Raw genomic sequence first — 239,609 nt, 5'->3', positions numbered from 1 at the left:
GTTTATTGTATATTCCTGTGCATATGGTCACTAAGGTTACTCATAATATGCTTACATGTTCACAATTGTATGTCTGTACTGTACATGCCTACATACACACGATACGAGGTATGAATACGAATGTGCGCACAGATATATTACATATTATATATACATGTATACACACACACACACACACACACACACACACACACACACACACACATATACACTCACACACATTAAACTATATACAATTAGTTATTATTTGTGAAACCCCTTTAAATTGAACCCCTCGACCTGCAAAAAAGCCTTCTGCGCGGATTCGAACGAAACTGCCGAACGCTCAATATTTTCCACTTGAATTTGAACGATACTTTCTGGTTTGACAATCAATTCTGTAGGCACCGATTCAAAAAGATACTCTGTCCTAACACCCAATGTGTTCTGCGTGAAATCGTACAATAATCTTTTGTCCTAATGCAGTACTTTCTGAACTGTTTCAAACAATGATGTCTTCCTTATCAGTGCAACACTGTATTTTCTGCATGAATAACACTAAGAGCTTTGTTTGCTCTAACACACAATACTTTCCGCGTGATTTCGAATCATAATTTCCGCACAACTTTAATCAACACTGCCCAACACCAATTGATACCTTCCTAGCGAATTCGAATTCAATGGTTTTTTGCTCTGCTCACTGGATTCTCACATGCTTGTGCGACATATTTTCTCTAACATATAAATACTCACCTAACTGGCTTATTTTAGCAACAATACCGACCTAATTGTAGTAATGAATTTGGTCTTGAAAGAGACACTGTGCACATGTGTATGTATACGTTTGAGTGCGTGAATGTGGTGAATGTGTTTGTTACGTGTGCTTGTACATCTTCAATGTGTATAACTTAATATTTATCAGTACCGTTTTTCATATAACAGTTTGGTTAATCACTGTAGTGCTCAGAAATCAAAATGAATTCAAACCCTAAGATTTTCTTCAATAAAACTCAAAAGTGAGACGCTTCTATTTGTCTAAAACATACTGTAAATTTAGGATAGTCAATATGTTTAAATTTTGTTCCAAAAAATGAATAAAATCACAAGAACTGCACGCTTTCCCTTGAGAATCAACCACGTCGTAACCTCAACTTCCAAGTCACTTTCTCGTCCCATTCATTGCAGAAAAAGGTTAATCTTTACGGCAAGTGTCCGGTAAATGACTGCTCGAAATAAATCACAGCGTGGCTGGGGACAGTGACCGGGCAGTTAGGGCACAGGTAGGGGCACTTCCGCTCACTGCTCCAAGTATCGGAAATACTTCGGAACTTTAGTCAGCGAACACCTCATCCATTTTGGTTGCTACATCTCCATCAAATGCTGAAAACTTTAACTTTGCTCTTTCAGTTAAGGCTTGGGCTAATTCTTGATATCAATGACCTCATTTTAAGATACTTCTTAAGAATAGTGGTGTATTCCCTACCGCGATTAAAATAAACCCAGTCGGCGTTCCGAGAACATGACCCTCGCGCGCATTAGCTCCCGATACCATTGCCGGATGCTACGCGGCACCTGATTGGTGTGAGCCTCTCGTAGAGTCGTCTAGGTTGCCGCGCAGACCAATCAGCACGTTTGTTATATGTATTCACCCGGGGGACTCACCGCCCTGTTGCTAAGGGAACCACACTCTGCCAACAACGACACTGTACTGCACTATGAGCAGTCATGAGCACGCTTAAATAAGCTCTCCATATATTACATTATAACAGTCTCTTGGAAAGCTTAAATCAATAACCTATGCAAACACAGAGCTAAGAGTCAATAGTTGATCTGGATGAATTTCTAGGGAGAAAAACTTTCACGAATTGCGATTGCAGGACTCTTCTTGCTGTCATGGCTATCTCATATTATAGATATATATATTATAAAATATAAAATACTAAAATAGCAGTGAAAAGGCAAGTGAGAGTGAGATGAGTGTTGCAGGATCGAGGAGCCGATGTCTGCTGGGGAGAGAGAGAGAGAACGGGAGGCTGGACCACTCATATATTTACGTAAACTCACTTACCATCAACACTTTTCTTTATGTTCTGTACCAATTAATAGCATTACATACCACACAAATGACTAAATTAGGAAATTTTACTTTGCTATAATAATAATAAAGAATATTATTAATTGAATAAATATAAATAAATTGATAAAAATATGCCATTGACAGAAAGAAGACACAAAAATGGTGGCGTTAGTTTTGGGAAGTGAGCGAAGCGTTGCATAAAGTTTGGGTAGATGGTGGTCGAGGTGCACTCAACAAGCCAGTGAAGACCGCTGCCATATTTGAAGAGTGCGCTGTTACTCTCCTCAGATCGATTTTGTGTATTATTGTGATAATTGTATACTTGGATGGGTATACATGTGTGAGATGTAAGCAGGGAGACCTCGACGCCAGGATATACACACAGGATTTACCTAAGAAGCCCGGAGAATACCATAGGAAGCGGTTAACGTGAGGATTCAAATAAGAGATGGTGGACTGACTACCGATAGTTCATGTTTTGACGAGAAAAGGCTCTTATGAGGTGTTTATACCCTCATATCAGTGTGAGGTGGAATGATACAGTACATAGAGTTTGTCTGGGAATAAGTGAAGTGAACAAGTAAGTGGATAGAGGAATTAGCGGTGTGATATTTGTGTTTTGGGCGAGTGTTTTGACCCTTACGGGCGCGTCCATTCTAGCGCGCGGGGGAGGAACCCAGCCAGAGTCGTGCAAAACGTAAACAAACTGCGTCTTACCATCCAAATTTTACCCATAGTACTGGAAATGAATACTATCTTCAATGACTCCCAACAAGAAATCGTCATTTAAAGGACCACTCGACACCATATCGTCCAAACCAGATTGATTACCTTAGAAAAACAAGTGTTGAAAGACGGTGTGGAAGTTGCTTTGTTGACACGGCCTCTGGTGTTGGTAGCCACTTTCCACGAGCCCCGTTAAACATGGCGTTCACTGGGATGTGAAGCCAGGCCCGGGATCTGACACAACTGGATGGAATGGTTTTATTGACCTACTGCCCGCACATTACTGAACCAATATGCCGGAGAATGAGACAGCAGACATTGCACTACCATTGATTTTAGTTGCAAGGGGGCCAAGGAAGAAGAGGAGTGTAGTTTTATTATATACATGGATTGTATGATTAGAAGTGAAGCTTATCACTTTTTAGCCCACTGAAGATACATATCATTGGAGTTTACTGAAGCTCTAGACATAATCATAAGGAGACTAGTATCTTAAGGCATTGTTGTGTTGGATTTTGGAATTTTAAAAAGATAATAGGCTAATTATATAAAACTGAGTGTAACTAAGTTCTGTGATGAAGTGTTGCTGTGATTTCTTATGGGTGAAGTGAAGTGTGGAAAGTTTTCCAAAGAAGCATAGACGAGTGCGGGATAACAGTGCACAGTACTTGACGAGATCCAGGTAATCCCTGGACCACTGTGCACAATTTAGCAGTGGTAGCCTGGCAGGCGCCGGGATAGCCAGCCTTGGGGAGCGCGAGTGCAGTGGTGGGGCCGGGCCGGGCCATGCAGGCGGGGGTGCCATGGTGCTGGTGAGTGGGGGAGGGGGGGACGGCTCGGGTGCCGCAGCAGCCGGTGGGCGAGTGGGTGGGGCGGCCGCTGCAGCCCAAGCCATGGACAAGGCTTGGGGGGTGACCGTGGCCCCCCCGAATCAGCACAAGCGCCATGACCCCTGGCACAAACATGAGCTGGCGGACAAGGAAAGAGCCAAGCAGATGCGTAAGTATTTATGGTTTATTTCATTTTATGAACAGCCTTCTCATTTTTCTTTGGCTGATGGCTAAAGTTGTGATCTAAAGGTCGATAAATGTGCCTGTACACTCACATTTATTGATCTTTAGATCAATTTGTCAAACTCCCGCAGCCACGCGCGTTTAATGTGTGTGTCCGCCACACCGAGATGAGGTGGGGTGAACGGGTTCCTCGTGAAACACCAGTAACTCTGGCGCCCTGCTCACTCTGCTCACTTTTATACCTGTGTGTGTAGTGCAGATGGTTCACGCCCCACCCGGGGTACAGGCTAAAGTTCTGTTTGCTTTTCCAGTTCAGCTTTTTCTTTTCAGTTCTTAAAGAAAGTTCAAAGTTCTTTACTCCTGAAAGTATTTTGTACTGCAAATTTTCAACAGGTATATAATATTACATTATTACTCCAGTACAGTACAGGATATACCTGTAGAGGACCCCAGACTCCTGTGCCTGTTGTTGACCCTTTCTCTCCTCATACAGTACCTCAGAACTAATGAGAAGGCTGATAAGTGTACCTGTCAATAATTTAAGGAAGCATTATTGTCTTGTAATTGTATTTTTCATATGAATGATACATAATGTAGTGATTGATTTTTTTACTATTTATTAATTTATCTGACAGTACAACATTACCCAAATGGTAAATATTATTGTGGTATTTTATTTAGAAAACTGGTAAATGTCTAGAATGACTGCAGAATTAATAATACATGCACAGTATTGTGTTTTGGGGGTTTCATTAAAATGTTTAGTCCCAATCCCTGATCTGTTCCTGGTAAAGATGGCATAATTCTGTATTATTTGTTTTTTTACCACAGTATGCCTAATGCACATGGAGGCCAATGCCTACTTGCCATTTTTACAAGTAAATTAAATTCCTTTTTATTTATTTCTCTTCTCCATCAGATTTGCATTTCTACATAGGTACAGTTATGTTTTTACTAATTATCTTAAATAAAGCAGACCATTATTTATTCCACGGTCATTTAGTGATTTACCACAACTACCTAGTATGTACAATTGCCAACAAATGTCCCATCTCCTCTTCTGCTGATCCACGAACCCCAAAATTCAGACTTGTTAACCTGAAGCAGTAGACACTGATGCATTATTCTGTCCACGGCTGCTTCGGATTCACGAGTCTGAATCTCAGGGTTCGTGGATCAGCAGAAGAAGCAACAGGAAAGTACAGTATATATCAGCCATGTGATTGCATTTTTAAAGCAGCTATTTAAATTGCCTTTTTGTATCTATGTATACTGTAAAATGCTATCAACATGAATGCCTGATACTAAAAAAAGGAAAAAATGTTTGACTGCATGGCAAGTGTAAAATCTTGTCTTATACTGCACGTTCTTTACTCCTGAGAAACACTTACGGTAAGATTCGTTCAGTGAAGTCTTGCAACAATTTTGTATAGCTCCTAAAAGTATGGCCAATATCCTATGCTATTTCCAGTGTTTTAAGATTACAGTTTCAAAAATTTTCAAAGTATGATTTTACTGTTGGTAAAAGCAACTACCAGACATAATTTATAGTTTAAGGAGAAATTTTTCTCAGAACATTGACATCAGAATCTTACAATGTATAGATTTTTTTTACCTGTTTTTATTAGATTAATACTTCTGGCCAGCAATATTGAAGCAAAACAAAATATGAATATATACCTGTATTGTATGTTCCGTTTGTATTGTTGAAGTGGTCCCATTTTCTTGGTTGCATCAGTGGTAAACCATTTATAACATGGAATGAGAGGTTAACCAATAACACTAACCAGTCAATGCTAACTTAACCAAATTAAAAATAACCGAGATAATATTGAATTGATTCTTGTCATGTGCTGTTAGTATTGGTTCACTGTGCAGGAGCTTGGAGAAAATGGAGCCATCGTGTGAGTAAATAGTATTTGATCAATACAGAATCTTAATTACCGTAGTTAGCTATATACTTAATATAGTAATTTCTTATTGCAGAAACAGGATTGTAGACAAAATTAGCATGACTTTATGCAGGGTAGTCACATTAGACATGCATATAAATATCAGTGTTGGGTGAGTTGTCAATAGTTAATGGTTTTGGAGTCTACTGTCATATCTTAAAACATTAATGGTAGATGAGAGTAACTAACCTAATTCTCTTTTTGGAAAAATTTTTGATAATGTGATCTTAGTTACAATATCTTTCACAGTTTAATGTTATAGTCACACAGCTGCCATTTGTAAGCATGTCCTTAGTTATACTTTTCATATAGTACTGTATGGTAGCTACTGTATATAGAAACTGGAGTCAGATCCTATGTTTAATATATATATAAAAGTATTAAGTAGTTTTGTGAGAAAAATTAATCCTGTGTTGAGGTGGCATGAGAATGGAAGTTGATTTATTTACCCATGTATAAAACATATTACTAGTGTACACAATTGGAGCACAGCAACAAAATAATTGGGCATTGTACAACTGTCTTGGTATATTGCAATAATTGTCCTAATTTCTTTGGCATTACAGTATTGTGAACATTTCCTCTGCAGACAACATGAATACACCCAACCAAGTCCAAGCTAACTGTCTCTACCTAAATACAGTTGCAATTAAACCTAAATTTTGCTCAAATGATAAGCCAATATTACAGGTACTGTATGACCATTCCATCAAAGAAAACAGGATTCTTTTGTGATGATAACCTTACAGTTGAATTTTTATCTTTGTATTGCAGAAGCTATAGAACTAGTATCAGCTACATAGTCTGAGGCTGACATACCCGGTATCTGGTTCCTGTTAGAACTGTTTGAAGAAATCTTATTTTTTACCTCAAGAATAAAGCAAAGGAGAAAGAATAGCACTTTTCCTATTTAGATTTTTGTTTGTAATTTTTCTTATCGTAAAGAAAGACACCGCTACTGGTGCCCTGAACGAGGCCGCCATCTTTGTTTACGTGAGCATCAGGAGTCATCATCGTCATCAAAACATCACAAGATGCTCCGTTTTATACGCATTAATAAGAATCAACAGCAGTACGGTAACTTACAAAAAATTGTATAGATGATAAATTATTCTTTCTTTTGTTAATAACAATAATGATAATACAGTATTCTAAAAAGGGATGATATGTTAATAATAATAGGTAGAATTTGCAATTTAACTAATATGTAATATTATACATACCATACTAATAGTTTGGCAATACACGAACCAACAAAACAACCCAGCTACCGAACCTAAGATGAAAGTTGAGTGTTATTAAGTTCGTGTGGGCAAATGATAGACAATTTGTACGGGGAAAAGTTTAGCAGGTCGGTGCACCTTCCGTTTGTCATTTGTCTTGTACAAAGTGGTGTCCTTGGTCGTGAAGTGGGCAGGTGACATCAGGGTTTTTATGAGAAACACTAAGAACAAAACCTGAATTTGTAAAGATCTTTTCCTCCACCTGAGTTGCTTTAGTCTTGAGGTAAGAATTAAGTTTTCTTGTAAAAAGATTTTTCATTGGGTGGCTGGGTATCCCAAACTACGTCCTGTTACATTATATTACTAGTGTGACTGTTTGCGACAAATACGGTACAGTACTTAATAAACTTAGCAAGTACAGTACAATAGAATCTTTCTCCTAAAAAATTACAAGTACAGTACTGTACTACTGTACTGTATTGAATAACCAGATTATTGTTAATGGACTTGGATTATGAGTTGGCATGATGTACTGTATGTAAGTAATTTCCTTGCTAAAATAATGTTCTACAGCCACACATCAGTACCGGTAGGTGCAGTATGTCTTAAATAGTCCTGGATTCATGGCACCACAGCTTAACAAAGATAACATTTTGGAAAGCAGTAAGTTTCACTTCCAAGTTTTCAAGAGAAGCAAAAAAAGGAAAAAAATTCCAATACAGGTATGTGGCAATACGTTGGCCCTAATTTGCAAGATCATTACTTTGATAACACTGAGATATCTCTTCACTACTGTATTGCACAATTTGAAATACCTATAGGAGTCTGTTTTATTTTTAAGCATCATGGGTCCAACCTCTGGACTCCTGAGACATGAGACCAACTGACAGCGCTCTGACAACCTGAAGAGAGGTTATATGAGGATCAACCTGGTAGCAAAGTTATATGAGGATCAACCTGGTAGCAAAGTTATATGAGGATCAACCTGGTAACATTTGCTAGCACTTACAGCTTTGTCAGATTAGTCACCAAAAACTCTGCTTGTCACTTGTAAAGGTGTATGTTCAATGTAGTTATATTTGCCAAATCATTTTGTTTCTTTCAAAGATTTTGGTTTTACCATTCATAATTAATACGCATACTTGATGCAGTCACGAGCCGCATCAATTTGTAAATCAAGGTTTCTCTTAGCTTTTGTTTGTTTATTATATATATTTCTAATGTTACTATTTCTGTTATAATTAGCATTATTAGTTCGAGTTTGTGTACATATGTTCACTTTTTAGTAAAATTCTTTGAAATGAATTTTTAACAAGCAGAGCTCGTGATTACCAGTTTGATGGATCTACGAGTATACTGTATACAGGTATACTCGTGTGTCGGGAAATATTAAGTTCACCATTTTTATGATTGGCTTCTGTGATGCTCGCCTTCAAAACTGGGCATGGTCAGTTGCTCTCATATCCTGAGCTGTTAAGATGATTAAAAGAATACAGACACCTTGAGTACAGTACAGTAGTAGTACAGTATACAATATTGGAGTATAGACGCCGTCTATACTCCAATATTGTATACGATCAAAGTACAGTAAACCATTGCTCTCTGTTGGGAGAATTGTTTACTTTTCACATGGAATTGGAAGTGAGACTTAGAGTTGTAGTTGCTGACTAGAGGATTAAACATAATATGGTGCATGTATGATGTTCTTGAGCAGTTTATAGTGGCAGGAAAGTTATATTGCAGCAACCCAAAATATATGACCCGATAACAAAAGTTTGATCATTAATACATACCGTAGCTACTATTTTTCATGGAAAAGAAAATGTTGCTTACAGGGTAAGTTTATTAAGACTTGCTGTAAATTGAGTGTTACTTTATGCAAGTTTCATAACCAACAAGGTTTTGCAGCCATTGCCAGCTACACAAACCTTCAGTCGACATAGCTGGTACCAATTCTATAGCCACTGTGAGTATACTCATATGTTTATCATCATCCTAAATTTCACAGTTGATATGGGATTGGAATAGTACTGTATTCCCCTAAAAGCAGAAACTGTTGTTGAATTACAGGACTGACATGCTTGATATTGTGATATGCTTTTGTGTGGTCATGAATTACAGAACTCAGCATAGTATTGAAATTGTACACTGGTATTACTGTATGTGTTTTAGTTTACAGTCCAGTGCTTCCTTTGTACAGAAATTACTTAAATATCATTCTGATTTCAATATACAGTAACTAACACACTGACAACTTGCCAATGGTCATTTCCATTAGGAACAAAACTACCATGTCACAAGCTTTGGCCTTAATTATTTAAATACATTGTATTTTCTTTATTATCTTATCAGTTAAAACAGATTCTGAGAACTAGGTCATCTTTAACTATGCTTTATGTTTACGGTGCTTATTCTTTATATGACTGCTGTTGTTATATACGGCTTAGTGTATTCTAAGTATGTTATAGGAAAGGTGATTTGTAATGTAAAAGCTTCATATCAAACAATGAGTATACTATAGATACTTATTTTGCTACTGTATCATTTGTACCGTCCTATTTGGTGTCTGTCAGTGTGTGAACTGATAAGGGTCGGTAGTGTTATTTTATCACTGAAGCCAGTCCATCAGTGAGGTCAGTGTGTCATGTGGGCCAGCCTCTTCACTTCCCATGTTGTGTTAAGCATCCATGATTAGATGTACTGTACCCATGGGTCCTGAATGTTGTTAGTACTGTACCCATGGGTCCTGAATGTTGTTAGTACTGTACCCATGGGTCCTGAATGTTGTTAGTACTGTACCCATGGGTCCTGAATGTTGTTAGTACTGTACCCATGGGTCCTGAATGTTGTTAGTACTGTACCCATGGGTCCTGAATGTTGTTAGTACTGTACCCATGGGTCCTGAATGTTGTTAGTACTGTACCCATGGGTCCTGAATTTTGTTAGTACTGTACCCATGGGTCCTGAATGTTGTTAGTACTGTGTAATATAACTTGCTGTATAGAAGTGTTTGTTATGGTGCCAGCAGACTGGCCTGGTTTTTGATTGAGCTGAGAGACAGACACTTTTAACACTGATAGTGCTTCAGCATATGTAATGTGACTTACTCTGGGTAAGTTTTCTCCCCACCAATTTCATTAGTCCATATTCTAGGGAGGCAAAACAATATTGTTTTGATATTGTGAGGAAGACTGTACTGTACTGTATTATGAAGATAAGTTTGGCAGAAAAGTCTACTAGTATTTTACAAAAGTGAGGTTCTGTTATAATTCCTTAGTTCTTAGTACAAGGCTCATAGTTGAACTTAGTTTATGCCAGGAGTCAGAGGCACAAATAAGCTAATTAAATGTTTAGGTAAAGTGAGTTTGTGAGTCACTTTTGATAACCGTTGTTATACTGTATACGGTGTAATATACTGTATTTAAGTCTTAAGAGGTTGAAAGGTTCTAAGAATCCTTTGGGTGGATGAATTCTTTCCAGATATTTCTTCAGGATGCCTTTTATTTCCTTCTTAATGACCTTTGGTCTAGAGGGTAGTTCACCCTGAAGCAAGTTTCTTAGCCATGAGAAGCCTAGCTCCTACCTGAGATTTTCATTGGATAAATTTCATATATTTCCCCTGAACTGGAATGAGAAGCCTTTTCATTTAACAAGTTAAGGTATTTCACAGAGATCTACAATCTCTTATCAAAGAGGGAAATATCCTGTTCAGCAATGTTCCTATAATTGAAGTGAAATGTAAAGGCAGATATTCTCTTGGGTGATAAACAGTAGTGACTTCTCCCAAATGGGTGCTTTTTACTTGGATTGTAAAGCATAGCAGCAAATTTCTGTTCCTTGTTCTTGCTCAAATGATGTTCACAACTGTATTTAATTAAGAAACAGACTGTGTTGAGGTATTACTGTGTTGAGTGTTCTGTTTTTAAGCCTTGGTTTCAGTTCATTATTTTATTCAGCTTTACCCGAAGTCTGAAACTTCATCTTTTAGTCAGCATGGTAAGGGAGCTATTTTTATATCTGCCATCTTTTATTTTCTCCTTTTGTGTACATTTTCCCCCTCCCCCAAGATAGATTGGTAAATGTCATAGGAGTTTGGTCTTAGGGGAATCTTAATGAAGAACGTTTGTTAGAGATGTGATAACTACCGGTACCTCAGGAATTGGAGTTTCAGGACCCCGAGTGAGGATTGTCAGTTAGTGTTAAACATTATATTAATTGCCTGATCTATAATATGTAATCTCAGGATTGGTCCATCATTTTTTGGGGGGATATGGTTATTCATTATGTTTTTAGTCTGCCACAATGTGATTGGGTGGAACGACCCCTTAACAAAGTGTGCTTGTATGCACTTTTGAATTATCACTCAAAGAAGCCACTACGATAACATTTTCATCTTGTTTCATTCATAGAAGATTGGCAGAATATGCTACCATTGTGTACATAGTTAAATTGACTTTAGCTTGTGAATATTGATAATTTTTTTATAATGAAATAACTAGTTACAAATTATTCTAGAATCTATATGCTGATAATTATTTCAATGTCATTTTAATAAAACGTAATAATTAGGTTTATATTTGTGTTAGGTTAAAACTTTCAGGTTACCAGTACAGTAGTCATTGGAAATTTTATTCGGCCCATATACAGGTTTTGTCCGCCTTCATATACAGTACCTTAGGAGCGCCCCCCTCTCACCTTTTTTTTTTTTTTTTTTTAGGTGTAATATCAGGATCACATACCATACAATACTGCCAAAACATAATACAGTACTGAACACATTTTAATGAGTGTTAATGATTCGTGTATTGTAGTGATGTGTATTACTTGAAGTTGTTGCAGATTACAAATTGTTCTCATGTTATGATATAGGAATATGTTTACAACATGTCAAGGTTGTTACTTTATTGACATAATAGCTATATTTTAGAATGTAATGTATATTTAGAACACTTTGAAATTATAGCATTTATCACTAAGCTACTTGCTTAATATATTTTGTGGGGAAATATTGTTCAGTGATATAATCTACTTACGGGTAGATGTTAAATATATACTGGTAGATTTAAAAACTTAACTACAGTACGTTACTGCATATAGATACAGTACAGTAGAAGAATAAATGTGATAAAATATTTTCCCCTTTCAAGAGAGGATAAATGAGATGAGGTACTGTAGCTATTGTATAAGATAATATTGCTCAACACTACAGTACTTTTATCATAATACAGCTCTACTGGGTTGGGATTACAGTATATACGTGATAGCATGAGGTGTAAGCAAGATGATTACCACACAGGTGTGTGGCTGTGGAAGGATTGTACCCAGGTGGAAGTATAATAACTCGTGTCTTCCTTAATATAAGTGTAAACTGTGTTACATTATAGCTACAGTACAGGTGTATTGATTAAATTGTCAGACAGTGAAAATAATATAAGACTAAATTGATCCCACTGTGTATATTTGTTAAACAGATTTAATGTTCAATAATATTAGTCTGTTAAGTATTTTGTATCTTGAGGATTGTTTTTGATCTTCAGTTTTCTCTCATGTATAATGTTTTTGAATACCAGTACAGTATACATACCTGTACTTTTTTAATTTTAGGTCAATACAACATTTAAACCAAACAATGTTAAGTAAGGAATGGTCACTAATTTTCCAATGGAACTAAAATACTATAAATCCACCTCTAATATAGGAGATATTACAAGAAAAAATGCCTTTTGTGATTAGATAAGGTTATATCATAGGTGAGAAGAGTGATGATAGCATAGGGTTGTTGTGTCCTGGGGTGTGGGGAACGGGGGGTGTGTTTTCCCCCAACCCTGAGCAGTGACCAGGTCGCCATCATCTCGTCAACCAGGCTGCTTGAAAGAAGAGAATGCAGTCTTACATAAATACACCAAATTTTTACTTCACACTTGTAATTTATTGGTGGATACCGTACACTGTATTGTACGTGTAAGTGTTTGGGCTAGCTAAAAAGTTGGGTTTCTTTGATTTGGTATGTTTCCCAGCCATTAAAATTACAGATATGATGAGACTCTATGAAGCATTGCCTATGGTTTGTTGACTTTTCTGTAGCTAGCTTCCATGGTGTGTAAAGAAAGTGTATGCAGGGTATATGCTGTAAGTATAAGCCCAGCTTCATTGTCATCATTGCTATTGTAGGATAATTTTCAAAATGGATTGTTTTGGGTGCACTGCGGGCGAACAGTGTTTTCTTCAAACTCTTGTAAAAAAAAATATTGCATATATGTTCTCAGTTTTCTTGGTTTGGTTTGGTTTGTCATTCGAGTCTTTTATCAGTTAATTGAAGCTGATACTGTACTGCAGCTTCTTTGAAATTCAATAATATCCTCTTTTATCCTACATATGATACTGTACACTACAGTATATGAATCATTCAAGTGTTGCTCATCGCAGGGAAAATTCTTGAAGATGATTCTTGACAGTTAGTTTTAGATTTATAGGATTGTGGCATAGTTGGCCGGCAACTATGCCAGTCTATTAACTGCTTGTGAGTACAGTGTGTTCATTCATAACCACTCCAGGCACTTGCTGTTAGCCACTTCATAAAGTCAGGATGAATGCACAGTAAATCTCTGTGCCTCAGATTTCCCAAGTACATGTGTAGTATATTGTATACCGACCTTAAGCAGTGGGCCTACATTACAGTACCTCAGGATATGTGAACACTTTAAATCTGCACCATTTTCTAATAAAGTGTATTGGATCATATTTTCCATCCTTTTTAGTGTATTGGAATTTATAAGTCCTCATTTACTGCACTGTACATTCATTTGTTATTGAACACTAAGTTTGGCTTGTCAAGATGGTCTTAAAACATCAAGCACAATTTTTACTCCAGTCTTATTACTCCCTTTGCCAGTAGAGCAGGGGGACAGGAAAGGACTGAAGCCATGTGTTCATATGCTCTTTGTAATATATACCTGTACAGTATACTTGGTACTGTATAACTAACTCCTTGGTAACCATTAGATTGGTTTAAGGCTGGTCACCAATATGTAGGTGTGTATTTGTGGCATTGTTGAGGGGTTCAGCATCCTCACCTCGCAAGCGAACAGACCCGAGTTTGATCCTCGGGCAGGGTGAAACTATGGGCAAGTTTCTTTATACCATTTGCCTCTGTCTACCCAGCAGTAATTGGGAACCTGGATGTTAATCGATTTGCGGATCGTATTCCGGGGTAATGGTTAGCCAGTGCAGTTGGCGAGCTGTCCAGTCTTCCGGACTATTCCATGACACTGTGTCATGCAGCTCATTAACTTAGGGTGTGGTTGTTGTGTTGGCGACAGCTTCTGTTCCTTAACAAATTCACGCCTAGGAGGCCCTTGGGCCTGCCATCCTCTATTTCGAGGGGCTTCCATTATTATTACTGTATTATTGAGGGGTTCATTATTCCTGGTTTGTGCAATACTGTACTTACGTCTCACGATTCTTATGCTTTCCATACAAGTGTACAGTTATGATGTGTGTAATGAGCTTCTCTCTTAGTACGGTTTTTGCATAGTATAGTACGTTATATGGCATTTATTCAGATGTGTTAAATTTCAAAGAGGTCCCAGCATAACTTATCACAAATGTACAGTAAATCACAATTATAAAGTGTGGAAAGGTCTGTTCCCATACACAGGTGAAGAAAATAATTATTGATGCACTGTAGAATGTACAAGACAGACATTGTACAGTATAGGTGGAAGTGCTACAGTCTGGATATGTAGTGTAAACATTGAAGGTATGTAACTGGTACTGTATACTAGGATGAGATGAAATAAGTGTTACAAGTAATTCCTCTGAGAGTGTTAAGAGGAAACAAAACTCTTCATCTAATTTTATATGATCAGTCTGGCTGTGGTTTAGAGACAACCCCACAATCAACTCCCTTAAGTACCTTGATAGGAGTAAATTATAGTGGCTAGCTACACAGATGCAGGGGCCATGAAGACTCAACTGCCTGGTGAGTGAGTGAGTGAGTGAGTGAGGCTTAGCTTGAGCTGCAGGAGTAGACAATGTGTTGGGGTATAGACTGATTAGAAGTATTAGCAAGACGTTGCCGTTTCGTTTTTTATCCGTTTTTCCTAACTGTTAATTGTTTTTATAAGATTCAGTTGATGTGTGACTGTGAGTTTGTTGTTTTCGTTGCTCTATGTCGAATGATGTTTAGTTAAATTGACCTAGTTCAAGTTAGGGATTGAATATTTATGCACATGTCACGTCTCCGCCACGTATCAAACACGTCCTTGGAGGCAATCAGTCCGAATTAGCACACATTTGACTCCACTTAGCGTTGTGATGCCGCCAATGTTTCAATAACCAAGACAGCTTGACGTCACCGGTCGATACTCTGGGTTATCTCTGGCGATAGTGGTGTAGAGATAGAGATGAGTCGACCTGGTGCTGGGGGATGACCGCAGCGAGAACGGCACGAGGAGGGTGGGACGTGGTGGTACAGGGCTCACACACTGCCTGGAAGTCTTGCAGGAAACCTAGAAAACTCCATTCTGGCAATTTCCTTTATCTGAATACTGTAATGAGAAGAAAGTAATGTGTGTTTATTCCCTCGGCTCGTTGTAGTGGAATAACACGTATGTTGAAGTGCTTAGGAGGTAGACGGTGATCACTATATGTTGTAGACAGGGAGGCGCGTGCAGGGTGGGAGGACCAGGGGGTTAGGACCCTGGGAGGGGGGAGGGGGTAGGGATCCGATAGAGGTTCCTGGTAAAGTCCCATGACTTACTGTCACTGTGTGGGAGTGATTTCACCACGCCTTATTGCTCTCCTCGACGGGAAGTGACCACGTTAGTCTCTTAGGCCTACTCATCGCAGTTATTTTGCTTTTATATATATATATATATATATATATATATATATATATATATATATATATATATATATATATATATATTTTTTTTTAACTATTATTAGATGAATACTTTCTTGTGTCTGTTTCTGTCGTTTATTACTCTGCGTGATTGTTTTAATTAATTACGTTTTGTTTTGGTCTTATTAACGTCATGTTGCGGGTTTCGAAATTTTAGGCATTTTTATTAACTGTTGAAAATACTTTGTTTATTTAACTATTTTGAGAACAATGGATAAAAGAAAAACATTAAACAAGTGTACCCAGAATAGGTGGTGGGTCTGGGATCAACAGTACGGTGTCCCCCAGCTGTTAGTAACTACGCCGTAGGGACGAGCTCTCTGGTCCCCGAGTTTTTGGATACCTACACATTAATACGGCTTCATTTTACAATACTGTATAGGTTTTCACGAATACCCGTATATATATATGCCCACGAGTTGATGACATTTGCACAACTTGACTTTCTGTTAGTTTAATAAGCTAAAATCCCTGACTTTGTATTAGCTACAGCCTTTAACTACAAACCTACCTTTGTCTTGTAAGCTCTGTGTGGTGTATCGGTTGTGTCTGCTCCTCCCTGGGTAACTATGACACCTGCTGCCATATTTCGTGCTGGAGGGAGGAAAAACCTTGGTAGTTTTATGTTGGAGGCCAGACCTAGTTTTTACCCCCCGCCCCCCCAGCATGTCGTGTTGTGCTGCCTTTGATGTTTGTCTTCACATATGGGAAGATGGATTCTCCTTGTCAGAATGGTTGTCACTAAGTAATGATGTAATAAGCCAAACGCGTTAGGTTAGGTTAGTACTGTGTTTCAGCTTTAGATCCGAAGAAGTAAACTACCAACTTAATTTTTGTTTTCCATTGAGGTAAAAGAAGGGAGTCACCACCTCATTGGCGACTCTTCCAATACATTAAGATGTGTGTATGTAGTGTTGATAATCTTCTGGACGTCACCTGTCAAAGATGCTGTAGCCAGGATTGTTATAGTTTTAAGGATGGGGGGGTAGGAACCGCATAGTGTGATAAACCAGGCAAAAATGGTGTAAATCAACACCACGAGATGAAACAACGTGAGCCGGAGGTGGAAGTGGATGACTCGGTGGTTGGGGAACTAGTGACGTAGGTGACGGGGTGAGGCTGGGTCACGCGATCTTTATAAATATGATTTGGGGGAAGTGGCGTCCATGTGAGGAATCATTTGGTGTAGCCGAGAGGGGAGGGGTCGTGTTGCTAAGTGGTCTCAGTGGGAACAGCTGTGTTTGTGTAGGTGGGCGGCAGTGGAGGTAGTCAGTGGTAAGTGGGGGAGGTTGTTGTTGTGGGTCGGCGTGTGTAGGTGTGTCATTCGTGTTGGTCCTTCTTCACCAGTTTGCTACTTAACCATCATCAGCCTTTATCTCACATGGCCATCTACGTGACTTCCTCCCCGGGCCATGATGTGAGGTAGGTGTTGATGTTGTCACTTGCTATCTTTAGGTTTACATGTTATCGGGTATGCCCACCTTCACGCGCATTAACACACACACACACATATTGAAGCACGCAAGCGATATGATTTGGACACTGAGGAATCATTTATACTTGTCAAATTCTTCTCCATTAGTTAGTGAAGAACCAAGGGAAAGAGTAGGCCTACCATAGCGACAAGCAAACTCCATGTAGGCTGAACACGTCCAAAGAAACATCACATAAAGTTGACTGTACTGTCACAAGCTTAACTGTTGGTGTAGTATGAGTCTTGTTAATGATATGTGGAGTCAGGGTAGGAGGCAGTAGTGTATACATTACTTGGCGTAGGGACTAGTTACTGCCTGTTATGTTCATACACTGGCTGGCCCTCACTCACATGGTAACTGTTGGGACGTGTACTGTATTGTGATGGTTTAAGTCAGAAGTTGGTACGATGCTGAGGGTGATAGTGAGACTTGTTTGAGGTTTAGTGATAATAGGTGGTGTTGAGGGTGACCGGAGATGGTGTAGGAGGGGGAAGTGGCCACCTTGTATGGCTGGGTGATGGCGGGCAGACAACACGTGGCGCTTGTTTACATACCTCATCCTCCCCACGACACGCCCCGCCCCTCTTCTCGCCTGTTAACCCCGGTGAGGGCAACCTGTGGTGTAGGGGTGGGCTGGTTGTTTTTCTTAACCTCTCGTTCTGGTAACACTGGTTCTCGCTAATGACGTGTTGGGGCTCATTGTAAAGTGTGATTTGTGGTGGGATGTTGTTGCTCGGACACCTCACATGCCCCCCCCCCACCACAGTCAGACTCCCCGCAGTTACCATCTTAAGCTTACACACACACACACATATACATACATACATACATATTTACACGCGCGCATTGCTATACTGATATAATATGTGTCCTCAAGTTGACAAACATTTGATTGGTCAGGATTTATTTCTGCTTCGTAGGTGTATTGGGCCCCATAGACTGACACTAGGCAGGGTACTGTAGTCCATGATTAGGCTGTGTTGTGGTGCAGACTGCCAGCAGAGTGTCTTATGGCGGTAATGAGAGTGGTGTAGGGGAGGGAGGCTGGGGTCATAAGTATTCTGCTAGTCACTTGTGTCAGTATCCATTCTGATGGGAACTGCCTGCCTGTGTGTGTGGCGGTCACAGGGTGTGTCTTACACTTACTGCCAACACTCACGCAACCCTGTGTACACCACCACATCTCGCGCTGCTGCTGTACAACGCGGTGCACATGTATACACCAGCCATGCACGTGTGCTACATTGTGCAGTAATACAGATTACGCTATTACGTGAAGGTGCGTGGGCCTACCAACCGTGTGTGTGTGCGCGCGCCCTAAGCCTCCATGTGCGTGCATTCGGTAGGAGGAGGATACTTGCGTGGATAAAAATAGTTTAGCGTTTGTGTGTATGTGGACCGACGTTTAAACGCAAACATTGAGGTGTACGCCAATTTAGGACGCGTATTTAACATACCCACTCACGCATTACCGTAGGTTTGGAGGCCGTCTTCAGACCCTGCGTCACCTACGCCCACATTTACGTCTGCGCACTTTGAGGGAGAGAAGACATAAGAGGAGAGAGAGGGGCTGGGCAGCTGGTGTACTGGTGTAATGAGCGGGAGTTAGGAGAAGGTCCTTGGCGCGCCTGACAAGGTCGCTCTCGTTGTGGACTCATCAGCGCTGGCCGACATGACCCGCCCACCCGGCTCTCCTCTCCCGTCTCACTCTCACCAGCTGCCGCCTCCTCTCCTGCTGCTGCTGCCCTTGCCCAGCTATCATCTCGGGCTGCTGCTCTTGCTTGCCCTTCCCTTAGCTATCGTTATTGTTGTTCTCATGCACCTGTTTCTGCCATGTTCTCTCTCTCACTCTGCTTTCCCTGCTCCTGCTTTGGCCGTCTACCTCTTGTTATTTCTGCTGTCCTGTCCGTGTTTGTGTCGCTGCACGGGTTACCTCTCCTCTCCATAGTCTATTACTGTTTTTGTTACACTTTTAATTTCTGCAAATGCTGCTGCTGTTATAATTCCCCTTATCGGTTACTCTCTACGCCCGATTATAGGGGGGACATTACAGTGCTATTACGCAGCTCATCCACAGCCTGGCTACTGGAGACGCATCTCTCTTGTCACATTCTTGATTAATCTAAACCATGGACAACCCCACCCTCACACACACCTGTTTCATCTGGGTCTCTGAGGTCATGTAAGAAAACGGGTGTCATTCGCCCAACAATTGAGACCCGAACACACGGGTACGCTTCAGGACACACACACACACACACACACTCTCTCTCTCTCTCTCTCGGCGTATTGACGTGTTGTATATAGTGTCAGTTTATTTAGGAAGCGGCGTGGATAGATATGATACACTTGAGCCTTCTATCGACATTGTTGTTACATAAACTGGTAATTCTCTTGAGTACGACCCGAACCCCGATTATTTACGATAACCTCTAGATTACAGTGACTTACTCGAGTGCAAGTGATTAGTTCATTAAGATAACCCCCTTGAGTACAGTGGCTGAACTCGTAGGGTACGTTGACTCGAGTATCAATGACTTGACCTCTTCAGTACCGTTGATGTATTCAGAGGATCGAATCGTGTAACAGGCTAGTGGATCCCTTGGCTTACGGAAAGGACTTCGTGATAGGGTATGGGGGGGGGAGGAGTAGGGTAAAGGGCGAACCCCCAGAGTGTATAGGGTGAAGCTTTAAGACTTTATGATTGAGTGGAGAAAAGTAGATGTGCATAATTAAACAATGTAAAAATAAATTCGAGGTAAAGAGTTTTCAGCATCCAGGCCAAGGCGTTTTAAAATAATGACCCTTAACGTTGACAAGTTGAGGTCAAGTTTCTCTTCGTGAACAAGTTAATAATAGATGGGTAAGCTTCGAGAAGACCTCACCACGCACACAACACAACATCCATGAGGCGTATTAAACACTTTTTGTTTGTATGTGGGAGAGTTGGTGTTGTGTCCGGCGGCGGCAGGAGTGGGAAGTAGTCCTGTAAGTAATGAGGTATTGGTGAGGGAGGGTCAATTGTGGTCTCCGTCCTACCTTTTGTTAACACCATCAACCAGGAAATAGAAATGAGAAGAAAAAAAATGTATTGTAGAACCACTCCCTTGTCTATCGTGCTCACATAGTCATTATATATAATATAGTGTATAAATATAAAGCAAGAGATGAAGAGAAAGAGTGTGGGAGGAGCGGCGGCGGCAACAGGCATTAACCATGACGGAGTTTCCCTTAGGCGACCAGATGGTGACGTCAGCGGTGTGTATGCTGTCGTCAACTACCCCCTCCTCACAGTTACTTGCACTGTTGTCTAGCGCTAATGTGACCAGGATTGATGGTGTCGTTTGTAGTCTGAAATGTATTTTCTTCTCCCTGTTTGTGTGTGACGGGGTGCTGGGTCGCATGTCAACATCACACGCACGGTATGGTAAATGTGTTAGCACCCTCCGCTTTTACAAACTTTGGGGAGAATTAATTATATACAATCTAGATTATACTTTTACAATTTAAATAGTTACTTAATTATATAGATAACTACATAAAATATTCTACAGTTTGAATATTCTAACTAAACGTTCAGGACATTTTACAGTGTGGGTAAAATACTGTATATCTCACTTCCGCGGAGACACACTGACACACTTCTAAAGGATATCTGGAACACAGGTACCTCCCCCCCCCCCTCACACACACCACCAAAAAAATAGTAGAAAAAAGTTTATTATTTATTCATTGTTTAATTTACTCGAGGATAAAAAATATATAAAACTTCTTGAACTTCGTCATCTGTTGCTGGTTTCCTGTCCACTGGCTTCACATGCCCTCATTAGCCCTCACACCATCCGTCATTCATTTGCGTGTCTGTTTGTCTGTCTTTCAACCTACCCACCCACTTGTCTGTCTGCCCACCCACCTCCCTGTCTGTGTATCTATATGTCTGTCCTACGCAGTAACCTAACAGCGAGAAGTTGACTTACTCAGTAGATGTATGAACCTGACACGACTTTACTTTGACGTGTGTGTGTTGTTGATTTATTTCACCCCACCCACCTCGTGCCTCCTCTTACCCCCTCACCACGTCCTTCCCCTCCTCCATGACCCTGCCTCCCCCACTATTACCCTGCCCCCTCTTCCCCCTCCCCCACTATTACCCTGCCCCCTATTCCCTCCCCCACTATTACCCCCCCCTCTTCCCCTGCCCCCTTTCTCCCCACTATTACCCTGCCCCTCTTTCTCCCCTCTTACCCTGCCCCCCCTCCCCCACTATTACCCTGCACCCTCTTCCCCCTCCACCATTGAACGACAAGCACCACCGCCACCATAATAAGGTGAGGGGCATTCTCTGTTGACTAGTCCAGCTGGTGGTGATAATTGGTGGTAGCTGGTAGGGATGGTGGTAGTAGTGGTTATACTGGTGGTAGTGGTGTTAATACTGGTGATAGTGGTGGTAATACTAGGGTTTGATTATTATTATTAATACATTATGTGGGTTTTGTAAGGGCCTTCAGTAACAAGGGTTTCATCACCCGAACTGGTAGTAGATGGTGGTGATAATGCTGTTAGTTGATGGTGGTGATAGTGGTTGATGATGGGGGTAATGTTGATAGTTGATGGTGGGGATAATGTTGGTAGTTGATGGTGGTGATAGTAGTGGTTGATGGTGATAATGTTAGTAGTTGTAGATGGGAATAATGGTGGTGGTTGGTAAACAGCATCTTGTTATTGCCGCTGGTATTGGTGGTGATTGTTGTTGATGTTGGCATTGTTCTCTCCTGGTAATGTTAGTAGTAGTTGTTGCTGTTATTGTTGTTTTTTATAAAATAGTAGTTATGGTTATTTTACTCTTGGTAGCTAATGGTTGTTGATGAGAGATGGGATGGTGTTGATGTTTGTAGTGATGGTGGTTGTAGTGGTGGTTGTGATTGTGGTTATTAATGATGTTGAGGATTTTTATTATAATTGTGATAGTGTTGTTTATGAAATAGTTGTTGTGGTCAGTGATGGGTGTCAGTAGCTTGTCTTTTAACTCCTAGCCTCCTTCCCTCCCTTTATTTCTCTTCCCATTTTCCTTCACCTGTGCCCCTTTTCTATCCCTCCACTCCTCCCTCCCCCCTCTCCTGTGTTGGTGTTGCGTGCGTGTGAAGCAATAGGAGTGAGGGAGCATGGTGGTGACTCTGTTGACGTCAGCACATCGGCCACACCAGTCACTTGTGGTGGGTCGTCTCTCCTCTCACTCCCCCATCCATTCTCTTCCCCATCTCCCTCCCTTCCTCCCTCTCCGACACCTGACTGACATCTCCCTCTCACGTAGCTCCACCCTCTCACCAGCTACACTCCCACGCCGTCGCCCTCCTACTCTCTCGCCACACCCCTCCCCTCCTCCACATCATCCCCTTCTTCTTCCCCCTCAGCAGATGAATTCTTAACTGTTGTAGCATCAAGACCAGAGTTTACTGGCTGGAGTTGGCCTTGAGAGCCTACACCTGTTAGGATTTGGGCACTGTCAACACAAGTATATTTATCCATGATTAAGTAATGATTGTTAATGTAAACAGAGGTGGCTCCTCGTGCTAATGTTTTAAGACTGGATCGCCTGAAGAATCCCTACCCCAGCTTATTTCACCTAAAGATTAACCACCCTAACACTATTGGGGGGGTTAGGGTGGTGGTTAATCTTTAGGTGAATTAAGCTGGGATGGGGATTCTTCAAGGTGATCCTTAAAACCCTTTAGAAAATAGATAACGTAAACACAGTTACAGGTATTTATAATCACTGACATGGTCGCTATGGCAGGTGGGTAATGAGAAGTGGTCCGTAGTAAGTGTGGATAACATGCCTTTTAAACACTCTTGACAGTTTTAAACCATCATCCTTAAAGGGTTAGATCCTCCTCCTTAAAAGGTGAAACATACGTCTTCAGAGGGTTAAACTCTGATCTTCAAGGGTGCAATAGATTTGTACTAAATATTGGGTTGTGATCATTAGTGGCCATCTTACTGTTGGTTAATGATCTGTGCGTTAATGTTATGTAAGACTATAGTGTTTCATCATTAACTACTGTAGTGGCTGTTGGGTCTTCATCACCTGTGGTTGTTTTAGAATGTTCCACCAATCAGCAAACTTGTGTACCTACCTGTACCTTTTATGGCCAAATTGGTTATTCTTGAGATCATTGCACATCTTATGTAAAGGATATGGGGTGAGTCTCAACTGACAGGAAAATACGAATTTGCAAAGATGCAAATAATTAAAGGAAGGGCTGTGGGAATTATAGCTGAAGTCATTTCAAAAGTAACATCCAAACCCCAAATACCCTTCTGTATATTAACTTGTGGGTCTGGGTGAGGAATAGTAGACGGAGAAAGATTGTGCACTTGTTATTTTACATATTTACTAAAGTAAATGCAGTAGTGTTAAACTTTGATTGTCAAACTCCTTGTGCTTCCGGAGGGTTCTGCCCTCCCAGACCCTCCACCATAGGATACCTTGGCTCTGGAACCAGTAGGGGTGGTCTAAGCTGACCCTCTTTACACATTTTCACGCTGTTTCTGTACTACTGGTTGAACTACCGGTAATGTACAAATTAGTGTGCAGTATTTACAAGATTTTACAGGATACTGTACAGCTTTTCATATCTTACATAGCTAGATCTATATTTTACAAAATTGAGGTATGATGTTTCAAAGTTCAACCATTAAAACTACTGGTAGGTAATTGCATTAATGATTAATGCAATTGGTAACTAAGTGATCTCTGTATGTTTTTATCTTGGGTTTTAATGCCACCGTCTTAGGCATGGGGACGTAAGAGTACATTTGTCCGTCCATCCAATCTAAAAATAAGATGGCCACATTGTGAAACGAACGGCCACAGTTTTCAAGAAAGATTCTGATAGTAAATGTGAATATTGTAAGAGGTTTAGTGGGAGCAAGTGTGTTGTGCTAACATCTAATTTTAATGGTCCTGTAAGGAGCACTCGGTACACTTCAAAAGTTAAGTTCAAATTAAATGAGTACTTTGAGACGTCCTGTTATTAGTTATGTGTCATGGTTCAGATGTTTGTAAGATGCTTCATGTATTTCTTCATTTCATTTATACAGTTATTGCTTCTGGTGACTGAGCATGAGGTCATCAAACGTAATTATTCTTGGGACTTTAAGTTCATGTTTTGATTTGATAATCTAACTCCGGCTTATACTGTATGAAGTTCCTCTCAGTTTGTAATTTTCCCCTCAAGAAAGTACTGTAGTTGAAACTCCTGTTTATATAGCGGTAGAATCCAGGGGTTAGTACCTTACATTATACCCTATCTGGCAGGTTCTACACCAGTTTGTCTTCATTGTCACACTGTTGATTTATGTGGTGGTTGGCATTTGTTATACATAGGAACTGACACACATTGAAGAAGTATAATAAACATTCATTTTTGCTGAGGAAAACTTTCAATGCTTTTTCTCTGGCATCGCAGTTATATTGTTATTGTTTGTCCACTCGATAGCAAATCTGTTATCTGTCAGCATTCTTTTTTAATTTCTGTAGTTGATGGGATTCTCATAAATTACTAGAGCATCTGTAAGATATACAATTAATCTGTAAATTACTGTATTTTATCAGAATGGGAATTTACAGTTAAGAAATATAATGAAAAGAAAAACTTCTGAAATTGGGGTTTTTGGTGTTAAATACTGGACTAGAGTTTATCACATTGATCAATGTATTACCTGTACAGTAATTAGCAAATGAGTCTCTGTCTCTTTACACACTGAGTAATGGGTCAAGAACAGCAGAGTTCATAAAAGATTTTGCTTATCCATGTTAGTTGAAAATACAAACTAAAAGGTTGATTTTACATTCTAGGATAACCAAAAGGCTACCCGGTTGCATAACACTAGTTACAGATGCCATGTTTTTGTGTTTTGTACTCATTGCACTACAGTATACAGTAATTGATACACTTGTACACTAAGTGCTGAGACTGACATTCCAGAAATGGTCTGTTCGCTTACTCGGTGTATATCCTGCCAACAGTTGTAGGAAATATTACAATCATTCTCTGCTGAGAAGGACATTTGATACTGGTAAATAGACCTTGGGTATTGAAAACCCATTACTTTTATACTGTATTATTGATTGTATTTATTGATGTTTATGATACTTTTAATGTTACCTACAGCATACTTTTGCTTGGTGTAGGTTACAAGGACTTGATTTTATATTCACAGTTCATTCTACAGTGAATCTTCCTATCCGATATTACTGTACATAACAACATGGCGTATCTCAGTCACCATACAACACCTTATCTTCATCACTGTTAAATTATAAATTGCTTAGACTTCATTTTACACCACTAACCACAGTCCAGTCCCATCAGTGTTCACCTGCCAGTTTCCAAGCAGTCCCTCTTTACTTTCCCAGTTACAAAGTAGTTAATGGTGGCTATTAGCATCCTTGCCTATTCACCATCACTTAACCAGTCACTAAAGCAACTTAATACATCGGCTCTACTTTCTTATGCCTGTCTCGCCTACTGCCAGTCACCTAACAAGTTGTGCCAGCCAGGAAAATCGTCTTGTATTCTTTCTTTACTAAATGACAACAAAAGCTCCTTAATCTGTGATGCTTGTCTTCTAGGGAGGCAGGCTTGGGAGTCACTCACTACACTACAGTAGTATATAAAGGCAGAGGTAGAAAGACTGCCCATTTATTTATTTTATTTTTTATTCTTATACAGGTACTTTATAAATTTATTTTACCCTTCTGTATCAAGGTATGGCTCAAATAGGTAATGTAATTAGAGTAATGAAGCCCGGTGTTTTCTGTGTGTTTCACAAGCTCCCAGTCTTCAGCGCGGCCTGGGAACAGGGGGGGAGTATTATGTCGGGATAAGGGGGTTAGGAGGGGGGAGGATGTCTTCTACACGATACAGACTTTGTGGTGGTGAGCTTGGGCACGAGGGCTGGTGTAAGGGAGAGGGCCAAGAATGCATCTTGTTCACCATGTGTAGGGGAGGGATGGGAGGTGGGGGTAGGCCAGAGAGAGTTGTGGCCACAGCTGATGACGAGGCTATTGATTTTTTACAAGGGGTAGGAGCCAACCCCAGCTTTTCCCGTTAGGTGCTCTCTCTCTCTCTCTCTCTCTCTCTCTCTCTCTCTCTCTCTCTCTCTCTCTCTCTCTCTCTCTCTCTCTCTCTCTCTCTCTCTCTCTCTCTCTCTCTCTCTCTCTCTCTCTCTCTCTCTCTCTCTCTCTCTCTCTCTCTCTCTCTCTCTCTCTCTCTCTCTCTCTCTCTCTCTCTCTCTCTCTCTCTCTCTCTCTCTCTCTCTCTTCTCTCTCTCTCTCTCTCCTCTCTCTCTCTCTCTCTCTCTCTCTCTCTCTCTCTCTCTCTCTCTCTCTCTCTCTCTCTCTCTCTCTCTCTCTCTCTCTCTCTCTCTCTCTCTCTCTCTCTCTCTCTCTCTCTCTCTCTCTCTCTCTCTCTCTCTCTCTCTCTCTCTCTCCTCTCTCTCTCTCTCTCTCTCTCTCTCTCTCTCTCTCTCTCTCTCTCTCTCTCTCTCTCTCTCTCTCTCTCTCTCTCTCTCTCTCTCTCTCTCTCTCTCTCTCTCTCTCTCTCTCTCTCTCTCTCTCTCTCTCTCTCTCTCTCTCTCTCTCTCTCTCTCTCTCTCTCTCTCTCTCTCTCTCTCTCTCTCTCTCTCTCTCTCTCTCTCTCTCTCCTCTCTCTCTCTCTCTCTCTCTCTCTCTCTCTCTCTCTCTCTCTCTCTCTCTCTCTCTCTCTCTCTCTCTCTCTCTCTCTCTCTCTCTCTCTCTCTCTCTCTCTATCTCTCTCTCTCATTGGTTTAGTTGTGTGGGAGGTTATTATCATACAAGTGTGAATGTAAACTCGAATAATGTGCCATTTTCATTTAAAAAATAATGTAAAACAAGACCGGAATAAACTTAGAGAAGCCATGAAAATTAGAGAAAAGTTTGGAATTTGTCGTGGAGTTTAATAGGCTGCTGACTACAGTACAGTATATAAATTCTTTGAGTGTGTGTGTGTGTGTGTGTCATCCTAACTACCTGGGTGGTTTATGTTGCTGTATGAATAAAGTGTTTTGAAACTCATGTGTCTGGCTTGTCTTGTGTGGTGATGTTAATATCCCAAAGATAAGATTTATTTTTATTACATTTGGAAACAAGAGGTATTGTATTGTACATGAGTGTTGTACTTCTTTTGAATCAGGGTAAAAAAAAGGTGTTATGACAATTATTTATATGTATTTTTGTGCCCATTCCTGAAGCTTTGGTTTGTGGTGATGGCAGTTGGAGTTTAAAAAGATAGACCGATCATTAGATATAATATTTAACCATTAAAGCACTAAAATAAAATAATGTCGTCTGAACTGTAATCATGACCACCAGCTTTACTCAGTTCAGTTAGCTTTTCATACCTAATGGAGTTTCAAATTTTATATTTTTCATTTGTGATATTATGCAACACCCAATTGTTTATTACATTTATGTCACAGTGGTTTACATGTATGAATTCAATTTGGAAGTACCATAGCTACCTACTTTCTTGTGGTGGCTTGAAACTTGAATTTAGGGTATTTTCTTTGTATAACGTATATACTGTAATGTGTTAAACCGTCCATTAATGTTGGGTGAGTACTGTACTTCTATGTCTTGAATTTAACAAAGTTGTCTTTATGTAAGGCGAGTGTATGTGTCTCTATGATTAGTTTTGTAATGGACCTCCTCTGTAACTATGATTACAGTAATGGAAGTACAGTAGGAAATTTTTTATTTACTGTATAGAAAATACATTTGCCTGTAACCAGCTTCCTCTAAAAAAACTGAGTGTAAATATGTTCTGAGTGATGGAGAAAAGGGGCAGGATTGACTGGCTGACATTCTAACTACTATTATTGTTGTTCCTGATGCTTTAGATGTTTAAGAGTTAATTGATCTTTGGACCTACTGTACTAAATATAAGTTCTACTATCTCACCCATTTTTGACTACAGGATGGTATACAGTAAGGAGAGTACTGTACTGTATTGCAATCAAGAGGGTATGAGTACTCTGTATATTTTAATCATATATCTCGGCTGATGATGTACTGTATTAGCGAGCTGTAATAGTTGTCCATGTTATTATTTCCTTCATAGTACTGTATTTCTTAATTTCAGTCACTAACGATATTTTGCGTTGTTGCAGGTGACATGGGAGGAGGGTACGGGGGTCGGCCAAACCTCCTGTATGGCAAGCTGTGTTCGGAGGATCAGCTGCAGCAGTTGGGGGTGTCGTTGGAGTACGTCCCGCCAGAGGGTCAGCTGTCCTCTTCTCATCGAACTCCGCAGCAGCCTCCTCCTCATGGTAAGCATTTATTATTATTATTTCAGCGTAAATACAGCCGTGTATGTTACCTGTTGTTTGACTCACTGTGTTGTGCAGCTGACTTAAAGAGAAGGTTTGCCCAAGGAGGTTTACCCAAATTTTTATATATAATACTGTAGTTTTTTTAGAGCTGATCTTTACCTTATTACTGCACCTTTTGCTCTTACATTCTACTGTATACCAATAGATATTGTTCATGGCAGCTAATGACTCACGAGAATGCCAAAGATAGTGATAATATATAAACTAAATGATAACCAGAGGCATATCAAAACTTTAACGAGAGATACCGGTAGACAGTTGTACAGTACTGTATTGTTCTTGATTCCCTCTGTCCAGCATTATGGTGGGAAAGGCTTGAAAGAGTGGAAGTGTGTTTATGTTTTTAGTAAAGCTAAACTGATGATTGAATTAAGCTCCACTAGAATCAACTCTTGTCTGGAAGCTCAATAACTAACCAGATTTACCTCTTTAAATGCTTTAAAAATTGATGTTGATAAAAACTTTTCAATTTTACCAGCTTACTTTTCTCTCTCTCAAATAAATGTGAATACTGCACCAGAAAATTCTTCATTCTTAATTTTGACTACTGTATCTAGAATGTTTTTATAACATCTTCAAGAAATCTTCCTCAAAATGTCATTTGGATTACTCATAAGTTTCCGATTTTTTGAGAATAGAAAATTTTTAAAAGGTTAATAGGGTATAGATTTATCAGTCTTCTTACGGTACTTGAAAGGATGATTACTGGCATCCATCATTATGTCATCAAATTCCCTTCCCTCTCTTAGACTACATTTTCAGTCTTATGTTATTTTAAAATAAGATAGTGGCTGGCACATTTCACCTGCTGTTTCAAAAAATAACCCAACTTATTTATTTTTTACCCGATTAACCAAAATTATTGGCTGGGTGTAGAGAATACCACACATATAAGAAAAAAAAAAGGAAATATTGACCTCTTTCCATGGTAGAGATGGTGTGTGGTATCCTCCCTGTTCTAGGTTTTAGATTTTCAGATTTGCCCCATGAGGGGACTAGTTTATTGGGCACCTTTTTTGTATCCTGTGCAAGGCGAAGCATAAAAGCGTTTACAGCGCCCAACAGGAAAGCATGCGGAGATGGTGCTTGCCTTTGTGACTCATGCAATAAGGATGCAAGTGCCTGATTCTAGGCTTGTCACATCTGAAAGGTTATCCTCCTTATCACATTTCAGCATATTTAGATAAGTACGCAATGGACTGTACCTGCTGTTAGGGAACTTAATGAAACCCACGAACATGCATATACCCTGTATTGACAAAACTGATAAATGAACACGGGTGAGGACAGTTATAAGAAATATGGGTTGGACAAACAACTTAAACATCTGCTGAGGAAACCTTGAAACATGTCAAACAGTACAATGCAGAGCTTATTATAAATGACCTTTTACAAAGTGTCAGTGTAGTGTTTGCTGTCTTTGAGGAAGCCCATATTAAAGAAAACAAGAGCAGCAAACTGTAGTTGTCAGACTGACTTTAATACCTATGAATTTAATTTAGTAAGTAAGCCATACAGTGGAATTAAATTGTAGACAAAATGCTCACAAATTTACACGGTCATCTAATGTTATTGTGGAGGTGTTTGTAATCTGAATAGAACAATTAGGTTTCAGCAGTTTTTCATACCATATGTATAAACCACCAGATGCAGAAGCCATTTATGTAAAAAAAAAAAGAGAAAAAAAAGGAGAGCTAAATGAAGAAAATAAAAACAAAATTGTCTGGGAAGCCTTACAAAATTCTGTTTTAAAAATATCCTTTGAGGGGGTATTAACTTTGAAGGTCAGGGTAAGCTATGTGTTGCTAAGAAATGTATATAAATAAGCAGGGGCATGAATAGTTGTTTCATGTACAGTACCTGTACTGTATAGTTATTTAGGATACAAAATAGTATTTGTGTAGGTTTGCTTTATGGCATACTTTAACATGGGACTGTTTGTTTATTTATTTTTTTATTTTAATTATCCTACTGTCACTAACGACGAATTTTCCCTTCACAGGCTCGGTTGGTGGGAGTCAAGTAGCAGTTGGTGGTGGAGGAGCCTATAAGTCAGTCCCGTTACAGGCCCTCCACCGTTCTCCAGCTGAAAGGAGGTACCGTGATCCAGCACAGGGCCCTCTACGGAAACTCTCAGTCGATCTCATCAAAACTTATAAGCACATAAATGAGGTAGGCATTATGTTTTTATAGGGGATTTTTGTGTTTCATTTTTAAATTAATATACCATACTTATTCTGCCACGGTTCATGAGGGAGGTGTTGACAGGTGGGCTTCAGGATGTACTGTATTAGATCCTGGAATGTAACAGAAAAGGAAACATATGGTGAGATCTTAAATCAAAGTGCTGGACCAGTGAGACACTAAATATATCCCCTGAGATAAGAAAAGACAAATAAAAAGGCCTGCTATCTGATGGAAAGAAAATTCATGAGCTGTTCCTACCCATATTTTGTCCTTTCACTCTTTGCCCCCTTACACATGTGCTCACATTGTCTGAATCACTTATGTATAGATATAGAAGTGATTCCCTTGTTACCTTCTCACATCTTTGAAATTGGAAATCAGATGGAACTGAAGGATTTAAGCACTGTATAGACTGACCAACTGTTTTGACTAGTAAGGTGTGCATGTGTCAGTATGACATTATGACTCTTTCCTCCTTACCTTAAATGGTAACACTCATCCATACAGGAAAACAAACAAACATCATTGACTCTTAAAGCAGTGCTTCATATTGCACACTATAGTTTGTCATATTGATGGTTTGCTTATGTCCTCTTGAGAAAACAATTTTGGATCGGCAATGTAAATATTTTAACCTTAGTGATTTACCACATTTATAAAATAAATTTTAACTCTACTTGAACACCATAAACTTGTTTGTACTGTAGTATGATTTTTTTTTTTCCTGTCTTTTATATACACCTTGTCCTTTAATTATTGTCGGTGTTTCTATGCAATAATTTCAAAAGACTAATGAGCTAATGTATGTGTCCTTGTTTTACTAGGTTTACTATGCCAAGAAAAAGAAACGTGCCCAGCAAACGCAGGGTCAGAGTCCAAGTATGCACAAAAAGGAACGGAAGGTGTACAATGATGGCTACGATGACGACAACCATGATTATATGATAAAGTCTGGGGAGAAGTTTGAAGATAGATATGAAATTGACTCATTGATAGGCAAAGGCTCTTTTGGTCAGGTTAGTCTCCATGTGACTTTCATTACATTACAGAACTACTTTTGTTTGGTTGTAAAATTTTGTTTTCTTTAGTGGTTATATAAAGTGATAGAGTATTCTATTTTATGCAGACATCGTCAAGTACTGTGTATTTTCCTTTGATTTTGAAGCTGTTTAAAAATCTACTGAAAATTTAATTATTACTGTTCACATTGTATGCAAAGCTCAATCAGATTCTTAGCTTTTTCACTAAGGGGTTGCCACTTTTAATATTTTATTTGCCTAATGCCAGACTATTTTGTTCAGCTCAAGGCTACCCCATACACAAAAGGTTGAATACTCATGCGCTAAACTGTCAGTGTACATAATGTAAAATTGGAATAGGTTTTGGTGTAGCTACATAAAGTTGTAGGTTATTAAATGAAAAAAAAATCATGCAGTCATTAACATTAACTCCTCACTTAGGTTGTCAAGGCCTTCGACCATGAGGAACAGACGTGGACAGCCATCAAGATTATAAAGAACAAGAAGCCATTCCTCAACCAGGCGCAGATCGAAGTGAAGCTGCTGGAGATGATGAATCGAGCAGATTCTGACAACAAGTATTATATAGGTAAAGACAAGATAGGTGGGTAGATGAAGCCGCGCAATGCACCCGTAACACATTAACCTCTAATACTCCTCAGCTGACTCTAGTTTTGCTTCTACATTATCTCAGTCTGTTTTAGCCAACTTTATTTTTATTTTTTCTCTTTATCTTTCTCTCCACTGACTTCAATTTCAGCCATGCACTTTTTTCGTTTTTTATTTATGTTTATTCTTGGAAGGCTTCAAGGTTTATCCAGTCTGACTTTGTGTTTGTATGATATTGAAATGTGTGTTCATAAGTATGCATATCAGTCAAACACAGACACGTGGTGTATGCTCGAACACTCATCTCCAAACACACACAGACACACACACACACACACACACACACACACACACACACACACACACACACACACACACACACTTACTTCCATCCATCTCAATCAATAATTTGGTAAAAGTTTCAGTTCCTTTTGGTCCATTTTAAATAGTTTGTTAAAATCTTATTTTTGAGAACTACATTATTTAGGAGATTTGTAAAAAGTATATATGCAGTATAAATAGAACTCATTGGTGCTACAGGAGCTCTTAGACTGGAAAAGAAACAAGCCAAATGCTGTAGTTGTCAGGCTGGGGGGTTGTAGGAAGAAGGTAATGGTTGTAGCAGTGTTACCCTTTGATCCAACGGTGACAAAAACAGTGTAACGGCGGAAACTGTTGTTGGTACGTGAGTGGGTATTGGATGTGTAACTTTAGGGTTCCGGTGAAATTTTGAATCGGTATTTAACTCTCTCTGTTGTGTTGGGTGACGTGTCTTTCTAGGTTGTCGTACACTTGAATCTCCTTATTTTCCATGTTTTCTAATGCCTTTAATGAGTTCAGGTTGGCTTGGGTGAGATTTTGAAGTAATGACATTCTTAAACTTAATAATTACCATAGATGCCCTCTAGCTCTTAGTAATGTGAATTTAAGCTATTCAAAGAAAAACACATAACATACCTCTTCAAGCAGTACAGTGTTCCTGAAGATGTGTTTCCTGTTTAAGAAATCCCAACTTGTTGTATGGCTGGGTTTACCACATATAATCACCTATGGTTATGGTTTTATACAACCTTGTTCTGTATTGATTGTTACAAGGAACTTGTAAAAAATATTGGCCCACTCATTATTTTTTGCCCTTTTTAATGATGAAGTGAACCTGGTCCTTCAGTTTATTCATTTATTTATTTATTTTTTATACAGTATATGTACAGTAGTTCTGAAGCAGTTAATCATTTCTTTAAAATAATCTAGAACATCCCAAATTTGTAGTGAGCTTCATTATTTATGTCCCACTTTTCAGTACCCATCCCCCCCCCCCCTTTTTTTTATCTAGCACATTTGCTTGTTTAGTAACTGCCCTACCTTTCCTTTTCCCTCGACCTCAATATTATCCAATTTGACAAGCAGCTTTGACATTGTTATCCAGTAGCTCAGTATTCACTTGTCCGCATTATTGAACACCGAGAAGGTTAGTGGTTTGGCCTTGTAAGAAATCTGCTGAGTGTAGTTTTGAGTGCTGTGGTGATTAGTTTAGATTAACACATAACTCCCTATCCTGTGTGTGCATGTTGAAATTTGGTTAATACAAAGAGAAGAGTCAAATTATTATTGCTGTTCCTTTTGCCTTTCATACTAGTTAATATAAACCTAAGTAAACTTAGGCAAATAGTGTGGAAGTGACAATACTGATGCAGTGTGATATTAGCATGCTCAGTAGTCTGTAAATGATTAAATATTTTCATAATGAAATTAACATTACTACATACCTAGAGAAACACTGACATTAGATGCAGCAGTAAACTGCTTTGGGTTGGTTTTGAGTTTCCTTGCTGTAAATGGAAAATAAAACTTGTGGAAGGAGTGTTTTCCATTTGTTGCTAATATGTGTGAGTTCAAAGTTTAAACCTCCAACAATGAAAAACATACCCAGTACAGTATATCATACATGAGTTTTTCTCATTCATTATTGGCTACGTAACCAAATAATTCACATTTTTGGTGACTGGTGTATTAGGAATCATTTTGTGTTTCCACTCAACAACATGTCAGTCAACATTATATAACTGAATTGTATTTTATCTAACTTATGTTTATTTGAGTTAGTAAGAGCCATTACATGGTAGGTTAGTGCAACAGCCATAGAATACGGCAGGGAAATCAGTACAGAGAACTCAGTGGGGATTCATGTTCAGTGTGAGATAGGATCAGTGGTTTGGCCATATACCCAGTAACCAGCTTCTGTTATATAATGAGCAAAGTCTGGGTTCTCAAAGGAACCATATGTTAATTTTTTCTCCAAACTGGTGCTAAGTGAAATACTTGGGCAAAATAAAGTTGTGCGTGTAGCGAGAAGGAAAGTTCACTGCAGAAATAGAGTTTGATGGTCGTATGTTGATTGATTGATGTCATGTGGGAATGGATATGTATGTGAGTATTTCATCCTGGGGATATTTATCATCACTGCCAATTTATGGCCATATTCTCAGTTGTGTGGGTTAGCCATGATGGTATGGTGTCCCAGTTGCCATCAGGTAAATTTGAAGCAAGAATTACGACAGGATGCCCTTCACATCGCCAACCCACTTTTACAGAGTGGAAACTTGGCATTATATGTAGGTTATTTAGGATACCTGTGGGATATGCCATTGTTCAAGTTAGCCAGTTAGTTGCATTTTTACATATGCATTTACACAGAAATTTCACTGTATGAACACCTTGAGAATCCAAGAATCCAGGTCTTATTTTTTTTAAATCTCAAAATTTAGAGGAATAGTTTCTTATATATATATATATATCACCCAGCTAGTGATCACGTGTGGTTCCATATCGACATGTCTGATGTAAAACTTGATGTACAAATGTCCTCCAGTTGGCCCAAGAGCTAAGCCTTAAAGCCCTGGGAGGCTCATTGTTGGAGGTGTTAAGCAACTAATCCATCTTGGTCATCTCTGACAGCCTTGAAACACCATAATTCAGTGTGATGATAAATGAAGTAAAAAACAAAATTAGTTGATTAAAAGTAAACTATTATTTTCTAGAAAAGGTATAAAGGGAAACAGTTCTTTCCTAAATGAATAAAAAAAAAAAAAACATTTCATGATATACTGGTATTACCCAATGAGGTTAAAAGAGTCGATGGTTTTGGCATACATGGAGAACGACAGTCCTGGATTCAAACATGGTGAGGTGGTCAGCTCAATCTTATAGCTAATAAACTTTGTTGTCTGGAGGAGAGGCAGTACAGTATATAGGTATTTAGAACAATATGAAGACTTGTTTTTTAAAAGAGTTGATAAGAGTTTGTTTTGGGTTTTTTACTTACTCAGATTGTCAGCAACAGTATAGTGGATGTTAAACAGAAAGGAAACCTAAACTAATGCTATGTCAATGAATAACCAGGTAAGAAAATGTAGATCATAATAGTAGATATATTGTAGTTGTTTTTATAATGATTGTTATCCAGTAATTAGGAATATAACCGCAACCACTTTCTCGTCATCAAGGGTTCATATAAATGCTACATGTGAGCCTTAACACTTGTTACAGTGAACATCAATCCTGAGTGTTTTGTTTTTCTTCTTCTGTTTTATATATATATTTTTAATTTTGTGGGATCTTGTCACCAGCTTACAGTAGTCCACAATCCTTATTTTCAAGATTATGTTGGAAAAATTGTTTTACCCTACAGAAGATTGCTACTGAATTTGACTTGTTCAAGTCCTCTCCGGAAAAGTAATGTTTAAACGCATAATTAAATAATGCTTCTTAGATACAAGCTATTGCAGTTTCTTATGTATAGTTGGAAAAGGTAAAGTTGAAATATTGAGGTAGAAGAGTACTGTATGTTGTTCAGTCAGATTTGAGGGTATGATAGATTCAGTTCCTGAATATTAGAGTGAAAGTTACAGGTACAGTCTTTGATTTTGCTTGGAGAGGGGCACGGGAAAGAAAAATTGGAGATGGATTATGATTAAAGGTGGAAGAGAGAATGGACATAAAGTGTCATTATTTTTTGGCCCTATGCTCTTACTATGCGACCCCTGTAATACACTCACTAAATCTGTGTGTCACCATCTGGTGACCTTCAGTGATAGTTTCTGAAACTAAGTGGTAAATTTGGGTATACCTTCCTAGGACAGTACAACCAAATCTGGGTCAGCCATATTGGATTCAAGCATTAACTTGACAGGCTCAGCCTCACTTTCACCTTATTAGGTTGATCTTCACAGCAGCATAGCCTCATATACCCTAGTAGGGAAGGAATTCTAAGTGCTTGGGCCAGTTTTTAGAACTAGTGAAGGATTAGGGCTGATTCAAACAGTTTCAGTGTGTTTCCTTACTTGTACTTTGTGTTACAGGGGATAGTTTCAGTCTGATGTGTTGATGTTGTGGCCTAATACTCTACCCTAGCAGTGTCTGGGAAAATACCATACTTCATGTATTTTTGCTTCAGAAAATGAGATTTGGCCTAAGTGTAGGGACATCTGGCAAGTTATCTGAAATAATTAGCCAGAAGTTTAATTTTGTCATGAGCTGGGGTCAACCCTTAGGGGTATACAGTACAATAATGTCTTCTAGTAGAGATTGGTATGTGCTTTCTTGTACTTCAGATTAAATTATGGGTAAACCCCTCAAGGGGTATATTATGTAGGCTGGTTGTGTTGGATTGGTACGTCTACATGAGAACATTCAGGTCCTAACAGTTCTCATTGGTTCGGCTTACTAGTCTCTGGCTCTGTGTAGCTTCATTAAGGGTCTGGATGAGTATTATTTTTTTTTTTCTCGGTGCGTTATAACTCATTTCCAGCTAATTTAAAATGTTACTTCAGACAGGATATACTACAGTACCATCAAAAGAGTTGTAACACTTGGGCCTTACTTCACTGACCCATATCCCAGAATCCACACTGTAGGAGGATTACAAAGATTACAGTGTATATAATACAGTAATGACTTTATTAAAAAAAAATTCTCATTTAAGTTGCAATATATTATTTTGTTATTCTTACAACCTATCTGTTACTTAGTTCGGTGCTAATTATATGTTAATGCTGACATACAGTATAGGTTGTTTTTCTGGTCATATAATTGAACCATCTTAATGTAACAGTTGGGGAAGATTTTAAGCGGGGAGGAGGATACATGTATCTAAATTATTATTCTAGATGATCCAGTGATCAGATAATTGGTAGAATTTTTCCTTTGCTATATTGTGTAGAGCAGTGTTTTTCAAACTTTTTTTACTGCGACCCACAGCCAGAACAACAATTTGAATTGCGACCCATTAAACCTAAGTGTAATGATATGAAATGAGTAAATCAAAGACAAACACTGACATGAGAGGTAAAGAAAGAATCAGGAAATGCTCTCCTTGCAGTCGCTTCCTAGACTGTGGAGTGTACATTACAATAACCAAGCCTAAATTATGGTGCATTTATTTTTATTTTCTTATTTTTTTTCTTATTTTTTTTCGCGACCCATTTTTATCTTGCGACCCAATTTATTTATTTCGCGACCCACTGAAGGGTCGGGACCCATAGTTTGAAAACCCCTGGTGTAGAGGAACCTATTTTAATGGGGTGCATTGCTGCATTAGCCACATCCTCCCTTGTGGCTGGCTTCAGTTACACAGGTTACATAACACGGGGCATGACAGGAGGATTGATTTTGAAATCCCCTTTTTCACAGCTGAGCCCAGAACTAAGCAATCCAGCTATGTACTGCCTTTCAGCCCAGTTGGTAGTGTGAAAGTTGGCTTTAATTGAAGGGTTGACACATGGATCCAACATGGCCAACCCAGTTGGAAAATGCATTCCTTTTATACTAGTGTGACTTTTTAGTCTATAGCTTTCTATTTTACATGATAGTTGTCTCAGCTAAGGTCACTTTTAGGGACCTAGTTATCACAGAAAGGTGAAACTAGTAAAAGATTTAATCTTAGCCACTATGTTAAGGGTTACCTGGGTTTTGACATATACTGAGAGAAAATTGCGAGAGTTGCAGTGATCCAGGCTTGGCTTGAGAAATGAATTTCAGGATCAATTTATCCTTCCTTTTTTAAAAAAAATTAAAACATGTTTATGGTGGAGTAATATGGGAGTACCCCCCCTCCACACACACACACACACACACACACACACACACACACACACACACACACACACACACACACCCCCCCCCTTGATGTATGTTGGGGAAGGCTGAAGAAATATACTGTACTGTGCATACTCCATCTGCATTAGTGTAAGATGTTGCATGTTATATACTGTATAAAATGGAATATTAGAGAACATATTGGAACACTAGCGTAGCTGTGCGCTTGTATTAGGATGATGTCCATAATGCAGTAATTCAGAGGATATAACACTCCCACAGTAAGGATTTAGATGAGGCACTTAGTGACACACTTGAAGGAACACTTTGTATTTGAGATGATCTATAAGTAAGTGAACATACCCTTTAGGTAAAAAAAATATTTGCTAGATTAATATTTTTTTGTGAGGTTAGTTGATACCAGCATATTGGAAGACCTTAGGTGAGGTTCACGGGCATTGTTAGGTTTAGAGAAGAAGGATAAAGGAGCTCTACAGTTTTGTAAGGTTAGTAGCTGTGTACAAATTGGAAAACCATAGCTTAGGTTGAATAAGCGAATATTGACACATATAGAACCATTTTGAGTTGAACCACTGACTTAAAAAATTTATATAGGAACAGTAAATATATATATACTGTATATATATATATATATATATATATATATATATATATATATATATATATATATATATATATATATATATATATATATATATATATATATATATATATATATATATATAATTTTTTTTTATTATTGATTTTTAACAAGAATCTTTAAAGCAGTTACTATTGCATAAGTCTATCTGTACTATAAGGTAAAGGATTTTATAACTAATGGCAGGTGTAAGATTTAGAAGAAGTCAGGGAGCTTATAAGTCTTGGGGTCAAGGACCTACCAAATTAGAAAAGAATAAACTTGACTCTTTCATGGGAACTGTGCAGAGAATACCCCTTTTTTTCTGATCTATCCTTTTATTTTCTTCATATATATACATGTATATATATATATATATATATATATATATATATATATATATATATATATATATATATATATATATATATATATATATATATATATATATATATATATATATATATATATATATATATATATATATATATATATATATATATATATATATATATAATATTTCATGTAAATCCACAATGAAAACGTGGATAAGATAAATCTTGATAAAATCACACGGGAAAATGGGAACAACGGAGCACCTTAGCTTTCGTCTTTATTCAAGACATCTTCAGATGTCTTGAATAAAGACGAAAGCTAAGGTGCTCCGTTGTTCCCATTTTCCCGTGTGATTTTATCAAGATATATATATATATATATATATATATATATAACCCTTTTCCATTATTTCATTATAAAATCTCTACCAGACTGCTTAGTTTTACCCTGTGCATTTGCTCTGCGCAACTTTTCTGTCAATTATTTTCAAATCATTGCATTTTTTTATGTTTTTGCTTTATAGATACTGTATTAACTTTGCTTTTTGTTATTTGAGTGCTTCAGTGTTTATACTTAAGTACTTGAATCTTTTTGAGAAAAAAAAATAGTGAACACGACTGAAATTATATTGATATTACAAATTTGATAACCCACAGCATTTAACATTTTATTTTATTTTGTTTTTTACAACAGTACGATTGAAGCGACATTTTATGTGGCGCAATCACCTGTGCTTGGTCTTCGAGCTGTTATCTTACAACCTATATGACCTCCTGCGCAACACCAACTTCCGTGGTGTGTCGCTGAATCTGACTCGCAAGTTTGCGCAACAGCTGTGCACAGCTCTCCTCTTCCTGTCCACACCGGAGCTTCAGATAATCCACTGTGATCTAAAACCAGAAAATATTCTACTTTGCAATCCAAAGCGGAGTGCAATTAAGATTGTGGATTTTGGAAGTTCTTGTCAAATGGGCCAGAGGGTAAGTTTAGTTGAGGATGTTGAATATTGTGTACTCATGCATTTATAGTAGGAGAGGTGAAAAAAAAATGGCCTAAAAATCAATCATACATAATGTTTATAACCATATACAGTATAGTATTTTATGAAGAAGGTAGATGTGTGGGTTTGGTGGATGTAGCATTTACAGGAAGGTTTGTACTTTTGAAGGAGGCTGGAACTGTGAAGGTAATTTGATAGGTTAAAGAGAGAGAGAGAGAGAATGGAAGACTGACCCTGCTTGAGTGTGACAGATGAAATATTGGATGTTAGTAGATGACTTAGCTAAGGATAGTAGACCATGTTTCAAGGAAGCCAACATGGTATTACAGTTTTGGATTATTTTTTCCCCCAAAACTTCTTGAAGGGAGACCTACTCTGCCTCAACTATCCTTTAACAGTAAAATATTTTCCTATCTAATCCAGATTTTTTTTTTTATATCTTTGATACTAAACAACCTTTGTAGCCATTATAAATGAGTGTATCTAAACCTTCAAAAAATTTTCTGTGTAAAAATTTCAGGAGTTGTATTAACCATATAATGCCTTACAGCAGACCCTCTTAATATATTTTTTGCTAATGGCAACGCTACATAATATAAAAATAGTATCCATATTATATGCAGTTATAATTTATTTTTATTTTTGCAGATATATCAGTATATTCAGTCACGATTTTACCGGTCACCTGAGGTGTTGCTGGGTATCCCTTACAATATGGCCATTGACATGTGGAGTCTCGGATGTATCCTGGTGGAGATGCACACAGGGGAACCTCTGTTTTCAGGGGCCAATGAGGTGAACCATTTGTCTTGCAGGAGTTGCAATAAATATATAACCTAAACATCTGAAGAAAAAAATAATGAGCTTCTATTTGCTGGTTCAGGTTATATCCATAGACTTTGCTATTGTAATTTACTGATCAGAAAATATGAATTATTTGTTCTTTTGAATTTCCCTACTCGCATAATTACACTAATTTGTATAATTTTAATATATATACAGGACTTCTTTCTGTTTTTACTAAGTGTATATGATCAGTCCATGACTATATATTTATTATATTTGATATTTATTTGTATACTTATTTTCTTAATGCAGGTGGACCAGATGAACAAGATTGTGGAAGTGTTAGGAATGCCACCAAAGCATATCTTGGACATGGCCACGAAAGCACGGCGATATTTTGATAAATTGCCTGATGGGACTTATATCCTTAAGAAAGCTAAGGATGGCAAGAAATATAAGCCACCAATGAGTCGTAAATTGCGGGACATTATTGGGGTTGAAAGTGGTGGCCCGGGTGGTCGACGTTTGAATGAACAGGGTCACTCAGTTTCTGATTATCTCAAGTTTGAGGATCTGATAAAGAAAATGCTGGACTATGACCCAAAGACAAGGATCACCCCATATTATGGCCTGCAGCACAACTTCTTTAAACGAACCAGTGACGAATCCACAAACACAAGCAATTCAACCAGTCCAGCGATTGAACACACTGTGGCCTCTCCCATCAATCATTCAACCTCTCAACCTGGTAAGTGTTATACTTATTATCAAGGAATATAAGAGTATTTTTTAACTTTGAGTATGCTAATCAAAGCTTGGTAATAAGTTCCTGTGTGAGTATTTATACTAAGTGCACCTTGGCTTAAAAGTGCTCTTTGCTCACAAGCAATGAGATTCATTATTATTAAAGCTAAGGTGAAGGGCATTATTTTACTGTGGTATGCACTGAATTGATCGAGAGACGCACCAGTGCCCTCTCAGGGTTTGCTACAAATTGTGTGAATTGTCACAAAGTAGTTTCATGCTGTTGGGTATCATTAGTATTCGCATTTTTTGTTTTGTCATATTATCTCCTTAGAGTGGTTTGAAATTGCTTTTAAATTGATTTGTATTGATATTAATGACAATGTGACCTTATACATTTCAGTGGCAGTGTCAGGTCGTGCAAGGTCAGATCCATCTCACCACCACACTCACACTGGGCACTCTCATGGGGCTATGGACTGTGAGGTGTTTAGTCATCATGCAGCTCACCCTCCACATGCAGCCCACCATCCCCGCCACGTGCACCCTCACCATGCCCACCGCTGTCGACCGCCGGATCCCCGCCCTCCAGATACTGCCGGACGGCCCCAACCCCAAGCCACGTCGTCCAGTAACACGGCAGCTGCTGGAGGATCCTTGCCACCTACAGCAGTATATTCTACTCATCCATACTTACCTATGGCCCTGGACTGTACCCAGACTGGCTCTGTCAACCTCCCCTTGGCACCCAGTAGTGGTAGTAGTGCATCAGGCCCACCTTCAGCTCCATACCACTATCCTGGACTGCCCACTTTTCCACCAGCTACCTCCAGTAGCAGTGGGAGTAGTGGAGGGCAGGCAGGTGTTGTTGGCTATGGTTACCCAGGAGGTTCGCTGGTGCCAGTTGTTTCTGGGGGCCCTGGTGTCATGTATGAAGGGGCGCGGCCACCTGGGGGACATCTTGAGCAGCCACAACCTCTGCCTATGTCACAACCAGGAGCAGCAGCAGCGGCAGCAGCGGCAGCAGGAGCAGTGCGAGTGGGACACAGACAGAGCAGCAGTGGTGGTACAGGAGGAGGTGGTGGGGGCCCTGGAGGGGCAGGTGCAGGGGGTGAGGACAGCCCTATGGTGGTGCAGCACAGCCCCTTAGCCAGTCATTAACGGCTGGGCTCACCTAGCAACCTGCTCAACAGTGTACTGTGAACAGTGGGCAGCCAGGCCCTGGACAGTGAGACTGATAAGAGCCTGGCCAGAGACAGCGCTAGGCCAGTGGCCACACTGTGGTGCAGGACCGTGTGTGCCTGTGTGATGTGAGCCTGTGACACCCAGAGTGGAGGCTGGCGGGACCCCACCCACTTTCCAACGCAGCTGCCTGGCCCCCCCTCTCTCTGCTGGCACTGCTTTTATCTTGTTATTTATTACCCGCTGGTGAGGAGGGACCGGCCGTAGGCTGCCCTGCTGCATGCTGGCTGCTGGGCTGCCTGAGGGCCGGGCTGGCTGCGTTGGCTAATCCAGTCTCAGGAACTCCCTCCCCCACCGCCACCACCACATCTATACTACCACTTACCCCTTCCCCTCCCCCAACCGACACTCCTCACATACCACAACTACCACATCCACCACAACATCCATCACCACAATGCCTACCGTTGATGCATCACTTGTGCAGCAGACACCTTCCCTACATCCATTCAAAGCAACACCCATTAAGCATAAATCTCACCCAGTACTCTGTGGATGAATCAGTTGCTAGATTTCTACCCCTAACCTTGCTGATACATCTTTTTTGCAACAGTTGTCCACCTAACACCAGGTTGATGTGTCATTAAATCAACACTATCACCCTCCTATACCTTCCCCAGTACCATACACCCCTCCAAAGCATCAGACAACCAGCATAGTTCCCTCACCCTTGACACTTGTCTGGTGCTTGACTTAAGCACCAGAAACATGCCTACACCCAGCTGGTGCATCACCCACACAACAGAGAACTCCCCCACACCCAGCTTGTGGCCAGCTGGATAATGCTCAGTCAGATAGCAGCTTTTAGCAAATGTAGAGTATATTCCATTCTGTACTTCAAAACCATAACTATCAAAATATTGTCATAAAGCAGTTTGCATCTTTTTGACTCCTGCTGAATCTATTGAATTTTCTGTCTGACCTAATTCCCTATCAACATCATGCCAAAGACCTCACAATACCTTCATTCCTATAGTGTTTCCTCACCAGTTGTCTAACAGTTTTATGTGATTTGGGGGACCCACCATTGGCATATCATTTGTGGTGAATCTTTTATGACCTCTTCTTTGTTTCTTTATTTTATGAGAGAGTATTTGCTCACTTTTTTAACTTTGCTTTTTATAGACTTTTTAAGGATGATGGGGGTATTTCTTTTATATAGAATCGATTCCATGGGTATTGGTTTTGGTTAATGAACCAAGTAAACTGTTTGTTAAGCATTTTGAAAAATTTAAGTTTTATAATATTCAAAGTTCCTGACTTTGTTAACTTATATTTTGGCTTCACAGTGGTAGTGAATATTTTATAGAGCTTCCCTATTTATATTTCCAATACATAAGTATGTATATTGAACCTTGACACCAGAAACAAGAAAGACACCAGTATTCTGTCGACATTTTCAGTAAAACTTTTTCTCTGAGTATAACCTTGAATTAATTTGGCAGTTGACGTTGACAAAGTATTAAATGTGTGAGCACATTACAGTCTTGTAATCTGAAATAGGTAATATATATACAGTATATATATTGTAAATGGTCTAGTGGGAAAGAATTTTTATGACATCATATTTTGAGGTATTCATTAAGGTAAAATCAATTCCCTAATTTTCATTCATATAATTACTGATTAAACTTGTATGAAGCGATCACAGAGAGTGTAGCTACTCCGTAGTATGAGTTCAGGTGTCAGTAATGTAAAGCTAGACACTTGTCTTCTGATGGCTTGCATCATGTTTATAAATCTGTTTTTAACAGTTGAGCATACTGTATTATATATTTGTGTAAGTAAAGATTCACATTTTTTTTATCAGTTCATTCAAATGAGGTTCTGCTTATATTGTATTTATTTATTTTTTTATTTTTTTTAGTCATCTTACTAAAGGAAGTCAAGCCAAAATCCAATGCATAATTGGGAATATTTATTAGCGTAGGAGCAAGACCATACCAATGGAAGAATCAGGGTGTACCCCATGTTTACTTTTGAGTTCTATGTACTGTGTTCAGATTGTTCTTTGTTTTGTTGTTTCATCTTCCTCTTAAGTGCTGACCTGTTTTCATCAATAGTGTTTGTCATAGAGGGCATTTATTCTCTGGTTTACCATGAATTAGATGTATATGGCATATTGTGAATTTATAGAGGATGCCCCAATTAGGTGTGTTTACTCAGGAGTTGAGAAATAGCCTTATGGATGTGCTATGTAAGGCTTGAATGTGTGAAATCTGAAGCATTGTTAACAGAAGAATATGACAGTTGAATAAGGCCCTTGTTCTTTTTATTATTTTTATTGTGTACATTTGCTCACAGTGGCATACCCTTTTTGTGAACGCAGAGCTCACTCACAGTCAGTGTGCGCGGTCCATGATGTGTACATAGTCTAGCGGCTGTTGGGAGACAGGGTGGTAGGTCAATGTCAGGCAGAAGGCAAGGTTAAAAGTTTTTTGGATTATCAAATCAAATTGTTTCCCATGTTTGTGATGGGGTCGTTTATCCCTTTTGAAAATCCACAAAACTGGTGAACTGCCTCAGACCAGTTTTGTAAAGCAAGCAAAGATGTAATTAGTTTGGAGTTGTTGTATCCAACCCACAACAGAACAAAAATGGAGAGACTGTCCTCCTACCGTACGACCTCAGTGGCTTGGGGCTGCCTTTGAGGAGGGGGTGTCACAGTGACCCGGTCCCGCCCTCCTATGTGCTGTGTTGTGCCACTATGGTGATTTCTTGTAGCCAGTACCATGTAGAGGACTCACAAAACCAGACTATGGCATAGATTTTGCTCATCTTGCAAGGAATATAGCAAACTCGAATAATTTCTCAAATGAATCTTTTTATTATTATTATTATTATTATTATTATTGCTTCTTAATTGGCCTGCAGTAGTAGCATTGTTAAATTTTTTATTTAATTTTTTTCAGCTTTTAGGTGGTTGTATAAAATTAATCAGTGTAATGTTGAAGTTTGTAAAATTACTTTTTCAGAAGTAGATTTATTTGTTACATGCTTCAGAAAAATCAAGAACTGTGATCATCATAGAGGAGGTCAGAAACTTGGATGACTTCTCTTTACTCTCTGTAGGGAGGTTAGAAATTACTCCAGGTTGAGGTTTTCACTCTTTAACATTGAAAATAAGCTATAACTGAGTGAAGAAGTTGCTCTTCAATTTTAATTTGTCTCTAATCTCTGTGTAAATAATTCTCACTCCATGGAGTAAAGAGAACTGCTGTGTTTTTCTGGCCTGGTGATGTGTCTGTTGTTGACACACTCAGGTTTATTTAAACATTTGCTCCTTCCTCATCATGATCTGGCCATTTATAATTCCCACAGGTTTCATAGTTATTTTTGTGTTTATAATTATTATTATTTATTTATTATTTTTTTTATAAAATAATGTAGTGTGGCAGAAATTGTATAACTGGTTTTGGATCTTCACTTTTTAAAATATCCCTTGCATTTTTAAATTTGTACAAGAATGCAGTGACAGGTTAAACAGTTGTGACATAAAATGTCAATAAAAGGTTTAGCCTCCTGGAGTTCCAGTGGTGTGTTGTTTGCTACTGGTGTCCCATAGGCCATTGGTTGATGTATACCATAGATTTCTACATGCCTCAGGCTCACGTTAGACCTCTGGCTAATCTTATGCCATTGATGATGGTGCGTTGTTCCATCCTGAACACAGCACTGGCAGCCCCTTCCCTGAGAACCCCCACTCAATGGCCACTATATAACCAAAAGGAAGTCAACAAGGATGATTATCTTTACTTGTCTCTTGGAAGCAGTTTTATGCAGGTCATTAACTTCTTTAGGTACTATTTAATCAAAATTTTACAGTCATAGTTATCTAATATTTGTAAGGGAGAAAGCAACTAATCATTATTTCTACAATAGTTTTAACAGTACAGTATTGCATTGGAATCAATGTCTGCCTTTATTTTGTCATTGTATTACAGTGAAAGCAAATTATTATAAGGTACCTTACAGTGAGTACCAAGATTCCTCAGTATCTAGTCAGGGAGGGAGGATGGGAATGGAGATGTGTGGCCATTGGGTGACATAGGGTTGGTAAGGGAAAGCTCTCATTGGCTCGTAGACCTGTGGTGCTCCATAGAGTGCGAGGTGCCGCCGCCCTCAGGAACCTTCTCCTCATCTTGTGTCATGATCAGCCATTATGGATTTTTGCATTTGAAATGGGACTATTATCCCTGTTGTGAATTAGAAAGTGGGTCTTTAACAAATGGAATCCATAATGATCGATACTGACACTTGTGCAACAGGCAAGGTATATTAGTCCAGTGCCAAAAACCAAGGAAAACATTTAGTTTTATAAAGGTTCTTGACTTGATATAGGAATGGCACGAGACAGGGTTTTCCTTGTACTGGAGGCTGGTAGTACCTTAGTGGGTGGCATGAGCCATGAACTGGGCACTTACACATTGTTGGCAAAAAATTGTTGTCGGGGTCTTGAGATTTAGACTATGTTGATTGAATGCTTCAGTGTCCAAAAAAATACCCATTACCTCTTGAATTTTTTCTATTTGTTTGAAGTATCTTGAAACATTGACATTGGTTTAATCATATGATATTCTCTACTAAATGAAGTATATACTGTACAGTACTCACTTTTCAGTTCATATTCCACTGTGAAAATCACATCACTTATCATATATTACCTTACAAAATAGCCTCATTTTGTTTACATATACAGTGATAAGTCATGTCAACATGCCAAGATCTCTCTACCCCTATTGTATTGTGATGCATTTTTCTCTGCGTGTGATCCTGTTAAAGTGGTCTATGTGATGACGGATAGTGATGACGAGTGAATCTTTCAAAAACAGGTCAAAATGATTTCATAGATCTTAACCGACTTGTGTAAATGAAGCTCCTTGCTGTGCATTTGCTCATAGCTGGGGGGGAAATGTTAGTTTATAATCATAAGTTGTAGTCTTCATAATTTATACATACAGAGATAAATCATTGGAGTAGAACATTAGTTGTAGGGTCATAAACAAATTTGCCGAGATAATGAAGAAGCCAGAGCCTTGTATATCAGCCTCTGTCGTAAACAGACAGTTTTCTGTCTAAAGCATCAAATGTGCAGATGGAATGATGTGTGACCATACAGATCAATGTTACTCATTGGACTATTGAATATGCAAGAATGAAGCAGGAAAATCTGTGATTACCCATTTCTTCTTTAAATTTCAGTGTTAATATTTTTTTTTCATTCCTTCTTTCACACAATACCAGACTAATCAGTGCCTCTTCTTAGCCCCCTCTTTTTTTATGTAGTTATATCCCCTAATAATTCCTGCTTTCCTTGTGTTTCAAAGATATAACAGTGTTGTGCTTGAATGTGTAAGAATGAGATTCATGGCTGACATACAAGGCTAGGCTCTCATAGTAAGAGTTCCCTGGCTGCCTGACCAAACCTCTTATCACTTCCTCACAGAATTAGGAGAAAGAATGGTGCTCAAAAGAAAAATATAAAACAACAAAAAAATCTGGGATTCAGGGAGAAGAGTGTTTTGGCTGTCTGATGAGGATAAGTGTGCATGAGGGTTGGGAGGGCAGTTGCTGCTTCCCCATTGGCTTGACCGGGCCCCCAGAAGGGTCCATGCTGCTGATTCTTGGACCAACGAGGTCAACTTGCTATTGCAACCGACCAAACCTGTGGTCTGACGCCGCTGTACCCGTTGCTACCCGTCTCCTAGACACAACTAGAACAAAACAAATGTCTGCAACTTTGTTATTAAAAAAATAAAATGATACTAATGATGTGTTGCATTCTGTCTCCCATGAAACTCTCAATTTGTTAAATATCAAGTATGACACCATTTTGTTGATGATGACACAAGAGTATTTAAGAGATAAATGGGCTGAAAGTGTCTACAATGGCTATACGTAGTGTAAATGATGAACTATTTTCAAAATGAACAAAGCTATTAATCTATGCTTTGGTCCTACTCCAGTTTACAGTGAAGCTGGTAAGTGTGTGCTGTGTTTGTTCATGTGCATATGCTTTCAAAATTTTAAAACTACAATACCTATACAAAATATGTGAGATTCTGCAAGATCTATCATTAAAATTTTATTGTATTTTTGTTCCCTTTACATGTGCAGGGTGGCAAGTTGATTTAAATCTACTCTCCATCCACACTAATGTTGCACCAAGTTTGTTAACAGAATTATCCAATAGTAGCTACAGCACCTAGCACAGAGCAGTGATATTTATAAGTTTGTTTATATGGTTACCTTGATTGCCACAACGGAAGCGCCCCCATGCCACATACCGGTATATCATTAATTTTACTCATTCTATTGCTATATCCCTTTCCCCTTTCCCTCTTTAATGTATTTTACTTTTCCTTCTCACAAAAAAGTCTTCTTCCTTTCAATTCACTTGTTTCATTGCCCTTATACTCCGCTACTCTTCTATCCTTCATACCATCTCAGTAAACCTCTCCTCACTCACTCAACTGCTCCACAATTTACACCCTTACCCTTCCCTTCCATTCAGATACTCCACACACTTAACTAATTCTTACTTATATCACTTTTGGTAACCTCAGAATCTCTTATTTCATTCCAAGTACATGTTTCTCTACCATAAGTTAAGGTTGGAAGTTCAGTATTATTTACCTTGGCTCTTACATTTCTTTACTTAATGATACTTCCCACCTCTCCAAACTTCCTTCATGTACTGTTGTCTCCCTGCGTTCAATCTCCACCATACAATTCATACCTAATATCACTCCCAGGTACATAAAATCTGCAATCTCTAGTATTTCATTCTTCATAAAAATTTTACACAATTTGTTTCATTTTCTATTCTGTAAGATTTACAAACAGCCGCTGTTAAACTCTTCCTTTCAAAACCACTTGTCTTGGCCCCACACACTAACAAAGTTATTCACTGCCTGTTGACTTTCCACAACAACCTCTGCATCATCTTTATATATGTAGACATAAAAAAGTAGAAATGGCCTAAAAGATGTGGGATTACCTTAGGATTCGTCTAACAGTTTATTTTACCTAATGATTAACCACCTGAAAGCTAACTTAACCTAACCCCCTAGATAACATTTGGGTCATTAACCTCGAAATAAACTGGGAACGAATCTAAACATGATTCAAGATACAGAATTTATAAATGTAAATTTAACTTACATTGAAACAGTTATACAGGTAATGTGTTTTAAATAGCAATTCAGTTATATTCCTTTACCATAGGGTACATTGTGACCAGACTTGGCATTATCATGCCAGTTTTAGTGGGGTGAGCACCCTCTGGCCCCTACCATCCTTACGACATCGGCGAGGCTGCTGTGTACATACATCAAGGATTATACTTAAGACGTTAAGGAGAAATACCGTTGCTTAACCAGAACTTTGACTCCTGATGAACATTATCAATTCCCAGAAGTAACATAAGTTGGCTGGATGCATAAGTTCAACCTATCATGATCATGGCTTGAGAAGCGAAAATGGAGTATGATTTTTGTAAGATATGTTTCCTTTTTGAGTGAGGGCTTGGGAACAAGCTTTCCTGCAAAGGCTGGAAAGTTCGGAACTCGCCCTTTACAAAAATTCAAAGATGGCACAGATAATATGAATACACAAGAGTGCCTGAATTACCCCAAAATAATCAAGCAGTGGCTGAGCATTTTAATCATCACTGATGGAGAGACAATCAGTAACAAAACAGTTGATATCTGGTTCGAAGGGGGAGATTTGGGCAAACAAAGCCGTGTTCTGTCGATTGTCAAAGTTATAATCCGGCACGCAGTGACTTCGAGGACATCATAACTCTGTGCCCCTTGTCTGTGGAATGGCCAGTCCAAGACGAAAGTTATGGAAATTTTTGAGCTGGAGATGAAGTGCTAAGTATCATAATGACGTGTGTTCCAGAAATGCAACTTATTTTAACTGTCAATTTTCTGAATTTGTGGGTTCTGTACCCTGAGGAGTAGGCTTTTGCTAGATCCAGGAATGAACAGTCAACTAAGTTTAATAAGTTTTATGTAAGAGTAATGTTGATTTATCCCCTTCTTAGATTGGCTTCTTGGATTCTTTGGGGTCATGTGTGTAGTGTATTTCTTATATGGGGTTGTATGGCTCATTATGTCTGCCGGTACTGGATTGGTGGAATTATCTTTTTTGATTAAGTGAAGCAGAGTTATGTAGAATGTTGTATGAGTAAGTTTAATAGCCATTCCTTGTCCACTAGGACGTCCATATCATTAAAGCTGGCGTAGTGTAAACAGTCTCAGAGAGTTTGTACATAAAAGTTACTGTATAAGTGATAGCTTACTGTACTGTAAACTGTATCGGTACATGTTTTTAAATATCTTTAGAATGGGTCCCTCAGAAATTCACCCCAGTGCTTGGCTTTGAGAGTAAATTCCATAAATCAATCAATCAATAAATCAACTCGGAAAGCCACAATATAATTAGCATTAGACCCCAAGAATAGTTCGTCTGTCACTGATGAACAGATCGGGAGGAGAAGACACACTATATTAACTTGCGGCTTTTATATAACTCCCAAAAATAATAGGATTAAAACATTCGCTATCTAACCAAATCAGTGGTAACAACCTGTACCTACTGTGACTAAGAGAAAATGAAAGGAAAAGTGATCAGAGACGTGACCGACCGCCCAAGCGGCTAACGAGCCGATCAGTGGTGAAGAGGATAAAAGTAAAGTAATTACAAGTTACCACAGGCTGACAACACATGAGATAGTAGTAATTCTCCATTAAAAATTTCCTAAAGCATAAAATTTCATCATATTAGTATTTATTTTACCAAATAATAATCGAGAAGTGATTGGCAGTCCGATTTATTCATGTAGGACCATTATTTGACTTCATTGCGGCTACACTTGGGTAATTAGTCGGACCTCAAGATTTTGTTTACCAACATGTGGTGAGTGGTGACGTGAGTAGGCTAACATTTTTTTTTAAGGAATTAATGTTTTAGATGATCTCCTCTCCCTCAGGAAAAATCATTGGATAAAACACAATTAACGACAATACTTACACTACTTTAAGTAATTCCTTCAGCAAACTTTCTTGGGGAAAATGAGATGTTTGGTGGCACAGCCAGATGGACAATTTATGAAAATCTATTAAATTTTATTCTTCTGTTACTTTATATGAAATACTACAACCTTCTAAAAAAAAAAGGTAACTTAACCTAATACAGTACTTTGAAAAATATATTGTTAAAAATGTGTTTTTACAAATTCCCGATCCAGTGTTTACGGGCGGGAACATTGAAAGGTTAGGTTGTGGTAATTGTAAGTAATGTCATCATTCTATCGTGAAATGGAGTACCAGGATTTATTGAAGGTGAATTTCAGATGGTGGAGCAAGTATTGTGGACTAAAAATACGAATATCAGGAAGATCACAAAGGTTTTCATCAGTTATCCTTCGACGGTAATCCTGTAGGACCCCTGGTGCCTCCTAAACTAGCCAGGACGTCCATAACAACATTTTGTTACCTCGAGAATAATATGAATCGAAGATAATATCTGAGAACGCCGCTACTACCAGAAGGAATTGTTCAATTTCGTTCATTTTTTCCTTAAATGTTCTTATCATTAACGTAGTGGATATTTTGCCGTGACCAGCTAAGTTTCTACTAACGCTATTTTACCGTAAGTGTGTTCTGATTGGGTAAGTACTTTCTGTTTAATATGACGCCCCAGGCTAGGGTATTTGTTAACTTTAGTCCTATAATTCTTTACGATAAATCTGGCAACATGTGAAATCTACAGAAAATTTAAGACCATTTTCTTCTATGATATTTCCGTCGCAAATGTATAATTTGAGTTGGTAGAAGATTATAGGACTAAAAGTAACATTGGTAAAGGTTTACCGGTTAGGCAGTGTGACTGGGGCCAACTAGGTTAGGTTAGGATGCATATTTTAGTGATGAAAAATATGTTTTTCCTATGTGTTTTGCTGTGTTTTGAATCAATTTTGACCTTCAAAAATGGCGCAAATCACTCGTGTTTTTTTAGTTTCCCAACAACCAGAACCCTCGGTTCCCACGGCGTCCCCCCATTATTGTTTGGGGGTGGTCATATTCAATTTTTTTTATTTGCTACAGTTTTGAAGGTTGCTAAAAGATTATAGGACTAAAAGTAACATTTACCCCAGCTAGGAAGTTAGGTAGGTTTTTTTGGTTGGTTAGGTCAGGTTCTATTAGGTTTTAGTAAATGTCACCTCTTTTAAAATGATAAGTCTCCATGCACAACAGAAATATGGTTAGGTATGTTTACTGCTACACAACGATCGACTCACGGCGAAATAAATGCCAAATGCTGTCAGAGTCAAGGTTAAATATAATTCTCGTGTTGATCGCCAGTAATGGATGACTAGTCAAATCAGAGCGCACTCACGGTAAAATAGCACTCGTAGAAACTTAGCCAGTCATGATAAAATATCCACTGCCTATCATTAAAGTATTTTAAAAGAGGCGACATTTACTAGAACATAAAAGAACCTGACCTAACCAACCAAGGAAACCTACCTAACCTTACCTAACTTCCCAGCCAGTTTGATGATAAACATACAGTACAATACTTATTCATAGAGAAGACAATTACACGGATGGTTGTGTGAGGGAAACATTTTGATCCTGTTCTGGGTGACATGGCAGCAACACCAGGAACTACAACTCACGTCTGTATTTTGTTAGTTACTAGAATTAATGAGAATATTGTAAAATTGTTCAGGTTATAAGAGGATTCTTGAGTAAAGGTTGCCAGGTTACTGAGGTTCCACTTACCGGTACTGTACATGTAAAGTATACTGCACTGTCTTGTCATAATATTGTTTTTTATAGTTTTATAATGCCAGTTGTAACTGGATCATTTAAATTAATGGTGAATACATTTACATATCGGTAAACTGTTTTTCTTTTTTCCAGAATTTAACATGAATAAAGACGGAAGAGTTCTGAAGAGGAAAAAGTATCGTCGTATAAAACGTGTCATCAATCACCCAAATTCTCTTTTTGACAAATGGCTTCAAGAATGGCAAGCAGATGCAGAACTTAAAAACTCTAACATGAAGTACAACTATCAGAGGGTAGGATAGGCCTATATATACCACTTGGAATGTTTAGTCCCATAGGAACACCTAGGCTGGGACAAAGATGAATGTCTTCACAATTAATGTGTCCATTTATATTTAAATTTTGGTTATTTCAGTAACCATTGTAGAGTAAACTTGAGAGAAAGCAATATACGTACAGTAGTCAATTATGTTATTTATTTTTTTATGTTTAAAGGCTAGGAAATCACTTCGGCTGTTTCCATTGCCACTCTACTCGGGCAAAGACTGCAAGGTCATTGCAAATTTTGGGGAGAAGATCTGCGAGAAGCTCGACCGACACTTGCAACAACACACAGAGGAAAATGGACCAATTGACTGGGATGAGATTCATAAGGTAAACTCACTAATAAATATTTTTCTACATTACCACTAAGCTCTTTACTGCTTAAAGTACTGTTTTTGGCTACTTGACTTCATATATGACTCATGAAATTATCATTCACAGTGATATAAGGTACATGTATTTCTATTTGTCAATGGTAATGTTGGCCATCTAAGTTAACTGTAGTAATGCAAGTTTAACAAACAATAATTCAAAACAGCTGCATTATAGAAGCACTGAATTATTGGGTCCTTGGAGGAAAAAAATATGTTCCATGAACCTAACCTACACATCGATACTCCTCAGCCGCAGTTAATGAGTTATAAGTCTATTTGACCACTGATATATCCTGAACCATACACTCTGAATCTCCCATCACAGTACCATAATTTGCTTTGGTATATATACAGTACTGTACTGTATAAAGAGATTTCAAGATCAGTCTCATGTCAGTACACTCATCATGATGGTTATTCCTTAAGAGATACAGGATATGTCTTCATGTTAAATTTTTTGGTTGTCCTGCTCCTTTGAAAGTAGAAGAATCAGCAATTTAGAAGATTAACACTGTTTTAATTTCCAGCCTCGGTAGACAGTATGAAGTACTGTAACATGAAGATACAGTACGTATACAGTATATCAACCACATTTTTTACTATTTTATTTTTCCCTGTCCCTTAGCTGTCACCTTCACCACTGCTCAGCTTCAAATATGATCTTTGATTTGTAATTTTCATCTGTGACAGTAACAACAAGTATTACCAAGTGGGTTAAATGTGTTACAGTAACAATATATTATGTGTTCATATCAGAGCCTGCACATTGATTTCATTAAGGTTGGCTTACTGTTACTAAATATTGAAGAGCCACAAATAAGATCTTACTTACCATTTTTCAATAATTTTACACTAACTACCCCCTTTACAGATTCCATAAATTTACTTTGATTACGGTAGCAATCACCCAGAGCTTTTTGCTCTCATTTACTCAGCCAATTTACCTCATAATATTTTGCCAACTATAATTGCTGTATTACATTACACATGCAGCATACTGTACGTGTAGTGATTGTTTTTGGATAATTTATATATGTTTAAGGTTACTGGTACAGTACTGTACACAAAATCTGAATTGTTTTTACCTGGTACTTTACTTCAGGTTAGCCATGACCCACCAAAGAAGAAAGTAAGAAAGAAGACAGTTAGAGTCAGCATTGTTCCAGAAGTGAGAGATGAAGTACTTGAATCTCCTTCAAAGATATCCAAGGTTAGTTATTCAGGTACAGGTACAGTTAGTTAGTTATTTTTCTCTTAACCACCTTTAATTTCTCCTCTGCCATAATTAAAACTACAGGTATGCTCAAAACGACTTGTATTGTGGATTTTGCATGCACTGCATGATACTTATTTTTCTCTGTGCATTAAACTTTCTTGTTGTACAGTATACAGTAGGATGGTTAACAGATAAATGTCTCAGGAGGGTAATACAGCATGTACTTCTTATTAATTTAAATCTTCCTTGAATCTTCTCACTGCATCTCTACATATATACCTGTAGTTGTTCTGAAATATTGAAGTGTCAGGTGTTTTTTGATGTCCTCTCCATGTCACCTTAACTGAAGTTTTAATACTGGTAGGATACTTATTATTGGCACTCTCTGTACAGTATACGTGGGCCATCTATACATTTTCATCATAATAAATGGGATATAAGGATAAATCTCTTGTATCTTTCAGGAAATTATCAAGAAAAAGAGAAAAGTACGGGAATATGTGCCAGCGGCCAGATCTGGTGCTTATGCCTTGCTTGTTGCTCTCTTTGAAGCATCAAAACCAAATAATTTTCCTGGTAATATTTTCATGTTTTTGTCTTGTGATATGCATTCAGCATCATCAGATGTCTCTTGGTCTTTCAATAAATGTAAATATTGTTAGGTGAATAAAATTTTTGATAAAGCTGAGTAGAACTGACTTAGGAGGTTGTTAGGCAATGGACTTGACCAGGAAAAGGAGTTTCATGATTGAACTTCCATTTTAGTGCAGTTACTGGTTTTTCATCTCAGGATTGCATGACCATAAGGTTCATTTTTTATTTCTTATTATTTTTCTGACCTTTGATCAATTTAGCTAGATTCATTCCTTTGTAGACATACATTAGCATAGTGTGGCTATGGTTCCCAGCCTCAGACTTGAGGATGGCACCTATATTGATATATTTGATAAGAAAATCTCATGCCTGTATAAGCATAAGTATTCAACTTTATTATTTTGTGAATGCAATTAGTTTTTCTCCACGACTTTAAGGATATATGAAGAAGACAGAATTAATGGAAGTTGCTCAACCACTGTGTGATGCTTCATTCACTCATGCTTCTGAGGGCTCTCGCTATACTGCCTGGTCCTGCATGAGTACTCTTATCAAGAAGGAACTTGTCACAAGAGAAAGCAGTCCAGCTAGGTGAGATGGCAACTGTGCCAGTAATTATGTTATTATGAATTGTTTATTAAAGGTGTAATTATGGTCTGACTGTATATGCATAAGTCTGTAACAATCAGATATCCAAAATAATTTAATATTAATTTTTCACAATTTCATGGTAACCATGATAGTGATTATATTTTCTTTAATAATGGTGAAACATCTTTTTTCTCTATACCTGTACTATATATTTATTTATGTATTTATTTTTTATTCAGATATAGCTTAACTCCAGAAGGGGAAGCATTAGCAGCCAAGTTAATGGCTGCTGGAAGCAGTGATACACTTAGCCAGGCTTCTTTATCACACTCACCTATGTACGACTCTGATGAAATTACAATAGTGGAGTCAAGAACCTGCAGTGCTTCTAGCTTGGCTAGTAGCATAGTGGATTACTCTAAGGATATGAGAAATGTTCATGGTACTAACAAAAATAATAAGAGTCTATCATCTCTTGCATGTAATTCAAGAATTCCAAAGGAAACCATGAATTCTGATAATTTTGAGAGGAGCACACCATTACCATCTACATTATGTACCACTGTCACAAAGAATCTTCAGCAAGACAGGGGTGATACTGAATTTTATTTTAACAAAAATACATCAGGTATGTTAATGTTCTCATCATAAGGAAAGCAACATTAGATGAGTAAATGATATTGTATCATTCTGGGCTTCATGTATGCAGTCAAGTAGAAATAGAATGTCTTAACATTAAAATTTTAATTCTAGATCCAAATAGAATTATTGAGAAATATGACTTTCTTTTTAGATAATTTATCACCTGATGAAGAAATTACTGACTCTATTTCAAATTTTGGAAAAAGAAAAGCACCATTGTGCAGCACCTATAAGAATGTTCAAGTTTCACCATCAAAGAGAAGGCAACAGTTGACTCCTCCCACTCACCAGTTTATGTTCCTTCCCAGAGAATATGAAATAGTGTTATGTATTGATAATGCAGAGACAAGTGGAGGGTAAGTATCTAAAATTTTATGTTTACCCCATGTACTCATGTTGACAGTTGTTGAGATTACTAACCCTGCATATCTGTACTTTCACTGGATGGTTACTACCCCATTTAGTGAAAATCAAGTACATACGTCATTCTCTGTCTGTGATCACAAGATTCCAAAGTTGGTTTGTGATTTACAGAGTTGGCTGATCCATAAGACAGAGCCACAATTTGTCATTTTTGGATATACATTTATTCCCATACTTTGCATATTAAAAATAACAGTTTCATGCAGATGCACTGGAGGAAAACGAAGTACTAAGGACATTATTATCAAAGAATTAGACAGACATGGAATTAAGTATGATGTACGTAAGCTACATATTGGTGACTTCTTATGGGTGTGTCAAGAACGCCTCTCACTAAATTTTGGTCCCAGAGGAGTTAAGGAGGTAAGATTCATATACTGTACTGTATTTTCAATTACAGTAATCCCGTGTTTTTCGCGGTAATTACGTTCCTGAAACCCCCGCGAAAAGCCAAAACCGCGAATACTCATTTAGGAATCACTGTACCTGTGGCCACCAAACAGCTCAGGTAGGTCATGCACTTAACCACGCCATGCTCTCCACTCACGGCCCAGTAGTCACACTGATCACTGATGCACTGTACCGGCATTTACTAACATCATTATTTGAAACTAATCATATTGTACAATAATGGAAAAGCGTAAACACAGTTATATACAAAAACATTTTATTTACAAGTAAATAAAAAAGTTTATATTTCACTGAGGTCGGCAACACCCACATTGCCAGCCTCTCCCTGCTGTCCCGGCGTCTGCCCGCCCTCATGCAGTCACGCCAGCCAGCCAGGCCTCTTCCATCCACATTCCTCCACTTGAAGACTTGTATTCTGACAAAAGACACAAATGAACTGTCAGTCTTCACCACATCTCGAGCCATAGCTTATACAGTACCACCTCTGAACTTGTCCAATAAAACTGTTTTTTCCTTTAAGGTCATCATTATTCTTGATCTCTTGGTTACTTTAGAGTCTTTGCTAGTAATATTTGCCTTTGATGAGGCTGGCTTACGTCCCGGAGCCATGTGGAATGCACGTGGGAGGACAAACAGAAGAGGCATTCACAGTACGGTAGGCACTTGTGGACTAAGGCTACTCGGAGCAGCGGGTGTCTGTTTGCCGCACCGCACGGGACTATCGAAAATGGCGCGAAATTTAATTTTTTTTTTTAAGGAAATTTTATATATATATATAATTTTTTAGTAAAAAAACTGCGATAAAAAACACGCGAAAAACACGGGGTTGCTTTACTTGTATTTTTTAAGCTCAGTACAGTATTACATTTAAGAGGGAGGGAATTTATGTTCATTATATCTTATACTGTACATGCATTGTATATATGTGAATACAATTATTTTTCACGTTTAATATCACTACACCTAAAATGGGGAACCTCCCTTTTTCTGCATCAACCTTTCATATTCTCTACAAAATCTTGGTCTAATGACCAAGATTTTTTAGAGAATGGAACACTGCAGAAGAGCACACCTGGAGAGCAAAGAATGATGTGGAGGGAAGTTCTCCCTATCAACTAAGAGGATGAGGAAGTCATTCTCAAGAAGTGTGTTAATTTTGTAATATGTTTTATGATTCCAACAGAAGCCTCGAGAACTAGTGTTGCCGTATATCATTGAACGTAAGAGAATGGATGACCTCGCCTCAAGCATCAAAGATGGAAGGTTCCGTGAACAAAAGTTCCGTCTCAAGAAGTGTGGCCTTACCAAGCCCATGTATCTTGTGGAGGAATATGGAAGTCAGAATCTCAGGTGAAGTGTTACTGTATAAAGTTTCTACCAGGACAGCGATGAAGAAAGTGATTACAGATGTAACTTCGATAATCTGGGTCAATAGATTTGTGAAAAGAGGCTGAGAATATGGGCTTAGCGTTAATGCTGTAAAATAGAAGTACTGTACTGTACAAGTTGTTTCCAAATAAAAAATAAATTACAAGTTAAGAACTACGGTAAGCAACCCGGACCTTAAACAGATGGAAAATTGTAAATACATAACTTTGTAAATAACATACAGTAAGCTGTACTGTATGATCAGTACTGTTGTATGATTAAGAAGCATAGATACTCTTATCAAACACTAGAAGGAATGTAGAGGTCTTCAAAATGTGACATATCAGATAAACCTTAATGAATTACCTGGTTGAATTTCTTTGCAGCCTGCCTGAGGCGACATGTCTTCAGGCGGTGGTTAACACACAGGTTGTCGATGGTTTTGACATTAAGGTGACAAAAGATCAGCGTGAATCGGCGGCTTTTCTTACTATCATGACGCGTTGTATCCAGAGCAAATACCAGGTCAGTCTAGAAAAATATTGTCTAAATGTGTTAATCTGAATATATCAATTAAGCATAAAATTTAAGCTTTTATTCAAATTACTTATTTATTTGTATGGTGATACTGCATTTATGAATGGGTGCTTGAGTGTTTTACATGAAATATCCCCAAATATTCTAAACCCACTCTTAAGAATTAATATTCTTTGTGAGAAGTTTGCATTTTCTGGCCAGTTAGCATACAGGGATGATTTACTCACCTAATTTAGATAAACTGATCCCCTTGTCATCCCTTCCATACCCCTCCATGATTGTATATGCTGTGCATAATATGGCTTTAGGACATCAGATTTAATAGGAACCTAGTTCCTCCATTGGCATCAGCCAGAAAAAGATTTCCCCACTATAGCTTGGTGCTTAATTGCTTGTGCTGCTGTATTTCTCACCTGAGGAATAGCAGAGTGAGAAAGGAACATTATGTGAGAAAAGATTATCCTCAGAGATATAATTGCTTCAGGACAAGCAAATATTACAGCAAATCTACTCCTGGACCGTAGCATGATATTGTTACCTCTTCTCCACATAAAGCTTGGACTAATGAAAACTTTTGTCAAAGGACTCAACAAAGAGGCATCTGGATTCCAATTCTTACATCATAATTCCCTCATTTTAGTTGAGCCAAATTGAAGGAAGGAGTGTTTATTGGCTCTAAAATAATATTTTTTTTTAGATGGTCCAACATTTGTGAATGTATTGGAAGGTCATGAAGATGCTTAGTTGCTTCCAAAAATGTTGTGAACAACTTTCTTGGCAACAAGAAGTCAGATATCTACAAAGAAATTGTTCAAGACATGATCAGAAAATATCACTTGTGGGGATGTAACATGAGTTAAAATACACTTCCTAGACTTCCATCTTAATTTCTTCTCTGAGAATTAAGTGCTGTAAGTGAAGAGTTCCACCAAGACATTTCAGAAATGGAAAGAAGCTACCAGGAAAGATGGTGATGATAGTAGACTTGCTGGAATCTGAAGAAGGATGGGCCCAAGTCAGTTTACAAAAGAAAATAATTGAAAAGGAAGATTTTGCAGTCGTAGTAACCAATGAATGGGGCTGAAATTTGTAAAATACTGTATATACGTTTGAATGCTGGTTTTGCATTGCACCTAATTCTATGCATAAATGTAGTAAAATGCATTAAGTTTAAAATATAAAATGTCTGTTCAATTATCAGATTAATAATCCTTTGTATTTGTTATGCCTGTGATTGTGGAACATCTGGGTGTGATAGAACAAAAATAAATATGCAGCAGAAATGAGCATGTGTTTATTGCCTATATACACATATGTTCATTAAAACAACTTGCAAATGCTTAAATTTTCAGGGCAGTGTTATTATACACTATGTTGTATTACCCACATAATAAATGACTTCCACCATAGGAAATGAGTTGCCATACAGCAATTTCATATACTGTACTGTATTATGAGATGAAACAGTGTTTCTGTAACTCCTCAGTATTATAAGTTATATTTGATTTAAAGTAACATTATACAAGTAAATGAAATATAAGATCTTATCCATGAAGAAGAATGATAAAAATTACTACATTTTGTAAGCCTTCAGGGGATGATTTGCTGTAAAGAATTAAAAGTGCTAAGAAATGAGCTTACAAAACCTCTTTTTAATACCATGTGGTAAGAAATCCTGCTTAATGCTTTATTCTTATCATGTGAAACATATTGTGCACACTGATGCAATTAAACACCTTATAGAAAACAGAAGATAAAGAGTAAATGGTAACTCGACATTTGGAATGCAGGGCTACCACCATACGGTGTAACTCAAAATGATTTGTCAGAAGTTTTGGTCCAGTTTTCCATATTGTATAACACTGAAAAGGAGCAGATACATTTTTTGCTGCCTTTACCTGAGCTGTCTGGCCACAGGCTTTCCTAGAAAATGAGATATGAGGAATAGTTCAAAATTTTTCATCTTCTTTTTGTCTGGTCCTTTGTCATTTTAGTAAACTACAGGGGAGCTGAGAAGGATCACTGAAAATTTTTTCCTCTATGTTGTAAGAGGCTGCTTCACTCAATGGTGCTCATAAATACACCTCTCCCACCTCACATTACAACACATCTGCATGACAGTTGATTGTTGTGTTGTGCTGATGACTTACATCTGTTAGTGTATCCAGAGTGAGGAAAAAATATATTAACAGTTTATTTTTTTCTTCAGTCCATGTCCAACTGCACTTCAGCATGCAGGTGGTAGTATGGTATTACAGTTTCCTATGTTTTTTTCTGTTTTTAGGGTAAAACAGTAAGTGCTGTGCTACGTACGGACCTGGATAATTTGCCAGAAGAGATGCACGATCATGATAGGACTGAGACATCACTAATGACATTCACAGAATTTAATGCAGCATCTGTTAAAAATCGCCAACTAACAGTAAGAGAGATGTTTGCTAAACACCTCTTACAGTTCCATGGTTTGAGTGTTGATAAGGCCCGGGCTATTGTGGATAAGGTAATGTGATTAATGTTATTACAGTACTATTAACTTGTAAACACTTAAGGGGGGGGGTGTAGTATATTATTATAACAGTGAACTTTACTTTTTCTGCTCCTGTACAAGTCATTCTAAAATGACAGAATACTGTCACTAGTGTCCTCACTGTATCCCTGAGAGAGGTCACATTATTTAATGGCAGGTTATGCTGTGCAGGTATATAAGGCTGGATAATGAGTTGCCCCAAAGCCCAGTGGGAATTCATGATCACCATGTTGAAAGGATCAAATCTGTTTCATTAGCTCCCTACTTTAAAACTTTCCTCGGTCATAAAAGTTAAGTCCTTTTTCTACCTTAACAGTTACCTTTCAGTGCAAGTAAATTGTAATGACAGTTTGAATTACTTCCTTGGTTAAAAGTTGTTCTGAGAACTTGATTGTAAGATTTTAGGAATAGCATTAGACTTTGGGCAAACTTCCCATTTTATAGCTTTCATAGCTGCATTTCTTGCTACAGTACTAGCACTGTTAATCAAACACAAGTAAGAACTGAACACCAAATCCATAATTTTTTTGTATTTGCAAATATTTTGTATAAAAATTACTTAGTTCAAGAAGTATGAAAAATTGGCATATCCAGAATTTATGTCTTCATCACACCATATTACTGTTTCCTCACATAGTCTCTAAACTTTTTACTGCAAATCATATCATGGATTTTTTTTGTAGCACTAACATTTCTTTTTGATGTTCTGCATCTCTAAAATTATGTAATAATTTGAATGTATTTGTGCATTTCAGTATGGAACTCCAGGATTACTGATGTCAGAGTATGATTGTCTAAGGAGTCCTGGTGCTGCAGGACAGATGTTAGCATCCATCAAGTGTGGAAAAGCTGGGAGAAACCTTGGTCCTACTTTGAGTGCCAACATTGCAAAACTGTACACAAGGCTAAGTTTACAATAAGATATTTTTACCTAACTTTTTCTGTAAACCATAATACAATAGGTACCTTGCTGCCTGATATTGTTTTTGGTGGTCTAATTTGCTTTCCTCCCTTTTATTTCTGGGTGAAAGAAGAGCAGTAGTGACAATAGCTAGTGCCTTGTGGCTTCATACCACAGCGGGGTTTGACTTGTACCTGCTTCTGCACCTGGGTTTAAGTTGATGGTGGTGATGTTTGGCTTGGAATAGCAGGTCAACATAATTCTGGGGAATTAAGGTCTTTCACACTGTTAGAGTTATGGCCACTCAGACTTTGATGTAGTACAGTGGTGATTTATCCAGCCTTGTTTTACCACTCATCTGCCATATGTTAGAAACTTGTGAAGTACAGTACGGTACATGTATGAATAAGTAAAAGATCATAAATTGATACATAATAAGTTAAGAAATAGGACAGAGAAACTCAAGATGTTTGATATATTAATTATTATTTAAACATTGTACTTGGCAATTAATAGCCATTAAAGCTGTGAAAAATTATTCCTAATTTTTCTTTTTTTTTCGTGGCACAGACTCACTGAACATACGCATACATACTAATTACAAACATAAAATTAAAAATCACTCCATATTTGCTCTCTTAGTAATACATTACAAAAAAAAAATGCAATCTACTAAACAGAAATAGAGTCATAATATTAACTCAGAGCAAGAGCATGCGATTCAATGGATGGCTGTGTTCAGAGTGTGGAGGGAGAACTTGTCCCTCCAACACCACACAATTTTGGTGTTGCTGTGGCATTAATAACGCTCGGAAGTTAACATAAATATCCTGGCTATTACCTGTACTTAAAAGAACAGATAGAGGTGATGAAAGGATGGTATGGTTATGATACAAAATACAGTTAACTGTGTTACAACTTACACTAAGATTATATCCTAACTCCTACTGTGTCATCAGTTAAATCACAAACGTGTACTCCGTGCAGTCATAAGCTATCAAGGCACTTTGGAACAAGGAGTTTTGGGCATAGGCTTCCTACCTCTGTGATCTCTATACAGTATTTAAGTCACTTTGGTTTTCTCATCTGTAGCTCACAGGTTTTAAATAATCCTGGTCCACTGATGTGACAACTTGATTAATTTGATTTAACCATAGCTAAGATTTGGTGGGGAGGGGTCCAAACTGTACAGTCATCCCAATGTTATGTGTACAGTATATGGATTGTGCAACTTTGCCCATGTGGAATTTGTATATTATGATTACTAATCAGGGATATGGCTGGGAAATTGCACCATAAAGAAATTGGCATGCATTTTATATTGTTTATGGCAACAAGTTTCCTACCAGTTTAATGTGAACACATAGTTAACTCTTCTTGTTTTGAGTAAAGTATAGTCTCAGTTTTCACATTGATACTGCATTTTAAACCTTATTCAAGATGTCTAAAGGAACTTGTCAAGGCATTACCTTGTGTGTAAAATTGGAAAAGTTATAATGATATGATACGGATGAAAAACATGGCCAAATTGCAAAAACATTAGGGTTTACTACATCTATGATGAGTACATCAAGTGCTCAAGCAGTGATACCTGTACCTTCAAATGCCTGTATTGTATAATGTACTTTCATAGATGTGATGTGAAATTAAATATGGAATGACTAATTTTGTGGATCAAATATTAGCATAATGTGCTGATAAACTCTACAATACTGTACAATAATTCAGGTAAAGGCAAGAAGCTTGTACTCTATAAAATTTTGCAGAATGAGCAGGGCAAGATTTCTGAAACCAAGCCATTTCTTGCAAGTAAAGGCATTCCACTCCCTCTCCAAGTAACTCCCATTCACCAATTAACATGCATTACCACCTCATACACCAATACAACATTGTTTTTGGTGTCAAATTCAAAACTTTTATGTACAGTACTAATACAGGTTAACAACCCTTTATCCGAAATTCCGAAAAACAAAAAGCTCTGAAAACCGAAAGTTTTTATTGGGGGCATCAGGGATTAGCCCACCTGGGCATAGATCACTGACCCACATCAGGCCCTGGGGGGCGAAAATATAATAGTAATAATAACTATAATACAGTATTACCCCGCCTAACGCGGTTTCACTTAGCGCGTTTTATCATATACGCGGTGCCTTGCCAGAGCTGAACTTTCACTTAACGCGGAATTTTTCATCATATACGCGGTGAGTGTCCGGCTCGAGACGCTATTTTTAGATTTTCCCCACGCGCCACCCGCCTGCCCGCCTGCCTGCCTCTCCCTCCTCCTCCCTCCGCTTGGGCAAGCGGCGCGGTAAGGTTGCGCAGTGTGTGTCTTTGTTGCGTTATCACTGACGTCATATGACGTATCGGACTGTGATTGGCCATGCATCCCTACCCCCCTCTGCTGCTAGCTGTAATTGGCTTAAAGTATTATGACGTGACCACCCCGGGGAGGGAGGGAGGGAGGAGAGACGATGCTTGACCTAGCTGCGGCAGTTTCATCCCTCAAGGCCACACCGTGTAAACGCGCATCCATTGTTCCGTAAAATGGCTTCCGCCGGACCACCACCGCCCCCAGAGAGAGACCTTTCCTTACCTGGACCCAGCGGCACTAAGCCAAAGAAGACACGACGTTCCTTAAGCTACGAGGTGAAGTACCAAATTGTTCAAGATTTGGAGAAAGGAACACGGCAAGTTGATCTCGCGCGCCAGCATGGCGTCAACGAATCTACGATTCGCACGATCAAGAAGGATGCAGCCAAGATCAAAGAGCACATGAAAATCACAAAGTCTGCAGGTGCTTCATCTATCAGGTATTGCCAGAACAGGGTGCTGGCAAAAGTGGAAAATTTGCTGGTGAGTTATTTGGTTCGTCAGGCGCGACGCAACATGGCGGTGGACACGCGCTCAGTGCAGGAGTACGCACGTGAGCTATACGCAGCAGTGTCACGTAAGCTGGGAATTGCAGAGCCCAAACCCTTCAATGCTTCCTCTGGTTGGCTGCATAGGTTTAAGAAGAGGAACAAGATCACCAACATCAACATTGGTGGTGAGGAAGCGAGTGCTGACCGTGTGGCGGCTAGAGATTTTCCTCCGTTCTTACGTGAGATTATGGAGGAAGGACAGTACACCGACGACCAGGTGTTTAACATGGACGAATCTGGTCTTTTCTGGAAAAAGTTACCTTCCAAGACCTTCGTTGTCCAGTCTGCCAGCAAGGTAAGGGGTCGGAAGTTGCAGAAGGAACGCATCACCGTCCTGTTTACCACCAATGCCTCAGGTACCTGAAAACCAAAGTTATCGGTGATTCACAAAGCCCGCAAGCCGCACGCCTACAAGAATATGGACATGAACAAGCTTAATGTCCACTGGCTAACCGCACGTAAGGCGTGGATGTCCTCTTCTCTGTCCCTCTTCTGGTTTGACAACTGTTTTGTTCCCGATGTGAAGAAATTCTGCGAGCAACAGAATGTTTCATTCAATATTTTGTTGCTCCTTGACAACGCACCTGGACACTCGCCCCTACTTATGGATCGTCACCCCAACGTAAAAGTGGTCTTCCTTCCTCCCAACACTACGTCATTAATCCAGCCCATGGACCAGGAGTTGATCTGCAATGTTAAAGCTGCGTACTCTGCAAAGAAGTTCAAGCTGCTGAACGACTCTACCAACACCAAGGATGAGTTGCGTAAGCTGGGTGACACCGACAGCGAGAGCAAAAGCGACGAGGACAAGGAACAAGAGGCGGTGACTCAAGAACTTCTCGTCAAACAATTTTGGAAGAAGTTTAACGTTAAACAAGCTGTAGACTTCTTGGTGGAGGCATGGGATCTGCTGACTATTGCTACGATTCGTCACGCATGGAGACATGTGTTGCATGGCATACCAGGTGAGAGGAGGAGTGAACCTGTGACTGGTCAGGTTCAGACTGTTGCAGTAGCAGTGGACCTTGCCAGAGAAGCTGCGCTCAATATTACAGCTGAAGGCTTCTCCGAGACCACCAACGAAGACATCCTGGAGGTGATCAGAGATCCTGAAGTGACTGCCGACGAGATGTTGGAAGAAGAACACGCCAGTGAAGAGGAGGAAGAAGGTGCGTCATTCTCCGAAGAACCTAGTTTAAGTCATAGTGATATTAAGTGTGCCATAGAGTTTGCAGAGAAAATTAAGTCCGTCCTTTCCCGCGACAATGACGATGAACGCTATGAAGTCTTCCATACCCGGCTGGTGCAGGCTATGGAGCCGTACATCACGGTGTATCATGACAACATCAACGCCAGCCGTCAGCAAAGCATAACCGAGTTCTTCGCCCGCAACCCACCACAGCCAGCCCAAGCCAGTGATAGTGAAAGTGAAGTTGACTTTGAGGGATTTGTCAGGGAAGCCCTGACAACTGTAAGTGACAGTGATGGTGATTCACCTAGTAATGGTGATTCACCTGAGGGCCAGTAATCTGCCCTCTGCCTCGGAACCAGCCTCCATCCCCGTATGCCGACCCATCTCTTCTACAACCGTAAGTGTTACATCTAACTTTTAGTTTCTCTAACTTAACCTTCATTTTTCCTATGTTAACCTTTATCTTTCCTAACCTAACCTCTTCTATATTACTTGTTTTTTCATACCATCATAAAGTTCAGATAGAATTTTTACTACAACATAGTTATGTGTCGTCAAAAAGTGGAGTTTGGGGGTCGGGCTGGTTTCTATTGGAATTAATCCCATATGTTCTGTTGTTCACTTAACGCGGATTTCACTTAACGCGGGACCCTCTGGGTTCAATTGACCGCGTTAAGTGGGGTACAACTGTAGTAATAATTATTCATAGTAAATAAAAATTTTTAATAAAAATACACCAAAATAAAATAATAATGATAACAATAATAATAATAGTAATACTAATAATAATAGTAATAATAATAAAATATAATAATAATGTAATAATGTAATGTAATAATGTAATAATAAAATAATAATAATAATAAAAAAATACAAGAATGAAAAAAAGATCAAAAGTGAGAAACACGACCTAGACCTATGAATTATTATTATTGTTATTATAATTTTTATTATATTTTCACCCCCAGGCCCTGATGTGGGTCAGTGATCTATGTCTGGGTGGGCTAATACACATAAAAAAAAAAAATAAATAAATAAATAAATAAAAAAACTAACCATTCTGAAAACCGAAAAATTCCGAAATCCGAAATGCCTCTGGCCCAAGGATTTCGGATAAGGGATTGTCAACCTGTAGTAATGTGATATATCTCCAATGGAAAAATTGTGTTAGTGGTACAGATACCATGTTATGGGGCAACTTTTCTAGAATGTGTTCACTCTGTGATGTGGGGATGACTACAACAAACAGAGTTCAGTGAAATCTGACCCTTGCTAGTAAACATTTAGAGTGGTCATAAAGACCCTGATTTAAAATAAATAAAATAAACACAGGAGTTCACACCACAGTGGCACATGTACAGTGGTCCCTCGGTTAACGAGCACAATTCGTTCCAGAAAGTTGCTTGTTAACCGAAACCATTGTTTCAATGAGTTTTTGGGTAATTGGTTCCAGCTCGGCGAAAATTGCCTAAAATCAACAAAAAAGGTAGTAAAGTACACTTACTTTGAGGTGTGTATGTAGAAGGCTCCTGGATGATGATGATGATGATGGGAATTAGAATGGGGGTGGAGGAGAAGGGAGAAGAAAAGGCATTGGGGTGGAAGAGAAGTCACCCCATGGTGCCATTTCACCCATAAAATTTTAGTTCTCTTGGTGTAATTCAAGATTGTTTTCTTTAAATCAACACTGCACTGCATTATATATTGTCGATATGTAAAATAAATTTCAAAATGACCAATAATTTGCTTGGAAACACAGAAAAAAGCGTTTAGTTGAAGAGAGTCTCAAGCAAGATGTTACCTCCACTGAAAAGACACAGAGACCGACGCCTGTTTGGTGTGTTGACAGGCTGTTTGGCGCGCATAAAACTAATTTCCTGTACTTCAATTATGTTCAATAATTGTTAAAATAACTAAAAAATTTAATATTAAACTTTTAAAATTATTGAATAGTATAAACTTCTTGATATTTACTAAAATAGTAAGGAATTTAAGCCTTAGAACTGATTACTGTATTGGCGGACTAATACTACAGCTGGTGGACCACCAAATGCAAGCGAAAACATGTTGAGGTCCGCTCGTAAGAAACTCGTTAATCGAGGGATTGCTCGTTAACCGAAGTTAAGAATCTTATGGAAGGTAAATCGTTAACCGAAATCTCGTTAACCGATGCGCTCGTTAACCGAGGGACCACTGTACTGCTGACTATGAACTGCTGGGATGAGTCTTTGAACTGCCTATGCACCCATAGATGGCCATGTGGATTTGGTACAGTTTCAAACAGGTGTGTAAAGGCACTTTTGTTCATGAATGCAGGCATATTACTGATGTAATATGTTCAGTCATCATGAGCACAAGTACACACCTACGATTTTATGAAGTGTTCATTAATACTTTTTTCTCTTTTTTTGTGGGATCCAGGCATCTAGGGACCCCTCCTTCCTTGTATCCGTACATTTGATTAGGCTAGAAAAGTTCACTTTATAACCATGGTGGATACTGATACTGTGGATGATGTTCAATAATGTAACATTCAGCAGTCTATGTAGTAGACACCCTCCACACAGGTACTGGCTGGCCACTCTTAGTTGCTCCTGATTATGTCTACTTCCCAACCTGACAAACTCTTCATAATAATGAGAAATCTGTATAATTATGAAAATCATATTTCAAAAGTCAGTAAATTCTATTCTTCCATTTAAGAACAATATGCCGCAATAGTCTTGCCAACAACTTTTTAAATGCGTTTATATCAAACAAATAAAGGGACAGTAACTTAACAGGAAGACATGGTGCAGTCTTAACACTCAATGGTCCACTAGCCTCTTTAAATCACATCCTACTTGGTTAACCATGTAAAGTGGATGCAGAGGACTTTTCTTTAAAAACAGCTCTTTGTGCACCCTCCTCTACCAAGCACTCATTCACAAACATGTAATCTTTCTATATTCATATAAGTAAATCTTACATATACAGTACTGTACAGGTACTGTATATTTTTCTGCCAGGCGACAGCCCTGTACACCGAGTTCTAATTTACAGGTGTGATAACTCGTTCCCTCCACCACACCCAATCGGAAATCGGTTCCAACATTAATTCCATGTCAATGTACTACCTCTATAATATTATTGTATACTGTATTGTTAATACTGCAACCAGTGTTTCATTTTTGATAAATAATCTTGAATTTGTTGACTCTCGCACTGTCTATTTACTTATTCACTGCCTGTGATCCCTTGTGTACAGGGTTCATTCTTTGCTGAATAAAATTATCTGGCATTAGTCAAATAAAATATAAAAGTGGTGTCCCCATAGTGAAGGGGTTAAATGTCATCTTCCCTAAAGTCTGAAGTACCTCATACCTCCTGGCAGTTGGAACTCTCCACTGAATGTGTTTTCTCTGTATACCAATAACAATCCTCCTTTAAAGGAAATTTTGCCGCATCTACTTTCATCAAGATCAAAAGATCACATAATTTCCTTTTACTTTAAGGCAAATTACTGTACCGTAGTTTAAAGATACAAATGTGCATTTCTTGTCAGTTCAATAAAGTAGTCCCGTACTTGTATAATGATTTGCTCCTGCCAGCAGTGTCTACACAGCTGTTATTTTAGTCCAAATGGTCAAATTCAATTAAAAAATTAAAAATAACGGTATCGGGTCATCAAGTATGTCATGAAAACTTGGTGTAAGTAAACTGATACTGTAGTTGAATACTTACATAATGTAATAATTTTGACTTTTGGAGTATGTTTGTGTAATTATAATACAGAATTTTATTTACTTTGGTGGCTGACTACATTTTTAACATTATTATTTTGTATTCAAGTATCTTATTAAAGAGCTATTTTCTGTACCAAATTTCTTTTGTTTTTAAAGATTTAATTATTTTGTTTATTCAGATATTATTATAATTATTATTCACTAAATAGCTACATCTGATGGGTTTAACAGTTGACCTTCCTGTTTCACCTGTTGGTCCTGTGGTGATATAGGAGCATCCTGCTGGCTCTCTCTGAGTACCTCCAGCTGTTCTGCACCTCCCTTTGCTGTTGTCTCATCTGACTTCCACTTCCTGATAAAGACATCATTTAAGGGTTGATTATATTTTACTTTATTTTACCTGTACTGTACTACAAGTATGGGTGGTGATCACTTTATGGGGATTGTGTTCCTAATAAAGTTTGCATAAAGCAATTTGAGAGCCATTTATTATATTTATTTATTAGGGATGCATTCCAAAATCTCTACTGGCACCTTATTTTTTTTTTATATCTACTGTATATGCTGTACAGTACATATAAGAAATAAATCAGGTACAGTATTAACTTCAATAAAGTAATCAGCATCAACAGGAACAAGTTACCACTTGAGTGCTACCCATTTCTTTTGAGTCTGGTTCTCACTACAGATTCGAAGCAGCCTTCCCATTTTTTCAGCTGAGACTTACTTATTCTTGGCATTATCTTTGCCAAAAGAGATGTGCACAGCACTAAGTTACTCATTTTGTTGTAATTCTTCTAAATGGCATATTTTGAGCTTTTCTCAAGGCCAAACACATAACCAAATGTTACCTGCTTCATCTCACCTCAATATTCTAACTTTGTTTCTAATGTTGATGGATAAATAGAGAAGTTTGGATATGCATTACAAGGTTACTTAAATAATATTGCACTAGTCAACAGTATGATAATGGCAAATTCACACACTACAACTTGAGATGAGAAAAGCATAGGCATGTAAATAACAATGAACAGTGTGACAGAGTGGGCTGCCTTGTGTGGGTACTCAGTCACCATTCTCAATCACTCACAAGTCCTTATTGAAGATTCTGGCTAACCGGGATATTGCCGTATAAAAGACATAACTCATTACAGTAAAATCCCATTGTTACAAAGTGGCTTGGGGCTGAATTCATTCCATATACCAGTAAAAGGGTTTTTCCTTAAACCAGTACTGTATCGTACTGAGTAGTGTACCCTTAGAATAACTGTACAGTACTGTATAATGAAATACTGTACACAAAAACACTCAAGTTTTTGTGTGTACATGTACTCTGTGTCATCATCCAATATTTTGTGTACAGTATATTCTGGGTTTACGCGGTCAATTAAACCCATGGAGGTCCGCTTATAACGCGAAACACGTAAATAAAATAACAGAACATATGGGATTAATTGAAATAGAGACTGGGCCGACCGCCAGACTACCCTTTTTCCGACAATACGTACGTTGTAATAAAAATAACATCTTAATTTTATGATGGTATGCACACACAATTAATATTTAAGAGAAATATCAATAATATTAGGTTTTTTAACACTTACGTTAGTAGAAGAGATGGCTGGGCACACGGGGATGGGGGGTTGGTTCAAAGGCAGAGGGCAGATTATGGGCCCTCACCTGTGTCACTTGTATTACCTGTATCACTATCCACCACAGAGGCTAGCAGGGCCTCCTTGTCAAACCCCTCAAAGTCCATATCCTCACTATCGCTGGCTGTGGTGGGTGGCGGGTGAAGAACTCGGTAATGTTTTGTTGACTGGGCAAGCAAGGTTAAATAGACCAATCACAGCGCTCGGCAGAGGGGGTGCGTGGGTGGTAAGGATACGTGGCCCAATCACAGTCCGCGGCGTCATTGGCACGAGTCTGACGTCAGCAACCAGCCGCTTGCCCGCCGCGTAAATTAGGAATGTACCGCGTAACTAATAATTGGCACATCTGGACAGGTGCCGCGTAAATGGCCAAACGCGTATAAAATATCCGCGTAAACCCAGACTATACTACCCATGTAATTGAACCAAATTTGTCCATAAATCCCCTGACAGTCAAGTATCTCACACTGGCTGAGAGTCATTATCACACACAGGAGGAGATAGTTACTGTATATCACACTCGGGTTGACATACTCAAGATGTCAATCACATGGGCCTGGCATCATATAATACAAACAGATTTGAATAGGTTTGGTATGAACTAGATATCTATGAAACGTTAAATATTCACTACCTTATATACATAACAATACCCTATTGACTCCCAACAGAATTTGCACCCAGGACTAATGGACTGCCAGCATAGCACAAGAACCTCTCCACCACCATATATCCATTTAATTATTAGAACAGTTGATTTATGGCATCTACAAATTATAAAAAATATTAACTATCTTGAAGAATCCAAACCCAGTTTCTCAGATAGTAATGGGAAAGTTGTGAACCATCTCCTCTACACCTCCAGTCGTGGACAACACAGGTGTACAGTCATGCCCAGACAATGTACTGTCATTCTAAATTCTTAAACTAAATCTTTAAAATGCTCAAATCTTTCGTAAATTAGATTTTTGGTTGACATATTTTTGTTATGTACCTTCAGTACATACAGTAGTAAGTTCATTTGAGCAAATACATTTCTGTTAGAAATGTCAGTAATACTGTATTAGCTACTCTTCCCTCTTTTGCAAATCTATTGGTCACTTATTTTAGTAATATTCATGGTGACAGCATTTATCACATATGCTACATAACTGCAGTAACTCCCTTCCACCACTACCTAGAAGTTCACTCCTAAAGTTGAACTCCCAAGCTAAACAACCATGTCAAGTTTACTTTTAAAGCAGCTTAAATAGGTTGGCAAATTTCGACACAACAATGAAAAGTGTGTTAGAGGGAGGAACACCTGAGTTAGTGAGTGTTGGGGAGGGAGGAACACCTGGGTGAATGTGGGTGAGGGAGGAACATACTTGTCAAAGTTTTCGCCATCCTTGATTGTCTCAGGCAGTTGTTGTCCCAGAGTCTCAGGCAGGAGGAGTGTCAGCACCCCTGCTGAGAGTGACATGGACCCAAAAATCAGTAGAGGGAGAGGTTGCCACTGGTCACCCTGGAATATTATAAGTTGTATTGCAAAAAACGAAATCCCACTGATAAGTTAAAAATTTATTTTACAAAGTTATTCAGGTTGGTCTGTTTTTTGTTACATTGTTTAGAACTTTATTGTCTAGTGTTAATACAGGGGGAAACCAGAAATGTGTGGTAGGGTCACACATGTATCTCGGGCCAGGCCACGAACCCAAGAGACCCGCAGATTACCACTCGGGCATTCTTAACCCTTTAGAGGGCAAAGTATCTCTTGGGTATTTTATTATGGCTAATACCAGACAATTTTACTCAGCTGAGGAGAGCTCCTGCCTGCTAAAGAGTTAAGCGGGAAAATACAGAAAAATGCAGAAAATGCTAAAAATGCAAAATTGAAAGTTCCCTGGATTTTAGAAGTTTGTGAAGTATAAAGTGAACACCAATACTGACAGCCAGGGCTGTCGGGATTTCCGACTCTTGTTTATCGAACACGCTGATTGGTTCAAATCCGATAATTCGTCTGCTAATCGGTAAATTGATGATGTAGTCGGTAAGCCGTGATGTCACTGTTCCGACTCAAGGTAAATTACCGACTTTAGGAAATACCGTATGCTTTTTCATGGCTAAAATACCATATAGAATACACACAGGGCCGGATTAAGCTTAATAGGGGCCTGAGGCACAGATCAACTTGGGGCCCCCTACCCTCAAGGTATATATATACTGGTATAGCAAGAACAAAATATACCAAAATTTATCAATGATTTCATCAATATTAAGCTTCTGCAAAATAACACATTCAATGTTCATAAGAGACAGAAAATTGAGACGTTGCTAGGACATCGCTGAACGAAGTTCATGTTTTATATGCTTCAACTTCGAGAATGTTTGAATTTGGGGGCCCCTTAGAGTCGGGGGCCTGAGGCCAGTGCCTCAAGTGCCTCATGGTTAATCCGGCACTGAATACACAGAAATAAATTGTAGATGTATTTACTTACCTTACCTATATTTTACTAGCGATATTTTAGCAGAACTAAAGTAATACATATTACAATTGATAAAATACAAATCTAATGAGATCTCATATGACACTCTGAATGGTGTACAGTATAGTCTGCATTTACGCGGTCAATTGAACCCTTGGAGGTCCGCGTAAAACGAGAAACGCGTAAACAAAATAACAACATATGGGATTAATTGAAATAGAGACTGGGCCGACCCCCAAACTCCACTTTTTCTGACACAATACGTACCTTGTAGTAAAAATAACATCTTAATATTATGATGGTATGCACACACAATTAATATTTAAGAGAAATATCAATAACATTAGGTTTTCTAACACTTCCGTTAGTAGAAAAGATGGGTCGGCACACGTGGATGGCGGCTGGTTCCGAGGCAGAGGGCAGATTAGTTGCCCTCCGGTGAATCACTCGCAGAGGTTTGCAAGGCCTCCCATACAAACCCCTCAAAGTCTTTATCCTCACTGTCACTATCACTGACTTGGGCTGGCTGTGGTTGTGGTGGGTTGCGGGTGAAGAAGTCCTTAACACTACGTTAACGACTAGCATTGATGTTGTCGAGATAGATCTGGATATACGGCACCATAACTTTCGTCAGATGGTTATTAGACTCTTCATACCGATGCTTGTCTGGGTTGTTGTCAAGGATGAGCTTAATTTTCTCCCCCAACTCGATGATTTCCTTCACACAATCATGGCTTGGCCCAGGTAATTCAAGGTTTTTCTCAGGTGGTGGGGGTCCAGCGGAAGCCATTGTGAGGGGAATAGCGGGCACAAGAGAGAACTGTATATGCGGACTGAGAACAATGAGACTGGCCCGACTAGGTCAGCGACTTCTTCCCTCTGGTGGCAGGGCACGTCATGTTACATTAGACCAATCATAGCTAGCGGCGGAGGGAATGCGTGGGTGGTAAGGATGCGTGGCCCAATCACAGTCCGATACGTCATATGACATCAGCGATAACGTAAGAGCGGCATAATGCGCACCCCTCACCGCGCCACTTCCTGTGTATGGTCAAGAATGGACCGCGTGAGTAAAAAATGGTGCGGTGCGTCTGGCCCTTGCCCCGTAAATGACCAAATCTACCGCGTAATTAAAACATTTCATTAATAATAATAATAATAATTAACGGTTTATTGAAAGAGCTTGGCAGCCAGAAGGCTGAAAATATACAGTTACATATTTGGGGAATGGGTTTCGAATTACAAATAATATACAAGTAACATAAGTGACACAAATAAGACATAATAACTAGATGGGGAAAAGCTCCAACTACAGTTCATTTCAACATAGTGACAGTGCAAGGAGTAGTGTTTACTGGGAGTGAATACACTGGTTTATTACAAGTTATTGATAATTTTTACAATGGTTGGGACTGGGCTGTTCTTATAGCGATCAGTTCGTGAACGTATGGGCTGGATGCGGTTGTGGTGTCGAACAGCAATTCTCGGACTAGGGATCTCAGGTGGTAGTAGGAGCCGGTGTCGAGGATGGTGTAGAAGCATTCTGGCAAGGCACCCGCGTATGACCAAACGCCTAAACAAAAACCGCGTAAATCCGACTATACTGTATAATGCAGTGTTTATTATTCAGAAATTTATAAAACTAATGACAGGAACAATGAAATTCACTGAGTATGAGGACTACTCTAACACAATTACTGTATCTAGGATCTTCGTTACCCCTCACCACACATTTTCCCTTCTATTATAGAAAATCGTAATATTACGTCATGTTCTCGCAATCAATCACAACGCGAGCAGTTGAACCAATCAGCGTGTTCGGTAAACAAGAGTCGGAAATCCCAACAGGCCTACTGACAGCACATTATAGTGACTCAGGCAGAAGGGAATGTGTGTGGGTGAGACACACCAAGAAAAAGTCCATTATCATCATAACACCTTAAGATATAATTGGATTGTTTCACCCTAAATCATAAATATCAAAAGTTGATAAATCCCAGGTTCTGAAGCAATACAAATACTACATCAATTACACATTCACATCACTAAGATGATCTTGATGCTCTTATGTAATCACTGTCCAATTTACGCCACTCAACAACGAAAGACTGAGTGCTGACATTATTTAAAGAGGTGCACAATTTTAGATACAAATTGTAAGTGGTAATCTTTAACATGTCACTCAAAATGATAAACTAACAGGGGACTAGAAAGCTGCCATTATAACTCCAGTAATAAGAGAAGGATGAAAAGAGGCATGTAACTATGGACCTCTGAATCTCACAGGTTTCAACTGCATGCTTTATTTGTGTTCATATTGTGCATCATATGACAGTTAATCACATATTTTGTGACAAATAATGTGACTTTATAAATGGCAGATTCACTTAATGCCAAGGGCTGAAATAACTAGGAAAAAAAAAGATTTCCAGCAACTAAACCTACAGAAAATTCAAGGATTCAACTGATTATTTCTGTACAAGAAGAGACTCTTTAAAACTAATAAGAATTATATAAAGTTGTCATGTCTGACCAGAACATTGATGAAGGGTGCCAGTGCCCCACCCACACGAGCCACCATGGAAGAGGAGCCAACGCCCACGTTCCTCACTACTGTGGGGAAGATCTCGGCTGTCAGCACGTAGACTATGGCATAAGAGGCCGTGATGCACAGCTTTCCTGTCATAGCCAGTGTGATCACCAACCATGGCAGACCTGACAGTATGAGGGCCATAGATTAACAATCTGTCACCGATAACATGAATTATCACACTACTGTATATAATACCCAACAACAGATATTGCCTCCTAAACAACTGGTTTTAGTTCACCCTTGCCGTACTTTACATTTTGGAACACAGGGTGTGGTGCTTGATATACAGTACTGTACAGTATACTCTGGGAATGATGATGTGTTACTTTACTTACTTTCCTTACTTGATACTTCCTTATATTAGAGATACTGTACTAGTGATATGAATTGCCTTTGGATGGCAGTTGCAGTGAAGATGGGATTTTCCTTGACAGTAGCTGAGAGTATGATCATGGTAATGAGTGGGAAGCAGATTGTACCTGAGGGTATGAACATGGTAGACAACAGTGCTAGGCCCCCCAGACACAGGAAGACACACAGCGGTATACGGCGTCCCACACGATCCAGCAGGAAGATGGTCATGGCATGGGCAGGCAGCTCCACTGCCCCACTGATGACAAAGTTGATGTAGTCATTGCCTCCCAGGTTACCTGTGTTGAGTGACAACCCATAGTACACGCCACTGTTGACAAACCTGTAACACATTACAACACCAATAGTAAATATTTTAGTACCATGGAATGGTACTAATAGCACCGATTGCCCTTTAGTGGTAGTGTGTACTAGTGGTGTGATTGGTTAGTATGCTCGCCTTGCAAGAGAGTGGTCTCAGATCTGATCCCTGGGCAGGGTGAAACTATGGGCAAGTTTCTTTGCCTCTGCCACATTCGTAGAGTGACACAGTACGGGATACTGTATATAATTTGTAATAAAAGTTTAAAGTCCTGCTATAATAGTCGAGATAAGTTTATTTCTCTAGAAACAGGACCGCCATTTACAATGACGTCACCACCTACCCTGCAGACGACGCACGGATGGAGATATGAGTCAATTGAGAAGTATTGTAATGACATTGTCTGGACTTTGTTTTGAGAATGCCTGATGCTAGGTAAGCATGACAACATAGTTCTGTTATTGTTTTGATGATTCACTAATGAACCACTGGGATACCAGTATATCATCATTTATATCAATTAATGGGTAAAACTTTACTTTAACTACCATAAGTATTTGAATGCTTAGATTCGAGATAGGCTATACAGTGACCCCTCGTTTAACGAACACCTCGGTTAACGTAATTTCGATTAACGAACTGCCTTCCATAAGGATCTTCAATTCGGTTAACGAAAAAAAATTCGGTTAACGAAGTTCTTACGAACCGACCTCAACATGTTTTCGCTTGCACTGACCGGGCAACCAGCTTTAGTATGAGTCCACCAATACATTAATCGGTTCTAGGGCTTAAATTCCTTACTATTTTAGTAAATATCAAGAAGTTTATACTATTCAATAATTTTAAAAGTTTAATATTCAATTTTTTAGTCATTTTAACAATTATTGAACATAATTGAAGGTAAAGTGACTAGTTTAATATGCGGCATCCAGCCTCTTAACACAGCAAACAGGAGTTAGTCTCTCTCTGTTTTCACTGGAGGTAACATCTTGCTTGAGACTCTCTTCAACTAAATGCTTTTTTCTGTGTTTCCAAGCAAATTATTGGTCATTTTGAAATATATTTTACATATTGACAATATATAATGCAGTGCCGTGTTGATATAAAGAAAATAATCTTGAAATACACCAAGAGAACTAAAATTTTATGGATGAAATGGTGCCATGGGGTGACTTCTCTTCCACCCCAATGCCTTTTCTTCCTTCTCCTCCACCCCCATTCTAATTCCAATCATCATCATCATCATCATCATCATCATCATCATCATCCAGGAGCCTTCTACATACACACCTCAAAGTAAGTGAACTTTTCTACCATTTTTGTTGAATTTAGGAAATTTTCGGTGAGCTGGAACCAATTACCCAAAAACCCATTGAAACAATGGTTTCGGTTAACGAACTTTTCGGTTAACAAACGACCTTCTGGAACGGATTGAGTTCGTTAATGGAGGGGTCACTGTATTGGGTAAATTTTAAGTTTTGGTCATCCCTGTACTTTGACATGCAGACTATGTTTTGATTTTTCTGGTGGTTTGCAATGTGTTTTGAACGATTTAGACCTTCATTTCTATCGGAAATACTAGCTTTGAGTTACCATCCCCCCTTGCCGATGTATGTTAAGCTAACCTAACCTAACATATGACCTGATATTTTCTTATGTGATCGAAAAATGTTTTGCGACAGAAATCCCGCAGCGATAATTTGTCTTATTGCTTAAAGTACTTAATCCCATAGTTAGAATCTTATGGTTCCTCAGATGACCAAAACCAAAATAATTCCAATATTGTTTGGAATGTGTTGTATGGGCAGCTAATATCCATTGAATTAGTTAATGTGCTTAGTAGTATTTATATATTCAATATAGCATTACTGTGTTGCACAGTAAAGCACAATTAATTATCTAATAATGTTAATTTACATAGCCGATTAGCCGAGAAGGTTGGACAACTACTTCCAGGGTTCATTAAGGCAGATGAAAGAAATTTACCAAAAGTAGATGTCATTATGATAGTAGAGTACAGTATTATCGAGAACTCGGCCATCCAGCTATGAAGCACGTTAAATTACATCTGTCATCTGATCATCTCAAGCCCATTCCCTGGCCATGATCGTCCCTAGTCCTTCCACAACATTAAATATAGACATCAGTGACAAAATTTACATTTTCCAGACATGAATTAGAGAACATTGATGAAAACTTCATTGTTGGAGTTATCGGTCTTTTGCATCATTTTGGCACCCAGCAAGTAAATACAAACGATAATACTTGAGCAGTAATTTATTTTAACCTAAAAATAAGGTATGCTTGTGCATATCAACATTGTACAGTGGGGTATGCTATAACGAATCTAATTGGTTCTAGAACCTGGTTCGTTATAGCATTCGTTCGTTATAGGATTAATCCGTTCCAGGCCCCCAAATACAACCACTTAACACTGAAAAATATGATATAAAATTGTAAAAATTGTAAAAAAGTGCATAAATATGCATCTAAACCCCTGAAATAAAGAGTATCATTAATGCTTGTAATAAAAAAACAATAAATTAGTAAAAAAAAAAAAAAAATTTTTTCTTAATAATGTTCGTTGTAGGAGTTTCGTTCGTTATAGCATTCTCAATTTTATAGGTAAAACCGTTCGTTATAGGAATATTCGTAGTAGGATCCGTTCGTTATAGCACACCCCACTGTATATGGCCACAAGTCCTGTATTTCTGCTGGTAACAACACATACACCACAGCTGGCTGCCTCCAGGCTCCCACTCTGCGGCTCGCACTAGTCAGTGACATGACAAACAATCAGAGCTTTTCACAGTCACGTGACTTTTTAGCAGCTTTAACCCTTATTTTTTACACTTTTTGGCCTAATTTATTTTAAAATATCATTACCATAGTGAATTTAAGCGTTTTCTTTACCCATCTTACAAAAAAATTCCGAACGTCAACTCGTCCATTGGGAACCTGGATGTTATTCATTTTACAGATTATGTTGGCTATTTGTCCAGTTTTCTGGGATTATTCCTTGATCTTGGGTCATACAGCTTGTTAACTTAGGCTGTGGTGTTGACGACAACCAGCCTTCAACATGAGGAGCAACCATTACATCTATTAATGAACTATGTAAATTAAATCTTACATTAATTTTCATTTGAGAGCAATCATAATATTAAATTGTTTGTAACTCTTAACACAACATCTCTCATACCAATTGAAGAAGAGGTTGATGGTCTTCTTGCGTAGGTTTGGGTAACGAAAGAGGTCAAAGAAGTTGCCCTTCCCGCCATCCTTACCCACACCCGACACTTCCAACGCTTGCAACATTGCATCCTCTGTCACCTGTGGGTTCACCCCTCATTTTTAACACATGTAAAAAACATCAATTGTACATTACACACCTCTTATGTAAAAGTTTATTAAAGTTCAATATTATCAAACATGGTTAATATACTGTATAATGAAACTGACATGGAATTAAATGTTTTAGTAGAATATGTAGCTATGAACTATTTTGTAGACCTTTCCAGGGATTTCAAAATTTAATGGTAGTGAAAGAAAATGTTTGATATGCAGATGATATTGTTTTTATTGCAAACACTGATCAACAAATCGATGGGTAAAGAAGGATATGGGCTGATAACCACTGTATCACGAGCCACCCACCTCTTTCTTGTTGACTTTGGCAGCCTTCTCCAGAATGATGCGAGCCTCAGATATCCTGCCCTTGGTGATGAGCCAGCGAGAGGACTCTGGGATGATCCTGAGGGAGAACTCTTTTTATCTGTATCTTACTACAGATTATACACACATGCAGGCACCTACTTGTGCATACATGCAGACACCCATCCCCCCTAGTGTGCAAATATAAAATCTTAATTTTTCCGGGATATAATTCAGCATTCAAATTCATTAAATAACTAGCTTCCATTTACACTGTCCATAAAAATAATATATGTAGGACACCTCCAAATGCTGCCTACCGGTATATTTGTAGTTATTATGTTATTCCTCTCCCACATTTGTCTGGGGTGTAATAATAGCTGGTCTTTAATTTATCAGAAGTGCTGGTTCTTTTCAAGAATTCACTAATGCTCGAAACACTACAACTTCAAAGAAGAAGAGTTTACAATAAGAGAAAATGGCAAGTAGAAGTACCCACATAATGTACACTTGTATGTGTCCTTGGCTGCAGTAGTAACAGTGACTTACCAGTATAAAGAGTGACTACCAATATTTTTGGAGTAAGAGTTGTAATCTCTTGGAATAAATTGTCAGAAAGTGAGTGTGAGAGCTCATTTAATACCAGACTTGACCAACACTACTACAGTACTGTATCTATATTCTCGATCTAATGCCCAGAACCTGACAATTTTGTGTAAGAGAGACATAACTGACTGCCCAACCAATACTAAGAGTGTGACGTCACATACCAGTAGTAGGGTATAAAAAGCAGTGCCGGGAGAGTCATGCTGATCTGGAGCCAGCGCCAGGAGGTTATACTCCAGGCTAAGGCGGCGGCAGTAAAGAAGCCCAGCGTGTAGAAGGCTTGAGCCAGCACCCCCACCAACACCCGCCGCTTCTTGCCAACCAGCTCCATGGCTGTAAGTGATTAGGAGTGTGTTAACCTGAGGCTAGTGGAGCAGCTGTGTGAACTTTTTTGGGAATAATTTAACTCTTGGAATAACTTGCCAGAGTGTGAAAACATTGGTGCAAGTCCAGGTACATTCTGGGTCAAGTCATACTTTTTCTTTTATCCTCTTTGCCCAATACTTGCCAACAGTGCATAAAAGACATACTGTAACCATCACCCAAGTGTCTAACAGGCCCATCAGTGGCAAAACAGATAAGATAAAGTAAAGATAACCTATCCCAAATTAACCTTACTTATTCACCATAACTAAGCTTACTAATCCTAACTTATCGAAACTTACTTAACCCAACCTTAGTAAACCTGTCACCTACCCATAACACCTTCCCTTCCGTCACTCACCCATGACATAGGCGACGAGGAAGACTCCTTGGAGAGAGGCACCAAGGATGAACCTTAGGATGGTGAGGACATAGTAGTCTGGGATGACAGCTTGACCCAGCCCAACCACCACCATCAATACCAGGGCGGAGAGGAAGACTGGCTTACGTCCAAACCTGTCAAGACACGTAGTCATCACCACCATAGTGCATCAACATTCTTGTGTACAGTACATTACGCAAAAACACAGGTTCTTGTCCTAACCTTCCAGACCACATTTTTTGCATCTGGCCCCAGTTAGGCAACGTTTTTTATTCATGTCTATAGTAACTAAACATGCTTTTATAAGTGTTGATGAAATTTGGACAACATTTTAATAGGACATTGGGATCACATACATATTATAGCACCTGGAAGGTTATTAGGTTTGATTAGCATTTGGTTGGTAAACCTTAAGGTTCAGGTACATTCAGGAGCCGGTGCATGTCCAGTACTTGCCAACAGTGCATAACAGAGACGTGACCAATCGCCCAAGTGGCTAATGAGCCGATCAGTAGTGAAAAGGATAAAAGTAAGGTGAAATAAACTGGGAAAAGGGTGGCACAGAAATTGTTTTGGGTTGACAACTCAAACTTAACATGTACAGTACAAGTGTTAAAAGGAAAGTGCACAGGACTATTACTTTTTTGTGGTACAGTATATGCACCAGGGATAAGTACCTGTAGAAACATGTAAGTTTGTGTTCTTGCATATATTAAATAGACTATGAGGATGTCACCATTGGCATCAGACATGCATACAGGCACTCACCCTTGTCTTAAAATATGCCTTAACTACTTGATCGCACATTTTGTTCCTACCTGTATACATTCATCTGTCGTCGAAATGTGCATTAGTAAATAAAAATGAAGTTTACGGTGCATATCTGCATTGCAAAGGGGCATTAAATCAAGGAGCGTAAAATATGGCAGTGGCTGGCAGTTCAGCACTGGGCATGATGTCATGCATGCATGACTTCATATACATGATGACACAGGCCAACTAGGGTGCTGATGTAGAGGTTTCTAGGAGACTTCGTAAAAATGTGTCTCATCCTCTCTTTGAGCCATGCATTCCTCCAGGATGGCTATTTTTGCTTGATGATTTCATATGTGATTGCTCTTTCTCAATCCATCTTCAACCCCTGAGGTATTGAGTACATCCTCCTAGGTGTTACAGCTGCAAGCTTCTCCGAGACCACCAACGAAGACATTATGGAGGTGATCAGGGATCCTGAGGTGACTGCCGACGAGATGTTGGAAGACGATGACGTCAGTGAAGATGCAGGTGGTGCGTCAGCCCGAGAAGAACACAAGTTAACACATGGTAATGTTAAGGATGCCATCGAGTTTTCAGAGAAACTGAAGCTCATCCTTTCCAACGACCCTGACAATCAACGGTATGAAGTCTTCAATAACCATCTACAGCAAGGTATGGAGCAGTACATCACGAGGTATCACAAACACGTCAACACTAGCCATCAGCGTAACATCACAGACTTCTTCGCCCGCAACCCACCACAGCCAGCCCAAGTCAGTGATAGTGACAGTGATGTTGACTTTGAGGGATTTGTCAGGGAGGCCCTGACAACTGTGGTGGATAGTGAAAGTGATTCACCTGAGGGCCACTAATCTGCCCTCTGCCTCGGAACCAGCCACCATCCACATATGCCGACCCATCTCTTCTACTAACGTGAGTGTTTAACACCTTTATTTGTACAGTTGTGTAGTTTTTTATTTAGATATTATGTGTGTGTGCATACCATCATAAAGTTAAGATACTATTTTTACTACGATGTACGTATTATGTCGGCAAAAAGTGGAGTTTGAGGGTCGGCCCAGTCTCTATTTCAATTAATCCCATATGTTCTGTTATTTCATTTACGCGATTCTCGTTTTACGCGGGCCTCAACGGGTTCAATTGACCGCGTAAATCCAGATTATACTGTGTGTGTATATATATATATATATATATATATATATATATATATATATATATATATATATATATATATATATATATATATATATATATATATATATATATATATATATATATATATATATATATATATATATATATATATATATATATATATATATATATCCAATCCAAACAGTATTGAGACTCCAGGCATCTGAAAGAATACAGTACAAAACATCAGGTGAAGGCCAACCTAACCCATCCCAACTGATAAATGAACGCATTTGAGGTTATTGCTCGTTTCCTATACCACTGGACCTTGATACTTTTTGGATTGGCTGTACAAGGAGGTTCGGATATGGTGGTGGACGGGAATCAGTTTACCTTCTGGTCACCACAACAGTGTGACACACTATTACAGAAGTCATAAAAAGGGCTGGACTCCACCTCCCTCCACCATCAATACCACCTAAGGTTCGGGTCAGTGTCGAAGAAAGGAGGTGTGGAAGATGACCTACCTATCGGAGAGGTCACCAAACAGGTAGGAGCCGACGAGCATCCCCACCATGAAGACAGACTGAACTGTAGCTCTCAGCCAGGCCCGCTCACACACCAGTTGGTACTGTAACACTACACTTATTTTACCAAACTTTTATTACTGTTACATCCACACTGCCACTTTTGCAGGACAATAAACAGACAGCAGATATTATACTCTAAATGAACACTTGAAATCAATGTTCACACAAAATACATTGGATAACATGCCAGCACCTAGGAGGATGTACGCAATACCTCAGGGGTTGAAGATGGATTGAGAAAGAGCAATCACAGATGAAATCATCAAGCAAAAATAGCCAGCCTGGAGGACTGCTTGGCTCAAAGAGAGGATGAGGCACATTTTTACGAAGTCTCCTAGAAACCTTTACATCAGCACCCTAATTGGCCCGTGTCATCATGTATATATGAAGTCCTGCATACGTGACATCACGCCCAGTGCTGAACTGCCAGCCACCGCCATATTTTACGCTCCTTGATTTAATGCCCCTTTGCAATGCAGATATGCACCGTAAACTTCATTTTTATTTACTAATGCACATTTCGACGACAGATGAATGTATACAGTTAGGAACAAAATGTGCGATCAAGTAGTTAAGGCATATTAAAGACATAAGGGTGCCTGTATGCATGTCTGATGCCAATGGTGACATCCTCATAGTCTATTTAATATATGCAAGAACACAAACTTACATGTTTCTACAGGTACTTATCCCTGGTGCATATACTGTACCACAAAAAATTAATAGTCCTGTGCACTTTCCTTTTAACACTTGTACTGTACATGTTAAGTTTGAGTTGTCAACCCAAAACAATTTCTGCGCCACCCTTTTCCCATATATTACCGGTAAGGATTCCATAAATATTTTGGTTGGTATTATGAATTATATAAAACACAAATATATGGTTCATATTTGCATTGTAAAGAGGCACATTAGATGAAGGAGCGCAAGCTATGGCAGTGGCTGACAATCCAATGGCGGCATGACGTCAGTACTTATGCCCCTATGTAAATTTGTCAGAGACTTGGTAAAAATATGGTAATTAAACGAGGTAGTGAATGAGACTTGCACTCCAGTGAGAATGCTACTCAGAATACGTCTAGCTCAAGGAAAAGTGCCTGAGTCTGGAAATCACCCAACGCCGCCCCAATACTCGAGGGGCTGAAAACTATAGAACAATCACCTTAACATTATATATCTGCAAACTGAGAAACTCTGTGAGGGTTGCTATCATCCATCACATGACAGAATATGGTGGCCGTTAGGTAAATTAGATATAATCACATGCGAGTGCTCCCACCCTAGAACTCACGTCAATGACAGCACTGGTCTGGTACTTGGACGTGTCATAGACAATGGCATCACAATTCAATTTCTGGCTATCATTGGGACGTGCTGGTGGCTCCAAAGTTACGTCACTGTAAGATAACAAATAATTAGATAGTCACATTCTGCTGAGGTAGCTCGTGGGTCAATGAACTAAATACTGCATGTTCATCTAATGAACTTCTACTACTACTAAAACTAATTATATACTGTTAGCTGCTAAGTTTAAGAAAGCAAATTACTGTAATTCAATGTCACATGGCTTCTCCCCATATTTATATACAGTATATTGTGTATAGATGACATACACACCTCCACATGTGGCACTGGTCATAGCCCATCTTCTGGTCGTCCCAGGGCAGCGACACATTCTTCATAAGATCATCCAGAGGAAAGGTGGCGTTGTCGCTCTCCCATGGCAGTCGACACCTGGCCAGGTAAACAAACATCACAGGCTTTGTTGACGTTACAATAATTGTTCTATACGGCCACTATCACAACTGATGATGAATAGGAGAGAGAGGGCGGATAAGGAAAAAGAGAAGAGGGAAGAGAGAGTGGGGAGTAGATATAGTGAGAGGGTAGAGAGAGAGATAGAAACGGGGAAGAGAGTGGGAGAGAGAGAGAAAATGAAATATGAAAATTATAGATGGCAAAATTACAATACAATAAAACCAAGGGCGAGGAACTGTGGCCCTCAACCATTCTTAAGTTCAGTGTTTGTTTGTTTGTTTTTAAGGGGAGACTGAGAGGGCCCGGGGGCAGTGCCGGATTAACCATGAGGCACTGGCCTCAGGCCCCCCCGACTCTAAGGGGCCCCCAAATCCAAACATTCTCGAAGTTGAAGCGTATAAAACATGAACTGCGTTCAACGATGTCCTAGCAACGTCTCAATTCTCTGTCTCTTATGAACATTGAATGTGTTATTTTGCAGAAGCTTAATATTGATGAAATCATTGATAGATTTTGTTATATTTTGTTCTTGCTATATATATATATATATATATATATATATATATATATATATATATATATATATATATATATATATATATATATATATATATATATATATATATATATATATATATATATATATTATATATATATACCTTGAGGGTAGCTTAATCCGGCCCTGCCCGGGGGTATAAAATTTTTCGATAGATTTGGATGTAATACACTGTTATAAGGCTAATTTATAATAGCGGAACTGCACAGGGATAATGTTCCAGGGTAAAAATCATACCCATTAAATCTGCATTAACACTGAAAATAAGAGGTGACCCCCACAAAAAATATTCAATCTGACCCTCCGACCTCAAAAGTTTCTCCATCCCAGTGTACGAGGTTTGTTTTCCAGTCCAATGATTGTTGGAACTGTGTTGTTCAGTGTTGAGTTTGTTCTCTGTATGTGAAGCAGGTGTTGCTCATGGGTAGTTCGAATCGAGTCAGTGAGGGATGTAACCGTATGGCTGGTCACTTGGGCCTAGGCTTCATTCCTCTGACCCAGTTGGTCTCCTGCTACCTGTGAGTATTCCATATTATTTATTATTGTTTGTGGTTTATGGTTCCTATGGTGTTATTTGTGTTTTAATGGTGCCTTGTGTAAACTGTTGGTGTGAACTGCTGCACTCCTAGTCTTGTATGTCAGCACGTCAGCTAGGACACTGTCAGCCCTAGCCTCTGTGCTGTTCCTCCCAGGTCCATTAATTATCAGTACTTGTGCCGGTTAGAAGGATAGTTGCTCTCCTGTGCCTTTGTTGAGGAGAGGACACCTATTTACCAACTGCGCCGTGTTGATATTATATACTGTACAAGACCCCACGCTTCACATCTAGTGACTACACTCCCGACATTTGCTCTGACTGGCAGTCCGGAATTTTCATACCTACATATGTTTATGTTGCTCTGTACTGTCTTCATGCCGCTTATCAGTGTAAATACTTGTAAATAGACAGTTTTTTTTACAAATATCCATTATCTTGTTCAATATCCTTGGTAAAAGTGAAACTGTTCCACCTGGCAGTAATCTTTAAAAGAACCAGAGGGCGTAAACATCTAAACCCTCGACACCTACCATTTAAGTACAGTATAACACGTATATGGAAGAAGAATATGCGCTCTATATAGTTTTAACAGAGATAAGGGTAAAATGAACGCTGGAGAGAGAGCTGGATTGACATGAAACTTTAAGAGTGAACTTGATCAATGTGGTCTACACCTGACGTGACATTAATGATCAAAAAACAAAACAGGATATTGCAAGCCATAACTTTCAGGCTGTGTTGATAAAATATTAGACGTACGTGTTGTTTTTTGTTTAAGGTTGCTCAAACAGTCCCTAGTGTCTACCTGCACTGACGGTCTATAGGGAGCAGGTGCGGTCTCCTATCACAGGTTTTAGCCAAAAATTCTTGTCAATGTTTAAAAATACGGTTTGACGCCTGACAAATTATGCGCGTGCACGTATGTGTATGTGTGCGCGTGTGTGTGTTTGTCTGTAAGACTTACCTGTGGTCGACACGGGCACCTAGGAACACCCAGGCCAGCTTCTGCATGGCAACGATGATGGTGGGAAGTGACAGAAGCACGAACATCCCCTGCTGGTATCTCCCAAACTCTCCTATGTGTTCTAGGAACTTCTCCATCCTGCCTCTCACTGCTTCTCCTCACTCGTAAACTCTCTTATCAACTTTTCTGTGTTATACCTCAGTCACAGTCCACTGTCTCCCCAGTTCTTTGGTTTAGTCGCGGTAACTTAAAACACAGTGTCCATAAAACCTTTCATTTTACTGCACATTCATGGTGGTGACATTCATTTTCTATTCCTGAAAGGCAATTTTTTTTTAGTTGTAATGTTTACACAATTCTCGTTAAAAAGGATGATGCGCGTGTTAGAAGCATAAGATGACTGTTCAAATAGTGGTTATCTCAAGTGAGTTGCTTCTTTACACTCATTAAGTTATGTAAACAAAGTGTAATAAATGCCGTGTGTGTGTGTTTTCTTGTACGTCTGTTCGAGATCTAAGACTATAGTTTTGAAGATAGATATGAAATTTGGCAGGGAGGCATCACAAAAATTTTGACCTAGTCCCAGGTTATTGATCTGAATTTCTGCTTCATTTACACACAATTGCAGGATCTCAGTTGCTTCTCTTACTTTGACAACACAACATACACGTTATATTGTTTCTCACTATTGATCTTTTTTATTTTTTTCTATTTATTTATTTATTAATACATTATTATTATTATTATTATTATTATTATTATTATTATTATTATTATTATTATATTACTCTTATTTTATTATATTTTTTATTTTATTATTATGACTATTATTATTATTATTATTATTATTATTATTATTATTATTATTATTATTATTATTATTATTATTATCATTATTATTATTATTATTATTATTATATCTTCGCCTCCAAGGCCCATGTGGGTCATTGACCTGTGCCCTGGTGGGCTAATCTCGTAAAAAAAAATCTTCAGTTTACACGAGAGTATGCGAACAACCTAAAAAAATAATACATAAATAAAATTAATAAATATTGAAGTGATAACCGTCGTAACATTATGAGATGTTCTTAGTACCACCATGCTATTGTACTATTCCAGATGATACTAAATGTTATATAGCCTAATACTTCCTTGAGATAAATGTATAGTATATATCAGGTGCCTAAAAGAGAGCTCAGGTTCTCAACTGGCTCAGCCATGTTAATATTATTATTATTATCCACTCTGTATCTGTATTTTTTTTTCTGGCTAAATTAACTGTTTCAATTCAATTCAATGCTTTTGAGGAAAAAACGGTAACGCGCATAACTCTCACCAATATGTCAAGGGTTCGAGCCTCGGCCCGGACACACGTGAGAAGGGTGTTATCCAGTGTGACCCTCACTACCAAACACCACAGGTAGGTCCCGGTTTCCTCCTGTACTTGCACTGGATAAACCGCCCAAACGGCATAAAACCGTTTTGGCAGTCCTTTACAAGGTTGTTTCGTAGTAGGTGTTCCATCATGGCATCTCTAACACCGGATAGACCGCCCAAACGGATAGTAAGCTGATAAATGGCGAATATGATAAAAACAACAACATAACAATGTGTATCTCAGTGCGGTAAGAGTTGAGCAATGAACTACCATTATCACTCAAAATCCGATGCTACTGGTCACTGTACCACACGGTCACACTACGGCACCTCACCGTCACACACCACCTGGTGACCCCATGACTACGTGAGGTCTGTCATATTAACACCCGAGGACGAGTTACTACACCACGTGAACACCACACCACTGGGTGTGTCCACGAACCAGTCCAGGCCGGGGCCATCAACTGTAAACTATAATAATTTTATGTTCAATTCATGTTCCTACTTCTTTCAGTAATGAAAGCTTTTGTTGAACGACCCGGTTTCATGACAAAACCCCAACGGACAAAACCCCAACGGGGTTGTCATTTATCAACACTAATCTAACCTAACCTAACCTAAAAGTGTTTTATTTTATATTTTATATATGAGACTGGGGTTTTGTCCGGTCACCAAACGACCCACCCACCCCATGTCTTTGTATGCAATAAGTCATTTTTGTCCAATGTATATTTTCAGCCTTCGGGCTGCCGACTTTTTCAATAAACCGTTAATTATTATTATTATTATTACTGTGTGAGACACTAACACCGTTACCACCACACTGTGTGAGACACTAACACCGTTACCACCACACTGTGTGAGACACTAACACCGTTACCACCACACTGTGAGAGACACTAACACCGTTACCACCACACTGTGAGAGACACTAACACCTTTACCACCACACTGTGTGAGACACTAACACCTTTACCACCACACTGTGTGAGACACTAACACCGTTACCACCACACTGTGTGAGACACTAACACCGTTACCACCACACTGTGAGAGACACTAACACCGTTACCACCACACTGTGAGAGACACTAACACCTTTACCACCACACTGTGTGAGACACTAACACCTTTACCACCACACTGTGTGAGACACTAACACCGTTACCACCACACTGTGTGAGACACTAACACCGTTACCACCACACTGTGTGAGACACTAACACCTTTACCACCACACTGTGTGAGACACTAACACCTTTACCACCACACTGTGTGAGACACCACCACACTGTGTGAGACACTAACACCTTTACCACCACACACACTTACCACCACACTGTGAGACACTAACACCGTTACCACCACACTGTGTGAGACACTAACACCGTTACCACCACACTGTGTGAGACACTGACACTGTGAGACACTACCACCACACAGTGTGAGACACTAACACCTTTACCACCACACTGTGTGTGAGACACTAACACCGTTAACACCTTTACCACCACACTGTGTGAGACACTCGTTACCACCACACTGTGTGAGACACTAACACCGTTACCACCACACTGTGAGAGACACTAACACGTTACCACACCGTTAACACCACCACACTGTGTGAGACACTAACACCACAGAGACACTAACACCTTTACCACACTGTGTGAGACACTAACACCTTTACCACCACACTGTGGAGACACTAACACCGTTACCACCACACTGGAGACACTAACACCATTACCACCACACTGTGTGAGACACTAACACCGTTACCACCACACTGTGTGAGACACTAACACCGTTACCACCACACTGTGTGAGACACTAACACCGTTACCACCACACTGTGAGAGACACTAACACCGTTACCACCACACTGTGTGAGACACTAACACCGTTACCACCACACTGTGTGAGACACTAACACCGTTACCACCACACTGTGTGAGACACTAACACCGTTACCACCACACTGTGCGAGACACTAACACCGTTACCACCACACTGTGTGAGACACTAACACCTTTACCACCACAACATGTGACACTACAGCACTAAGTAGTGCTCACCACCACTCTCTTTACCACTACTAACTCAACTTGAAGCATGCAAGGTGCTTCACTCGCCTTGCTCTGACCCTCGCCCCACCCTACCCAGGCACCCACCCACCCACATCCAACCTGGCATCCCTCCATCGGCTCCCTGGCACTGTTCCCGCCTACTTTGCCAACCAACGTTTACGCATTTGGTCTGTCCATGTGCCAGACCAAATATCGGTATCACCCGGGGTCACACAGGATCACTGGTTCCAAATTATGTGTTCCACTTTCATAAATTTAATAATATAATTGAAATAATAATGTGATAACCTTTACAGAAGAGTAGCTTCATCATTTTGCTGCACATAAACTACTTTTTGTTTTTATCGCTATTGCTCGTATATCGGGTAGAACCATATCTTGTGGTGTGGCCATTACGAAGCCGGAAAACCACTACACCCATACAATGATATGAATTTTTTCAATTACTTTAGCAGTGGTTATGTTTACTTCTGCAGTTATTATTTTAGGTGTGGAGTCTATATTATTACTTCAGTCTACTGCTTAATCCCAAGTTAGTAACCTCTTTTGTTGCAAGAATTTGTTATTCACGGTGAAAGTTTTATTTTCAATTAATATATCATAATAATCACATAATAAATTTCCAGGTATGACTGAAATCCTGACCCTCAAAATAACGACCAGGGTGGACTGCATATGCATTAGCCACTGCTTTGATGAGGAAACAACCAAGTTGTCACCACGGAAAACTTTGCTCCGGACAGCTGAAGTCAGAAAACATGGTTGTTTCCTAATTGGATAATTCCAAAATGAAAATTAAGGTAGACAACTCACTGAGGCATAAGAACGCAGACACTACGCTGAATATCATAGCTAGTAAAGTGACTCATTTGATCGATAAATATATATCCAAGACCAAACCCAGTGCCTCTAGGAATACAAGGAGACCTCTACACATAAACCATGCGGCGGTCGAATGTTCAATTCTCCTTCCTTCAAATATATCTTTATACAGACACTTTCTATTCCTTGTACTCTACTCGGGTTTCCAACTAGTTCTGCTGGTATGGAATTCTTAATGTGTATATTGATACCCCTCTTATACCTTCACCCGAATAGAGATGAAATCCCTTATATCCAGACAGTTTAATCAGGTCGCCTTTCCTGTCCCCAGTCTCCTGAAGGGTAATTATGTCAATATTATTTTTAACTGTAAAGTAATTTACAATGAAATACAAAACTCGTGTCGCGAAATCTGGTGAAAACATATGCCGAAGGGCTAAACTTTTGGTAAGCTCGGCCTTGTGGTAGGGGGCTCTCATAATGTTTCACGAGTTATATTTAATCTTCGGACAAAACCGCGACACGACTTTTGTCTTTGATTGTACATCTGTCACTCTATTTCGTAGACCATTAACATTCCAGGGCATTATCTTAAGGCTAGCTAGATCCATTATTAATATTTACACTATTTATATCCTTTCCAATCAAATTCTTCAAGAAGGCCACATCCTGCATATGGCCTCAAATTGGTCAGATTTAAAAAAAAATCCCGCAGGGGGCTTACAGTACCCAGCTGTAAAGGCTCCCCCCCCCCCCATCCCCTTCAGGTGGAGGGCCGCTGTAGTGGATTCCTCCCCTACAAACGCTGTTTGTCGCTGAGTAGCCGACCCTCTTTGAATTCCCCAGCCTGCGCCTTCGTGGTCAAGGTCGGCAACCAGCGCCACCTAACATAACTAAGGTCAACTATCAAGTCACGCCTACCTCCGCTATATAAGACCTCACCCCGCCGTGACCTACCTCTTTTTGAGTAGCCGACCCTCTTCGAATTCCCCAGCCTGCGCCTCGTGGTCAAGGTCGGCAACCAGCGCCGCCTAACATAACTGAGGTCAACTATCAAGCCACGCCTACCTCCGCTATATAAGACCTCACCTCGTGGTGACCTGTCTCTCATTCTACCTACAGCCACCAGCAAGCAACACCTCCTCTTCCTCCGCTCCTGCCTGGGGGCTCCCCCTCTCGCCGGCGACTATGGCGCTCTACAAGCTGCCTGTCGTCCTCTGAGCACCCTCACCATCCAGCTCTCTCTACATCACGCTCAGACTCACGCTGCCACCCCCCATCACCAAGCTGCATTGTACATCCAATACAATATGTATACAGAGAGCACATTGTGAGTTTCCTTTCTCCATCCCATCCTGAGTGTAAACCATTATCACATTACCCCACAAATGGTGACCCCCGCACTCACACAGGATGGAGAAGAAATATCTCATAACCCCACAAATGGTGACCCCCGGAGATTCACACTCACACAGGATGGAGGGGAAACGGATCTGCTCCTTTTCCTGCCCCAAGCACCACGTCCTACCGACTCCAACACACCCGTCCTGCCTCAGACGCCGCCCCCGGCCCAGCAGTACCCCCTCCTACTGTCCTGGACCCTCCTCCTGACGCAGACCAACACACCCCTCTTTTCTCCCTCAGGTACTCCCTGCTACTGTCCTGCACCCTGCTGCTGTCATGGACCCTGCTGCTGTCTTGCACCCTGCTGCTGTCATGCACCCTGCTGCTGTCATGGACCCTCTTCCTGACGCGGACCCACACACCCCAGCAGGCGCTACTGAGGACTCTGTACCTGCCGCGAGAGAAGCACCACATTCCTCGCCTCTACAACCCTCCCTCTCCCTCTCTTCTCCCACAGATCTCGTGTATCTAGACAAAGTGTCTCCCATAGCGGCCGGCTCATCCACGCCCTCGCCGTTATGTCTCACATGTGGGATACAAACCTGCCGACAAAAAGTCTCCTGCACCGCCCTTAATGCCTCACATGTGGGATGCAACCCTGCAGACAACAAATCTCCTACACCACCTGGAGGGAAGGGGGAGTATTGTAGTGGATTCCTCCCCTACAAACGCCGTTTGTCGCTGAGTAGCCGACCTTCTTCGAATTCCCCAGCCTGCGCCTCGTGGTCTAGGGTCGGCAACCAGCGCTGCCTAACAAGGCGGAGGTCAACTATCAACCCACGCCTACCTCTGCTATATAAGACCTCACCTCGTGGTGACCTCTCTCCTTTCTACCTACAGCTACCAGCAAGCAACACCTCCTCCTCCGCTCCTGCCTGGTGGCCCTCGCACCAACCAGCTCTCTCTACTCAACGCTTGTAACCATGCTGCCTTCCCAGCACCTAGCTGCATTGTACATCCAATACAATATGTATACAGAGAGCACATTGTGAGTTTCCTTTCTCCATCCCATCCTGAGTGTGAACCAATATCGTATAACCCCACACCGCCACTGTCGAGGTTGATGACCCTCCACAGATACACTCCTATTTCGAACACTGGGTGAGGGCAATTGTGGGAGAATGATCAGAGTAATGAGAAGTGTTGTGTACTAAGCGAGGAGACGATGGTGAGTCAGCCCGTATCATAATGAGGAAAAAAGCGTGGATATGCTGAATTGGCTTGACGTTCACCTAGGCCCCTGACGAAACATAGGCAGTACCTCTCAACTGATCGCCCTAAACACACCAGAGGCATTTTGGTCCAAGCCAGACCTGCAACGCGTAAGTGTGAAAACATTGTTTCGCTGTGGACGTGAAGAATATTAATTGAGTAACTTCTGATGATATGCAGCTTATGTTGTGTTTCTTTTAAGATACTGTACTCATTTGTGTGCTAATTTTAGGTAAATGTATTCATATCTGATAAGTCACTGAACCTTCAGTTTCCCTCTTGTAAATTGATTATTTGTATTTGACAGGTTTGACCGAAATAAACTGTATCGAGTTGACGTGGCAAGTTCATTGATCTCCTTAAGCCCGGGGCGATTATAGTGGTGATACTGGTGGTAGTAGTGTTACTGGTGGTGGTAGTGGAGATAGTGGTATGGTGATGCTGATGATAGTGATACTGGTGGTGGAGATAATGATAATGATGGTGGTGGTACTGGTGAATGGGATTATTGGTTGCGGCACTGGTATACTTTTTACTTTCATCCTCTTCACCACTGACCGGCTCGTTAGCCGCTTGGGCGATCGGTCACGTCTCTGTTACGCACTGTTGGCAAGTACTGGGCAATCACCGGCTCCTGAATATACCTGAACCTGCTCCAGTGTTGGTCAAGTCTGGTCTTGAAAGAGCTCACACTCACTTTCTGGCGGTGGTAGTAGCATAGGTGAAGGTTTATTTGGCGTATGATATATTATTATATAAGATGGAGTGATGGTACTGGAGGGAGGAACGGGTATTAATCGCCGGAGTGTTGGTTATGAGAACTTACGTCAATCCCAGTGTGGCAGTATGCGGCTCTCCCACCTGCGTCAGTAACCGGGAACACTAGCGTGGTGGGAATGGGATTATGTGAAAGCATTAACACTAACTTGACAGCAAAGGCTTCCTGTGGTAATGACGGTCCACTACACGAGGCAGTGCCATTGATGATGTGAGCGGAGATCCTGTCGTTAATCTACCTCCGTCAACTTTGTTTTTAACACTGTTTTCCTTCCCGGGTCCCGGCTCACAGTCGCGCTGACGCCTGGTGACGTGTCGCGCTTCAACACGCGCACACTCGCTTTCTTTCTAGTTCCAGTTGATAGTCAATTTAAATATTTTTATCAGTTACAATAATTCTCTAAAATAGCAAAATATATGTTTAATTATTGTATATTATTACAGTGGGTACAAGGATAAATAGGAGAAGGTATGTACAGTAAAATGTAGGTGTATTAAGAAATCGATGTCTCTGCCGAGGGGAGCAGCAGGGTGCCAGGTTGCCATTTTAATTGCCACAAATACGCAAAATGGGACATTTTCAGGTTAGGGTTTTGGGGGTATTTTCATATGTTAAAGTACAGTTGCCAAAACGGCTAGTAAGCTGATAAGTGGCGAATATGATAAAAAAAAGAACATAAGAATGAAGGAAACTGCAGCGGGCCTATTGGCCCATACTGGGCAGTCCAGTTTACACCCAACCCCTATCGATCACATATCCATCCAACCTATGTTTGAAGCTATCCAGCGTATTCTAGTTAATGTCAATGATGATGTTTGGTAAATTATTCCACTCATCCACTACTCTATTTCCAAACCAATGTTTACCTATCACGTGCCTAAATCTAATTTTGTTTTATTTAAAACCATTGCTACGCAAGGTCGGATCCGGGGGGCGGGTGTCCGGACCCCACTTTTCACCAGAAAATTCCAATACTTTTTCTTTAATGCAGTATTGTACTCAGGCATTTTTGTACTATATAGTAAAAAGTATTTACCATTGACTTCAGAATATCTCCTAATATCAAGGGCGCATGACTTCAAAATGGCCTCAAAATGCTCATTATATTGGCCAGATTTCCCAAAAAATTCTGAGGGATTAGTCTTGTCATTCTCCTCTGAATTCTTTTTAGGGATTATCCATTCAGTAGTACGGAACTGAACTGCGTAATCCAAGTAAGGTCTCACAAGCACAAGATATAGTTTAAGTTTAACCTCGCTAGTCTCGTAATTAACACTCCTTTGTATGAACCCAAGTACTTTGTTAGCCTTGTTTTAAGCAAATTCACATTGTTGACTTGGTTTAAGATTCCTACTTATCATTACTCCTGAATCTTTTTCACAGTCGCATTTTTCTATATTATAGAGGGGTTTTCAAACTATGGGTCCCGACCCTTCAGTGGGTCGCGAAATAAATAAATTGGGTCGCAAAATAAAAATGGGTCGCGAAAAAAAATAAGAAAAAAAAATAAAATGGGTCGCGAAAATAAATAAGAAAATAAAAATAAATGCACCATAATTTAGGCTTGGTTATTGTAATGTACAGTACACAGTCTAGGAAGCGACTGCAAGGAGAGCATTTCCTGATTCTTTCTTTACCTCTCATGTCAGTGTTTGTCTTTGATTTACTCATTTCATATCATTACACTTAGGTTTAATGGGTCGCAATTCAATTTGTTGTTCTGGCTGTGGGTCGCAGTAAAAAAAGTTTGAAAAACACTGCTCTATAACAACGTTGTTCGTCTGATATCTGGTTTCTCTGTTTACGTCAAGACTAATTACTTTACATTTGTCCATATTAAATTTCATGTCATTTTTTAGACCATTCGAATTTTTTTTTAGATCTTCCCGTAGTTTCGCGGAGTCCTCGTCAGATTTAATTACAAGCCCTATTTTAGCGTCATCGGCAAATTTACCTATGTTGCTGTCTACGCCTATATCTATATCGCTTATGTATACAGTATAATAAATAGTAATGGTCCATGTACTGAGCCTTGGGGGTACTTCACTAGTGACGTTACCCCAATCGGATTAGTTCCGTTAATGCTTACGGGCTGTTTCATGTTCTGTAACCACGCCCTAATCCATTTTAGAATATTTCCTGCAATTCCACGAACCTCCACTTTTCGTAGGCAGTAGGTAGCAGGCAGCTATCAAACAGGGAGGTACTACCGTCTTGGAAGATAATGGAAACATAATATATTATCTAATGGTAGACCCTGCTACCATATGGCATCACAAAAAATGTGACGAAGTCCAGGTTGCTGATCTGACTTTCTGCCTCATTTACACACAATTGCAGGCTTTCAATAATTTCTCTTTGTGACAACACAACATAGGCCTACATATATCGTTTCTCACCATTGATTTTTTTTATGGTCCTTTGTTATTATTATTATTATTATTATTATTATGATTATTATTATTTAATATTTTTTTTAATGGTAAAGGCATAGATAATGGCTACCACCAGAAGTTGTTTGTTGATTTTCTTTATTTTTGCTATATTTATTGCTTTGGTGATTTTAAGTATATTAAAAGAAATGACAACTTTCTATTATGATTTTAAATATTTTTTTCTTTACTATATTTCGCGTTACAATTCTCCTTCCGGCGCCATTTTTGTTGTTTACCTCGCTGAATCCTATAAATGATGGTGAACGCTTCCACAAATTCTTCCTTGCCATTGCTGATGTATATCAACCTCAATATTAAGGTAAGTTGTTTAACACATAAATTAACACGATAATGCATAGAATTTGATAGAACCTGACCTAACAAGCCCAACCTATGGCTATGGGTATGTTAGGTCAGGTTCTATTAGGTTCTATGCATTGTCGTTTCCATTTTTGTGTTTAATATCATGTTAGTGTGAAGAAAAATTTCAACCAATTCGGACAATTCCTTCTGGTGGTAGCCGTTATCTACACTTTTGCCGTTTTATTAATTATTATTATTATTATTATTGTGATTATTATTATTATTATTATTATTATTATTATTATTATTATTATTATTATTATTATTATTATTATTATTATTATTATTATTATATTTTCGCCCCCAGGCCCTGATGTGGGTTGACCTGTGCCCTAGTGGGCTAATTCCGTAAAAAAATAAAAATCCAGTAGACATAATATACGACAAACCCAAGTCAGTTAGTTGAGCGTGTATTCTCTCTCTCTCTCTCTCTCTCTTTTATAATTTTCGCCACTAATTAGCTCGGAGCGGTTGGTCTATCTAGTTTAACACTGGACGGATCTATATCTAAACGACCTTCTTATAAGACCTAATAATCTAGTTGTTTTGTTCACCTCACAATGGCCCGAGAACTTCAGTTCATAGTCAACATACTGTACACACCCAGGTTCTTTTCTCAACTAACAAAAAGAGGATATATAACTTACATAAGAGATAAAGAACGATAGGCAAGAATAAGACTATAAAAAATAAAACGATTTAAGAACCTTAGCATAAATATCAAAAGAAAGATTTATATAGCCCTTGTCATATCAATTATGGTCTACCCACCCATCCCATCCCATTGAACACCCTTAGTAAAAAAACAGCAAAAAAATATAGCCCTTAGATTTATTTACAACATAAAATATACAGACCACATCAATAATGAACAGCTACACAAGAAAGCAAACTTCCTAGCCATCAATGGAGAAATACACAACAAAGCCGCAAATATTTGGAACAAAGTGACTGAACTCAACACAGAAACTTACCAAAACTGGATAAATAATATAGATAATGAAGAAATCCAAGAACATCGCTGGTTTAAATCTGCCAGAAAGAAAGTAATTGAACCATCTCCTACCCCAAATATACACATAAAACATTTATAGAGAGAATAAAAGATGAGAGTGACCTACCAGCTCCACTAAAAACCTGCAGGCCTCTCCATACAGTGTACCTTTAGACTTACACAACTAACATTTACCAAACTCATTAGTAATTAAAAAAAAATGTGACTACCCTCCCAGCCACACAAGGACCTGGGAGGGCTCACTAACTCCACCAAAGTAAAAAATCCCACGAAGTAAGAAGTATAATAAGCAGCGCCGTATAAATAAACCAATACTAATACAAAGGTCTGACGACCCGAGGGAGCTAAACAAGGATAAAAACCCAATAGATAAGATTGTTAACGCTCATAGGAGCGTTATTGGTTTGTTGCTGGAGAAATAAACCCTCAACGTTGACGCGTACTATATAATTCGGTCAAAACCTGTTAACGAACATTTCTCATATAACAAATGCTGTTATCTCAGGACATATATTATGAATAATACAATCAATATACAGTACATAGCCTGTTAACATCTTAAATATAACTCGCATGTTATAACTATTGATACAGGAGACAATTGGTATAATATGAACAAATTGCAGTACACAAATATACTTATTAAAGTTATTTAGAGTTTCTTAGCAGACTCTAATACTTCACGATCACTCACGTTTTAGGGTCTAGTGGTCTGAACCAACGTGTAGTCTGTCCTGTAGAAATCAGTAGACTACCCTCGAGGGCAATCTCAGCCCGGAGGCGAGGGCCATATGTTTTCGTATTGAAACACCTCAGCAGATTGGTCAGCAAATTCGTTGTCAACACTATATCTCTTATCTCACCCCCCCCCCCCTCTCTCTCTCTCGCCTAGTTTATCTTATTATGGTTATCCCTCTCTTTCTCTCTCTTCTAGCTTATCTTACTGTGGCGGGAACAAAGATAAAGTGATCTGGTTGAGTCCAGAGTCTTTCTACTCTACTGTATTTCAGTTTCACCACTTTTCTTAAATCCCTAATAATCTTTTTTCACCTCTTATCTCATGACGCCAATGCCAATCCAGTCTCAATTTATGCAGTTTCTTCGTCCCGTTGGGACATATGATACGCGGGTGTCAATTTCAGGGGTCGAAGTGCAACTTTAGGAATTTTTCTGACGGCGGGTCATTAAATGATGCATTTTTATATGTAGATTTCGGGAATAACCATGATTTTGAGATTGGAGATGTCCTACCTACATCAATTTTCATTTTAAATTTGGGGTTTTAGGCCCAAAATACTAAATTTTCCTGTTGGTATCTATCACCGTTGTACTGAAATGAGACGCTGGAAAATCGTATTTACAGTTTTATTTTGTACTGTTTGACAATAGGTATCGAGGTTTTGTATTTTCCTCCTTGTAGTAATGATCGCGAGCAAGAACACAAGGCACACACGGAACCTCTGCATTACAACGACTGACACTACTGTTGCCAACGCGATATACAAAAACGGCTACACAATGCAAACACTATGTACAGACACTTACACACACACACACATACATATGCTCACATACTATACTCTTCACCTCTTGAACTTGGTCAGAGGCCAGGTCCTGCTTGCTCCTGCTCCTAGACATCAGAAGTCTGCTCATCAATTGGGACTTGATCACCCCATCCCTTTTCTCGTGACTGTAGACATGGGCAGCTGCCACTGTGACCACTTTGACACACCTCTTCACACTATGAGTATGAGAAGGCCAGTCTGGCACCTCTATAGGCCTGTGCACAAACTGCTTGACTTGAGCTGTGGTGAGAGAACAGGTGAGGGGGTTGGTTCAGTGACCCTAGTGGTCCAGTCTATCAGCTCTAACAGCTTGGTGGCATCTGGGTTTATGTCAGGTGTTCTCCTGGGCCTGACAGAGTTGTCACCAATCTATGTCTCCTCATCTCCCTCCTCCCTCAACTCCAGTATCCTGTCCACTGCCTCTCTCCTCATCCTCCACCTCATTGCACAGCATGGCCTGCAACACTGCCTCTGGGTGTGCATACCAGGCTGACCTCCTCACAGTGGGCATCACTGTGTCCAGCACCTTCTTCTTCTGACTTCTCAGCAGCTCCAGCTGAATGGGGAGGTACAAACTTGGTTAAGTGCAATAGTAATAAAACTCAATATTTACCAATTACACTTTGTAAATTAGACGATCTCCCACCAATTACATTTCAGGACGCTATCATCCTGCCAAATTCTGAAATAAATATGTTAGGCCTCACCATTTCCTCCAATATGTCCTGGAAATCACACATCCTTAGTATAGCTAAAGCTGCCTCCCAAAAGTTGGGAATGCTGTACAAATGCCGTAGCTACTTCACTCCTGAGCAGTTGCTCCAAGTATATAAGGGATTCATTCGTCCTAACTTGGAGTACTGCTCTCATATCTGGGGTGGCTCTTCTTCTGTCCAACTATTAGATAGGGTGGAACCAAAGGCATTTCGTCTTATTAACTCTCCTCCTTTAGTCAACAATCTATCTTCCCTTTCTCTTCGCCGCAATGTTGCTTCACTCTCTCTCTTTTACAGGTACTTTAACTGGCAATGTTCGGTGGATTTGGCATCCTGTGTACCGCCGGCAAGGCCGTGGGCTCGTAACACACGTCTTGCCCGCGGTGGATGTCGGTCACACGAGAATAACCCGTTATAGTACCTCCTTCTTTCCTCACACAGCCAAACCGTGGAATGCTCTGCCTTCTTCTGTGTTTCCATACTTATACAATCTGTCTCACTTTAAAAAGCTGGTTTTCCGGCATCTTCGTGGTGTAGATTAACACAATATAACCCTTTTCTTCTCTATTTTTAATTTCTTTCTGTTCTTTTTTTTCGCCCCCAGGCCCCGTTGTGGGTCGTTTGACCTGTGCCCGGGTAGGCTAATTACCGTAAAAAAGAAAAGTACACCTCCACTATGAACTCCACTATTAGCTTGAGATTCTTCTTGTGCTTCCCCTTCAGTCCATGCTGAGACACCCACAGTCTGCAAATCCCTAGTGCACTTGCCAGCCACCTGCTATGACAGACTGGTCCAATTTCCAGCAGGGTCAAGTTGTGGGGCAGCTCTCCAGTCCTTTCACTTTTCACTTTTATCCTCTTCACTACTGATCGGCTCGTTAGCCGCTTGGGCGATCGGTCACGTCTCTGTTGCGCACTGTTGGCAAGTACTGGGCATGCACCGGCTCCTGAATGTACCTGAACCTGCTCCAGTGTTGGTCAAGTCTTGTCTTGAAAGAGCTCACACTCGGTGCCGTCACAACACTGTCTGGTAGATTGTTCCAAGAGTTCACAACTCTCACTCCGAAAAAGTTTGCCCTCACAGTTTTCTGGACTTGCGGCTTCTTCAATCTTGAGCTGTGACCCCTTGTGGGGCGAGCGTCCGCCAGCTCCAAGCAAGGACACTCGACTGAGTAGTGCGCCTTGAAATGCTAATTCACCTCAATTAGGTCACCCCTTGCCCGTCTGTAGTATAAGCTAGGCAAGTTCAGGCGCTCCAATCTCTCAGGGTAGCTGAGGTGCCGAAGTGCAGGCACCAGTCTGATGGCCCTCCTTTGAACATTTTCAACCAACTGACAGTCCCTAGCATATCTCGGGGACCAAACCGGGTGACAGTACTCCAGATGGGGAAGCACTTCACTCTTGAAGATCGTTACGAGGGACGGACCGTCTAGATATCTGAACAACCTTCTTATAAGACCCAATAATTTAATTGCCTGATTTACCTTCTTCTCGCAATGGCCTGATGGCCTGGGCAATCCTGTAGCCACAGGACTGGTCTGTAGAGAGGTCCCTCACAACTTCTTCACTCAGCTGGATCAGAGGAGGCCCCACACAGATCCTGGCAAACTTGGAATCTATCTCCAGCCCTGTAGCAGTGTCCAGCATCTCGCCAATCTTGCCACTCCACCTGTTGTTGCTGAGTGTGGGGCCATCCAAGCTGATGATGAGGTGTCTCAGGCTCAACTCCCCAGTATGGAGGTCATATACTAGCCAGACTAGCCTCCTGTCCAGCTTGACCTCCACATAGTGCATTAATTACTTTAACATGAATACTGTATCGATAAAGCAATCATACTACGTGCAAACGAGTGACTGTGTATTGTGCAAACTTGCACAATGTTTAGACATACAATTATGCAAGATAAGAGCGATCTCTGTTGCTTGGCAGACGTACAAATGCTGCAGAAATTATCTATACATAAACATAAAACAGTGAATCAATGCGAAAACTTCTTAACCAAATAGATGTAGCTAAATGATATCCAGTCTTGAAATTAAAGGCATTTCTGAGTTTCTTACATATAAATCTACAGAATTATCACCTGCCAGGTGCATCCTCTTACACCTCGTGACATTGAATCTCAGCAGCCATTTCTTCGACCATTCTTGAACCTCACAGAGATCTTTCTGCAGCTCTTCACAGTCTGTTTGGTTCTTAATTTCCCTAAATAATTTGGTATCGTCCGAAATCATTTGTATGGAGGTGTGTACTGTTTCTGGCATGTCATTTATAAAACAAACAAAAACGGCCCCATACACTACCCTGTGGTACCCCGTTTGTCAAGGGTACATGCACGTGACGATTCGTACCATTAATCACTACACACTACTTGCGGGATAATTGAGGTGCCGTAGTGCAGGCACCAGCTTTGCTCTTTATAAAAAAGGAATGAGGTGATTGATGCTTCTCGTCAAGTACTATCATTGTTGTTTTGATAAGTTCATAAAATAGTGTTCCGTGTTCAATCCTCTACCTGGGTTTTTTTCTGCTTTACTAACACTGTAAAATGAGGATTGTACAAAAGATAGACCAATCGTCCGAATTGCAGACTTAAAGATTTCAGGCAGTAAAAGAAGAAAAAATGGTTAACCATGCAAACTCAGCTTTTCTTTTAAGGGACACAATTGGGCAACTAAATTTGCTTTACACATATTTTCCTAATTTACACAACTTACAGATAAGGTAATCGAAAGGTAATCTTATGAATATATCTGCAATCTTCATATGAAAAAACTTTCAATGTGAAAACATACATTATTCCTGTGAATAATTCTTAAATGAAGTATCAACTCTGCGACTTCCCGTCTTCTGTGTCTGCGCCCGGCAAGTCAAACATGAAATGTTATGGAACATTATTACGTACTTGTTTCTTCAATTAAAAAAAAGTTATACGGGAAACAGCAAATACATTTTTCTAAGGATACCTTACTCATGTTTTCATCGATTTAATGAAAAACTGCAAGCGGTTAGAAAGGAGAGTAAAATCAGATTGGTTTATTTTAGAAGAACTTACACATCTTAATCTCATGCTTTTGCACCATGACGTCACAGTTACATTGCGTTCTGGCGCTTGTGATTGGTCGAGAGGTTTGTTTGGGACTGACATCACAATATGGCGTCGACTAAAACATGTGTGCTCGTTTTAATGTTATAGTTTTTCTTCGATAACTTGACCATTTTTCAATATCATTTTCTGAAACTTCTTGGGACGATTGCTGGATAACCAGTCCATAAATGTCTAAGTTAATGGGGCGAGGTAAGGATTGGTTTTCCCTAAATTTACTGTTATTCTCCAGGACAAGGAGAGTCTCTTCGAAAACGGGAATTCTATCTCATAACATGGCGTGTGTTTAGAATGGAATACCGCCAAAGTCGTATTAGTATAACTTTTGGTGGTCTTGTTTATGTTCTTGATGTATTTTCAAAACAACACAAATAAATAGAAAGAAGACCATAATGATCATAAAGTAAACGTGGAGGAAGTGAGATATATTAACTTCAAACGGCGAGTAATAATAAAAATCATGGTATTAATTCCTGTTATTAAAAAAAATAATTAATTAATAAACGAAGGTTGTAGAAAACTGTGCTGAGAGCACTGTCAGCATGTGCTGTATAATTATAGATGATGCTTTATCAGAGGACTGGTAGACTGGAGAATCAGTCAGTAGGGTCATGTATAGTTTTATCAGTAGTCCGAGTAAAGATGAAGTTGAGGAGTATCCTTGTTTTTGCCGGAGTATGAGGTGGAATTTTACACTTAGCTTCATTATTATTAATTATACAGAGGTAGGGATTAACTTCATATGTTCATTTACCATCTTAAATTACCTGTGATCATTGTGAGTTCTTTATTATTCTTAGATTTTTTAACAATCCACAGAATACAGGGATCCACTATAATAATTTTACGTGTGTGTAGTTTTTTAATTGTCCCCTCATGCATAAAAGGTGAGGCGCAGTACATTAAGGAGAGGGTCGCCGCTTAATTTATTTGTCCTTTTTCTTTAGTTTTTGTTGGTGGATGTTTTAATGCTTTGAATATAAATCTGATACGAATATCGCAGTAACACATGTTAAATGTGGTGGTTGAAGAGTCTAGCAATGATACTGATGCAGTGTGAGGAGTTACTGAAATGGATTACAGGTCTTCATCGCTTTGTTTAGTTGTTCATTATTACTGACATAATACTTAGCTGAGACATTATTTCTGTTAATCATTAAAAGTGTGGAGGCAATGGTCTGTGCCATTGGAATGGAGCATAAGCACTCATATGGCATAATAGAGGAAAGGGAAAGTCCAAGTGTTTTTCTCCAATTAAGTGCTTTTACTTTTGTACACTGAGAAATTCAGAGTTTAGGCCAAAAGGGGTATTATTTTACTTCAGGACATAGCAAGCCCCAAAGTTATAAACTACTGAAACATTTAGGTCTCCCTAATCTGAGCATTTTGAACCCCACTTATACAAGTAGGACATGGAAAATAGCGACACAATTTATTTAATTGATTTTACATACTTTTCAGTCTTTGTCTCTGTGAAGAGATGTTATCTGCATGAAATTGAGTTAATTATGCATCATGCATGCATACCAATCACATTTGAATATTTTCAAAGGAAGCAGCCTGGGTATGGATTTGAGTTTCAATGGCCAGTTTGACAATGACCGTGGTGGAGGTTGGGTCTGATTCGTGTTTCTACGATTATTTTAAGTTTATTGCTGAGTTTTACGAGAAAGACGATCTTTCTATCCATTTTTAACTAAGTTATTGTACTTTCGGACATGGCTCGCCTCAAAGTTTTAAACTACTGAAACGGTTAGGTTAGGTTAGGTTAGGTTAGATTACTCGTTTTCATGTTCTCCTCCACCCAGAAACTCCGATTTCCCAGGCTCTCACCCATTATTGTTGGGGGGTCAGGGTTGGGCAAAAACAAGCAATTTCTGACAAAAATGAAGGTCAGATTCACTTAAAACACACCAAAATACACTGGGAAAACATATTGGTCAACCCCCAGCGACTCATGACCTAAAGTAAAAATTTACCCTCAGAAGATCTCAAATACAGTGGGGTATGCTATAACGAATGGATCCTACTGCGAATATTCCTATAAAGAACGGTTTTACCTATAAAATTGATAATGCTATAACGAACGAAACTCGTACAACGAACATTATAATTTTTTTTTTTTTTACTAATTTATTGTTTCTGTATTACAAGTATTAATGATATTCTTTATTTCAAGGGTTTAGATGCATATTTATGCACTTTTTTACAATTGTTACAATTTAATATTATATTTTTCAGTGTTAAGTGGTTGTATTTGGGGGCCTGGAACGGATTAATCCTATAACGAACGAATGCTATAACGAACAAGGTTCTAGAACCAATTAGATTCGTTATAGCATACCCCACTGTATTAGTTTGGTCTGTTTTGGTAGAATTTCTAACTAAAATTGAAGTGAATATATCACTGTGAACCAGTACCAGTTGCTGCACGTACTCTTCTATAATACCTACATCTGGCAGTCAGTATACACATGATACTTATTTTGCTCTAAGCTCTTTTTAGAAAGGCAGAGGGTATTTGACCATGGATTATATGTTAATTGTTTATGCATTATTGTACCATGTGAATAATTATAATTATACTATAGTATTTGTAACTTAACCTAGCATAATATAACATAACATAGATCGTGACTAATCAGTAAGATTGACAAAGAAAATAAATTTTGTAGCTATACCAAATTTAATTTCATTTGACAGGAAGCACCTCCACAACCCATAATGGCCCGGGGTTGGTGCTGGAGTGTGAGAGTGAAGGATTATCTGATGTCCAAATCACCAAGATTCAGAAACTTGAAGATGATCTGCTGAAGCTCCAGTTCATGCTCAAGAATGGGGCTGTGCAGGTATTGTGGTGTACTGTACATGACTGGGGTTATTTATTTTGGCACCAAGGTGCCACTTTTGACCTTTTCTTACATTGACCTCTGCAAATGGGAATACAGCAACCTTTTGTTTACAAAACCTCTTGAAAGATAACTTTTAAGGCACCTCACCCAGAACTCTATCTTTTGTCACCAAGGCATTATGTACCACAATGTACAGTAGATTCAGTTTTATCCTTGACTTTTTACTCTCCTCACTTAACATTGTATTTCTGTTAAACTTCATAATTATATACCTGTACTTTATCACTGTAATTCCTGTAATGCCTTATATCTATAGGTAGTTATAGCATACCTGAGTAAAATATTGCTTTACTCTTTCAGTAGTGCTTGATGTGTGGGTAAAAATTTTAATATTTTAGCCTACTGGTCATGGAAAGTGCAGTGTCACAAAGCAGTTCCTTCTTTGTCCAGTTAAACCAGAGTGAATCTTGGTTTCCAATGCCTAGTTAAGTGGCTGCTTTGAGAGCCATTTAGATTTTAGGAACATCTGGTTTTATGTACAGTAAAAGTTTTTAAAATACTTGTACTGTACTCAATTTTAAGCCTTCCAGTCATAAACAGGGTTTAATTCTTTTCCTTTCTTCAGCTTTATGTGGTTCACATAAACTAAGTGTGCTGGGTAACGAAAGTCCTTCATGTATATTATTTTGTTTGGAATGTGTTCTGTGCTCCCTTTGGTGTGCTGAACAAAACTGCCCTCTTCTAGTCATGCTTGTCTGTATACTGGTATTTCAGTACTGTATCTGTTTCTCATCTGTATTTGAGTGAATGAAGCAACATATTCTTGTTTGACAAAGGGGATATTAAACTGAGGTGTCTGGACGCCATGCACAGGAATTGCAAATTTTTGGGTGGAAAATATGAATGTTGATCATGTTAACATTTGAATTTATTTTTGTGTGTATTGTACACTATAATTACTGTATTATATATTTATTTCAGAATGAGAATGTCTCTGTACAAACCTTGGTTAATGGCACAGCAGGGAGTAACATTACCTCAGTGGCTGCCACTGTGGCTCAGCCTCTTTCCAATGGCACCAATGTGGTAAGTTTCAGCTTGTGTTTTTTGTAGTTGTGGTAACAAGATTTTGATATAACTTGTGAGTTTATGTCTTTGGTTTGTCTGAAAGGAACTGCCAACTAACAGTTGTTAGCTTTCCGTTAATTTACTGTTTGTTAATCCCCCACATTGGATGAAATGAAACTAATTCAAAACAGTCCATCAAATTTGTTTAGGGATAAATGGGAATTAAGAGGACTGCTTATCACTGTCACCATAGTGCTTCAAATGGAACTTAGCCACTCCAATATTTATCTCATTGCTCCAGCCAGTCTTAGTATTTCTCTATTTGTTTTTTATCACTCATATTTTATGCTGTTACAAATATGAAAGAGGTACTGTACCTGTATATAGTTTTATTCATGTCTGTTTCTCTTATATTGGTCCATTTGTCCATTATCTGGTTCAATTTAAATTTAGGACACAGAAGGTGAGAAGCATGGAGGGCAAAAAAGAGGCTCAAATGGCAGGGCTGTAAACACTTGAGTACAGTACTGTACTCCCTAATAATAATAATAATGAATATTATAGACGGTTTTGAAGTTAAACTATTGATTTGTTAATATAAACACCAAACTTCTATATAAACGATGTGGCTCCAAGTTAAATGATTTAGTGAGCACAATGCGAGCCCAATTTGAAAAAATTCAAATTGCATACGTCAAAAATGATCCAAAATTGCAATGAAAAACAATATAATTGATACATATCTTAAAATAAAATAACATATTTAATGTACAAAAGATACCTCCTTCCACACAAACTATCCTCAACGCGATGTGATACAATTTAGCCTGGCAACTTACACAGCTGACTCGGAGATGTGTGTGTGTGTGTGCGCACCGTAGCATCACATTGAGGGGCAGGGAGCGCTGCTTGCTGGTGAGTCGGTGATGCAGTTACAACCCTCTACACATACATTCACTCCACACACATACAAACCCACTCTCTTCATCTTTCTTATTTTGTAGTTTTATCTTATAATTTCTTTTACACATACTGTATTACTAAGTCATATTAGAGTACAGTATTGTAATTAAATTTCCACAACTTTTATAGTTTCATTACATCTAACACTAGCAACATGCCATCTCACAGGCCATCTCATCCCCAGTTTTTTCCCTAACTATTGTTAAATCAAATTTTGACCTGATGGTAGACCCTGCTACTATATGGTTGCTAATCTGTCTTTTTGCCTCATTTACGCACAATTGCTGGGTCTCAATTGTTTCTCTTACTTGACAACACAACATACAGATAGCGTTTCTCACTATTGATTTTTTTTCATTTTTGTATTTCTTTGTATTTCTATTATTATTATTATTATAGTGTTGTTATTATTATTGTTATCATTATTATTTTATTTTACTTTTTATTATAAATTTTATTTACTCTGAATTATTACAGTATTATTAATACATTTTGGCCCCCCAGGCCCTGATGTGGGTCAGTGACCTGTGCCGGGGTGGGCTAATCCCTGTAAAAAAAAAAGTGAAAAAGGTTGTCAAAAAAATTTTATCGCTAAACTGAATTAACATTAAATGAATTAACGCTAAACGAGGGATACATGTAGTGAGAGTGTATGAGTAAGAGTGCCTGTGTGTGTGTGTGCGTGCGTGTGTGCGTGAGTGAGAGTAAAAACATACTTTCTGTTAATATCTCTGTATAGTTTTTCCAAAATATATTTTTAATAAATAAATGTGTTTTGGCTCAGGTTGGTCTTCAAGTTCCCCAGTTTCTGCTGCTTCAGAATGGTCAGATGATTGCTACCACCGGTACTTTGCCAACGAATGGGCAGACTGTCACCACTACTCCAGGTCTGCACATTTCTGATGTTAATAAACATACAGTGTATTGTATTTATGGGTCATGTAGTACTTAATGTAAAATCACTTACTGTTGTCCTTATACAGTACTGTATATCCTTAATTTAAATTTAATGTCAAAGTTTTATCATAGCTCAAATTCTGACGTGGTAAACTGTATTCTTTTAAACTTTTCAGAATTAGAGACATTATGAACAACAGATCCATCTGATTATTATTATTTTTTATTTACTTTGTATGTCCACCTGTTCTTGTACTATACAGTATATATTTCTGTATTTTATTGGACTATACTGTAAAGTATTCATAAGTTCCAATGTCTCTCAAGATCTAGCAGATATTGATCAAATTTGCAAATGTTTAATTTTTATGAGTTACAGATAATATATATAACTCTTAGTTTTTACTTGACTAAAGAATTGTTTCTCTAATTTCTCTCTGTACATTAATCATTTGTATTTGTACTGTCACTGAATAATATTGGTTAACACTATTTGAAAAATGTAATTGTTACATCTAATCTTCCTAGAACCTGTGTGTTGGCAAGTCATTAAGTGGTTTATGGGTTCAAACCCTGCCCAGGTACTGTAAAACTTTTAGACTACTGTGTGACCTGCTGCCTTTACCTTGATTTTATTTTCTTACTGATGGTCACATGACCTTTTCTTTGCCTGACAAAAGCTAAAGCTCTATAGTTAAAGGGGTAGTGAAGCAGTACACACACATTAAGCCCTGAAAGATAAATTATTTTCCTATCTTTCTGAATGATCTGAAGTAGGTCAAGTAGAATAAGACAGTCGGCTATTCCACATATTTTGGCCACTGACCACTAGCTCAGTCCCGACTTTTCCAATGTTCATTGGTCCCTTTCTGCTGTTTTCTCCCAACCATTTAGCTACACGTGTGTGAACATTGCAGGTGTAAATGATAACATCAGTGTTTATAAAGTAGATCAACAAGTAGTACTTAAAGTACCCTGTATCATTGTGAAAGTGAATTAAGATGAGAACAGAGAATAATTAATGAGGATCATCGGGTAAGATTTTAATATAGAAAGATGTGTTTGGAAGTCTGAAGGATTGATTTTGTAGGTGATCTGGGCATGGATGAAAACAGAATGTTGGTAGAGGATGAGGGAGACTCGGATGAGACAGAAAGTAGAAGGAAAGAATGAGGGAGCGTTTGAGAGAACTGTTGGTATGAGGTGTATTTAATAACTACAAGAATGGGAATGCTAGGGGAGAATTTGCATTTGCTAATCTGTTGTACTCTATATTAGAAAGTTGTGTATTGGATGTAGGTATTTAATAATTGCTATTGATGTAATAATATTTGTTAATGTATTTATAAATTTTATGGATGAAGATGTCACCTATTTACTGTATAATTATGACTTATATTCTATAGATGTAGTGTAACTTTTACTTCCAGCAACCAGCTTTGTAGCAACAACATCAACAGTCAGTGTCAGCCCCTCCAACACAACAACTGATCCTGTCAGTAAATCAAAGGTGATTTATTCAGTATTTTGATTTGTAAGTTTTCTTCATATGATTCACTTTTTTATTTCACTGGAATATTTCCTGCATATTACACTAAGGAGACATATCGTGTTCGGTACTGCTTATACGCATCTTTAAAATATTTGGGAACATTAAGTGCAGACTCCTGTATTTCCTTACTATGTTAAATACTGTACTATGTGAGTCTTGTCATAATGTGGAATATATATTTTACAGACTTCTACCATACGTACCACCACAACAAGCAGTGCCACATCCATAGCAACCAGGTCGACGAGTAAGTGTGCATTATTGTGTTCTTTGTCTGTATTAGACATTTATTTTAACTTGAATGCTCTTGTATGTGAAGATTTTTGTAGCACGTACTTCCCAAGATATAGATTAACAGGGAGATCAATGTACAGTAGTTGCCTCACAAGGTTTCAGGAATTTTATCTCCATGAAGTGTGTGTGTATATATATACACATATATATATACACACACATATATATATACACACACATATATATATACACACACATATATACTGTACCTGTAATAATACTAATATTAGTAATCATTAGTTCATAAAAAATAAAATTGATAATAAAATTGCATCAGACAATGAACTAAGAGTGTCATAATGCAAGAGTTTGAAGAGATAGGCTGCGAGATACATTCGCCAATCATAGGCATCCATGCAGTCACATAACAGTAGTGGCCAATCATAGCTCATAAGTACTGTACTTTGAGCCTATCCACTGGCACACCTGGCACACGTCTCCACGAAGGGTGCATAATGTAATCTCTTGGAAATTTGTTCCCATGCCCCGAATGGAGAGAGTTTTCTTCGAAAATTTCAAATTGCTCAAAAAGAATTCAGGCTATTGTAGAGTTCCGGGGATCAAAGGTTCCAGCTAACCAAGAGATTACTGTGCTGTATTTGAACAGTTGTACTATTTATATTTGAAAGAATCATGTGGTATTCATTTGAATCGAGACCCAAAAAATAAGTTTTAGCCTCGAGTTGCTTAAATGTCTTTACAATTGTATTAAATTTTTTTTTCATGTTTTAGGAGGAAGCATTGTCAACAAGAACAATACGACCAATAGCACGAACAGTCCTGACATTCAGGTGTTACGAGAGATGAGGATCCCCACACATACCCAGAGTTCTGAACTACCTACACAGGTACACATTTCTTTATTATTAATTCAGGGAATGATGTGTGATTTACTGTCCTTGCTAATCTTTTGTGACAGCTTAATCTTTGTTATATTGAATCCAGTGGCTGATTGTATTCAAGAAGCTATTCTTCCAGTTAAAATAAGAAAACTTGATCCATAGAGAAGGTTTCCCATTAAAATGTTTTTAACATTTCAGGCAGATAGTTCACTCTAGCTACGATAGAACTTCCACTATACAGTACTGCACTCATTAACTTTCACTTGTTCTTCATACAGAAAATGGGGACTTGTAAGATACAAACTTCACTCATTGTTCCTTCCTTATTAAAAGAGGCATTCATTAATCCATCTGGCTTCTTATATTTTTTTTTTCCTAATTTTTAGATGAGATAAATATCAATACAAGCATTGTATTACACTGTATGGAAATATGAAGAGTAAGTCAGGTTATGTTGGAGCCATTTAGTGCAGTAGTGAGGAGAGAATTTCTTAGTTGATAGTATTTGATAACTGCTGAGGCAAATGTTAGTGACTCCATATGTTTCTGTAAGCTTAATCAATTTCATATCTCATACATGTCTTGTACCGATAAGATTGAATGACACATACTGTTTGTTACTTTCCTATAAATTAAATAGAAGACCTTGACTTCATCTAGATATTCTTGATTGCTTACAGTCATCACCTGGGAGGTTATTGAAGAAAAGTTGAGTACCATACTGGTAGGTAAAACATTTTTTTATGAGATGGGAGGGAGGATGGTGAATTTCAGAAAACAATTACAGTACAGTATTCAGAAAGGGGACAATTTGGCATTACAAAAATTTTAGCAAGAATTTTTGTCTTAAGATTATTGTAGTTGAACTATGAAAATGAAACAAGATATTGTGTTATGAAATACAAGAGGACTATAGGAACAGAAGGAAGGAGAGAGAGAAAGTAATGAAGCTGTTTGATGGAACATAATTGTGAAGGAAGTAGTTGAGAAAGTCATAGAATCCTTAAGTGGAATGTGTGCAAAAAAAAAAATAATTGTTTAAGAAGACTGGGTCTCTAATGCTTGATGGCCTGTTAGGGACAGTGTGTATACAGCCCATTGAATATTAACCTTTGTTGTATGAGGAGGCAGTGTGGCTGGCCAGCACTGCACCCAAAAACCATCACCTGAGCTGTGAAATTAGGTACATATTTACAACAAAGTGGATTAAGAGGAACTAGTTACCCTTAGGACGGGAAGCTAACTTTGTACCCATTTGGGTGCCACTTTCTTATTAGAGAGATAAATGAGAAGAAAAAGAAAGTGGATTGGGAGCATTGTTTATAAGGGAAAGCAAGAGTACATAATAAGATCACCTGAAATACTGTTTAATATTTGGTTGTGACTTCTAGGATTAATTGTTATAGAGGTAGTGTTCATAAACAATGAATTATTACAAATTATTGGTACAATTGATTTTGCAGACAACATCTACCATATCATGTGGTAACAGCCCTCCAAATACCAGTGGCGGGACAAGTCCTCCCATCAATAAGTTCTTGCCCCTACTTAATGTTATCGCCAGACCAAAGAACACCCTTCCCCCAGCAGTTGCAATTAGTCTACGGAAAGAACTCGGTAAGTCTGAGTATCTGTTCATGTTATTGCTATCTGTGGGAATGAATGTCAACATAATGTCTTAATCCTCGTGGTTTAACATACCAGTTAAAGATCGCATACATTGTATGGATATTTTATTCAGTGAGACTAAAAGTTGTAATTTAGATTTTTCTAAAATGCTGATATTGATACACTTACTGTACTGTATATGCTAATTATTCAACAGTAATCTCTGCAAATTTGCATTTATAAGTGCAATATCTTATTAATATATCCCAAACATTCTTTTCTTTTAAATATAGTACTTGGCATACAGAACTTAAAGGTCAGCTTTAGTCCCATTTTTACCTCCTGACCACACAAGAACCAGTTATTATGAGGGCCCTTGCCCTTCTAAGAAGTCCATCTGCCAGTCATTGTGCATCACTTAACTTTATAGTCCATTTGACTCTGGCTGCTAAAGTTAGTGGGGTATTGTCATGACCCATGCCTCTTTATGACTCCATTTGTTAATTTTATGGTCCTCTTTGATTATAGTACTTGTGTGATACAAATGTCTGTAGAAAGACATGTTGAGCCAGCCTGGCAGTGTGGATATGCAAAGTCAGTTAGGATTTTAAATTGATTAAACAACCAATGAACCATATTGGAACAAGTTGTTATTGCATTGTACTTTTTGATGTGATTTTTTGTAGATTTGTATAGGTATGGTAATAAAATGACCAAGTAAGTTAAAAGATAATACTGTACCTAATACCTACCTCCTGTAATTGAACCTTATTCTGTCATAATCCCTAATTGGTGGTCAGTACTTGAGTGTACAGTACAGTACAGTACATCAGCCTACTGGGTGTATTTTAACACTTGTCTGATTTCACCCTTGTCATTACACAAACTCATTTATTAGGGTGCAGTTGTAAGTGGAATTATATGAACAAGTTATATGGCCTAAATAAAGTTATTTATTCTTACTTACTGATAATCAGGGACTTGCACACCAATAAAAGACCATTGCAGTGGAACTATTTATTGAAATGCCTGGGGAGATTTTTTACTTTATTAAGAATTGTGTGCTTAGGTTTATGAAATCCCACTTTCTATATATACAGTACTGTATACATTCAATAATTGTCATTATTTATACAGATGCAGAAATTAAATCGGTCCTCTTCAAATCTCCACAAGAGTTCGTTGAGTGGTTGCTCACTGTAAGGTTAATACGCAACACCCAGTATTGTTCAATACACAAGATACCATTCAGCGAAACTCCTGTGAAACTCACAGTAAGTCTTGTCTGAGCTTTGCATCTTTTATTTGAATTTACTATCTGGAGACAGTGAAAATAACCAACATCGTTTATATGTTTTTTTCACTATGTTCACTTATGTGCAGTGTTCTTAATTAGTTTGGCAGGTTATTTGTTTTTCATAATGAATACTGTGTGTTATTTTGTAAGAAAATTGCTCGTAACATTTGTTCACCACTATACCAAACACTGTGGTCTAGTGACAAGACCATAGTGACTCAAATTTCTGTACGTGTATGTTTAAGTGCCACCAGTGCTTAGGTGTTGTGTCTGGAATAAAACATTGTTTACCCCATAGAGTAATGTGGTTGGGTACATCACAGCAACTACATTACCATGAGAGTGTGGACGTGGTACATTACCATGATACAGTGTGGACGTGTGCTAGAATTGTGGGTATTCTGAAAATTGTCCACTATTAGATAATTTTTTTTGTGATAGATGAGTTTAGTATATTATTGTATTCAATCTTTTAAACTCATTTTCCAACTGGTTCTTACAGCTGGGAAAGTTCTTGGACCCAAAAGTTCTATCCTCTAGTGGAGGATACGTGTGGATTAGTGAGTGTTGTGGAAAGAAGTATGTGTCCGTGTACAGTGGTTCTATCTTCGGGTCAACTCCAATCGACAAAGTACCTCCCACTTCTGTGCTCAAACTGGTATACCACTGGGCGTGCCAGACTTCTATCAGCAATGTGGAATTATGGGTTAAGGTGAGACATCAAAAATGCTTTCCTTTAGTAGTAATAGTATTGAAATACGTCTACTAGTGTTTTTACAATATTTTATTTAAGTTGATTTTGAATTGTCCAGATAGGGAACAGTATTATTTTATAGGGCAGTTGCAGATCATTAAGTTTGAAGAAATAAGTTGAAGACAAATGATCCTCCATCAAAATACTTTGTACAAAAGTACTTACAAGTTTTATTTACATACAGTACTCAGAAACATGGCTCAGTTGTAGAGCATCTCTTTGTGATAGCAATAGCATAATATCAAGTTTCCTACTCGTAAAAAATTTGTTTGGAAACTCTGACTTTCCTTTGGTCACAGATTATTACCATGTACATGTACAATTGACTGTAGGAATTAGTTTTTGGGCTGTATTAACTTTTTGATCATGTGGCAATGTTGCTCTGATAATAAAGATTTTTGAATGATATTCATGTTGATTAGTCAACAACAGTTGCCAGTTATGTATTTGGATGCCATCTAATTGCAGTTGCAATGTTTCATAATATTAGAAACACTGAAATGTAAGCCCATTTACACTTCCGAGAGGTTACTTCTTTTACAAAAACACAAATTCACAAAACAACATATTGTAGTTTATTCTTATGAAGTTTCTTGTGTTGCAAAGCAATTTATATAGCGCACAGAAACTAGCTGTGTTTGCTTCCAAGTGTTGTACAGTTTTTAGTTAACACAATTATTGTTGTGTGTCCTTATTACTGTATTCTCACATAGCTGGTACCACCCTATTCAGAATGTAATGGAGTAAGGAAGTTAAGAGAATAGAAACCTTGTCCATTCCCATGTTGATGAGAATGGAAGAAGGTTATGAATGAATGTGTGTTTGCATGATACAGAGTGCAAATGTATCATCATCCTAGATTTTGTAAGAATAAATGGAAGCCAAAAGGTATACAGTACAGTACATTACATATAACGTCACTAAGTTTCCCTCATTTATTGCAGGTGGAAAAAACTTTCATCAACAAAATGTACCAGTACATGAGATGCATAAGTTCTGTCATGCTTCAAGATAAGGTATATGATTTTGGCTTTGATGGAACAACTGTAGAGCTTGGCATTGTCAGTCTTGGCACCAGCACAGCAGATGGCGCTAAGAAAGCACTTAAGGTTTGTACAGTATATATGTACTCATATTGTATGACTAATAACTAATACAATGAAATAATTTGTTACACTCACCATGCTCTGTTCCAAAACCCATGATGAAGAATTTGAGTAAAGTATCCCCATCAGTGACAGTGAAGCTATGAGGTTCGAGTCTGAACCATCAACATTAGTATCTTTATTTACTAACAGGTGGCACACATACTAGTATGTACACATTGTACCATAGCTTGATGTTGGGGAGACTCACTAGCAATGCAATCAAGTGTGATTACAAAACTTCTTAATTTGTCGATACACTTTATGATAAGATTAAGAGTTTTTTTGTAACATTTAATATAAATCTAGTTTGTTTTGTTATTTAAGCATCACAATCCTTTTAATTACTATTGTTTTTTCAGGTGGAGATCCTGGGTCTATATGACCGAATAATGAAATCTTACCGGTTGTTTGCGTTTGAACCTGAACCAGGTAGTTCATCACGGCGGTTTGTGCGCATTCTCAAGCCATTAGAAAGAGTTGTTCATATCAATGCCATAATACTCTGTGACCAGTCTGTTGACAGAAACTGTTTATACAACATGAATTATGGAAAGGTATAGTATTAACCTTTCAGTATACAGTACTTTTCTTTTTATCCTTCTCTCTATGAAGAAGAAATTTAAAAAAAAATTTGCAACTTCTCATTCAGAGTTTACCAAATTTACATAACAGTAATTTTAAATCAGAATTTTATTTTATGGGTAGTTTTTACAAATTATAAGATTTCTTAACAAAAATAATTGCAATTTAGTTTACATCTATCCAGATTACTTTACCTCACCCATTCTATTCTTCCCCATTCTCCTCCTATCTTTCTTTTCCCCATATCCCATTCTAACAAACTTTTTTGTCACTGGGTGAAAAGTTCTATAATAACATATTTGATGAGAATGAAGAATTGTTCCTGGAGAATTCTCAAATACCTGTACTGTACTGTACAGTATAGTCAAACCTGACCAAGGAGACTCATAATTTTATCCATCAAGTCTGTGAGTTACAACTTGGCTATCCTTTTACATATAACAGTTGGAACTGATTTATCAATACAGGGGGTCCCCGACTTATGAACGCCTGCTGAGACAATTGACGTTAAACTTTAAATTTACAGTACAGTACTGTATATTATTAACCTGATGACTTATTTTTTACTTTAATTTACTGTATTTTGTCATTCTCTTTCTTCTTTTCTATTAAATTAAGTGATTTTAGATTTATATAAGGACTTAGGCTATGATATAATGGGATTTTAAACAATGTTCTGTAAGTACAGTATACATATAAGATGTGTTCCGACTTGCGTACATTTCTGACTTAAGAACGTCCTCAGGAACGGAACCCATTTGTAACCCGGGGACCCCCTGGAAGGGCAACTCTTCCATCACAAACATAGTCCTTAGAGTGGGGTCTGGAAAACAGAAGTTTACTTCATAAGGCTGAGTGCTACTCAAGTCCTTGTTCTACAACAGCTTATGCATACACTATTCCTTATTCTTTATCAGCCCTACTGGAGTTTCAACACCAACTGAACTCAGGGTAGAACCCAAGGGAGAGCCTTAAGCTTGCTTGGCTCAACTTGGCTATGAAATGTGATTTACAGGGTCAGTCTTATATTTATACTGTAGCTTGGTGTTTGTTCAACAAGAATCATAGGAAAAACACTCTGAAACTGGTAGTTCCACAATGCTAGTCTAGGGTAGAAAAGTTGTGGTGGTGGCACTACCACTTATAAGTTATGTGGTGGTGGCACTATCATTTATAAGTAATGTGGTTGATTTATGATATGGTAAATGATATCCCCATATTCCTCAACACTTTTGTGTTTTGAATGTTGACATTCAGAGAAATTGTTAAATGTTAGAATCATGAAACTCGACCTCAAATAACTTGGTTCTTACACCACCTGACAACATTTATTTGCCACACAGTTAATTGTACACATAATTCATGAAATTATTAATTTTGTATGAAATTAAAATTTGAAAATGAACTATTACAGGTTATTGTATGTGAAACAAGTGACAATGAAGAGAACCTTCAATCTAATGCAAGAATTATGTCTTACTTACGGAGACATGTCCCTAAGATGTTTCAGGTAAATTTCCATATACTACTGTGTGTGTGTGTGTGTGTGTGTGTGTGTGTGTGTGTGTGTGTGTGTGTGTATATATATATATATATATATATATATATATATATATATATATATATATATATATATATATATATATATATATATATATATATATATATATATATATATATATATAGACAGACCCCGACTTACGACTGCTACGACTTACGACCGTCGGGACTTACGACCGCCGCAGTGATAGTGGCAGTGAAGATGACTTTGAGGGATTTGTCAGGGAAGCCCTGACAACTGTAAGTGACAGTGATGGTGATTCACCTAGTAATGGTGATTCACCTGAGGGCCAGTAATCTGCCCTCTGCCTCGGAACCAGCCTCCATCCCCGTATGCCGACCCATCTCTTCTACTACCGTAAGTGTTCCACCTAATTTTTAGTTTTCTAACCTAACCTTTATTTTTCCTATGTTAACCTTTATTTTTCCTAACCTAACCTCTTCTATATTACTTGTTTTTTCATACCATCATAAAGTTAAGATAAAATTTTTACTACAACATAGTTATGTGTCGTCAAAAAGTGGAGTTTGGGGATCGGCCTGGACTCCATTTCAATTAATCCCATATGTTATGTTATTCACTTTACGCGTTTCTCGCTTTCCGCGGTCTCCGGGTTACATTAACGCAGTGAGGTTAACTGTATATATATATATATATATATATATATATATATATATATATATATATATATATATATATATATATATATATATATATATATATATATATATATATATATATATATATATATATATATATATATATATATATATATATATATATATATATATATATATATATATATATATATATATATATATATATATATATATATATATATATATATATATATATATATATATATATATATATATATATATATATATATATATATATATATATATATAAATTTTTGGCGACCTGTGGTGTAATGGTCAGCATGCTTGCTTCGCAAGCGAGCGGACCCGGGTCTATCCCCGGACAGGGTGAAACATTGGGCAAATTTCATCACGCCATTTGTCTCCGTTTACCCAGCAGTAATTGGGAACCTGGATGTTAATCGATTTGGGAATAGTTTTCCAGGGTAATGGTTAGCCAGTGCGATTGGCGAGTTGTCCGGTCTTCTCAGACTATTCCTTGATACTGGATCATGCAGCTCGTTAACTTAGAGCATGGTTGTTGTGTCGGCAACAGCTTCTACACTTTATACAAATTTTTGCCTAGGTGGCCCTTGGGCCAGCCATCCTCGTTACGCGAGGGTCAACCATTATTATTATATATATTAAAACAAAGTAAGTGGTTTTTGTACAATGTATCCATATAGTTGTACTTATTATTTCTATGTAATATTGTACAGTACAGTCGGCCCTTAACATACGCGGGGGTTTAGGTAACAGAGATACCCGCGAATGTTAAGAATCCGCGTATTTTTCCTGCCCCTCCCCCCAAACACCACTGGCCCCCCATGTCCTTATTTAAGTAAAGAAAAACACTATGTATATGTTTACAAACACCTTATTCTCTTGGGGGGCCATGATAAATGTGGGTAGCAACTACAATGCTGATGTCAACACAAGCGTGGTTACAGCGAGACTGACTGACTGACTGACTGAGGGAGTGCGGGAACGCAGGGTGGTGTGGCGGGCGATGTGTGTGTGTGTGTGGCGTGGCGGGCGGTGTGCAGTGTGTGGTGTCGGCGCGATTTGAATGTATATTCCTCTGGCGGCAATCCGCGTATTTGCAAATCCGTGTATGTTAAACCCGCATATGTTAAGGGCCGACTGTACTGTAATAAAGTATAAATAATATGCATTATTAGATTCATTAATTTAACACTTGTAATATTATATGATGACCTACTCAAAACATTCAATTTTCTCATGATTAAATATAAAAGTGTGAGCTACTGACAATGGTGCCTCATCCACCTACCAATAATTACTAATACTTCAGTAATACTTGAGCTAACATGACCAAAAAAACATAAAGCAAATTTCCCTAAGCTAACCTCCCAGACAGCCGAGGAAGGAGCTCTGTAATGTACAGTCAACCCTCGTTAAAACGGACTAATAGGGGGTGAAGGGTGTCCGTTTTAGCCAATTGTCCGAATTAACCGATTTAGGGGTTAATATTGCATAGGCCTACGTATATGATATTGGAAATACAGTACCGTACATACACTGTACACTGAACATGATACACAGTAACAAAAATACAGGAAATACTGTAAACATCATATAACTAGCTATATAAAACATTACAATATGTACTAATAAAAAAGTTAATAATGAAATTGTTAATTTCATTTACCTTTGGTAGATGACAGATGAGCTTGATGTGGTGGAGGTGGGGGTAGAGGTGATAACTTGTCATTCGGAGTCAGTAGAGCTATGATGCTCCACTGGTCCTTGTCCCCCACTCGTAGAAGGCTGAGGTGACTGAGGATGGCCCGAGTCAGCAGCAGGAGGGTCATCAATATTGTCAGCAGGCTCAATAGCTGCAGCAGAGTTGGGACGAACTGGCTTGAAGAATGAGTCGAGTTTCAGTTGTTTACCTTGCTGATGCTGCTTCTGGATAATGAGTTCCCTAAAGGCTCTAATATGTTTATAGTAATGCTGAACATCATCAGTTTCTGCTGACAATTCAATGTACGAAATGACATTATCAATGGATTCTAGTATTAAGAGAGTTTGGGTTTCTTGGGCAATGGTTCGTCTTCTTCCTCATCTTCACTATCTCTGCTGTCACCAACGAGAACTTATCCGCTATTTCTTCTTCTGTTAAGACTTGGTATCCAGGGTCACCCTCTGTGTCTTCTAGCCAGTTTCTGATGTCGTCTTCTGTGACATCATTTTCGCCGGCCCTCTGAAGGATACGATGAGAGTCCCTTGCCTCGAATCCTTCGAAATCATACTCTACCTCCACATTGTACAGAAGTTTTTTCCAAGCATGGGTAATTTTATTACACATTCCATGGCGATTTCTAAATCGCCATAACCACCAGTCACTAGCTTCGAAATTCTCGATGTCCATATGACTTGCTAGCTCAGCAGCAGCAGCTTGAATTTCTACACCACGGATGACATTACCACAGGATCGTTGCTGCATAAACCACTTCGTCACTGCCTCCTCAAGATTTGTATCTTTTGCCACTCTCATATGCTTCCTTGCACCAACAGATGATGATTTAGAATTTGCATCAACAGTATATTTCAAAGAAAATGCAGTGAGTTTGTCCTTAGCCATGCGTATGTCCGAAACTGTTTGCTTTTTAACACCATACTCGTCACAAACTCTAGCCACCGAAGCACCAGCCTCTAACTTCTTTATAAGTTCCAGTTTTTGGTTCACAGAAAGGGTCACATACTTCCTCTTCGGCGTATTACTCCCCCTTGAAGGCATGATGTAAAATACAAGGCTAAAAGATACCTAATCACTGAAATATCAAGGAAAATTGCAGGGCAACACAACACTGATACTCGAATATGGCGCTAAAAGTCAACAATGACTGGCGGTCTGGCGCGCGCGAGCCATCTATCGGACAATCCCAGAACCAGAAATTTGACACGGACAGTCCCTCGCTTAACTCAGATTTCGTCTGGTTTATCCGATATCCAGATTAAAGGGGTCCATTTTAACGAGGGTCGACTGTATAGAACTACTCTTTGTACAATATCTACAGTATTGTGTGTTATTGTAATTTTTTCTGTATGATATTTAGTGTTTCTAAACCTCATGTTACCTAACTATATACAGTGGTCTCTCGGTTAACGAATTACCTTCCATAAGAATCTTTAATTCGGTTAACGAAAAAAAATTTGATTAATGAAATCCTTACGAAAATCACATTTTGTTTTGAACATCAGCTGATAAGCTGAGGAGGTACTCAGCCAATTCAGTGATCTCTTCCATGTTTACATTCAAACTAATCAATATCTTATAAGAATTCCAGCAATGCAAATTAAATTCACCCTAGTCACTTCTATTAAATTGTATAAGCAAAAAACAAAAAATCAATCTAAAGGATATAAATTAACAATTAATTACTTCACACCACAGGCGCCAACTGTCAATAATATGTCACTGTCACCCCTCCCTCCCTACCCTCCACCTTCCTGAGAAAATGACTAGGTTTACAGGTTTAAAGATAAATAATACCTCAGACTAAAGTTAGGATAATATAATTTGCATTGCTGAAATCCTTGCAAGAGGGAATAATTTTAATATAAACGTCATATATTTTGCACAAAAGATAAAATTTTTGCTCTCTCTAATAAAATTTGTAAATTAGATCTAAAATTTGTATGTCTAATGCAAATTTTCGCTTGTTTATATTCAAATTAATCACTATCTTATAAGAATTCCAGCAATGTAAACTATATTCTGGCTTTACTTTGTATATACTTTTCTGTGAGCTGGAACCAATTACCCAATATCCCATTGAAACAATGGTTTCGGTTAACGAAATTTTCGGTTAACGAACGATCTTCTGGAACGAATTGTGTTCGTTAACCGAGGGACCACTGTAACAAAAAATTCTGGCATTGTGATACTGTACTTTATCTGAACTAAGACAAGTTTATCGGATTCATTTTATGCTGAAAAATTCCCTATACTGAACTGGCTGCTCACCAGCTATTTCGGTATAGAGAGGTACACCCACTGAAAAATTACTCGGCTTATTGTATCACGCAGTAAGGGTGCCGAATAATTTTTTATTGGGTATACATGTACATGATACTGTTCTGTACATAAATGCTTTTCACTTATTTTACAGTACAGTATTTGTTATTTTCTCCTTTATAGTATATTAGTGCTTTGTTTGCAAAATACACACAATATCTGCTGAGTAGATGGGAAGTTGACAAAATTGGAAGTTAACATTTATTAAACTAAAAGTAAGCTTCACTTGGTATTCAAATATGATCGCAAGCGCCACTCAGCAATCGACCCTTCCCTTGTCATCTCATGTACACGATACAGTATTTGTTAAAGTTCATTTAAGGCCAAAAAACTTTCCCAAGACAAAAATATATAAATAAACAGTTATATATCTTTAGTAACTAATGATTAACAAATATACAATATTGTATCATGAATGACAGTCATTTGAAGAATAGTGACATTTGTGGTAGAGAGGCAGTGTGTAAGTGATGCAGTAGGTGGGAGGCAGTAACTATCATATGATTCTGCCCTGGCTGAAGCTAATCCATATCCGCATCACTGAAATTATGAATGAGGTGTGCTTACTACATTAGTTATTTATTACAGTATTTTTTTTTCCACAATAAGGTAAACTCATCACAGTTTTTTAATTACTTGATATGTATACTGTATAATGCAAAGCACAACAGACTAAAAGTGTGTACATGGTGTGTTGCTGTCTCCTGATGGCCATGGTGAGTGTGACAAATGACCAAAGCAATGCACACTGACCTATTGAAGTTTCCCCCATATGAACTGTCTGTCATTTGCCCACATGAATCTAATGGGAATAATCAACTTCAATACTGTATTAGTTTAGTAAGGTTGTTTTGTTGGTTAATGTGTATCACCAAAGTAATAGTAGTATACGTAATACTGAACAGTACAGTCTTGGGAAGTTTGCAATTTTAATTACAGTTCGATTATGGTATGTACTCTACTGTATTACTGGTAGTAGTAAGTGTCATCCTCTTTGGGGGTACAGTATTATTATTATAAATAATGATATTAACATTAATGCAAGAAAAAGTACTTTATCATCATCTGTTGAAAAAATGTGTAAAGTTGATTCTGCTGTTTCTTAGGAGTGAACATGAAAAAGAACAGCGATAACATTGATTTGTGGCAAAAAGTCAGGGGACGACGTACATGACATCAACTAATACACGAGTACGGGTACAGTATAATATTAATATACATACAGTACAGTATACAGTATATTATGTTGAATTGAAAAATAAATTAACGCTTTTTACCGTGTGTTAAATATGTTTGCTCATATGCAGTTTTCCTGTTGTATAAATTTCAAAAGTTGTTCCCAAGCTACTTTGGACCACTTCATTCAAATACAACCTGATTTATGAAAATTTGCACTTGTTTAAAAAATTAAATAAAAATCCAAACTTTGATTAACAAGTACTGTAAGTAGCTTGAAATTACGAGACAAATAATTATTGATGATATTAAAAAATAATACTATACAGTACTGTAGTTTTCTTTTATTACCAGTATGTTTACTTATTTCATTTCTCTAATATTCTCAGTGTTGTTATATCTACAAATAATCTTTCAATGCGTCATCATTCTCCTACTATCATCTTACAACCTACTCCTCAAACTCTCTGCTCATCTCCAGCACAGTCATTCAGTCAGTTGCCTTATTGTTCAGTTTCTCCTTATTCACTCATGTGAAAAATTATTCTTTATTCTTAAATTTCATATGCTGTGTACAGTAAAGGTGTAGAGTTGTAAGAAAGTTTGGAATTACTAATAATGTAAAATGCAGAAACTTGGTAGTATCATAATCATCTTTATTTAATTTTTTTAATATTTTTCTTTTCTTTTCCTCCAGGGTGCACTGTCACATCTAAATTTAGAACAAGTACAATTGGTTTTAGATGAATTATGTTGGCGTGAGCGATATGGCTACTGTGCAGCACAGGCTTACATCAAAATGGTCGATCATATCACATATCTCACGGCACAGGAGGTCGAGAGTAAGTTTTTTGTATCTTGTCTAAATCTTATACTGTATCCCCTGGCTGGTCTGAATTTTAGGTGTACCCTCAATGCAGCACTTTTGGCACAATGAATTTCTATTCCTTGAATGTTACAGCCAAGGTCAACTCCTCTAGGCAGATTGGTGAATCCTTTTGTTGTAAATCCTTAGTAGACAGCTGTACCCTCACTGTGAAGAAAAAAATAGACTCCAAAGTTGTGTCATATGATGTAAAGACTTTTTTGTAATAAATAACAGTATCTGACCAGAATTTGAGCGTAGACATACACAAATATAGTACAGTATACTGTACATGCAAACACATTTTTTTTTTCTATCGTCAGAGGTAAGTGAATTTACAACAATGAGAGAGAAGTTTACACAGTATGACATTGTCATAGTCAGGTAAAATTACCTAAAGAAGGGGGTACCCTCTCGTGGGGTAAATCTGAAAATGGTACACGGGCTTATACAAATAGGTTATGATCTGACTTTGTCATACTCAGGTCAGATTAGTTGACACTCATAGCTAGATGGGATTACCTGAAGCAGGGTCGGGTGTTAGGGTATTAGTGATACTCGGGTAATCTGACTTGAATGCATATCTGATTTGGCCATGACGGAAGACAGTGGCAGGCCTAGAGATAGTTTGTGGGTCGGGGTCATGGATCCCCCCCACTACATTCCAATTGATAAAACGGGATGAGTCTGTCTAGCAATTAGATTCAAAGTATGGGAGTGAAAATTATTACTGCACATGGTGCTGCAATTGTACTGGTGTTGCTTACTGCATAGGGTGTGCTATTGTATCGAAAGGGTTAAGGGTGTGTTTAAGTTTTGAAAGTTTTTAAGTTTTTACTCTTTCAAGATGTGCTGTGTAATGACACAGTGCCAATTTTAATTGGGTTCAGAAAGCTTCAACAGTTAATCTGAAAACCTAAATAGGATACACACATTATGTTCACACTTACATGTATATTTGTGTTGTTGGTCGTCTACTGTATGTTGATTAGACACTTGTGAATTAAAAAGAAAAGAAAATTGCAGTGCCCAGCATGCTAGTTATTAGAAGTACTGTACAGTATTTATAGAATTATTTTCAGCATAGTAAAGTCATAGAAAACCACTTGTAATACATAAAAGAACAGTAATTAGAAACAAATAATATTCAGTACTAAGAGTCAACTTTAGCAACAAGCAGAGCAATATGCGAGTTTCAAAGGATAACGAGTTTGGTTAATAAAAAAAAATAATTTAGCCTTATGTAGTTTTAGAAGACAGTAGGAATTAAACATAAACAAAATATTGTAACCTGAGTGAATTTAACAGGAGAGTGTGGCCCTATGCCCTTCCTCCTAAATAATGTACACATTGAAGCTGGAGTTGACAACAGTAAGTTTTTTCTAAGGCTGAGATCTTTTGGATAATGGCCATAGCATACCAGAGAAGCCATAAATAAACATGTTATTATATTCAGTACAGTATACTGTACTGTACTTCCATTTTAAGGTCCCCTTTTGTCCCAGGAGAATGTTGGAATGCATCCTTCTCTCTATACATGTACAGTAATTTGGAGTTGTGAACCTGATAATTTGATCACTACAATGCTACAAATCAGTAATCAGTATACCCTATGACCACTGTTCACAGTTAGTAAGTCCTGTGGCATGGTGGGGAGTTTATCCTCCCATAGAGGCAACCTTGTTATTTTAGAGAGCTAGTTTTATGTGAATATTTTTAAATGCAGATGTTTTTGTATTGCATTACACTTACTTTTTCAGATCCGGGGGTATTGCATCTTCTAGATTTTGTCTCTCAAAAACCTCAGCATAACTGGAGATACAAAAGTCAACATATTGGGCATATAGAGCCTCCTTCCCCGAGTGTTACATCCTTTCAAACAGGAAGAGGAGCCTCAGATGTAAATTGATTCCTCTTTGTTACCCTTGACATACATAGTGGGTGGTGTAGATGCAAGAGGAGAAAATGAGATTTGAATGATGGGTGTCAAAGAACAGGAATTCTAATAATGTTCAGAAAAAGTGGTCTGTATATGTTAGGTTAGGATTGTGTAGAAGAATAGAGAGAATTTTGTATGGAACTTGGTGATTAGTGTAAGGTTGGACTCTTCTAAGGGGATGTTGAATGGGGAACACTTGGAAGTTGTGAATGGTGTTTGTAATGTAGGAGCATTTCTTACCAAAGTTGAAAATGTAAAAGCAAAAATGAATAACAGAAGAATGTGTGGACAGTGGAGTTCTTAATGTATGTATCATTATGAAACTGGTATACCAGGGTAGTGATGATCAAGGCTGAGAGTAATAAGGATTGATCATCTATGTAGTACAGTATTGTGGCAGTTCAGAGGGTTGTCAGAGTAAGAGCTAAAGATTAAAGTGTGTGGGTTTGTAAAACTCTTAGAAAATCAAATGAAATCTCTCTAGTGCAGTGGTCCCCATGGCGCCCATAGAACCATATTATGGAACCCGCAAGGGTTTATTTGAAAATGTGAAATATTGGGGATTCTTTGTAAAAATGAGATTAATGAAAATATGTAATAAATTTATTTGACTAGAGAGAGAGAGAGAGGGGGGAACCGCTGTTTGTCCCGAGTCTGTCGTGTACAGAACGTGTATAAAAAGTATGCAACTAACAGTTAAACTTGTATAAAACTGCAAATAACTGTACTGTATATATAAGATTTTTTTTTTTTTTCCTTGAATGTAGATCTAGTGTTTTGGCATCCTCCACTATGTTTATAATGAAAAATGGGGCCCAGAGCCTACAGAAGGTTGGGGACCACTGCTCTAGTGTGTTGAGGTAGTATAGGTACAGGGAAGAAACAGCTGGTGAGAGAAAGATCTATAACTTCACTGTCGGAGAAATAAAGGCAAGAAGATGGAGAAACATAGAGACTGGCTGTATGGGTGAATTAATGAAGTTAATAAGAATGTGGATTTCTTTTGATAGTTATTTCCTGTGTGGTAGTATTAGTAAGAATAAGCTTGATGATTCAGCTTTATTTACACAATATATAAACAATGTACGTAGAAATAAATTTTTAACTTGGTGCATTTTATATAGAAGTTGAGGAAAGGAGAAGTGTTTTAGAGTATTCTTACTTGTTTTAGCCATTTCCTGTTGCTTTCTACCTTGGTTGCAGTTGTCAACCATTACTTTCAGTTCTCAAGGTTTATGCATTCCTTGATCCTCCCCACACATGTGGAAGTTGAGGAGGCATAATAAGATTTATTTGCATTCCATTTCTGGCTAACCCAAGTAAGTGTGGAAAACAGCCAAAAATCTGTGATGATGAGGAGGATTATGATTCAATAAGGGGTATTAGTTTTCACATTGAGATTGGTGAATTGACCGACATTGCAATTGGTACCAGATAACTGAATGTGTGTGTATGTGATGAGGTTACTAGTGGTGAAACAGGTGATTTTATTAGTGTGAATTAGAAGTATTGGTAGGTTCATAAAGGATAGGCAGTAAGGAGGCATGGAATAATTCTGTTAGGCCAGTTAATGTTGAAGTTAACCTTAATGATGTCAAAAATTTTAAGATTTTTTAATATTGAATGGTTTTTCATCCCAGACTCAAACCCCCATAAAACACACAAAGAAGAGGACTTTATCTCAGAAGCAAGGGTAAGTGATATATTTTATCAGTACTTACCAGTCAGCCATCTTTAATATGTACTGTCTTCTCTGTGTTAACAACTTATATTGCAAGCTGTAACATGAGTTTAATTTTGCCAGTTATTATTGTTGTTTTTCCCACCTGGGGAAAGTACAATTAAACTTAACTGCATGTCCAACAGGTCATTTGGCAAGTTACCTGTAAGCATTTCTCTCTCGCCCTCTCTCAAAATAAATCTTGTGTAATGTTTACGTGTTTGCTCTCTATTACAGCTCCTCACTGGGGGCTCCAGGAAGCAAAGTTCCTGTAGCATCAGTATCTCCCAAATTTGATTCTGTAGCACTGGAGCCATGTTACTATGGTCAAAAACACGGAGTTGCAAATATGGGTCGTGAAGAAAACATTCACATGTTTAATTGCCACATTTGTAATGTAAGTATAATTCTGAATGGGAAAAAAAAATCTTTATAAATACTGTACTGTACAAGGGGTCCCAAACTTACGAACGCCCACAGATACGAACGAGGATAAACTTGAAATTTACAGTACGTACGTACAGTATTTTATTTACCTGATGATTTATTTTTTACTTTCATTTTCTGTATTTCGTCATTCTATTTCTTCTTTTCTCTTAAATGATTTTAGATGTATATAAGGACTTGGGCTATGATATAGTGGGATTTTAAATATTGTTCTGAAAGTATGGTATGCATATAGCATGTGTTCTGACTTAGGTACAAATCTGACTTAAGAACGTCCTCAGGAATGGAACCCGTTCATAACCCGGGGATCCCCTGTGCTGTACAGTGAAGTCACAATAATTCCCAGTTTACATACCAGAAGACTATAATTTGTAAATTATAGCTTAATTGATTTAAATGAAAATAATTACGAAGGTTCTAAAGGCAAAAAGTTTTAAAAAATTGGTTTAATAAGCATTAATCATTGTATATATACATAGAAATTAGTAAAGGTAACACAAATATATTGTACAAAAAGTAGTTCTACATGACAAACAGCTCCTTTCCATCTCATAATCATCCTTTGGGTTACACCAATACAGTATGTCAGCATCGAGACAGGTAGTGCAACACTGTATTGGAGTGGTGGCACCGGGCTGGCTGGTCTACTGTTCACGCTTTATAAACAAAACTGGCAATTTAATAACTCCTCTGGGATTGATTCTTTCCCCCCCCCCCTCACCCCACACCCTAACCCCTCCTGGAAAAGTTATTATTTTTTGGTAATGTTTTATTAACTCGGCACCAAATGAACATAAACAATATGGGAATTGTGGTGAAATTTCATACTGGCATGTTCAAGGGGTCTCATGGTGATGGAGCAGAAGGAGGGAGTTGTCTTCTTAGGCCACCCATCATACCTGCCATTTCTCCCACACAGAATTCACTTCCCACTTTTCCTTGAAATTATTTTATAGTTTTATATTATATTTAATTTATTTCTGTCATATTACAGAATTAAATTACATTTCCACAACTTTTATGGATTCTTATATAAATAAATGCTGCCGTAGGTAACACTCTGTTGCAAATTATGAATATTTGACTGTGAAATTTAAAATATTGGTACTAATAGAAATAACCAAAATTTTATGGATGTGATTTTGTATTTTGATAATTATCCCGACTCCATTGTAATACTTATTAAAACATGGTGCAATAGCCTTTTTCCCCGAGTAAGAATTTTCCTGTGAACAATATGAAACTATAAGTTAGGAACATCCATACCAAGAGCCAAGTATGGTTGGAAACAGCCGTTCAAATACACTACCAACTTTTCCTCTACCGCTTATCTCTCGTGCAACAAGACAACTTTGTCACATGGATCTCAAGAGCCTTTAAAATCATAAGTCTCTGTGCTAGGAATGAGGTTATGTATGCCTATAGCAGATACCTTACTCCCATGCCCAGAATATTATGTACAGATATGATTTTATTTTTTTTTAATTCAATTACCTTACCTTTATTTCCAGGAGGTGTTCAATAGTAATTTGGACTTTTACTCACACTTGAAGTTTCATCTTTGTCACAATGCTGGTGTTAATGATAAATTCTGCTGCAACTATTGCATTGAACATTTTGAAACGGAAGAAAAGAGAGATAACCACCATAAATTTGTAAGTATTTCAAATACAGTACTCTTCTTTTTTAGTTGCTTTTAAATAATTGGAAACTAAAGGATGGAAGTGTAAGGTTTAGAGTTTTGCTGTCACCATTTTATAGGGGAGCTGGAAAGTGTTTTTATATTTTTATCCTACTGCTGTTAACCATTTTATAGTGGAATTTCTCCTTTTCTATTTTGCTTTAATTTCTTTTATGTCCCACCATTTTTAATCAACTATTTTTCTTTTTCTTAACTTCTTAACTCTTCAACCTTCTTTCTTGCAATTTCTTACTTTATTAATTTCATATGTTAGCCATGTCTTAGTTATATTACTGCTAATAGTTACTCCCTAACCTCTGACCTATGGTAGCATGGCTCGAGGATTAGGACACGGGGTATGCCGTAATTCTGGTACCAAGTTGTGGGGAAAATTTAAGGTAAATACTGCAGGAGAATGACACCCCTAACATACAAATAAAATGGTTTATTAAAATGAAATTAGACTTCTGAATACTTTCAGTAACACACAACTACAAGGATCAACTCCCTGGCTCTACTCATCTTGTACTTTCAATTAGGTACATTTTCCAACTTACACCATTACTTGGTGTGCCTTTAACAAAACACACAAACACTATAATCTTATATATAGCACACTTGAGCACCCTCAATACAAGTTACCTGAGAACCTTAGCTCTTAATCAGTGACAGGACTGGTAATAGCACCAACACTAATACATTAACAGCACTAGGACTACTAGCTTCTCTACTCTACTTTGCTTCCTTCACCAAGAAGTAAGGTGGCGACCATCATACTCTTGCTGCCTCCAAACGCCCGTACAACTGAGGAGATTACATACATGGATACTCGGACGAATAACACATCCAATAAGTAACTTTACTTGGTGGTGGACTCATTCATAACAATGGTATGAGCTGGCCGTGTTTAATCCTCATGTGAGATCATGGGCGGATAGCGAACACAGTCTGGCGCCCTCCTCTGAGCGGCTGGTGGTGAGTTGATGACTTAACTCAACACATCCGTGTCTACGCCGCTATCCGATCTCAATGGCTTTAATCTATCTCCAATACTAGGGTTGGAGGTCGTCCTGGCATATAACAACCCTTGGCCTATCTGTTTCGCAGAGGAGAGTTGGGGCTTAAGTGAGTGTTGACATGAATGTCAACATTTTAAAAGCTGAAGGCGCAAGAACACTTTACTTAAAACACATCAAAGTTACGTTACTGGATTACTTGCATATTCAAACAACACACAACTACGTCAAATCACTTAATAGGACTGGGTGGGCACGGAGTATTAAACATACCTGTTTCACAGTGGAGAGTCGGGGCTTAAGTGAGTGTTCAGAGTTTTTGCCTGCCCGCTCTCTCAACGTACACAACCCCTGAGTTACTAAGTCGGAACTTTCACAGATATAATCATCAGACTCATTTACAATGTCACTACAAACATCAAATCCTCTGATGATTGGGAATCAAAATGATCTAACTTCAGTAGCGGTTGGCAAGTCATTGCATTCCCTAGTGACGATAGTAGGATTCGTCACTTCTTACAACAGACTCTACATTGACTTATTTGCCAATATTACTGACAGTAAACACAGTTGAAGCTTTCAACATCACTCACAAGGTATCTTGAATGTTTCATCTGTACTCATACATATCTAATGGAATATATTATAATTGTGTTCTCTCTCAATTTCAAATCTCTGAACACGATATGAGGTATAAAGAAATATCAGTCTCTGCAGCAAAACTTAAGGGAAAACGGAGGACTCAGGCCTCCTGAAACAGTTAGAGCATGGATGTCTCAACTGGGGAATGCAAGAGTTTCACACTTTTGTGGGCAGTGTAGCATAATATGAATAATTAAGTGTTGAACAGACTAAACATGCTATTGTGACCATGACAGTTTAGTTAGTGGGAAAAAATACAGATACAGACTGGACAATGAGAACAATGTTGACATGGCTGAGCCCATTATGAGCCTGATCCCTCTCAGTGACACCTGATATATATACTGTACTGTACATTTATGTCAAAGACTTATGTCACATTTAGTATCAACTGGATTAGTACATGTAACATGGTGTAAGTAAATACATATGAGAAGGGATGTAGGTGTGCATTAAGGCAAGCAGTTGTAGGAATATGATACAGTATTTCTAGGTTAACCAGATCTGCATTTTTCTGATCGGAACCTTCATTTTTGCAATTCACAAAGTGACATATACAGTACTGTACTGTAAGAAAAATTTGGTGTGTGTGATTTGGTATTGAGCAACATTGCTAATTAAAAAATTGGTGTTAAATAAGAGGAATTTCAATGTAGATGAAAGAGCTGCCAAATAGTAATGAAAAACAGGAAAAATTTTGACAATATTATTCAGAAAGTTAATGGCAAAAATAGCCTTTGTAACTAACACTATAAAAGAAGTTTTTCAATTTTTCTTACACTGAAAATTTAAAGTGATAGGCAGATCTGCATTATGACTTTTGATGTTGGCAGTAAACATTGTTACTAAACTGTTAAATTAATTATTCTATGCAGTTTCAGCCTTATCTGCCAGTTTTTTTACAGATGGTATAGGCAACCAAAATAGACAACACAATTAACAAATATTTCATGCTTGTAGGTCAAGAAAAGCCCTTACTCAAGTGTTGTGCATTGTTAAGGATTTAGTCTAGTTGGCCTTGAAAATTCCCCTTTGACTAATGCAGATGATTTTATTCAGTACAGAAAGGATTTTGTACACAAGTTGTTTAGGCCAGTTTAACTTTATGGTTTGGTACATTATCTAAGTCCCTTGTGTTCCTCTCACACTTTTTGAAGTTGTTAAATTACAGTAAGTACATATACATGTAATTAAAAAGAGCTCACACTGTAAATCCTTATTTAATTTTCCAGAAATATCAAAATATAGAAAGATGATACTCTCATAATTCAGTTTGTAAATCACTGAAAGCAGTTATTGGCACATTTTTAATTAGCATTAGTTCTTTAAATAAAAGATATAAGGCCAAAATTCTCTTATCACCTGTTCCCAAAAAATAATGACTGAAGAATTACCATTGTATATTTTCCCAGTTTTAAAGGACTACTGTATTTAGTGACAAAAATGACAGTTGACATTACCAGACCTGGGTGTATGTCACTATGTTAGGGAGGATATATAGGACAGAAGATCAGATGAAACAGAGAAAAATAAAGCAAAAATATTGTTTCTGGCACAAAAATTAGTGATTTTTTTTTCCCACAACGAAGTTGTTGAATAAATTATGTAATGAATCTGAAGTTAATGTCTTTTAGTTTTGGTTATCCCAGAAAATAACTTATTGAATATTGATAGAATTTATTGACTGTATTTTACTCTTTATTTTTTTTGGTTAGCGTCATATGCAAGTGGATGCAAGTTGCTTTTGGTGCCGAATATGTTCAAACCCTTTCAAAGAGGACTACCAGCTAATAGACCACATGACTGTAGAACACTACCCGAGTGAACTTCCTTACCGTTGTGAACTCTGCCACTTCGCTACATCGATTTACTTCAGCGTCATTGATCACTTCAATAAAGTAAGTGGTTACAGTACATACATCACTATTTTTTTCATCATATTAATTAGTAAAGTTGATTGAATAATTCCTCCACATTTTATTTGTCATTTGGATCGTGAATTAACGTCTGAATATTGTGTAGATATTCCACATGAATGTAAAACTTATTTTATTTTATGAGGTGAGAGTTCAATATACAGTATACAGTGAACCCTCACTTTACGCGGTCAATTGAACCCACGGCGGCCCGCGTAAAGTGAGAAACGCGTAAAGTGAACAACATAACATATGGGATTAATTGAAATAGAGACCGGGCCGACCCCCAAACTCCACTTTTTCAGACACAATACCTACATTGTAGTAAAAATAACTTCTTAATTTTATGATGGTATGCACACACAATTAATAATTAAGAGAAATATCAATAATATTAGGTTTTTTAACACTTACATTAGTAGAAAAGATGGCTGGGCACACGGGGATGGGGGTTGGTTCCGAGGCAGAGGGCAGATTATTGGCCCTCACCTGTATCACTTGTATCAATTGTATCACTATCCACCACAGAGGCTTGCAGGGCCTCTTTGTCAAACCCCTCAAAGTCCATATAAGTCCATATCCTCACTATCATTATCACTATCACTGACTTGGGCCGGCTGTGGCGGGTGAAGAACTCGGTAATGTTTTGATGACTGGGCGACCTTGTGCGCACCCTGCTCGCGCCGCTCTCCGCGTAAAAGGGTACACACACCGCGGAAAGTGAGCATTCCGGTTTCGGCAGGGTACCGCGTAAACTTGGAAACGCGTAAAGTGGGGGTTTACTGCATACATAATAACTTATTTTTTTAATTACAATCATGAGAAAGATCAAGTTGTTGTACACAGTGATATAAACCTAAAGATGAGTTATGGATAAATTATTTTTAGTTCCTGCAGTAAACTTATGCTGCGCCCTTTACATCATCTGAACAAACCATGATCCAGCATCTGCCAAAATACACTCTCACTTCCACATGTCATTTATATTTCAATATTTCTTATTTTCAGTGTCTTGCTCATCCCACATATTACTTTCAAATACACTGTTTCTGTTACAGTACTTGTAATTTCTTTGCTCCAGAATCCATACTTATAACTGTATAATAATGTTGGCTTTGACTATAGATGGATTGAAGTACTGTATTATATTCTGTGCTTGAGAGCTTGTAGTGACAATTGTGTTTCCTTCAACAGGAACATAAAGAAACACCACATGTTCAGTGTCACTTCTGCCTCAGAGTGAAATCCATCACCACCACATCTGCGAACACTTTCTCCCAGCGGATGTTCCAGCATTTACTGGTAAGATCTTTCTTTTGACAGGGATTTTATTTACTGTTTGCCTTGCAAACATGAGAGTGTTATCCTTAAATGTATGGTAGCATACCAGAGAATATAATGTACTGGTACATATACTTACCAAAAGGCAAGTGATAGGGATGTTTTGCCACGATTTTTCATTACTGTACGTAATCTTTGTCATGGGGCAGCATCAACTCGACATTATATAGTTTAAAAATGTTTCAAGTACTGTAATGTATGCTCAAAGCATCACTGTTTTATTGTCAGTTTCTACACTGGGCCAGCCATGATTACCTCATGTCCTCCGGCAAATTTTAGCATGTTTTATGGCTAGATACCCTTCCTCTCTCCAACCCTGGTGGCAAATTCTTACAACCAGAGGGATCTGTGCCTTTGACTCATTCCCACCTATCTTGACTTGTTTACACTTACTACATATCTCCGGGTTTTTTTTACCAGACTTCGTGTGTTACACATTCATGCCTAAACGCCAAAATGCTAGTTCCTTTTATAGGGGCAGCTTGATGTGATGTGATAAGGTGTAATAAGAGTGGTGATGGACGAGCAAATATTGGTAGACTTGATTTTCTCGTTACTTCCAACTTAATGTGGTTACGCAATCGTGCCTACGGTAAACGCCCCAATGATAGTTCCTTGTGCTGTTGATGTAATGGACCAGCAAAGATTAGTAGAGACTTGAACTTGCCACCATAGACTGTCCTCAATACTACAGGTAAATAACAGTCTCAATTTGTGCTTTAAATTCCTCATTTAAGGCTTATTATGCTTGCTTTATATGTCTACTTAATTTTCTTGCTTGACAGTGTGCATGACAGAGCTATATCAAGGGTAGATGGGAGTTTTGGGGGGATGGCTGGTTCCCTAACCCCCTGAATTTGTATATTCTTATGGGATTAATTGCTTTGATAACTGTTGATTCACTAAACAATGATTTTTCACAGTTCCTATTTGCGTTGGTTATCGGGGTATGTCTGTACTGTACAGTATTACAATAACAGACCAAGAGTGGAATTTCTTACTTGAACTCCATATGATAAAAAAAAGCTACTTGACAGATAAGTTGAAAGGAAATTTGGAGGTACTCAAAACTGGATGGAAGGTTAAAGAGGGTAGGTTGAGGAAGTATCTGTAGAAGGCCAATATTATAAAATCATTTGAGGAGGAGGAGGATTATTATTTTTACATGCACACTGTGTACTTGTATAATTAATTGACTGTACAAGGTAATACAGTACAATTCTCATTGGCATGCAGTCTTCTTTGATTTAACAATAACATTAATGATATTCCTTTCTATTTCAGAACCATTCTTTCCAAGTTTGGAAATGCAAATCCTGTGTGCTGTCCTTTTACAGTAAATATATTCTTGATGAACATAAAAGAAGAGATCATATTAGTTGTGTCAATGTTAAAGGTAAGGAGAGTTTGTGTTTTTAAGTGTGTGTAAATATGGTAAGTATACTTATATACTGTATACCGGTACAGTATACTGTACAAGTAAAACCTGCTTAACAAACGTCTGAGGAACGAATGCTCACTATAATGAGGGGTTTTACTTTATACAACTCCACGGTAGACGAGGGGGTTCGTTTGCTATAACAAAGGTTTTTTAAATATGGATGACGGCAGCGGCTCCCACAACACACACAGCATTACTTTATGTTTCATGGGGGAGATTATTTATGCTGTTCCCAAGGAACTTACAATTGAAGACATTCAAGTACAAAATTAACTAGTAGTAGCAGAGTCGGATGATGAAATTGAAGGTCACAAAACTCTTAGTGTGAAAGTTTTGAGAGATTTCTTTGTGAAGATGAAGGAAGCTTTCACTATTATTAAAGAAAATGATCCAGAAATGGAATGTAACATCAAGGTTGTTTGTGACATTGTACAAAACATACGTTGTTACTGGGAATTATAAGAAGAGAAGCAGAGAAATTTAAGACACTTTTCCTCGACTCACACTCTAAACAATCGACATCTGCCTCATAGTGCCTACCACCACTACGCCATCCAAGAAACCTTCACAAGAGCCCGCTGCCTCATCAGTCTTTTCTTCCTTCTAATTTTCGCATTAACATTTTAATGAAAATCACTAGAAAAACAAGTCACTTTGTTTAATATCATACGTAATGTAGTCAAAAGAGGAGATGAAGTCAGAGAAATCCTCGTCCGCTGCTGTTCGCGTCATTTTCTTTTTACTTTCTTTATAAATTCTTTGTAATTAAATTTAACTTATTAAGTGCAGTTAAAGCCATAGGAAAATAAAACTTTTTCATATATAGCTTACTACAGTATAAGTCCAAAAATCCGGACTGCTTGGGGATTGGGTTGGTCCGGATTTTCGGATTTTCCGGATTCTCAGGCAGTACTTTTAAAATTCAAATTTCAGGAGAAATAAAGAAGAGATGAACAGATACATTTTGATAGTTTATTCATTAGCAAATATAGCATGCTTCATTTATCTAAAACAGCAGTCTTAAAGATAAAGCTGTGAATTCTAAAATTTTATTCTTTGCCTTTTTTATATCATAAATTGTAGACTTTCCAATGTTATATGTTTCCCTTAGAACAGTATTGCTCACACCACGTTCTAGTTTCTTAATTATTTCAAGTTTGTCACTCAATTTCAAAGTGTTCTTCTTTCTCTTCACACAACGAAGTTAATCTACTTTAGGAGCCATTATTATGGGCTTGTACAGTACTCTGTAAATGGAATGAGTAGGATTCAAAATTACATACGTTGTCACAGTTTGATAGCTCGTTTTAAGTGGCGACCGCGTGGTCGCTGTGCAACTGTGGCGCTCACGAATGCACACAAAAGCCAGCTAAAAAAAAAAAAAAGTTAAGTTTGAGTTTTCGAAAAGTCCGGATTCTCAGGTGGTCCGGATTTCTGGCATCTGGATTTTTGGACTTTTACTGTATACTGTTTTCTAATAACTGTACACTTCTATTGAATGAACTTTAGGCTACTAAAAACTTAGTGATAGGCACCAAACTAAATTTTACCCATAGAAATAATAGGAAACTATCTTCTGCAAAATGAATTTTCACAGAACAAAGTGTTTTAAGAACCTAACACCTTTGTTAAGTGGGGGATACCTGTACAGTAATCTCCATACTCCTTATGAAGTCACCAATACAGGACTTCTCACAGTATTAGTACAGCAATAAAGTATAATTATTATTTTTCTTATTACTGTATTGTACAGTTATACACTTCTTAATGGTTTGGTTATATTCCACTAAATGTGCTTATTATAAATATTGTCTACACCAAAAATGTAACATTTTTGTTGTTTAAGACTTTTCTGCAGAAGCATATCTTGGCTTTTGTAAAAGGAAGATATTGGGAAAATGTGCTTCAATTTACAAAGGGTTTTTCAGGAAGAGAACCCTTTCGTAGATAGAGGTCTACTTGTATTAATAGTATTTGGTAGGAGTGCTTGAGGTAAGTCTCAGATAAGCTTCCAGTACCTTCCAAGGTCTTTCTTAATAACAAGAACATTAATGATGTCACAGTAATATTAAGACATGCATAAGGAATCGGTTTTTAGTGCTTATTCATGACTCATTCCAGGTCTTCAACGTTATAAAGTGCCTGCTGGTCAGAATCGCATTATGTTTAGGCCATGGGTGAAAAGTGCACCAATGCCAAATCAAGATGTGACCTATTATGCTAACAGCCAACAAAATTCCATTGTGGCAATATCCTCAACTCTTGAGGTGATAAACAACTTGAAGGTAGACACCAACGATGAAGATAAGAGTTACTACTGTATTGAGTGTGATGAAAGTCTCACCCTCGAAAATCATTTCAGGTATGTAAATAGTTAAAGATGTAAGTGTTGCATTCAGAGTTTAGTATTGAGTACTATTTCCTTTTTGTTACAACTTAAAACCATATTTCATTAACCTCAATTCTGGTGACATTTTGCGCGGTGTCCGATTCCACAGGTTAGATTTTCAGCCTAACAATGAAAGGGATTGTGCTGCAAACCCACACTTCGTGGTAGCAAACACCAAATAAATTATATATATATATATATATATATATATATATATATATATATATATATATATATATATATATATATATATATATATATATATATATATATATATATATATATATATATATATATATATATATATATATATATATATATATATATATATATATATATATATATATATATATATATATATATATATATATATATATATATATATATATATATTTTTTTTTCATGTAAATCCACAATGAAAACGTGGATAAGATAAATCTTGATAAAATCACACAGGAAAATGGGAACAACGGAGCACCTTAGCTTTCGTCTTTATTCAAGACATCTTCAGAGGCAACTGGACTACATGGACAGAGAGAGGCTTAAATATACAGGGTGACCTTAAAAACATGAGGTCAGGTCATAATGATGTCATCCACTAATCCCCACACCAACACACACGTAGAGGAGCTGAAGAGAAGGGGGTGATGTGACTAGTCAGGTCAGGTCAAAAATAAGGGACCCACAAAATAACTATCATACATCTAGATCAAAGGTTTTCAAAGCATTTTTAACCTTGGGCCGCTGACAAATAAATTTATGTAACATATTATCAGTTTTGAACTGACCATCACTAAGGTTTATTGATTTTAATTCCTTAATCAAACTAGCTTCAACCAGAAGTCTTTCTGTGACACAAGATGATTTAAATACTTCTAAGCTTTCTTCCCAAGCAATGGGGTGATTATTATTCCTAACATGAACGAACAAGGCACTGCTTTCAGATGCTGTTCTGATATTATACTTATGTTGTTTGATTCTGAGCTGCAGTGTTTTTCCTGTTTGTCCTACATAATTACAATTACATTTGCTACATGGAATACAATAAACACTTCCATTTACATTCAAACTTGGGCTATTCCTTATTAACATATTGGTAATGGTAGAGTCATACTTGAAAACAACATTAATATTTAGAAGCTTGAGGGACCGAACTAACGGGACAAATTCATTACGATAGGGCAGAGTCAAAATATTCTTAAGTGTAGGAACTTGTCTGGTTTGAGAGGAATGAAAGGATTTTTTAGCCCCTTTGAAATTTTTGAAAATTTACTCCATATCTATAAGGTCAAATTTACGGGCCATATACCAAAATTAGTTGTCATAATACACAATTTCCGTATGGGGTAATTTCTGCAACCTTAGTTTCTGTAACTGAAGGAGGGGGGGGGGATATACCTGTAAAGTTATTTAAAGCAACCTATTTCCTTAGAAGCAGTACTTTAACTGAGAAACATTTTCTAGTATATTGTGTACCAATGACACCCACAAACACAGTGACAAGTATAGTAACTTGATAAATGTATAAAAGTAGTAACTAGATACGTACTGTACATTATACAATGTGTAAAAAAATAGTAGCTATATAAATGTGTTTAAAAAATATATACTCCTTTTTGCAAACCCAATATTTGTTTTTCTCTCCCTTTGGTCAGGGTGTTTCAGAAGTGTGCTAAATGTAGCTATGCAACATGTTGCAGTAGTATGATCAGCAGGCATGACCAAGTGTTTCACCCTAGTGGAATAAACAAACGACACTACAATATTGGCCCACCTATTATACTTCCTCAACCACTATTCTGTATCTGTGGATTCAGCACTCGCAGTGGTAACCACCTTGGTAAGATCCCCCTTTCAGTGATTTTTTGTTCAACTAATGGTTTTTATATATTTTATAGAGAACCAACTACATAACATCTTTGCCTTTCATAATTTCTTTGTAAGGCATTTTTATTTAAAGATTGCTTACCCCAAAAATATTATTTAAGGCCACAAGGAAATTCTGAAAAGTTGTATTTTCCAAGTTCATGTACAGTTTCCTCCACGTGAACGTATCATAGCCTGGGAGTGTGTGAGGGCTTTAGTATGAGATATGGCAATGCCAGTGCTAAAATCAGGGCTAAATGAATGGGCATGAAACAGTGAAATTACCGTTTGTGATAAGATACAAACAATGAAGGAGGCAAACAGATAAATGAACCCTGTAATACGTATTATGCAGCTATGTTGTATAGCCACAACCCTCGTGACTAGAAATGAACTATGGGAAACCAGCAAACATGGTAATCCATGGTTTCACGCCCATGGCTATGGCACTGCTTTGCTACATCTTGTAAATGCCCCCCCCCCCACACACACACACACACACACCTAGACTGTGGTACAATCATGTGGAAGCAGCTGTACATGATGTGGTTATTCAACCGTCAGCTGACTGGTGAAGTCAAAATGTAATTCTGCTGGCAGGTGTTTAGATTGGATTACCCAGTATGTTTTTTAGAATTAGGTACACAGGTAAGGCAAATAGGATTTTAATGACAGATACCAGCTGCCAACTTTTTGTTAATTTGACAAAATACTGTATTGTCATTGCAAATGCATAATTATTCTTGATTTCTTAATGGTGTACTTGTGGGTTACCTGTCTCCATATTAGGTAAAAGTTTCCTGAACAAACACACAAAAATTTGCATAAGTTAAACTTATATTTTCTAGCATTCATGCTGAACCAGGAGGCTGTCAGATAACTGAATAACTTATCAGGGGATCCTTGAATCTATCAAAGAGCACCTTCCACTGTCAACTTGATTAATCTGTTTATCGCTTGAATAAACCAATTATCCTTCCCATCCCCCCTCTACCATCGGCTTCAAGTGAGGGGGACCTGACACTGTGATTATATCACAATTGAAGGTATAAGGTATAATTAAAGTGATGACCGTCCAACCCAAACAAATAAACCCTGAAGAATTTGATTGCTCACGCTTCACTTCTTAACTGGCAGTGGACCCCAAAGGGCATTTATGGGATATGTTATCCAATGTTATTGTTAAGGTATGGCAAATAATACTCTTAGATATTTTATTTTGTTTACTTGTTCACATTTGTACTGATCATAGCTTTGGCTTACTTTAAATATGTAATGGCCCTGGAAATTCTAGGCTGGTGTTCTAGAATGACAATTGTGACATTTTATATAACAGTTTTAATTTGTAGGGGCCAGGACTCACCCCCAAATAGGTTGTTGTAAGATAAACCAGCCTTTGTACACAGGATGACCATAAATACGATGATATTTAAAGTACTGTAATCACATCTGGATTTTAGGTTCACTATTTTCGTTCATAGAGATATGAGTTTGCTTGCAGTCAACACTTATGTGAGAAGTTAATCCTGGAAGTGAATCAGATGTACATAATTACCATATTGTTTATTTTCTTGTCTCTTATTTTAACTCTGTCACCAACAGCACGGCATCTTGCTTTATGTGAAGGTGGAAGAAAGTCTGCCTATCCATCAGTGTCAGATGTCATGGTGTATCATGGAGACCCAGTAACTGGAGGGGCATTATCTTTGGCTAATCTTGGCCTCAGCAACATTGCTGTGAGTGGTATTCTATCACCTGGAACATTACTACCGTCAGTAACACCTGATGTTCAAGAGACACGCGAGCCATCACTGGACATTACTCATTTTATGAGCGTGAGTATGGAAGTGGATGATTAAGGTTGAGACTTGACGACAATGATAGATTGATTAACAAACCTATAGTGTAAGAAGGCTTATACAGTACTTTCAGTGTACTGTACAGTATATTTCTTAGTAACAATACCTTGGGCCACTTCAGGAGCATATTTTAAAAACATTCAGTACGTCACCAAAAAAGTGTTTTTAACAAATCTTAAGAGCGTCCAATTGTCAAAATGTTGAAAATTAACATGGAGTTGTGTTGCATTGTTCACAGTGCTAGATATTTAAATGACAGATACAACCTATTTAATATAGTTGTTCTTTTATAAAATGAAACGTGTATTGTGCTTGGTGATTGTATTGTAAATATATCTTGTTTAATGCAAATTTATTTTCTTTTACAAAATGAAACATTTAGTTTTGAATTTTAGGTCTTAAGATAATACTACTTTTGATATGGAAATTGTTTTGATACGTATACAGTATTGTGTTTACAGGAGCAAAACTTTGCTGATGTAAATTTATTAATTGTTCATTTTATGCAGGTACACTGTCCCCTTGCTTAACACGAAGGTTGCATTTCCAGAAAACGCTGTGTAGAGCAAACCCATTATAACATGGGGAGATAGGGAATGCGTCAGGTGAACCCCCAAAAAATCCACCCCCTCCACCAAAAACACTCCAAAACCAAAGTTCAAAGATATCTTACAGCTCTAAAGTAGCTCACTAATACTCATACATACATCTACCAAATTCACATAAACATAATGTTGTGTAGGCACTAGCATGTCCATAAAATCAATTCCTGAAAGTTTAACACAGCAGCCATTTGCAGAGGCTGGCTGAGTTTTGAATGGTCTCCCACAAACCTTTGCATAGTAACCCATCCTGGTTGGAGACTCTCCCCTTCCAACTGGCACACAAAGAAATGTTAATTCATTTTATGCCTTTGACCTAATGATTAATTTTTTATTTTCACATTCTGTATATAAGATTGTGTGTGCATGTAACTGAATAAAAAAATATGAAGAAAGTTAAATTTATGTACCCAAATTTATCAGTTGAGAAATAACCATAACGTAAATCTTGCTGGCTCATGAAGAACTGTTTATTCATTTTGACTGCCCTATTGATTTTTGTGTGTGTCTGTGTGTTAGGAGTATTTGTGGTGGTGGTGCGAGAGAAGTGATTGTGATGTTGCTGGGGAAGTGATTGTGGCGAAGAGTATGAAGTAAAGCTATATGATGAGGGCAGTGTGGTGTTGGTGGTCATCGTGTGTGTGTGTGAGGTGATGCAGGCCAGCCACCGCCAGCCAGTTCCTCCTCACACCAGTGTTTTGCCTCAAGATCCATCGTGGAAGCATGTGTTGCTTCCCTTAACTCTCAGTTATTTATGAACTTCTTTGCCCACTATACAGATAAAAAAAATATTGTAAATAAAAAAAACTGCTCTGAAATTACAAAGAAAATGTTTAGGTGGAGCCATGGTAACAAAAGCAAGCAAAAAAACAAGTTAATCCAAGTGAAGTTTTTGTTTGAGGCTGGATCAAGCACCAGCTAAACTCTGGACTGCTGGCCTGCACAAAAAATTTTCTACCTGACTGCTTTCAGTCAAATTATCCAGTGTTAGCCTGTCTAAACCCATGTTTCATGTTTCAGTGAATCTTAGCCCCATGTTAAGCGATACCAGGTAGTAATAAAAAAACTGTTCAAGCAAATCTACGTTGAACAAACCCACGCTAAGCGAGGGGGAATTGTATATCCATGTTTATGATAAAGTTCTCTTCCTATAGACTCCCATTATGAAAGCCACGATGTGTTCCTACAGAAAAGGAAAAAAAAAAAGATAAAATGCCAGAAATCATATTTTTAATGGAAAATTTGGACAATGATTATAAGCCAATAATAAGCCTAAGTGAAATACAGTACAGTTTGGTAATAAATTTATACTGAAGAGTAACCAAAGAAAATGGTTCAGACAGGTACTTAAGGGAAATGTCGTAACTGCCATTTACAGCAAGATAAACTCAACTCTTACCTGTATAGTTTATGGTTTATCTTCTTTTTAATAGTGTATAGGATAGCAAGCTTATGACAAAGGATAAGCTTATATGGTGTCATACAACTTACAATTTAAAGTCAGATATTGTGCAATGTCAATACAGTAATCTGGCATTCTAAGCTCCTGCAGCCCTCTATTATGTAGTTTGATTTTAAAAAATATATATTTTTATTTTAACAGATATATTTCTATCCTTCTGTTGAATCTGGGACTGCATACTTTCCATGGACTCCTAGCTCCATTGTACACCAGTGCATTGCCTGTTTTCTTAGTTTTAACTTGTGGTGGTCATATTTTTAGACAAATTGGTTGCATTTAAAACAGATTGTCATCTAAGACACTGCCTACCCAATAACTACACCACTCCAACTCTCCCTCCTCTGGGTCCAAATGCAGTTGTCTTGGACCCATCCATTTAAGAAATACTTTTTATTTTCATTTGCAAACTTTTAATTGTAAGCTAGTCTCAAGTAGTGCTATCCAAATATTATAATGATTACTGCTGTAAGAACAATTTGGTAGCCATGGTCCCACAGTTTATTTTTTATGTGGATTGTGTGCACCTTGCAACACATTTACAGAAATTACAAATTAAGACACTGCATTCAGAGAGATAAAAAATTATATAAGCTGGCCATGACGAGAAACTGCCTAGTGACCTCCCATCACCTTCCCTAACCTCCCTCCTTTGCATTCTTTATTTGGAAAATATTGTATGCCTGGCCACTCACCCCCTAGTAGGTAAGGGGTAAGGTTTTACAGTGTATTTTCAGTTTTTATGAATGAACCATGCATTATCTAGTTTTCTAAAGGAAAGACTGATTGTGTGTTTGTAAAGAACTGTAAGTTAATCATTTATAAGTACAGTATTACCCCGCTTTACGCGGTTTCACTTTACGCGATTTCTCATATACACGGTGCCTCGCCAGAACCGAACTTTCACTTTCCGCGGTTCATCTACCCATATACGCGCAGAGTGTCCGGCTCGACGCTATTTTTAGATTCGCCCCACCCGCCTGCTCCCACCTCCTCCCTCCTCCCGCCTCCGCCTGGGCAAGCCGCGCGGTAAGGTTGCGCAGTGCATGTCTCTGTTGCGTTATCACTGACGTCATATGACGTATCGGGCTGTGATTGGCCATGCATCCCTACCCCCCTCTGCTGCTAGCTGTAATTGGTTTAAAGTAATATGACGTGTCCACCCGGGGAGGGAGGGAGGGAGGAAAGACGACGCTTGACCTAGCCGCGGCAGTTTCATCCCTCCAGGCCACACCGTGTATACGTGCATCCATTGTTCTGTGAAATGGCTTCCGCCGGACCACTGCCACCAGAGAGAAACCTTTCCTTACCTGGACCCAGCCGCCCTAAGCCAAAGAAGATACGCCGTTCCCTAAGCTACGAAGTGAAATACCAGATCATTCAAGATTTGAAGAAAGGAACATGTCAAGGTGTATCAAGACAACATCAACACTAGCCGTCAAAAAAGCATTACCGAGTTCTTCGCTCGCAACCCACCACAGCCAGCCAGAGCCAGTGACAGTGAAGGTGACTTTGAGGGATTTGTCAGGGAAGCCCTGACAACTGTAACTGATAGTGATGGTGACGCACCTAGTAATGGTGATTCACCTGAGGGCCAGTAATCTGCCCTCTGCCTCGGAACCAGCCTCCATCCCCGTATGCTGACCCATCTCTTCTACTAACATAAGTGTTACACCTAACTTTTAGTTTTCCTAACCTAACCTATATTTTTCTTAACTTAACCTTTATTTTTCCTAACCTAACCTCTTCTATATTACTTGTTTGTGCATACCATCATAAAGTTAAGATAAAATTTTTACTACAACATAGTTGTGTGTCGTCAAAAAGTGGAGTTTGGGGGTCGGGCCAGTCTCTATTGGAATTAATCCCATATGTTCTGTTGTTCCATTTATGCGGATTTCACTTTCCGCGGTACCCTGTGGGTTCAATTGACCGCGTAAATCGGGGTACTACTGTACAGTGAGTATCATTACAGAAACAAAATTTGCTCCAAAGACTAGACATTTTCCTGTTTCTGAAATGATACAATGCTTGTAAATGGTCATTGTGCAGTTATACACCCCATTAATAGGAATAAAAACAGCTAGAAAGCAACATGCTGCTAGAAGATATAGTCAAAAAATAGATTACAGTACCTGTACTAGTATATTGCCTTTTTCTTTATGGTATGTGTTCAAAAGTCAGAATAAAATGTAAATTTGGATATAAAGTAATAGCCACCAACATCGTCAACCACATGGAATTGGACCTGGGACCTAGGCTTTGTTGGATTCTTTAAAAATGTTACTGCATAACCACATACAGTACATGACTCGGGCTAATCCCTGATGAGGATAAAAAACTATGCTTATAGAATTGCAAGACAATATGACAACGGATGTAAGATTTAGGTAACCCTACCGAGACAACAAAACGAGTGGATCATTTTATTCCTTGTTCCATGTGTCACTTCAGAAATGGGTCCATGCAAGATATCTGTGGAATGAACACTGACAAAACAAGCTGTCATGTAAAAGTTTCAAAGAAAACTATGATTGATTGCTATTTTTTTCTGGAAATGTACATGAGGCATTTTTAATCAAATCCAACCCAACTCATTGGTCTTGGGATTATCATGTAATAGACCAATTTTATTTTCTTCATAAACCAAGGCATCATCTGGGACGAGCACCACATACTATTGTATGGGCCTTCGGCATCATCGACACGAGCACTAAACCAGCAACTTGCTACATGGAAATAGTCCAGGTAAAGTTTTCCTATTATACAAACTGTGGCTCTGCTGGGATCCATCACTCACAGCAAGTGGAGGTGCATTGTTTTGTATTTTTATAACCATACTACAATTTGGTAAGAATGCTACTGGGCATTGTTTTCAGTAAGGGTACTTAACATCATGTTGGATAAGTTGGGGAGTCAATCTTCAGGTGAGTACTGAGGTCCACAGTCATCTGAAGATTAGCTCCCCCAGGTGAGTTAACTGGTTGGTGGAACTCCAGGTGAGCACTTTGTAAGGGGTAATTTTCAGCTGATCCACATTTATTTATATGCCTGTGCAAAGCCATGTTTTTACAAGAAAAAAATTTGGAAAAAATGAAGGTCACGGTACATTATTTTGGGGGTTAAACTCCCTGCATGATGGAGGTCAGTATTATTCTGAAAACTTGGAAATATTTTCCTACTGGCATGGGTATGTGTGCTCCAACTATGGATGCTGATGTACATAAAAAAAAATATTTAAGGATTAATGTGCAAGATTTTTATTTGTCTACGTAACTGGTCCATCCATGCCCCTCTTAGATTCAACTTCGAATTTAAGGTGCAGGTAGTCTTTCTTTATCCCTTTATGTATAGGGCCCCCACCTCAGCTTAATAAAATCGCCTGGTGTTAGCCAAACAAAATATTAACAGTGGCGTCAGTGGAGATATTCTATAAACTGGATGGTAAATTTTTGAATCCTCTTTTTCTGATATTTCAGTCAATTTCTATTAAGAGCATACAACTCAATTTCAGTCATATAATGAAATTCTTTCTTCCTGCTTTCAAACTATGATATAAAAACAATACATTTTTAAATCTTGAATGAGAATTTAGAGAAAACGGAGGATAAAAAGATATTTATGGGGTATTTAGACAGCTTTATCCCCTATGGTGGTGTTCATGTCGCTCACTAAATACGTATAAAAGAGGTCCTTAGTATATAATAACCATAGAGCCTTCATAAACATAAGTCATTTACTTAACCACCTTATGAAGTTTTGACTGATTAAGCTTAAAAACACAAATTAAGGTCTGAACTTGAGGGCCTAAGGCTACTTTTTTTCTCTTTTATCATCTTCACCACTGATCGGCTTGTTAGCCGCTTGGGTGATCAGTCACGTCTCTGTTATGCACTGGTGGCAAGTACTGGGCATGCACTGGCTCCTGAATGCATCTGAACCTGCCCCAGTGCTTATCAAGTCTAGTCTTGAAAGAGCTTGGGCTTGCAGCTTCTTCAACCTTGAGCTGTGACCCCTTGTGGAGCGAGAGTCCGCCAGTTCCAGGTAAGGGCACTCGACCGAGAAGTGCCCTTTGAGATGCTTATACACCTCAATTAGGTCTCCCCTTGCCTGTCTGTTGTAAAAGCTAGGCAATTTCAGGCACTCTAATCTCTCAGGGTAGTTGAGGTGTTGTAGTGCAGGCACCAGCCCTCAAAGGAGGGCGACTGCAAATCATTCCATATAAGACAATCATTGTCTTCTGTCCTAGATGGTGATATGTGAGATGTCCAGGGGCCTTAAGGAGATTGCAGGGTGGCCAGCCGCGTTCCCCACAGTAACACGTGGGTGCCTCAGAGGAGGACGATGATGGCTGGGCTGTGCAATGCTCTGCGCCTCCCCCCCCACCCACCCCCCGGCCTACATACTGTACGCTCTCGGCGTACACCTGCGTGTATGAGAAGAGACGCCCGACTGATCATAGCGCCTGAGGGATTTTTATATCACCACACACTATTACAACTATTTATTCACTTTATGACATTAGACAAGGTTTCAATGTTTATAAACTGCTAGAAAGGCCTTTATAAATACGATGGGGTACTGACCTGCGTGAGTGGGAAGAGACGCCCGTGGCGTCTCGCTCTGAACGAGCCGATTAGTGGTGAAGAGGATAAAAGTAAGGTTAATCCAGCTTTGATTGAAACATTCAAAATCCCTAAAAGAATGAAAAACGTGAAGTAATAATGCACGAATGTATAACAATCAAGTTTCAACGAAATAATAAGGTGTGTTTTATGATATACGTACTGTCTGTGTGACTATTGTACTTCTGACAATACACCTGTAGCGGACGTCTCCCCTACAAACTGCGTAGCTGCATCCCACCTGCGACGCCTTCCTTAGCAACCAAGCGAGCGGCGACACCAGATGTTACCGTAACCTAGCAATGGAACTAGAGACCGGCGACTTTCTCGGGTTTTCCCAACATGACTCATAGAGGACTCGCGGCTGCTGGGTATATAAGCTCTGTCTCTCCATTGAGATTCATTCTAGCCTCTCTTCTACAACACGCAACACCTCCTCCTCCGCCGCTGCCTGGCGACCCTCGCCTCTCCTCTGCCTGCCTGGCGGTCCTCGCTCCCGCCAGCGAGCATGGCGACCCACCAGCTGTCCTTCTCTGAGCTTCCTCACCAACCAGCTCTCATTCTGGTCTCTCTTCTTGAACAAGCAACAACACCTCCAGCAAGCTCCACGTTGTCACATTCATTCAACCAGGAGGCCAGCAACAGGCAACATCTTCTCTAACGAAGCTCCTGCACATCTACCTCCTTCAACACGCTACTCACCGAACATCTCTACTGAGCAGCTCCTCACCACATGGCACCTCCAGCACCAGACTGTCTATCATATAACTTATATTATACAAGAAAACCACCTTAGAGTTTCCATCCATCCTGAGTGCTAGACAACATTATATCCCGTAACCCTACACACCGTAGTTTGTAAAAGATTTATTTTCATATATGTGACCAATTCCGTAAAATAAACCTGAATCATTATATTTTCATTAATGTCATTATGTACAGACAACAATTATAGCTCCATGCGTCAATCCAGCTTTATAATGCCAGTATTAGGATATAACTTTTACTTTTACTTTTATCCTCTTCGCTACTGATCGGCTTGTTAGCCGCTTGGGCGATCGGTCACGTCTCTTTTCATTTATATTCTTCACCAAAAGGTCGGCTCGCTAGCCGCCCGGGCGATCGGTCACGTCTCTGTCACGCACTGTTGGCAAATACTGGGCATGCACCGGCTCCTGAATGTACCTGAACTCCAGTGTTGGTCAAGTCTTCTCTTGAAAGAGCTCACACTCGGTGCCGTCACAACACTCTCTGGTAGATTGTTCCAAGAGTTTACAACCCTCACTCCGAAAAAGTTTGCCCTCACGGTTTTCTGGACTTGCGGCTTCTTCAATCTTGAGCTGTGACCCCTTGTGGGGCGAGCGTCCGCCAGCTCCAAGTAAGGACACTCAACTGAGTAGTGCCCCCTGAGATGCTTATAAACCTCAACTAGGTCCCCCCTTGCCCGTCTGTAGTATAAGCTAGGCAAGTTCAGGCGCTCCAATCTCTCAGGGTAGCTGAGGTGCCGAAGTGCAGGCACCAGTTTGGTGGCCCTCCTTTGAACATTTTCAACCAACTGACAGTCCCTAGCATATCTCGGGGACCAGATGGGGTGACAGTACTCCAGATGGGGAAGCACTTCACTCCTGAAGATCGTCACGAGGGACGGACCGTCTAGATATCTGAACGACCTTCTTATAAGACCCAATAATTTATTTGCCTGATTTACCTTCTTCTCACAATGGCCCGAGAACTTCAGCTCATTGTCAACATACACACCTAGGTCCTTCTCACACACAGTCTCAACTAGTACATTTTCTTCATCCCGTTGGGACATATGGTACGCCTCCTTACCGTTGGTACGCCCCAGGTGCATCCTCTTACACTTCGTGACATTGAATCTCAGCAGCCATTCCTTCGACCATTCCTGGAGCCCACAGAGGTCCTTCTGCAGCTCTTCACAGTCCGCTTGGTTCTTAATTTCCCGAAATAACTTGCCATCATCGGCAAACATTTGTATGGAGGAGTGTACAACGTCAGGCATATCGTTTATGAAACAAACAAACAACAGCGGGCCCAATACACTACCCTGCGGTACCCCACTTGTTACAGGTACAGATGACGATTTCGTGCCATTAATCATTTTGGAATATCAGTGGTTGCCTCTCTTCGCTCGCAACCTAATCTTCCTTAGTTTAACCTCAACCTTACGTAACCAAGCAAACTTAACCACAACCTTACGTAAACTAAGAAAAATTTAACCTTCACAAGGGGACACAACTTCAAGTTCGCCAAGATGTCATGCAGGACGAATATAATAAGACCCCTACAAGGGGTCATAGCTCAAGATTGAAGAAGTCACAGGTCCAGAAAACTGAGGGCAAACTTTTTCGAAGTGAGAGTTGTGAACTCTTGGAACAATCTACCAGAAAATGTTGTGACGGCACCGAATGTGAGCTCTTTCAAGACCAGACTTGACCAACACTGGAGCAGGTTCAGGTTCAGGAGCCGGTGCGTGCCCAGTACTCGCCAACAGTGCGTAACAGAGACGTGACCGATCGCCCAAGCGGCTAACGAGCCAATCAGTGGTGAAGAGGATAATAGAAAAAAGAAAAAGAAAAAGACATACTCCACACAGATCGTGGTAGATCTTTGGAACAGTCAACCCATTCAAGGTGTTGAATGGCGACCAAATAGTACTGGGTATCAAAGTAGCCCTAGAAGACAAGAATATCAAGAACAATAGAGGTACCCACACAGGCCACTGGCTTTGTTCCCGAGGCAAGGCCGCATGTCATGGACACCAATCGATGTTTATCTTTTCTTATTTTTATAGCAAATCTAACTGCCAATTAAGATAAATCAAGTAAAGTTGGTAAAAAACATCAATGTTATATTTTTGAAGGTTTACTTTTAGTAAGCTACAGTGTATCAATCATATTTATATAATTATAGTGTACTGGAAGTGTCTGTCATCTGAGAGTACGTCATAGTACAGAAGGTCACTAATGTAAGCACCACTGCGTGACGTTTTCACGCAAACTCCTCTCGCCAGCTTTAGTCCAGATTTTATTTGAATGATTACCTTATTCTTCCTATGAAATAAAAATCAATTTTTATTAATGCATCCAATAGCTACATTATCTAGTAAGATGATGATACATTAACTATACTAGTTTTGCTAAACTTTGGTTAGAAAACTAATTGATAATGAAGTGCTCTAAAATTTCTGGATTGACTAAAATTTGCTTCCACTGGGCACACGGACACATCATCCACTCACAAAACGACACGTCATATTGGTAGGCGGTGCTTATTTTGGATATCAATAAAAAGTTTTTTTTTTATAGTTTGAGTGGCCATTCGGTAAATAAGGTAACTGTACCTAACTTTAGTCCTAACTTAACCTTAACCTAACTTAATATTTTCCAAACTTTATCTCATAACTTCAGCCTAACCTATTCAAATTTTAAGGTTTTTTCCACTGCTAAATTTCTTTGATAATTATATCAGATGATCAGAAAAATTGCAAAGAAACCGAGGCCAAGATGAAAGACAAAGTATCGACGGAGCCCCACAAGAAACGCCGTAGTGTTAGGTTTAGTTAATTGCTTGGCGTTTTCAGTTACTTTAATCATATCTTTTACGATTTTTGCCCCATTTAGAAAGGAATGGAGTAATGCTTCCTGTCATCACCACCATTGTTGTTTAAGTGGTACAGATTGAAGAGTGTAATCTCAAGATTGCGCTGCGCCCTGGTTCAATCCCTTACCCGGGTCAAAAGGGTGTTCAGTGTGACCTTACCATACCTCTCAGGTTTTCTCCAGGTATTCAGGTTACCTCCTGTACTAACATTGTAGAATGAGTCGTACAAAGGATAGATTAACATCCCGAATGGCTAGTAAGCTGAAAATAAGTGCAATGAAATGATATTAGACTAAGTGATTCCAAGAGGTAAAAAAGACAGAGTTAATCGTGCCAATTCAGCTTCTCTTTTATGGAATACTATTAGGCAACTGAATTTTCTTTACACACATTTTTCTAATTTACACAACTTACAGATAAAGTAATCGAAAGGTAATTTTATGACTGCATGTCAAACCTTCATTTGAAATAACTTTCAATGTCAAAACCTACATTATTCCTGTGAATAAAGCATAAAGGAAGCACCAACTCCTTGCAATTTCCCGTCTTCTGTGTCTGCGCCCAACAAGTCACTCACAGGAAATGTTATTGGAACATTATTATGTACTTGTTTCTTCAATAAAAAAGCAGTTTTAATGAAAACAGCAAATACATTTTTCTAAAGATACCTTACTCATGTTTTCATCGCTTTAATGAAAAACAGCAAGCGGTTAGATAGGAGAGTATATCAGATTGGTTTATTTTAGAAGAACTTACACATCTTATTCTCATGCTTTTGCACCATGACGTCACAGTCACATTGCGTTCTGGCGCTTGTGATTGGTCGAGCGGTTTGTTTGGGACTGACATCACAATATGGCGTCGACTAAAACATTTGTGTTCGTTTTAATGTTATAGTTTTTCTTCGATAACTTGACCATTTTTTAATATCAATTACTGAAACTTCTTGGAAGGATAGCTGGATAACCAGTGCATAAACGGCTGTGATAATGGGGCGAGGTAAGGATTGGTTTTCCCTAAATTTACTGTTATTCTCCAGGACAAGGAGAGTCTCTTCGAAAACGGGAATTCTATCTCATAACATGGCGTGTGTTTAGAATGGAATACCGCCAAAGTCGTATTAGTATAACTTTTGGTGGTCTTGTTTATGTTCTTGATGTATTTTCAAAACTCAACACAAATAAATAGAAAGAAGACCATAATGATCATAAAGTAAACGTGGAGGAAGTGAGATATATTAACTATTCAAACGGCGAGTAATAATAAAAATCATGGTATTAATTCCTGTTATTAAAAAAAATAATTGATTAATAAACGAAGGTTGTAGAAAACTGTGCTGAGAGCACTGTCAGCATGTGCTGTATAATTATAGATGATGCTTTATCAGAGGACTGGTAGAGTGGAGAATCAGTCAGTAGGGTCATGTATAGTTTTATCAGTAGTCCGAGTAAAGATGAAGTTGAGGAGTATCCTTGTTTTTGCCGGAGTATGAGGTGGAATTTTACACTTAGCTTCATTATTATTAATTATACAGAGGTAGGGATTAACTTCATATGTTCATTTACCATCTTTAATTACCTGTGATCATTGTGAGTTCTTTATTATTCTTAGATTTTTTAACAATCCACAGAATACAGGGATCCACTATAATAATTTTACGTGTGTGTAGTTTTTTAATTGTCCCCTCATGCATAAAAGGTGAGGCGCAGTACATTAAGGAGAGGGTCGCCGCTTAATTTATTTGTCTTTTTGTTGATGGATGTTTTAATGCTTTGAATATAAATCTGATACGAATATCGCAGTAACACATGTTAAATGTGGTGGTTGAAGAGTCTAGCAATGATACTGATGCAGTGTGAGGAGTTACTGAAATGGATTACAGGTCTCCATCGCTTTGTTTAGTTGTTCATTATTACTGACATAATACTTAGCTGAGACATTATTTCTGTTAATCATTAAAAGTGTGGAGGCAATGGTCTGTGCCATTGGAATGGAGTAAGCACTTATATGGCATAATAGAGGAAAGGGAAAGTCCAAGTATGTTTTCTTCAGTTAGGTGTTTTTACTTCTGCACTCTGAGAAATTCAGATTTCTGGCTCAGGCTCAGAAGATGTCAAATATTAGTTTGGTCTGATTTGGTAGGATTTCAGACTGACATTGAAGTGAATATATCACTGTGAACCAGTACCAGTTGCTACACGTACTCTTCTATAATACCTACATCTGGCAGTCAGTATACACATGATACTTATTTTGCTCTAAGCTCTTTTTAGAAAGGCAGAGGGTATTTGACCATGGATTATGTAGGGTTATAATGTTTATTGTGTATGCATTATTGTACCATGTGAATAATTATAATTTTACTATATTTGTAATGTAACGTAACCTAACATAACCTTACTTAACCTAACCTAACCTAAGCTAATTTATGTCCGTGAGAGAAATGGCACATTTTGGAATATCAGAATCCCATTAAAATCATAGACAACTCTCATGGGTTCCATACAAATAGCCGATTTTTATTTGACCGTGAATCCCGGTCAAATAACCACTTCCTTTTAGAAAACAAAGTGAACCCATGAAACCTTAACAAACTAAATTAAAATTAAATATATAACAAGATCTTAAGTTAGGCTTGATTTTTTTTTTAAATCCTTATTGGAAACTGTACTATCAGTATTTAATCACAATCCCTTCACTTAGTGACACCACTTTTAGTATTTTACTTGGCTGTTGCCAGACAGTTTTATTCAGCTCAGAGGAGACCCTGTATAAAAGTGGTTCATAACCATTCCTCTAAGATTTCCATTGCTAGACATTTAGACAAGTCGTTGAAATTAACCAAACCAATCCCAACCCGGCAATAAAATAAGAACTTGACTGAGCCAGTTTTTAATATCATTCATCCATCCCAGTCTCTGCCTTCCTCTGGCCCTCAACTTTGCCAATTAATATTACTGTTGTTATTCCCTCATCCCTAATTATATGACAAGTACATAGATCGTGACTAATCAGTAAGATTGACAGAGAAAATAACTTTTGTAGCTATACCAAATTTAATTTCATTTAACAGGAAGCACCTCCACAACCCATAATGGCCCGGGGTTGGTGCTGGAGTGTGAGAGTGAAGGATTATCTGATGTCCAAATCACCAAGATTCAAAAACTTCAAGATGATCTGCTGAAGCTCCAGTTCATGCTCAAGAATGGAGCTGTGCAGGTATTGTAGTGTAGTCTCATTCAAGATTCTTCGAACACTGCTGGAGACAGCTGGCAACTCAAGGCCGTTTGTTTGCTTTAGTACTGAGTCTAAATTATGAATAAATGTAAAAGTGATCGGTGATTGGTTACTTAGTTCCCCGTTGCTTAATTTAATGGTTGGGCTTTGTTGTTTCGTATTATATTATACTATGTACTATAGCAAACAAACGGCCTTGAGTTGCCAGCTGTCTCCAGCAGTGTTCGAAGAATCTTGAACGAGACTGTACATGACTGGGGTTATTTATTTTGGCACCAAGGTACCACTATTGACCTTTTCTTACATTGACCTCTGCAAATGGGAATACAGCAACCTTTTGTTTACAAAACCTCTTGAAAGATAACTTTTAAGGCACCTCACCCAGAACTCTATCTTTTGTCACCAAGGCATTATGTACCACAATGTACAGTAGATTCAGTTTTATCCTTGACTTATTACTCTCCTCACTGAACATTGTATTTCTGTTAAACTTCATAATTATATACTGTATCACTGTAATTCCTGTAATGCCTTATATCTATAGGTAGTTATAGCATACCTGTATAAAATATTGTTTACTATCTCAGTAGTGCTTGATTTGTGGGTACAAGATTTTCTGTTTTTGCTTACTGGTCATCAATGCATGTCCTGTAAGATTAACACCATTAAAACAGAGCCTGTCATAACCCAGAATATATGAGCATATGGAAAGTGCTGTGTCACAAATTTTGGAATGTTGGCTTATCAAACATTGATTTGCTGAAGACCTAAGTTGCCCTGAGTCATGCTTGTCTGTATACTGGTATTTCAGTACTGTATCTGTTTCTCATCTGTATTTGAGTGAATGGTGCAACATATTCTTGTTTGACAAAGGGGATATTAAACTGAGGTCTGGACTCCATGCACAGGAATTGCAAATTTTTGGTTGGAAAACATGAATGTTGATCATGTTAACATTTGAATTTATTTTTGTGTGTATTGCACACTATGAGTACTGTATTATATATTTATTTCAGAATGAGAATGTCTCTGTACAAACCTTGGTTAATGGCACAGCAGGGAGTAACATTACCTCAGTGGCTGCCACTGTGGCTCAGCCTCTTTCCAATGGCACCAATGTGGTAAGTTTCAGCTTGTGTTTTTTGTAGTTATGGTAACAAGATTTTGATATAACTTGTGAGTTTATGTCTTTGGTTTGTCTGAAAGGAACTGCCAACTAACAGTTGTGAGCTTTCCGTTAATTTACTGTTTGTTAATCCCCCACATTGGATGAAATGAAACCGATTCAAAACAGTCCATCAAATTTGTTAGGGATAAATGGGAATTAAGAGGACTGCTTATCACTGTCACCATAGTGCTTCAAACAGAACTTAACACTCTCAGTGATTGCCTGAAATTTATTTAATGAGCCTGTCACAGGACCACTTCTGGGCTCGCATAGTGACCAGAAATCACGCAGAAGATATTTTTTTCCAAGCACTATTTGTGGCTAAGATATTGTCATTTATTTACAGGGGGTCCCCGTCTTACGAACGATATGAGGTTAAACTTTAAACTTACAGTATTTTATTTACCTGATGACTTTTTTTTTTTTACTTTCATTTTCTGTATTTTGTCATTCTATTTCTTCTTTTCTCTTAAATTAATTGATTTTAAATGTATGTAAAAGGACTTAGGCTATGGTATAGTGGGATTTTAGACACTTCTGTAAGTACGGTATGCACATAGCATGTGTTGCGACTTAAGAATGTCTTTTGGAACGGAACCCATTCGTAACCTGGGGACCCCCTGTATTCAAATGATGCCTTCCTACTTAAAAAAGGCTGGGAAATCACATGAAATCTTCAAAGTTAAAAATAAAAGCCATTTTGGTCAGTATAGGTGAAAAGTGAGAGTTTATTGTTGATTCCTCTCTGTGCTGTACCCACATCATTGCATTAGTCAGTATAAAAGGCACATTATCTGGTTCAATTTTAATTTAGGACACTGAGGGAAGGTGAGAAGTAATAGTGGGAGAGTGCATGAGTAAGAGTGCCTCTGTGTGTGCGTGCGTGTGTGCGTGAGTGAGTGAGAGTAAAAATATACTTTGTTAATATCTCTATAGTTTTTTCCAAAATATATTTTTAATAAATAAATGTGTTTTGGCTCAGGTTGGTCTTCAAGTTCCCCAGTTTCTGCTGCTTCAGAATGGTCAGATGATTGCTACCACCGGTACTTTGCCAACGAATGGGCAGACTGTCACTACTACTCCAGGTCTGCACATTTCTGATGTTAATAAACATTCAGTGTATTGTATTTATGGGTCATGTAGTACTTAATGTAAAATCACTTACTGTTGTCCTTATACAGTACTGTATATCCTTAATTTAAATTTAATGTCAAAGTTTTATCATAGCTCAAATTCTGACGTGGTAAACTGTATTCTTTTAAACTTTTCAGAATTAGAGAAATTATGAACTACAGATCCATCTGATTATTATTATTATTTATTTGCTTTGTATGTCCACCTGTTCTTGTACTATACAGTATATATTTCTGTATTTTATTGGACTATACTGTAAAGTATTCATAAGTTCCAATGTGTCTCAAGATCTAGCAGATATTGATCAAATTTGCAAATGTTTAATTTTTATGAGTTACAGATAATATATATAACTCTTAGTTTTTACTTGACTAAAGAATTGTTTCTCTAATTTCTCTCCATACATTAATCATTTGTATTTGTACTGTCACTGAATAATATTGGTTAACACTATTTGAAAAATGTAATTGTTACATCTAATCTTCCTAGAACCTGTGTGTTGGCAAGTCATTAAGTGGTTTATGGGTTCAAACCCTGCCCAGGTACTGTAAAACTTTTAGACTACTGTGTGACCTGCTGCCTTTACCTTGATTTTATTTTCTTACTGATGGTCACATGACCTTTTCTTTGCCTGACAAAAGCTAAAGCTCTATAGTTAAAGGGGTAGTGAAGCAGTACACACACATTAAGCCCTGAAAGATAAATTATTTTCCTATCTTTCTGAATGATCTGAAGTAGGTCAAGTAGAATAAGACAGTCGGCTATTCCACATATTTTGGCCACTGACCACTAGCTCAGTCCCGACTTTTCCAATGTTCATTGGTCCCTTTCTGCTGTTTTCTCCCAACCATTTAGCTACACGTGTGTGAACATTGCAGGTGTAAATGATAACATCAGTGTTTATAAAGTAGATCAACAAGTAGTACTTAAAGTACCCTGTATCATTGTGAAAGTGAATTAAGATGAGAACAGAGAATAATTAATGAGGATCATCGGGTAAGATTTTAATATAGAAAGATGTGTTTGGAAGTCTGAAGGATTGATTTTGTAGGTGATCTGGGCATGGATGAAAACAGAATGTTGGTAGAGGATGAGGGAGACTCGGATGAGACAAAGTAGAAGGATAGAATGAGGGAGCGTTTGAGAGAACTGTTGGTATGAGGTGTATTTAATAACTACAAGAATGGGAATGCTAGGGGAGAATTTGCATTGCTAATCTGTTGTACTCTATATTAGAAAGTTGTGTATTGGATGTAGGTATTTAATAATTGCTATTGATGTAATAATATTTGTTAATGTATTTATAAATTTTATGGATGAAGATGTAACCTATTTACTGTATAATTATGACTTATATTCTATAGATGTAGTGTAACTTTTACTTCCAGCAACCAGCTTTGTAGCAACAACATCAACAGTCAGTGTCAGCCCCTCCAACACAACAACTGATCCTGTCAGTAAATCAAAGGTGATTTATTCAGTATTTTGATTTGCATGTTTTCTTCATATGATTCACTTTTTTATTTCACTGGAATATTTCCTGCATATTACACAAAGGAGGCATATCATGTTCGGTACTGCTTATACGCATCTTTAATTGGGAACATTAAGTGCAGACTCCTGTATTTCCTTACTATGTTAAATACTGTACTATGTGAGTCTTGTCATAATGTGGAATATATATTTTACAGACTTCTACCATACGTACCACCACAACAAGCAGTGCCACATCCATAACAACCAGGTCGACGAGTAAGTGTGCATTATTGTGTTCTTTGTCTGTATTAGACATTTATTATTTTCACATAAAGCTGTGTATCATTGGCATAGAAATGGAAAGCAACACCATGAGCATCCAGCAGAGATGCAAGACTACTGGTATAAGCTACAAACCTAACTGGTCTCAAAGTTGCAAAGGGACCGGGTCTGAAATGGTTCCACCAACCATCACACGCTGAGATTGCACTTGACAAATAAGACTTTAACAGTGAATGCATTCCCACGGAAACCAAACGAGCAAAGATCCTGAAGCAACAGATAATGATCCACTGTTATAGACTGCATAAAGATCTAACTTTCCTGTGCAAGTGTTTATTACCAAATTGTTATGAATTTTACAGAATGCAGTTTCAGTTGAATGATACTTCCTTTAGGCTGACAGAGGAAGTAATTGATCCCTTATAGAAGACTACATGATCTTTGATATGAATGAGATATTGGAGAAGGATGATAATTTAACATATTTTCAGTATCAACACCAGGTTTCTAAAAATGTGAAAGCAATAAAGCCTGTTTCTCAGATTTCACAAAATAACCCTCTGCATAGCATTTATATATGACTACAAATAAAGTCTGCAGCATGTTCATAAGCAAATGATACCTTAGATACATTTATAGGATCAAGGCTACAAAAAGTCTTCATTGAGTCCTTGATATTGTGCAGAATGTTGCTTACTCCTGCAGGATAAAATGATGAAAGAGTGAGGTTTATGGCATAACTCAGTTGAAATTCAACTGAAAATTCCTCAAAGAAACAACCAACATCAAGGTCATTTCTTTGTCATAAAAAACAAGGAAAAATCAGAGGCAAGCTGAGCATCTAAAGTTGAAGAAGGCATAGTAGTCCCAGACCTTCGGCGCATTCATAGCTGCATACTTGACTTCTGTAGTCTTCAACTTTGCATGCCCCCTCTGAAAAAACAGCAGCCCTATGCACAGTCATGTACTCTGATGTAGTATGGTCTTTTCGCAGCCTATGCCGCTCTTGTTCAGCACTTTTGTGAACCCTTTGAAGAGAACTTATAGATGAGTCATACCATGGAGAGGCATCTCACACTGTAATTCTCTTGGTGACCTATTGCCAATAACAAACTAGAATGGACTGGAAGACATCATTATGTAATTTACCAATCTCGTCAGAGAGCAAATGAGGAGAGTCAACTCATATTACCCAATATTTATACAGATGTACAGTAAAACCCCATAACTCAGCACATATGGGGCTGATGCCTTGCCGAGTAATTGATTTGCCGACTTACTGGCTATGAGCCTTTATATTTTTAATTAAATATAAACAGTGTTGTATGAGGTACAGTACTTATCAACAGCACGAGACAATTTCATGATGAGCTTGTAAAAGACAGACGAACTGTACTGTATACTGTATTGTGTGCAACACTTCACAGGTACTGTACTGTCAGTACAGTACTGTAAATTGTTCTGTTGAACTCAAAACCACTGTACAGTATGTACAGTACACTTTATACATAACACTAACTTTTCAGGGTCTCTCTAAATTATTGTTCTGACAAACAGTAACTCTTTAATGGCACTGTAATAATTGTTCGGACAAACTTACAGACTACACTTTATACATAACACTAAACACTATCTGTACAGTAACACTTCTCAGTCACTTAATCACTGTCAGAAGGTCTACCTGTGATGAGAGGCACACATAAACTGATGCTCATGGGCTGCCAGCTGAAGTTCAGTGTGGGCCACCTTGCCGAGTTCTTGCATGTGACTTGGCTCCTGCTGACTTAGTACCAATTTGCAGACTACGTACTAAAAAATGTAATGGTTATTGGGTACCATGCCAACTTACCACTAATTCTGATTTATCAGATGCCGAGTTATGGGGTTTTTATTGTATTGATAATTGAAAAAATCACTGCATTCATTTGAATCCAGATCACAAAAATTAGTTTTAACCTTGAGTTGATATAATATCTTTACAGTTGTATTGAAATATGTTTTTTGTTTGTTGTTTTAGGAGGAAGCATTGTCAACAAGAACAATACGACCAATAGCACGAGCAGTCCTGACATTCAGGTGTTACGAGAGATGAGGATCCCCACACTTATCCAGAGTTCTGGACTACCTACACAGGTACACATTTCTTTATTATTAATTCAGGGAATGATGTGTGATTTACTGTCCTTGCTAATCTTTTGTGACAGCTTAATCTTTGTTATATTGAATCCAGTGGCAGATTGTATTCAAGAAGCAATTCTTCCAGTTAAATTCAGAAAACTTGATTCATAGAGAAGGTTTCCCATTGAAGGTTTTTAACATTTCAGGCAGATAGTTCACTCTAGCCATGATAGAACTTCCACTATACAGTACAGTCAGTTCTGCTACAACGCGATAGTTGTGTTCTTGTAAAACCTCGCGTTGTAGAAATTCACACAATAGAAATAACAGGGCTTATGGAGAAAATAGGGTTAGGTGCAGATTACTCGAAATCGAAAAAATTTAGTAGTTAGCCTAACACAAAGGATAGCACAGTCTAAATAAATGTTACATTCATATCTAATAATGAAATCATACAGTAAATTTAACACTTTACCTTGAAAAAATATGAATGTAACTTGATGGGGGAGAAGGGTGATTTTGAGGTTGATAACATCAAGCTTCTCTTCAAGTGTTATATCCTTTCTTTTACGATAATCACCGGGAATTCTATCATCAGAATGCTTTTTGGAGATATTCTTCTTTACCATATTCACAGTTAATACCACAAAATTGGAGAAATAGTAAGCAAAAATCGCGTTATAGCAAACAAGCGATCGCGTTATACAAATATTGTTCCGAATTCATAAATCGCGTTAGAGCAAATTCGCGTTATCAAAACACGCGTTATAGCAGAACTCACTGTAGTGTTCATAAACAATGAATTATTACAAATTTTTGGTACAATTGATTTTGCAGACAACATCTACCATATCATGTGGTAACAGCCCTCCAAATACCAGTGGCGGGACAAGTCCTCCCATCAATAAGTTCTTGCCCCTACTTAATGTTATCGCCAGACCAAAGAACACCCTTCCCCCAGCAGTTGCAGTTAGTCAACGGAAAGAACTCGGTAAGTCTGAGTATCTGTTCATGTTATTGCTATCTGTGGGAATGAATGTCAACATAATGTCTTAATCCTCGTGGTTTAACATACCAGTTAAAGATCGCATACATTGTATGGATATTTTATTCAGTGAGACTAAAAGTTGTAATTTAGATTTTTCTAAAATGCTGATATTGATACACTTACTGTACTGTATATGCTAATTATTCAACAGTAATCTCTGCAAATTTGCATTTATAAGTGCAATATCTTATTAATATATCCCAAACATTCTTTTCTTTTAAATATAGTACTTGGCATACAGAACTTAAAGGTCAGCTTTAGTCCCATTTTTACCTCCTGACCACACAAGAACCAGTTATTATGAGGGCCCTTGCCCTTCTAAGAAGTCCATCTGCCAGTCATTGTGCATCACTTAACTTTATAGTCCATTTGACTCTGGCTGCTAAAGTTAGTGGGGTATTGTCATGACCCATGCCTCTTTATGACTCCATTTGTTAATTTTATGGTCCTCTTTGATTATAGTACTTGTGTGATACAAATGTCTGTAGAAAGACATGTTGAGCCAGCCTGGCAGTGTGGATATGCAAAGTCAGTTAGGATTTTAAATTGATTAAACAACCAATGAACCATATTGGAACAAGTTGTTATTGCATTGTACTTTTTGATGTGATTTTTTGTAGATTTGTATAGGTATGGTAATAAAATGACCAAGTAAGTTAAAAGATAATACTGTACCTAATACCTACCTCCTGTAATTGAACCTTATTCTGTCATAATCCCTAATTGGTGGTCAGTACTTGAGTGTACAGTACAGTACAGTACATCAGCCTACTGGGTGTATTTTAACACTTGTCTGATTTCACCCTTGTCATTACACAAACTCATTTATTAGGGTGCAGTTGTAAGTGGAATTATATGAACAAGTTATATGGCCTAAATAAAGTTATTTATTCTTACTTACTGATAATCAGGGACTTGCACACCAATAAAAGACCATTGCAGTGGAACTATTTATTGAAATGCCTGGGGAGATTTTTTACTTTATTAAGAATTGTGTGCTTAGGTTTATGAAATCCCACTTTCTATATATACAGTACTGTATACATTCAATAATTGTCATTATTTATACAGATGCAGAAATTAAATCGGTCCTCTTCAAATCTCCACAAGAGTTCGTTGAGTGGTTGCTCACTGTAAGGTTAATACGCAACACCCAGTATTGTTCAATACACAAGATACCATTCAGCGAAACTCCTGTGAAACTCACAGTAAGTCTTGTCTGAGCTTTGCATCTTTTATTTGAATTTACTATCTGGAGACAGTGAAAATAACCAACATCGTTTATATGTTTTTTTCACTATGTTCACTTATGTGCAGTGTTCTTAATTAGTTTGGCAGGTTATTTGTTTTTCATAATGAATACTGTGTGTTATTTTGTAAGAAAATTGCTCGTAACATTTGTTCACCACTATACCAAACACTGTGGTCTAGTGACAAGACCATAGTGACTCAAATTTCTGTACGTGTATGTTTAAGTGCCACCAGTGCTTAGGTGTTGTGTCTGGAATAAAACATTGTTTACCCCATAGAGTAATGTGGTTGGGTACATCACAGCAACTACATTACCATGAGAGTGTGGATGTGGTACATTACCATGATACAGTGTGGACGTGTGCTAGAATTGTGGGTATTCTGAAAATTGTCCACTATTAGATAATTTTTTTGGTGATAGATGAGTTTAGTATATTATTGTATTCAATCTTTTAAACTCATTTTCCTACTGGTTCTTACAGCTGGGAATGTTCTCGGACCCAAAAGTTCTATCCACTAGTGGAGGATACGTGTGGATTAGTGAGTGTTGTGGAAAGAAGTATGTGTCCGTGTACAGTGGTTCTATCTTCGGGTCAACTCCAATCGACAAAGTTCCTCCCACTTCTGTGCTCAAACTGGTATACCACTGGGCGTGCCAGACTTCTATCAGCAATGTGGAATTATGGGTTAAGGTGAGACATCGAAAATGCTTTCCTTTAGTAGTGAAATTGTTTTACACTCCTTGAAGTATATGTTCATGAGGTATTAACAACAAAATGTAAGAGCATTTTATACTGAAATAAGAAGACTGGAAACATCCAGTGACAATATAAAGGGTTTTGTAGCAAGATGTTGGGCCAAAATAAAGGAGTTGTGTTGAACACGGTTGACATGATATGTGGCTGGATGAAAGGTTCAGCCAGACATGCAGGAACAAGGCAGGAGGAAGATGAAAGGGACAGGGTGGCAGGAGAAAAGAAGATTTTATTTGGCCTGTGTTTGCTTCCAAGTGTTGTACAGTTTTTAGTTAACACAATTATTGTTGTGTGTCCTTATTACTGTATTCTCACATAGCTGGTACCACCCTATTCAGAATGTAATGGAGTAAGGAAGTTAAGAGAATAGAAACCTTGTCCATTCCCATGTTGATGAGAATGGAAGAAGGTTATGAATGAATGTGTTTGCATGATACAGAGTGCAAATGTATCATCATCCTAGATTTTGTAAGAATAAATGGAAGCCAAAAGGTATACAGTACAGTACATTACATATAACGTCACTAAGTTTCCCTCATTTATTGCAGGTGGAAAAAACTTTCATCAACAAAATGTACCAGTACATGAGATGCATAAGTTCTGTCATGCTTCAAGATAAGGTATATGATTTTGGCTTTGATGGAACAACTGTAGAGCTTGGCATTGTCAGTCTTGGCACCAGCACAGCAGATGGCGCTAAGAAAGCAGTTAAGGTTTGTACAGTATGTATGTACTCATATTGTATAACTAATAACTAATACAATGAAATAATTTGTTACACTCACCATGCTCTGTTCCAAAACCCATGATGAAGAATTTGAGTAAAGTATCCCCATCAGTGACAGTAAAGCTATGAGGTTCGAGTCTGAACCATCAACATTAGTATCTTTATTTATTAACAGGTGGCACACATACTAGTATGTACACATTGTACCATAGCTTGATGTTGGGGAGACTCACTAGCAATGCAATCAAGTGTGATTACACAAGTTCTTAATTTATCAATACACTTTATGATAAGATTAAGAGTTTTTTATAAAATTTAATGTAAAACTTGTTTATGTTTTGTTATTTAAGCATCACAATCCTTTTAATTACTATTATCATTGTTATTCAGGTGGAGATCCTGGGTCTTTATGACCGAAAAATGAAGTCTTACAGGTTGTTTGCTTCTGAACCTGAACCAGGTAGTTCATCACGGCAGAGGTTTGTGCGCATTCTCAAGCCATTAGAAAGAGTTGTTCATATCAATGCCATAATACTCTGTGACCAGTCTGTTGACAGAAACTGTTTATACAACATGAATTATGGAAAGGTATAGTATTAACCTTTCAGTATACAGTACTTTTCTTTTTATCTTTCTCTCTATGAAGAAGAAATTTAAAAAAAAAATTGCAATTTCTCATTCAGAGTTTACTAAATTTACATAACAGTAATTTTAAATCAGAATTTTATTTTATGGGTAGTTTTTACAAATTATAAGATTTCTTAACAAAAATAATTGCAATTTAGTTTACATCTATCCAGATTACTTTACCTCACCCATTCCATTCTTCCCCATTTTCCTCCTATCTTTCTTTTCCCCATATCCCATTCTAACAAACTTTTTTGTTACTGGGTTAAAATTTAAATTTCTACATATTTTATGAGAATGAAGAATATATCAACCACTTCTGTGTTTTGAATGTTGACATTCAGAGAAATTGTTAAATGTGAGGATCATGAAATTCAACCTCAAATAACTTGGTTCTTACACCACCTGACAACATTGATTTGCCACACAGTTAATTGTACACATAATTCATGAAATTATTCATTTTGTATGAAATTAAAATTTGAAAATGAACTTTTACAGGTTAGTGTATGTGAAACAAGTGACAATGAAGAGAACCTTCAATCTAATGCAAGAATTATGTCTTACTTACGGAGACATGTCCCTAAGATGTTTCAGGTAAATTTCTGGTATTTTTTGTTTATTAGCTTGTATGTAGAAGTTATTTCCCTCGAACCACCTTCGTGAGTAGTGTACAGTTGTTCAAAAAGAATGTACACATGAGTGATGCACACATGTCCAGCCATCCCTCCCTTTTATAGAGAGGAGCTTTAACTGTGTCCTTCCCTCTAGGTTTGTTAGGTAAACAATACAGTACAGCATAGTCTGGATTTACTCGGTTTTGGTTAACGAGTTTGGTCATTTATGCGGTGCCTTGCCAGAATTGAAATGCTTTAATTACGCGGTAAATTTGGTCATTTACGCGGAGAGCAGCTGGAGGTCCAGACGCGCCGCGCCATTTTGTATTCAAGCGGCCCATGCTTGACCATAAGCGGGGGGAAGCGGCACAAGTAAGGTTGCGCAGTATGTCGCTGTTGCGTTATTGGCGATGTCATATGACGTATCGGACTGTGATTGGGCCACGCATCCTTACCACCCACGCATTCCCTCCGCCGCTAGCTGTGATTGGTCTAATGTAACATGACGTGCCCTGCCACCAGAGGGTAGACATCGCTGACCTAGCAGGGCCTGTCTCATTGTTCTCAGTCCGCATGTACAGTTCTCTCTTGTGCCTGCTATACCCCTCACAACTCACAATGGCTTCCGCGGGACCCCCACCACCAGAGAAAAACATTGAATTACCTGGACCAAGCCATGATAATGTTAAGGAAATCATCGAGTTGGGGGAGAAACTTAAGCTCATCCTTGACAATGACCCAGACAAGCATCTGTGTGAAGCGTCTAATAACCATCTGACGAAAGTTAAGGTGGCGTATATCCAGATCTATCTCGACAACATCAATGCTAGTCGTTAACGTAGTGTTAAGGACTTCTTCACCCGCAACCCACCACAACCACAGCCAGCCCAAGTCAGTGATAGTGATATTGACAGTGTGGATATGGACTTTGAGAGGTTTGTCTGGGAGGCCCTGCAAACCTCTGCGAGTAGTGAAAGTGATTCACCAGAGGGCAACTAATCTGCCCTCTGCCTCGGAACCAGCTGCCATCCACGTGTGCCGACCCAGCTTTTCTACTAACGTAAGTGTTAAAAAACCTAATATTATTGATATTTCTCTTAATTATTAATTGTGTGTGCATACCATCATAAAATTAAGATGTTATTTTGACTACAAGGTACGTATTGTGTCGGAAAAAGTGGAGTTTGGAGGTCAGCCCAGTCTCTATTTCAATTAATCCCATATGTTCTGTTATTTCATTTACGCGTTTCTCTTTTTATGCGGGCCTCCACGGGTTCAATTGACCGCGTAAATCCAGACTATACTGTACTCTACCTTGAATGCGTCAAATTTATCCCCTGAAATTAATCTGTATTTATTGTATTTTTATGCATTTATGGGGAGTACAAGCAGACCTTGGTTTACAAGGATTTGGTTTATGGAAATTTGCAATTATGAAAAAAAAATCCACGCTTTGATCAGGTGAAAGCCTTGAAGTTACGAAAAATTTCATAGTAATAATGAAAATGTGCTAAAATAATACTGTAGTTTTCTTTTATTACCAGTATGTTTACTTAATTCATTTCTCTAATATTCTCAGTGTTGTTATATCTACAAATAATCTTTCAATGCGTCATCATTCTCCTACTATCATCTTACAACCTACTCCTCAAACTCTCTGCTCATCTCCAGCACAGTCATTCAGTCAGTTTCCTTATTGTTCAGCTTCTCCTTATTCACTCATGTGAAAAATTATTCTTTATTCTTAAATTTCATATGCTGTGTACAGTAAAGGTGTAGAGTTGTAAGAAAGTTTGGAATTACTAATAATGTAAAATACAGAAACTTGGTAGTATCATAATCATCTTTATTTAAGTTTTTTAATATTTTTCTTTTCTTTTTCCTCCAGAGTGCACTGTCACATCTAAATTTGCAACAAGTACAATTGGTTTTAGATGAATTATGTTGGCGTGAGCGATATGGCCACTGTGCAGCACAGGCTTACATCAATATGGTTGATCATATCACATATCTTACGGCACGGGAGGCTGAGAGTAAGTTTTTTTTTAATCTTGTGTAAATCTTATAAATGCCATTTAATGCGGTTGGTCTGAATTTTAAGTGTACCCTCAGTGCAGCACTTTTGACATATAATGAGTTTGTTTTCCATGAATAGCACAGCCAAAGTTAACTGCCTGAGGCGGATCATTTTGTGTGTAGTATGTCCTCATTGAACTGGTTACCATAAGTCTTTTTCAAGAAAGCTTCAACAGTTAATCTGAAAAACCTAAATAGGATACACACATTATGTTCACACTTACATGTATATTTGTGTTGTTGGTCGTCTACTGTATATTGATTAGACACTTGTGAATTAAAAAGAAAAGAAAATTACAGTGCCCAGCATGCTAGTTATTAGAAGTACTGTACAGCATTTATAGAATTATTTTCAGCCTAGTAAAGTCATAGAAAACCACTTGTAATACATAAAAAAACAGAAATTAGAAACAAATAATATTCAGTACTAAGAGTCAACTTTAGCAACAAGCAGAGCAATATGCGAGTTTCAAAGGATAACGAGTTTGGTTAATAAAAAAAAATAACTTAGCCTTATATAGTTTTAGAAGACAGTAGGAATTTAACATAAACAAAATATTGTAACCTGAGTGATTTTAGCAGGAGAGTGTGGCCCTACGCCCTTCCTCCTAAATAATGTACACATTGAAGCTGAAGTTGACAACAGTAAGTTTTTTCTAAGGCTGAGATCTTTTAGATAATGGCCATAGCATACCAGAGAAGCCGTAAATAAACATGTTATTACATTCAATACAGTATACTGTACAGTGACCCCTCGTTTAACGAACACCTCGGTTAACGCAATTTCGATTAACGAAAAAAAATTCGGTTAACGAAGTTCTTACGAACCGACCTCAACATGTTTTTGCTTGCACTGCCCGGGCAACCAGCTTTAGTATCAGTCCGCCAATACATTATTTGGTTCTAGGGCTTAAATTCCTTACTATTTTAGTAAATATCAAGAAGTTTATACTATTCAATAATTTTAAAAGTTTAATATTCAATTTTTTAGTCATTTTAACAATTATTGAACATAATTGAAGGTAAAGTGACTAGTTTAATGCGCGGCATCCAGCCTCTTAACACAGCAAACAGGAGTTAGTCTTTCTCTGTTTTCACTGGAGGTTACATCTTGCTTGAGACTCTCTTCAACTAAATGCTTTTTTTCTGTGTTTCCAAGCAAATTATTGGTAATTTTGAAATATATTTTACATATTGACAATATATAATGTAGTTCAGTGTTGATCTAAAGAAAATAATCTTGAATTACACCAAGAGAGCTAAAATTTTATGGGTGAAATTGCGCCATGGGGTGACTTCTCTTCCACCCCAATGCCTTCTCTTCTTCCTTCTCCTCCACCCCCATTCTAAATCCCATCATCATCATCATCATCCAGGAGCCTTCTACATACACACCTCAAAGTAAGTGAACTTTTCTACCATTTTTGTTGAATTTAGGAACTTTTCGGTGAGCTGGAACCAATTACCCAAAAACCCATTGAAACAATGGTGTCGGTTAACGAACGACTTTCTGGAACGGATTGAGTTCGTTAACGGAGGGGTCACTGTACTGTACTTCCATTTTAAGGTCCCCTTTTGTCCCAGGAAAATGTTGGAATGCATCCTTCTCTATACATGTACAGTAATTTGGAGTTGTGAACCTGATAATTTGATCACTACAATGCTACAAATTCAGTAATCAGTATACCCTATGACCACTGTTCACAGTTAGTAAGTCCTGTGGCATGGTGGGGAGTTTATCCTCCCATAGAGGCAACCTTGTTATTTTAGAGAGCTAGTTTTATGTGAATATTTTTAAATACAGATGTTTTTGTATTGCATTACACTTACTTTTTCAGATCCGGGGGTATTGCATCTTCTAGATTTTGTCTCTCAAAAACCTCAGCATAACTGGAGATACAAAAGTCAACATTTCCCAAAAGGACCTACCTCTCTCCAGCCGTCTATCATCATGAGTTCTCCCAACACTGGCACAATTACTCCTCAGATGGCTGTAGATTCTACTCAAATGGTATATATTTTTTATTTTATTTTATTTTTAATTTATTGTGAGAATATTTGGATAGTAGAATAGGATACATTTTAGTCTTGTGTTTCATAGTTTAGTACAGGTATCCTTCATTTAACGATTGGATTGCATTCCTGTAAAACCTAACATTAACAGAAATTATCGCTAAACGTGGGATAACAGCGAAGCACGGAGATTGAACAACAGGTTCAAACAGCAAGTGGTAAACACTGTGTACAGTACTTCCATGCTGCAAAAGAGTTCATTAGAAATGGTTTTGAAATTACAGTAAAGCCTCCGATAACAACGGTTCGACCAAAAACTTTTCATATTTAAGACCCTAATTAATTTAGAACCCAATTCAATTCACTTCCTAATTTCATTCGTATTTACGACCAAAATATAATAAAAATAAAATAAAATTACATTTTCATATAATTAATAACTAAATCCTGATATGTATTATAAAAAAAATACTGTAAAAAAATGAAGAGTGCCTTGCGCAAAGTCGCTGCCTGGCTAATGAGTGGTAAACAACAGTTGGAGCTTGGCGAGCCTTTTGTTTTCACACATCTGGAAGAGTGACAGGAGAAAAACTTTCTTACAGCATTTTTGCATCCCTATTCAACATGAGCTAGAGAGCAAGTGATGGTAGTGTTGTTTCAAAAGCTAATAGAAAGTGTATAAGCTTAGCCGAGAAACTAGATGTGTTAAAACGATATGAAAAGGTGAGAGGTCTGTGGATATTATATGGAGCAAGCAATGAACAGATTTCCTGAAGTGGATCCATTAACCTTGACATAAAGATGTATAATGAGAAAAGAAAGCAGCTGTGCAAGGTTCTTTTGACAGCTTTATTATTTGAAGGCCTAAATCATCAACTTCAGCTACACCATAAAATTCAGCATCATAAGCAGCTTCAACATCAACTTCAGGTTCAGTAACAGTTTCAGCAATAGCTTTATGGAAAGCTACAGCTTCAGCCAGAGTTGAACCTGATGACTTCATCATCTGAGTAAAAACTCGCACAATATTCATTGGCTGTCCTTATGTTTTCGCCTTTACAACCATTGGTGAGTAGAATTTTTGTTTTACATTCGTAAACATTATTTAAAATAAATATGAACAGTAAATAAGTGTTGCTTTCATATTCATATGTAGAGAAATGACGATATGTTTTCACATGTACTCACTTACTGTTCATGCGTTGGCGTTCCCAATCATCTCGCTTTATTTTTTTACCATTAGTGGTTAGCTACTTCTAGTGTTCCATTTATTAACATTAAATAACATTACTTAAAACATACATACAGGTATTAAATTTTTTTAAATTAAGTTCACTACAGCTACAACCAGGGTCTTATTTTCCTCAGTTTCTCACGAAAACAATGCCGTCTTGTCTACTTGTGTGTGTTTTAATATTCTATGTATTACTAATGAATTGCATTATTAATTTCACATTTATTAACATTAATTCAATCAAATACATATTCAGTAATAAACAATATTGAATCTTTTGTACTTATTCTTAAGATAAATAACTGTTTCCTTGAGTGCGCACGTATACATTGGCGTTCCACTATCAGTCTCACCTTTTCTTTAATATCAGTGGTTACTTCTACTGTACATTAAATAACATAAATTAAAACATGCATATTTTTTACATTAGTTTTACTACAACAACAACCAGGGTCTTATATTCTTCAGTTTCAAGTGGATAACTGACATTATGGGTGTAAACACTTTGACAACAATACCGTCTCTTATCCTCTTGTGTGTTTTAATATTCTATGTATTATTAATGAATTGTATTGTTCATTTCGCATATATAAAGATTAATTCAATCAAATACATATTCATTAATAAACAATAATGAATCTTTTGTACATGTTCTTAAAAAGATAAATGACGCGGTATCCTTAAATGCGCATGTATATATATTCATTTTTTTTTTACATTAATTTTATTACAGCTACAACCAGGGTTTTATTTTCTTAATTTTCTCGTGTAGAACTATTGTCCCGGACTCCCGGCTGCAAACACAAACAAAAACGATGGCGTCCCAGCTCCTCTTGTGTGACCATATTATAATTAATTTATATTGTATAAGGTGCATTCAGAAACATTAATTAAAGAATATAGTTTGCAATTTTCATTAATTGTATTGTTTTGATATGAAAAGGTCACACTTGGGAACGCATCTCATTAATATTGCTATATTTTAATGGTAATTAGTGATTCGCGATACGATGATTCACCTTACACTGCAATATTGGAGGACACATTACCGTCGTTATTCGAGGCGGCTTTACTGTAAACAATTGATTTATTAACACCAAAATTTCTATATAAATGATAAGGTTCAGTATTAAAATGATGTAGTGAGCACAAGGTGAGCCTAATTTGAACAAATTTCAAATTGCATACATCAAAAAGGCAAAAAAAATTGATGATAAATAATAAAGCATATCATAATATACAATAACACATTTTTTCTACAAAAAATAGCTTCCTACACACTCAAACCGTCCTCTGAGTGGCATGACATACTTGAAGCAGGCAGTCACCCAGCTGACTCGCAGATATGTGGATGCTGCCATGTTGCACTGTGCTTATGTATGCCATCATGTCATATCAGGGAAGGCCCTCCTCCTAGTCACAGGCCTGGCATTTGACATTATTAGGGACCTGCCACTCTTTGCCATAAACAGATAAAATGTACCGGGAACTTTCCCCCCACACACTCATCATTCTCTCAGTTAATGTAACTTGACAGAACCTATGACCCTTCAGGCTTTTACGCCCTTAATGTACGAGTCATAAAGGCAAGTATGAACTTTTCATACTTCCCTGTTGGGCGCTGTAAACGCTTCTGCGCTTCACCTTGCACAAGATGTAAGGGGGTGCCCAATAAACTAGCCCCCTCGGGGGCAAATCTGAATCTGATATCAGGGAAGGAACGCAGCTAGGCTGGCAATGTAGTTACAGCCAAATGCCTTCACATGTGGGTTCACTTCCCACATACACACCCATGCTCTTAATTTTTCTCATTTTATAGTTTTATATTATATTTTCTATATTTCTAATCCACATTACAGTATTGTAATGATTTTTCCCCAATTTTATAGTCTCGGTACATGTATCGGTGGTAACATGCGTAGCTTTCTCAAAGGCCACCTCATCCCCAGTTTTACCCCTTCCCAGCGAGTCAAGATATTGTGAATGTTTTTAGTAATGTAGGAGCATTGTTTCCCAAAGTTGAAAATGTAAAAGCAAATTGAAATAATTCTGTTAGGCCAGTAAAAGTTGAAGCTGACTTTAATGATGTCTTTTTAAGAATTTTTATGATTGAATTGTTCTACATCTCCAGACTCAAACCCCCATGGAACACACAAACAAGGTGACTTTAGCTCCACGTCGGATGCAAGGGTATGTGATATACTATATTAGTACAGTATTTGCCAGCCAGCCATCTTTAATGTGAGCTGTCTTTTCTGTGTTAACAATTTATTTGCAAACTATAACGAGTTTAATATAGTCAGTTATTATTGTTGTTTTTCCCACCTGGGGAAAGTACAATTAAACTTAATTGCATGTCCAACAGGTCATTTGGCAAGTTACCTGTAAGCCTTTCTCTCTCGCCCTCTCTCAAAATAAATCTTGTGTAATGTTTACGTGTTTGCTCTCTATTACAGATCCTCACTGGGGGCTCCAGCAAGCAAAGTTCCTGTAGCATCAATATCTCCCAAAGCTGATGTTACAGAGCTGGAGCCATTTTACTATGGTCAAGTACAAGGACTTTCAAATTTGGGTCGTTACGTAAAAATTCATTCGTATACTTGCCACATTTGTAATGTAAGTATAATCGTGAATGGAAAATAATCAAACTATCATTATAAATATTGTAATATTAATTGGACAATAAATACAATAACCTTTTTCCTGTGAACAATATGAAACTATAAGTTAGGAACATCCATACCAAGAGCCAAGTATGGTTGGAAACAGCTGTTCAAATACACTACCAACTTTTCCGCTACTGCTTATCTCTCGTGCAACAAGACAACTTTGTCACATGGATCTCAAGAGCCTTTAAAATCATAAGTCTCTGTGCTAGGAATAAGGTTATGTATGCCTTTAGCAGATAACTTATTCCCATGCCCAGAATATTATCTTGTACAGTACAGCTGCTCCCCGACTTACGACGGGGTTAGAGACCGACATCCAGGTCATAAGTCGTAAATGCATAAATAACACATAAACTCGAAAATGGGGGTCTCTTTTTCTTCTCAGCACCACAAAACACTCACTTTTAAGCTTGCCAGCCATTTTAAAGTGAATTACAGATGAAAATTTTGTCTGTGTACTAACTTTGGGACTCGAAAATACGTAATTTGACCAAATTTTGGTACGACTGAGGCAGGTCATAAGTGCGGGTGGACGTAAGTCAAGTAGGTCGTAAGTCGGGGAGGAGCTGTACAGGTGTATGATTTTATTATTTTTTTTAATTCAATTGCCTTAACTTTTATTTCCAGGAGGTGTTCAATAGTAATTTGGACTTTTACGCACACTTGAAGTTTCATCTTTGTCGCAATGCTGGTGTTAATGATAAATTTTGCTGCAACTATTGCATTGCACATTTTGAAACGGAAGAAAAGAGAGATTACCACCATAAATTCGTAAGTACAGTATTTCAAATATTTTTTTCATTTAGTTTCTTTTAAATAATTGGCCTCTAAAAGATGGAAAGGGAGTATAGAGACTATAATAATACTGAAACAGTTTATTTAGTCATAAAAATACAGATACAGACTGGACAATGTAACATGGTGTTAGTAAATACATATGAGAAAGGATGTAGGTGTGCATTAAGGCAAGCAGTTGCAGGGATATGATATTTCAAGGTTAAATTTTTAGTGTTAAGTAAGAGGAATTTCAATGTAGATGAAAGAGCTGCCAAATAGTAATGCAAAATAGGAAAAATGTTGATAGTTTTATTCAGAATGTTAATGGCAAAAATAGCCTTTGTAACTAAATTATAAAGGAAGTTTTCAATTCTTCTTACACTGAAAATTGTAAGTGGTAGGCAGATTTATTTTTTAATTTTTTATTTTATTTTTTTGCGGGGAATAGCCCACCTGGGCACAGGTCATCGACCCACAACGGGACCTAGGGGGCAAAAAAATAAGAATAGGAAGAAATTAAAAATAGAAAAGGAAAAGGTTATAATGGCTTTTGATGTTGGCAGTAAACATTGTTACTAAATTGTTAAATTAATTAATCTATGCAGTTTCTGCCTTATCTGGCAGTTTTTATACAGATGGTATAGGCAACCAAAATAGACAACACAATTAACAAATATTTCATGCTTGTAGGTCAAGAAAAGCCCTTACTCAAGTGTTGTGCATCGCTTAGAATTTAGTCTAGTTGGCCTTGAAAATCCCCTTCAGTAAGGGGGTGCCACTTTTGATATTTTATTTGGCTAATGCAGTTGATTTTATTCAGCATAGAGGGGATTTCATACACAAGTTGTTTAGGCCAGTTTAACTTTATGGTAAAATGAAAATATTGTTTCAGACACAAAAATGAGATAAGGATATTTTTCCCCACAACAAAGTTGTTAAATAAATTATGTAATAAATCTGAAGTTAATGTCTTTTAGTTCTGGTTATCCCAGAAAAAAATTATAATATTGATAGAATTTATTGACTGTATTTTACTCTTTATTTTTTGTGATTAGCGGCATATGCAAATGGATACAAGATACACTTGGTGCAGAATATGTTCAGAAAGCTTCACTGGTGAATACCAGTTAGTAAACCACATGGCTAAAAAACACTACGAGAGTGAACTTCCGTATCGTTGTGAGGTCTGCCACTTCACTACATCGATTTACTTCAGTGTCATTGATCACTTTAATAAAGTAAGTATGGTACATCACATTTTTTTCATCATTTTAATTAGTAAAGTTGGCTGAGTAATTGCTCCCCATGTCCTTCATATTTCAGTATTTCTAATTTTCAGTGTCTTACTCATCCCACATATTACTTTCAAATACTTATACACCATTTCTGTTACTTCTAATTTCTTTGCTCCAGAATCCATACTTATAACTATATAATAATGTTTGCTTTGACTATAGATGGATTTAAGTACTGTATTATTTTCTGTGCTTGAGAGCTTGTAGTGACAATTGTGTTTCCATCAACAGGAACATAAAGAAACACCACATGTTCAGTGTCACTTCTGCCTCAGAGTGAAATCCATCACCACCACATCTGCGAACACTTTCTCCCAGCGGATGTTCCAGCATTTACTGGTAAGATTTTTCTTTGGACAGGTATTTTATTTACTGTGATAGCTACAGAATTCAAGGGATATATCAAAATGGGTGAGTTTGCCTTATAAACATATTAGAAAAGTGCTATCCTTAAACCAGAGAAATTCTCTGGTAATGGTCCATTACCTTCTGGTGTTTCTCTATTTTGTAGACCCCTATTGACCAGTGACTTCGAAAACCTTTTGATGTGTTTTGTGGCATCTTAGTGACCAGCAACCTTAGATAACTTTTCTAGTTATATGAACGTTTAAAACTTTACCTTTAACATTGAGGGTTGGTGACACTACATTTCATCAATATGAAAATTATTAAAAAAGGTGAGATATCTGTTTGATTAACCTCAAATAACCTCTTAAAACACCACATTTTCAAAAGTTAAACTTCGTTGTTTTCATATCAGATTATAAGATCATAATTTTAAATGCAAATGAACTGAAGTGGCAGAAAGACTATACAGTACAGTATTACAAGAACTTACCAAGAGTTGAAATCATTACTTGGACTCCCTGTGATAAAAAAAAAAAATGTCCAGAAAAGACCAACTAATTAAGAGATAGATGAAGTAAGGAAATTTAGAGTCAAGACTGGATGGAAGGTTAAAGACGGTAGGTTGAGGAAGTATCTGTGGAAGGCCAATATTATAAAATTATTAGAGGAGGAGGAGGATTAATTTTACATGCACACTGTGTACAGGGTATTTGTATAATTAATTGACTGTACAAGGTAATACAGTACAATGCTCACTGGCATGCAGTCTTCTTTGATTTAACAATAACATTAATGATATTCCTTTCTAATTTCAGAAACATTCTTCCCAAGTTGGGAAATGCAAATCCTGTGTGCTGTCCTTTTACACTAAATATCTTCTTGATGAACATAAAAGAAGAGATCATATTAGTCGTGTCAATGTTGTAGGTAAGGAGAGTTTCTGTTCACATCATATTCTTTTTACTTTCTTTATAAATACTGTATAATGATTTAGAGTATTTGTTTTTTCATATACTGTATAGCTTACTAACTGTTTTCTAATAATTGTACATTTCTATTGAATGAATTTTAGGCTACTAAAAACTTAGTGATAGACAACAAACTAAATTTTACCCATAAAAATAATAAGAAACTATATCCTGCAAAATGAATTTTCACAGAACAAAGTGTTTTAAGAACCTAACACCTTCGTTAAGTGGGGGATACCTGTACAGTAATCTCCATACTCCTTATGAAGTCACCAATACAGGACTTCTCACAGTATTAGTACAGCAATAAAGTATAATTATTATTTTTCTTATTACTGTATTGTACAGTTATAAACTTCTTAATGGTTTGGTTATATTCCACTAAATGTGCTTATTATAAATATTGTCTACACCAAAAATGTAACATTTTTGTTGTTTAAGACTTTTCTGTAGAAGCACATCTTGGCTTTTGTAAAGGGAAGATATTGGGAAAATGTGCTTCAATTTACAAAAGGTTTTTCAGGAAGAGAACCCTTTCGTAGATAGAGGTCTATACTTGTATTAATAGTATTTGGTAGGAGTGCTTGAGGTAAGTCTCAGATAAGCTTTCAGTACCTTCCAAGGTCTTTCTTAATAACAAGAACATTAATGATGTCACAGCAATATTAAGACATGCATAAGGAATCAGTTTTTAGTGCTTATTTATGACTCATTCCAGGTCTTCAACGTTATAAAGTGCCTGCTGGTCAGAATCGCATTATGTTTAGGCCATGGGTGAAAAATGCACCAATGCCAAATCCAAATGTGACCTATTTTGCTACCAGCCGACAAAATTCCATTGTGGCAATATCCTCAACTCTTGAGGTGATGAACAACTTGAAGGTAGACACCAACGATGAAGATAAGAGTTACTACTGTATTGAGTGTGATGCAAGTCTCACCCTCGAAAATCATTTCAGGTATGTAAATAGCGAAAGTATTATTTATAGTAACTTTTTTTTTTTCCCCCTAGTAGCAGTACTTTAACTTAAGTAGCATTTTATACTACTTTGTGTACCACTGATACCCATGAGTGCAGTGACAAGCATAGTAACTTGGTAAATGTAAGAAAAAATGTGCTCCTTTTTGCAAACCTAATATTTGTTTTTCTTTCTCTTTGGTCAGAGCATATCAGAAGTGCACTAAATGTAGCTATGCAACATGTTGCCGTAGTATGATCAGCAGGCATGCCCAAGTGTTTCACCCTAGTGGAAGAAACAGACGATACTACAATATTGGCCCACCTATTATACTTCCTCAACCACTATTCTGTATCTGTGGATTCAGCACTCGCAGTGGTAACCACCTTGGTAAGATTCGGAGCCTTGATATTATATCTACACTTGTTTTTGGATCAACCTTTAAAATATCTTGAAGTCTTTAAAGAAACAAACTACAGTGAACGCTCACTTTACGCGGTCAATTGAACCCACGGCGGCCCGCGTAAAGTGAACAACATAACATATGGGATTAATTGAAATAGAGACCGGGCCGACCCCCAAACTCCACTTTTTCAGACACATTACCTACGTTGTAGTAAAAATAGCTTCTTAATTTTATGATGGTATGCACACACAATTAATAATTAAGAGAAATATCAATAATATTAGGTTTTTTAACACTTACATTAGTAGAAAAGATGGCTGGGCACACGGGGATGGGGGGTTGGTTCCGAGGTAGAGGGCAGATTATTGGCCCTCACCTGTATCACTTGTATCAATTGTATCACTATCCACCACAGAGGCTTGCAGGGCCTCTTTGTCAAACCCCTCAAAGTCCATAGAAGTCCATAATCCAGACTATCATTATCACTGACTTGGGCCGGCTGTGGTGGGTGGCGGGTGAAGAACTCGGTAATGTTTTGATGACTGGGTGACCTTGTGCGCACTCTGCTCGCGCCGCTCTCCGCGTAAAAGGGTACACACACCGCGGAAAGTGAGCATTCCGTGTTCGGCAGGGTACCGCGTAAACATGGAAACGCGTAAAGTGGGACCGCGTAAAGCGAGGGTTGACTGTATTAACATGCTGCTTATTACTCTTTCTATGATGATGAAAATATTTTAAATATGTGTAGCTGTTTTGGGAGAGCAGGCAGAGCATTAAATCATTACTACTAAATTAAAGGGATAGATTGTGATGCTGAATGGTGTAGCAATAAGGAAGTTGTTAATTGTCAGATGTAATTACCATATTGTTTATTTTCTTGTCTCTTATTTTAACTCTGTCACCAACAGCACGGCATCTTGCTTTATGTGAAGGTGGAAGAAAGTCTGCCTATCCATCAGTGTCAGATGCCATGGTGTATCATGGAGACCCAGTAACTGGAGGGGCATTATCTTTGGCTAATCTTGGCTTCAGCAACATTGCTGTGAGTGGTATTCTATCACCGGGAACATCACTACCGTCAGTAACACCTGATGTTCAAGAGACACGCGAGCCATCACTGGACATGACTCATTTTATGAGCGTGAGTATGGAAGTGGATGATTAAGGTTGAGACTTGACCACAATGATAGATTGATTAACAAACCTATAGTGTAAGAAGGCTTATACAGTACTTTCAGTGTACTGTACAGTATATTTCTTAGTAACAATACCTTGGGCCACTTCAGGAGCATATTTTAAAAATATTCAGTACGTCACCAAAAAAGTGTTTTTAACAAATCCTAACAGAGTCCAGTTGTCAAAATGTTTAACTTTGACAAGGAGTTTTGTTGTATTGTTCACAGTGATAGATATTTAAATAACAGAACATCCTATTTAAAATAGTTGTTCTTTTATAAAATGAAACGTGTATTGTGCTTGGTGATTGTATTGTAAATATATCTTGTTTAATGCAAATTTATTTTCTTTTACAAAATGAAACATTTAGTTTTGAATTTTAGGTCTTAAGATAATATTACTTTTGATAATGGAAATCGTTTTGATACGTATACAGTATTGTTTTCACAGGAGCAAAACTTTGCTGATGTAAATTTTTTAACTGTTCATTTTATGCAGGTATACAGGCAGTCCCAGAGTTATGAGTGGGTTATGTTCCTGGACCCTGTTTGTAAGTTAATTCCATGGGTTAGGCTAAAGCACAACCCTGCCCATACAAAATGACAACAATATCCCACACATAACAAATAATGTAAATACGGTGATGTTAAACAATGTAGAATAATGAAATTAATGTAAAAAATGGGATTTTAATTACAGATTAATGTGATGAATATATTGAGATCCCGTTCATAAGTCGCGGGCTGCCTGTATCCCAGTTTATGAAAAGGTTCTCTTCCTGAAAAACCTTTAGTAAATCTTAGCCAATATTCTTATAGACTCCCATTATAAAAGCCAAGATATGTTCCTACAGAAAAGGAAACATAAAAAGTTAAAATGCCACTTATCATATTTTTTATGACAAATTTTGAACACAATGATTATAAGCCAATAATAAGCATTAAGTAAAATACAGTACAGTATGGTAATAAATTTATACTAAAGAGAAACCAAAGAAAATGGTTCAGACAGGCACTTATGGGAATTGTAACTGCCATTTACAACAAGATAAACTCAACTCTTACCTGTTTGGTACTATTATTGTTTCTTTATTTATGTTTTTACTTTCTTTTGTATTTAGTCTTGCCAAAACTCCTCCTGAGGCACTACCTGGGTGGGTCTCCTATGGATACACAGCACTGTAGAAAATTATTTATTAGATATCTTCAAAGATCCTCAACAATATTAGTGCTTCAGTAGCATTAGATTATAGCAATGAAATGTATCAAGTTGGCCCTATTACTCATCACTGTTTTATTTGTTTACATTAACCAGATGTCTAAGTGTACAAGTTGCCAAATTGAGCCATCATGTAACACTCAAAGGTAATAAATAACATTGTTAGGAAGGAAACCCCATATCAAATACTATACAATATGTTATAGTGACCCTATTGAAAGCTGATTGACTGAAAGCTCTCACACGAACGCATCCTGAGTGAATACCTTCCGATACAGCTTATCCTTTTATCTTCAAGTCAAATTACAAATTATATAAAGTATTGTATATGTATATATTTTTCATTATTGAAGATGTTATATTAATCATGATGAATCACAAACCGTAAGAGGCTGATCATGTGAGAATATAATAATAAATCACTAAATAAACCTGGCAAATGCAGCAACGCCCTATCAGCCCTCACAACCCCCAGCTTGCTTACATACGGAGTCATAGTTCTCATTAGGCCTACAGCAAATCCGATTAGACCACTGTACAGTATTCAGTGAACAAATGTTGTTCTTTTCATATTTTTTTTAAATATGTACAGTACTGTACATTATTTTAACCCATTTCTTAAAACCTTGGCATATCCCTGTTAATGATACTGTAATTCGTACTCTACATAAAAAGTCACGTAAATGAGTGGAGTTAGTGAAATGTGGCACACTGATTCTATACAGTACTCATGAAGGCAGGACTGAGATGTGCCATGTGAAACCCACGTACAGACGTTCAACTGCACACACAAACCGTCCAGACTGATGCTGGATTTTCCGAACCTTTTACAAATATTTCTGGTAAATAGAGGGGCAGTCAGAAGCACCACAGAGTCCAAAAAAGGCAATACCAGTGTACTGAAGTGCGGTGTACAGTATTGAGGTTTTACTGTATTGAATAGGATAGCAAGCTTATAACAAAGGGTAAGCTGATTGGGTGTCATACAGCTTCCAATTTAAATTCAGATGTGGATATTGTGCAATGTCAATAATCTGGCATTATAAACTCCTGCAACTGCTTTAATATAGTGTAATTTAAAAGAGAAGATTAACATATATCCCTATCCTTCTGTTGAGTCTGAAACTACAGAGGTCCCTCGTTTTTTGCGGGGGGTTATGTTCCTGATATTACCTCGAAAGAGCAAAATCGCGAATACTTTTTTCCAGATATTAACTTAGCATGTAATATTCAATATTATATAACATATCCCCAATCACTTGCATGGCCCTAAACGTGTTTCTGATGATCTGTAAACTTCTCTCCCTCTCATATATCATTAAATAATTTGTAAAAACAACATAAGAAAATCACAAATAAAAATTATTTTATATATTACATACCTAAAAAATACAACGCATAAGGAATACTGTAGTCACCAGCCCAGTTATGTTGTTCCGTCCTCTTGATCCTCCCTCCAAACTCTCTCCCTAGTACATCACAACATGATGAATGAATGAATGGTGATGATTAATCTGAAGATGACCCTCCCTCTCCCTTGATTAACTTAGTCAAGCGGTATGCGGTGGCGGTTTGAACCCGATATCAGCGCTTTCTCCATTTTAATCAGTGCCGGATCTCTCACATTTTGTCACCTTTGCTGGTGCAATAGCAGTAACCACATCAACGACATCTTTCTCTCTTTTTTTTTGTGTAGCGAACTGTTGATTCGTTCATCCCATATCCCCTAGCGCATAGCTCATGCCGGTTTCAGTTTTCTTCATTACTTTGACTTTCCCTACTGAAGTAAACACTTTTTTTTTCTCTTAGGCTTCTTTGGTGCATTACTGCCCTTATCACCACCTTTAGAAGGATGTTTTGGAGCCATGACGGGATTTTCAAGTGCAAAACACAAAAATCATTAATACCTGTTGCAATAAAAATATATTTCTGAGGAAAATCCGCGAAGTCAAAACTGTAAAAAATGCGTAAAAAACGAGGGTGCATCGTACATACTTTCCATGGACTCCTAGCTCCATTGTACACCAGTGCATTGCCTGTTTTCTTAAATTCAACTTGTGGTGGTTACATTTTTAGACAAATTTGTTGTATTTAAAACAGACCGTCATCTCAGGCACTGCCTACCCAGTAACCTCACCACTCCAACTCTCTTCCTCTGGGCCCAAATGCAGTTGTCTTTGACCCATCCATTTAAGAAATACTTAGTTATTTTCATTTGCACAAATTTGAATTTAACAATAGCCTCAGTTACTGCTGATTGAAGGATTTGAAAAAGGTCGGCAGACTGCCGACATTACAGGTACCTGTATAATGGCCCTTCATGAGGCAACCATACGTACCATTTGTGTTAATTTTATTTACTACAAGAGTTCAAAACTCTTACTGTCACAACATTCTCTTTTGGGTTTTTATTCTGACAAATTCTGGTTTCTTTAACTTGAGACTGTGACCTTGATAGCAAGGAAACCACTAAATATATCTTTAATGTTTCATATTGTGGAGAAGCATTCAGTACTTTTTATGTTGTATTTTTCATTAATTTTTACGTACACAATAAGTTTTTAAGTTTCCTTGACCACAACAAAAGTCATTTAGGACCACGCGCGTGAGGTCTGGTTATCTTTGTTCTGCTGCCAATTTATCCCACAGGAATTTTTTTGCATGATTTATACATTACTCGCTTTGCTATTGTTTTGACTCAAACGTGCAGGAAAAAAATACAAGAACAAGACAATTTTTTTCACTCCAAATAAAGAAAAGGAGTTAGAGTATTTGTTTCTAGCACCATATCTCCATTTTCTCACAAACACGCCAATGATGACTTTGAAATTTTGATGTGACTAATTACGGGGAGGGTGAGAGAGATAATAAAGAGACAAATGTGACCTACCAACGCGGCTGACAAGAGGAAACTGATGGACAGCGGAACTCCGCCCATGCTTTGGCACTTTCTGGAAGCTTCTCTCGCAAGATCGTGCAGTCATCTATAATGTACGAAAAGATGACACAATTATCTAAAAAATGGGGGGGGGGGTGAATTTTCTAAGGGTTAATGGTGCAATTCGTGTCATCGATACAAATAAGAGCCACTCAATGATTTTATGCGATTTGCATCATGATGAGTTAGAGGGCTAATAAGTTTTTTAAAGGATTAATAAATAAATGTCAAAGACAGTCAACCAGCTGGTGAATATGTAGTTTCCCCAGACTTCAATAGATTGCAGCACAAGTGGGCATGTCATCTGTTAGCACAGGCCTAGCACTAAGCTGTTCTCTCAGGACATGAGTCACCTAAAGTCTCAAGAACTGCAATCCAAGAAGCAGTTATTCAGACACGAGTTATTTTATAAATTGTTAAGAGTAATTTGAAATGATGGCATTAGTGTTGAAGTGAGAAAAGGTGCTTTCTCAAGAATTTTATATCTTATGCTCTTTGCCAATGGTTGCCAAAAATTTAATAGCACTATAAGAATTGTTTGCAGTTACAGAGAAATAAAATACCTCAACTATGTTTTGATAGAAGTTTGGTTGCAAACACGTACAGTACCGTACAGAGTACTACCTCTGTAATGAAATACGGCACTTTGGAATTTTTTTTATTGTAACGTATTAGGAAATGCTTTGGGAATTCAAGATATATTGTATTGTATTAAAGCAGAAACTGCAAATAAATTGAGAGTCTGTATGCTCCTATGCTTTTAAAGCTTACAAAAGTAGAGATGGTCTTGTGTGTGTTCATTATGTGTCTGTTGTACCAGGATACACTAGGAATATGTTTCAGGAGATCCTTAATTATCAAAATATGCTTCACTAGATTACCAGAGAGATTTCTTAACTGCAGTGTAATAGGAAAAGCTGAACCATGAAATGTGTCAGTGCATATGAATATTTTTTGTCTTGTGTATAGGTTATAAAGAGAAGAAGTAATTAAGGATCATCCAAGGATAATTATCAGTTCAAGAAAATAATTTTTGTAATGAATACATTTGTATATCTTGTTTAATTTGACATGATAATAGAGTGCAGTTCTTAAAAGTATACTGTACAATAATAAGCTTTGAATACAATATACTGTATATGTAGATCATGGAAAACAGTATGGCATCCCCTCAATATACTTGTATGTTTTCATCAGGTTTAGGCTTACTGTGAATCAATCTCTCTTGTTTCCTCATACATTCCTCAAGTTATTTAAGAATCTTATCTCAAAAGTTAGTTTTGTGTTCTTCAATAAAATAAGAATGACTGCTTTAGTAATTGTATTAAAGTTTTGTATGGAAAACTGTATTTGTTATATTAACTGCTGAAAGATTTGGTTTTATTTGCACTGTGCTGTACACACTATTGTGAGATCTATCATCTTATTTTACACATGATATGATTTAATTTCTATCAACATATGTTAGTAGCCATTCCAATACCTGTACTTGGGGCTTGATATTTACATCTGCTTGACAACTAAGAGCTTTCCTGATTGGGATGCTACTTCATTATATTTCTAAACTATTTTTCTCTTATCAGATACCGAACATTTGATAAGGGCACTGCAATTTTTTATGCTGAAAAAGCACATGAAAGAATTTTTTTTTATATTAGCTTTACATAAGATTAACAAAATTATTTGTAACTTAGGGAAATTGAGAAGCCACATTTTTGGCAGCCTCCAATAAGATTCTACATAGCTGTCTTGCAAGATAACTGTAAAAATTGGGCCCTGAATAGTTTTGTGGATAGCCTTTTTCTGTTGTTTAATAAATGTGTATTTTCTTTTCATATTCTAAATAAAGATTTCATATCTATAATTTGGGGAAGGATAATTAACCTTGACCTCCATATTTACTTAACCCCCTTGGGTATGAGGAGTCTCTCTATGCTAAATAAAATCACCTGCCATTAGCCAACTAAAATATTAAAAGTAGCATCCAGTTGCACATGGGAAACATTATGGTCCACATATTTCACCCTTTCATTTCTACAAACATACCTTGTTCATTTTGAACCAGTCCTATGGATGTGTGCGATACATCTCGATTTTTTCCTGCCTTGTTTCAAATATCCTGGAGCAGCCATAAATAATTTGTCACCAGCAATAATACTTTACCCTTGGTAATTTCATAGCTGCCCGTTACCCTACAAACATCCAGGTGGAAGGACACTTCTTGGAATGTACTCTGGCAGTTGCAAGTGATATCTGTGTCTTGTAGATGAAAACAGAATTATAAACATAAATGTACAAGGTGATAAAATGAACAAAGCTTGAGCCTGTCTGCACAGGGAAATGTCAGGAAGATATAGCGACTCCATCTATCATGCTGCTAAGGAAACATTGGTTTGTGTACCTAAAAGGCCATGTTCAGCTCGTCAGCGCGCATTCATCACACAAGCCCACAAGTCTCACCGACTCCCTTTAACTCGCATAGCAGCCTATGAGAGGCGCGCATCACCTGCCACACCTCCCAAGTAGACCAGCTTCGGTCAATCAGCACGCTTCTGGGGTATTATGAGCGAATCATCACGCTTCTCACACTGCTAGCTTCCTCGCTTTGTTGTTACTCAATCTTCACATTCCCCGGCTACTTTCAAGTTGTGGAAGAGTGATCGCTTGGATTTATTTACCATTTAAGACAGTGTTAGTGCATAAAGTACATCATGGCTGATAGTGATCATTCGTCAGTGTCTAGTGGTAGTGAGGAGAGTGTTATTGACGAACCAGGCCCATCATTGGGTTCGAAATGAGTGTGTAAAGTGGACACATGGAAGCAAGTTAAATCCAAGCATGCACGTGACTCAGGGAAAGCCTATGTGGGTAGAAACAAATGGAAAACTTATGCCCAAGAGGAAAATAGGGCCCCTGTGCTGAGATGGGTGTTTTGACAAGATAACGATGCCAGACACACAGGAGGTGTTCAAGAAATCTTGAGCCCTGGCATCCCATGATAAGCAAACAGCATACCTGCAGTCGCTCATGTATTCCGTGCCTGTGAAACGACGCCGCAAGACGATGACGCTCCACCAGCCCATTCTCAGATTGTGCTGTACAAAGGTGACGACCTTCCAGTGTGTAAGAATGGGTTTCTCTTAATCTTCCACATTGGGAAGAAGAGGATGCGAATCGTTATAAAGAAATTTACGCTCACTGGCAGGATACCTGACAAAAGTTGTTTGCATGAACCTGGCAGCAAGCTCAAAGAGCTGACGGCAGAGTGTGTTCGTGAGCGCATACGGTTGCTGCCTAAAGTGTCCTCCCACTGAGGAGAAAGTGAAGCTCAGTTATTATAGAAATGTGTTTAATAGTGAGTTTAACATATGCTTCGCACCTGTTAGGGTGGACACATGTAGCAAATGCGATCTTCTACCTACCAAGAAGAAGCAGGCAAGGAGACCCACATTGCCGAGCTGGAAGGAGCGCTGAAGGATCACGATGCCCTTGCCAAAAAAGGACAGGACTTCCTGACAACCTACAGCACTAGTCGATTTAATAATCCAGATGTCCTGGCACTCTGTTTTGATCTTCAACAGATGCTGCCTACCCCTGAGTCCTCAAGTGTGGCGTTTTACAAATGTGGACATACAACTTCTGTATCTACAACATGAAGACAAAGAAATCCACGATGTATGTGTGGGATGAGGTCACAGCAAAGAACGGAGGTGTAGAAGTGGCAAAAGTTGTGTTCTCAAGTGCATTAGGGACAACCATGACGCTCAAAATGAAACAGTTGGTGCTTTTTTCTGACAATTATGCCGGACAAAATAAAAACATTAACTTCATGCTGCTGTGCCTTTGTCTCTTGCATGAAAACCCCCTTCTTCACCATCCACCACACTTTTCTTGTACCAGGACATTCATACTGTACATGCCATGTGACCGTCAGTTTGGGAATTTAAGCTGTGAAAGCATCCCAATATAGTAACCAAGGCAGACTATGTTGGTTTGATAAAAGATGTAAAGATCGAGGGTTTCAAGGTGATGGAGATGGAACAGAGTGACTTCCTGGACTTTGGAGTGATGCAGACATACTTCATCAAGAGGACTTCTCAAATGCCAGGATACTGCTCTTCAATGTTGCATACAAGGAAGGATTTGCAGTGCAACAGGGCTACGCTGACAATAATCCTGCATCCCGGGTTCGTCTGATGCCAGGACAGAAGGGCTACTCCTGCAAGATGTTCAACCTTAGTGCTGTGCCATTTCCACCCAGGTACACTGGGCCCATCGCTTTGGCCCCAGAAAAGCTCAAGGACCCTGCAGGAATTGGTGCACTAAATTGCTCCAGAAAGCAAGAAAGAGTACTTCCATCAGATATTCAGGTAACAGCAGTCAATGGTAGGCAAACATTCTTCTGATGTTGAGGTGGACGAAGATGACCACATCATTGATTACGTCGAGTAGTTCTATGGCCTAGTACCTCTTGACAAAAGTCGGGTGGTAGCCTGTGGGCTCTGGGGCTATAGCATCCTGGAGTTCTCCATGGCAACCACTCTGCACCACTGCTGAAGCGTAAATAGAGGAGTGTAGGGGGTAAAAAGTATAAAAATTTGCATGGAAAATAAAAAGTATTCAGGATTATTATAATGAAAATTATTAGTGTTGATGCCATGAATATTGGAAAAAACATAAAATAGAAAAAGACCCTGCTGCAAGGAGGATTCGACATGTAGGGGAGGGGTTCCTCCATTGCACCTCCCCTCCCCTAAAAACAAAAATATTGATGTGCGTGGTGCGATGTGACCCAGGTCGCATCAGGTGATGGTGTCATGAAACGCCCTGCATTTAACAGCCAGCACAACTTCGGGGCCTGCCACGCCATTGTCAGGGTAAGTACTGTACCATATAATAGTATATTTTCACTTGTTTCCTTTATTATTATATAATACAGGTTGTACCTCTCTAGTCCGGCATTCTGTGGTCCGGAACGATTTTAGTTTGTCCAATAGGTAGATAGGCAGTTTTTTTTTTCTTTTTTTTTACTTATCTGAATTATTATTACAGGAGTATAAATTTTTGCCCCTCAGGACCCAATGTGGGTCAGTGACCTATGCCCGGGTGGGCTAATCCCCTTAAAAAAAAAAAGCCGCGGGAAATTAAGGTTTGTTTACATCCGGCAGTTCGGCTGCTCTCTCTCTCTCTCTCTCTGCTTGTCTATACAGAGTACAACATTTAACCCTTCAATATATATGAGCAGTAAATAAGTGTTGCTTTCATATTCTTATGTAGAGTAATGACGATATATTTTCACATGTGCGCACTTACATACGAGCAGTCTCACTTTTTTTTTTACCATTAATGGTTAGCTACTTATATTGTTCCATTTATTAACATTAAATAACATTACAGGTACTTCAAGCAACCATATTCATTTTTTACATTAATTTTACTACAGCTAAACTCAGGGTCTTATTTTCTTCAGTTTTATATGTAGAACCAATCAGTCACTGGTTTTGTAAGCTTTAACATAAACAATGCCGGCAGCCGTCTCGTCTCCTCTAATATTCCACGTATTATTAATAAATTGTATTGTTAATTTTGCACACACGTACATTAATTCAATAAAAACAAATTCAGAAACATTAATTAAAATATATATGAACAGTAAATAAGTGTTGCTTTCATATTCTTATGTAAAGTAATGACGATATGTTTTCACGTGTGCGCATGCGCACTTACATACGCGATCTCTCTTTTTTCTTTACCATTATTGTTAGCTACTTCTATTGTTCCATTTATTAACATTAAATAACATTACTTAAAACAACCATATTAATTTTACTACAGCTACAACCAAGGTCTTATTTTCTTCAGTTTTATAAGTAGAACCAGTCAGTCACTGGCTTTGTAATCAACGAAAACAATGCTGTGTCATTTCCTCGTGTGTTTTAATATTCTACGTATTATTAATGAATTGTATTGCTCATTTTGCACACATAAACATTAATTCAATAAAAAAGACATTCAGTAATAAACAATAATGAATCTTTTGTACATAAGAGAAATGACGCTGTTTACACGATTATGCACGTCGTCTGCACGTTGGCGGGCCGTTCAAACCCGTCGAAATTCAAGTTTCCGCCGTCCAAATTTTTATTATTTATTTTTTTGTGTTCCAATAAAATACGTTAAGAATTAAAAACTCGCGAAATTTGAGAAGCTACTACTGTATATGACATTTAACCCTTCCATATGTCTTCAAAGAGACCATGATGCAGAGAAAGTGGTGCTAGTGCTTCCAAGCATAAGCACAAGTCACTATCTATCCAGGAAAAGGGTGAATTTCCATGGTCCGGCACTGGTCAGGTCCCGAGGTTGCCGGACTAGAGAGGTACAACCTGTACTAAAAACAAAACAAAAATACCTATTTAACACATTAAACACCAAGCATGTACTTTCGACGGCATGAGCACATGTGCTGCGTTGCATGACACTCGTACACAAAACTTTTAAACAAAAATCTTCAAAATAAAACAAACCCCACCTCGATATCTTTATTGGTTGTGGAGTAACACAAAAAACTTTAGGGGCTTGTTTCTTACTTTTTAAAAAATGGCACTTGCAGCCTTGTGATTCTAAGGCCCTCAGTTGTAGTGCTGACTATCCTCTCACACTGCCATATTGCAGCTCTCAATCAAGCTCTGATGCAATATCTTCAAAACCCACCTTGTTACAATTCCTTCTAATCTTTTACCAAAGTTCAGGCTAAGGTCACCAAGAAGCTCAGTTGATGTGAGTACTGTATCTTAGGTAAGGACATTATGGTACCTTGTTTCCATACATCAGGAAAAATACCAAAGTCAAATAAATAATTTAAGATGTTTGTAAGGGGATTCAACCACATTATGTACTCAGTATAGTTGATATGGTATTTAAATAGCCCTGTCACAAATCTTGTTAAACTAGCAAGGCTTTATTATTTTTTGTTTGTGTTGAACATACACACAAACACACACATACAAGCTGTCTCAAAGTTATGGAAGACCTCACACATCAGCAAGCATTCATGCAATTACCAGGGTGTATAAGTTTTAAAGACGTACAGGAATACCCCGATTTGCGATATTTCGCTTCAACGATGGTGATGTTTTAAGACCACCTACCTATTTACGATAAAAAAAAATTTGCACGAATGATGGCCATCATCCAACCAAACTTGCTTTGCTGAAGGCTCCTGTGTCTGAGAAGGCCAAGGCACTCAGGAAAGCTGTGTTATTTTATTAGTGTAGAATTCTTTTTTCGTTGACATGTGTAGATGTTGGACTGGCTGGGAAGGTACTGTATTCCATTGAACCCCTGTTATAATGATCCCAATTTACAATCCTTTGATTTGCGATGGGGGTTTTCAGGAACGTGACCTCATCGTAAATTGGGGGATACCTGTATTATATGCATATTCATAAATATTATTATGTGCAGTTGTATAAAATATTAACCTTCTATAATTCACAAAAGACCTTGCTTGGCTGCTCTGAGTTTTTGCCTTGATTTATTAAATGCATCAATCACTGCAAGAGTGGACAGCTGCCAGCTAGATGAATTTTCCATTTGCACAGTCAAATCTGAAATTTGAAAATCAGGCCACTTAATTTCTAGATGTAAATTTTATGGCAAAATAAATTAATACAAATCTATTCTAGGTATGACCAGCACTTTGGTAATAACCTCTTGAATACTCAACCAAGAGGTCAAGCAAAACAGCATTTTGCAACTTTTTAAATGTGTAAACAAAAATCGTCTTGAAACATACTTTAATCCAAAGTTGGCTATATTTCATATTCTAACATCCATTTCACATCTTCAGTCATCGATTTCAGTAATTTTGTTCCATATGTTTTTGCCAAGGCTAATCCATGCAATTACTGTAATGAAAATGGTTATAAATCTGTGATGATGTGTTGTTTAGTTTGTTGACTGAAATGTCTCCTCAAAGTCAACTCCTCAACTTCCCCATCCTAGGATGAGGAGGATGAATGACGGAGGTGATTGGAGTGAAATCTGGGTTGGTTACAGTTGGATCAGATCAGGTAAGCGTGGGAAATGTAGGACAGCTTCAACAGTGAGATAATTTGTTCGGTTATGACCGAGACTTATACTCAGTATCTTTATGTCAAGCTGTCCACTTCCCTAGCATTCTGTGTGTGTGTGTGTGTGTTTGTTGGAGTACAAAGGAGCCTCATTATATCGGAAGTTTGTCAACATTAACCCCAAGGCTTAGGGTCACGTCACATGACGTTTTGAACTTTCGCGGGCCTATTTGAATAAAAAGGGCAGGCCTGGCTAGATTATGTTGCCAAATAGGTATGTATCTTTATCTCACTCACACATGAGAGCCTCCCAGTCCCTTCTCAACTTTTGTGATGGAGGTATCTCATCCTTGGAAATGACTCACTTCACCGTGTGTTTCTACCTCCCCAACCCTCAAGCACAAGTCTAGTATATTGTGATCAATTACTGGAGCAGTAATAATGATTGTTAATAGTGTAAATAGTAAAACAAGTGTCATGTACCTCATACTGCCTACACATTAGTGTTGTTTACCTCGTTACTACTGCATCAGCATGCCACTTCATAAACATCCTCCATTCTTCCTAGCCCTTGTTGCCAACCAGTGGTAAGGACATTTATTTCCTGTTTATATCATGCATGGCCAGTTTGTAAGACTAGAATTGTTTTTTATTCGTTTTTTTAATGCTCCAGAATATACCTGTGTGGGGGGTATACCGACCATAGCCCAAAGCCCAGGGGTTAAATCCACACTTAACTTACCGGTAGTTGACTCTTTGCCTTTGGTCAAAATCATGGTTTAACCAGCAATTGCCCACTGAGACCTCTCATTCTCCCTAAAAAACTTTTGGTCTAAATTAAAGATGAGTTTTTCTTTGTAAAGGATCTAATGAACTTAAATCAGTATTCAAGTAAAACAACATAATTTATATGCATACCTGTCTCCAATGACTCCACCTGAATCAAGGTGTTTGTTCTCAGTTCGAGGCTGCCACTACTCACAGTACTGAATCCTAAGCGACTTACTCGACCCTGCTTGGAAAAAAAAAATATTGTAAAGAAAAAAAATATTACATGAAACCTAATGTCATTGTTCTACATTCATACTAAGGGTTGTTCCTAGAAAGGCTGAAGCAGTATAAGTGAATTTAGTATAAACAAAGAAAGAGTTCCATATTTATATTAATACTGTATAATGTAATACCTACTGTAAATTTTAGTGAATGAACATTATAAGTGAGTACAGTATACAGTACTCACTTGGCATTGGCCAAGCGCAGAAAGCAACATGGTTGTGTTAGGAGATTGTGGTGTAGGGTTATCTGAGTCATCATTAGGTAGTGGTAAAGTCATGTCAAGTGAAGAAGAGGACTGCTCACAGAGCATGCATGTGTGCTGGATGGGTTCTGTAGATGCTAGCACCACTGGTGGTTGGAGAAGAGATCTTGAAAATCTGTGTTAAGGTTTGATTGTTTTGCCACGTATTGTTTCTGTCTACTGTATAAAAGTTTATGTTAGTAGAAACAATTATCATCCTTCCAATATGTAAATTTCACTCCAAGTTAGGATGCACCATGGATATCTTTCTATGATTCTTTTATGTCTGAAAAAGGATTTATTTAAACAACAATTGCAATACTGAATATGCAAGAATGATGTTTTTGTGACAGAAAATTACTTTGTGAAAAAGAGGGTTTTATCGTGAAGGATTCATGGTGCTTAAAATGTTTAAGTTACTCACTAGTGGCCCACATGCCATAAAAACACATACGTACTAATCGTACTTACCTTAGAATTACTGCCAATAGCGAGGTAAGAGGAGTCAACCATAAGCTGACACCCTCCAATAAAGAACCTTCGCATTAGTGACAATGGAGACAGCTGAGCTGGACGCCAAGTATTCACAGCATGAACATTACTTCCCATATCCTTACAATGCCTAGGATCATCTGTTACATTTTCTGAAACCAAAAATATATACAGGTATAAAGGATTAATTGAAAAATTTGGTCATACATTCATTAACTTCACAGTCTACAAGACTGGCAACTAGAAACATATTTACAAAATACAGTAGTCAACACATCTAAGGTTAAATTTGTTAACAGAATAATTCTTCCTACAGTTATTAAAACTTGAGACAATTTAAGAAAACGAAAACACTGCTAGAATGCTTATAACATAAAGTTTCAATAAAAAAATTTAAATAAAACTTTTCAAAAAACTTACCTGGAGATACCAATGGAAATGCAGCATAGCCTTCATCCCGGTCTTGACCTAACCAGTCTACCGAAAACACAGCAAGCAAAAGTAGTGGCCAGCCTCCGCCTCAAAAGAAAAAAATGAGAATTCTTTTTCATTTATGCATCATATCCATATTATAGCTGTTTTTGTTACCCAATCAAGACTATATCTGTATCTATCTAGAAGTGAAGTTAGAAATGCATAAAAATATCCGAGTACAGTCAGTTCTGCTATAATGCGATAGTTGTGTTCTTGTAAAACATCGTGTTATAGAAATTTGCGTAATAGAAATAACAGGGCTTATGGAGAAAATAGGGTTAGGTGCAGATTATTACTCAAAATCGAAAAAAATTTAGTAGTTAGCCTAACAAAGGTTAGCACAGTCTAAATAAATGTTACATTCATATCTAATAATGAAATCATACAGTAAATGTAACACTTTACCGTGAAGAAATATGAATATAACTTGATGGGGGAGAAGGGTGATTTTGAGGTTGATAACATCGAGCTTCTCTTCAAGTGTTATGGCCTTTCTTTTACGATCATCACTGGGAATGCGATCAACAGAACGCTTCTTGGAGATATTCTTCTTTACCATATTCACAGTTAATACCACAAAATTGGAGAAATAGTAAGCAAAAATCGCATTTTTGGAATGATGAAATATTCATCATCAGCCTGCCAATGAAATTTGCCAATGAAATTTCTCATTAGTGAAATTCTATATCTTGCCCCTTTCACAGCGGGAGGTTACCCTAAGCTGAATAAAATCGTCTGGCAGTAACCAGAATAAAATGGCAAGTGCGTGACACGCGGTGAAAGGGTTAATGGTCATATTTAATAAAAAATAAATACATATTAATCTTACCTGATTTGGATCTGGTAACATCAAGAGAGAATGGGGTAGAGTAGTGTGCAGTATGGGTGCCATCCACATAACCAACATTACAAGATGGAGTAAACCCTTCACATTCTGTGCCGGGGTTTGCTCTCCAACCTGGAAAGAATTACAGCACAGACTTCCTTGTATAATGGGAATTAAGAAATATTGAGGACTGAGGGCAGCACAGGCAGGTCCCGGGGTTATGAACACGTTCTGTTCCTGGGAACGTTCTCAAGTCGAAAATGTACACAAGTCGAAACATATAACCTATGCACATACCATACTTACAGAACAATATTTAAAATCCCACTACTGTATATCATAGCTTAAGTCCTTTACGTTACATTTAAAATCACTTAATTTAAGAGAAAAGAAATAGAATGACAAATTACACTAAATGAAAGTTAAAAAAATAAGTCTTCAGGTAAATAAAATACTGTAAATTTAAAGTTTAACTTTATGGGACATCGTTTGTTTTGGTGGATGTTCGCAAGTCGGATGTATGTAACCCAGGACCTCCTGTACTGTCATATTCTCATTATCAAAATAAGAATTGTGTTACCCTGTCACTATATATATCCTTTGAAATCTTTTATTCCTTTATCCTCTCCCTAAGTCTTTCCATAGTGTATTGTTCTGCTTTTCCCTCCTACAATGTGGACTACCTCTCTCTGATTTAGAAGAACCCTGCTGTTATATCAAAGACATGGTGATAAATGGCTCAATCATGCAGCTAGCAAACTCTGTAAATCAGGAGCTATTAAAACTAGAAATAAATTTCTGCAGTACAGATTCTTTACCCAAAAATAACAACAGACATTATTCTTCTCCAATAGCTTCCCAGAACTAAGGATAGAAAGTTATCAAGTAAAAATGATTATTAGCAGAAACATAACAACTAGACACATGCAGGTAAAGACATCAGTTATGAAGATTCAGTTAACTTGAATTCTCACCTGTTCCCAACTCAGAGTAACTTATTTACATGAATTCTACCGTGACTTCATTAGAAATATAATGAAATTAACAAATAAAATGGAATGATAAATCTTAAAACTTGCCAGGGGGAAGATGTAAGACATAATGTACATAGAGGGAGGAAGCTTCAGAGAAATGTAGAGCACGAGTGATCTCTCCCACAACCAGTAAACGCAGCTCTCCTTCTCCACGTTTCTGTCCATCCCAATCCAACCCAACTATTTGTTGTATTTCCTCCAACTGCTGGTGTACTATCTAAACAGAAGAAAAAAATATAATAAAAGAGAGCTGTACAGTCACAGTCAAAAGTAATCATCCACTCCACCACCTAACCCTGTGCCTGGCCAGATCCTTTCTGGGCGGCAAGTCACATGTGGTGGTGAGGGGGAATGGTAAACTTGTGGGAGGGCCGTTTGTCGGGGATGAGGGTGGTATGCGCTGCATTTTCATATATTAAATCCCATCAACATCAAGCTACATTTACCAACCGAAATATCCTTTACACCTTCATCAGGTGTTAGGACAAAATTCTAAGATCACATACTGTACAACCTCACTACATTATGTGGCCCATGACTTGTGCCCTCCCACCCTACCCATGTCTGTCACCCCCATCTCTCCTCTATCAATGCTTCCCCCTCCCTCTCGTTACCCATAGTGTAGAAAAGCCTTGAGCTCAAGGGTGTAGTAGTAGGAGGGATGGATGATTACTCTTGGCTGTGACTATACATAGTAAATATACAGAATAATCTTAGACAAATGCAAATGTTATTTTCTTATTATTCCAACACTACATGCCCATAATACAGTACAGTACTGTACATACAATACACCTACACAACTATCATTATTATTACTATGTCGTTAACATTACAGATACAGCATATACTGTACGTATGATTATTATTATTGTATTATAATTATTATTACAGGTATCCCTTGGTTAATGAATGTTCAAGATACAAAATTTGGCTTAAGTCAATTTTCTAGATCAACACCTCTTTTTTCATTTAATTAGAGCTTCCCCGCTTATACGAATTTGGGTCCCAGCATAAATTCAAACTGTGCGCCCCTGAGTGTCAGCTGAGGCGGCCACCTTGGAGAGATCGGCTGACGTATTCTCACTCAATGAGCATAACCGATTTCATAATTTTGGGGTAGGTATGATATTGGGGTTTTCTTGTTGCTGGGAAATGGAACCCTATTTTTCCCATTTGTTCTGTTATTTGAGATAGGAAAATTCACTTAACAAATGGTTTTCCAGGAACCTAATCTATTCTTTATTATTATTATTACTGTACATCTTAAAATTTTCATGCAGTTTTATATCCAACTGCACATGAATGTAGTGTATTTCAAAAGTAAGCATTTATATGATTATGATGGTTTTACATAATCTAATATTAATTCTGTTGACTGACCTGTTTTACGAGCTGGTCATCTTGATGCTTCTCTTCTGCAGAACGAGTGAGAGACGTATTCTCAATTGTGTACTCATACAGGGCATTGTCAGACCCAAAACTTTCTAGTCTGTAAATATATACAATTGTCTATTTATTATTCACTCAAAATTACTCAGTCTCTTAATTAACAATTATATGAAAGGTTAAAAAATACAGGTCATGTATTTTATTTTTTATAACCAAAAAATTTTACAGCATATACAGTATTACAGTTTAAATTGCCATGCCATATTTTCTGTTGCATTAAGCAGTTTTCCATGTAACTTCTGTACTATGTACTCACTGTCTAACTCTGGTTCAAGTGCCATACTGAAGCATTATTTGTGACTTTCATGACAAGAACAAAATACTAACTGATATGGCATTTAATGTACATACAAGTGATCATCAGTGACATACATCATAAGTATGTAGCATATCCTATGTTTGCCAACCAGATGAGTTTCTCCTGCCAGATTAACCTGTGCATAGAGAATACTTTATAGTCAGCAACATTCTGCAGTCTGAGTTCCTGCCAACAGCTTTCTTACAGACAGCACATGCCCATTTTCCACTTTCCACCATGAGTTCCTCACTCACATCACAAATCAATACTCTTGTTTTTGTCCAATTCACTCTCAAGCCATTTGATTCCTTTCCACCTTTCTATCATCTTAAATTTCTTCATTGCCTCTTTAATACTATCTACTATCAGCACCAAGTCATCAGCATACAACAATTCCCAGAGCAGACCAAGCCTTTCATTACACTGGGATTTTTTGTACTGTATGTCATGCATGAATTAAGTCTTCTAGATGAGATACAAGAAATGTATTTACACTCTTTAACAAGAGATTCCCTGATGATGACAAAGGCATACACAATACAGTACACAATAAACTTTTCCACACTAGCCTCTTCTCAAAATATAAATATCAATTAATAACAATTTCTTACCTATAGGCTTTGGTAGTAGGCATAGTGAAGTCTGGAGTAACTGCCAGCTGACCTTGTAAATCATAGCAGATCTTACATAGCACTACTTCGTGGGCTTTGCTCTCTCCCAGGCTGCCAAGAAACACTTTGGTTCAAACAATTACTGTATGCACATATGAAGCATTCAGTCACGGAGTAAGGAATTAATCAACTGCTGAATAATGTTTTTTATTTCTATAATTATACAGTATATTCTAATGACCATATTCCATTAAAGTTAAGTGTCCAAAGAGCTAGTAATCTAATAAGTGGCAAAACTGATGATAAAAAAGCATGAACGAATAAATAAATAAATAATAATACAGTAATAATAATAATATTTATTTTGTGATAGTGTCATTGAAGTTTACAATTGGTACGGCATGTGTATAGACAACGCAGGCATACAGATCAGTTTGTGAACAGACAACACAGGTGAATGGTGTACCTAGACAGTGCAGGTATACAATAGTAAACAGTAAGGCAATTCAACAAAGCCATCAGATGATTATTTCCAGTAGGATTCTTTTTCTAAATTGGGTTATTATAGTGGTCTCATTATTACAGTTACCGGTACTGAATAATGAGTTCAATGGACAGAAGTAGTGTTGGTGAGAGCCGTGAGAGGTCCCAGAAGCTTGTGTATAATAAATCACAGTGGAAAACAGAGGTAGCTAAAAAAAAAAGGAAAATCAATGCGAAGGGTATGTTAGTGTGGCCACGGGAAAAATTATGGAGGCGAGGAAAATAGGTCCCCCTGATAAGTGTGGTTGCTTTTAAAGATGGGTGAGGAGAAAATAGAGAAACTTTTATTATAATTACTAAGCATTTGTGATAGAAATATTACAATCTTAACTACAGGTTACTCCCTGTCAGTGATACAATAAGGAAGGGATAATATACAGTAATCTTACCATTCAGATGGAGCCAAGTCTGCCATGATATAAAAATATTGTTGCTCGAGAGACTGTATTACCCCTGTACCCTTTGCTGTTGTTTTATCCACTTCTTTGTTTCCCTCACTTATGCTCGAATTGTTGTCTTTATCGCTTTTTCTGTAAAGGGGGAAAAAAAGCTGGGATGGTTTTTGAATGCACTAATTCCATCCTCCTTTGACCCTTACATGGCAGTTTAATTATGTGCCTAACCCTCTCCCCCTGTATAGGTGCAAAAAGAAAGTGATACTGTTGAAACATATTAAGATATAAGCCATAATTCCATAGTAAGTTACCTTTACCCAGTGTGTTTATTTAATCACTGGTCACTTCTGTATAATTTAATGAAAACTACTGTAGTTTATGTATTGTATGGTCAAATTTGTTTCATTTATGGTATCATTTACTATCATAACATAACCAAGCTTAACTAAATTAGGTAATGGAAGGCTAGGTTAGATTTCCTTAGGCAGGATGCTAGTTCATAATGGAGTTGTTCAACCACCAGCAAGTGCACCCAATACAGTATTTATCAATTTTGTTACTGACTGCAAAGGCTGGTGAATAAGGAGGAAACCCAGTATTCCAATCTGGCTGAAAATTTAGCCATTTAACCCTCACTAAAAGGGCATGTTTTATTAACTATCTATAAAAACATTCCTAGAAACCACTTTTTGAGTATTACATTGTGATGTGAGTGGTGATGTAGCAACCTGTCCTACTTACCTCCTGCTTGAGGTGTTCTTTCTTTGTCTCAGCCAACCATCTGTTTCTTGCCTTTTGGAGAAAGTAACTGCATCCTGGTTCTGTCATGAAAAACATTCATCAAGTCTACTTATTATGTACCCTTTATAATTATAAATAATAAAAGAATTAGAATGTTCAGAACACTTACCTGAAAAGTTCTTCAAGTGCTCTCTTACTAACTAATTATAAATGAGGAACTGAAACATGAACTCCCAATTTATGGTTGAGGGCCATGATGAATGATCCATGAAAGCCCTGTAAACTCAACACCACATGGCAGAGCCTGCTACTGCCATGGGGCACAGTAGTTCAAAAGTAGGATACATTTTTTAAGTGAACAACATATTTTCTGTTTGTGCAGCTCTTCACCCAGTTATGCCCGGAGCCATTTTAGGCATCTTTTGGCAAGTTGGTTGCCTGTATAACTATCGAAGATATTCAATGATTATTCAGTGATTATTACGTAAACAAAACCCCTCAGCCATAATCATGAACTTTGCCACTCCTATCTCCATACCATGCTGCTCTAAATCCAACCCTTGGGAAAGGGATGGATTCCCTTTATTCATTTCAGCTTTTGCCATAAAAGATGTTTTTTCCTACAATCTTTCAATTATTATGGTTTACACCCCTAAGTCAGTAACTGATGAGTTCCACAGCTAATAACAAGGGGGAAGCATAAGTCATGTGTCAATAGGATCATTCATTATGCCCAAACTAGGAAATCTGGCAAAGCCAGACATGTCTTATTAGCAAGGAATCTGAGAATTGTAAGTCTCATCTAACTCTGAGGCTGTAGTTTTATGTTATATTTTTTATACTCTATTTCTAAGTCATAATAGAGCATTGAAATGATATTTCCACAACTTTTATGTTTTTTTATGTAAAAAAAAATAATGCGGCAGCTGGCCATGAATTATGATAAATGACTGTAAACGTTAAGAGGTAGTAATAGAGGTACTCGCGAATTTAGGAACGTGAATTTGTATTTCACAAATTATTGCGACTCCACTTTACTAGAAAGACTCCTTACCTGCCAATGAAAATTATCTTGTTGAATGTAAGTAAAAATACGCCGTTTCCATTGTTTAAGTTTCTTTAGTTTGATGGCTTGTTCATGACGAGTCTTGTACTTCTGATCATTTGCATAAATGGGACGTCCATATTCCACTGTCTCACACGGGCTGTCAGATTAATTTCATTCCATTATTTAAATACTGTATAATAGTACTGTTCATATGTATGTTTCTGAAGTGATTTATTAGTGACAGTGATAGATATTATTTTCTGCTATACAGTATACTTTTCTAGACAATGGTGTCTATAATTCACACGTTAGGTGCCAGAAGACATCGTAAATTATAGTTTAACTGATTTAAATGGAAATAATTAGTTTGGTTCCAGAGGCCAAGAAATACCTATTACCTGTTCCAAAACTGCTTTAATGAACACTAAAAATCTTGTGGAAGGGAAGGACCATAGCAGCACATTTCTGTTACAGCATGTACACTCACGCACCATAGTTTCAATGCACCCTCTACCTCTACTCCTGACTCGATGGAAGTTGTAGCCTTGGCTTCATACCGAACGTCCTCCACTCTCACTTCCCCCCACCCATCGTTCAGTGTTGCAATGTGGTAGCTCAAAGCTTCGCTGGATTATACGAATAGCAGTTCATGATGTAATATTTGAGAGAATATATGCACGATACAGGTATTTTAGTGACTTCACCGCACTTTATTTGCCATTACTATACTTAACATTACTATACAAGAGGGACCGTTCGGTTTGTAGCCCTGACTACGACTTCCCTCGAGCCAGGACTAGTGGTAGAGGGTGCATCGAAACTATGGCGCGTGAGTGTACATGTGTGTATTTGATCTTGATTCTCAAAGTCCTGTATTTTCCAGGAAAAATAAAAAGCTTTTGCTACCTACATATACTGTACCTGTAAATAGACCCACGAATACCAAAAACAAATTCTTCCTTATTGTGCAGAAAGTAATCACTCACATTCTGGAATAACAGAGATAAAATATCAAATAGAATTTTCCCTCCAAAATTGACAATACTGTACTATGGAGAACAATTAATTCACCTTAATATTTTTTGCTGCCACTTGATGACTTGTTGCTGAGTGTGTGAGACAGAAGTATCATGGGAATGTACAGAAAGAACAGACCGAGAGGCTAGGGCTAGCTCCTCCTTCTTGACCCCTGATGTATCCTCCACCACTCTTGGTGATACATCAACTAGTTGTGTCCCTGTCAGTTGTTGTAAAGATACCCTGTAAATAAAAATCTCATACAGTACATAATATCTGGTTTGAAAATACAAAAGCATCCAAAATTTGAATGCCCGTGTATTTAAATTACAGTACCAGCCAAAATGACACACAAGTTTCTTAAAATTGCCACTGTTTTCATTGCACTGCCATCACCCTTTTGTCAATGTTTGTAACATTTAATTTGAAGTAATTGGCTCCATGTTTTCTCACTTATTTTTGTGATTTATGTTCTCATTCTGCTCTTATACTGTCCTGTAATGGCATCCAGCAAGTAACAGTGCTGAGAAGAAGAGGGATTTTATTCTCACCATTAGGCAGAAAGCTAAAATTCAACAGTAAACAGATAAGAGAGAGTCAGTGCATAATATAAGGAAAACGGTGTTGATAACACAAACATATATATCAAGAAGCAATGTGAAAAGCTGTTAGTTTTATGTTCCGAGATTGAAATTCAGGAATTGCAAAGCAGAGAACTGTGCAAGGAGTTAAGCCCTGTTCACACTAGTCCATTCTGATGGTAGTCTCTGATGTCATATAGCTATTAATAATGTCATACTGGCCAGGGTACAGTATTATTTTAGTTTTGGTCATCTGGGGACTCTAAGGAATTTAACATTGGAATCTGGGGGGGGGTTGAGGGGCAGAGCCCCCCCCCCTGATTAGGTTAGATATACTTTCTGGGTTCTGTGGCTTGGTTAGGTTAGGTTACAGCTAGGTGGATGACCGAAACTAAAATTTTACCCGAGCCTGTTTAGTGGATGTTGTGTGTGAATTGGGGAACATCTGCTGCTCATTGACACAGGTGAGATAAACTATTTTCATCTCACCTGTCCAGATGAAAAATGGTGATGCCCGTTTGTATGCTGTTGCATTTAGTCAAAGATTAGCATTAAAAATTTAGTCAAATAACAATGAAATTCAGTTTACCATAACTAATATCACTTAAAATATATGCACTTAAACACTGCTATTGAAAGTAAAAAGATTCAATACAATGATAACATATTTTGACGATATGGCAACAGCGCACAATCAAGAATGCTCCAAACAAATGTACCATCCCATATAATGTACCTGACAAGAAGGTTATCAATTTGCTGTTTGGTGTAGTAATATGCACACTGATCTCTCATAGGCTCCATCTTCTCATCAACAAATCTAGAGCTGTTCTCTCATCGTCACTGAAAAGTAAATTTTAATTATTAAATCCTTGCACCAAATTATTTCACTGAATAAAATTGCATATTTGTCGAGTAGAATGTGTGGAGACAAATATCCTCTAAAACAGTGATACACAACACATTTCAAGATCATGCCACCAAATTAATCAAGTGAAATGACCTGGGGTGCCTAACAGGTGAAATAAGGTGCGATCCCTAATCTTCTGGTGAAATAAGCTGGTGGTAAATAATGTCTCCATAAAGTTTCGTCCAATTCTATCAACTACTTGTGGTGTTTGTCTGTGAAGTCTACTTATACCAAGTCAACCCACTTCGAGTTGAAAATTCGTGCATGCAGCAGATATATAGGGTGCAACAGCAGGTATGGCAATTGAGAGCCATTGGCGTTTAAATTTAAATTCCCTAAAGTCTAACGATCAGCTGGCAAACCGTGTGTGGAGTGGCAACCCAAGTGTGTAGAGACAAGTACTTATTTGTTGCTTGAAACTGTTGTATAGCCTAGTCATCTGTAATATATCTAGTGGCCATATTGATAAATTTAAAACCTCTACACATATATACTACTTGTATTCATCGATTTACTGTAATAGCTTGGGGAGAGACTGATGATAATTATAACCATTAATAATTTTTATTATTCTCTTTAACTATTTTATTTAAATATTGTATTCTTTCTACCCCCCGCTAACCCATATGCCTTGGAATACTTAATTGCTTTTACACTGATACTGGCAGCAAAATCATGAGAGTATAAATAATAAAGAGAGGAAGAAGAGGATTATTAATAATACATTTTTAATAATAAGAAAAGGAATATCATAAAAATAATGATTACATGAGAAGATCTAGTGGCTAACTGAAAGATAGTGTGCTAGGGGATGAGAAAATCAGGAGATATGGCAAGAATATCTTCTAATACAGTGGGATGGTCTTACCAGGGATAATATACAAGTTCTCCCTTACTACCGTTTTCTTCCACTACAACACAGCTCGGCCTCCTGGACAAGGGTTGACATAATACACTTTGTTTACCTCGGGTCGTTGTCTGGTGTTGTTGTTGATAGTCATTACATGTTAAAAATGTACCACGAACACGATCATAAACTATTTACAATGTCTTGAAAGTAAACAAACTTACATTGCTACAGTAAAAAAAAAATGTAAAATTCTACTTAATAATATAAGTTATATACAATAGGTTTAGTTGACAACTACCATTCCAAATTAAATGCATTGGCATTTTCTGTCCGTAGTAGTTTTCTAACATCTGTTTGTTTATTACCCGGTTTGGTGGTGAGGAATATAATAAAGTGTTCAATTAAGAAGGAATTATGTCTATTGTCCGGCCATTACTGCCAGTGTTGGCTCGATCATTAGGTAAATTCTTTTTATATCGTCTAGCAATAGCAAAAATGTTATTGTAAACTACGTTTGTTTTTTATACACATTAGAATATGTTAGTTTTCATGCACAGCCCCCCAATGCAGCATGTAAATCTGTGATAACTACCTATTTCGAACACAATGTCTGCTAATGTCACTATGTCTACTTCTGATATGTCTGTTTTGTAAACTTGAGTTAACTCTAAGGGAGAGAATAACCTACAGTAACAGGTATAGTATATTTGTTAGTTTAGGTCAATGGATTACTTGATAATCTTCAGGTAGTAATTTGGTAATTTTTACTTGTTGCCACCAACCAAATCTTGAGAATTTGGGTATTATTTTATTTGCGGACATAGCGCCCCCGAAAGTTATAAACTACTGAAGCATTTAGATCTCGCTATTCTGAGCATTTTGAATCCCATATGTACATGGTGGTAATGGATAATAGCGATACAATTGAATTCAATCGATTTTAAGTAGTTTTCAGACTTCGTCTATGAGGTGATGTTATTGGCACATCATGCATGTGCAATGTTGACTGACGTCATCCAGTTGTGACCATTGAGGTATCGATATCACGCAAATTTTTTTCGACCAATCACATTTTATTTTTTTCAAAGGAAGCATCCTGGGTATGATTTCAATTTCATTGCCCATTTTCACAATGGACGTGGTGGAGATTGGTTGTCGTTTGTGCTTCTACGATTATTTTAAGTTTATTGCCGAGTTTTACGAGAAAGACGATTATTCTATCCAATTCTTACGTATCCCTGGTCCTTCCAAAATTTTATTAACTACTGTAACATTTAGGTTAGTTTAAGCTAGGCCTACCGGGGGTCTGGGGGCAGCAATTTCCACCAAAAATAAATGTCAGCTTCGGTTAAAACACATCAAAAGACACTGGAAAAACATATTGGTCAACTGCTAGGGACTCATGTCCTAAAGTAAAAAATTACCTGAATTTTATTTATGCAATCAATTGCTTAGACAAATTAGTTTATATTGACGAATGACTTGCAAACGACTTACTTGTTTTGGTGTTTAATTTCTTACTCTGTTTTCATCAGTGAGTACTGTTATGATAATCATTTCGTGTGCAATTGCTTCATTTGGTAGATAATTAGGTGCCTTGGCGCACACTACTTTGTCTTCTCGATGGTAATGCGGTGGTGATGTCTCAACCCAGGGTGTAAATAGCCAATCACATTGACATATTTCAAAACACTCCGTCGCCCGGGCTGGATCAACTCTGATGCTCGGTGTATGCTTATGAACCATTCGGTACGGGCGGCTGCTCTCACGTCCACAAAAAGCTTAAAATTTCACTATATAAAAGTTATTTTTTTCTGTTTAATATACCCTAGAGTCCGGGGAGCTCAGGAAGTTAGGTAAGGTTAGGTAAGTTTGTTTGCTTAGGATGGTGAGGTCTTCTAACGATGCTTCTACTGCTTGTTTTTCATATCAACTAAGGTTAGGTTATGTTTAATTTAGAAATACACTGGTAACCACTTTTTAACACATTTGCACAAACTATGACAGTGTGCACTATAAAACAGTGAAATTGCAGCATTTTTATAATCATTTTCTATGAAAAATCGACCTCGGGGTCAGTCGTCAATAATTACTTTTTACACAATTGTTCTATGGATGGTACCGAGTAATAAAATCGAAATGGCAACATTGTAGTATTTTTTTTTTATCATTTTTAGCCTATCCTTTGATCATAAATTACTGTACTTGTTAATGGACAGGGCGTGAAAGAAGAGGGAAACAATGGTTTAAAAATACTTAGTGAAGTGAAAGCGATCGAGTGTACTTCACATGGAGGATATACAGTAATTACAAATTGCAAATTTATGAAAATTAGAAATCCTTAAAAAAAAATTGCCAGAGTCATCCTTCTCCACGTATTTCTAATTCCAGTAGTACTGTACTGTACATTATTGAATTCGAGATTCCATACCTTTCATGCTTATTGTCATAAGTGTTATCCATTTGCTACTAAAGATTGGCATTCAGAATTTATTTCCACAGTACTTTACAGTACTACTGTATCATTAAACTGATGTAAATACTGTATTTAATGTTTTTCAGGTTCATGTTCCGGACTGCCTCTCGCTCGAAATGCCCACAATAGGACGTGTGACGAAAATGACAGTGTTAATCCAAATTTTGTCAATCGCAATCCACGAAATATGGAGATGTTGCGGCTTGCTCGCAAACCACAAGGATGGCATCTTGAAGCTTCAACGCCTAAATATTGGTACAAGTATGTAAGAGTGTAACCATTATAATAATAATAATAATAATAATAATTAATGGTTTATTGAAAAAGTCGGCAGCCCGAAGGCTGAAAATATACATTGAACAAAAATGACTTATTGCATACAAAGACATGGGGTGGGTGGGTCGTTTGGTGACCGGATAAAACCCCAACGGATAAAACCCCAGTCTCATATATAAAATATAAAATAAAACACTTTTAGGTTAGGTTAGATTAGTGTTGATAAATGACAACCCCGTTGGGGTTTTGTCCGTTGGGGTTTTGTCATGAAACCGGGTTCGTTTAACAAAAGCTTTCATTACTGAAAGAAGTAGGAACATGAATTGAACATACAAATTATTATAGTTTACAGTTGATGGCCCCGGCCTGGACTGGTTCGTGGACACACCCGGTGGTGTGGTGTTCACGTGGTGTAGTAACTCGTCCTCGGGTGTTAATATGACAGACCTCACGTAGTCATGGGGACACTGGGTGGTGTGGTGTTCACGTGGTACAGTAACTCGTCCTTGGGTGTTGATAAGAAGGACCTCACGTGGTCATGGGGACACCGGATGATGAGGGGTGGTGTCACAGTACCCCACTCTACTGGGTGGTGTTGTGTTATTTCGAAGTCAAGTGTGAAGCCGACCCACTGTTGTTCCCAGGGTAGACTGATTAGCACCTCCTTGTCAGAAGATGGCAGTCAGTTCCTAGGGGTGCTTATCTCGCTGGTGGGTCACGGTTCTCACTGGTACTGTCTAGTGCTGAATTCACTGGCTTAAATACTGTTCATTACTGTTCAACACTGGTCCCACTTCTTTCCGAAACGAAATTGTCACTTATGATTATGTTGATATCCCGGTGGTGAGGATGGGTCGGGGAGAGGGACTTGGGGAATGGACCGAACATTGGCCAAGGGGGGCAATAGGTCTTGACCCTACGGTACACCTGTACCATTGGTTTTAGTTGTATGAACTGTTGTTTTGTGATGTTTCTTATTATTGTTTCTGTAAAGTAATATTTTTACTGTACTGTATCTATATCTGCATCTTAGGTTCCGCATTACCTCGGAGTCTCCCATGGAACAAAATTGTTGACCATCCTCTTAGAACGTAGTTACAGTACTCCATTTCCATCACACCCTAACAGTACCTTTACTGGCTGCTAGCAACTTCTCACCTCTATTATTTATTACCTCACTCCAATATGCCTATATGATTTAATACTGTACATGAGATATAAAAATTTCAATTTTAATAGGAATTTTTCAGTAAACACTCACTCTATTGCTCTTGTATTGTTTACTGCAGGTTAAGCCTATTTGAATAGTGTCAAAGGGCTGGGAACTTGTGGACTTGAAATGATGCTCAATTTAGATAAAAGGGAGGGTATACAGGTACAAATTTGGAAATTGAATGAGGATGTTGAAGTTCATGTGGGACTGGTAATGACTTTATTCAGACGGGTCTGTGGTGAATGAAGGGTTAGGGTGCAGAAGCTACTGAGACCAAACATAATTGCAATTTTGATCCCTGTATTTCCTAAAATCTTTCTCCACACTTACCTGCTCTGTTAATTTCCCAACACTCTCAATCATAACTGGTGTGGATTTTTGGTATGCTTAGCCAGCTAATTAATTTATTGTACTTTTATTGTCTATTCTTGCTTAGTCACCTGTGCCATTTTCTAAGAAGAGTCACATGTTCACAAGGGGATTTACCATGTGTAAATTTATTTATGCCTGTATATATCTTGTTGCATTTAAAAAACAAAAAAGCCGAAATTGCACCGTAAACTATATGTATACAGTACTTTTTATTTGTTATTGACATAGGCAGGTAATCTATAAATATGTCAGAGTTGTGACTTGGCTTTGCCAACTAAAAGGACACTTGGAACTCCTAAAAATAATGTTGGGTGGTAACTGGGACACCATGCCATCAGGTTATTACAGCTAACTCATGCAAGTGTGGAAAATGGCCCAAACAATAATGATAATATTAGTGCATGTGCGAGTGCACGTATATGTGTGTGACACAGTGCTCCATCTTTGACTCATAGCTAAGTTGTTAGTAAGTTTACTGACATAAACTAGATATAAATACTGTAGTAATAAACTTCTTGTTTTAGGTTGGTTTTGGAGCAAAGTCAACGGCACATTACGGGTCAGGTTGTGCACTACACAGGCACCACTGTTGTCTCTGCCTCAACACGTGAGTGGGCCATCAAACAGCAGCTCTACTCCACCACAGATGTCATCGCTATAGAGAATATTGGACGTATCTTGGCTCAAAGATGTTTAGAGTCTGGGATTACTGAGGTGTACACTGATCTTGAAAAATCCAAAGAATCCTCGGAAAAGGTAAGTTACTGAGAAAATATATTTGTCAGAGTAGTAGAATTATGAGTAAAGTTATGTTTATATGGTTCATGATGAATATGGGAAGATAACATGTTTTGTTGCTATATTTTAAGTGGGGATGAAGATTATTAAAAAAAATATTAGGAACTACAGTATATATGCAGATTTACAGTAGGTGACTGTTTGACTGTTTCCAGGGTGGACTTTTTTCTTTTTTTTTATGGGGATTAGCCCACCCAGGCACAGGTCACTGACACACATCAAGGCCTGGGGGGCAAAAATGTAATATAATAATAATAATAATTCATATAAAATAAAAAATTTAATGCAAAATAAAAAATTGAAAATAAAATACAGTAATAAATTAATAATGATAATAATAATAACAATACTAATAATAATAATAAAGAACCATAAAGAAAAAAAATAAAAGATCAAAAGTGAGAAACAATATATGTATGTTGTGTTGTCAATGGTAAGAGAAACAATTGAAACCCTACAATTGTGTGGAAATGAGGCAGAAAGTCAGATCAGCAACCTGGGACTTGGTCACAATTTTTGTGATGCCATATGGCAGCAGGGTCTACCATTAGACAATACATTATGCTTCCAATATCTTCCCAGGCGGTAGTACCTCCCTTTTGGTTGACCTCTGCCAATGTAAAGGCAGCTTATTGTGATCCTTCTTTGCATAAATATTTAGGACATTGAGATTTCTTAAAGCAGTTCACATTTTCTAGATGGATATGTTTACTGTTTGAGTTTTTTTTTATCAAATTTTATATACTGTATGTTAAAATCAGTCTTTCGTGGCAATTTTATCAATATTCCCTATATGATATTTCAGGTTCGATTATTCTTATCTGCATTAACTGTAGGAGGGATTTGTCCCAAAGAAGCCTCTGTTATTAGTGAAAGGGATGTTCACAGAACAACCTGGTCTCATCCAGCACTACCCTGGCATGTTACAGAAGACGAGGTACTTAAAGAAGATCAGATGAAGAATGCACAGTAATAAATGTTGATTTATTTTCTGAATGTCACCTGTTTTATTGGAGTGCATGATATGATTGTTTTGTTCATCATGGTAAAACCCTCAGTTACCTTAAAACTTAGCTTTGTGTGGGAAGAAAAAACACCAAGGGTTCTCTATCAAAGGTTTTCAGTGGGTAAAATCCTTCTGCACTCTTGTGTTAATTGTGTCACTTTACAATTTGAAGCACCAGTCACATTATAGTATAAAGTTTTTGTTTTAGTGCCCATTCATGTTAATAATTAATGACCAGGAGCACACAGGTGACATATAGAGTATATGTATATATTTGTACTGTATGTACTTAAATGTATATGTAGATATGAATGAAATAAAATACAGTATATTTGGTGTAAATTATTTGCATTATACACAAAATTTAGAACTGAACATATGAAGAATATTACAAAAGGAGTGTGTAATGTTTATTTAAATGTATAGTACTGTACTGTATAAAATATGATAGCAAAACTAATTTATATGATACAAGTACAGTAATACTAAAAGTTTTACACGCAGCATTATGCTGTTAAAGGGTAATAAAATCTAGACATAAACAACATCTTCCAAGGGTATAAATGGATTTGTTTGTAGCCGTGATGTTTTCCTGATAACCGTTGGAAAATATCGCTGAATTGTGTAACAGTTGGAGAGAAATAAAGAAATGGATGATAGCCAGTACAGTAAGAAGCTTCCTTGTATGGTTGTGTCATGACAGTGGTCTTCATTACATGAACCGTATAATCAGAAATTATATACCTGTACTGTATTAAAGAATAGACAATAATACAGTATTAAACTGTAGGGATTGATTCTCTCTCTTTAAAAGTATTTGCTGTTCATTTTTGTTTAAGCATTTAAAAATGATGTTAATGTTATTCGATAACAATTTTTAAAAGGTATTTCGTTGAAAATAATTTATTTCAAAACCTAGCCTAAATACTGTACATTTGATAATATTTTAAATGTACAAAAATGGCAGGAAGTAGGATGTCTTGCCTTCCATCAATGTGCCACCACCTTAGTCTACGGAGTAGACAATAGGGAGACATCTGTGGTGGCAGTGAACAGGTTCCACAACCTTGCTGCCCTGTCAGGCTGTCACAGAATGTCCAGAGATGCTCACTGGCTTTTCTGCTGAGGGAAGTTTTTTCCTACCAGTCTGAGAGTGTTAAGGACTGCTGTGCCAGATTAGAAAACTCGGCATCAATAACCTTTGCCCTGGCTGTGACAGCAACAAAGGCTGCCACTGTCACAGCCAAGGCAGAAGGTATCAACACTTGGTTTTCTAATCTGGCACAGCAGAACCCAATACTTTCAGAATGGTGGGAAAAAACACACACACGTGAGAGAGAGAGAATGCAAATTACAGTGGAATGAACGATAATGAAAAATTACACGGGCATAAAATCAATAGAGCATGTATTTATGAAGAGTAAGTGGCATAAAGAGAAAGGAGCAGCTTGGTTAAAATGAAATAAAGAGCAGTTTATGAGAAACATTATGTACATAGAATATTTTTGACAAATTTAATTTACAGATGAGAAAAGAGAGGATATCAAAGAAAAGATTGAAATGATAATTTTTAATTGAAGATGAATGAGGTATTGGAAATTAAAAAAGAGAGTGGTCTGTTCACTGAAAACAAGGGATGTACATAGACTGATGTTATGTGGGTGTAAAGGAAGAGAATATAAGAAGCAGCAGTACAGGGTATGTATGAATATGGCATCAATTCCTTTTTGGGAATAGGTGTATCGTACTGCTCAAAGGTTGTCAAAGATACTTATGATTCCATGTTCCACTGGTGGGTTGTGATTTACAAAGCTCACTACTCCCTAAGACATGGCTATATATTCTCATGGTTTGGATGTAGAATGGGAGTCAGTGGTGTGTTGTGAAAAAAATGCTATTCGTCTAGTTGTCTACAAAACTGTGAAACAACAAAAAGGTTCCATAATTAATAGGATAATATTTTATTTGGCTAATGCCAGACAATCTTATTCAGCACAGAGAGGACTCTGTACATGAAGGGTTAACACCGCCACCACTAATTCTATTGGACAATGTATGCTGGGTGGAGTATGCTGGATGATGTATGCTGGGTGGAGTGTGCTGGATGATGTATGCTGGATGGAGTGTGCTGGATGATGTATGCTGGGTGGAGTGTGCTGGATGATGTATGCTGGGTGGAGTGTGCTGGATGATGTATGCTGGGTGGAGTGTGCTGGATGATTTATACAAATATTTATTGTAAATGGGGACAGAGATATAGTGTTTTTTTTTTTATTTAAGGGTTAGGGTTGGTTTGTTTACTTAGCCTAAACGTCATTAAGATTGCCCCTTGTGTATACCAATATTCCCATTGTAGTGGACCAGTAGCCAAAACGATAACTGCGCATGTGCGGTTGGTGACATCACATTCACAAACAGTGACATGACCCAGCCTCACCCTGCGTCAGACAAGAAGTGACCAGTTGTGCTGTGGTGATAGATAAGTGGATATGGCGACTCTGACAGGGTAGGAAATGCAGAGTGAGAACTTTAAAAAGTTTTCTGAGTACATGGAGTATGTTAAGTACGACCTAAAAAATAACACCCATCGGCCAGGCAGTAACTATCATGAAAAGAAGTCAGTGGTGAAGACTACGAGCATTAATCAGTACAGAATTGATGGTTAGTGTATCACTTAGCAAATTTGAGAACCAAACTCAGGATTATGGGAGAGAATTATAACTTCAGAAGAAGAAAGGCAGAGTATTCTTTTGAACTGCAGTGCTGCACCATCTGCTGGGCACAGCGGTATCAATAGCACAAATGAAAAAATTACCTAGTGGTATTACTGGAAGGGTGTAAAAGAAGAAGTGAAAGATTATGTAAACCCTATTAATTTATTTAATACATTTACACCCAACCCCTATTGCTCATATATCCATCCAACATATGTTTTAAGCTATCCAGGTAATTTGCATTAATGATGAGTTTGAAGCTATCCAGTATACAGTATTGTGTTTTCTTTTAAAGATCATTTAAAATGTTTCATTATATGTTTCGATTGTCATTTCCTTTTATTTAGTAACCGTAATTTAAATATCCTGAGGTGGCATGTTTGAAACATTTTTACATTTAAACCTGATTATATATTATATTAATTTTATTTTACTGATGAGGACTGCAGTTACCCAATTATACAGGAGAACTCGTACCCAATTGTGACACATGTTGATTTGTACACTTCTAAACTCTTTTCCCAATCTATGGGATGATTATTGTTCCTTATATGAACGAAAAGTGCTCTGCTTTCAGATGCTATTCTAATACTTTTACTTTTTACCTCTATCCTCTTCACCACTGATCGGCTCGTTAGCCTCTTGGGCGATCGGTCACGTCTGTTGCTTTTCTTTTTCTTATATCCTCTTCACCAATTGATCAGCTCGTTAGCCGCTTGGGCGATCGGTCACAGCGGGATGAGGTCTTATATAGCGGGAGTAGGCGTGGGTTGATAGTTGACCTCCGCCTTGTTAGGCAGCGCTGGTTGCCGACCTTGACCACGAGGCGCAGGCTGGGGAATTCGAAGAGAGTCGGCTACTCAGCGACAAACGGCGTTTGTAGGGGAGGAATCCACTACAATACTCCCCCTTCCCTCCAGGTGGTGTAGGAGACTTGTTGTCGGCAGGGTTGTCTCCCACATGTGAGGCATAACGGCGAGGGCGTGGATGAGCCGGCCGCTATGGGAGACACTTTGTCTAGATACACGAGATCTGTGGGAGAAGAGAGGGAGAGGGAGGGTTGTAGAGGCAAGGAATGTGGTGCTTCTCTCACGGCAGGTACAGAGTCCTCAGTAGCGCCTGCTGGGGTGTGTGGGTCCGTGTCTGGAGCAGGGGCCGCGTCAGGAAGAGGTACCATGACAGCAGCAGGGTGCATGACAGCAGCAGGGTGCAAGACAGCAGCAGGGTGCAAGACAGCAGCAGGGTCCATGACAGGAGCAGGGGGTACCTGAGGTGGAAAAGAGGGTGCCCAGAAATGTTGTGAGCGAAGTGGTAACTGCGGGTAGACTGGTGCAGGTGTAGTTTGTTGGGGGTGCTGCTGGGCCGGGGGCGGCGTCTGAGGTAGGACGGGTGTGTTGGGGTCGGTAGGACGTGGTGCTTGGGGCAGGAAAAGGAGCAGCTGCATGCTTAGAGGAGCAGAGCTGCTCTAGGGTGTCCAACCTGCAGTGTAGAGACTGTAGCTGTAGAGCCGATGAGCGCTGCCTCCGTGTGGATAAGCCAGTCTTCAATGTTGTGATTGAAGACTGGGAGCGTGATCAGTTTCTCCTCCATCTTGTGTGAGTGCGATTCTCCGGGAGTCACCATTTGTGGGGTTATGAGATATTGGTTCACACTCAGGATGGGATGGAGAAAGGAAACTCATAATGTGCTCTCTGTATACATATTATATTGGATGTACAATGCAGCTTGGTGATGGGGGGTGGCAGCGTGAGTCCAAGCGTGGTGTAAAGAGAGCTGGTTGGTGAGGGTGCTCAGAGGACGACAGGCAGCTTGTAGGGCGCCATAGTCGCCGACGGGAGTGAGGGCCACCAGGCAGGAGCGGAGGAGGTGTTGCTTGCTGGTGGCTGTAGGAAGAAAGAGAGGGAGGTCACGGCCACGTGAGGTCTTATATAGCAGGGGTAGGCGTGACTTGATAGTTGACTTCCACTATGTTAGGCGGCGCTGATTGCCGACCTAGACCACGAGGCGCAGGCTGGGGAATTCGAAGAGGGTCGGCTACTCAGCGACAACGGCAGTTGTAGGGGAGGAATCCACTACAGGGTAATATGATGAATAATAAACCCCCTTGCCCCTCCCCCCCTTCTGTGGATGCTCACGAGAGCAGAATTGTAACTTTCGGTACGGGGAACTTTTTGGTCCGCCTACACGAAGACCAGAAGTTATCTAGTGGACTGCAACTCCTGGTATGCTGTGAAATCATCCATCGTTTTGGCTACTTCTGGTCCGAGGCAAATTTTGGTCCGCTTCACCATGACCAGTCTTCAAACATCACTGTGTACTTTATATTTACAAACTAGAGTGAATATAGCAAAAAGAAAAGTACCGATTAGTGGTGTGGGTGAGGGTCTCGTGGTGAAAAGTGGAAAATGGCCATGTGGTATCTGTTTGAAAGATGTTGGCAGCAACTCAATCATGTACAGTGAGTATGAAACTATTACGACAGTTGATTTAAAAAACATTTTCATTTTGGGTACCTAAAACATATTATTTTGGTACCTAAAACATATTATTGTAAAATGCCTATATCAGTTTTCAATTAAAAGGCTTTTAAATAATTTCAACAAAGTATGAGCGTGTTGGCAGGTCTATCATGAAGTCGAGGACACTGGTCTCCTAACAGCCCTCTTATATTTGACAACTCTTCACATTTTCTGGTGGTCCAACAACGTATCGTTTCAAACAGATAAAACCCTCTTTACAAATTTCTGGGGCCACCCTCAGTCTCGCAGCTTAAGAGTGAACCCCCTCAAAATTAGTTTCCTCTTTGCGAGTTACGTTCCAGTACTGAAAAAAAGTTAATAATATATCAAGTGATTAACAAACTAAAAAACGATGTAGATTATTATAAAATAGAGGACCACGCATATATATAAGAGTCCTTTATATCGTTTATGCTGAGAGTATATTTATTTATCTTAAAGTTTTTCGTAGACTTAAGGTTCACATTATGAATTTTGGGGAACACAGGGTGGCGCGAGGTGTTTTTCCTGCTTATTTACCTTGGGGATAGGTCAGGCGAGGTCAAACACTTTGTGGCAGGTTTGTGACACCTTAATTCATATGTTTTTACCTCTTCGTGGAGTCTTCTGATACATGCGGCCTTATGTTACTACTATAAGTGAAGAGGCAGAGGCGGGAACACTCTCAACTGAGGGTAAATAAACAGCGACCATGTAAACAATTCGAGGAGCTGTGGTGGGGAGGAAGCAGTGGCTCACAACTTGCCCAGAAAAACGTTGTAATAGTGAGTTATGTGACTGTGTGTGCCTCAAGTAACTACATACACTCCTGCTGGATGGGATCTTTTACTATTCTGGCTCGAGAAATTAAGAGGTAAATGCCAGGTAAGAGAGAGATAGAAGGTATATGTGGGTGTGTGTGTGGAGACCACGGCAGTGTCGAGGCACAACACAATACTGTCTTGGTTTTGTCTACACTGCAGGATTTCAACTGCCTTAATTATTACTCATCTTAGATCCTTACAAGTGAGGTTTATGGTCAAATTGCCTCTGTAATGCTGCTAGATATTATGTAGAACCTTCATACAATTCCACAGGTTCATCACGAACATAACATTGTAGGATTACAATGACAACCAGTGTGATGATTTAACTAAGATTATACCAAGGAATCTGAGTCATAGTTTACAACAGTCTATGTTAGTATGAGTACTTTAGCAAAAAAATATATAGGAGAAAACTTGTTTCTTATATTTTCAATATCAAAGTTTTAAGGAATTACAACTTCTCTACTTCTGTTTCTCCAACTTTTTCATCATGAAGATGAAACTTAGTGGACCCAACACCTCAGTGCAATGCCATTATCAGCTGTTTATGTGAGCGCTAAAAGACTAACATCTCGAAGATCTTAATGCTTCTTTTCTGTACGCGTAAAAAACTGGCAGCTTAACTTTTCAACAGTGTTGTCTAAACTATTATAACTTGTTTCTTAAATTAATAAATACAGTGCCAAGAAATAATAAGGATTTACTGCATTATTTTTATTATTAGTTTAGTAATTTTGTCCTGGACAGTGTTTCAGACCTGAAGAGTGTCTTTCCATTCCCAGAATTGCTCACCAACAACCATCTACCATTGATGATTTATCTTGAATTCATGTCGTTATAAGTGGAGGACTATTTGAGTTGGAGGACTTTTGAGTGAATGGATTCAAAATTCTTAGTTTTAGAGCTAAGTACAGCACAGTACAGGTACTTATATTTGATGCTGTGTAGCTCAGTCAAGTGTTATAGTAACCTATTTAGGTAATTTTTCGTTTTTTGTCCATTCCCCTCTATTGCTGTGACAAATGTCTTTCTGGTGTATTTTAGTCAAACATGACCTTCATTTCCTGTGAAAATGACCCTTTTTTTTTCTAGAAAATCGACCTAACCTTACCTAACCAAGGTGGCTGGACCCCCTGCCATTTTAAACAGAAAGTACCTATTTTGATATCTGGTACCAATGAAAGCAACTTTGTTAAAACTTCATGGCTTATTTTTACGTGTTTTGTGGATGTGAGAGTACACTCGGACCAAGTTGGTCTGTTGTAAACAGACAGAACATATGACAACGCTCCGACAACGGAAGACACTATCTGACCTAACCTAATGTTTGAGGTTAAAGATGTTAAAAACTAAACATTTGCACGAGAAACATTACTCAAATATCAATTAATAATTAAAAATATAACATATTTAAGTTAAGTGGGAAACACTAGAAGAGGAATGGGTGAAAGATGAACATTAACCCTTATTTTATCCAGCAAAATTGGCACTTATACCACAAAAATTTTATCATGCATGTAGGAAAAAGTCTCATATCCTGTATTGGTGTATAAATTTGTTTATTTAAAGATTTGTGTGTTGTAGCTTAGATTCACTGTAGTGTTTTTTAATTAAAAGGTAAATTGCTGAAACCTCTTTTTTTAAGGTCAATATATTAATGTTATTGAAGGAATACACAGAATTTATTTACAACTGCTTTGAAATTGCAAAATAAAGACAAACATTAAATCTTTGTTTAAATGGGAAACATCAAGCTGAAATGGAATAACTTATTAAGGTAAGTCAGGTGAGGTCATTGAGAAGACAGTTTGTCTAAGCAAAATTTTTTGACTAGGGTTCAGGTGTGAGGTCACAATGAGTTTTGCTACTCCTCGGAAAGTTGTTCCTATGCCCAGAATGGAGGAAATTTTTCCTGAAATTTCTTGGAATGTCCCCTCCCCCCCCCAAAAAAGAAATAAAATAAAAATAAAAAATAAAAAGATCCGGCTATTGGAAAGTTCTAGGGATTGAAGATTCCAGCTATCGGAGAGATTACTTACTTAATTTATCTAAAAATTCTCTTAATGTTACAATTCCATGATTTGTCTCTTAATTATTGGGTCTTATACACATACAGTACTATTTGCTGTGTTTCAGTTACATGTTCACAGTTTGTTTGTTTTTGTATTTTACTTAATTTTTTTGATAACTAATGTGATACAGGTTGTACCTCTCTAGTCCGGCAACCTTGGGACCTGACCGGTGCCGGACAATGGAAATTTCCACCATGGAAATTCACCCTCGAAACACCCTACATAAAGCATAAAAACATAAGATAGGAAATAAATAAATAAGAAAAAGTAATACTGTTAAATTATTATTTCATTTACCTTTAATGCTACCATAATTCTGCTTTCAAAGTGAAGTGATGGTACCGTAACTCAAATTACATTTGAGTTACATCAGGGATATTGGCTATTGGGCAAACTAAAATCGTTACGGACCACAGAATGCCGGACTAGAGAGGTGCAACCTGTACTGTTTCACATGTTAACTATAAAAATGCTCCGGTAACATTGTTACAGTATTTTGTTATTGTTCATAGGATGGGGGAGCCACGGAGGTGTTGGCTGCGGTGGCATAACTATAGTGACTCGGTGACGTCAGCCTTAGAATCACTGCGCTATGATGAAGACTTCCTGGATGTGACTGTGGCTTGTGAAGGGCGAACCATCCGGGCTCATAAATTGGTGCTTTCAGCGTGCAGTGCATACTTCAGGAAGGTTCTAAAGGTACGAATAGTATGGTACAAAATGCATACATACCTGTACACTAGAGTGTTATTGGCCTTGATGCAATTGGCATGAAGAATATAAGATTTTGTATTTTTTTAATCCTCAGTGTTCTGTAGTTTTTCTTCTCCATTCAATCATTTCAATGGGAAATACAGGGTTTGGGACTGCAGTCCTAAAATGTATACCAAAAATTTCCTTAGGACACCACTTTTTGTCACAGCAACACCAATTCCATTACTTCAAATCACTTTTTAACAAATTAAAACTTACGTTGAGTTTGAACAACTGTTTCCTTGATTGCAGCTTTCATAATTACTGTTTATATGCCTTCAAGTTTTGATGTTACAGTGTACAGTTAAAGCTACTTTTAAGGGTAAATCTAGTGAGATTAATAAATAGAAGTTGGTAACTGGCCAGCTGTTGTGGTGGTGGTCATGACCAAGATGTATTGGTGTGAATCTGGTGTCTTGCTACAAAATATATCTAGGATTATACTTAGTATTTCTCAATCGCTTGGGTCGAATTATAAAAGAAGTACTGTATTGTATATGAAACACCCAGGCTTTTTTTACCCAAAACCATGGGTTGAACTGTGTATGAGATCGGTTTATACATGAGTATATACGGTAGGTGTTGCCGAGATGTGTGTTATTAAACCCATGATGTATAATGTAATGTAATTTGATAAGAAAAACTGAATAATCGCTCATTAATAAATTATGAACATTTTATTACAGGACCATCCGTGTGACCACCCTATTATTATATTAGATGGATTGGGATGGAGGGAAGTAGTGGCTCTGTTACACTTTATGTACTGTGGTGAGGTGGTGGTGGAGGAGGATCAACTTCCTAATCTCCTGAATGCTGCCTCAAACCTCAATGTCACTGGTCTCACACATGTCACTTCTGCACTAGCCAGCACCCAGGTATAGTATTCTTGTATTTCGTTCATATTCATTTTGCTGATGGGTTTTTACACAGTTTTATACTTAACCATAAAAACTTCATGACTGTCATTCCCCAAAGGTGATAGTGCCCCTGACTGTTGCTTACATGGGAATCTCAGGGGGGGGGGGAATAGAGCTGATGGAGTAGAACCACATTACCTATAGACTGTATTGTATTAGTTTGTGTCTGCTTTGCAATTAAGAAATTATGTTATTAGGTTGCTGGAGATGATGACAGTGATGAGGAGGACTTTGGGGAGGAGGAAGAAGAGGAGGATGATGATAGAGACATGAAGGTATCTGAAATCCAGAAATCCAAGAAAAAGGAAGTGGAAAGTGAGGGTGATTCTTCATATGATAGTGATGCTCCCCCAGCCAAGAGACAATGCCTTGAATTATCTGAAACACAACAAGGAAATTGCAGTAAAAGAGAAGCAGAGGAAGAATCATTATTGGAGAGCAGAGGATCTTTGTCTTCCTCGAGAAGTGTTGTTGCTTCTGTTCCAGTTACCAATTGTACATCCCAAATACAAGAAGTCCATGCAGCCACACCTGTTCCTGCCACTCCCATCAGTGACACCAGGTGAGAATATAAAGTTTTTATACATAAACAGTATACATGCTACTCTTCATTCACACAGAGAGTATAATAATTAACCTTGATTTATCTTGAAAGTACTAGGATACTTTGTTATTATAATCCATTGTTCCACAGAATTATGCTTGTGTGTTAGTACAGTACTGTATTGTCTACATTATGTGCCATCATTGAGCCAGTGTAGTCATTTCATAAATTTAATTTTTTGGAGGAGTAGTATTATTATTTTATTTCTCTAAGGTAATCAAGAGGTAAAATTGTTAATAAATTGGTGTAGCAAAGTGGACAGCAAAGTCTTGTTACATCTATAGGAGGATTTCATTATTGTTCCTCACCTACTTATCATATCTTCATTCTTTACCCTATAGCTCTTAATTCCTTTATTACTATATAAGACTTTTATTTATTTTTTACTTCTCTTTAATTCTGAAGTTGTATTTTCATGTCGTGTAATTGGAGTGGATCAACCATTTCTTCATTCGGACTTTTTATGCATTACACGAAAGTTTTTCTCATTCAGCAAGTGTATCCAAATATTTTTCATTCAAGTTTTACCATTGTCACACTTGTCTATCATTGAACCAATATATTTGAATTTATATACGGTAGTATAATAGTTATTCATGAATACTCACCATCTATGCATAATATATAACTCATTATTCTTTGATCAGAATCATTAATCTGTCTTGACCCCTTTTCTCACTTTTTCCTTTTGTTTCTTTCTTCTAACAGAACTTAAGTTTTTTCCTTAAATTTTATTAAAAAATCTTTGTCTGCTGTATTTTTTAAAAAGTGTTTCTATTTCTGAATTTTAATGTCCCTATCACCCTCTGACATTTTGTAGTAAATGCTTCATATATATGTGGCCATCTAATCCTTGTGTCAATTCATTTACTCTCAAACTAAGATTATTCTGGAAGACTGTACATCACAGTTAATTTAAGTTTTTACCAGTACTGTGCAGTACAGTACAAGAAAAACCTTGCAATGTGTTTAGATTATTTAATTGTTTATTATGTGCCTGTTAGCTGATGATATCTGAAACATTTCAGTATGTTACAGCTTATGAGAAAACATCACTGGTTTGTGAGTCAGATATGGGTGCAGATGGAAAAGTCCGGATCTGAAACAATGTTTTTTCACAAATTCAAATTAGTTGTCTTATTTTTTTATACTAAAACTTCTTTTGAAAGGAAATAAGCACCCTTGGAATACTTAGGTCTGGCTGTGGCCAAACCGAGGACAAGTTTATGAAGTGGTTGCAAGCAGTGTCAAAACTAACATGATCTATAAATTGCCAAAAATTACTTATGTACAAAACATGAAAAGGTCTTGTCATAGACAACTGAGTGGACCAATAAAATGTCACATACGTAAATTCCATAATGTGCTTTACAATTTTTTGGTTTGTACTATAATATCAACTTTTTCTGCTCTGCAGCAGTGACAAAGAAAATGAAAAGAGACCAATAAACCAAATGGAGAAGAATGATAAAGAAGTCAGAGGCACTGGGATGATACTGGTGAATGGCGACTGTTACATTAAAGATGAAATGGAGGACTTTGAGGAGATGGAATGCATGGTGGTAAGTATATTATTATTTTAATATATTGAGAACCATATTGTAATTTTGTGTTCGAGATTTTCCATTTTATCTCGTGTTTCTTTAATTTTTTGACTTTTCCATGTGTGTACAGTATGTGAAAATTTTCAAAGCTTGGCCTGTGAATTGTATTTATTGCTATGTTTGTTGACTGATAAACACTATGAGCTACCCCCTACAAATTTTCTGGGTAGATTCCTGAAGTCAGCCATGAAATCGTATTGGTTTCGTCCAAAATTCCTTCAGAAATATAATTTATTTGGTCCTCCTTTCCCTCCAATCAGAATATCCAAGTTCTTAATGGTGGATCACTTTCAGGTTTTCTTACATGATGCTCTCTGCCAGGTGCCCCCTCCCCCCTGTAAAAAAATGGCAGCTAGGGTCTTTTCTGATGATCATACATTCCTCCCCTTCGTGCCTGTCAGGTTCCAGAGTGGAAAATTGAGGATAAAAGTTACCCTCTAGGGGCAAGAGGTCTATTAGAGCTTGTTTTCATCTTGTTTGCCAGTACACACTTGTTGGCATCTTATCAAATTCCAAGAGCAACTTGACAATTTGCATCTCGCCCCGGATGATAAAAAAAGAAACAAAACTTATATTTTTTAGTTCTTTTTTGCCTTTTTGAGCTAACTCTGCCCCCCCCCCCAATATTGTGACATATTTGTGGATAGTTAATAGGTTGCAGCAGATGGCTACAGAGTGTAGCTTCACTTGTCAACCCAACTGCAGATTGGGTACCTGACTCTAGAGTTGTGAAAGTGACAGGCAGTAGAGTGTAGTGCTGGCTGTACAGAAGATTGTATTAGAATGTACTAAAAACAAGGGTAAACAATTATATACTAAACACAAGGATGGGTGTATTGTATTATACCAAAGACAAGGGTGAGTGGTAATATATTAAACACCAGGATGAATTTATAATGATATACTAAACACAAGTGTGTATTGAAATATATTAAACACATCTATACAGGTTATGAGGATATACGCAACATTAGGGTGTACAGTATGGTAATATACTTATTTTACAGGAGGCTGTGGCTGCTGATTCCAGTCGGCCTGAAAATGGTGACTCAGATTCTCTTAAAGCTTCTTTATCAATATCATTGACCAAACCAGGAGAGAGTATCATGCCTGTAAATCTTTTGGAGAACAGCACAGCATCAGGAGTAACATCTTCCTTGGGAGCAGTGAACTATGCTGCTTTTTTCACACCTGGAAGCATGCTTCCTACTAGTAGTAGTGGCAAGCCCAACACAACAATACTGCTGTCCCCTTCAGGTATTATGTTCTTCTATATTCAATTTATTTTATCCAGTTCTACAGCAGGATGGAACCAAGCATATATTTTTCCCAGCTTTACATTATCTCCATGCATTCCTGTTTCGTGACCCCCCATCTCACCTACGTACATATAAGGTACCAAACTCACATTACAGTTTCATTAGCAGGCAGTTAAAAATTTAATGTAAAAAATAGCACACTGTTTATTACTAAAAACTTACTACGTGTAGTTAAAATCTATTAAAGGGTTGTTGTGGAGAGATATATCTTGTGTTGGTTCTCTAGTATGTATTATTTTATTCTCACCTCACAGGGATGTGCAGTACAGCAGTTAATGAAGGAACTATAAACATGGAAAAAATGGTGCAACTTCTTCCATCTCTGCCAACCACGGGCACATTACCAACCACAATTACGCCACTAACAGGTGGTGTAACTCCCACCACTGCAACAGGCATAACACTCAGTACAACAACTAGCCTTGTCAACTCTTACTCCAGTCAGCCATACATCCGTCCATCACTTGTGTCTGTCAAGGAGGTGCAGGCCACACTGGGTAAGTTGTTTCCATTCATTGATTGAAAACGATTTATTGTTATCCAGAACTAAGATACTAGTGAGGGTTAGGTAGAGGTAGCTTATTGGTTTGTACTCTTGGCTGTCTGTTCAGCACACTTGGGTTTGCAGTTCATGTAACCATCAGATACAGTAGCTATCTTTATTAAGAGTTTTAGGTTTGTATAGAATTATGTGCAATTTTTTTCCACTAGGTGTGAAATCTTTCAATGCCATGATTACTTTAACAAGTTAAGTCTGCTAGTTTTTGTAATAAATTTTGCTTTATTTTTTTTTTTTTGGTTGAAACATGGTAATACTGTTGCAATTTTTCTTTTCTTGTCATAACACAATGTGGTCAGAATCATTCTCATACAGACTCTTCATTCATTTACTGTCATTTGTTCATTCTTATTGTTATTAGATATGTTTTTTTTACTTAGGTATTCCCCTTCCACATCATTGTTCTATGTATCTGTCTGGTTCACACAAGTCAGTGCCACCCATCAAAAACACACCCAGCCTCCAAAACAACTTAATGCCTTGCTCCTGCTCATAGACACACATCACTGTTTATGATTCTTCATGGTCTGTCTTGCTTCCTCCTGCCATCTACCTTTAAATTATACATTTTTTTTACCATTCTTTCACTTCATATTTTCTTGGTATATTAATACTTTCAGAGCAAACCCCAATAAGCTGTTTGCCAAATATTTCACTTTCATTTCTCTTTATTTTTGTATTTCTTATTTTCTAAATTCTATTCACCCCATAAAAACCTCTCAAGTAATGTGTACAGTGGCATAGCGATTGTGGGTGGGGGTGAGCGGGGCGACTGCCCTGAGCGGCATCCTCTTGGGGGGGGGGAATTGCTTCCACGATATAAAATTAGCTGACCCATTTTTAATTTTTGACGAGGAGTTGTTGGCAACTACTGAAAATAATCAGATATAGATGTAAAAATAATAATATTAATAATTAAGAAGTAATTCTATGCCTAGTAATAGGGGGCCAGGCTGTTTGTTGCCAGTCATTGACGTACTGTGAACGGTGCTGTACACATTCACTTCTAGGTTTGTTGTTTGCCATGCGTCCACACAGATCAGTGCTCTGTGTTCACCACTCAAAGATCCCAGTGTTTGTGTTTTGCAATAGGTAAGTAAGTTCTATGCATAATGCTCATCATGATCTACTTGCAGGAGGTAATGTTTCATAATATTCTTGTAAATTAATCAATGGATAAAAGAATGTTTTTTGATGAGAGTAATGTTCACAAGATAGAGGGATTAGTATTTCATAGCTCAGAGTGCAAAAAATCAAGGGTAAAATTGCTGCATCATTTAAGTTTGTGTTATAACAGTGGGAGAGAGACTTAGAGTGAAAGGAAATGAGCCAATTACAATTTCCTTTGGGTCCTTGATTAGCCAATTATGCAACACCACATACTCCATGGACACAGAAGACCATGAAGCTATAAAAATATTTATGTTATCAGAGTGGCTGACTGCATATTTTGTAAGTACGTACTGTAACTAGAAATGAGGGGATCATCTGGGGAAGAAACCTTATGGTTCTCAAATTCAGTGCATTGGAAACTTCCAATACATGTAATGGGATGTCCAATTTAGTGAGCATTTACAACATTAATTGGCATCTTAAAACCAGCTGATTTTTTCTAAATTATATCAGATTACTCGAATTGTTGCTCACATGCAACCTTAAAGATTAAGGATTGTCACATCGTACTGTACAGTATTTTTTGTATATCTTTCTGATTGGGGAAATATTGTATACCATTTCATATCTATAATTAATTACTTGTTCAGTCAGGTGATACATTCTTCTTGAGATATAATAAGTTTAATTTAAGTCAACTTTCACAAATGTAAAATAAAGTCTTTATTTTCACCAACAGAACAGTATCAGCGGAAACTAGCATTCCATGAACCTCGACCGTGTCCTACATGCAAAAGAATGTACCGGGATGCTGCGACACTTCGTACACACATGGCTATAATGCATCAAGAGGGTAAGAAGTTGGTATAGTATTATGTAGGTTGTAGCAGTTAACCCTTTCACTGCTGGACGAGAGACAACTCAGAGCGGCTGAGATTCCACACTCCACGCTAACTCTAGTGTGAGGAGAAATGTTTATTCCCTTATGTTTTTTAGCTTATGGTAAGTATTTTTTTTTACATTCTATATGTAAGAGGCGTGTGCATATAACTGAGTAAAAAAATGAAATAAAATTATTTATACCCAAAATTAGGAGTTGAAAAATATTGTATAAAAATACATGTTAGGTTTGCTTACAAATACAGTATGACATCATTATCTATGCAAGGGATTCAATGTTCAAAATTGGGTTTTCAACTTGACTGGTATTGACACTTTCAAGATGAATGTGATGAAATTTATGAGTGGTAATAGGTGAAGTAGAAGCATCAATACAATTTGTTCATTAACTTTTTCCAGGTGACCAAGAAGTTAACAACATTACACTTCATGGAATAACTTATAAAGTCAAAATGATAAGCTTAGTTTCTTCTCTAAGCCAATTGACGTGCACCTTCTTATGTATAATATTTATCTTCTCAGTCATATCAACCCATACACATTTTGTAATATGAATAATTGCCTTACCACAATTTTTTACAGTAAGGGAGAGAAAGTGTGGTACAGTATTTTGCTCCCTTTGGGGATGCTTGTGAGCACAGCACTTAAAGCTTTTGGGTACCTCCTTCTTGCCTTTTCTGCCGGGTTTGATATATAGTACAGATTGTGCAATCTTGACATAGGTTATAAATCACACTTTGTTGCCAAGTCAAGATTGATTAATTAATTTTGGGTGCTTCATGTAGCTGGAGTTAAGGTGGTTGACCAGGGTTGAAGGTATTACAACCCATATCAATAAATTAGGAGGTTGGAGCATCTTATGTTATGTACACAACAGAGCTATCAAACTTTCTCCCCTCTTCGGTACTCTCTTACCAGAGAGATATGTTTCATGACGTTTATATGAAGGAGAAGTTAGTCATATTATTTAAATTCTAGTCACAAGTTAGGACTCTGGGGTCTGGGATTAGTACTTCATGAATTGCTGGCTACAGTGTTGTTCAGCCCAGATTCATTTATACAGTGGGATTTCATGCTCAGTCCTCCAGAAGTCTGGTATTGCTATTGCTTGTCGGATTTAGTTTGAAATTTTGCTTCCAAGAAGTTTTGATATTTTAAACTGATCCCCGGATAAGTCTTATGTGCATGTCTGGCTTTTTAACTTTTCCTACAAGTATATAATTTAGTCATATTTGGTCACTGACCAAGTGTGGCACCTCAAACAACTTGAAATATTTCAGTCACTGGGGTATTGAAAAGGTAATAATGTTTTTAAAACATTATTACTATACAGTATTGGTAAGTCATACGTACTGTAAATTTCAAGGGTTATGCTAGAGTCAGTGTATACCACCATTGAGTAACTATTGATATCGTGATGACAATTTGGTCATTTTAGTTTTATGTGAATATTACTTTTTTTTGTTTCCAGGTAAAGAGCCTTTTGCTTGTACATGTGGGGCTCTATTTCGTACCAAGTATGATATGTACCAACATAAGAAAAATGGTCATCGCTAAACTCTGTAATAGATGTACAAGACCAAAGAAACAGCTTCATGAAGAGGAAAGGTAGCATCAACAGGCAGAAACATTTATACTATCACATCAGAATAATGTTTTTTATCCACCAAAGATGATAATGAAGACTTAAGTTACCAACTACAATTTGGCACAAAACTAGGATATTTAAGAAGCTTTGTTGTACAACTTTGTGTTTAGCTCAAGTATATGACTAAGGGATTGGCACAACATTGGTTGTAATTTGATTGATAAAGATTTTCTTTTCAATGGCATATGTGTTAAGGAAGTGTGGTAGTTGGTATAACTCATGTTGGGATAAGTGACACTTGGCTAAGAGCTTTGATGATGGCTTGTCTCTCTACCTATCTGTCACACTGTTCCTGTGTTGTTTTTATGATGCTCCAGTTGCATTTAACTCACTCACACGAGAATTAGATCTTGCTCAAGTTATCCAAAACCAAGTGTGCCCATTGCACTGTTCAGTGTGTGAATCTGTGAAACTTTTGTGACCTTGATCTGTGTTTATGTGAAACTTTTTTACCTGTGAACTTTGCTTCTGCCATTAATGGTACTGAACATTTCCACAACATTTGAATAATGATGCTGTTATTTAGCAGTTTTATAAACTCCTCAATACCGTTGATGTCTGGTGCTGTATCTGAAACTTTCCCAGTGTATTAAATTGTTTGAATTAAGAAGTTAAGTTGAAGGATAGTTGTTGCATATGTGTGTGTGTGTGTGTGCGTGCATGCGTGCGAGTGTGTGTGTGAGAAAGTAAGGGAAAATTCTGTCACTTTGAAATGTATATATTTTTAAGATATATTCATACATTACCATACTTTGCTTTAACTTGAATACAGTGAAGACAGTATGCAGTGTATACAAGAATATTTTGTATCTTGCACAAGATACCAGTAATGAGATACCATAAGTACCAGTGAGAGATAAACAAAATTATGCTTATTACATGCATGATTCAGCCTTCAGTGCAGACATTCATATCTGCCAGCCTTAAAATGAGCTTAACTACTAACCTATTTATAATATTTATTTAGATTTTTTATGATCAAAATGATGTAAATGGTATTTAAGTACCAGTAACCCTTGATCTTAAGTGTTTTGAGAAATTATGTTATGCAGACACTTATTATAGTGCTGTCATAAGGATTATGTGGTAAAATTTTGAGTACAACAGCATTGGACCCCTTTACAGTGATGTCACATAATTTGCCTTGTGAAAACCCCTCCACCATCATGGTAACATCTGTAATAATAATAGTTTTCTTGAGACATTTTACATTGTGGCTGCAAGATAAAGAGGGAAAAATATATGTGATTGACTTTACTTGTGCTGTTATCAACAGTCATGCCTATGGGACCCACTTTCACTTTTTCAAGTTAACATCCATAGTTTCATTAATTTCCAGCATCTCTTAAGAGACCAGGGTGAATGTATTTGTCATTTTTTTCTACGATTTTGCTCGAGTGGAAATGTACTTAGAATATGTCTTCCACCACTTTACTCAAATAGTACAGTGGTAGTCCATTTACCATAAATGAAATGACTACTACAATTAGTGGTTACAAGAATGAAAAAAAAAATCATAGTAAAGTGACATACTTTCATGACATTAGACATAAGCTGGTTGCATCACATACATTACAAATGTCCTTCACTAAACTGGATGTGTATGTGCCTTCAGACTTCAAAGAATCCATGTTCTTCCATACAGATGCACTTTGTTTTAGTTGAAAAACCAAGGCCATGTAGTATGTCTGCTGACCAGTCATTCCATGACATTTCCTAAGAATCTGTTGGTCAGTTCAAATAGTTTGTCAGAAATATTAATTTTCACATTTAGTTACAGTTTGTCCACAAGTTTCTGTTATATCTTCATCATCATTGGACAGTTATGTTTCACTCAATATTGTATACATCACATTGTTTGGTCCTTTGTTTATCTTGTACCCTCAATTATGGTCTCTTGCAGAAAATGATCATGGGAAAAGTGTCATCAAGTAAACAGGTCTGTTGGTTAAACATGTTGCCATTGAAATTAATGTTAATTTTTTGTTTTATCTTCACTATTCATTTTGATTAGAAAAGACGTCTTTATTTGAAATCATTCTGTAAACTTGGATCTTCTCAAGTAGTATTTTATATTTACTGTACTTGAATTTTTTGATATATTATGATATACATTACAGTATTGTAAAAGTGAAGTTCATAATATTTTGCTTCTGTTAAAAGAAGTTACATATATCTGTCATTTTAACAAATGTGAAGGACAAACAAAATTTTGTTTGTGCCAGTGTAGTGATATGGGTGGCATTTTAACTTGTTACCAGTCAAACCAGATATTGTGACTATTGGGAAGACAAGGTTGTGTTATGATAATGTTTAGGTTGAGGGAGTTACCACCAAATAGTTTTAGTTTTGCACATTTTTTCATTTAAGATTTTTGTTATCTTGTTACCAAATAATGGTATGAATAGGTTTCTATATTTCTGTTTACTTTAGTTTTAAGAGATTTTTATGAAACAATTAAACAGTTTACTTGTAAAACCAAATACACAAGACAAATCTAGTGACACAAGTGAATGAGGTGTTAATCATTTTTTTTTTTTACATTTTCCAGATTATTACACATTTTGCATGTGTTGTGGTAGTCATGATTTTGAGTACAGTACATGGTTATTGTTGAGAAATATTGTCAAAATTCATCAACAATATTTGAACTTTAGTAATATAGTACAAGACTTCCATGGCATTGCAGACTGAGGTTTATACCAGTCGTGAGTTAATTAGTGTGTATAGATTTACACTTAAGTTGATTACTTGATAACTTGCTGTATGTGTTTCTACACTGCTGTCTGATACACACACTTCTTCACCCATTAGTCTTATGTGAAAATTCTTTGTGTTTCCTTATACAATGGAGTCTCAATAATTCGTGGGTTTGGTACCAGAAGATATTATATATTATCAAATTTCGAATTATAGTTTAATTTATATAAATGGAAATAATTAGTTGGATTACAGAGGCCAAAAAATACACCTAAAATATTTCAAAACTGCTTTTAAAAACACTGAATATATGTAATATATAAAAAATACAGTAACACATAGATATTGTACCAAAAGTAATTTTATATTACACAAACAGCTCCTTCCCTTCTCATAATCATCCTCTTGATGACACCATTACACCAACATGGTGCTGGGGCTGGCTGGTTGGTCAGCTGTTTGCCTATGATGTAAACAAACCATTATGGTGAAATTGCATACAGGTACTTTTATTGTAAAGGGGTCGTGGCTTGGGGAATTTCCATTGGGTCCAGCCATCCACCTGCCCTACCTTCTTCACACAGAATCTATTCCCACTTAATTTCTTCTTATTTTATATTTTTATACATTTTAAAGTAACAATGAGGTGATATTTTCACAACTTTTATGGTGCTCGGCCGGGAATTATGTTTTTTTGCAGAGAAATTTATAAACAGAGGTAGTAATGTAGAGGTACAGTTGTATTTTGAGAATTATTGAGACTCCACTGTAGCATTAACAATTACAGCTCTTCCCCGACTTATGAAGGGGGTTAGGGACCCAATTCCAGGTTGTAAGTCGAAATGGTCGTAAGTCGAAAATGCTTAAATAATACATAGAAAATCGAAAATGGGTGTCTGTTTTTCTTCTCAGCACCACAAAACTCACTCTTTTAAGCTTGCCAGCCATTTTAAAGTGAATTACAAACGAAAATTTTGTCTGTACTGAAGTTGGGACTCGAAAATACGTAATTTGACAAAATTTTGGTACGACTGAGGCAGGTCGTAAGTCGGGGAGGAGCTGTACAAGCAGTGTAATGCTAAATTTCTCTTTTTATTTTTTTTATACGAGGTACAGAAATCCAAATGTTATACCCCAGGTGTCATAGTCAGGATCATTGTCGTCATCATTGTCATTAGCACATGTTAACCCTTTAAGTTTTTGTGGTGTTATATTTTGGTAATCCTTTACCCTATTTATTTTATATTGGAAATATAGCATTATTACATACTGCAGGTGAGTAACACTCTTCAGAAAATTATTGCATAATATACTCATAATTATTGTGAAAGGGGCATGTAATATGACCTGTGCTCTTGCATTCATATGCAGCTATAAAACTTCACTTACCTCTGCAGTTTGAGGATTACAAATGGCAATACATCAAAACCAGTTATTGTTACTTTTTGGGAGTTATTTACCTTAGTTGGGTTTTTGGTTAACCTGTGATCACTGTGCAAAACTGGGCAATAATCTCCTGCAGACACAATGGTCTATTTTTTTGTCAACCATCATTGATTGAAAATGATACAGTACAGTAGTAAATAATATCTGCTTTGGTAATATATCACTGCCTGTCATACTTTCTACCACTTCTGACTCCTGCTTTATTATTTTTTTTAAAGATTTTGTACTATTTTCATAGTTTTCTGCACATTCCTCAATCTATAATTGTCCTCTTTTCACTTTGCTCTATATTGTCCTTCAAACAATATTCCACTCCTTTGTTCTTACTCATTACTTGTATTGCTTACTTACCCAGGT

General features: G+C 37.8%; 8 protein-coding genes across 21 annotated transcripts; 6 read left to right on the top strand and 2 right to left on the bottom strand.

Annotated features, from left to right (window-relative positions):
• Positions 1–2,286: 2,286 nt before the first annotated feature.
• On the top strand, positions 2,287–49,193 carry LOC121868396 (dual specificity tyrosine-phosphorylation-regulated kinase 1A-like). Of its 3 annotated transcripts, XM_042368995.1 has the most exons (10): positions 3,662–3,781; positions 6,314–6,437; positions 28,544–28,702; positions 30,768–30,937; positions 31,777–31,968; positions 32,413–32,575; positions 40,343–40,629; positions 41,298–41,444; positions 41,748–42,183; positions 42,583–49,193. In XM_042368995.1, exons 3-10 carry the CDS (start codon positions 28,549–28,551, stop codon positions 43,338–43,340), a joined length of 2,307 nt encoding a protein of 768 aa, XP_042224929.1. In that variant the 5' UTR covers positions 3,662–3,781; positions 6,314–6,437; positions 28,544–28,548; the 3' UTR covers positions 43,341–49,193. The 3 variants fall into 3 exon arrangements, with proteins under 3 accessions (XP_042224928.1, XP_042224927.1, XP_042224929.1); XM_042368994.1 differs by lacking the exon at positions 6,314–6,437 and having other exon boundaries at positions 2,287–3,781; positions 32,413–32,560; XM_042368993.1 differs by lacking the exon at positions 6,314–6,437 and having other exon boundaries at positions 2,287–3,781.
• A 3,545-nt stretch (positions 49,194–52,738) lies between these two features.
• On the top strand, positions 52,739–60,539 carry LOC121868395 (crossover junction endonuclease MUS81-like). 2 transcript variants are annotated; one of them, XM_042368990.1, is made up of 10 exons: positions 52,741–53,081; positions 54,359–54,519; positions 54,722–54,880; positions 56,027–56,134; positions 56,605–56,716; positions 57,172–57,325; positions 57,565–57,953; positions 58,119–58,323; positions 58,597–58,753; positions 59,985–60,539. In XM_042368990.1, the coding sequence occupies exons 2-10, from the start codon at positions 54,367–54,369 to the stop codon at positions 60,153–60,155; spliced, it is 1,608 nt and encodes a 535-aa protein (XP_042224924.1). In that variant the 5' UTR covers positions 52,741–53,081; positions 54,359–54,366; the 3' UTR covers positions 60,156–60,539. The 2 variants fall into 2 exon arrangements, with proteins under 2 accessions (XP_042224925.1, XP_042224924.1); XM_042368991.1 differs by lacking the exon at positions 58,597–58,753 and having other exon boundaries at positions 52,739–53,081; positions 59,985–60,138.
• On the bottom strand, positions 59,044–102,909 carry LOC121868394 (organic cation transporter protein-like). 5 transcript variants are annotated; one of them, XM_042368986.1, is made up of 15 exons: positions 102,871–102,909; positions 90,678–90,994; positions 88,479–88,595; positions 88,153–88,258; positions 86,799–86,902; positions 84,340–84,494; positions 83,780–83,948; positions 83,013–83,109; positions 82,558–82,688; positions 79,162–79,376; positions 78,623–78,804; positions 74,992–75,128; positions 72,222–72,324; positions 60,536–60,700; positions 59,044–59,216 (listed from the first exon to the last, which is right to left on the bottom strand). In XM_042368986.1, exons 2-15 carry the CDS (start codon positions 90,812–90,814, stop codon positions 59,160–59,162), a joined length of 1,875 nt encoding a protein of 624 aa, XP_042224920.1. In that variant the 5' UTR covers positions 90,815–90,994; positions 102,871–102,909; the 3' UTR covers positions 59,044–59,159. The 5 variants fall into 5 exon arrangements, with proteins under 5 accessions (XP_042224920.1, XP_042224919.1, XP_042224921.1 ...); XM_042368985.1 differs by lacking the exon at positions 102,871–102,909 and adding an exon at positions 98,512–98,669; XM_042368987.1 differs by lacking the exon at positions 102,871–102,909 and adding an exon at positions 98,412–98,505.
• A 4,703-nt stretch (positions 102,910–107,612) lies between these two features.
• Positions 107,613–150,165, top strand: LOC121868391. Its single transcript, XM_042368977.1, has 24 exons — positions 107,613–107,756; positions 110,268–110,413; positions 111,398–111,502; positions 113,232–113,334; positions 114,775–114,854; positions 115,083–115,143; positions 115,923–116,038; positions 117,496–117,649; positions 118,778–118,914; positions 119,440–119,649; positions 120,636–120,800; positions 121,199–121,393; positions 122,836–122,931; positions 129,539–129,683; positions 131,467–131,606; positions 133,286–133,338; positions 133,603–133,762; positions 135,324–135,467; positions 138,867–139,049; positions 140,262–140,369; positions 141,693–141,804; positions 143,971–144,211; positions 145,894–146,078; positions 147,707–150,165. The coding sequence occupies exons 1-24, from the start codon at positions 107,735–107,737 to the stop codon at positions 147,961–147,963; spliced, it is 3,318 nt and encodes a 1,105-aa protein (XP_042224911.1). The 5' UTR covers positions 107,613–107,734; the 3' UTR covers positions 147,964–150,165.
• Positions 150,166–159,113: 8,948 nt separating this feature from the next.
• On the top strand, positions 159,114–192,654 carry LOC121868223. The gene is made up of 24 exons (XM_042368534.1): positions 159,114–159,272; positions 161,347–161,492; positions 162,527–162,631; positions 163,661–163,763; positions 165,201–165,280; positions 165,504–165,564; positions 167,588–167,703; positions 168,526–168,679; positions 169,808–169,944; positions 170,470–170,679; positions 171,291–171,455; positions 171,860–172,057; positions 172,598–172,693; positions 174,602–174,746; positions 176,628–176,800; positions 180,168–180,226; positions 180,493–180,652; positions 181,333–181,476; positions 182,538–182,720; positions 183,009–183,116; positions 183,941–184,052; positions 184,812–185,052; positions 185,258–185,442; positions 186,367–192,654. The coding sequence occupies exons 1-24, from the start codon at positions 159,263–159,265 to the stop codon at positions 186,621–186,623; spliced, it is 3,348 nt and encodes a 1,115-aa protein (XP_042224468.1). The 5' UTR covers positions 159,114–159,262; the 3' UTR covers positions 186,624–192,654.
• Positions 187,707–211,590, bottom strand: LOC121868392 (Meckel syndrome type 1 protein homolog). Of its 5 annotated transcripts, none has more exons than XM_042368981.1 (15): positions 211,453–211,578; positions 210,411–210,517; positions 209,148–209,336; positions 208,083–208,233; positions 207,029–207,108; positions 206,282–206,422; positions 205,350–205,460; positions 204,372–204,480; positions 203,034–203,205; positions 201,958–202,086; positions 201,075–201,173; positions 200,634–200,806; positions 199,784–199,880; positions 198,275–198,400; positions 187,707–187,812 (listed from the first exon to the last, which is right to left on the bottom strand). In XM_042368981.1, exons 2-14 carry the CDS (start codon positions 210,476–210,478, stop codon positions 198,285–198,287), a joined length of 1,635 nt encoding a protein of 544 aa, XP_042224915.1. In that variant the 5' UTR covers positions 210,479–210,517; positions 211,453–211,578; the 3' UTR covers positions 187,707–187,812; positions 198,275–198,284. The 5 variants fall into 5 exon arrangements, with proteins under 5 accessions (XP_042224915.1, XP_042224914.1, XP_042224912.1 ...); XM_042368980.1 differs by lacking the exon at positions 187,707–187,812 and adding an exon at positions 187,814–195,340 and having other exon boundaries at positions 211,550–211,590; XM_042368978.1 differs by lacking the exon at positions 187,707–187,812 and adding an exon at positions 187,814–195,340.
• Positions 211,591–211,754: 164 nt separating this feature from the next.
• LOC121868393 (39S ribosomal protein L18, mitochondrial-like) lies at positions 211,755–217,908 on the top strand. The gene is made up of 4 exons (XM_042368984.1): positions 211,755–211,894; positions 213,997–214,171; positions 216,296–216,527; positions 217,375–217,908. Exons 1-4 carry the CDS (start codon positions 211,849–211,851, stop codon positions 217,540–217,542), a joined length of 621 nt encoding a protein of 206 aa, XP_042224918.1. The 5' UTR covers positions 211,755–211,848; the 3' UTR covers positions 217,543–217,908.
• Positions 217,909–223,298: 5,390 nt separating this feature from the next.
• LOC121868390 (protein abrupt-like) lies at positions 223,299–238,725 on the top strand. 3 transcript variants are annotated; one of them, XM_042368975.1, is made up of 9 exons: positions 223,299–223,367; positions 226,199–226,385; positions 227,126–227,317; positions 227,557–227,921; positions 229,381–229,525; positions 230,575–230,824; positions 231,141–231,383; positions 233,298–233,411; positions 234,930–238,725. In XM_042368975.1, the coding sequence occupies exons 2-9, from the start codon at positions 226,200–226,202 to the stop codon at positions 235,013–235,015; spliced, it is 1,581 nt and encodes a 526-aa protein (XP_042224909.1). In that variant the 5' UTR covers positions 223,299–223,367; position 226,199; the 3' UTR covers positions 235,016–238,725. The 3 variants fall into 3 exon arrangements, with proteins under 3 accessions (XP_042224909.1, XP_042224908.1, XP_042224910.1); XM_042368974.1 differs by lacking the exon at positions 223,299–223,367 and adding an exon at positions 223,375–223,661; XM_042368976.1 differs by lacking the exon at positions 223,299–223,367 and adding an exon at positions 223,375–223,672.
• Positions 238,726–239,609: the final 884 nt, after the last annotated feature.

This window comes from Homarus americanus, unplaced genomic scaffold (assembly GCF_018991925.1).
Source record: "Homarus americanus isolate GMGI-L3 unplaced genomic scaffold, GMGI_Hamer_2.0 scaffold19318, whole genome shotgun sequence".
Lineage (NCBI taxonomy): Eukaryota > Metazoa > Arthropoda > Malacostraca > Decapoda > Nephropidae > Homarus > Homarus americanus.
This window is presented reverse-complemented; position numbering and strand designations above follow the sequence as displayed.

What these genes read in the sequence shown, in the direction of transcription:
- LOC121868396 (XM_042368993.1), top strand. Translation starts at nt 3,586, where the DNA reads ATGGTGCTGGTGAGTGGGGGAGGGGGGGACGGCTCGGGTGCCGCAGCA. An exon ending in GGAAAGAGCCAAGCAGATGC is followed by an intron (nt 3,782 to 28,543) that starts GTAAGTATTTAT and finishes GCGTTGTTGCAG; the next exon opens with GTGACATGGGAGGAGGGTAC. An exon ending in GCAGCAGCCTCCTCCTCATG is followed by an intron (nt 28,703 to 30,767) that starts GTAAGCATTTAT and finishes TTCCCTTCACAG; the next exon opens with GCTCGGTTGGTGGGAGTCAA.
- LOC121868395 (XM_042368990.1), top strand. Translation starts at nt 54,367, where the DNA reads ATGAATAAAGACGGAAGAGTTCTGAAGAGGAAAAAGTATCGTCGTATA. An exon ending in AAAACCAAATAATTTTCCTG is followed by an intron (nt 56,717 to 57,171) that starts GTAATATTTTCA and finishes CACGACTTTAAG; the next exon opens with GATATATGAAGAAGACAGAA. An exon ending in AGAGAAAGCAGTCCAGCTAG is followed by an intron (nt 57,326 to 57,564) that starts GTGAGATGGCAA and finishes TTTTTTATTCAG; the next exon opens with ATATAGCTTAACTCCAGAAG.
- LOC121868394 (XM_042368986.1), bottom strand. Translation starts at nt 90,814, where the DNA reads ATGGAGAAGTTCCTAGAACACATAGGAGAGTTTGGGAGATACCAGCAG. An exon ending in CTTTTTATACCCTACTACTG is followed by an intron (nt 83,110 to 83,779) that starts GTATGTGACGTC and finishes GTTCTCCCTCAG; the next exon opens with GATCATCCCAGAGTCCTCTC. An exon ending in TATCACCACAGGACCAACAG is followed by an intron (nt 60,701 to 72,221) that starts GTGAAACAGGAA and finishes ATATTTTTCTAG; the next exon opens with ACTGACCTGGTATTTGCTCT.
- LOC121868391 (XM_042368977.1), top strand. Translation starts at nt 107,735, where the DNA reads ATGTCTAAGTTAATGGGGCGAG. An exon ending in CATAGCAACCAGGTCGACGA is followed by an intron (nt 115,144 to 115,922) that starts GTAAGTGTGCAT and finishes TTCATGTTTTAG; the next exon opens with GAGGAAGCATTGTCAACAAG. An exon ending in TCATTGATCACTTCAATAAA is followed by an intron (nt 139,050 to 140,261) that starts GTAAGTGGTTAC and finishes TTCCTTCAACAG; the next exon opens with GAACATAAAGAAACACCACA.
- LOC121868223 (XM_042368534.1), top strand. An exon ending in TCAAGAATGGAGCTGTGCAG is followed by an intron (nt 161,493 to 162,526) that starts GTATTGTAGTGT and finishes TATTTATTTCAG; the next exon opens with AATGAGAATGTCTCTGTACA. An exon ending in ACCCTCGAAAATCATTTCAG is followed by an intron (nt 185,053 to 185,257) that starts GTATGTAAATAG and finishes CTCTTTGGTCAG; the next exon opens with AGCATATCAGAAGTGCACTA.
- LOC121868392 (XM_042368980.1), bottom strand. Translation starts at nt 210,478, where the DNA reads ATGGAGCCTATGAGAGATCAGTGTGCATATTACTACACCAAACAGCAA. An exon ending in CCTACTACCAAAGCCTATAG is followed by an intron (nt 204,481 to 205,349) that starts GTAAGAAATTGT and finishes ATATATTTACAG; the next exon opens with ACTAGAAAGTTTTGGGTCTG. An exon ending in TGTCTTACATCTTCCCCCTG is followed by an intron (nt 202,087 to 203,033) that starts GCAAGTTTTAAG and finishes AATTCTTTCCAG; the next exon opens with GTTGGAGAGCAAACCCCGGC.
- LOC121868393 (XM_042368984.1), top strand. Translation starts at nt 211,849, where the DNA reads ATGTCTATTGTCCGGCCATTACTGCCAGTGTTGGCTCGATCATTAG. An exon ending in AGTGTTGGCTCGATCATTAG is followed by an intron (nt 211,895 to 213,996) that starts GTAAATTCTTTT and finishes AATGTTTTTCAG; the next exon opens with GTTCATGTTCCGGACTGCCT. An exon ending in CCAAAGAATCCTCGGAAAAG is followed by an intron (nt 216,528 to 217,374) that starts GTAAGTTACTGA and finishes ATGATATTTCAG; the next exon opens with GTTCGATTATTCTTATCTGC.
- LOC121868390 (XM_042368974.1), top strand. Translation starts at nt 223,624, where the DNA reads ATGGGATCTTTTACTATTCTGGCTCGAGAAATTAAGAG. An exon ending in ACTTCAGGAAGGTTCTAAAG is followed by an intron (nt 226,386 to 227,125) that starts GTACGAATAGTA and finishes ATTTTATTACAG; the next exon opens with GACCATCCGTGTGACCACCC. An exon ending in GGCTATAATGCATCAAGAGG is followed by an intron (nt 233,412 to 234,929) that starts GTAAGAAGTTGG and finishes TTTTGTTTCCAG; the next exon opens with GTAAAGAGCCTTTTGCTTGT.